The sequence below is a fragment of the Heptranchias perlo genome, chromosome 3, assembly GCF_035084215.1.
Source record: "Heptranchias perlo isolate sHepPer1 chromosome 3, sHepPer1.hap1, whole genome shotgun sequence".
In the NCBI taxonomy this organism is placed as follows: domain Eukaryota; kingdom Metazoa; phylum Chordata; class Chondrichthyes; order Hexanchiformes; family Hexanchidae; genus Heptranchias; species Heptranchias perlo.
In genome coordinates, this window is record NC_090327.1 from 129,171,462 (window position 1) to 129,411,377 (window position 239,916).

A 239,916-nucleotide genomic window follows, 5' to 3' on the forward strand; every position below is an offset into this window, starting at 1 on the left:
TCCTGTCTCCAGGTGGAAATATAAAAATCGGGCTCCCTGGTTAGCATAGTTTGGGAATGCTTTGTTCAGTTTGGGTGGAAGAGGCTCCTTTTCTATAAAATGTTCTTTTTAATGCTATTTTTCTCAAGGATCTGTGTCAGAACTTGCCACGTCAGGTGTGCTCTGATAGCCCTGCTCTGGTGGTCTGGCCCCTGGGGAGAGATCATTCCTTAGATCTTCATTATTATCCTCCCACGTCTAATCCGGTCACAGTTTGGAGTCTGGCTCTATTCCATGCCTGATGTCAAAACTATGCAGGATACAACATTCCAGGAATATTCCTGATCTCACCTCTGGGGTATGCTGCAATTACATAGAATTTACACCACAGAAACAGGCCATTCAGCCTAACTGGTCCATGCCGGTGTTTATACTCCACACGAGCCTCCTCCCACCCCTCTTCATCTAACCCTGTCAGCATTACCTTCAATTCCTTTCTCCCTCATGTGTTTATCTAGCTAGTTTGTCCACCACCACAGCCTTCACAATAAGTGACGTGTGTTTTCTGCAAAGCCAAAGTACACCAAATGACCACTCCTGCCATGTGGCACCACATGTTATGTTTGACCAGGTCTTCAAATGGCAGCAGCTGTTGCCTGTAGCACAACAGATAAGGCAGAGAATTAGAACTTTGCTACACGGGCCTCTGACATTGAGCAGCCTGTGTGTATTCAGTACCTACCCACATACCAGCCTCTAATTTCATGTTTAGTTCAACCTACCAACCTCTAATTTCATGTTTAGTTCAACCTACCAGGAAGAGTAAGGGTTGTGGCACAAATTGGGGGATTGAGGAACATTTGTAATGGCATTGCAAGCCTGTCCCTAGAGTTGGAGCTCTTTCCAGTTATGTAAAATATGTTTGGCCTGGGATGACATTTGGATGTAAATCTTTGTGCCACTGACTCCCAGAACATTAGGGAACCCCACAAGGATGATATCAGAACTGAGAGGTTATACCCATCAGGAAAAATTGAAAAGCCTGGGGATCTTTTTTTTTAGAAAAGAGAAGGCTGAGGGGTGACATTATGAAAGGGTTTGATAGGATAGACGCAGAGAAGATGTTTCCACTTCTGGGTGATTCCAAAACTAAGGGTCATCAATATAAGATAGTCACTAATAAATCCAATAGAGAATTCAGGAGAAACTTCTTTGTTCAGAAAGTGGTTAGAATGTGGAATTCACTACCACAAGGAGTAGTTGAGGCGAATAGCATAGATGCATTTAAGGGGAAACTAGATAAACACATGAGGGAGAAAGGAATAGAAGGTCATGCTGATAGAGTGAGATGAAGAGGGGTGGGAGGAGGCTCGGGTGGAGCATAAACACCGGCATAGACCAGTTGGGCCGAATGGCTTGTTTCTGTGCTGGACATTCTATGTAACACAAATAAACTTGTTTTTTTATTGAGCCTCATCTCACTGAAATTCATTATTTACTCTTTATTCCTCCCTTCCCGCTGTACATCCCACTTTACTATGTACAGTTTCAGACAAGTTGCCAGACCTTGTGCCAATGCTGCTCTGCACCCACCCACAAAGAGACGCACGTTGCTTTCTCCACTCCCCATTTGTTGAAGCATCTCACCTCCTTTCCTGATGGCCCACCTGATATTCGAGATGGAGAGACACAGATGTAGAGGGAAATCGCAGGTGCATACCCACCTCCTCCACGCACAAACAATGCACCTGCAATGCACTAGACCTCCTATTAAACAGAACTACTGTTTAACATCATCTTGTTGTGCAAAGTCCAAGGGCAAGCTATTATACATGGAAGCTGGAATTTGGCTGATGTGTTTGAGCATGCTGAACTGCCAGATTCTAGCCAACTTCCCCAGCTGAAAACGTAACAAGTTTGGCTGTAGCATCGAATGTGTCTGCAGCTGGTAGCTTGCTTGCTGCAAGTGGCTTGTGCCTCAAGGAACAGGCAGTTGCTGGTCTTTCTGCGCTGCTGGGAGGAGCGCAGGAGCTGTGATCTACAGTGATCATGGCAACTACTGCCAACGCATTCTATGAATATGCAAAACCCAGTCCAGGAATTTAAAATTTTCCAAAAATCACGACTGCAGCCTCTTCTGCAGTATAATGTCCTCCAATCTGCTCTTTGCCTTTTCCAAGTATCTTAAGGTAATTGAAATTAGATTTAATTCATTTTGTCCCATCCTCAAACATTGCCGAGGAAATTTAAGCTTAGAATTCATCGTTGGAAATATTCGCAGGTAATGCCTAGTACTTTCAATGCGACACTCCTGTCTGCTGATTCAGAGGAGGGATTAACCCATTGAAATTAAATTCATTAATGTCTGCATCAAAATAGAAGGCCGATGAATGTCACTGAACATGTTAATATCAGCAGCAGCAATTTCTAGGCTTGTGCGTGAAATCAAGACCTCGATTTTTGCAGGGTGTGGGGGGGTGGCGGGAAGGGTGTGGGGGAGCCCTGTAGCGGGCGATGAACCTGGCAAGGTCAGGGATGTGGAGGCCCTGCCGATCTTAACAGCAGGGCCTCATTTCAGTACATTTTTCCAGAGACCTGCCCAATACTTGGCCAGATTGACTACCTACCTAACTGGAGGGCGGGAGTGGGAATCTGGCGGCCGGGGGGGAGGCGGAGGGGGAAGGCTCTGGCCGTGATCGGGGGAGAGGGTTCTTGCCGCAATCGGGAGGCGGGTAGAAGGCGCAAGGGAGGCCCAAGGCTTCCTTGTGGGGCCTGGAGGAGCACTCCTGCCCCTCCTGGACCATAGGAAACCTAAAATAAAACTTTAAAACTTACCTTCCGGGCCTCTTTTGGCCTTCAATCCAGCTGTTACTATTCCCCTGCTCAGGCCTTCAACTAAAATTGCAGATGGGGACCCAAGATCTGTAACAATGCTACATCAGTTTCACTTCAGTTTTACATTTCAGGATTATTGGTCATTTTTTTGTGGGGGCTTCACAGAGAGTTTTTGAGAATGAATTATGTTTAAGTGTTAAGTCTTAGAACAAAGTGAACTTTGACATTTTTTTTAAATCTGCAAGCTACAGCCATTGTGTATTAAAGCAAGACAAGCCAGTTTATAGACCGTCACAGCTCACAATCTATGTCAAACAGAGACAGTCAATTGACTCATCCACAACTCATTAATTCGTCTTGGTCCCTATTCATTTTGAGAATAATAGGAGATGATGTCTTGTGACCCACATCACAAGAGGGGAAGTGAGATGATTTGTTTAGTTCACAGGCTTACTGGTGAGTCACTGAATGGGGAAGAAGTCAGAGGAAGACAGGGACAGTCAGTCAGCCAGCTACGTCAGGGGAGGAAGACTATTCAGGCAAGGGGAAACCTGCTCTTCTCAAGCCCAGAAGGCTGACCAGGTAATAGGGATAGCATGATGTATGTATTTTTCTTGTTCTCAGGGAAGGTTTTCTAGTTAGTTGAATCAAGATAAGATTTGCCTACATTGGTTACTCTACATGTTCACATGCTGTCGAAAAATAAAGCAGCTTCGTAATTCATATCTGGCCTCATCTCACTAAGTGTTTCAGTCCATTTTCGAAAAATTGAAGAAGCACTCGTGAGGCCACATGCGAATGCCACAATATACAGTTCAGATCACAAGGTGGTGGTCCTATTGTTGAACCCTAGGGTTATGCTATCGTATAATTAGATATTGACCAGTACAGGAACACTCCTGATCGTAAGATGCTCGGAAGAGACCAATACTGCTGCACCTGAGAGAATATGTAAGGCAGACCCAAAACTTGTAGTAAACTCATAAAATCATGCTAATAGCCTCGTTGTATCACTGTATGCTCCTAAAAATGCCATGTATGTAAAATGTACAACTGCAACAAAATATTAAAAAAAGCCCGGAATTTCCTCAAACTTTTTGGCATAGCTATGGTGTAAGGAGCACCGTTTTGTGAGGAAATTCACGCAGAACTGATATACACTGAAAAATCAATACACACAAATTTCCTCGATTGTTTGGGCAATGTCAGAGATATGTCTGCCGAAACCCTCTACCACTCATTTGGATAGTCCCTCTCCCATGCAAACTATCAGCTCATGCGAGTTTCCTGCATTTATGCCAGTAATGCGCTGGTGTTGATTTCTGCCCCAAAATTTAGCTCAGCACCGCCCGAAGTCATCTGACGTCGGCGTTTGACAGCGAGTTTCTTCACAGTTTTTTTGGAGGGGGTCTTCCCAATGGACATACTCCAGTTCTGCATAATAATGGTAGAGGAGGAGGGGGAGGAGCAGAGGCAAGGCACTTGGAGCGCGAGACACCATGGCAAAAGACAGCAGCCCACTCACCAGTACCCCTATCGGTGATACCGCATGTGCACTTGTTTTACGCCAGTTTTTACGTTCTGGCATAGATGCGCCGATGGAAATTTGGGCATGAGTTCCCATCGGCAAGATCGGTGTAGAAACCGGAGTAAATTCTGGTGGCATAAATGGGATCAAGGAAATTCTGACCCAATTGTATCGACTACAAAACTAAAGAAATACATATGCCTGTCGGAAATTACATTAAAAAATCTGACATATTAAGCCACACAGACCAGACGGTTATAGCCCACACCTGATAATTTAAAGCCCTTTTTTTGCAACAAATGCAAAAAATGAATGATGCAATTATTTGAATTAACATAAATAACACCGCTGAGCAGGAAATTAGTCCAAAAACGAATTTTGAATCGTCAGAAAATTTCAGTCGAGAACAGACAGCACATGGTGCACGTTTGAGAAATCCGTGTAACAATTACATTTTTGTGCAATTAGTAACTGCTTTGGAATCTGTAGCCCTCTGGTTACAAGTGAACCTTTCCTCTTTCCCGCTGCTGCTGTGAGGCGCATCCTGCAGGAATCAATGACTCTGACTTACTCCTAAATCTGACGCTTTTGTTTCTCTTCCATCACTTCAGGCGACTTCTTCTGACACTAACTTTGTCTTGTTCACACAAGGCGGCTCATCAATCACTTCTTGCAATGACCTGCGGCTTAACGAGAGCGACCTCACTAATTAGTAGGACCACGGCTGTGCCTTCCTACCACAAATCTGCGGGGCGCACGGTCTGCGTCCCCGGACACTGAAAGGGAGATTCCTGTGAAGTGAGGGCATGCAGTGTGTCCCGCCTCCTCTCACTCTTCCATTTACCTGCTTTTTAATGCTTTATTGCAGCTGAGGAGAGATAACGGGCCAGAATTCGCTCATCGCAGCTCCTGCGAATTAAATTAACGAAAATACCTATTGCGGGCTCTGTGGCGTCGAAGTGCTTGAATTTGAACTTTAAAAAAAAAAACTGAGCGCTATCAGCCCAGCCTCTGAGCAGCGTGAGTTGCAACTGGAAAAGTCCGTGAGAGGGGAAGACACGCCCACAAAATCTGCCAGGAAGACGTCACACCCACAGATTCAGGCCGCATTGCTCAAGCAGGCAAGCAGACTTCGTTCATTGAAAGTTAGTATTTTGTATGTCGTTGTAAATAAAAATTTAATTTTTCTTTTATAAAAAGCCAAAGAAATAATTGAATTAAATCAAAGAGACAGAAGGGAAAAGTAAAAAAAAATTTAATTTTATTTTAATGACCAAAGACTATTAAAAGAAGGAGTAATATGAGACTCCACATTTTTAAAAGTTAATTTTTAGATGTTCGGCTGTCATTAAGACTAACCACACTTTTAAAACTTAGTTTAGACCTGTATTTTTAAGCATACCTGTTTGGTGGCGGAATTAGTTACTTTCCAGCTGGGCAGATGAGCAAGTTTGGGATTTTTCAATGATTTCTCTGATTACAGCGTGCGATGGCCCTTTAATTTGAAGCTGTCAAATTGCTGGCGAACCAAGTTCACGATTTCCGCGTTTTAGTGCGCGTGTGCGAACACGGGAACTTGTTCCTTCAATTCGTCACTAAAAACGGAGAGCGCTGTTGAGCACCTACGTTAATTAGGGAGCGATTTCTGGCCCAATGTAACATGTCTGCTGGCATTCTCCCATTAAAAACAATGGGAGCACGACAGGATGCTACATTTCCCCAGTGTCCTGTGTTAATTACCCTCTCTTCTCCCATTGTTTTTAAAGGGAAAAAAGGAAACTGTCTGCAAAAAAATGTCTAAAAGGTAGAATCATAGAATCGTAGAACAATACAGCACGGAAGGAGGCCATTCAGCCCATCGTGCCTGTGCCAGCTCTTTGAACGAGCTATCCAATTAGTCCCACCACTCCCCAGCCCTTTCCCCATAGCCCTGCAAAATTATCCCCTTCAAGTATTTATCCAATTCCCTTTTGAAAGTTATTATTGAATGTCCTTCCACCACCCTTTCAGGCTGTGCATTCCAGATCATAATAACTCGCTGCATGAAAAAAAATTCTCCTCATCTCCCCTCTTTTTTTCCAATTTCTTTTTTGGAGAAAAGAATGTTCAGTCAATTTTTTTTAATTCTCTATTTTCGTTATTTTGGTTCCTTGTTTTAATGTCAGTTGTCTTTCCTCCGCTGAAAGAGAAGTAGGAAAATTATTCCTGGGTTCTTCATGCCGCTGTGTGAGAGCAGTCAGACCTCACTCCCTCCCTTATTATCCCTCCCTCCCTGCTAAAAGCCTCGAGCCTCCACTCAGCCGCTCCTCATGACAGCCTGGCTGAGATCTGGTACTAAGTGGAGAATAGCTCTTCCTAGAGATGACGTAACAAATTAATCGTCCAAATTTGCTCCAAGAATGACGGAGAGTCGAACAGCGCTCACTGTTGTTTAAGGGTAAATGGAAGGGCAACTTCCGGCAAGTGCACATGCGTAGTCAAACGTACAAATCCGGAAGATGTCCTACTAGATTCCCTGCTCCTCCAAAAGCTGTGCGGGAAGGACAGCTCGCCGGTGAAATGAATGGATCAGCTCACAGTTGCTGCACTGCCCAGCTGGAAACAAACTAATCTACACAGAATAAGGTTCTCTGGGTCTTTTTAGGTCTAAGCTAACTTTTAACGGCATGGTAAGTATTAACAACCTCTCAAGCACTGAAAATTAACTTTTAAAAATGTGGAGTCTCATTCCTTCCGCTTTTAATTGTTGTTGGACATTTAAAAAATGTGTTTATTTTTTACTTTTTCTTTCTGACTCTTTTATCTCTGTCTTTTAATTCAATGTTTCTTAGCCTCTCTTTATTTCGCTTTCTCTAACTGATTTTACATTGAATTTACTGTCGTAGCTTTCACTTCCTGGTTCTGTGTCTGCGCGGCTTGTCAAGGAGGCTTCAACCTGATTGGTCGAGGGGACAGAGAGATCCTTTCCCCGCTCACACAGCTCACGGATTCCCGGGAGAGAACGGGGCACTTTTTGTAGCTCACCATTAGAGGACGTTCGCGCACTAAAGCCCGTGGATCGTTTGTGGGTAAGTTTAAATCTAATGAGCGGCTGGCGCCGTCCGTTCATTACACAGCAAATTCTGGGCCCATGTGTCACAGCACCTAGAGCATTAAGCAGTTCAGGAAGCTTCACCAATGGCCGAATGGGTAAAGGAACTGGCTGGTGTCATAAAAGAAAGAAAGAAAGACTTGCATTTATACAGCGCCTTTCAGGAACTCAGGACACTCAAAGCGCTTTACAGCCAATAAAGTACTTTTGAAGTGTAGTCGCTGTTATAACGTAGAACAAAATGTCACAGATATAATTCATGGTCTGAATAAGCTGGTCTCTCCCAATGCAGCACTGAAGATGCAACTGGCTTCATTGCCTCTGTTAGGGAAGGGAAAAATCAGCCAGAATCCTTACTCCTGGTCGGTGTCCAGTGACCGCTGCTGGAAAGTGTGCATTTATGGACATTAGGTGATGATTGGATTGGGGTGGGGTGCTACACCTACTGAAACTCATTGTCTCGGCTGACACACGAGTAGTAGTCACTTGGCAAGGTATCGGAGCAACAACTGTTGCCTGCAAATTGTACCACAGCAAACGTAAGTGTCTTTAGGAGAGGTGGGGAAGATGGGAGTGGGAATATAGTTTTAAAATTCATATGCACCTCATAAAATTATAATACATCCAAAGTGTGAACAAAAAAATTGTTCCAACTTGCCTCCCCTTCACTTTCACCAACACTTGGATCAGAGGTACAGATAGGTCTTATGCAGAAACGAATTAGGCAGCACAATAGCACTTATGTATCTGTCTATTCTGGAATTGGTTGCAGACTGAAGCTGAATGGCTCTGTCCCATATTTCTGTCCACTCTTCTTTTGATAATGGTGGCCATGCCTTCAGCTGCCTAAGCCCCAAGCACTGGCGTTTCCCTTCCTAAATCCCTCAAACTCCCCCTCCTCCTTTAAGACCCACCTTAAAGCCAGCCTCTCTGACCGAGCTTTTGGTCACCCTTCCTAATCTCTCCTTCTTTAGCTCAGCAGCCATTTTTTGTTTTGCTTGCACCTCTGTCAAATGCTTTGGGACATTTCTATACATAAATGCAAATTATTTGTTGTTGTTGATAGTAGCCCACGAGATGATTAATAAAAATATTATAAAAGACTGAAACCAGTTCAGACCTCGATTGATAAATCTGTGATTCCTGACAACTTCTTAGAAGTGAGCAAATTTTGTCAAAATTTGTGATTTTTATGGGTGCAGATCAGAGCAGAATTGTCCTTTTTTTAATTCAATTTTTGATTCAACTCCATTTGTGACCATGATTTAATTTGAAGAACTTTCTCACCTCTGGGTTTTTTTTGTCTCTTTATTTCCTGATTAATTCTAGATTAGTGGAAGCAGGAAACTTTGGGAAGACTACGGTGAGAGAATTGTTTTTTTTTAACCAATTCACCCAGATCTTCTCCCTTGCTGTTGGGCCATTGTTGGGGTCGGAACAAGGCCGGAGTTTCCGTAGGCACGGGGCAGGCGGGAGCCGGAAATGTGCCCGAAGTGACGGTTGTGCTCGCCTGCCCCGTGCTGACGTGATGCCCTTCTGCTGACCACACAATCTCCGGCAGGGTCAGCGCTGAAAGGCACCATCGGGCACGGTCCTGGTGTAAACCAGGGTCAGGCCATAAATAATAGAGATACGTTCTTATCCTGGACTGTAAAAAGTCACAGTGCTCCAAAAACATGTTTACCACTTTGTAAGGGTTTACTAGTACTTAGGCACAAGAGTACAATCCTAATATTTAAACTGGTTCACACATCAAAATTAATTCAAAATACATTTCAACCTATGTTGTGTTTAATGGGTACTAATGAAACTCTCAAAGAGGGACTGGAAAAGTTTCTTTCCCCAACTCTCCAACAATTTTCTGTTCCCCTTTCCTGAAGATTTGCTTGTGTCCGGGTACAAGGGCAACAGTGGTTCTCTAATGCCTCATCCAAGTGGCCGTACCTAGACAGTGGGCCCAATTTTAACTGTGGCCGCCCGACATGAATAGGGATGCAGTGGCCTGCAGATGGCGCTGGGTTACTAATGGCCCATTTACGCTGGCTCATGGAAAGAAAATTGTAAACAATTTTACAACACCAAGTTATAGTCCAGCAATTTTATTTTAAATTCACAAGCTTTCGGAGATTTTCTCCTTCCTCAGGCTAACATTTGCCTGAGGAAGGAGAAAATCTCCGAAAGCTTGTGAATTTAAAATAAAATTGCTGGACTATAACTTGGTGTTGTAAAATTGTTTACAATTGTCAACCCCAGTCCATCACCGGCATCTCCACATCATGGAAAGAAAGGAAGAGAAAGAGAGAACTTGCAAAATTAATAGAGTTCAAATATAACTAATAATAATAAAGGAATGTTATGTTTATAATCAGAGCTTCCATAAATATGAATGCAAAGATGAGCAATTGGCAATATCTGTATCTCAGATCATTTACTGTGTCTTTCTATAACTTAATGTCACTTGGAAGAAGGCAAAGCATTACTGTGGGACAAAAAATGATGATGATGATAATCTATACCAAGAAGGTATTTATATGCAAAAAATTAGACGTTGGATGGGTTGCCATCTGTAGGTGAAGTTATATAATGGATCAACAATATTCAGTACACAGAGCCTGGAAAACATGGATAATTGACAGGGCATGTTGTGTTTGGACTTGAAATATGCACTCATTTGTTATGCCTCGACTGGGAATTTTGATATGAATGTAAAGTGTTCTGTACACTGGAATTATAGATAACTTTTTTTTAATGTTTTAATAAACTTTCTGGAACTTCTGACAAGATGCTTGCTTGGCCAACGGACATTGGAAGTATATACTTTCTGATAAGAAATATAAGTAATGAGCACAATCAAAAATTAGATAAAAAGTCTTAAATAGTCTTAAATCAGTTGCTCAAACTTCCTTCTTTTGTTTTAGTGAATGTTGAATTTTTGGCATATTTAGCAATACTGCCATGAAACTTTCATTGTTTCTCTCTGCTTAGAGAAAAGAGAAACGGCGAATCAATGCATGGGCCTAGAAATTCGATCGCGCTGCGTCTGCGTAAAACAAGTGCCTAAGGTCCAATATGGCATGTGGCATGCATGTATATTTGGAGAGGACCAGCAAGAATTCCAGCGGGTGATATCATCCTGTCAGTCTCACCAACATTCCTGATGTCAGGGTGAAAGGGTGCAGATGCAAGAAACCCCAGGGCAGATGGAACGTGTCTGAAACCCAGCCCAAACAGGTCCTGCCCCAGTTTCCACTCCCAATAGTCCCCACCCACCCTGATAATTCCACCCCAGTCCCCAAGGAAACTCAGAGCCCATAAATTTGTTTATATCAGATTATTTTCTTATGTTCCTTCTACTAAATGTGTTTCTGATTAGAGATCAACAGCAGTAAGTTTACCTATAGGTACAGTTGCTGATGTGACAAAAAGAGAAAGACAGACTTAGCTGCGACTGATGGTTTATTGCATCTTGCAATTGAAATGTGTAAGTCTGTGTAATGTTTCCTATAGGAGCTAGGTTATTTTGATGAGTGCGTCTGTGTAACCTGGTATCAGCCAGACCAGTAGACGCTGTTGTTTGCCTTGGCATTGGTGACATTCCCTCAGCTGAAATGGGTAGCAATCAGATATTCCCGAAACTTCTGTTTGTTCACCTTCTTCCCTGCCAGGCTAATGGCAGCCTTCAGAGAACAAACATTGATGTTGCTGTGCAGTTGCTGGGTTATGCGAAGGTTTAGTCCCCTTAACATCTGTTCTGAGCTGAACTTATAGGCAACAGATCCACAGGCCCCTTCAGTGTGAAGAAACTGTAATGTGGCCCTTTTAATTCGATCAACAGCCCACGTTAATAGTAGCACGTCATTGTTACCTAACTCCGTGCCCACCTCCCATTCAAATTCCAGCAGTCTGGTTTCCATCCCACCTACCGCATTGAGATTGTCCTGCTTAAAGTCAACAGCAATATCCTGTGCACCTGCAACCATGGTGCACTATCCCCACTTGCCCTCCACTCTCTCTCCTCTGTGACCCACCTCTGTGGAACAGCTCTTCCATTTTTACATTCCTACCTCCCAACATAGCCAGCACATTTCCTCCAATGGCTTCTGCTCCCGTACCCACACAGCCACATCCGGCATGCCCTGACGTTTTAGCCTTCACTCCCTCCTATCTTCAGCTAAAGGCTGCCATTTAGTGACATTGTCCATAAGTATTGAGTCAGCTTCCATATGCATGCTGATGACAACCAGCATCATCTCTCCGCCACAACCCTCAACTTCACAACTGTCGGAGTACTACCCGACTGTGGATGAGCCAGAACTTTCTCAAACTAAACGTTGGAAAGACCAAAGCAATCTTGTTTGGTTCCCAGCAACAAACTCTGTACCTTATTCCCCAGTGGAAGAGCTAGGTTTGGTAGACGGGGGGGTGGGGAGGGGTTGAACTCAGATTTGGCTAACTTGGCAAGGCAGGGGAGCTGGGTAACGCCAACACACCTAGTCCAAAGATCAAACCGGAAACCACACAGACATTCAGACCGAAATTGGAGGCCAATGGCGGGTAACAGAGGTCCCTCCAAAGAGACCTCCCTGACCACCTCCCCCCTCCATTGGCTCTGATACTGTTAGTTCCTGATTCCATACTATCTCCCAGCTGCTCACATAGGCTGAGCCCCATGGTGCACAACCAGCTAAACTTCAAACCCCACATCCAGTCCGTCATCACAACCTCCTATTTTCACTTTCATAATATTGCTTGCTTCCATCCTTACATCACTCCCATTGCTGCTAAAACCCTCATCCATGTCTTTGTCACCTCTAGCCTTAACTTCTCCAATACCTTCTTGCTGTCCTCCCTAACTCCACCCTGCATGAATTTCAACTCATCCAGAACTCTGCTCCGTGCCATCCTATCCTGTACTAAGTCCTGTTCAATCAATAACCTTTCTGACCGCACTAGCTGCCTAACCCCCCCTCACATTGATTTCAAAATCCTTGTTTTCCTTTCTAAGTCGGCCGTGGCCTCACCTCACCCTACTTGGCAACTTTTGCCCAGCCACGTGCCCCAGCTTTCACTCTTTACTTTCCTGACTCTGGTCTACTTTACATGCCTCCCTCCTTCAGCTCCAACATTGGTGACAGTCTTGAGATGTACTTTGGCGATGTTAAGTTATTGGGAAAAGTTGCTGATGTAACAAAAAAGAGAAAGATAGACTTAGCTGTACTTTGGCATCCTCTTCCTAAATCCTTCTGTGCATCTTTGTTTTGTCCCAATTTCAACAGCTCTTGAAAGACAATTTCTTTGACCCCACCTTCTGTCACCTCCCCTAACTCTTCTCCCAGTGCTCTGCTCAGTATCTCCTTGTGAAACGCCTTGGTTCTCTTCGCACTATATAAGTGTAAGTTGTTTTCCTCACAACTTTACCAACCCAATTCCCACATCAGACACCATTTTAAATACTGGTCCTGCTGCACTAAATTAAAATAGCAGTGCTCACCAATACAAATATTCTAATGGTGTTACAATATTTATTTGAGTACTTTATTCAGAAACCTATCAGACAGAGATTACGGGCTCAATTTTGAAATGATGGTGGGTTGGCAGCGGGAGGGGGGGTGAAGGTGCACGTGGCAAACCCGAATAAAGAAAACTTACCGTTTCCGACGGGTTTCATGTCCGGAGCTGCAATGAGAGGGGAGGAGGGTGAGAAAGAGAGAGAGTGAGGGGGTGAAGAGGGGAGATCGAGGGAGGTCGGGGTGAAGAGGGGGAGATCGGGGGGAGTGAAGAGGGGGAGATCGGGGGGAGTGAAGAGGGGGAGATCAGGGGTGAAGAGGGGGAGATCGGGGGGAGTGAAGAGGGGGAGATCGGGGGGAGTGAAGAGGGGGAGATCGGGGGGAGTGAAGAGGGGGAGATCAGGGGTGAAGAGGGGGAGATCGGGGGGGTGAAGAGGGGGAGATCGGGGGGAGTGAAGAGGGGGAGATCAGGGGTGAAGAGGGGGAGATCGGGGGGAGATCAGGGGTGAAGAGGGGGAGATCAGGGGGGTGAAGAGGGGGAGATCGGGGGGAGTGAAGAGGGGCAGATCAGGGGGAGTGAAGAGGGGGAGATTGGGGGGAGATCAGGGGTGAAGAGGGGGAGATCGGGGGGGTGAAGAGGGGGAGATCGGGGGGAGTGAAGAGGGGGAGATCAGGGGTGTGAAGAGGGGGAGATCAGGGGGAGTGAAGAGGGGGAGATCGGGGGTGTGAAGAGGGGACGATCAGAGAGGGAGACATCAGACATCGGAGCGGGGTGGAAAGGTAGGTTGATTTTGTGTTTTAACTTCATGCAATGGTTTTTTATGTGATTTATTTCCGGATTCGAGATGCCTGCGCGCATATAGGTGCGTCCATGGGGAACTCGGAAGTCGGCGGGTTGGAGCCGGCTGCCGAACCTGAACGGGATTTCCCCAATTTTCGAAGCCCCCCCCCCCAACCCTTGCCCCCAACGCACCCACAATTTCCCGGGAAAATCGAGCCCTATGTTTTCTTAATGGTGTGCAGTTAATGTATTTATTGAAATGAAACATTTTGGAACAGGTGGTATAAGGTTACTCAGTGAAGTTAAGGATGTGATAAGGCTGTTATAAAGATTGTGATAGATGCTGACCAGCATGGGCTAGATTTGCCACCTGGCCATAAAGCTGGTGTTATGGATCAGCCGCCCATTAAGGACATTGATTTCAGAATGAAAAGCAGGCATCTTCTATCGTGGGCAGTCGATCACCAATTCGGATTTTATGTTGGAAATCTACACACTCCTTAAAAAATACACATTGAGCAAATCTCCTCTCGTTTCTCAATTTTTAAAGGTAGTTCATTATTTTTAACTCATCTGAAGTGGAGCAGTTTGTTTTTCACCGTCAGATCAACTTGCATCCCTGCCAACCACAGACTGACAGATAACAGCCAGCAATAACAATGGCCTTCCTTAGTCCATCAATGTGGAACAATGAGAGTAACTAACACATAGGATGAGTTATCGTTCCTGACCACCGCAGTCACACTGGGAGAAACAGAACTCCTCGAAGTACAGGCTTGTTTTTGTCCTCGCCACGGAGCCCGCCCGAGTTCTGTGCCAATATATTTCAATTTCGTACATGCGTATACAATAGTCTCCAGCTTGAGTAGGCCACAGTTAACAAACAGATACTTTGTACAGAGCCAGACCCAAGGTCAGAAGACGTAAGCTGAGAAAGAAAGCGATATAGTGGCTTTTTACTACAAATCTGTTAAATATAAGACACTTTGTTTGCAAACAGTTCACAAACGAAGAATCCCCTGAATGGAACTAAGACATCGTGAATGACATTACACTGACTCCCTGGTTGGTTAAATACAAATGCGTGTCTGTTTTGAGTCCCTGCATACACGCACGCACACACACATACATACACACACTAAAAGGTAACCTTAGTGTGTACACAATATGCATAATGGAGACCCACACCATTTGTACAGGAGTCATATCCTATTTGCATGACTTGACATACTAAACAAACAAATACTGGGTCCTCTATCAGCACTCTAGCCTGCCCCGGTCTCGAATCCTGCATTCGTCACCAAAATAGCCTATCCTCATCTCACATAACTCTCCTCAAATTACGAACACATCACTACCAGATCCCAAATATTAGTGATCAATGCACTAACACAGCGGGCTCGATAGTAGCAGGGCGGCGGGTTCTCTGCGGGGGGGTCGACTGGGCGCGTGGGTAACGCGCCCGGTGAAATCAGTGTGCTCCGCACTGAATCGCAGGCTAATTGGAGCCACTTACCTGTGCTTCCGGGTTTCCCGCTGGTAAGCTGCGCGGCGGGCGGGCTGCGCATACGCAGTAAGGTCTGTCAGCTGGAGGAGCCCTATTTAAAGGGGCAGTCCACCAATGCTCCTCCTGCAGCAAACAACCAATGCTGAACCATGGAGCAGGCCAGAGGGAAGGCTGCCCCAAGATTTTCGGACTCCTCACTCCAGCTGCTGCTGGACGGGGTGAGGAGGAGGAGGGAAATCTTTTTCCCGTCTGATGGGAGGAAGTGCCCTCCCTCCACCACGAAGAAGGCCTGGCTGGAGGTGGCCAAGGAGGTCACCAGCTGCGGCAATATGCCACGAACCTGGATGCAGTGCAGGAAGAGATTTAGTGACCTAACCAGGTTAGGCAAAGTAAGTATACTTATGCATTCTCCCACACTCCGTCTTCCACATCACCTCCACAACCCCTTCTGCACTGACACCACAACGCTTTCGATTCACTCCTCACATCCACTCAACTATCATCCTCACCTTGCCTGCACGTACTCACCGCCCCTGTCCCCATTCGAACGCTACCACGCAACCCAATCCTCATACAATCTCATGGCTATGTTGCACACGCACCCTCTCATGCATCTCCCTCACGGTCAACCCCACCCACACCAATGCATGCAGCGGCTCACTGTGCAACCATCACTCAATCACGCCTCTGTGTTTTGCCTTGATAGGAAAAGAGATGCCAGAACGCCCGGGAGAGGGCATGGACCGAGGGGGCCCACCACACCAGGTGGCACTGACAGATGCAGAGCAGCAGGCGTTGGAGATCAGCCGCACGCTGGAGTGCCTGTCCGTGGCGGATGCCGAGACTGGGATTGCACAGGCGGCCGGTGACAGAAATCTAACACTCAACACTCATGATAGCGAATGTTCTTAGCATCACTTGGCATCTGCAGCACCTCAACATCTGTCCACATGCCTAATATTGCTTTCTGATCTCTTGAAGGGCCGTCTGCGAGCACCATGACAATGGAGGCCGATTCCTCAGAGGACCTGCCGGCCTCTGAGGGTCCATTGTCACATCTGAGCCATGCATCCACCAGCGCAGATACACACACCTCGGTGGGTCCCTGTCCTCACTTAGTTGGGCTTGCACATGGTGAGTCACTACGCACATGTGAGCACGAGCAGACCCTGGTGGCAGGGGCAGCCGTGGAGAGTCCGCGTCGGTGGGAGCACTCTTCTCCAGGCTCTGCTCAGCTGGACCCAGATGCTGAACCCTGGGGGCCAGCCGTGAAAAGGAGAATGATCGAGGGGCAGCAGCACATTGCCGAGGTACTGGAACAGATGCCACGCGCACTCTCCACAATTGCGCAGAGGATGGAGGAGTCCAACTCCTGCATGAATGGAATGGTGGCACAGGTACAGGAGGGTATCTCCGAGATAGTGTCGCAGGGACGTGAAGGCATCTCTGAGATAGTGTCGCGGGTAGGTGTGGGAATGTCTGCGATGGAGGAAAGGCTAGCCTCCCTCGAGCGTCAAGCACGACTCAACAATGAGTCCATTCAGGCCCTGACAACGGCCATTCGGATTCAGGGTGAGCAATATTCTGCCGCCTTGAACAGGCTGACAGATACTTTACAAGTGGCCTTCCAAGGCCTCACACAAGTCCTCCAAACTGCCGTCCAGCAGGGTGGAAGGAGTGATGTGGGCCTGGGCCACGAGAGGGATGATGGTGAAACAGGACATGGAAGTGGGGATGCCACTCAAAGCGCTCCCACATTTCACTCGTTGCCCCCCTCTCAACCAGTACCCACAATGATGCCCCCTCTCCAGGTGGCTGAGTCTGCCCCTGCACAGGTGCAGGTGGAGCAGTCTTTGGAGGGGCCCTCACGGGCACCCAAACCCAGAGGGCGTCGGCCCAAAGCATCTCATCGGTCAGGGCATGGACAAGAGCAACCTGCCACTACCTCTGCTGAAGCCACAGGGGTAGCACCACGTAGGGGTTCCCGTAAACGTAAGGCGAAGGTTTTGTGAGCTCAAAGGGAATGCACAAGGGTGTCTGACGATTTGTCATGTTTTTTATTTATATTTGTTTTATTTCACATGCACAATAAATCTTATTATTATCACCACTACTGCCACGTCTTGCCCATTCTTGACTGGCTTGTGGAATAGGTCCCTTTCATGGGGTTCACCATGAACACGCACACTTGATGCCACCCATTGTGTCACTGCAGAGTGGGTGTAGGTGTATTTGCAGGGCTCTTTTGTGCAGACGACTGAGAGACGTCGGCGATGTCCCCGGTGGCACCCTGGAAGGATGCGGAGGAGAAGTTGTTGAGGGCAGTGGTGACTTTGACAGTGACAGGTAAGAAGATGGTGCTCGGGCCAGCCGGGAGCAGCTTGGCATGAAGGAGGCTGCAGATGTCCACGACTACATGTCGAGTGACTCTGAGCCTCCATGTGCACTGCTGCTCAGAGAGGTCCAGGAAGCTGAGCCTTGGTCTGTGGACCCTGTGGCGAGGGTAGTGCCCTCTGCGATGCAACTCCCTCTGCGGTTGCCCTCCCTCCTGCTGTGCAGGTGGATGTGTCACAGCACTGTGTTGTGGAGCTCCACATGTCAGAGGTGGACGGCGTGGCCAGCGAGGCTGGTGATGCTGTTCGCCCTCTGAGGAGGTCATGACTGCAGCTACAGCGGCCCCCATCTGGAAGTTTGAGGGAGTCCGCAAGGTAGGTAAATGTATCTGGACACCGGGGTAAGTGCGCAAGTTTGTGAATTTTATTGTTAGGAGGGTGGTGGAGGCCAAACTTTGTCCAAAGTGACAGAGTGGCCTCCTGCAATGAGTGAGGGTCCCCCCCTCACCTGTCAAATGGACCTTTGCAGCTGCCACAGGCTGATGGCTGCAACACGTCCATTTCAACTAGGAGTGTTTCCCCCAGTACGGGAAATAGTCCCAGTTGATTTCAAAATCCCATCCGTGCTAAAATATCAGGTCAATCAGGTCTGTAAACGACCTGAAGTACCTGGTTAATTACTTTAAGTGGCACCCCGCCGGCTTTAATTACCGGCGGGAGTCCCACATGCGGGGGCTGCGCGCGCATGTCAGCACTGGGGAACCCGGAAGTGGGTGGGTCGGAGCCGGGCTCCGGAGCCGCCCCGGGAATCCCCGATTTTCGCAGCCCCCCCTGCTACGAACGCACCCGATCGCGGGTGCGAAAATCGAGCCCAGCTTGTCCCACTGTCAAATAGCACCTCATCTGTCTATGACTCACCCAGTTTATAGAAAGCAGACACTGCAGAGTTTGACACTGGATGAAAACTAGCTGTAGTGCAAGATGTGTGTCAACAATTGCCTTTTACTCAGTGCGTACTGTATATTAGGATGATTCTATTATTTATACCCTGCTGGGTGCACCTCAAAGTGAATTCGGCAGTGTAACATCCCTGTTTGATACCACGTGGTACTGGTGTGTAAAAAAAAAATGCTGCCCTTTGCATTACATGGCAGCTTGTTATAGTGGAAACAGATATTCTTAAAATGGAACTTGCAACAAAACGCATGCCCCAGAACGATAGGGGATGATTTTAACTCTACCCACCCAGCGGAACCTTTTTAACACATGAACGTCAGGTTACATCATCGGGACCTGACTGCAATTTTTACCAGGAGGCCTGAGCAAGAAGTGGCATTGAATTTCCCGCCAGGACAACCCAGTGAGGAACTGGCCCGGGTCAGAAAAGGCCAAGAAAGTTGAGTTAAATTTTTTTTTTTTACTTTCCTTGTGGGGCCAAAAGAAGCAGGAGGATTCCTTCGGGCCCCGCAAGGAAAGCTTAGGCTGCCTCTGCCACAATCTTGCTTCCCACCCCCCCGCCCCACAACCGATTGCGGGGACCCCCACGGGTGACTGCTCGCCAATTACCTGATCTCGGCGGTCAACCTCCAGGCTGCGTGGATTTCAACTGCTTCACGCCGACTTCTCGGTCCAAATGGGTGGGGAGTCGGTCGGCGGCATTTTAAATGAGGCCCAGGAGTTAAAACATCCTGTGCCTCTTTTTTGCTGCAGTGGGTGAGTTTTGAATTGACCAAAACTCACCTGCTGAAAACTGGCCCCCCGGTTAAATTCAGGGCCGTAGCAGAGTGGAGCAGTGTGACTGGTCTACAAGCAACACAGCACAAGGGCCCTTGAGAAAAGCAAATAAACTGGCCCGCAAGAAAACTGGAGAAAACTGAACAAAATGTTCTTCTTTAAAAAAATTCTCTTGCTTCAGAAACAAGCGATCCGTGATGGACGAAGAGGAATTCCAGAACCCTCAGCTAAGAGGCTAAGAACGTTGGGTACGTTTACCGTGGGAGTAGACTCCACCCTTTCAAGCGCACCAGTGGAGCGAAGTTTCCTCCCTGTGAAACAGCTGAAACCCTGAAGAAATGGCACAAACGGCCGTTTCTCTGGGGTTTCCGCTGACTCTCCACCGAAAATTATGGTGGACAATCGGGAAATTCCAGATGTAGATCCTTGGACTGACTGTGAGGAATCCTACGGGAGATCAAATGCTGGAAATCAGAAATAAAAGCCAAAAATGCATTTAGTTGCTGCATTGAGAAGATCTTCGAACGTCATCCACCTGTTTTCATCTCTTTCCAGCTTCTCAAAGAAATCCGTTCAAATATTCAACCCATTATCTCTCCTCCTTGTTTTGTTCAGTTCCATTTAAGAGATTTCTTATCTTTTAGTTTCCAGTTCTGATGAAGTTTTCACACCTGAAACATTAATTGGTCTTTCCTCTTTATTGTTGCTGACACACCTGCTGTGCCCTTGCAGTAGTTGTTCTTATTATGTTCACTGTGCTTTTCTCTCTGAAGAAGTGCTATTGGTTGCAAAGTGCTGCAGGAGCCTCGAGTCAGCAACACCTCAGCTCCCAGTGACTGACGTAAACCAAACGTTGTTAAGCAAAACTTAAAGAAAATTACACTTATAGTTCTACATGTGAGGCCAGATTTCCTTTGTGGGCCACGTGTAACGAAATCATAAATTTATAAACAGGTTTACAGTGTTGTGGCACATTGTGTACTGAGGGAGCCTTCCTTCTTTAAGTCATCATAACTAAAATAACTAAACCATGGGGGGTGATTTTAAACCCCAAGAACGGGTGGGTTGGGGGTGGGTGGGAGTTGAAAATAGTTGTTTTTTTGGGTCGCGACCGCAAATTTTTCGGACTTTGCATTCCCAGCGGGAAGCCTGTATTTTACGCGCCCAAGTTAAACCCGGAAATAAATCCGGGTTACGGTCGCGACCCAAAAAACAACTATTTTCAACTCCCACCCGCCCCCAACCCACCCGTTCTTGGGGTTTAAAATCACCCCCGTGATGTCTGCCTGAAGCTGCTTTCCCCATTGGAAATTATCATCAGTTTCTATTAGCCAGTTAACTGAACAGGGGTGTCCAACCTTTTGGAGCAGGTCCATATTCAACAAGCATTGAATGGGCTACATTACAAACCCAAGCTTCCATAAACAAACCCCCCCATGCTAAAAATCATAGTTCCACCGCCCCTCCCACTTAATAGAGATCCAAGCCCCTCATCTGCTAGAACTCCAAGCCCCCACCCACCCCCCATACGCTAAAAACCCAGCAGACATAAAGAGCAGACATAAAATCCAGCCCAGATGCTAAAAATCCAAGACCCCTAACGTAATACCGGTGAAGAATCTTGAGCAGAGCAGTCCCAGCTCCTGCTCCATCCATCACCAACCAATTTTGGCAAGGGGACCGAAAACAGGATTAAGCTCCTCATTTAAATATGTAAGGGGACTGTTTTAGGCAGCCGCCAGGGACGCCTAAAAAATGGCCCCGATGAATTTAGCAAAGGCCTGAACACACGCATGGGTCATCCCACTGCAAAATCTGTCATTGCTGCACCCGTTTTTGCACCCAAAAAATCAGCGAAATGCATACCAATTTCTACCCCCAATATCTTTTTGGGCAGATGTTGGTTGAGGGATGAATATTGGCCAGAACACACGGAGAATGCGCTGCTCTTCTTTGAATTATGCCATGGGGTCTTTTCCGTGCACCTGAATAGGCAGATGGGGTCTTGGTTTAATGTTTCATCGGAGAGGTATCACCTCCGACAATGCAGCACTCTCTCAGTACTAGCACTAAAGTAGTAGCCTAGATTATGGCGGCTTACGGAGGTTAATTAGGGAGGATAATAGAGGTTGGACTGTACTGCAATTCTATTCAGTTAGACAATGGTAACTAATTGCGCTCCATGTTCCATCGACCTTCCTGTGTCGTGCTCCACTGATTCCAGGGTGCTCCTTTATCAGTTTGTGCTGCTGGTGGGGAGCCTGGCCCACCACATCAGGAAATTGTAGGTGCGCTGCCCATGATTTCCTGATAAGCCTTTCCAGCGGGGGGAAGGCTCCCCTCCTGCAGTAGCACCAACATGTAAAATCGATCCTTACATATTCATGTGTATCTACAGTGAAACCTGTACAAATGGACTCCCCCAAAAAAAACGGACACTTGCAAACAATGGACACTCGTTGACGGTCCCAAATAACTTGCATTGTAACAGATACAAGCAGCACCTTGAAACCACGGACACTCACTAATTACGGACCACGGACTGCCTTCAATGCACACGGGACACGCAGGTCAGCGCGAGGCTGCAACGGGTGAAAGAAACGTTTTTTGTGGAATGGGGATCTCTTTACCTAGCGTCCACAGCGGCTGCAAAAACCTTCTATCTCTGGGATTGAATGCTTGCATGGCTCCGTCCCAGAGATAGGGCGGTTTCTCTGCCGCTATGCATGCTAGGTAAAGAACTCCCCATTCAACAAAAGCCAGGAACTGCACTGGGCAACATCACATCTCATTCCGCCAGTACATCAGTTAGTGATGAGCTGCTAACTGCCCCTCCCCCAGCACATCAAACATTAGCAGCTGCAGCACGCGGAGGGAAGGGGGGTTCCGGACAGGAGTCTGCAGGACATTAATCCTCCCCAATTTGGCTGGGATCTCCCAGGCACTCCGGCGCTATAGCAACCACCTCGCCCTGTGCAGGCCGCCAGCGTGGCAGATCCCAAGATCAGGACATCCCTCCCTCAATGGAAAAGGACCTTGGGATGGCAATGAACTGGGAAACCCAACAAACAGAAAATGAACTGAAATCACATCCCGCTCGATGGGCTCCAGAATTGGGCATGATCCCAGGTGAAGGTTAAAAAAAGAAGTAACACTGCAGGAGATACAGCCAATCCTGGGATATTTGGCCCATCCAGTTTACTGTATAGAAAATGACCATTTTGAAAATAAAGACACCTGCAAATAAAGGACACCTGATGCAAGTCCCTTAGATGTCAGGCTTATACACGCAGCCTTTACAACTCCAGTCAGTAGACTTTCACGCAAACTGAATCAGAACTGTTATAACAGCATGTTGAGAGCCAACTTGTGAATTATGAACTAAATGCAGCTATTGGTTAGATATATCATACCTAGTTCAATGGCATTGCAGTTTTCTACCATGAAGTTGCAAATGTTACACTCCTGTTCAAAAAAGGGGAGAGGGATAAACCTGGCAATTTCAGGCCAGTCAGCCTAACGTCGGTGATGGGGAAACTTTAAGAGACAATAATCCGAGGCAAAATTAACTGTCACTTGGAAAAATATGGGTTAATGAATGACAGCCATCAGGTTGCAGAGGTTTACCAGAATGGTACCAGGGATGAAGAACTTCAGTTGTGTGGAGAGAATGGAGAAGCTGGCATTGTTCTCCTTAGAACAGAGAAGGTTAAGGGGAGAATTAACAGGGGTGTTCAAAATCATGAAAGGTTTTGATAGAGTAAATAAAGAGAAACTGTTTCCAGTGGCAGAAGAGTCAGTAACCAGAGGACACAGATTTAAGGCAAAAGAACCAAAAGCGAGATGAGGAGAATTTTCTTTACGCAGCGAGTTGTTATGATCTGGAATGCACTGTCTGAAAGGGTAGAGGAAGCAGATTCAATAGTAACTTTCAAAAGGGAATTGGGTAAATACTTGAAGGGGAAAAATTTGCAGGGCTTTGGGGAAAGAGCAGGGAAATGGGATTAATTGGAGAGCTCTTTCAAAGAGCCAGCACAGGCACGATAGGCTGAATGGCCTCCTTCTGCGCTATATCATTCTATGATTCTAGGTTTGGGCAATGCATAATTCAACTTTTCAGTTAATTATTACGGTGCCAGAACCGTGACTTTGAAGGCTCTGGAAGCACATCTAACAGTACTGACATAATCCAGCAAAATCTGATAAATAGTGAAGAAAAAAATACGTTAGAACCTTCAGGAAATAGGAGAAAAATGGCTTGCTGCCTAGAAAGGTGATTGTTAGCTGGATGCTTGATCAGGCATTGCACTGGTAATGGTAATGGTAGCTGAAAGTCAGGTGACAGGATTAGACACTGCAGGGTTGATTTTCAAATGATGGCAGCGTGCCTGAATTCTCCTTGCTTTTTGTTTTAATTGTAATTTTTTGTACTGATTTGTTAAAGCAATCATAAAGGAATTTTCCACAACAATCCAATTTTCTCCACTCCTCTTGCGGTCACACTGACTCAGCCTTGCGTATGGGTCCACAAGGATGATCAGTCTCTGCTGCCTCATCCAAACGGCCACTCTTGACGTGTGAGCCAAGGCAATGAGTGTTGGCAAGCTATCTGTCAATGGGGAAACCATCACAACCAAGCCTGATCCCCTCCTCATCTGATGTCCATACAAACGAGCGATAGCAGATCAGCCGCCCGTTACACAACCCGCCCGAGTCTCCTTTCCATTGCGCCCCTGCCAAAAATGGATTTTTACCCCCGTACTTTCCAGAAATGGTCACTTGATAGTCGTCATTAACCAGAACCCAACTGGTATTTCCCTCCCTCCCTAACATAGGGGCACTAATGCCAATCATAGCTACCCTACTTTCATCCCGGCTGAGATTGGCGAACTCAAGAATAGGTAGGGATTTCAACCTGGGGCCTTTCTAGCTTAGTAAAACACAAGGCCTTACTCACTAAGTCGGCAGGGGAGCCCACTGCACAGCATCTGCAGCATTCCCAGTATCACGGGAGATTCTGAAATATCCGGAAAGTCACAGAGTTATACAGCACGGATAGAGGCCCTTCGGCCCATCCTGTCACAGAGGTCTAAAACTACAGACAGGACTAAACGTTTTTTTAAGAATCGAGATCAACACATAAGAAAATTTTCAGCTTTCGCCAATACTTTGAAACAGCCAGGAAGATACTGCTCCAAAAACCCAGTTGAAGAGTCAATCACAGTACTGGCCACTTCAGCGAATCTTACCACAACAAATGCTCGATCTGCTGGTGTGTCGTCCCTTGACGTGCCATTAAACAGTCTCCATTGTCCCGTATGGGGTATTCTTACCACTTGAGTTATCACGAGTGGTAGTCATCCAGAACTTATGATAATTACCTTAAAGCATATGTCTAAAGCACCAATTAAGACAATTATTGCGGGCAGATTTTCACAGTCAGATTGATACTGTTCCATTCGGAACAGCACTAAAGGTCCACAACTGAAGCTCAGTTGGAAGTAGGGGTTAATACTTCTCATTCTCTTACACTAATGTGTTTCAGTGATATCTCATAATAATTTTTGCATAAGTAAAAAAGTGTTGTCCTAAATTATATAGCCTCTTCATCCTTTAATGTGACACAATCTCTAATGTATTTTAAACAATGTTGTGTTCACAAAAATAACAAAGACCATGCAGGTTTCAGATTTCTTCCATTGCTGTACTTCACCAAGTCACTGGGAGGCCGACGACAGTAACCTGCCTCTGATTTACTCTACCTATGGGACAGAGGCTGAAATCGGGAACTTAACATACTGGGGGAATCAAGCTTACCTCCTTCATCTCTGTGATCTGGATTTTCCTTAAAGAAAAATGCCCATTTTCGGGGCTGTCTGGCAAATTAAATGGAACGGAGTGGCCCTCTGCCAATACTCCGTCCCTGAAAATGGCCACTGCGATTTTTTCCCCCTGTAGAGTTGCCAACCCTCCAGGATTGACCTGGAGTCTCCAGGAATTAAAGATTAATCTCTTGGACACTGCTGCGAGCAAACCCAGGAGAAAAATCACAGAGAGCATTACAAGAAATGTGTGTTTATTTTCATTTTCTCTGGAACATTTTCGTTTATTAGCTTTAAAAATACTGGAGCTGCGAGAAATGGCTGTTTGACTGGAGGCGGGGTGGTTGGAGGCAGGAGGTCATGTGATGAAGCCTTCAGGAAACTTCCAACCAGAGTTGTCAACGCCAGAAGCGCGTCCACCACATTTAAATGAAGCAGGAGGGCATGGCCAAAATACCCCCCCGAGGTTTCCCTGCATTTCCCACCCCTTACCGGCCCTGAAATTCGCCGCCACTGTAAAGGTGCTGGGCCTGTATTCACCCCACAGGTGAAAAGGGATTGAGAGGGTGAAAGGTCGCACGGGAGTGCAAATCTGCAGCACCGTTTTGGCTGGGAGTCACTTTGAAGCTGCGGTTTCTGAGCATTTAAAGATACTTTGTGAAACTTGCTGAGAATTTACAGGGAGCTGTGCACGGTGAATTGGCGGACTCCTCTCTGAGGTTCCTGTGCTTTGAGGGGGAAGTTGATGAGGACATGGAGGAGTGCTGCTACTGCCCCCTTTATTCAAGCCCATGGAATAAAGAGGGCAGTAGCAGCATGGATACAAAATTGGCTAAGTATCAGGAAGCAGAGAGTAGTGGTGAACGGTTGTTTCTCGGACTGGAGGGAGGTATACAGTGGTGTTCCCCAGGGGTCGGTACTAGGACCACTGCTTTTCTTGATATATATTAATGACTTGGACCTGAATGTACAGGGCACAATTTCAAAATTTGCAGATGACACAAAACTTGGAAGTGTAGTGAACAGTGAGGAGGATAGTGATAGACTTCAAGATGACATAGACAGGCTGGTGGAATGGGCGGACACGTGGCAGATGAAATTTAATGCAGAGATATGCAAAGTGATACATTTTGGTAAGAAGAACGAGGAGAGGCAATATGAACTAGAGGGCACACCTCTAAAAGGGGTACAGGAACAGAGAGATCTGGGAGTATGTGTACACAAATCGTTGAAAATGGCAAGGCAGGTTGAGAAAGTGGTTAAAAAAGCATACGGAATCCTGGGCTTTATAAATAGAGGCATAGAGTAGAAAAGCAAGGAAGTTATGATGAACCTTTATAAAACACTGGTTCAACCACAACTGGAGTATTGTGTCCCGTTCTGGGCACCGCACTTTAGGAGAGATATGAAGGCCTTAGAGAGGGTGCAGAAAAGATTTACTAGAATGATTCCAGGGATGAGGGACTTTAGTTATGTGGATAGACTGGAGAAGCTGGGGTTGGTCTCCTTGGAATAGAGATGGTTGTGAGGAGATTTGATGGAGGTATTCAAAATCATGAAGGGTCCAGACAGAGTAGATAGAGAGGAACTGTTCCCATTGGCAGAGGGGTCAAGAACCAGAGGACATAGATTTAAGGTGATTGGCAAAAGAACCAAAGGCGACATGAGGAAAAACTTTTTTAAGCAGCGAGTGGTTAGGATCTGGAATACACTGCACGAGGGGACGGTGGAGGCAGATTCAATCTTGGCCTTCAAAACAGAACTGAATAAGTAGTTAAAAGGAAAAAATTTGCAGGGCTACGGGGATAGGGTGGGGGAGTGGGACTAGCTGGATTACTCTTGCATAGAGCCAGCATGGACTCGATGGGCCGAATGGCCTCCTTCCAAGCTGTAACTTTTCCATAATTCTATGATAATGGAAGCAGGAGATTGTGGCATCCTACACGCAGATAAGTATCTGTGCCACAAAGTGTACAGACACAGAGATCCTATCTGAATTTTTCCTACAGGCAGTGACTAAAAAGGGCGTCTTTTCCCTCGACACTCTGACAGAGATATGCCAGGTGATGGGACCTGACTTGCAGCCTCCTTTCACCACGGGTGCTGCCTTGCTTGTGGCTGTGAAGGTGTCAACAGCACTTAACGTGCACACACCCTACTGGTGACATTAGGCACATCAGTCAGTCAGCAGGGCATCGCTGCATTGGACATTTCAAGGATGACCTTCTCAGGCATGCCTTTGAGCTCATTAAGTTCCACGTGGACCCAGCAAAGAAAGAAAGAAAAGACTTGCATTTATATAGCACCTTTCATGACCTCAGGACGTCCCAAAGCGCTTTACGGCCAATGAAGTGCTTTTGAAGTGTAGTCACTGTTAATGTAGGAAACGCAGCAGCCAATTTGCACACAGCAAGGTCCCACAAACAGCAATGTGATAAATGACCAGATAATCTGTTTTTAGTGATGTTGATTGAGGGACACTAGGGAGAACTCCCCTGCTCTTCTTCAAATAGTGCCATGGGATCTTTTACATCCACCCGAGAGGGTAGACGGGGCCTCGGTTTAACGTCTCATCCGAAAACAGAGGGAGAGAGACGTCAAATTCTTCTGTGTGGCTGGAGTCCCACAAGTGCTGGGGGCCACTGATGCCTGATCATCTTAAGATCCTATCAACGGGAAATGTTTGAAATGCACAGCGGGTTGATTAGTATCTATAAAGAGGAAAAGACAGATTGATGACTGAGTGTGACTTTTTAGAACTCAGTTCGAAGGCTTTGTTTTGATGATATTGAGTTATCCCACCTGAAACTACTTAAAAATAAAAATTGTTTATTTAAAATAGTTACATCAACATCCCCTCAATCTGGGTAATACCCTGCCTTTGTCTGGGCTGCAATGGCGTCTGGAATACAGACAGCTGCAATAATGAGCCAGGTTTGTCCTGTGAATGTAGAATTCCCTGCCAGTTGGGATTATTATAGCTTTGTGTTATAAAGGTTTCAGTTCACAAATCAACATTATAGCTGATATTAATGGGGAGGCAGGGGAGCTCGTTAGTGGGTGAAGAACATGGCAGGGCTGGGGATGTGGAGGCCCTGCTGATCGTGACTCCATCGGGAGGGGCGGATGTCTGGGCATGATCGCGATCGGGAGTGGGGAGAGGTCTGGGCACAATTGGCTGAAGGCCGGGGCTGGCGAGGCCGAAGGCTTCTTTGTGAGGCCTGGGGGGTTGCTCTCTTGCTCCTCCTGGCCCACGAGGAGCTTAAAAACAGGCAACGTTGTAAAACTTACCTGGGCCTCTTCTGGCCAGTCGGCTCCTCCGCCACGTTTCTGTTGCCGGGCAACAGACAGCACAGGAGTCCCCCTGTGATGAGGTTAAAAATACAGCCAGGCTGATTACATCATCAGGGCACAACTTCTGAACCTTAAGTACGCCCCGCCTGCTTTTAGCTGGAGCCTGAATCGCTGCCGTAAATATTAATTCGGTTAGGAATGCGGCGGGTTGGGGTCAGGTTACGCGATTCCGATATTTTAACCCCCCCTCTCCCAACCGTCGGGGGCAGGGGGGGGGCCTGGTTATAATATGTATTTGGGGTAAGATGCCAAATGAATGCAACTGGATCTTGTAATATTGCACTGAAGTCCTTTCAAAGTTGCATAAACTTGGCTTATATTCTCTTGAGTTTGGAAGGCTGAGGGATGGTCTAATTGAGACGTTTAAAATGATAAAGGGATTCGATAGAGTGGATGAAGAGAAGCTATTTTCTCCATTAAGGGGAGTCCAGAACAAGGGGGCATAACCTTGAAATTAGAGCTAGGCCGTTCAAGGGGTGAAATCGGGAAGCACTTCTTCACACCAAGGGTCGTGGAAATCTGGAACGTTCTTCCCCAAAAGGCTGTGGATACCGAGATCGACAAAATTTTTATTGGGTCAGGATATCGAGGGATATGGATCAAAGGTCAAAGGCGGGTAAGTGCAGCTGAGGGACAAATAAGACATGATGTCATTGAATGGCAGAACAGGTTTGAGGGACTGAACGTCCTTCTCCAGTTCCTGGGATGCACTGCCTGAAAAGGTGGTGGAAGCAGATTCAGTAGTAACTTCCAAAAGGGAATTATATAATGAAAACAAAAAAAATTACAGGACTATGGGGAAAAGAGCAGGGAAGTGGGACTAATTGGATAGCTCTTTCAAAGAGCCGGCACACGCAAGATGGGCCGAATGGCCACCTTCAGTGCTGTAAGGTTCTATGTACAACTACTTGGGGTAAATTTTCACCACACAGGATGAAAATCAGGCGGTTCTGTAAAGAGAGGGCGATTCTATCGTGAGGTGAGGACAATAATTGACCCCCTTTCATTTACATATTTATAATGCCTGTAAACCTTCCAGGATCAATTATTTTTCACTTGAAGGGCAAAATTACAGCAGATGCCAAAATCCTCGAAAATGGACCATTGAAAGTGTCAAAAATCACATTGTTCTACGAGGACATGATAACGTCTCCCCCGCAAATCCCTGAAAATCAATATTGCGCCTCCAATATTTTTATCTCCCATCAGTCATTTCTAAATCCATCACTGCTGCAAACTGAGCTGTTGTATACTTTAGGTTCCTCCCTGGCAGTAAAAATGTTGGATTCAGTTGGAGCATAAATCAGGACAAGCCCCTCTTCCACTGCATTTTAGTCTAACTCCTCGTCTATATCGAGGGCTTTTGAGCTGTCAGCTTTTATGGGCTTGTGTCTCACTTTCTAGGCTGGCAGATTGGACACTCAACAATACAGTTACCTAATGAGCCATCAGGGCAGCTTAATAACTAATTCACAAAATTGGTGACTGATGTACCTTTAATGATGGACTATCTCACTCTTTCCTGTGCAGGTTCCTCTATTTATTATTCTACTTCATACCATCATAATATATAATTGCAATGACCACTGTGATATAACAGGGCTGCATGTTCTTGCTATATAATCTGACACTTGTACTGATTTTAGGTGCACCATTTGACTGCCTGTTTTTACGGGCATATCCGGGGTGGCCAGTGGAGAAAAGTCGGGGATTTGCGGACCACTGCAGGCCCACTACCGCAGAAAACTTACTGACGGATTTTCTTCTGGTCCTGATTGGGGAGGGGGCGGGTGGGAGTTGGGGGGGGGTGGTGGGGGGGGGGGGGGGAAGGACAGATATCTATAGCCGTTGCGCCCCTGCTCTGCCGCACGTAAAAGATGGCAGGTAGACGGAGCGTGCTGCAGGGCACACCTCCCCGTCTGAGGGCACAGGTGAGCGACTCCACTGTGACCATTCGTGGCAATGCTTCAGCCGTCTGTGCACCCCTCACGATGCAATGACTGAGTTGGGCCAGCTCCTCTCATCCAGGAGACCGTCCAGCGGACTGAGATCTGAGGCCACTGCCAAATGTGTCCTGTTATCAAGATCCCCCCTTTTAGCAACAAGCTCATCTCAGTCCCTGGCTGACATGTAGCTCTCCTGCACAACTACCAAGCCTCCCATTTGGAAATCATTATCTTACTCTTTATGGAGCTATTCAACCACCTTGATCCAAATCGATCTGCGCGCATCCTGTCAATTGACAAAAACATCTCACTCGCAACTAATCTGACAACCTTGCTACTGTTTAAGGCCACCGTGGCTCAGTACTCGCACCTCCGAGTCAGAAGATCTACTGAGGGAGTGCTGCACTGTCGGAGGTGCCTTCTTTCAGATGAGACATTAAACCGAGGCCCCATCTGCCCTCTCAGGTGGATGTAAAAGGTCCCATGGCACTATTTCAAAGAAGAGCAGGGGAGTTCTCCTCGGTGTCTTGGCCAACATTTATCCCTTAGCCAACATCACTAAAACAGATTATAGAGTCATAGAGTTATACAGCACGGATAGAGGCCCTTCGGCCCATCGTGTCCGTGCCGGCCATCAAGCCCAGTCTAATCTAATCCCATATTCCAGCATTTGGTCCGTAGCCTTGTATGCTATGGCATTTCAAGTGCTCATCCAAATGCTTCTTGAATGTTGTGAGGGTTCCTGCCTCCACAACCTTCTCAGGCAGTGAGTTCCAGACTCCAACCACCCTCTGGGTGAAAAAGTTCTTTCTCAAATCCCCTCTAAACCTCCCGCCTTTTACCTTGAATCTATGTCCCCTTGTTATAGAACCCTCAACGAAGGGAAAAAGCTCCTTAGTATCCATCCTATCTGTGCCCCTCATAATTTTGTACACCTCAATCATGTCCCCCCTCAGCCTCCTCTGCTCCAAGGAAAACAAACCCAATCTTCCCAGTCTCTCTTCATAGCTGAAGCGCTCCAGCCCTGGTAACATCCTGGTGAATCTCCTCTGCACCCTCTCCAAAGCGATCACATCCTTCCTGTAGTGCGGCGACCAGAACTGCACACAGTACTCCAGCTGTGGCCTAACCAGTGTTTTATACAGCTCCATCATAACCTCCTTGCTCTTATATTCTATGCCTCGGCTAATAAAGGCAAGTATCCCATATGCCCTCTTTACCACCTTATCTACCTGCTCCGCCGCCTTCAGGGATCTGTGAACTTGCACACCAAGATCCCTCTGACCCTCTGTCTTGCCTAGGGTCTTCCCATTCATTGTGTATTCCTCAATACACAATGACCTCTGGTCATTTATCTCATTGCTGTTTGTGGGACCTTGCTGTGGGCAAATTGGCTGCTGCGTTTCCTACATTACAACAGTGACTACACTTCAAAAGTGTTTCATTGGCTGTAAAGCGCTTTGGGACGCCTTGAAGTCATGAAAGGTGCTATATAAATGCAAGTCTTTCTTTTTTTTTTACTCCTGGCTCTTCTTCTGTGGAAGGCGGTTCTGAAATGGTTGCCTGATGGTTGCATCAAGAGCCTTGTGGGGGTTGAGGGTGGTACTTCCTTATCTTTGGTCGTGGGCCGTTTGCCCTTTAAGAAAGAAGTAGACAGAGTATGGAATGCAACCCAGGTTTCAGAAGGCATTCCTTAATGGGAGTGGGTGCCACCTCCTTCCGTATGGCCTCCTTCCCTTGGGGCCTACAAGCTGGCTCTTCCTTTGCTGGATTACAGACAGTAATACCTCAGCTGAAGAGTCTTTAACAGTGAGGCACTTGGTCCCCTGAAGAAGCACCAGCCTCAGGCATTGCATTGAGTCATAAGATTACAGACACAAAATGGCTGCCATGACCCTTTCAGTTGCTACAGCAGCAGCACAGGATTCCCCTCCCCCTCCTCTCCAAGAGGTGAACCGTCTATAGAGGACACCATGAATAAACAATGAAGGTTCACTGAGGAAAAAGTGCTGGGTTATTGCTGGTATAACACCAGCGGGTTTAAGAACAGTTTAAAAAGAGCTTTTTCTTTTAAAGAACAGTTCTGGTGCATTTCTGGCACTAATGAGGAAAATCCAGTCCAGGAACACAGAGGAAGGAATATGAATTGGATCCAACAAATCTAGGTCTTTCAGCTTGAACTCGGTCTTGTGTTAATTTTGGCTCAGTATTAAGTTGTGATTTTTTTTTGTTGCAGGTTAGATGTGATGACAAAACATTCCTTCTCAGGGTTTCAGTGCAGTAGAAATGGACTGCCCTCACTGAATAACTTTGGATGGCCGCCCAGTGCCTCTGCAGGCAGATTTTATTGTGAAGCTTAAGGAGCATGAGTGCTCTCCAGGCTCATTCTGCACTGAAGGGAGGTGCCCTTCAAACACTCCTATTCTAAGATGCTGAAGCTGCAGCCTTAGTTGACTTACTCATTGTGCAGATGGGGTCAAAGCTCCTTTTTTAATGGCTGGGCAGTGGTATATAGTGATATCCACCCACAGTCCATAAATAACATTGCGAGATTACACCGCATTGCCAGCTCAATGAAACCACTGTAGTTGCTGAAGCTGCAGTTACTCAAGGGTGCTTCCTGTGATAACACTGCATTCAGGATTTAACAGCAATTATTTATGAATGCTACAACATTTTTAAAGGAGGGTTCAAAGATTAGCCATGGAAACAGATTCCATACGTTTTTAAAATTCTCATCCTTGTGTTCAATCCCTCCATGGCCTCGCCCCTCCCTATCTCTGTAACCTCCTCCTGCCCCTACAATACTCCCAAGACCTCCCCGATTTTCATCACTCCACCATTGGCGGCCGTGCCTTCAGCTCTGGAATTCCCTCCCCAAACCTCTCCGCCTCACTACCTCTCTCCTCCTTTAAGATACTCCTTAAAACCTACCTCTTTGACCAAGCTTTTGGTGGCCTGTCCTAATATCTCCTAGTGTGGATCGGTGTCAAATTTTCATCTGATGACACTCCTGTGAAGCGCCTTGGGATGTTTTACTACGGTAAAAGTGCTTTATAAATGTTGATGATGTTGATGTTGTTGTTGTTTAATCACTTTAGCGCTGAATATTCTGTGTCCGTTTCAAAATACATTCTAGGCCCAATTTTAACCCTGCCTTCCCGCCCGACGGGAATGGGTGGGCAGGCAGTTACATTAGTAGGAGAGCACTCATCGCTGCCTTCCTGCTGGCCGCCATCATAACCGCGCACTTTTCTGAGTCGGCCGAAGCTCCCGCAGGAGGTGGGTGGAGGCCTCATGAATACATGTAAATCCGGTTCCAATAACGCAATTATGACCCCGAAGCCATTTTAACGCAATAGCAAAGAAGTCTCGCCCAGTGCCCGACCTAAGAACATAAGAAATAGGAGCAGGAGTAGGCCATACGGCCCCTCGAGCCTGCTCCGCCATTCAATAAGATCATGGCTGATCCTCGACCTCAACTCCACTTTCCCGCCCGATTCCCCCATATCCCTTGATTCCCTTAGAGTCCAAAAATCTATCGATCTCAATCTTGAATATACTCAATGACTGAGCATCCATAGCCCTCTGGGGTGGAGAAGTCCAAAGATTCACAACCCTCTGAGTGAAGAAATTTTTCCTCATCTCAGTCCTAGATATCTTGAGACTATGATCCCTAGTTCTAGACTCACCAGCCAGGGGAAACAGCCTCTCAGCATCTACCCTGTCAAGCCCTCTCAGAATCCTATATGTTTCAATGAGATCACCTCTCATAGAAACATAGAAAAATTTACGGCACAGAAGGAGGTCATTCAGCCCATCGTGTCTGTGCCGGTCGAAAAAGAGCTACCCAGCCTAGTCCCCCTTTCCAGCACTTTGTCCGTAGCCTTGTAAGTTATGGCACTTCAAGAGCATTTCCAAGTGCTTTTAAATGAGTTGAGGGTTTCTGCCTCAACCACCCTTTCAGGTAGTGAGTTCCAGACCCCCACCACCCTCTGAGTGAAAAATCTTTTCCTCAGCTCCCTTCTAATCCTTCTACCAATCACTTTAAATCTATGCCCCCTGGTTATTGACCTCTCTGCTAAGGGAAATAGGTCCTTCCTATCCACCCTATCTCGACCACTCATAATTTTATACACCTCAATTATATCTCCCCTCAGCCTCCTCTGTTCAAAGGAAAACAACCCTAGTGTATCCAATCTTTCCTCATGGCTAAAATCTCCAGTCCTGGCAACATCCTTTGTACCCTCTCTAGTGCAATCACATCTTTCCTGTAATGTGGTGACCAGAACTGTACGCAGTGCTCAAGCTGTGGCCTAACTAGTGTTTTATACAGTTCTAGCATAACCTCCCTGCTCTTATATTCTATGCCTCGGCTAATAAAGGAAAGTATCCCGTATGCCTTTTTAACCACCTTATCTACCTGTCCTGCTACCTTCAGGGATCTGTGGACATGCACTCGAAGGTCCCTTTGTTCCTCTACACCTCTCAGTATCCTCCTATTTATTGTGTACTCCCTTGCCTTGTTTGCCCTCCCCAAATTCATTACCTCACACTTCTCCGGATTGAATTCCATTTGCCACTTTTCTGCCCACCTGACCAGTCCATTGATATCTTCCTGCAGTCTACAGCTTTCCTCCTCACTATCAACCATACGGCCAAATTTTTTTTTATTCGTTCATGGGATGTGGGCGTCACTGGCGAAGCCGGCATTTATTGCCCATCCATATTGTCCTTGAGAAGGTGGTGGTGAGCCGTCTTCTTGTATCATCTGCAAACTTCTTAATCAAGCCCCCTACATTTAAGTCTAAATCATTAATATGTACCACAATTCTTCTAAACTCCAGGGAATATATGCCTGCCATTAAAACCTTGCTGGATTGGTCTCTCACTGAAGCAGTATTTAAAGGGGCACTGATCCTGCAGGTGGTTGGATCATAGTGACCTGTGCGGTATTTGGATTGCCAGGAGAGTTTCCAGCTTCCAGATTGTTTCTTTCTGATATTTTTTTTGCCTTACTTGCCCTCAGTAAGCTATTATTATTTTATTTGGACGGAGGAACAGTTGGAGGAAGAGGAGCATCAGCAGCCTCAGCGAACAGGACCAGCAGCAGCTAGGCCTACTGGAAGACTCCGGTTGAGGAGGCCACTCGTAAAAGGCCATAACCAGCACACAGTGTACAGGCCAAGGGTCACTCGCTTGGATCTATCCGAGGAGCAGTAAATCAGGAGGCTGCGCTTCTCCAGGCAGGCTGTCGCAGATCTCTGCAGCCTCCTGCAACAGGACCTGGTGCCTCCTGGACCAGGGGACCGTGCTTTGCCACTCTACCACAGGGGACACCGCCCGCATCTCCCAGTCTACAGTACACAGCTGCATTAAGTAGGTAACCGATACCCTGTTCACCAGAGCTGACCCCCAGTACATCTCCTTCCCCACTGACCTCAACAGTCAATACGAGAGAGCTCGGGGATTTGCAGTAGTGACTGGCTTCCCTCATGTCCAGGGAGTCGTTGACTGCACACATGTTGCCATCAGGGCACCAGAACACCAGCCATCAGCCTTCGTTAATAGAAAAGGCGAACACTCCATTAATGTCCAGGTAGTATCTGATCAGAGAAATAGGACCATGCAAGTTTGTGTAACCAGGACCAGGCAGCTGTCATGATTCATTTGTGCTGCGACAGTCTACCATTCTCCCAATATTCGACCCTTCTGGGAACGTGACAGGGTGGCTGCTGGGGGGGACAAGGGATACCCGCTACACACGTGGTTCATGACACCCTTCCATAACCCCATCACACCTGACCAACACATGTGCAATCAAAGCCAGGGGACCACCAGGGTAATTATTGACCACATCAAAGGGATGCTGAAGCAGGAGTTCAGGGGTCTCAACAGGTCTGGGGGCATCCTACAATATGCCCCATTAAGGGTCTCCCACATCGTAGTGGTGTACTGCATACTGCTCAACCGGGAGGCCTTCATTTGGAGGAGGCAGAACAGCAGCAAAAGTCGTCACCAGAAGAGGAAGACAAGGAAGGAGCAGAAGGGGGAGGATCACCTCAACACATTGCAGCAAAAGTCATCACCAGAAGAGGAAGACAAGGAAGGAGCAGAAGGGGGAGGACCACCTCAACACATTGCAGCAAGGGACGTGAAGAATCAGCTCGCTGCTCAGTGATTCCAGTGACCCACTCATTTCCTTGCCCTGAGAACTTACACAAAGGGCCTTTGAAATTAACAATCCTCGTTACATCCTTCACTACTCCCCTAATCCCGCATTAAAGAACACTGAGACCATTCAGCCACCTTCTACATCAATGACATTCTGACAATACACTCTGTGGAGCTGCTATAAAACCACACTGCCAACCAAAGTGCCAAATGTGATAAAGGTGTTTCATTTAATGGCAAACATGATGGCCCAGAATTTGCTGAAAATGTAACGGCGTCTGAACGACACAGGCCGTTATTAATGTGTAAATCAGCCAGCAACTTGTGGTGAGGAGGAGGTACCCCGTGAATTATGAATTGCCACAAGTTGCTGTCTGGTTTACGCTGCTCCGCCATTAACTTTGCGAAAAAGGCATCTCATGCTTAACCTCCCCGTGAGTTTCATGAAGTTGCTGCATTTAAACATTAATTGCCCATTAAACTCACCACAGAAAGTTAATTCTAGTAATTAACAGCGTAAGTACCCTTTTTAAAGTTGTGATAATTGATAATGACTGTCAATCAACCTCTCTTGCCCAGAAAGTGAACAATTAAAAGTGTGGAGTCTCATTCCTTCAGATTGTGAATTGTTGGAGAGATTTTTAAAAATGTCAAATTTTAAATGTTTACATTTTTTTCCTTCCTTTTCCTTTCTGTCTCTTTTTTTCTCTCTCTCTTAATCCAATCTTTCTTTCCCTCTCTTTATTTCCCTTTCTGTACCTGATTTAACATTGAATTCACTCACTCTAACTTACCCTCCTTCTTAGTCCTTCCTCTGATTATTTCTCAATCCTTTCATCTCGTTGATTAAGGAGATACCCTGTTTGTCCCGTTGTTCACCAAGGTCCCAGGTACCCTGTTTCTCTCGCTGCGCTGTGGTCAGCTCGCACTTCCAGCAACTTTGCGGGTAAAACATTTTAAAACCTAAACGTGCACGAACGAGCCAAACTAACGGGGCACACCGCGAGATGCCCCGCCCCAGCGAAATCGGGGCCAATAATTGCTGTCTATTCATTCCTCACCCAAGTATCAACCCATTGGTGCCTTTCTTTTAATAAGGTTTCCCTAAGTCTACTAGTACTATGAAATTCTCCCCAAGTGACCTCAGCAAAACTGGTGGAAAGCTGCATGTTCCTCATGTTGGGCCCATTGAGATGCTCATGGCCGGTGACTTCTGGGTGCTGGAGCCCGTGAGGGCCCGGCTGTAGTCTGCTGTACCTCAGCTGCTGCCAGGGCATTCTGGCCCAGTTGGTTCGCTGGCGCCATGGAGGTACGATTGATGGGGTGGCGAGGAAGCAGACGTGTGGATGTCCTGAGAGAGGGTACCAGGTACTGTTTCACTGCCTCTCCCGTGGGGCTGGGGGCTCATCACTTCCAATGATCTGCCAGGAGAGCAGACTGCAGAAGATGGGGGGGTCCTTGAAAGCCCCTGTCCATTTGCTCCACCAATCTCTGGATGTCTTGTCACTGCGAGGTGAGCGTCTGTCTCTCCAAGGCATTGCACAGGTTTGAGCTCGGAGTCTGCATGGCAGCCGTTTGAGCTTCCAGCAAAGCTGCAAAGGCTGGTGACACTAACTCCATTTGCGAGGGCCTAGTTGCAGCTTCCCTGGAGGTGGGCACACTGTCTAGGATACACTGCACAGAGTGCTGGTGCCAGTCGAGATGACACCACACAGGCTGGAAGCGAACTGCTCCGCACATTGAAACTCCTTGGCGGGCCTTCCAATGCCTGGTATAACTGCTTGTGAGAGGCAAGGAGTTTTCTTTTCATGGCTGGGCCCCTGAATTCCTTATCTCTCTCCTGCTCAGCAGAGTGGAGCTTGTCGTCCGGCGAGCACTTTCCTGGGCTGTCCCTGCTACCGTCAGCTGCTGATATGCTCACTGGTCCTGGGTGTTTCACTACGTGCAGACCCCTCTGGCTCACTATCTAACTCACGCGGAGTGCCAATCTCCGTGCCGGCGCTTGAGAGGGATGCTGGTGCATCCTCAGGAGGATTGTCCTCTTCCAAGCTTCTTGCTGCTGTGAAGGACCTAGAGGTAAGAGAAAAGGGATAAGAGTGAGGATGACACTGAGAGGCTGGACATTAGCAGATGACAGTCCTGAGAACGCAGCTTGAAGTTGTGAAGCTTGCTGAATATTTGCTGAGGTGAGATGCCAGCATCGCCTTCCCCGATGCTCATGGGCCACTCACCTCCAGGGCTTCTTGCTCGGCTTGGGTGAGGACTGTAATGTTGGGTACTCCTCCCCTTGGTCTTGGTCCTCTCCATCCCACTATGCATGGCTCTTGTCCTGCAGAAAGAGAGGGTGGGAGTTCGTGAAAAGTGGAGATGTGTGGAGCTTGTGTATCGGGTGCATGTGTTCAGAGGTGGAGACGGAATGAGGATAATTGTAAAGCCAGGTGTGTGGAATATGAAGTGGGGAAGGAATCCTGATTGTGCAAGTGCTAGGATGTGAGAATGCTGTTAGTGTGAGGTGTGAAAAGAGCAAAGGAAGAGGTGAGCATGTTTGGAATGAGATAGAGAGGTGTTGCAGTGTGCCCTCGTGATTTCAAAAAAATGTGTTCTTGGGATGTGGGCGACACTGGTAAGGCCGGCATTTATTGCCCATCCCCAGTTGCCCTGAGAAGGTGGCGACTTTCATGAACCACTGCAGTCCGTGTGGTTTGTAGCAGTTTGTGCAACTGAGTGGCTTGCTAGGCCACTGCAAAGGGCAGTTAAGAGTCAACCACGTTGTTGTGGGACTGGAGTCACATTTAGGGCAGACCGGGTAAGGACGGCAGGTTTCCTTCACTGAAGGAGATTAGTGAACCAGTTAGGTTTTTACAACAATCCGACAGCTTCATGGTCACTTTTTTTTTACTGATACCAGTTTTTTATTTCCAGATTTTTAAAACTGAATTCAAATTCTCAAACTCACATTCTCTGGATTATTAGTCCAGGCCTCTGGATTACTATTCCAGTAAGATAACCACTACACTACCGTACCCCATCCATTGAATGCTGAAGGACGTGATGAAGAGGAGGGAATTGTGGTGGGGAAGGGGTGAAAAGAGTGTTGTCAGGTGTTGTTGAGCGAGACGGAGGGATGAAGAGCAGTACTCACCGTTGCTGCTCTTGTAAGGTCATTGAACCTCTTCCCACACTGAAGGCAGGTCCTGGGGGTGATGCTGCTGGCACCGACCCTTTTGCACAATTGTGGTCCTGGGGGTGATGCTGCGGGAGTTGGGGAACAAGTACCTCCCTCTTTGCCCTGACTTCAACCACCAGGACCTGCAGGGGAGCATGAGAAAAACTGGAGGCAGCCTTCTGACGCATTTGTGGCACGAGAGTTGTGTCCAGCACTGCTGCAATGAAAGTTCCAAGCAGGGAATGCGACCTCGCTTTAAGAAATAAAAACAGAAAATGCTGGAAAATCACAGCAAGTGAGGCAGCATCTGTGTAGAAAGAAACAGAGTTAACCTCGTTTTAAGAGGTGCATTCCCTCTTAAGATAGGCCTTGGGAGCCCTGCCGGAAATTCCGCGCTTAAATTGGATGGGATGTCTGACTTCCGATGTGATTGGGTGGGCAGCCCGCCAATCATATAGAAAAAGGCCCGAGAGTTAAAATCGCAACGGGGCTTCCCCCCTCCATCTAGATTCACACCCTGAGTTAAAATCAGGGCTTCTATTTCCAAACCAACATCAGTTCCATAACATTGCAGGGTTTTCAAGTCAAAGATGGAAAAATTTCACTTTTGGGGTTTACCCAGGTGTGGTTCTAAATCCAACCCAGAAGAATGGGATGAACCTCTTTCTCTCTCACTCTCTCTCTCTCTTTCGCTATCTCTCTCTCTGTGCATTCATCAAAAAAGGTAGAATTTGAGTTTAAAACAGAAAATGCTGGAGAAGCTCAGCAAGTCAGTCTTTCTTCGACCTGATGTGGAGATGCCGGTGATGGACTGGGGTTGACAATTGTAAACAATTTTACAACACCAAGTTATAGTCCAGCAATTTTATTTTAAATTCACAAGCTTTCGGAGGCTTCCTCCTTCCTCAGGTGAACGTTGTTGGAAATGAAATCCTCGAAATGAAATCGCATTTATAAATTACAGAACAATGCTTGGTGATTACAGACAGTTTTTTCAACTGCCCGTTGCCAAGGTAATCAGTGTGCAGACAGACAGGTGTTACCTGCAAGGTCTCCGAATATGGTGATTTGTATATTCTGAGACCTTGCAGGTAACACCTGCCTGTCAGCTTCTCAACCCAGGTACCAGAAATTTGACAAACTGGATTAGGAATTGGCTCCAATCCCACAGCCAAAAAGTTGTAATTAACAGATGTGGTTCAGCTTGGAGACATGTTACTCGTGGTGTCCCCCAGGGATCGGTCCTAGGCTCGCTACTCTTCACGGTCTTTATTAATGACCTGGACAGTGGTGTTGGGAATATGGTAAGTAAGTTTGTGCCAAAATCTGTGCAAGGGTTAAGACAGTAGAGGAGTGCAATCAAATCCAAAAAGATTTCGATGTTCTAGGGGAGTGGGCCACATATTGGCAAATGGCATTTAATTTAGATAAATGTAGTGTCATGCATGTTGGTAGGGCCAATTGGTAGGGCCAACACAGAATACACATATCATTTCCAGGGAGCAATACTGAAAGAGGTTGAGAGAGAAAAAGATCTTGGTGTTATTGTACACACATAATCATGGGTGATTTTAATCTACATATAGATTGGAAGAATCTGATTGGCAAAGGTAGCCTGGAAGATGAGTTCATAGAGTGCTTTCAAGACAGTTTCTTAGAGCAGCGTGTTCTAGAGTCAACCAGAGAGCAGGCTATTCTAGATCTGGTAATGTGTAATGAGACAGGATTAATTAATGACCTCATTGTAAAGGAGCCTCTAGGTAGCAGTGATCACAATATGATTGAATTTCGCATTCAGTTTGAGGGAGAGAAGAGTGAGTCTAAGACTTTAAGTTTAAACTTAAATAAGGGCAATTATGAAGGCATGAAGACAGAGCTGGCTAAAGTGAACTGGGAAATTAGGTTAAGGGATATGCCAGTAGAGATGCAGTGGCAGACATTTAAGAACATAAGAACATAAGAAATTGGAGCAGGAGTAGGCCAATCGGCCCCTCGAGCCTGCTCCGCCATTCAATAAGATCATGGCTGATCTGATCCCAACCACAAATCTAAAGAACACAAGAAGTCGGAGCAGGACCCGGCCACATAGCCCCTGGGCCCTCTCCGCCACCCACAGGGCATTGACCGATCCGAACTCAGCTTCATGTCCAATTTCCTGCCCGCTCCCCATAACCCCTAATTCCCTTTACTTCTAGGAAACTGTCTATTTCTGTTTTAAATTTATCTAATGATGTAGCTTCCACAGCTTCCTGGGGCAGCAAATTCCACAGACCTACCACCCTCTGAGTGAAGAAGTTTCTCCTCATCTCAGTTTTGAAAGAGCAGCCCCTTATTCTAAGATTATGCCCCCTAGTTCTAGTTTCACCCATCTTTGGGAACATCCTTACCGCATCCACCCGATCAAGACCCTTCACAATCTTATATGTTTCAATAAGATCGCCTCTCATTCTTCTGAACTCCAATGAGTAGAGTCCCAATCTACTCAACCTCTCCTCATATGTCCGCCCCCTCATCCCCGGGATTAACCGAGTGAACCTTCTTTGTACTGCCTCGAGAGCAAGTATGTCTTTTCTTAAGTATGGAGACCAAAACTGTATGCAGTATTTAATGAAATATTTCATAACACTCAGCAAAGATACATTCCAGTGAGAAAGAAAGATTCTAGGGGAAGGACGAACCATCCATGGCTAACTAAGGAAGTTAAAAATAGTATCAAATTGAAAGAAAAAGCATACAATTCCACAAAGATTAGTGGCAGGTCAGAAGATTGGACAGAATATAAAAAACAGCAAAAATGACTAAAAGAATAATAAGGAGGGAGAAATTAGACGACAAGAGAAAGCGAGCTAGAAATATAAAAACAGATAGTAAGAGTTTCTACAGGTATTTAAAAAGGAAAAGATTAAGTAAAGTGAGCATTGGTCCTCTAGAGAGTGAGTCTAGGGAATTAATAATGGAGAATAAGGAAATGGCGGATGAATTGAACAGATATTTTGCGTCCGTCTTCAATGTAGAGGATACAAACAACATGCTAGAAATAATTGTGAATCAAGAGGGGAAAGGGAGGGAGGAACTTAAAACATTTACAATCACCAGGGAAAGGGTTCCGAAAAAAATATTAGAACTAAAAACTGACAAGTCCCCAGGTCCTGACAGACTTCATCCTTTTTTAAAAATTCGTTCATGGGATGTGGGCGTCGGTGGCGAGGCCAGCATTTATTGCCCATCCCTAATTGCCCTTGAGAAGGTGGTGGTGAGCCGCCTTCTTGAACCGCTGCAGTCCGTGTGGTGAAGATTCTCCCACAATGCTGTTAGGAAGGGAGTTCCAGGATTTTGACCCAGCGACGATGAAGGAACGGCGATATATTTCCAAGTCGGGATGGTGTGTGACTTGGAGGGGAACGTGCAGGTGGTGGTGTTCCCATGTGCCTGCTGCTCTTGTCCTTCTAGGTGGTAGAGGTTGCGGGTTTGGGAGGTGTTGTTGAAGAAGCCTTGGGCAAGTTGCTGCAGTGCATCCTGTGGATGGTACACACTGCAGCCACAGTGCGCCGGTGGTGAAGGGAGTGAATGTTTAGGGTGGCGGATGGGGTGCCAATCAAGTGGGCAGCTTTGTCCTGGATGGTGTCGAGCTTCTTGAGTGTTGTTGGAGCTGCACTCATTCAGTCAAGTGGAGAGTATTCCGTCACACTCCTGACTGGTGCCTTGTAGATGGTGGAAAGGCTTTGGGGAGTCAGGAGGTGAGTCACTCGCCGCAGAATACCCAGCCTCTTACCTGCTCTTGTAGCTACAGTATTTATGTGGCTGGTCCAGTTAAGTTTCTGGTCAATGCTGACCTCCAGGATGTTGATGGTGGGGGATTCAGCGATGGTAATGCCGTTGAATATCAAGGGGAGGTGGTTAGACTCTCTCTTGTTGCAGATGGTCATTGCCTGGCACTTGTCTGGTGCGAATGTTACTTGCCACATATCAGCCCAAGCCTGGATGTTAAAAGAAGTGGCTGCAGAGATAGTAGGTTAATTTTCTAAAATTCCCTAGATTCTGGAAGGGTCCCATCAGATTGGAAAATAGCAAATGTAACTCCTCTATTCAAGAAAGGAGGGAGACAGAAAGCAGGAAACTACAGGCCAGTTAGCTTAACATCTGTCATAGGGAAAATGCTAGAATCTATTATTAAGGAGGTTATAGCAGGGCACTTAGAAAATCTCAATACAATCACGCAGAGTCAACACGGCTTTGTGAAAGGGAAATCGTGCTTGACTAATTTATTAGAGTTCTTTGAAGAAGTAACAAGCAACGTGGATAAAGGGGATCCTGTGGATGTGGTGTACTTGGATTTCCAGAAGGCTTTTGACAAGGTGCCACATCAAAGGCTACTACACAAAATAAGAGCTCATGGTGTAGGGGGTAACATATTAGCATGGATAAAGGATTGGTTAGCTAACAGGAAACAGAGAGTAGGCATAAATGGGTCATTTTCAGGTTGGCAAGATGTAGCGAGTGGAGTGCCACAGGGATCAGTGCTGGGGCCTCAACTATTTGTATCTATATCAATGACTTGGATGAAGGGACCGAATGTATGGTTGCTAAATTTGCTGATGACACAAAGGTAGGTAGGAAAGTAAGTTGTGAAGAGGACATAAGGGGATCGATTTTCGCACCCGCGACCGGGTGCGTTCGTGGCGGGGGGGCTGCGAAAATCAGGGATTCCCGGGGCGGGTCCGGAGCCCGGCTCCAACCCTCCCACTTCCGGGTTCCCCACTGACGCGCTGACATGCGCGCGCAACCCCCGCATGTGGGACTCCCGCCGGCTATTAAAGCCGACGGGGTGCCACTTAAAGTAATTAACCAGGTACTTCAGGTCGTTTACAGACCTGATTGACCTGATATTTTAGCAGGGATCGGATTTTGCAACTGACTAAGACTGTTTCCCGTACTGGGGGAAACACTCCCAGTTCAAATGGACGTGTTGCAGCTATCAGCCTGTGGCAGCTGCAAAGGTCCATTTGACAGGTGGGGGGGGGGAGACCCTCACTCATTGCAGGAGGCCACTCTGTCACTTTGGACAAAGTTTGGCCTCCACCACCCTCCTCCTAACAACAAAATTCACCAACTTGTGTCCAGACACATTTACCTACCTTGCGGACCCCCTCAGATGTACAACTTCCGGATGGGGGCCACCATAGCTGCAGTCATGACCTCCTCGGAGGGCGAACAGCATCACCAGCCTCGCTGGCCACGCCGTCCACCTCTGACACGTGGAGCTCCACAACACAGTGCTGTGACACATCCACCTGCACAGCAGGAGGGAGGGCAACCGCAGAGAGAGATGTGTCGCAGAGGGCACTACCCTCGCCTCAGGGTCCACAGACCGAGGCTCAGCTTCCTGGACCTCTCTGAGCAGCAGTGCACACGGAGGCTCAGAGTCACTCGACATGTAGTCGTAGACATCTGCAGCCTCCTTCATGCTGAGCTGCTCCCGGCTGGCCTGAGCACCATCTTCTTACCTGTCGCTGTCAAAGTCACTACTGCCCTCAGCAATTTCTCCTCCGCATCCTTCCAGGGTGCCACCGGGGACATCGCCGACGTCTCTCAGTCGTCTGCACAAAAGAGCCCTGCAAATACACCTACACCCACTCTGCAGTGACACAATGGGTGGCATCAGTTGTGCGTCTTCATTGTGATCCTCAGGAAAGGGAATTATTGCACAAACCAGACAAGATTCGCAAAGACATGGCAGTAGTGGTGCCAATATAATATGTGATGTGAGTTGGTCAGAAATTAAATAGAAGTAAAAACCCTCAAACACCCTTGTGCATCCCCTTCATGCTCACGACACGTTTGCCTTACGCTTCCTACTGCACATATGTGATGCATGCCCTGTGGCTGCAGCACAGGTAGTGGCAGGTTGAGTGAGGCTGACTGTGAAAGAGATGCATGAGAGGGTGAGTATGAGATAGAGCCATGAGATTGTATGAGGATTGGGTTGAGTGGTAGTGGCGGGATGAGTACTGGCGAGGTGAGTAAGTGCAGGTAAGATGAGGATGAGGTTTGAGTGGGTGTGAGGAGTGATGTGACAGAGTAGTGTTGGCAGTGCAGAAGGAGATGGGGGGTGGGGGCAGTGATGTGGCAGACGGAATGTAGGGGAATGAGTAAGTGTACTCACTTTGGCTGACCTACTTAGGTCATTGGAGCGCCTCCTGCACTGTATACAGGTGGGCGATATGTTGGTGGCGCTGGTGACCTCCTCTGCCACCTCGAGCCAGGCCTTCTTGGTGGCAGAGGCAGGCTGCTTCCTCCTGCCCGCCAGGGGGAAGATCTCTGTCCTCCCCCTCCTCCTCACCCCATCCAAAAGAGCTGGAGTGAGGCATCATTAAACCTGGGAGCAGCCTTCCCCCTGGGCTGCTCCATGCTGTAATTTTTCCTATTTCCTGCAGGATCAGTCAGTGGAGGACTGCCCCTTTAAATAGAGCTCCTCCAGCTGACAGACCTTACTGCGCATGCGCAGTCCGCCCACTGCGCAGCTCAGCAGCGAGGAACCCAGAAGACCAGGTAAGTGGCTCCAATTAGCCTGCGATTGCATGCGGAGCAGACTGATTTCACCGGGCGCGTTACCCACGCGCCCAATAGCACCCCCCCGCCGCGAACCCGCGCCTTGGTAATATTGAGCCCAAGGAGTCTGCAAAGGGATATAGATAAGTTAAGTGAGTGGGCAAAAATTTGGCAGATGGAGTATAATGTGGGAAAATGTGAACTTGTCCACTTTGGCAGGAGGAATAGAAAAGCAGTATATTATTTAAATGGAGAGAGATTGCAGAACTCTGAGGTACAGGGGGATCTGGGTATTCTAGTACATGAATCACAAAAAGTTAGTATGCAGGTACAGCAAGTTATTAGGAAGGCAAATGGAATGTTGTCATTTATTGCAAGGGGAATGGAATATAAAAGTAGAGATGTTTTGCTACAGTTGTACAGGACATTGGTGAGACCACATCTAGAATACTGTGTGCAGTTTTGGTCTCCTTATTTAAGAAAGGACATAATTGCTTTGGAGGCGGTTCAGGGAAGGTTCACTCGACTGAGGGGTTTATCTTATGAGGAAAGGTTGGACAAGTTGGGCCTGTATACACAGGAGTTTAGAAGAATGAGAGGTGATCTTATTGAAACATGTAAGATCCTGAGGGGACTAGAAGGGGTAGATGCTGAGAGGATGTTTCCCCTTGTGGGAGAGACTAGAACCAGGGGCCACAGTTTAAAAATAAGGGGTCTCCCATTTAAGACAGAGATGTGGAGAATTTTTTTCTCTCAGAGGGTCGTGAGTCTGTGGAACTCCCTTCCCCAGAGAGCGGTGGAGGCAGGGTCATTGAATATTTTTAAGGCTGAGTTAGATAGATTCCTGATTAACAAGGGAGTCAAAGTTTATAGTAGGTAGACGGGAAAGTAGGGTTGAGGTCGCAATCAGATCAACCATGATCTTATCAAATGGCAGAGCAGGCATGAGGGGCCGAATGGCCTACTCCTGCTCTTAATTTGTATGTTCATATGTACATCACTAAAGATTCATGACCAATGTAGAGAAACTATAGCTAAAATAGTATTGGGTTATATTAATAGAACCATTCAGTATAAATCAAAGGACACCATTTTGACACTATACAGTTCGCTGGTCAGATCGCATCTAAAGTACAGTGCCCAGTTTTGGTTCCCCCACATGGTGGGTGATATAGTGCCTTGGGAAAGGTCCAGAGGAGAGCTACAAGAATGATTCCTGGCTTATAGAACCTCAGTTACTCAGATAGGCTCAAGGACCTTGGTCTATTTACTTTAGAGCAGCGTAGACTTACAGGGGACCTGATAGAGGTCTATAAAATAATTGAAGGGCTGGATAGCGTCCTTATTGATAGATTATTCCAGTTTAACAGATTGGGAAGGACCAGGTGACATGAGTTTAAACTATGAAGGAGTAGGAATAGACTGGCTATCAGGCAGTTCTTCTTTTACCAGGGAGTAGTGAGCCTCTGGAATGCATTACTGTCTGGTGTGGTGGGTACTGACTCTCTGCACATCATCAGGAGGGAGCTGGACCAGTTCCTGACTGGGGCAGAGATCGCATCATATAGAAGGTAAGTGTCTTTATAGATAACACTTGGTCCATGTGATCTCCTGGACTGGTTTTGATCACCTAAAGGGGTTGGAGAGGAATTTTACAGAGTATTTCCCTTATTGGCCCTGGGTTTTTTCTGTTTTTTGCCCCTCCCAGGAGATTTCATGGCTGTAGGGGGTGAGTGGGAGGTCAAGAGAGGGAAGTAGTGTTTAGCCATGATGGTCCAGCAATCATGGTGGTGGGCAGGCTTGATGGACCAGCTGGTCTTTTCTTGCCTGTCCATTTTGTATGTTGGTATGTTTAAAGGTATCCCTTGTGACAATATAACAAAAATGCACACAGCACATCCTAAAATGCGGTATTCACATTGTCCACACCAGGAGGATGAAATACTGAGTGGGTCCTACTAGGACTCAAACTGAGGACCCTATGACCCCCAATCTGGTTCTCAACCAGCTGCGATGGGCGGGCCACATTGTCCGCATGCCCGACACGTTTCCCTAAACAAGTGCTCTACTCCGAGGTCCGCAATGGCAGGCGATCACTCGGAGGGCAGAGGAAACGCTATAAGGACACTCTCAAAGCCTCCCTAAGAAAATGCAACTTCCCCACCGACACGTGGGAATCGCTTGCCCTAGAACGCCCAAACTGGAGAAGAATCATCCGCGAAGGCGCCAATCACCTCGAGCGTCACCGAGTGGAGCACGTGGAGGCCGAGCATAAGCAGCGGAAAGAGCGCGCAGAATCCAGAGCGTCTCACCCACCCGCCTTATTAAACACCACCTGCCCCACCTGTGGCAGAGGCTGCGGCTCCAGGATTGGACTATTCAGCCACCGCAGAACCCACCCTCCCGGAGTGGAAGCGAGTCATCCTCGACCCTGAGGGACTGCCAAAGACTTTCAATAAGAATAACAAACAAAAATGGCTGCTTGTATTACTTGAGAAATTATCATCTGGTTTTTGTTTGTGGTGAATGTTAATCGTTATGCTTTCTTGTTTGAATAATACATGCAGTGGGCAATTTAGAGGTGGCTGGGGGCTGTCCTGGCAGAGACGGGGGTGGGGGGAGGGGGGGGGGGGGACATAAATCAAGGTTAGGGCGGGGAGGCAGTAGTAGGCCTCACCGTCCCATTTAACCGCTGCTTCCACCGCTAATCTGCCCAATTTGGGGCAGGACAGCAGAGGAAAATCCGGGTGATTGACTCTCATGTTCGAATTTTGCAACATCTGTTGGGGTGGGGGAAGCTGGGGGGGTCTCCTTCTTGTCTGCCGTAACTTCGATGGAAGAGCTGTGGAAACCCTGGAGTAAAGACAGGGAGGTAGGGCCTCTCAAGCTCTCCCATCTCCCTGCCTTCCACTTGTTCCACCACCTCCACCCCGAGACCACCAGAAAGTGGGGTGATAGTTGTTGTTGGAGCAGCAGCGGGAGGCCCTCTGGAGCCCTTTTGAAGGGAGCAGGCCCAGTGTTGGGCACTGAGGCCTCAGTGTAAATTAGGGGCCCTTCTGATCTTAGGGGCCCTGTGTCTGTTGCAGCACCGCCAGAATTTCCCTGTTTGTCAGTGGCAGGCGCCATTGTGCTGGCTGGGATCCTGCCAGGAGCCTGCCTGAAAAACATAAGCAATCCTGACCCAGGAAAATGGACCGGGGTCATGGTAGGGTCAGGGTGACCATGAGCATCCTTGGGGCAGGAAAAGCAAAATCCAGGCCGATATTTTTTTGTTTGCTGACAGATTTTGGCACAGAATTTGGTTACAAAAAAACATCAGTTACATGAAAGCTAATAAATGGTGTATTGTCGACTAGGTTTAAACAAGGCAGCAAAGAAAATGACATTACCAATTACGTGTAAAAAGGGCCGAAACAGACAACGTAATGAAATATGGTAGTTGTGATTATATGCGAATTTGAATTACCTAAGGACGGGAATTTCCTCAGAGCTTCTCCCGCTCCTCTGCCGTAACTTTGCCGTAAGTCTGGCGGAAACCCGTTTATGCACGTTTCCACCACACCTCCAGTGAAGTCACCACAGCGGTGCGGCAACCGGTCTGAGGAAATTCCTGGCCCCTGGTCACTAGGCCTCTACTCCTTTTATTATTTAATGGTTTTGACAGTATAGTACTTTTTCTTCCCCCTCCCCCCCCCCCCCCCCCTTCTGATGGTGCTGATTCATGCTTTAGATATGGTGTCATCAGCACCAGCAGTCCTCCAGTACTTTGCCAAAATGCCCATTCCTCGTGTGTGAGCCTGGACCGTGAGTGCTGTCGCGACTTTTGACCAAGGAGGCCATCACAGTTGAGCTGAGCCTGTTCTCACTGGTATTTATGCCTGCACTTTCTAGCAGAAGTCACTGGATAGAGATTAGAACAGGGACGCTGGCCGATCCCTAACCTGAAGTAAAAAAGACAGATCTAGCATTTATATAGCGACATTCACGACCTCAGCACGTCCCAAAGCACTTCACAACCAATGAAGTAATTTTGAAGTGTGGTCACTGTTGTAATGTAGGGAAACGTGGCAGGCAATTTGTGCACAAACAACAATAAGATAAATGATCAATTCAGCTCTTTTATTAGTGATGGTTGAGGGATAAATGTTGGTCAGGACACTGGGAGAACTCCCCTGCTTTTCTTCGTATAGTACCATGGAATCTTTTACATCCACCCGAGAGGGCAGACGGGACCTCGGTTTCACGTCTCATCAAAAGACAGCGCCTCCAACAGTGCTGCACTGGAGTCTCAAAAGAGATAAAATATAAAAATAACTTACAGCAAGAAAAAAACCCTTTGGTTTCACATAGCCTCTTCGCCAGCATCTACCAGATGCCTTAATGGTATCTTTACCCGACCCATGCTTGTGTTCTGCAGGCCTGTATATGCACCCTCATGGTATCTGACAACCCGGGTTAATGACCATACTTTGTAGCGATACCTCAAGTGGTCTTTCTGTTTCTCCGGTGGCTCTTAAAGAGCACTTGGAGCTCCTCAGTGTCTTGCATTCCCACCTCTCCATCCCCCTATTTTGCCCAAGTGGTCAGTCTCTGTGTATGAGCCTCGACTGCGAGTGTTGACAGGATATTGGCCTGTGCAGGACATCGTAGCCACGCCTGATCCTGACCTCGTACAATGTCCACAAACATGCACTTTCCAAGAAGAGTCACTGGACAGTGACCAGGGTTGGAGCCCTGGAAATTTCTTTCCCTCCCTAACCCAGTGGCACTGCTACCAATTGCAGAAAACCCGGTGCAGTTCTGGCGAAGGTCAGCTAATGCAGCAAAGGCCAGGAAACACATTGCATTCTAATCTAAAAATCTACCTGAGATTACATCATAGTAAAAGTCAGTGGGCCCTAAATTTGATAGCGCCCGATAACGATCAGCACGCTACACTCGCGCGCCACGAGAGGCCCGAGAACCATCTTAAATTCATCCTTGGATTTCATTGAAATAATTCTGGCAAACTGCAGGGGCCAATCTGACGGCCCAAAGTCGCTCATGGGTCTGGGCCCTTCAAATTTCGGCCAGCTGAACTGACCCGCACCTAAGCTCAGGGAGGGTAGGGAGGCAAAGGCTGGGGGGGGCGGGGGGGGGGGGTGAGGGAGTGTGGGTCGGCAGTGGGCCCCAGTATTAATGCAGAGGCACGATTTAAGCCAACTAGTCTAAATACAGCGACCAGTGTGGTTGGTGAATTTACGCAGGAGCAGAGGATCCTGGAGGAATGGGTCTCACCTCTACAGACGGAGGTCCGTCACTTTGATATCTCAGAAGGCTAACACCGTCCTCCAACCAGGGCTGAAGACGATGGCTTCGGTCTTCCCAATGCTTAACTGGAGGAAATTGTAACTCATCCAAGATTGGATGGCAGAGAAGCAGTCCCACAACACAGAGGCAGTGGAGGGGTTGGGAGGGGTGGAAGCTAACCCCATGTCTGCGGATGATGTCACCGAGGAGCAGCATGTAGATGACAAAGGGGGGGTGGGACAAGCCCATCGAGCCCATGCCAGCTCTCTGCAACAGCAAATCAGCTAGACCCACTCCCCCGCCCTTTCCCCGCAGCCCTGAAAAATTTTTCCCTTCAAGTACACGTCCAGTTCCCTCTTGAAAGCCACGATTGAATCTGCCTCCACCACCCCCTCGGGCAGTGCATTCCAGATCATAACCACTTGCTGCGCTGAAATGTTTTCCTCATGTTGCCTTTGGTTCACCTTAAATCTGTGTCATCTGGTTCTTGACCATTCCGCCAATGGGAACAATTTCTCCCTATCTCCTCCGTCTAGTCTCCGATAATATTAGTGCGGAGGTGGGAAGAGAAACCATTACAAGAGGTGCTCTGGCTATGATTGGATAGGTAAGAGTGGATCCAAGTCAGGGGGCAGTCCCGGTGAACTGGACAACAGAGGAGAGGTGTTGGAGGAGGATGGTGTGGTCGACCATGTCAAAAGCTGCAGAGAGGTTGACAAGGGATAATGCACCACAGTCACAGTCAGGAAGGATGTCATTTGTGACTTTGATCAGGGCCGTTTCAGTGCTGTAGGAGGGCCGCAAACCTGATTAGAGAGATTCAATCAGGAAGTTGCAGGAAAGATAGCGAAATAGCCATAAACTCTGTACCCTTACCACTGCATCCCTCCCCACTCCCTGGATACAGCCTCAGGTGAACCAGATGGTTCACAAACTCAGCATCCTTTTCAACACTGTGCTGAACTTCTGACCACAAAACCTCTCCATCACAAAGACCGCCAACTTCCAACTCCGTAACATCGCCCACATCCGCCACTACCTCAGCCTAACTGCTGCTGAGACCCTCATCCATGCCGTTATCACCTCCAGACTCGACTATTCCAATGCTTGCCTGGATGGCTTTCCAAACTCCAGTCTTCATGAACTTCAACTCATCCAAAACTCTGCTGCCCATATCCTATTTCAAATCATATCCCAGTCACCCATCAACCCTTGTTCTCACTGACCTACATTGGGCCCCAGTCCCCCAATGCCTCAAATTCAAAATTCTTATCCTTGTGTTTAAATTTTTTCATGGCGTCGCCCCACCCTCTCTCTGTAACCTCCTTCAGCCCTGCAACTTCCCCTGAATCTTCTGTTCCCCTGACTCTAGCTTCTTGTGCCTTCCCCATCACCTTCGCCCCACCGCTGGCAGCCATGCCTTCAGCCGCCTAGGCCCCATGCTCTGATATTCCCTTTCTACACACCTCCAGCTCCCTCCCCTCCTTTAAGATCCTCCTTGAAACTCACCTTTTTGGTCACCCCCCTCCTCACACCTTTTTTGACTTGACATCCATTTCTTTGATTACACCTCCGTTTTGTGATATTATAGAATCACAGAATGATTACAGCACAGAAGGAGGCCATTCGGCCCATTCAGGCTCTCTGCAAGAGCAATCCAGTTAGTCCCACTTCCCTGCCCTTTCCTCGTAGCCCTGCAAATTTTTTCCCTACAAGTACTAATCCAGAATTCCCTTTTGAAAGCCACCACCCCCTCGGGCAGTGCACTCCAGATCATAACCGCTCGCTGTGTTAAAAAGTTTTTCCTCATGTCACCTTTGGTTCTTTTGCCAATCATCTTAAATCTGTGTCCTCTGGTTCTTGACCCTTCCACCAATGGGAACAATTTCTCTCTATCTATTCTGTCTAGACCCCTCATGATTTTGAATACCTCTATTAAATCTCCTCTCAACCTCCTCTGTTCTAAGGACAACAACCCCAGCTTCTCCAGTCTATCCACGTAACTGAAGTCCCTCATCCCTGGAACCATTCTAGTAAATCTCTTCTGCACCCTCATATCCTTCTTAAAGTGTGGTGCCCAGAACTGGACACAATACTCCAGTCGTGGCCGAACCAGTGTTTTATAAAAGTTCAACATAACCTCCTTGCTTTTGTATTCTATGCCTCTATTTATAAATAGAGGATCCCGTATGCTTTTTTAAACTGCTTTCTCAACCTGCCCTACCACCTTCAACGATTTGTGCACATATATCCCCATGTCTCTCTGTTCCTGCACCTCCTTTAGAATTGTACCCTTTAGTTTATATTGCCTCTCCTCATTCTTCCTAACAAATGTATTACTTTGCACTTCTCTGCATTAAATTTCATCTGCCGCGTGTCCACCCATTCCACCAGCCTGTCTATATCCTCTTGAAGTCTATCACTATCCTCCTCACTGTTCACTACACTTCCAAGCTTTGTGTCATCTGCAAATTTGGAAATTGTGCCCTGTACACCCAAGTCCAAGTCATTAATATATATCAAGAAAAGCAGTGGTCCTAGTACCGACCCCTGGGGAAAACCACTGCATACCTTCCTCCAGTCCGAAAAACAACTGTTCACCACTACTCTCTGTTTCCTGTCACTTAGCCAATTCTGTATCTATGCTGCCACTGCCCCCTTTATTCCATGGGCTTCAACTTTGATGACAATCCTATTATGTGGCACTTTATCAAACGCCTTTTGGAAGTCCATATACACATCAACCGCATTGCCCTCATCAACCCTCTCTGTTATCTCATCAAAAAACTCAAACAAGTTAGTTAAACACAATTTGCCTTTAACAAATCCATGCCGGCTTTCCTTAATTAATCCACATCCTTAATTTTGTCCTGGACTGTCGTTTCTAAAAGTTTCTCCCATCAACGAGGTTAAACCGACTGGCCTATAGTTGCTGGGTTTATCCTTACACCTTTTTTTGAACAAAGGTGTAACATTTGCATTTTATGTTAGTTGCTAGTCTATTCTCATGCTCTCTCTTTGCCCCTCTTATTTCCTTTTTCACTTCCCCTCTGAACTTTCTAAATTCGTCCTGGTTCTCACTTGTGATATCAACCTGACATCTGTCGTACGGCCCTTTTCTCTGCTTCATCTTACTCTCTATCTCTTTCGTCATCCAGGGAGCTCTGGCTTTGGTTGCCCCACCTTTCCCCCTCGTAGGAATGTACCTAGACCGTACCCAACCCATCTCCTCTTTAAAGGCTGCCCATTGTTCGATTATGGTTTGGCCTGCCAATCTTTGATTCCAATTTACCTGGGCCAGATCCGTTCTCAACCCACTGAAATTGGCCCTCCACCAATTAAGTATTTTTACTCGAGTGCTCCTTGTCCCTTTCCATAGCTAATCTAAACCTTATGATACCATGATCACTTCTACATTAAACGCGCTGTATAAAGTCAAGGTGTTGCCGCTATTTGAAAAGTAAGAAGTGTGAAAAGAACAATATTACAATTGCATCATGATTGGCAAGTGTTCTGTCATTCCCTCTAACCAAATTGGGTTTCATAAAATCACCAGCAGAAAAATCATGCAACAGAAAGGTCTACACCTAAAACGGTAAATTGACTGTTCTCTCCACAGATGCTTACTCACCAGGTTTTGGGTTCAGATTTCCAGCAGCTGCAGTTTTTTTGCTTTTTCTCTCCAAAAGTAGGGTTGTAAATTATTTTCCCAAAAAGATATAGCGCCAGAGCCTTCAGCGTCTGGCAGTTGTACTTGGCTGGACGCTATTTTTGTCCATTTAATAGCAGCAACTATTTAATGTTTTTTCCTCTGGTATGTATGGGTAAGATAAAATTTACACAGAATTTATAGCACAAAAACAGGGCATTCGGCCCAACTGGTCTGTGCTGGTGTTTATGCTCCACACGATCCTCCTCCTCCCACCCATCTTCATCTAAACCTATCAGCAAATCCTTCCATTCCTTTCTCCCTCATGTACTTACCTAGCTTCCCCTTAAATGCATCGACGCTAGTCGCCTCAAACCACTCCACATGGTAGCGAGTTCTGCATTTACCCTCTGGGTAAAGAAGTTTCTCCTGAATCCCTTATTGGATTTGTTAGTGACTATCTTATATTTATGACCCCTGGTTTTGGACTTCCCCTTTCAAACCCCATCATAATTCAAATTTAAATCTATTCCTATTTAAACGCCAATCAACATTGCATTTAAGATTTAATTCAGACCCTCTCTAATTTTTTTTTTTGATGTGGAGATGCCGGTGATGGACTGGGGTGGACAAGTGTAAGGAATCTTACAACACCAGGTTATAGTCCAACATGTACTTACCTAATTTTAAAATATATATATTTTTTTTTTTGGCAGCATAATTTTTTTTTTGCAGCCAACCTTCTGTTAGGTGCAGTGACAAAAAACACCCCAAGCTTGCAAAAGCTTTCCAACAATTAACTGCACAGCAATATCCTGTCACCTGTGCTCCACCCCCTGGAGGGGCTGTGATTGACAAGCCAGCTGCAAATGTGTACGGCCGTTTACCCTGTGAACTGGCGTGAAGCTGCGGTAAAGCAGGCAGTCTCCCCCCCTCCCTACCCTCTTATTTCTCTCTAGAGAGTGAGTGAGAGAGAGAGAGTTTCTGCTCTTGGTTCAATTTGCGGCTGCTGAAGAAAAGACCACGTATACTTTATTTTCTCAGAGAGAGAGAGAGAGAGAGACTGGCTTGTGATTTACCTCCCTCCAATTATTATCATTTTTTTTTTTGCATGTGTGTTGATTTAGTTTGCTGGTTGAGTGAGTGATGGCCACCTTCACAGCCCTGTCTCTGCTCCTCCTCCTCCTCACCACCACCACCAACCTGCGGCTCTCTCTGCAAGACCAAGCGGGTGAGGACGAGCACTCCGAGCACCTCTACGACGCCGACCTCTTCAGCCACGCCGTCCAAACCACTCCTCACTTCATCATGTTCTTTGCTCCATGGTAAAGTTGGTCATTTTATTTTATTTTTTTTGTGTGTGTATTAACTTATTGTATTTTTTTTTTGGGGGGGATTTTTAAAAAAAAAACTTTGTAGCCGAGATTTTTTTTTTATATATAGATTTTATATATAATGTCAGACACAGTCTGGGGGCGAATAATATTTGTAAGTGGCTGGGAGTTCCTGTTTGGAGTGAATTCCTACAAAGTGGGTGGTGGGGGGGGGGGAAATAATCATAATGGGGGACAAATCCATCACTAGTACAAAGATGAGGGGAGGGGAGGGGAGAAACAGTTTATTGCTGAAAGTTTTACTGTCGCTTGGTAGTTTGCAGTGTGTTCAGAGTCTGTGTTTTAAGTTCATTTCAGCTCCTAACATGGTCTGGTGTGTGAGCTGTGTACGTGGCAGGAGGGAAAAAAAGGATGGAAGGAGGAATTACGTAACTGGTTTTAAACTAACTAATGATCCGCTTGTGTTTTTTTTGTGGGGGGGGGGGGCGGTGTTTTTATAACAGTTGTAAAAGGAAGTAAATGATGATCCATCAGTATTCAAAAGCCTTTTCCAGTGCACACTCAGTAAGTGGTTACAATAGCACCTCGGATTGCAACAGTAACCCCACTCCCGTAGGTAACAGAGTGATGTTACATTTACAGCGGCATCCCAGCATCAGACTGTTCCTGTTCCCTTGCACTTCCTTACTTCTTGTTAAATATTTGGCTGTACAACGAGGAGAGAGCTCCTTACAACGAGGCAGCCACCTCATGACTCAAAACTCAACTTCTTCCTTCACCCCTAACTCATGAGATCTAAAATCACAGCAGACCTCATCCTGCATTGGAAGAAATTAATGGTCACGGTTGCTGATCTCTATGAAAACTGAGTGCTACATCAATTTTTAAAAATAGTTTAAATGTATTATGTATAAATTCTTTTGGTGCAGTTTCTTTTGGGCTGTATCAGTGCCAGACACACATTTGAACACTGCTGATTTTTGCAGAAATTTTAAGTTTGTTGGTGGCAAGAACACTTTAAAGAAGTGGTTTTGCACCACTAGTGGTATGCATCCTGCTTTTTAAATTTACTTCTAAAAGTTTGTTTTACAACAGTCCAGTTGGCCGCCTGTTTAATTCCTAATGATTGAAAAGAGCCGACTAGCCTGTCAGCTCTTTCCAATTATTAAATGTTTCAGTGGCACTTGACGATAGATAACGTGCATTGGATACTCTGTCCCCTTACATTAATAGCTTCAGATTTAAATTCAAACAAACCACATGTCCTGGAGCAGATTTATGCCCCCAGTTCTACTGCACCAACTGGTTTGGTATCACCTGAATTTTTAACAGTGGGCAGTTTAACAGCTGCATCACTTCACATCACTGTGGTTTGTTTGAATTTAAATCTGAAACTAATACAGATTGTTGAGCTTTTTGTATAGATAATCTGTAGTGTATTATAGTTCAGGCAAAATAACTTTTCTGCACTACCAAAAAGGAAATTACACTCAAACAGGCTGGCAGAGAGTTCAAGTGCGTATGTGGATGCAACACTTCAGAGTGTCTATAAGTATTGCATATCACAGGAAATGTTAAACCAGGTGTCGTAAAATTTTGCAAAGCATTTTCACTGTCTTCAAAGACTATTGTCAGAGATGCTGTTCATATCTGTTATTTAATGTATACAGATAAAAATTTAGCAGCATTGGGAAAGTTTTTAGTGCAGCGCATGTGGTCTGCTGTGTATGTGGAAGTTTAAGGCCAAGTTTTCAGAGTTGGAGTAATAATTTCCTTTTAAGATGACAACCTCAACATTCAACTTTCTGACTGAGTTTACTCTTTTTATATTTATATAATTTGAGGAGCGAGGCTGCATCATTTGGCTGGGCAGAGAGGGGAGAAGCTGCAGTGTTGGGTCCAACTGAAAGTGAGAGGCTGAAAGATTGGGTAGGTCAGGAGAGTAAATGTAGAGTCATGTTATGAACTGTTAGTTTGAAAATGGTACACTTGCCAATCAGCAAAAGAAAGTCATCAGAGGAAGCAAGTGTAGTAATAAGACCTGATGGTTATATTCTTTCTTATGGTTCTGGGATCTGATTGGTCTTTGCTACATAATTGATATTTAATACCACGTGTTAGCACAGATAAATCAGAAAGCCAGGAAGAACTCTACATACATACATTAATAGACACACAAAACCTATTGTTAGTAGGTTGTGATTGTGATCTGTAGTTTGCAGTTAGACCTTTTTGTTTTACTGTCATAAGGAAGCTATAACATTGGACCCAACCCCCCCTCAACTATAATTATATGTCCCTTCCTTTAGTCTTTTCTACTTTCTCTAAGTTATACATCAGTCTGCAATTGCTGCTGATTGATGCTCAAAGACTGACCTGAGTTGCTCCTTGCATTTTGTATCATTGATGACATTCCCACTGGGATTTGTAGGATGTAAACTGACCAGTAGTCTGCGGCTTTCTCAAAATTGCTGGGAGGAGGGAGGAAATGAGGGGAAAGAATATAGTAGTATTTGAAGTAGCAGATGTCTCTTTCTGCACTAGATCTTTATCTACTTACAGTTTGTGCACCTGGTTGAGAGAGAATGAATATCTTGTCAAGTAGCTATGTGATTGACTTGATGGAATGTTTCAGTACTTGGAAGTTGGCTTGCTTCACTGGGTGTAATTCTGACTGAGCGATAGTCTTGGGACATTTTACTTCGTTAAAGACACTATATAAATGCAAGATGTTGTTGTAGTGTAAAATAGGTGATAGCGAATTGGCAGTGTGTTTTTTTTTATCTCTTCCCCATTTTTATTTCCATGGAAATAAAAAATAAATAAATCGGGAGAGATGTAAAACGGGCTGCGGATTTGCTATCACCTGTTTCACACTATCACACAAAGTCAAAATTACCCCCACTGTGTTTTAAAACCTGCCTGTGAATTTGTGAAAGTTGCATTGTATGGGGAAGATGTGCCAAATTTAAGATCAGTATGTTTACTAAAAGGGCTTGAGTGCACTCTTCCACAAACATGCGAAACGTATGAGTGGTAAAGCACTAGTTTGTACATGTGATCCTCTTTATGCTGACTTAGCAATTGCAGCCAAATTATTCAAGCTGCAAACCCAATTACAATCACTGGATATGTCCTGTCCCACCGGCAGGGCAGACCCACCTGAAGTGGGGGGCGGGGGGGAAGGGAAATTAGTGGTGGGAATGGCCCTGGGAGTCCTCAACATTGACCTTGGATCATATGAAGTCTCATGGCTTCAGGTCAAACATGGCCAAGGAAATCTCCTGCTGATTACCACCTACCGCCCTCCCTCTGCAGATGAATCAGTACTCTTTCATGTTGAACACTACTTGGAGGAAGCATTGAGGGTAGCAAGGGCACGGAATGTACTCTGGGTGGGGGACTTCAATGTCCTTGGTAGTACCACCACTGACCGAACTGGCCTAGTCCTGAAGGACATAGCTGCCAGACTGGGCTTGTGGCAGGTGGTGAGAGAACTAATACAAAGGAATAACCCACTTAACCACATCCTCACCAATCTACCTGTTGCCGATGTGTCTGTCCATGATTGTATTGTTCTTGTGAAGACCAAGACCTGCCTTTACACAGATGACAACCTTCATTGCACTGTGTGAAACCACCACCATGCTAAATAGGATAGATTCAGAACAGATCTAGCAGCTCAAAACTGGGCATCCATGAGACGCTGTGGGCCATCAGCAGCAGCAGAATTGTATTCCACCACAATATATAATCTCGTGGCCCGGCATATCCTTCACTCCTCCATCACCATCATGGCAGATAACCAACGCTGGTTGAATGAGGAGTGTAGAAGAGCATACCAGGAGCAGCACCAGGCGTATCTGAAAATGAGGTGCCAACCTGGTGAAGCTACATCTCAGGACTACATGATGCAACATGCTATAGACAGAGCTAAGCAATCCCACAACCAATGGATCAGGTCAAAGCTCTGCAGTCCTGCCACATCCAGTCACGAATGGTGGTTGGTGGTTGGTGGTGGACAATTAAGCAACTAACTGAAGGTGGAGGCTCCGTAAACATCCCCATTCTCGATGATGGCGGAGTCCAGCACGTGAGTGCAGAAAACAAGGCTGAACATGGCGCTCGCAGCCATCTTCAGCCAGAAGTGCCGAGTGGATGATCCATCTTGGCCTCCTCCTGAGGTTCCCGCCATCACAACGGCCAGTCTTCAGCCAATTCCATTCACTCCACATATCATCAAGGAACAGCTGAATGCACTGCACATAGCAAAGGGCATGGGCCCCAACAACATCTTAGCTGTGATGCTGAAGACCATTAAGGCATTTTATGAATGCAATGTCTTTCTGTCTGCAATCATGTTCTATGATGAGTAGAGTGCATGAGAATGAAGTAACGTGCATCAGAAAAGCCCATGCACAGTTAGCACAAGTTTTACGTCTTTTTATATTAAAAAAAATAAGTCAGTATTAACCCCTTTCACCCTGCAATGTGCTGTATATTCCAACAGGTGTGGGCACTGTCAGAGACTTCAGTCAACTTGGAATGAACTAGGGGACAAGTACAACAACATGGATGAACCTGCAGCACACGTAGCTAAAGTTGACTGCACCAAAGATACACAGACCTGTTCAGATCAGGGAGTCCGTGGGTATCCTACGTAAGTGGGGAGTTTTAGGTTGGGGACCTTTCGTTGATGACTGTTTTAAACGTCATGCAGGTCTGGGCGGGGATGTGTGGGAAGACATTATCAAACCGGTACTTGCTGGTAGTCAGTACTCTCTAAAGATGTATACTGCCAGCAGTACACAAGATTTATTCATTTTGGATCTTGCCTTTCATTTGGTGGGGCGAGGGATTGATGGTATGAGAGTCCAGGATTTTAGTTTTGTAATAGTTAGTAAATGCTGGTTTACATTAAGTCTGTCGTTACAAAACTTTATTCCCGATCCTGCAACCATGCTAACAAATTTGTCAAACTAATAAAAAAAAATGATGGAACTGATACAATTTGCTGTCGGGTACCTTGGTGTATTCTATAAATATTTATCCCTTGTACTATTGGCTGATCCAGGGAGATGACACACACACTGTGATGTGGAACCACCCCTTTTATCACAGTAATAAAGCTGCTCTGATCTAAGATGCAGTTTCATTACTATGGTGTTAGCCCTAAACAATGCATTTAAAACACATTTTGAATAAGTCGTCTTAACACTTTATCTGCTCATCCTATCATTCCTCCCCCTCCCTTCCCCCCCCCCCCCCAAATCTAAATTTTGAAAGATCACTTGGTCACTGTGACATATTCAGTGTTTGTTTTTTCTAATTAGGTTAAATGCTTTGTGCAAAAAAAAAAAGTTCATTTTTTGTTTTACCAAACATTTTGAAGTTAACATTAAATATATAATCAGTTTACTATGTGGTTTTACAAAAGTGGCTTTTCTGGTTATGCTCTAGACTGAAGTTGTTTAAACCCGGCCAGGAAGCAGTGAAATATCAGGGGCCACGAGACTTCCAGTCACTGGAAACCTGGATGCTTCAGACTGTGAATGCTGAACCTGCTGTAAGTCTTTTAGGAAGTCACTTAACTCTTAAGCTCAGGAATGTTTTATAATGTAGACTGTTGGTGAGAAATCATAGTAGAAATTGTCTCTCCATACTACCAGCTTGTTCATCTCTTGCTGAACTGAATGCATTTTATAGCCGACATTTGTTTGTCTGTTTTGTATCATTTGTAATCAGCTTCCAGAGATCATCTTTTTAAAAAAAGACTTTGACTATCATCGGACTATCAAGCTGCCTGCTGTGTTGTTTACAAACAATCTATTTTCATCAAGCCAGCTAGTGTTTGTGCCTTGGACAAATAATTGCTTCATCAGGTGCTTCGGCAGTGAAATGTCTGAAAGTTGTACATTAAACTCCCAGCAGGTTTGGGTTGATGGGTAAAAGCAGTATGTGTAAGTACAACATCATCATCATCATCATCATCATCATCTACTTGCATTTATACAGTGCTTTTAAGGTAGTAAAACATCCCAAGGCACTTCACAGGAGGGTTAGCAAACCAAATTCGATACCGAGCCATAGAGATATTAGGACAGGTGACCAAAAGCTTGGTCAAAGAGGTAGGTTTTAAAGAGCATATAAAAGGGAGGGAATTTCAGAGCTTAGGGCCTGGGCAGCTGAAGACACGGTCGCCAATGGCGGAGTGATGAAAATCGGAGATGCGTAAGAGGCCAGAATTGGAGGAGCGCAGAGATCTCGGAGGGTTGTAGGGCTGGAGGAGATTACAGAGATGGGGGCGAGACCATGGTGGGATTGGAAAACAACGATGAGCATTTTAAAATTGAGGCATTGCCGGACTGGGAGCCAATGTAGGTCAGCGAGCACAGGGGTGATAAGTGAACGGGAGGTGGTGCGAGTTAGGATATGGGCAGTAGGGTTTTGGATGATCTCAAGTTTACAGCTCAATAAATGGAATGGCCTTGTTATTTGATGTTTTAATTCATTTTGCTCTTGTACTACGTGCAGTGGGGGTATTTTATCCTGAGTACTGAAGAAAGAACTTGCTATGACTTGCTTTGTGGCTAACAAAATGATGACGTGTGCTTGATGGGCTGTTCCTGTTTCAATGTTCCTAAGCTATGAAGTAGAACTGATGGCTTAGTTTAAGAATACTCTAAATTGAGATTTTTCAATATATCTGTATTTATAGTCTTTTTAGTTTTAACTTTACCACAGAGGATAACAATACCGTAATACATTGAGAGGTTCAAAAACCTCCAACGACCGATCAATAGTTCAAATTAAAACGGTGCAAAAAATACTTTAAAATAATCTACATTATTTTAAGTATTATTACAACCTAGACCAAAATAATAATAAGTATAATCCACTCCAGTCCAAAAAGACTAAGAATGGCTAAATGCTTTTTTTAAAAAAAAACTAGTTTTTCCCCATGTTGATTCGTAGGCTGCCAGCATGTCTGGGAAATATCAGGCTCACTGGAGCAACCATTTGCTTTTCTGTTTTCATCAAACACATTTGGTTGGAAATTGGTTATGGCTTGTTTTTGGCTCCATAACCAGCAGCACGTGCCTGAACCGGGAGGCCTGAGGCCAGCCCGACATTGTTCCTCGGGCCTCATTAACAATTTGTGGATGAGCTGCCGCCACCTGTCGCACCTCCACAGGCCGCGTGCCTTGCTGGCGGTGGTCTGAAGGTTTGTAACTGGTGGCCGTTGCGATCACTTAAGACTCCTGAGCAGAGCAGGAACCAGTTTCTGCAGAGGGGCCTAAAACGGGCATTACGCCCCTTGTTTTCAAGGGACCTGATACCTGTTCTAAGTGGCCGCCTGGGATGTCCAGACAATTGCCTTTGCCAATGCAGCGGTGCCCATAACGCAGGCACAGATCGGATCGTGGGACGTTATGCCCTGAAATTAGTCCTTTTTGCCACTTTCCGCCCGGAAAACGGATGCATCGAGGAACAATTTGTACCCCGTTGACACTGAAGCAAATGCTATCGGGGGTCTGGAGCAATCATTTTTCAAAACGGCCTAAAACCAAAAAAAAATCAAACTTTTGCTTGCCTGACTTTCCCTTTTACCCCATTCTGCCTTCCACAATCTTATTTTAATTTTTTTGTCTAATTTCTAACTTATGCTCTATTCTGACTACTGTGTAACTTTTTTTAAAAAAAATTTCTAAACATTAGCTTATTGAGAAGGGGCTACAAAGAGGAAAAATGTAATTTAGAAATAGAGTATTTGAAAATTGCAATCATAAGTTATGGTGAACTGCAAAAGCTTGTACCATTATATGAGACTTGAGAGGAAAAAAAAGGAAATGCATGAAGGTATGACTGAGAAGATCAACAAATGGGCCGTTAGTTTTACATCCAAGAACGTGAGCAGATGTGGAATATCCTTCGCTGCTTGTTTTCCCTCTTCCTCTTCCCCTTTTCCACCTGCTTCAAAAAAAAAGTGTGCACTACATTGACCTCTTCATTATGAAGTCTGTGGAATAACTCTTTTATGTAAAGAAATATTGACTCCTGTCTGGATAGAGAGAAGCCTCAGTTCTAGTTACGTTTTCTTCAGGCCTGATTTTCACGGTCTGGACTCTAAAGCCCAAGTGATGTTAGAAGTTCATTCTTAAATCATATGCTCTAATGATCACCCCAGAACAGTGTTTTTTTTAACTTCATTGAGCATTAATTGGTACTTTTTTTTAAACCATCCAGACATTCATTAACTCAGCCGGCTCAATTAAATGCAACTTGTGTAACAGGTTTTGCAAGCTTGAAAAAGACCAGGGAAAGGATAATCCTTGAGTTTGCAATTGGAAAATAATACTATAAATCCATTAGGATTCCCTCATATTGTGCACAAATGTGCATTGAAACATTTGTTTATTTTATTGAACTTCACACTGGAGACTGGGTGAGGAAGTCTGACTAAACTTTAATATTGCAGTGTTCTGGCACCAAGGCTATTCAAGTTTCTAGATATCAGTTCCTTATTTTCAGAAGTTTCGACTTTATATTTAAAGAGTAGTAGATAGGAAGGGGCTCTTGTGCTGAAGGTTATTTGCATAGCTGAGGGAGAAATATGCAAATATATATCACCCTGTAACATCAGCAGTAGGTGAACACTGTGGTCACATTAGTTGCAGTAATATTAGTTACGGCAGTAGTGGTGAAGTATTCAGAATGGCAGGACTTTTGTTTTGCATTGATTAAATCTTGTTGTGTCCAACTTTGGCTTACTGTAAAACTGAGCCCCGAGAAACTGCAGTGGAATAGAAAATGTGTGAATATCTGGTGAGGCCAGGATTTGGTTTGGCTGTGATGCATCCAGTGTTGAATAGTTCACTGCCGTTCCCTGTATAAACACCTGGGATGAATGGCTACTTGGGTGAGGAACTGCAGGGTGCTGAGAGCAACATAGGAACAGGAGTAGGCCATTCAGCCCCTCCTGCCTGTTCCGCCATTCAGTTAGGTCATGGCTGATCTATATCTCAATCCATTTACTCGTATTTGCTCCGTATCCCTTGATATCCTTAACCAACAAAATTCTCAGTCTTGAAAATTTCATTTGACCCAGCATCTGCAGCCTTTTGGGGAGCGAGTTCCTGATTTCCACTACCTTTTTATGTGAAGGAGCGCTTCCTGATTTCACTCCTAAATGGCCTAGCTCTAATTTTAAGATTATGCCCTCTTGTTCTGGATTCCCCCACCACAGGAAATAGTTTCTCTCTGTATCTACCCTATCGAAACCGTTTATCATTTTAAACACCTCGGTTAGATCACCCCTTAACCTTCTAAACTCAGAATACAAGCCAAGTTTCTGCAACCTGTCCTCGTAATTTAACCCTTTTAGCCCTGGTATTGGTGTGGAACTGTACCCCACTGTGAGTCAGCACGTTAAGAACAAGAAGGGAACAAAAAATTGGCCACGTTACTGAGACTTTATTTCTATTTTGTGTTGGTCAACTTGCATTCATTTGAAGTGAGCTGTTTACAGTTTTAAAATGTAATCTCTTCTAATGAGTCTCACACTGAGTACTCTGTCTCAGTAATTTTATTTAATTGTGCATGCTATGCATATTATTCCTGTCAGTGCTACACTTTACCCTGTATAAGGTGCCTTATTGTAACTGTCCTTCCAAATTCTCCTCCATGGGCCAGGGTTTCCAGCTTCTGCATTTGCCAGCCCATGATCTTCTGCCCAGTCGTTTTATAAGAACATGGAGCAGGAGTAGGCCATACGGTCCCTCGAGCCTGCTCCGCCATTCAGTCAGATCAGAGCTGATCTTCCACCTCAACTCCGCTTTCCTGCCCGATCCCCATATCCCTTGATTCCCCTAGAGTCCAGAAATCTGTCTCTTGGCAATGAATATATTCAACGACTGAGCATCCATAGCCCGCTGGGGTAGAGAATCCCAAAGATTCGCAACCCTAAAAAGATTCACAACCCTTTTAGTAACTGGAAAATTGTGGGATGGCCAGTGAAGAAACCCATCCAGGACCACTACTCAGTGCCTCTGACAAGACAGTCAAGATGGTGTATGAGACATGGAGAATTGCAGGTGGGATTCTTTGTCATGTCACATCTATGCTGCTACCTGAATGGCTTTTGTTTTGATTGACTCCATACCCAGTATCAACAACATCTTGCATTTATATAGTGCTTTTAACTTAGTAAAATGTCCCAAGGCGCTTCACAGGAGGGATTGTGAAACAAAATTTGACACCGAGCCCCACAAGGAGATATTAGAACAGGTGACCAAAAGATTGATCAACGAAGTAGGTTTAAAGGAGCATCTTAAAGGAGGAGAGGTTTAGGGAGGGAATTCCAGACCTTAGGGCCTAGGCAACTGAAGGTACAGCCGCCAATGGTGAAGCGAAGCAAATTGGGGATGCTCAAGGGGCAAGAATTGGAGGGGCGTGGAGATCTCTGAGGGTTGTAGGGCTTGAAGAGGTTACAGAGATAGGGAGGGGCGAGGCCAGGGAGGGATTTGAAAACATGGATGAGAATTTTAAAATTGAGGCATTGGTGGACCAGGAGCCAAAGTAGGTCAGCGAGCACAGGAGTGATGGGTGGACGGGACTGGGTGCGAGTTAGGATACGGCAGCAGAGTTTTGGATGAGCTCAAGTTTATGAAGGGTGGAAGATGGGAGGCAAAAGGAGAGCATTGGAATAGTCAAGTCTAGAGGTAACAAAGGCATGGATGAGGGTTTCAGCAGCAGATGAGCTGAGGCGGAGACGGACGATGTTATGTTGGTGGCAGTAGGTGGTCTTGGTGATGGAGAGGATATCTGATCGGGAGTACAGTCTAGGTACATTCCCACACGTGGGAAACGTCGGGCAACTAAAGCCTGGATGATGAAAGAGTAAGATGAAGCAGAAATAGGGGGCGTATGACAGATATCAGGTTGATAATTCAAGTGAGAACCAGGCCGTATATGGAAAGTTCAGAGGGGAAGTGAAAATAGGAAATAAGAGGGGCAAAGAGAGAGTATGAAAATAGACTGGCAACTAACATAAAAGGGAATCCAAAAGTATTCTATAGGCATATAAATAATAAACGGGTAGTAAGAGGAGGGGGGAACCGATTAGAGACCAAAAAGGAGACCTACGCATGGAGGCAGAGGGCATGGCTGAGGTACTAAATGAGTACTTTGCATCTGTCTTTACCAAGGAAAAAGATGCTGCCAAAGTCACAGTAAAAGAGGAGGTAGTTGAGATACTGGATGGGCTAAAAATTGATAGAGGAGGTACTAGAAAGGCTGGCTGTACTTGAAGTAGATAAGTCACCTTCTCCGGATGGGTGCATCCTAGGTTGCTGAGGGAAGTAAGGGGAAATTATGGTAGTACTGGCCATAATCTTCTAATCATCCTTCGATACGGGGGGTGCTGCCAGAGGACTGGAGAATTGCAAATGTTACACCCCAAAAAAGGGTGTAAGGATAAACCCAGCAATTACAGGCCAGTCAGTTAACCTCGGTGGTGGGAAAACTTTTAGAAACGATAATCCGGGATAAAATTAACAGTCATTTGAACAAGTGCGGGTTAATTAACGGATTTGTTAAAGGCAAATCGTGTTTGACTAACCTGATAGAGTTTTTTGATGAGGTAACGAAGAGGGGCAATGCGTTTGGTGTTGTGTATATGGACTTCCAAAAGGCGTTTGATAAAGTGTCGCATAATAGGCTTGTCATCAAAGTTGAAGCCCGTGGAATAAAAGGGGCAGTGGCAGCATAGATACAGAATTGGCTAAGTGACAGGAAGCGGAGAGTAGTGGTGAAGGGTTGTTTTTCAGATTAGGAAGGTATACAGTGGTGTTCCCCAGGGGTCGGTACTAGGACCTTATATATTAATGACTTGGATTTGGGTGTACTGGGCACAATTTCCAAATTTGCAGATGACACAAAACTTGGAAATGTAGTGAACAATGAGGAGGATAATAATAGACTTCAAGATGACATAGACAGGCTGGTGGAATGGGCGGACACGTAGCAGATAAAATTTAACGCAGAGAAGTGCGAAGTGATACATTTTGATAGGAAGATCGAGGAGAGACAATATAAACTAAATGGTACAATTCTGAAGGGGGGTGCAGGAACAGAGATCTGGGGGTATATGTGTACAAATCATTGAAGGTGGCAGAGCAAGTTGAGAAGGTGGTTAAAAAAGCATATGGGATCCTGGGCTTTATAAATAGAGGCATAGAGTACAAAAGCAAGTCATGATGAACCTTTATAAAACACTGGTTTGGCCACAACTGGAGTATTGTGTCCAATTCTGGGCACTGCACTTTAGGAAGGATGTGAAGACCATAGAGAGGGTGCAGAAAAGATTTACTACAATGATTCCAGGGATGAGGGACTTCAGTTATGTGGATAGACTGGAGATGCTGGGATTGTTCTCCCAGAGACAGTTGCAAGGAGATTTGATCGAGGTATTCAAAATCATGAAGGGCCTAAACAGAGTAGATAGATAGAGAGAAACTGCTCCCATTGACGGAAGGGTCAAGAACTAGAGGACGTAGATTTAAGTTGATTGGCAAAAGAACCAAAGGTGAGGAAAAACCTTTTTATGCAGCAAGTGGTTATGATCTGGAATGCACTGCCTGAAAGGGTGGTGGAGGCAGATTCAATCATGGCTTTTAAAAGGGAATTCTGGATTAATACTTGAAGGGAAAAGATTTGCAGTGCTACAGGGAAAGGGCGGGGGAGTGGGACTAGCTGGATTGCTCTTGCAGAGAGCAGGCATTGACTCGATGGGCCGAATGGCGGCCTTCCGTGCTGTAACCATTCTATGATTCTAAGCTCGGCTCAGGGTCAAATAGGATTCCAAGGTTGCGAATGATCTGGTTCAGCCTCAGACAGTGGCCAAGGTGAGAGATGGACTTGACGGAGTTTGTGGCTGGGACCGAAGACAATGGCTTTGGTCTCCCCAGTATTTAATTGGAGGAAATTTCTGCTCATTCAATACTGGATGTCAGACCAGCAGTGTGACAAATCATAGGCGGTGATGGTGAGGTAGAGCTGGGTGTCGTCTGTGTAAATGTGGAACCTGACGTGTTTTCGAATGATGTCGCCGAGGGGCAGTATGTGGATAACTAATAGGAGGAGGCCAGGGATAGATCCTTGGGGACTCTGCAGGTAACAGAAGAAAGAACCTTTCACGACCTCTGAATGTCCCAAACGCTTTACAGCCAATGAAGTTCTTTTATGAAGTGTAGTCACTGTTGTAATGTAGGAAACACGACAGCCAATTTGTGCACAGCAAGGTCCCACAAACAGCAATGAGATAATGAACAGATAATCTATATTTTAGTGATGTCGGTCGAGGGATAAATATTGGCCCAGGACACCAGGAAGAACTCCCCTGCTCTTCTTCAAATAGTGCCAAGGGATCTTTTACTTCCACCTGAGAGGGCAAACGGGGCCCCGGTTTAACGTCTCATCCGAAAGACAATGCAGCGCTCCCTCAGCACTGCACTGGAGTGTCAGCCTAAATTGCGTGTTCAAGACTCTGGAGTGGGACTTGAACCCGCAACCTTCTGCCTCATACGTGAGCGTGCTACCAACTGAACCAAGGCATTTAATTTAGTGCCTGAAACCTTGATGTTATTTTGAAACCCCTGCAGCCAGGTGTTTTTATCAGTTGTCTCAACTTGTTCCCCGCATAACAAATTCAGAGAGAGATGGAACACTGACCACCTTGGGCTAGTACTGGTTTGAAGGCTGCACTGGGATAGTTCCTGCTCAATATTTGCATGGGATATACTTTTAAAAGAGGGTAACTGTGGTACGCCAGAGGATTTGCTCTTTGGACTTGTAACTGTTACCATAAATATTTGAAGCATAGGAATGTACACCCTGAAGGGGAACACCCATGGAATTTCAAGTCTGTTGTGTTTTCAGTAGGATTTTAGCAAAGCATAATGGTGAGCATGTAAAAACTTTGTCCCACATGAACTGTGAAAAATGACTTGCAGTACTATTATAGATCTTTTCCCTTTCATGATTGCATTGTATGTGGATAGAACATTTTTAGATACATAATTCCAGGGTAAAGTTCTAGTACCAGTGGTGACTAGTGCTAAGGCAATTTGAGGTAAGAATTCAGAGTGTGAGACAAGTGGCATATCGCACATTAAAGCATACTGGTTTGTGTGCAGTCCTCCTGACCCCTACCCACCCAGGATTATGCTGCTAATCCCCTAAATAAACCTCCTGATGCTAGAATGTAGGCAGAAGAAATGCGTTCTTTCGTTGAAGTCCTGTTTCTGGAACTAATGGGTCAGATTTTGCTGTCAAAATAACGGTGAGGCTAATGGCGCTCACCGTTACTTATGTGTAAATGTTATAGCAACTTCAGGCGAGGTCTCGTTGTCTGCCTCAACATTGAAGTGTATTGAATGGCATGAAGTTGCTGTATTTGCGCGTTGGATACGAACTAAACTCGCCACAGATATTTAGGGCTAGTAATTATTTAGGGCTAGTAACATTTTAATGACGTGATCATTGTTAATTACTGCGAATCAACACTTCCTGGCACTGAAAATGAACGATTACAAATGTGGAGTCTCATTCCTTCAGGTTTTGAATTATTTGGGGAGATTTTAAAAATGTCACATATCAAATGTCAATAACTGAAAAATGAAATCCTAATTTTTTTTTTTTTTAAATGATATTTACTCTTGTTAGCAAATAGAATCTGAGCTGGAACCTCCCACAGTCCCAGAAGCCAAGCAGGGCTTGTATGAACTATCAGCCAATAACTTCAAGCTGCATACTACACAAGGTATGTCTTGCACCAGGTTAAACGTTTGTTTATTTTACGTTTCTATGTCTGGATGTGCTGGAGCTGAATCATGACCTGTCAAACACTAGTAGAAGTTTGTAGAATAATTCACATCTATTGTTTTATTCTGCAATAAATGTGAGCTACAACAGAGACACAAATGTGAATGATGGGGTTTTAGTCCCTCTTTTTAAAGGAAGTTGCTTTTAGCTTATTGTACCTGTAGTGACCACTCTAAAACATGTCTTTCCCTTTGGGGGGGAAAAAAAAGGCCAACATGGGGAGGAAATTTGTAATAATCAGTTTCAGTAATTTAATGTTAGCATAGGAGCAGGAGTAGGCCATTTGGCCCGTCGAGCCTGCTCCGCCATTCGATATGATCACGACTGATCCTCTATCTCAATACTATATTCCCGCACTCTCCCCATACCGCTTGATGCCTTTTGTGTCTAGAAATCTATCTAGCTCCTTCTTAAATATATTCAGTGACTTGGCCTCCATAGCCTTCTGTGGTAGAGAATTCCACAGGTTCACCACCCTCTGAGTGAAGAAATTTCTCCTCATCTCAGTCCTAAATGTCCTATCCCATATTCCTGAGCTGTGACCCCCCTCGGTCTGGGCCCCCCAGCCAGGGGAAACATCCAGTCTGTCTAGCCCTGTCAGAATTTTATGTTTCAATGAGATCCCCTCTCATTCTTCTAAACTCGAGTGAATACAGGCTGAGTCGACCCAATCTCTCCTCATTCGACAGTCCTGCCATCCCAGGGATCAGTCTGATGAACCTTTGCTGCATTCCCTCGATGACAAGTATATCCTTTCTTAGGTAAGGAGGCCAAAACTGCACACAATAGTCCAGGTGTGGTCTCACCAAGGCCCTGTATAACTGCAGTAAGACATCCTTGCTCCTGTACTCAAATCCTCTTGCAATGAAAGCCAACATACCATTTGCCTTCCTAACTGCTTACTGCACCTGCATGTTTGCTTTCAGTGACTGGTATACAAGGACACCCAGGTCCCTTTTGAATATCAACATTCCCCAATCTATCACCATTTAAATAATACTCTGCCTTTCTGTTTTTCCTTCCGAAGTGGATAACTTCACATTTATCCACGTTATACTGCATCTGCCATGTATTTGCCCACTCTCTCAACTTGTCTAAATCGCCTTGAAGCCTCTGCATCCTTTTCACAACTCACAATCCCACCTAGTTTTGTGTCGTCAGCAAACTTGGAAATATTACATTTAGTTCCCTCATCCAAATCATTGATATGTATTGTGAATAGCTGGGGCCCAAGCACTGATCCCTGCGGTACCCCACTAGTCACTGCCTGCCACCCCGAAAAAGACCCATTTATTCCTACACTCTGTTTCCTGTCTGTTAACCAATTTTCAATCCATGCCAGTATATTACCCCCAATCCCATGTGCTTTAATTTTGCACACTAACCTCTTTTGTGGGACTTTATCAAAGGCCTTCTGAAAATAAAATAAACCACGTCCACTGGTTCTCCCTTATCTATTCTACCAGTTACATCCTCAAAAAATTCCAGTAGGTTTGTCAAATACGATTTCCCTTTCATAAATCCATGCTGACTTTGTCTAATCCCTCATGGAAATAAACTGTTGTCTGCTACATTTATAGCCATTGTAAAAATAATCGCTGAAGTTGATGTGAGTATTAATTATAGTAGCAATTTGCGAATTTGCTATGGTCCTCATTGGCTGACTTGTGCTAACAGTTTGAAGGAGTGTATGCATGTTTTATATGGTTCCTGCTTTGAGGACCATCTGTCCAATGCAAGCACCGGTCCGTGGGAACCTAGTGAAAACCAGGCTTTTTTTCCCATCTGTTTCAAAATAGTGTAGAGTCATCTAAATATTTTTATATCAAGAAGGCTCCTACCAGTCAATTAGTACAGGGACATTGGTGTTAGCCAGGCATCAGGTCACATGCCCACCTATCAGTTGGGTTTAGCACACAGAAACTGGGAGAAAATAATGAAACCTAACTAATTACTGATATGTTCATTATGAAATAAAGTAAGATGTGTACGGCATTTTTACTTTGGAAAAAGAAGGCAAGGTACTCCCATTTTTTTTTTTAGGGTCTCCATGTTTCTGTCATACTTCAAGTGGCTACTAAGTGACTTTCTTGCTCCGCCTCACCACCTTATTGGGATGATGTGGAGATGCCGGTGATGGACTGGGGTTGACAAATGTAAAGAATCTTACAACACCAGGTTATAGTCCAACAATTTTATTTGAAAATCACAAGCTTTCGGAGATTACCTCCTTCGTTAGGTGAGTGACCTGACGAAGGAGGTAATCTCCGAAAGCTTGTGATTTTCAAATAAAATTGTTGGACTATAACCTGGTGTTGTAAGATTCTTTACCTTATTGGGAAGTAGCTTACCATAGCTGTCTGGCTAAATCAAGAACTTAGGAACAGGACCAGGCCATTCAGCCCTTGAGCCTGTTCTGCCGTTCAATGAGATCATGGCTGATCTGTGTCCTAACTCCATCCACCTGCCTCGGCTCCTTAATATTCTTGGCTAGCAAAAATCTATAGATCTCAGATTTAAAATGATTAATTGAGCTCGCATTTACTGCTTTATGTGGGAGAGAGTTCCACACTTCTACCACCCTTTGTGTGAAGAAGTGTTTCCTAACTTCTCTCCTGAGTGGCCTGGCTCTGATTTTAAGGTTATGTCCCCTGGTCCTAGACTCCCCCACCAGCGGAAAAAGTTTCTCTCTATCTACCCTATCAATTCCTTTCAAAATCCTAAAAACCTCAATCAAATCAACCTTCTATATTCCAGGGAATACAAGCCTAGTTTATGTAATCTCTCCTCATAATTTAACCCTTGGAACACTGGCAACATCCTGGTGAATCTGTGCTGCACTCCTTTCAAAGCCAATAAATCCTTTCTAGGGTGCGGTGCCCAGAACTGTACACAGTGCTCTAGATATGGTCTAACCAGGGTTCTGTATAGCTGTAGCAAAACTTCCTCCCCTTTAAATTCTAGCCCTCTAGTTATAGACTTGGCATGTAGGGAATTATGAATGCACCTCCACCATCGACGTACCGTGGCTGCAGTGTGTGCTATCCATGTGTGCAGGATGCACTGCAACAGTTTGCCAAGGCTTCTTCGGCAGCACCTCCCAAATCAGTGAACTCCATCACCTAGGGCAGCAGGTGCACGGGAACACCATCACCTTCATCGTCGCTGGGTCTAAATCCTAGAACTCCCACCTTAACAGCACTGTGGGAGAACCCTCACCACACGGACTGCAGCGGTTCAAGAAGGCGGCTCACCACCACCTTCTCGAGGGCAATTAGAGATGGGCAATAAATGCCGGCCTCGCCAGCGGCGCCCAAATCCCAAATGATTTTTTAAAAGACTCAGCTTGGCTTAGTTGGTAGCACCCTGTGCTATTGGGTGCTCACATATGTTTTTATAATGGAAATGCTTTCAGATATAAAGGTTAGATTTGCACCAGTTTCTAATCTAAAGTGAATACTTTTTGTGAATTTGTTTACAACAAAAAGGGACAATGAAAGTTTTAAAGAATGATGTTTATTGAAAATTAAAGTAACTCTTCCCAGTCCTCCTTCCCGGGGGATTTTCAGTAATGATGTGTGGACTTTCATGTGCAGTGATTTTTGTTTTAAAACAACAACTTCTGTAACTAGCGTTAAAATACGTTTGCAGGTTTTCACTTTATCAAGTTCTTTGCTCCGTGGTGCGGTCACTGCAAGGCTCTGGCTTCAACATGGGAACAGCTGGCATCGATGTTTGAACATTCGGACAGCGTGAAAATTGGCAAGGTGGGAGCATCAGAAGTAACACGAAATGTTCTTTCTGAAAGGGTTTGAAATGCATGCTTAGCAAGTGGTGCACAGTGCGTGGAAGTGTATACTGTAGATTACGGGATTTGATAGCACTGCATGTTTTTTTGATCAGGAAATGTTGCGCTGAGAGGGATACAGTCTTATAAATAGTCTGATCATCCGTTACATGATTTACTATTATAAAGTCAGTCTACGATTAGTGCAGATTGCAGAGACTTTTTTTTTCTCCTCGAACGCTATAGTGCCAATGAACTGAATTATTGGGATGTACAAATAAGTGGGGAGGGGGGGAGAGAGAAAGCAACTATGGGCTTTCTGTATTTCAGTCTTAGATGCATGCTTTACACAGGGGTCTGGGAATCTCTCATAAGAAGTCCCTGAGTTTCAGCATCACTGGGGTGTATTATCATTCCTTTTTACATCAAGTTACATTGAAACTACTGCACAGAAACAGGCCATTCAGCCCAACTGGTCTATGCTGACGTTTATGCTCCACACGAGCCTCCTCCCTCCCTACTTCATCTCACCCTATCAGCATACCCTTCTATTCCTTCTCCATGTGCTTATCCAGCTTCCCCTTAAATGCATCTATGCTATTCACCTCAACTACTCCTTGTGGTTGTGCGTTCCACATTCTTACCACTCTGAATTTCTCCTGAATTCCCCATTGGATTTATTAACTACTGTTTTATATTTATGACCTCTAGTTATTTACTCACCCACAAGTGGAAATATTTTCTCTACATCTACCCTTTCATTATCTTAAAGACCTCTATCAGGTCATCCCCTCAGCCTTTTCTTTTCTAGAGAAAGGAGCCCCAGTCTGTTCAGCCTTTCCTGATCAGTGTATCCTCTCAATTCCGGTATCATTCTTGTGAATCTTTTTTGCACCCTCTCAAATGCCCCTATGTCCTTTCTATAACATGGAGACCAGAGCTGTGCACAGTACTCCAAGTGTGGTCTAACCAAGGTTCTATACAAGTTTAACATAACTTCTCTGCTTTTCAATTCTATCCCTCTAGAAATGAACCCCAGTGGTTGATTTGCCTTCTTTATGGCTTTATTAACCTACGTCGCTACACTGACAGGTAGAGTATTTGTAAGTGCTTTATCAGGTCATCGTGGTTGAGAAAACCATGTGCTGCTAGAAAGTTGGTGTGATTGATCATTCGAAATCCCAATTGCACCCAACACAATGCCTTTTGCCAAAACCCAATTCCACTAGACAGGTTTGTAGCCACCTGAGCGGAACAGTCTGTGATTCAGTTGAGGGGAGTTGCCCAGGATTTGGGAGCAGCATTAACTGATAGTGGAAGCCATCGCCGTGATTCCATGTACAAAATTGTTCCAGAGGCCCTCCTCTCTAAGTCTTCCCTCACTTTCCTGAGAAGTCACGATAAATCAATTGTAAACAATTTTACAACACCAAGTTATAGTCCAGCAATTTTTTATTTTAAATTCACAAGCTTTCGGAGGCTTCCTCCTTCCTCAGGTAAATCAAGGGGGCATTTGATCTCCTACATCGATCGTCACTAGACCACTGTAATTGCAGCCTCTTGAATTGCTAACAGTGGGGATTCCCCCAGGAAGTGATTTGGGTCCCAGGTGAATGGGATTCCCTATACAATCCATGGCACATCAACAGATTCCAGCTTTGGCCACAAACTATTTCAAATTGCAGTTTTAAAAACATTGATTTAATCTGTTCTGGAACATAAACAGGGCTGCTTGCGTAGCAAAGGGGCTTTGAGCATAAAGGCATCCGGGACAGACTGCCAGTCCTTTCACTGAAATTTGCTTCCTGATATAACTTGCATGTAAAGATTTTTTTTTAAAAATTAGAATTTTAGGCAGTGGGCTGGTGCTTAAAGCTAATTTGTGTGTGGGGACTCAGCTGAGTTAACTTCAGGTGGCAAAACCTTTTGAAGGGTCTGTTCACTTTTTGATTGCAGCGTTTTTACAGTACTTAATAGTTTTGTAATCTAATTCTAGGTTGATTGTACCGTCCATCAGCAGCTGTGCTCTGAGAACCAAGTGCGTGGATACCCGACTCTTCTTTGGTACAAGGATGGTGAAAAGGCAAGTATTACCATTTAAAACTGGATTTCTCCAACCCCACTCCAATAGCATGCTGCATTCCATGAATCTTAGGACCTTCAATGGAGCTTTAGGGTTTGCCCTTGGTGCTTAATGTCAGGCTTCATATGTGCAGAAGGGATATCTAGAGCCTATCTAAAAGGGTAAAACCTGTCTGCAGTGGAGTGGTCAGAGGTTGACCTTCCAGACAGACTTTTCTTTCTTCTTCCCTCCCCAACTAAGTTGATTGTGAAGTACTAAGCACTGTGGAGTACCATTACAGCAATAAGAACATAAGATATAGGAGCAGGAGTAGGCCATTTGGCCCTTCGAGCCTGCTCCGCCATTTAATGAGATCATGGCTGATCTGATTCTGGCCTCAACTCCACTTTCCCGCCCTTTCCCTATATCCTTTGACTCCCTTGCTGATCAAAAATTTGTCTGACTCAGCCTTGAATATATTCAACGACTCAGCCTCCACCGCTCTTTGGGACAAAGAATTCCAAAGGTTCACAACCCTCAGAGAAGAAATTTCACCTCATCTCCATCTTAAATGGGTGACCCCTTATTCTGAGACTTTGCCCCGTAGTTCTAGATTCCCCTATAAGGGGAAACATCCTCTCAGCATTTGTCCTGTCAAGCCCCCTCAGAATCTTATATGTTTCAATAAGATCTCCTCTCAATCTTCTAAACTCCAATGAGTATAGACCCAACCTGCTCAATCTTTCCTCATAAGAAAACCCTTCCATACCCGGAATCAACCTAGTGAACCTTCTCTGAACCGCCTCCAATGCAGGTATATGTCAAATTGTGTGCGCACGCATGCAAGTGTATTGGGGGAAGGGGAGAGGAAAAGGGAGGGAAAGGAATTCTTTGTTTTAAAAAAAAAAGTATCCTTTGCCATCTTTTGACTGTAATCGTAACGCTCTCTTGGGAAGTTCTACTTTTTGGACTGCTCATTTGTGAAGACTGGTAAAGTGTACCTTTTTGTGGACTACCTTGAACTGTAACACCTCTTTCCAAATGTTCAAATGAATTCCATGTTGCCTTTTCCGTAGGCTGATCAATATAAGGGAAAGAGAGATCTGGACTCGTTAAAGGAATATGTGGATTCCCAGTTAAAGGCTGCTCAACCCTCTGAAGAAGATCAGGAAAGTGATCAACAACTTGAGGAGGAGGATCAACCGGAGGAGGAGGAGGAGAAGGAGGAGGAACCGGTATTTAAGACATCATAGTGATTTCAGATGGGGAGAAGTTGCATGAGCAATTGTTACAAATATGTTAAGAGAAAGAGTAATGTGGGCCCCTAATGACAGATGCAGGTGACACAATTGAAAATCAGGAAGTGGCAGACTTTCTAAATAGCTACTTCGCCTCGGTCTTCACAGTAGAGGACGAGGATAAAAGTACCAGAGATGCAAGGAAAGCTTAAAAAATATCAAGGGGAGGAACTAACTAGATTCAATATGTTTTTTTAAAAAAAATGGTGATGGAGAAACTAATGAGACTAAAGATAGACAAATCTCCAGGTCCTGATGGTTTCCACCCCCTTATTAAAAGTAGGGTGAGGAAATTGTAGATGCTGTCGTCATGATCTTCCAAAACTCTCTTGATTCAGGAATTGGCCCCATGGATTGGAAAATTGCTAATTTCCCTCCATTATTTAAGAAGGGTAGGAGAGATAAACTAGGAAATTATAGGCCTATTGGTCTAACGTCTGTTGTGGGGAAATTACTAGAATCTGTTATTAGGGACAGGGTGACAAAACACTTGGATAAATATGAACTGATCAGAGATTTGTAACAGGTAAATCATGTCTAACGAGCCTAGTTGAATTTTTTGAGGTAACTAATGTGGTTTAAAAAAAGGGAGTGTCTATGCTTGTTATTTATATGGACTTCCAGAAGGCACTTGACAAGGTAATTCGACATTTGATAAGAGACTGTTAACAAAAATGAGAGTGCATGGAATTGGAGGCAACCTACTGGCTTGGAGGTAGGAGACAGAGCGTAGGGATAATGGGTATGTATTCAAGTTGGCAGGATGTGACTTAGTGGTGTCCCCATGGATCTGTACTGGGGCTGCAGCTTTTCACTGTATTTATAAATGGCTTGGATGAAGGAATAGAGCTGTATGTCTAAGTTTGCTGATGAAACTAAGTTAGCTGGCACAATAATTGGTGTAGATGGGAGCAGAAAGTTGCAAAGGGACGGTGATAGATTAAGTGAATGGGCAGATAGTGAGATTATCCATTTTGGACCTAAGAAAGATCAGAGTATTTTTTAAATAGGGAGGAGCTAGGAACTGCAGATGAGCAGAGAGATTTAGGGGTCCAAGTACAGAAATCATTAAAAGCTAGTGGACAGGTACAAAAAAAAAACTCAAGAACATAATAGGAGCAGGAGTAGGCCATACGACTCCTCGAGCCTGCTCCGCCATTCAATAAGATGATGGCTGATCTTCGACCTCAACTCCACTTTCCCGTCCGATCCCCATATCCCTTGATTCCCTTAGTGTCCAAAAATCTATCCAACTCAGATTTGAATACACTCAACAACTGAGCATTCACAGCCCTCTGGGATAGAGAATTCCAAATATTCACAACCCTCTGAGTGAAGAAATTCCTCCTCATCTCAGTCTTAAATGTCCAACCCCTTATCCTGAGACTGTCCCCTAGTTCTAGACTCTCCAGCTAGGGGAAACATCCTCTCAGCATCTACCCTGTCAAGCCTCCTTAGAATCTTATATATTTCAATGAGATCACCTCTCATTCTTCTAAATTCCAGAGTATAGGCCCATTCTACTTAACCTTTCCTCATAGGACAACCCTCTCATCCCAGGAATCAATCTAGTGAACCTTCGTTGCACCGCCTCTAAGGCAAGTATATCCTTCCTTAGGTAAAGAGACCAAAACTCCACACAGTTATCCAGGTGAGGTCTCACCAGAGCCCTGTACAATTGCAGCAAGACTTCCTTACTCTTGTACTCCAACCCCCTTGCAATAAAGGCCATCATACCATTTGCCTTCCTAATTGCTTGCTGTACCTGCATGTTAACTTTGTGTTTCGTGTACAAGGACACCCAAATCCCTCTGAACACCAACATTTAATAGTATATCACCATTTTAAAAAATATTCTGTTTTTCTATATTTCATGCCAAAGTGAATAACCTCACATTGCCCCACATTATACTCCATCTGCTACCTTCTTGCCAACTTATTTAACCTGTCGCTATCCCTTTGCAGACTCTTTGTGTCCTCCTCACAGCGTATGTTCCCACCTAGCTTTGTATCATCAGCAAACTTGGATACGTTACATTCGGTCCCTTCATCTAAGTCATTAATATAGATTGTAAATAGCTGAGGCCCAAGCACTGATCCTTGTGGCACCCCACTAGTTACAGCCTGCCAACCTGAAAATGACCCGTTTATTCCTACTCTCTGTTTTCTGTCCATTAACCAATCCTTAATCCTTGCTAATATATTACCCCCAACCCCATGCGCCCTTATCTTGTGTAATAACCTTTTGTGTGGCACCTTATCGAATGCCTTTTGAAAATCCAAATATACTACATCCACTGGTTCCCCTTTATCTGTCCTGTTAGTTACGCCCTCAAAAAACTCTAACAAATTTGTCAAACATGATTTCCCTTTCATAAAACCATGTTGACTCTGCCTAATCATATTATGATTTTCCAAGTGCCCTGTTACTACTTCCTTAATAATGGATTCCAGCATTTTTCTGTTGACCAGTGTTGGGTTAACTGGCCTGTTTTCCCTCTCCCTCCTTGAATAGTGGGGTTACATTTGCTACCTTTCAATTCACTGGGACAGCTCTAGAATCTAAGGAATTTTGGAAGATCACAACCAATGCATCCACTATCTCTGCAGCCATCTCTTTTAGAACCTTAGGATGTAGGCCATCAGGTCCAGGGAATTTATTGGCTTTTAATCCCATTAATTTCTCCAGTACCTTTTCTCTACTGATATCAATTACTTTAAGATCCTCACTCTCATTTGCCCCTTGGTTCCCCACTATTTTGGGTATGCTGTTTGTGTCTTCTACTGTGAAGACAGATGCAAAATATTTGTTTAACGTCTCTGCCATTTCCTTATTCCCCGTTTATAATTTCTCCTGTCTCAGCCTCTACGCGACCCACGTTTACTTTTGCTACTCTCTTCCTTTTCATATTTTTGTAGAAGCTCTTACAATCTGTGATTATATTTCTTGCTAGTTTACTCTCATTCTATTTTCTCATCGATTTTTTTGGTTTCTCTTTTGGTTTCCCTCGACCCTGGGAAACGGTGAGGCTGCTGCCTAGGGGCTGTAACTCTAATTTTAAAAGGCTAATGGAATGTTGGCCTTTATCTCAAGAGGGCTGGAATACAAAGGGGTGGAAGTTATGTTACAGCTGTACAGAGCTCTGGTTAGACCCCACCTGGAGTACTGTGTTCAGTTCTGGGCACCTCACCTCGGGAAGGATATACTGGCCTTGGAGGGGGTGCAGCGCAGGTTCACCAGAATGATACCTGGGGCTAAAAGGGTTAAATTATGAGGACAGGTTGCATAAACTAGGTTTGTATTCCCTTGAGTATAGAAGATTAGGGAGTGATCTAATTGAGGTCTTTCAGATGACTAAAGGATTTGATAGGGTAGAGAGAGAAACTATTTCCTCTGCTGGGAGAGTCCAGAACAAGAGGGCATAACCTTAAAATTAGAGCTCGGCCGTTCAGGGGTGATGTCAGAAACACTACTTCACACACAGGGTAGTGAATTTCAATGTAGATAAGGGTGACGTGATGCATTTTGGTAGGAAGAATGAGGAGGCCACATACTGCTTGGATAATAAGAGTTTAAATGGGATAGAGGAGCAAAGGGATCTGGGGGTACAGGTACACATCACTAAAAGTAGTAACACAGGTTAATAAGGCCATTTAAAAAAAGGCAAATCAAGCTCTAGAGCTAATTTCTAGAGGGATAGATTGAAAAGCAAAGAGGTTACGTTAAACTTGTATAGAACCTGGGTTAGACCATACTTGGAGTACTATGCACAGTTCTGATCTCCGTATTATAGAAAGGATATCGGGGCATTGGAGAGGGTGGAAAAAAGATTCACAAGGATGATAACCAGAACTGAGAGGATATCCTTATCAGGAAAGGCTGAACAGGCTGGGGCTCTTTTGTCTAGAAAAGAGAAGGCTCAGGGGTGACCTGATAGAGGTCTTTAAGACAATAGGGTTTGATGGGGTAGACGTAGAGAAAATGTTTCCACTTGTGGGGGGAGTCCAAAACCACAGGTTGTAAATATAAAATAGTCACTAATAAATCCAATAGGGAATTCAGGAGAAACTTCTTTACCCAAAGAGTGGTAAGAATGTGGAATGCACTCCCACAAGAAGTAGTTGAGATTAAAGGGAAGCTAGACAAGCACATGAGGGAGAAAGGAATAGAAGGGTTTCCTGATAGGATTAGATGAAGTGGGGAGGGAGGAGGCTCGTGTGGAGTATAAACGCCGACGTAGACCAGTTGGGCCAAATGACTGGTTCCTGTGCTGTCGTTTCGATGGAAATCTAGAACTCTTTCCCCAAAAAGCTGTTGATACTAAGTCAGTTGAAAATGTCAAAACTGAGATGGATAGATTTTTGTTAGGCAAGGGTATTAAAGGTTACGGAATCAAGGCGATTAGATGGAGTTAAGCTATAGATCAACAATGATCTAATTGAATGGCGGAACAGGCTCGAGGGGCTGAATGGCCTCCTCCTGTTCTTAAGTTCCTAATGGACTTTTAATCTCTCTTTGCTCTGAAGCTGGGAAATTTGTCTGTTCTTGAGTACCAATTTGTCAACTCAATAATTTACAATGTTTCACACCAGACTAGGATGTTCTCTTCTAAATCTTATAATGGTTTCTTTCTAAGCGTTAACATCTTTAGTCACTGAACAGATTTAAGATATGCCTTTCATGTAGTTAATTTGTTTGGGTTGGTGCTTGGTAGGAGAAAAGTATCAGCTTTAAGCTGGCTGATGCTGCTCATAAATGGAATATTGAAATCAATATATATTTCTATAATATTGGAAAATTGGTGTCAGCTGAAAATGTTCAAGTTGTACTAATCACAATGAGAATGTTCATGCGACAATTTTTTTTCAACGGAAGAAAACCAGTTAGTTTAGTTTTCCTTTGATCAATCTGGCCAAAATCTCCTGCCTAATCGACATACGTAATAGACAGGTTTACATTTCTGCCATTGCTTCTAATTTTAGTCTATCTGACAATCTTGTGAAAACCAGATAAACTCGGACTTTGGCAAGCATTATAGAGACTGAGAAATAAGACGAAAGACTGTTGGGTTGACTAGTCTAGAAGGCTAGGTATTGGGAAATGCTGTTTCTTTGTGGATAATTTATTGTATGTCAAAGACTACTCTGGTATAAAAATGTACCATAATCACACCACGATGGGAGGGCCATTTCATCCCACTCTTTGCCACAAACCTGATCCCAGATGTGCTGTCATGGGGAGGCCAGGTACTTTACCCCTGCACCTGAGGGGGGAGCTACTGGCGAACTTAGTGGATGTGAATGAAGAATTGTGGAGGTTTGGGAGTAGGCTGTCCACTTTCTGACAGGCTCTAAGTTATAACATTGAGGACCTTAAACTTAAAAATGGAATGGAACAAAAGAGACTTGAGGAATTTTTCAATCTAAAGCTGTGCTGCTTACGGTTTTGTATTTCATGGCCACTTTTTTTTCCCCCTCTCTGCAGTTCAGTGTGCTCGTCTTGACTGAAAGTAATTTTGAGCAGACCATTGACACAGGTTTCACTTTTGTGAAGTTTTATGCTCCTTGGTAAGTAATATGTTCTTCTGTGGTTATTAATGAAGAGAATGATACCCGGACTTCAAGGGTTAAGATACGAGGAGAGATTACACAAATTGGGGTTGTATTCTCTGGAGTTTAGAAGGTTAAGGGGTAATCTGATCGAAGTTTATAAGATATTAAGGGGAACAGATAGGGTGGATAGAGAGAAACTATTTCCACTGGTTGGGGATTCTAGGAGTAGGGGGCACAGTCTAAAAATTAGAACCAGACCTTTCAGGAGTGAGATTAGAAAACATTTCTACACACAAAGGGTGGTAGAAGTTTGGAACATTCTTCCGCAAACGGCAATTGATACTAGCTCAATTGCTAAATTTAAATCTGAGATAGATAGCTTTTTGGCAACCAAAGGTATTAAGGGATATGGGCCAAAGGCAGGTATATGGAGTTAGATCATAGATCAGCCATGATCTTATCAAATGGTGGAGCAAGCACGAGGGGCTGAATGGCCTACTTCTGTTCCTATGAATGTAGGCCAGGTCAAAAGGATCATGCCGGCTAGTTTATTCAGAGTGTTGCAATCTTTAGTAGTGTGTTGGAGACAACCCAATCTTGCAATGGAGGCAATTCTTAACTAGACTTCTGGAGGGAATACTTTTTCTGTGGGGGAAGAAAAGGAGTTGGAATTTGACATTGATGATGCTCTCCCACTAAAGAAAACTGTGCAGTGTGGTGTCATGGAGAGGCTATGTGAAGAGTTTCTTTTTTCATTAAAAGGGAAGAATGCTGGCAATAGCTTGTAGCTTCAGATATTGCCCACATCTTCCTTAGAAACTTCCTCAAATTTGTAAAAGTATTGGTAACATAATTGGCCCCCCAAAATTAAATTGAAACCCACATTGTAACCAAGGTGAGTAGATGATCTCACCAACTTGCAGCTTGGGTTCTAGATGTCATTACTTTCCTGTCGTGGAAGAACAACTGCCAGGGCGAGTCAACAAGAGATTGATTGCCTGTGGAGGTTGGTCTCCGTTATTGGGTAAGGTGCTGATGCTGATTTCAATTGAACAGCCAGGACATGCTGCAACAGTGTGGTGAGCACTGCTCAATCCCTGCAGTCTCCTGCTTCCTCTGTACATTCTAAGGTATGGTACTAATTTTATTCAGCTTGAAAGGCTGAGATTTTAACTTTAAGACCTTGGGGCCCACGGTTCAGCACTCAACCAGCTGAACTACCCAAAACCTCGATGGCCCAGAGCACCCTCTTGGCTGAAGAAGGTTACTTATTGGTAGGAGCAGCGTGTATTTAGGAAGGATTTGTGGCGGGGTGGGGGGGTGAAGGGAAGAAGAGGAAGAAAGGTAATACACCAGCATTTAGCAACACTATTAAGGGTAAAGACAGCAAATATGAATGGCTTTTAAAAAAAAAATACCCATGTTTCATTTAAAACATCCATTCCCTGGCTGAGAACAAGTTCTTACCACACCTCTGCCGGTGCTACTTTAGGCAGGCTGCAAGGACACATGAAAAAGAAAAGTTATACTCGCCTTTACATCGTGCCTCATCACACTATTGAAACATGCCAAAGAATTTCATACAATGATTGCTGTACATAGGCTGTTAAGCACCAGCAACATCCCACAAAGAGCGACCAGGTTAATGATCAGTTAATCTGCTTTTTGGTGATATTGTTTGAAGGAGCAACACTGGCTAGGAACACCAGTAGAACTCCATTCTCTTTGAACGATCATGAGATCTTAAGCATCCACCTGAACGGGCAGGTTTAATGGCCTGTCTGATGGAAAGCGCTTGCAATGATGTTGCATTCTGTCAGTACTGGAGTGTTAGTCTAGATGATAAACTTTAGTCCTAGTATGAGAACAACCTTCTGACTCACAATGACACTGCGTGGCCTAGGAGTCTCTCTGTGGAGAACCTACATAATGTTATAGCGTAGTATATTGAGCAGTGGTTATGGGTTTGTGTGAATAGGGTATTGTTGCACACTCCGTCGAGGCTAATTTGGTAGAGGTCTTCGGAGCAGGCTACCTGTTTCACAAGGTTGGTGTATGCATCGGGAAACCCAGTTGAGTACGAACACAAGAAATAGGAGCAGGAGTAGGCCAATCGGCCTCTCGAGCCTGCTCCGCCATTCAATAAGATCATGGCTGATCTGATCCTAACCTCAAATCTAAATTCATGTCCAATTTCCTGCCCGCTCCCCGTAACCCCTAATTCCCTTCACTTCTAGGAAACTGTCTATTTCTGTTTCAAATTTATTTAATGGTGTAGCTTCCACAGCTTCCTGGGGCAGCAAATTCCACAGACCCACCACCCTCTGAGTGAAGAAGTTTCTCCTCATCTCAGTTTTGAAAGAGCAGCCCCTTATTCTAAGATTATGCCCCCTAGTAAGGAGTTTGGCCCTCAAAACAAATATTGCATTAATGACTACAGTATTTCCTTGAATATAAAGCTGTCAGTGTAATAAGCTGTGCAGTTGGATTTTCTCTTCTGAGACAACTTATTGGGCACCAATACTTTGAACAACAAAAGTAGCTATAGTCCTCTTGTCTGCAACGTAGACTTTCAGAAGGGGTCCCTGGAACACAGATGGTCTGAGAGAGGATTCCTGAGGTTATCATGTTTCTGTATTTTTTTTGTATTAATAATGTTTCTGTCCTGCTGTGGGCCGTGGCATAGTTTTCCTTTGGATAACTGACACTGTCTTTCAGGAAAGAGGTGAGGTCCTTGGAGATGTGCCAATATTTACAACGGGTCCTCCAAACAGAAAAGCTTGAAAACCACTAGTTCAGAGTAAAAGCCAAGATATTCTTTTCCAGGTGCAGCACATGGAAGGAACTTTGATCGGAACACTGAGTATCTCCACTTATAATCCACAAGGTCTGTCTTTGTCTGTAGGTGTGGTCATTGTAAGAATCTAGCACCAACCTGGGAAGATCTTGCCAAGCGGGAGTTCCCTGGTTTAAGTGATGTCAAGATTGCAAAAGTGGACTGCACTGATCAGCGTTCCCTCTGTAATCAGTACTCGGTAAGTAAGAAACTATTAACCAGAGATGTTGAAAGGAAGCAGCTGGCGGGTCCTGTTTCTCTTTCAGCAGGCTGCTTTTTGACTCTTAATTTTCATGTAGTTTAAAGTAGAAGCGTTACTGAAACAGCAGTTTTTGAAGTATTGCAAGGTTTATTGAATTTAATGTGGAAGGCTTTCAAAAACTCAACATTCGTGAAGGGGGTAAAATGCAGGCTGACTTTCTCCACTGGTTGGGAATAATGTGCAGAAGCAGGAAGGATGTCAACCTGCTCCTATAGTTAGAGCTGCTCCCTGACAGACTGTTACACATAGAACGGCAGGTCTACTCCAGGCAGTCACCTAGCAGTGTTGTATTTGATTTCTGTTAATGGTTAGGTGAGTAAATAAATGCTTTTTGTTTCTAAACTATTTAGGTTGACAGACGTTCTCCCCGCTGCCCCCTTCTCTGTGGGATTTTGTTTTTTTTTTAAAAAAAAGCTGAACCATATGCAACTAGAACACAAAATGTGTCTGAACAGTAATAATAAACTTTTTGTGAGATGTCTAGTGCCAAGGTGCGATGGGCTAGATTGCATTTTGTCTTTCGGTTGAACCTGTTCTAAATTTGTTAGGACAGTAGACATGCTTGTTATTGCAGCACATTGGTACAAATTGCCAAAGGTGTTGTACTGCTGTAGGTGTGGTGTTTGAGGTGTGGAAGCTCTACAGTTAGGTAGAGGATCCTTGGCTTTATAAATGGAGGCAGAGTACAAAAGCAAGGAAGTTATGCTAAACCTTTGTAAATCACTGGCTAGGCCCCAGCTGGAGTATTGTGCCTAATTCTGGGCATCAGACTTCAGGAAGGATGTCAAGGCCTCAGAGGATGCGGAGGAGATTTACTAGAATGGTACCAGGGATGAGACTAGAGAAACTGGGGTTGTTCTCCTTAGAGCAGAGAAGAATAAGTGGAGATTTGATAGAGGTGTTCAAAATCATGAAGGATTTTGATAGAGTAAATAAGGAGAAACTGTTTCCAGTGGCAGAAGTGTCAATAACCAGAGGTCACAGATTTAAAGTAATTGGCAAAAGAACCAGAGGCGAGATGAGGACATTTTTTTTAATGCAGTGAGTTGTTATGATCTGGAATGCACTGTTTGAAAGGGTGGTGGAAGGAGAGTCAATAATAACTTTCAAAAGGGAATTTGATCAATACTTGAAGGCAAAAAATTTGCAGGGCTACGGAACTAAATTGGATAGGTCTTTCAAAGAGCCGGCACAGGCATGAGGGGCCGAATGGCGTCCTGTGCTGTATTATTCTATGATAAGCTGACAGTGGTTTCTAATTTGAGGTTACAGCTACATTTTAATTTCATGTAATCCAATAAATGTTTTTAATTCAACACTGAATGAAGTGCCTTAAATTACTCTCGTGGCACGGTTGGCTTTTTCTTGAATATAATTTTTCCTCTTACAAATGAGGGCATTATTGAAACAATAGTAAATCACAGGTCTTTTCCTTTCCTCTTCGTGAATGGGTTGACTCCTTGCTGCGATATGCTTCCACCAGTATTGGTCACACTCTGTGCCTTGTCCATGTGGCCTTTATTCATGTGTGAACCCTGACCGTGAATGTCAGCAGGTTATTTGATCACAAGGGACGTCTCAACCAAGCCTGATTTTGTCCTGAACTGGCATCCAGACATGTTGCTTTCCAGTATCTGTTGCTGGATAGAGGTCGCAAATAGGAACCCTTTTCTCTTGTCCGTCGGGCAAAGCAGAGGTGCCAAGAGTTTATTCATGAGACACACTTGGCAGCTGTAACATGGTCACATATTCTTGTCAGCAGATGCCATCCTGTTCACTGTCAGTTGGAGCAACTTTTAGAATTGGTCCAAGACAGCCAGTGATTGAAAATAGTACCACACGATGTAATATCAGTCATAAGAGACAATACAGATCATATCTCAACAGACCAATCCTATAACTGATCAATGTCCTTGCATGGTGAATCTCTGACTTGGGATTGCCTGGTTTGGGAATGGAGTGCAGATCCTGTGCCAGAGACTGACTGACCAAACACCTGACAAAATTTACTGCCTGCTCCATGCATATATTGGAGCACGTTTAACTTGAATAGTTGTCCAATAGAACTCGCCAGAGAGGCAATGCAGTCAAATCCAACAAGGATACTACTGCATAAAGGAAACTGATGGGCAGGAAAAGACCAGCTGGTCCATCAAGCCTGCCCCACACCACGATGGCTGGACCATCATGGCTAAACATTTCTTTCCTCTCCCGACCTCCCACCCACCCCCTGCAGCCATGAAATCTCCTGGGAGGGACAAAAACCAGGGTCAGTAAGGGGAAAAAAAAATTCAAATTCCTCTCCGACCCCCTCAGGTGATCGTATCCAGTCCAGGAGATCACGTGGACCAAGTCTTATCTATAATGCCACTTACCTTCTATATGATGCGATCTCTGCCCCAGTCAGGAACCAGTCCAGCTCCCTCCTGAAGGTGTACAGAGAGTCAGCACCCACCACACCAGCCGGTAATGCATTCCAGAGGCTCACAATTCTCTGGGAAAAGAAGAACCGCCCAATATCCAGTCTATTCCCACTCCTCCGTAGTTTAAACTCATGTCACCTGGTCCTTCCAACCTGTTAAACTGGAATAATCTATCAATAAGGACGCTATCCAGCCCTTTAATTATTTTATAGACCTCTATCGGGTCCCCTGTAAGTCCATGCTGCTCTAAAGTAAATAGACCAAGGTCCTTGAGCCTATCTGAGTAACTGAGGTTCTTTAAGCCAGGAATCATTCTTGTAGCTCTCATCTGGACCTTTTCCAAAGCGGCTATGTCACCCACCATGTGGGGGGACCAAAACAGCACACAGTACTCTAGGTGCGGTCTGATCAGCGACCTGTATGGTGTCCTTTGATTTATACTGAGTGGTTCTATTAATACAACCCAATGCCCTGTTAGTTTTAGCTAAAGTTTCTCTACATTGGTCATGAACCTTTAGTGATCTTTTTCTCTCTCAACCTCCTTCAGTATTGTTCCCTGCAAATGATACGTGGATTCTGTGTTGGCCCTACCAACACTACATTTATCTAAATTAAACGCCATTTGCCAAAATGTGTGGCCCACTCCCCTAGAACATCGAAATCTTTTTGGATTTGATTGCACTCCTCTACCATCTTAACCCTTGCACAGATTTTGGTGTCATCTGCAAACTTACTTACCATACTCACAACACCACTGTCCAGGTCATTAATAAAGACCGTGAAGAGTAGCGAGCCTAGGACTGATCCCTGGGGGACACCACGAGTAACATGTCTCCAAGCTGAACCACATCTGTTAATTACAACTTTTTGGCTGTGGGATTGGAGCCAATTCCTAATCCAGCTTGTCAAATTTCTACTGATACCACAAAATTCTATCTTGTGAAGTAACCTAGTGTGAAGTACCTTACCAGTTTAAATCAGCAGATTATAGAGCACATTATTTAAAAATTGTCCTCTTGCAATATATAATACTAGATAGACTGGAGAAGCTGGGGTTCTCCTTGGAACAGAGAATGTTGAGATTTGATAGATGTATTCAAAATCATGAGGGGTCTAGACAGAGTAGATAGAGAGAAACTGTTCCCATTGGCGGAAGGGTCAAGAACCAGGGGGCACAGATTTAAGGTGATTGGCAAAAGAACCAAAAGTGACATGAGGAAAAACTTTTTTACACAGCGAGTGGTTAGGATCTGGAATGCACTGCCCGAGAGGGTGGTGGAGGCAGATTCAATTGTGGCCTTCAAAAGGGAACTGGATAAGTACTTGAAAGGAAAAAACTTGCAGGGCAACAGGGATGCGTGGACTTGCTAGGCCAAATGGCCTCCTTCTGTGCTGTAACCTTTCTATGATTCTATGAACACTGTTATTGATCACAAGAGAACTGGAGGCGGGGTTTTTATCTGGTACGTGATTGCTGAGGGAAGATTATCACAATTCTCATAACATCAGAGAATAGAAGTTGTAAATTAAGCTTTGTTCAGTGATTTCTCCCTTTTAGGATAATGCTGTATGATTGTGTATGGAGGGTAAACAGTGAATGTGCCTTGTATTCAGCTAGGGAACTGTATAGACACTATTTTGGTTGGAGTGGAAGAGAGTTAGATACTATTAAGCAAGTGGGCAGTATGAAAAAAAGAAATAGCAGGGGCTTTGTGTAAGTACATCAGAAGTAAGAGGATGGTCAAAGAAGCATTGGTGCCAGAAGAAGGCGATCTTATTCTCTACTATAAGAGTAGTGGAAGAGATACTCAAGTGCTTTGCCTGTTTAGAGGAAGGTGAAGGGAGGACTGGAGGAAACACCAGGTGGAGGATGTGGAACAGCGAATAAGTTAGAGATATTATAAAAGAAACTGTATTAAGAGGACGTAGTTAAATCACGAACCTGGGTAGTCTACGCTCCAGAATACTGAGGGAAGTCAGTGATGAACAAGATACTAACCATGATTTTGCAAAATTCTTTGGAAACTGGAATTGTGCCAGAAGACTGGAGGGTGGTGAAAGAGGAAAGGGATTAACTAGGTAATTAAAAACCAGTTGGCCTCATTGGTAGTAGGAAAGGTGCTGGAGACCATAATAAATGAACACCTGTATGTTCACTAATTGGACAGTTGATACAGATTGTGAAAGGCACAGTGAGTTTGACTAATTTAGTTGATTTCCTTCAAAGACTGTGGTATATTTGGACTTTCAGAAAATGCTTGGTAAATGACACATAAGGGACTTAGAAGGATATGCAGATAGGGTTAGATGAAGTAGAGTGGGAGGAGGCTTGTGTGCAGCATAAACACTTGGCATAGAGAAGTTGGCCTGAATGGCCTGTTTCTGTTCTGTAAATTCTATGCAATTGTTGCAAAGGTTAAACCCCGTAGTATTGAAGGTGAAGTGGCTGCATGGATAGACGGCTGGCTTAGGGATCGATAAGAGTAAATGGATATTTCTCGGATTGGTAGTTGTAGCTAGTAGTGTGGCCTTATGTTCCATATACACAAGTGATTTGGACGTTGGTATGGAAGAATTAATATCAAACTTTGGTGGTGACACTAAATTAAGTAGTGGACATATATGTGCCAAATTCAGTTCAAAGTACATTTTGCGGGGGGGGAGGGAGGATAGAGAATAAAAATCCAATTTAAATGGTAAAATTCTCCATGGGTGGAGGAACAGAGGGCAAAAGAAGGATTGTAGGTGGAAAAAGCTATGGAAAGAGCAAATGGGATTGTGGGATTATATATATATATATATATATATATATATATATTTATACAGCAACTTTAACGTGGTAAAATGTCCCAAGGCGCTTCATAGGAGCGTCGTCAAACAAAATTTGACACCAAGCCGCATAAGGAGATATTAGGACATTTGGTCAAAGAGGTAGGTTTTTAAGGAGGAGAGATTTAGGGAGGGAATTCCAGAGCTTAGGGCTTAGGCAGCTGAAGGCACGGCCGCCAATGGTGGAGCGATTTTAAAATCCCAGAATTAGAGGAGCGCAGAGATCTCTGAGGGTTATAGGGCTGGAGGAGGATACAGAGAGGGGCAAGGCCATGGACGGATTTGAAAACCAGGATGTGAATTTTAAAATTGAGGCATTCCCAGACCGGGAGCCAATGTAGATCAGTGAACATGGGGGTGATGGGTGAATGGGACTTGGTGTGAGTTAAGATATGGGCAGCACAGTTTTAAATGAGCTCAAGTTTATGGAGGGTGGGAGGCTGGTCAAGAAAGCATTGGAAGAGTAAAGTCTAGAGGCAACAATGGAATGGATGAGTGTTTCAGCAGAGGCAGGCGATGTTAGAGGTGGAAGTAGGCGGTCTTTGGTGATGGAGCAGATATGTGGTCTGAAGCTTATCTCGGGGTCGGAAAGGACACCAAGGTTGCGAATGGTCTGATTCAGCCTCAGACAGTGGCCAGGGAGAGAGATGGCTAAGGAATGGAATTTGTGACGGGGATTGAAGACAATGGCTTCGGTCTTCCCAATATTTAGTTGGAGTAAATTTTTGCTCATCCCAGTACTGGATGTCGAACAAGCAGTGTGACAGGACAGAGAGGTGGTGGTGGTGAGGTAGAGCTGGGTGTCATCAGCCTACATGCGGAACCTGACGTCATGTTTTTGGATGATGTCGCTGAGGGGCAGCATGTAGATGAGAAATAGCAAGAGATCAAGGATTGATCCTTGGGGAACTCCAGAGGTAACAATGCGGGAGTGGGAAGAGAAGCCATTGCAGGTGATTCTCTGGCCATGACTAGATAGATAAGAATGGAACCAGGCGAGCGCAGTCCCACCCAGCTGGACAATGGAGGAGGATGGTGTGGTCAATTGTGTCAAAGGCTGCAGACCGGTCGAGAAGGATGAGGAGCGATAGTTTATCACGGTCACTTGTGACTTCTTGATGAGGGCTGTTTCAGTAATGCGGCGGGGTAGAAACCTGATTTGGAGGGATTCAAACATGGAGTTGCAGGAAGGATGGCAACAACACGTTCAAGGACTTAAGAGGAAAGGGAGTTTGGAGATGGGGCGATAGTTTGCAAGGTCATAGGGGTCAAGGGTGGGGACACTACCTGAGAGGGAACTGATATCAGCTAACATAGGGACCAAGAAGTTGGGTGGTCAACAGTTTGGTGGGAATAGGGTGATACTGGACCAGGAGATCAGTCATTGGGCCCCTTGAGTTTGTTCAGTTAGATCAAAGCTGATGTGTATCAGCCACGATCTTACTGAATGGCGGAGCAGGCTCGAGGGGCCGGATGACCTCCTCCTGCTGCTATTTGTTCTTCCCTTAATAATACCCTTACCTAACAAAAAATCTACCAACCTGTTTTGAAATTTTGAACTGACCCAGCCGCAACAGCTTTTTGGAGGCAGGGTGTGTCAGATTTCCACTACCTTTTTGTGTGAACGTTACGGAAAATAAGGAACAGGAAAAGCTCTTTTTTAAAAAATCTAAGCATGTGTGTGTTTTTTTTTAGGTCCGTGGTTATCCAACGTTGCTCCTGTTCCGTGCTGGTCAGCAAGTAAGTGAGCACAATGGAGCAAGAGATATAGAATCTCTTCACAGCTTTATCCTACAGCAAGCCAGGGATGAACTGTAGAACATGTACTGCCCAACCCACCATCTCATGTCACTGATGTGTGTATGAATTTGTCTAAATTTCTGTTTGCAAGAATTAAGTGGTTATTTTTTGATACATGTAAACTTTTCCATTGTCATCAATTATTTATGTACATCAAGGTAATACCAACTTTACCAGCCTCATGAAAGATTAAGTTGACTGCAACTTTCACCACATAGGGTGGTGCCTTCTATGTATGTGGTAATGGAAGGTGGGATTTTGCTTGCTGCATCATCCCTATCTGCCATCTTTTAAACACTTCTGTGGATGTGATTCATCTGTCGTTATCAGACAATCATGAACAGTACCTGATTAGTAATTACAGCACTATGGGCATAAAACAGAACTGAATACCTCCATATCTTCAAGCCACATTCACCTGCATGAGTTATTAAAAAGGAAGTCAAGCCAATCTAGTGAGTGACTGCTTCTAATAGTGTGCGAGAGGTTGACACAATTTGTATTGCTTAACTTGTGGCAGCAGACAAGTATCATTGCTCGGATTAAGTAAATTGGTCAAGGGCAGCCCACTTAGAAAAGTCTATTGAGTGAATTAATACAGGATAATGCAGTAGTTACCGTGTTACAGATAAGTGGGGTGAATAAAGCTCTCTGCACAGCTCCAGAAACTCCCCACTCTTAATTGAATTTAATGAACAAGTTTTTAAAAAATTGTGACTGTAGTAATGTTAAAGTGATGGATACCATTTGTAAAATATGTGCTAGAGAAGGTGGCTGAGAGATCATATTTCATTTTACACCAAGTTTTAAGTTGTAGGATTTCAAAATTAATTACAAAGCAACATGACAGGTAGTCTATTACACTTGAAGAATATTGAGTGTTTGGGAATGCAGCCCCAAGATGCAAACAAGTTGAGTGAGCAAACTGGACAGGAAAACCACTTGATTTTAACATCCTTTATTGTTAGTATGTGTGTAAGGAGAATGAATTGTTCTTTGGGGAGGGGAGGGGGGTGGGAAAGCAGTAAATTTATATGTGTGGTTGGCACTTAGCTTTTGTACAAAAAAAAATCATTAAACAAATGTGATACTATGTCAATAGTTTACACTACTTGGCAATTTCTAATAAAAAATTCTTAAAATGATTGTCCAGAGTGCGTTTATAAAAGTAATGTGCAGATTCTGTCCAAACTAGGGCTGTGATGAAGTGGTCTTGCAGCTTTTCATAATGCTCGAGTTTGAAGCAGTAAATTTGTATCTGAAGTTCCCTTCCTAATCACACACTGCATCTTCCATCCGCATTTAAAACCCAGTGATTATTGACATCAATCTTCATTACAGCCCCTAGTTAAAACAGTTACCAAAAAAAACCCCAAAACAAATAAATTACATTTATGAAAACTATGTACAAAATATATTACAAAAGCCTTTAAGTAGAAATTTTTTTTAAAAAAAATTGTAAACATTATTTACAGAGGTATTGCTCCAGGGATTGTATATTGCTATGCATTGAGGATATGGTTCCTCTCCAGTAGTTTCAGGTCACTTGGTCAAGATGAGTTTGCTTGTCCTTTTCAATGACACCCACATGCTCTGACCACCATGTTCCTGTACTTTTTCAATATGACGTTTGAGCTGTCATCGAAGAAGAGGACAGAAATTGCATTCAGCTTGGTGGGAGCACAGCAGGGTTTTGGAATGTAGTCTGGGTTCATGAGGTGGACCTAATGTCAGAGAAATTTGAATATTTAGGCATTTGGCAGGCATACATACATTTTCACTGTTTTGTCAAACTCCAGCATATGCTGTATAGTTTTAAGTATGGTTTGACTTTCACTATCAGGTGCAAAAAATGTAGAATGATAATTTCCGAACAAAAAAAATACCCACATGCAGTTGTAATTTTAAACAGCTGTTAAAGATCCATACAACTGCACAATAAAGCTCCAGGCACTTATAAGAGCTCTGATTCAGTCAAAGTCTAGTACTGCTTTTGAGTATAAGCACTGACAATCCTATGGCAGTGGTTCTCATATTACATGACATCAGGTGAGAAAAGCTACTTCCCAGGGGAAAATGCAGTAGGAACAAATCCAGAAATAACGCTGATCTTTCTATGCAGGTGGGACATTAATATTTATTTCAGCAAGAAAATATAACTTCAATAACTCCCAACCCATGTTCACAAAGGGGTGAAACAGCTGTTTAGATGCTTGGGGAATCCAGAGTTTATTTAATAACAGTTGCACATTACACAACCTGTTGCTTTGAAATGGCATGTGTTCCATGAGAAAGATAACCTCATTGTATTGTGATGTTAATTGTGAATTAAGTTTCTCTGCACTGACTGTGGAGTTGATTTTCCTGTTTTATTTTGTTTCCTAGCTGCACTGAAATTTATTCAAGTTCTCCCCTGACCTTTTTAAAAAAATACATGATAGATATGTATCTATGAAAAATAACTGAACTTCATCATGAGGTTTTTGAAAAGGCACTGATCAACTTGACTGAGCGCTATAAACCAAAGTTTCATGAGTTGGCAGCTATGTAGGGTAAATTGGCAACATGGCTGGGGTGATTATCCATTCTTAACTAATTCCATTTTAAAACACTGGGTGGCAAAACAGATGTCTGTACAATCAATCAGAGCTAGATTTGAATCCTGGCCCCCCCAAAATTGAAAGCTCCACAAATCCAGTGGTCCGCTATTGCTACTTTTTAAGCACACTGATCTAACTTCTCGAAGTACGTTGTTAAGAAATGGATTGGCAGTGATCTTCGATCCAGTGTAACAAGTTGGAAATCTGCTTCAGTGGGACAAAGGACATTACTTAAGTAATTTAGGGGTGCAAACAGTGTTTAAATCTTCTGCTTGTTCTCGATGAATTTTTGATTAGAAAAGTGTGATCATGGAATTAAGGTTACATCTGCTGCACTATGGAAATCACAGTAACATTCAAAAACTTAGCCCCATCCCCATTCATATACTACTTGATGCTTTGATTTAACCAGGATTCAGCAAAGAACAATTTATAACTAAGGTTAAGATGACTTTAATTTGTTTTAGTGCAAAATCAATAAAAACATTTCCCTGGATCAAAACTTAATTCTGCCTTGACTTCTTAAAAAAAGATAATGTTTTCCACTTTTTAAAAACTCACCAGCGTCTGTACAATTGCATGGTTCGTGGCATTCATGTGTGCATTAAGAGGAAATGAGCATTCTCCATCACAATAATACGCTGCATATCCTTCAGGTGCTATTATCCAGTCCTTTGAAAAAAAAATCAGAATTCTAATATTGACAATTTTTATAATTTTAATTAAAATATCTCTCGTCTGTTGGCTTTGTTGACTGTACCAGTCAATTTTCTTCCCCATTGACTAAGTATTTGTCTGCTTACCTCCTTTCAATTTGGTTATTTTCTGCTTTTATTGCATAAAATCTTCCTCTCCAATCACATTCTACCAAGAAAAATTCTGCAGCATCATATTACAGCAAACAAGATACTCTACGTCCCTCAATCAACCCACTAAATATTTTTTTTTAAATTGTATAACTTAGTTCATTAAAAAAAAATTTAGGAGCCCATTTTCCAATTGATTACTCCCTCCACATGGCCCGTATCAGCATCTGGTCATGTAATAGCATTTTGTTTTGTTGCAAATTAGCCACTTTAAAACGTGGACGTGACAGTGCTTTAAAAATCAGCCAGGTGAATTCGAATTTTACAAACAGCTCGGGCCGTGCATCCACCACGCTAATGGTCCTGGCTTAACCGGTGGCCTTTTTAAGTTGCCAGCCCAGGCTTCGTCCAATCAGATCTTTTTCTGGTTCGGCTGCCAGGTTTGCTCCTACCCTGCCGTCTCCCCACAAAGAGATAAAACAGGAGAGAAAGTGATAAATAGAGAAGGAAGCAATAAAGGAGTGAACCATAAAAGAGAAAGAAAGCAAACCACAAAAAGGAATGAACGGATAAAGAGGAACAAAAGAGAGGGACACAGAAAGAGCAGACAAGGATAGAAGGGAAGGCAGAGAGGGTGCAAGAAGTGTTAGAGAAGGAAAAGAGGGGAAGGAAGGAGTGAGGCTGATGGCAGGGAAGAATGAGAGATACACAGAAGGAAAGGAGAGGGGATGAAAGTGAGAGATGAGGAAGAGAGATGTAAGAAAGGAGTAAGACACCTGCAGAAAGGAAGGTGAGAGACACACAAAGGGAAGTAAGTGAAAGAGACAGAAGGGAAAGAGGGAAGAGACAGACAAGGGATGGAGGAGACATAGCTGTGAAGGGATAGACATGCCAAAAGATAGGTGAGGCACATAGAAGGGAAGGAGAGATATTCAGAAGGGGTCAGAGACACACAGAAGGGAAAGAGTTGAGACAGATACAGAAGGGAAGAGAGTAACAGACAAGGGAAGAAGTGAAACAAGCCCACATTTCCTCTGATTTTTGTGCCATAAATGAATGCAATGTGTGGGGGGGGAATGGGCCATAATGTAGGCACACTTTCCTTACCAGCATTACATTTGGGAGCACTGTAAATGGCTCAGGTGCCCACCCCTTTTATGCTGGGATTTGGGTTGAGGTCATCGACGGGGCAAACTGACAGGTAGAAGTCCCCTCTAGTGCCGCAGTGAACCTTGCACAAATTTCAGAGCTGCAGAGGGGGAAGGAGGAGTGAATTTTTGCCCCCAGATTTACCAGTATCCTCAGATACAGGGATGTGAGAGGGTAACATTTTTTTTTAAAATGGAGTCAGCTGTTTAAAAACAAACTTTAGAAAGCTATTGAATTAGACTGTTTTTGCTTAGTACCAATGAGGGTACATTATATGAGCCAGCTGCATGGAAACAGCTTAAAACATAAAAATTAGGTGTGCCCACATCTAACATCACTGTGCATGGGTACACCCCCTCCCCAATACTTGACCTAACTGGGTCAGTTCAAGCTGAATTGACTAAGTAAACCCCACTGTCAGCTATGTGACCCTCCACTCCTCCACCGCACACACACAAAGCCCATCAAAAAAAAGTCTCCATCAGCCCTCTCCCAATTTTTATTTTGGGACAGTGTGCTGAAGAAAAATATAATAGCCAGTAGATCATTGCAGCTCCAGGATGAAATTCCCAACTTTAATCTTTGAAGTACATGGTTGAGGAAAACAAAGAGCAGAGTAAGATAATAACCATGCCTGAAGAAATACATGTGTGGAGCAAATTGAGTCGTAACACAACTGTGATGTGAAGAGGAGGATTTATGAATGTAAATATCGGAGGGGGGGGGGGGGGGCAGGGAATGAGCTCACAGCATTAGAAGAAAGGTTTTAAGGTGAATCGAAGGTCTGATCACGAAACACTGAACACTGCTCATCGGCAGCAACGGGCAAAGCCAAGAACCCAATCTGTATAAACCTGTGAGCAACTCCATGGGCTGATCAACTAGTAGTAAATAAATAAGTTAACATAGTGCCTTATTACTTCAAAAGCCTCTCACACATTTACTTACAGTAATTGTTAACACAGCAGCATTCAACAAAGAGATGACTGAAAATTTAGTTGTATTTTTTTTAAATGGTGTTGGCCAGGAGATAGTGCGAACTTGCTGCTCTTTGAACAGTTCCACGAGATTGTTAATGACCACTCGAACCACCAAAACAGGCAAAAGGGTTTAACATCTCATTCAAAGAGCAGATTTCCAACAATGCAGCACTCTTTCAGCCCTGAATTGGAGTATCAGCCTACATTATGCCCTCAAACACTACAAGGGTCTCAAGCCAACTAGCTTCTGACCTAAGAGTGCGAACTGAAGCCAGCTGATGTGTAAGTGTTCACTACCAGACTAATTCCTCTTTTCTTACTCCGCCTCCTTCCGGATAATTACAAAGCGGTTACTTCAAATCTCACTCTCACCTGAAATTTTTACACATGGATGCAGACCAGTCCTTAGTTGATGCATGCAGGGACTCTTTGTCTACAGGTACACCTGGTTATATCTTTGGGTCTGTCAGTATCCTCGTTTGAGCTTAGACAGTAAATTGGCAGCAGGCTGCTCGTTCCTGGACAGCATCAAAGCTGAATCTTGCCCTGTCATTACTTGACAGCTAGTTACATGCATTTCCAGCAGGAGTAATTAGATAGCATGCAGAGGCAGGAACTTTAGCTGATTTTCTCCCCTCCCTGGCCTATGGGCATAGTGGCCGATTACAGTGCCTCCATCATGTCCCCGTTTCAGATCAGTTACATCAAATTTACAGCACAGAAACAGGCCATTCGGTCCAACAGGTCCATGCCGGCGTTTATGCTCCACACAAGCCTCCTCCTACTCTACATCATCTAACCCCATCAACATATCCTTCTGTTCCATGTGTTATCCAGCTTCCCCTTAAATGCATCTATGCTAGTCGCCTTAGCTGCTCCTTGTGGTAGCGAGTTCCACATTCTAACCACTCTCTGGGTAAAGACGTTTCTCCTGAATTCCCTATTGGATTTATTAGTGACCATCTTCTACTTTTGGCCACTAGTTCTGGTCTTCCCTGCAAGTAGAAACATCTTCTCTACGTCTACCCTATCAAACCCTTTCATAATATTAAAGCCCTCAATCAGGTCACCCCTCAGTCTTCTCTTTTCTAGAGAAAAGAGCCCCAGCCTGTTTAATCTTTCCTGATAGGTATAACCTCACAGTTCTGGTATCATCCTAGTAAATCTTTCTTGCACCATCTCCAGTGCCTCTATATCCTTTTTATAATATGGAGTTCATAATGGGTCACAGTACTCCAAGTGTGGTCTAACCAAGGTTCTATACACGTTAAACATAACGTCCCTGCTTTTCAATTCTATCCCTATAGAAATGAACCCCAGTGCTTTGTTTGCTTTATTTATGACCTTATTAACCTGCGTCGCTACTTTTAGTGATTTGTGTATCTGTACGCCCAGATCCCTCTGCTTCTCTACCCCATTTAGACTCTTATTTTCCAAGCAGCAGGTGGCCTCCTTATTCTTCCTACCAAAATGTACCACCTCACACTTAACTCAGAAATGGTCAGGAATTAAAGCTGGGACATTCCTTTCTGCATAGCTCAGTTACGAAACCAGTGGTGCGGTACCCACTTAGCAAATGAAAAGCTCCAGGCAATACTATTTGGTGGGGGTGTGGGGAGGGAGGCAACGCTGAGGAACTTTTGGAATTTATAAGAGCCATCAGCAAAACCACAGGTGCTATTTGAGATACTGCCCCTGGGTATGGCAGTTCCTTAAACAGTATCTACCCCTTCAGGCAAAACTGGATTTCTTAAAAAAAAAAATTCTTTCAATATGAAGCCTGTTGAGATACTTCTGAAAAATGTGATCAAGTGCTATTTAAATGCATTACTTTGAAGTGCACTGCCTGTTATGCAGGTGGATATGGCAGTCTTATTGCACACAGCGACTTTCCAAAACAGCAATGAGATGAATGACTGGGTAATTTGGTTTTGGTAGTGTTGGTTGAGGAAGAATATTGGCCAAGGCAGAGGGTAATTCCATCAGACTCTGACACATCTCGGTTCCAATACCTACAAAGGTTAACCAACAAGAATTTAGGGGCAACCTCACCTCTCTGGTCCTGCTCGCCGTGCACCTAAAAACAACCCCTCCCTTCTCTGCCTCTACATTTCAGTAGACAGACGGTTTAGAGGCATATGACCTCATCGTTCTAAGAAGTGAAGACGACTGGTTGGGAAAAAAATATCACCTTCATTTTGAGAAGAAATTTTCTCTCACAAAAGGACTACCTTCTCCGTCGAAGAGCACGTAACACAGAGATTGTGGCTTCACAACAGTCAAGAGGTAGATTTCCTAACCAGTGGGATTGTTTCCACTTTCTCGCGAGTGCGGTTTGTGCGCGCACAGGGGGCCAGGAAATTGAGCTGGGATTTATTTTACCAAATCGTGCTGCGCAGCTTTCGCACAGAACATGCAAAAGCTTTACTTAAAATGGCACGTTTAGTGTTAGTTAAATGGAAATCAATGCTTGCGAGATTTCCCTATCTTCTTCCCAGAAATGTGCCATGCGCTCAACTCACCCTTGCAAAATGGGCGATGCAGATCAGTGGTGTCTGAATGTTCCCATTTTGTCTGGGTGCTCAGGTTGTGGTTTGACGAGGGCATTAGCATGACATATGAAATTAGTTGAGCTAAAATCAAAGATAAGTTATTATTCTGTTCATTGCTACTCTGCAATGATTAGACATGTTAAGTGTCAAATCTGCCACCATCCCCAGATTCCTTTCTAATTCACCTTTAGCTATTTAGAATTCTTAAATTGCATTCAGGAGAACTTTTTTAGCCAGTATGTAGCAAGCCCAACAAGAGGGGGGTGCAGTCCTGGATTTAGTTTTAGGGAATGAAACTGGGCAGGGTGGAAGGAGTATCAGTGGGAGAGCATTTTGGGTGATAGCGATCATAATTCAGTTAGATTTAGCATAGTTATGGAAAAGGACAGAGATAGAATAGGAGCAAAAGTACTAAATTGGGGAAAGGCCAATTTTCCTAAGCTGAGAAATGATTTAGCAAAAGTGGATTGGAAACAGCTACTTGAAGGTAAATCAGTGTCAGAGCACTGGGAGGCATTCAAGGGATTCAGAGTAAACATATTCCCACAAAGAAAAAGGGTGGGACTGCCAAATCTAGAGACCCCTGGATGTCAAGGTAAGGCAAAAAAGGGAACCTTATCTCAGATTCCAAGAGCTTTTTTTTTCATTCGTTCATGGGATGTGGGCGTCGCTGGCGAGGCCGGCATTTATTGCCCATCCCTAATTGCCCTCGAGAGAGAGAGAGAGAGAGAGTAGGGGTGAGCCGCCTTCTTGAACCGCTGCAGTCCGGATGGTGACGGTTCTCCCACAGTGCTGTTAGTAAGGGAGTTCCAGCATTTTGACCTAGCGACGATGAAGGAACGGCGATATATTTCCAAGTCGGGATGGTGTGTGACTTGGAGGGGAACGTGCAGGTGGTGTTGTTCCCAAGTGCCTGCTGCCTTTGTCCTTCTAGGTGGTAGAGGTTGCGGGTTTGGGAGGTGCTGTCGAAGAAGCCTTGGTGAGTTGCTGCAGTGCATCCTGTAGATGGTGCACACTGCAGTCACAGTGCGCCGGTGGTGAAGGGAGTGAATGTTTAGGGTGGTGGATGGGGTGCCAATCAAGCGGGCTGCTTTGTCCTGGATGGTGTCGAGCTTCTTGAGTGTTGTTGGAGTTTCACTCATCCAGGCAAGTGGAGAGTATTCCATCACACTCCTGACTTGTGCCTTGTAGATGGCGGAAAGGCTTTGGGGAGTCAGGAGGTGAGTCACTCGTCCCAGAATACCCAGCCTCTGACCTGCCCTCGTAGCCACAGTATTTATGTGGCTGGTCCAGTTAAGTTTCTGGTCAATGGTGACCTCCAGGATGTTGATGGTGGGGGATTCGGCGATGGTAATGCCGATGAATGTCAAGGGGAGGTGGTTAGATTCTCTCTTGTTGGAGATGGTCATTGCCTGGCACTTGTCTGGGGCGAATGTTACTTGCCACTTATCAGCCCAAGCCTGGATGTTGTCCAGGTCTTGCTGCATGTGGGCTCAGACTGCTTCATTATCTGAGGGGTTGCGAATGGAACTGAACACTGTGCAATCATCAGCGAACATCCCCATTTCTGACCTTATGATGGAGAGAAGGTCATTGATGAAGCAGCTGAAGATGGTTGGGCCGAGGACACTGCCCTGAGGAACTCCTGCAGCAATGTCCTGGGGCTGAGATGATTGGCCTCCAACAACCACTACCATCTTCCTTTGTGCTAGGTATGACTCCAGCCACTGGAGAGTTTTCCCCCTGATTCCCATTGACTTCAATTTTACTAGGGCTCCTTGGTGCCACACTCGGTCAAATGCTGCCTTGATGTCAAGGGCAGTCACTCTCACCTCACCTCTGAATTCAGCTCTTTTGTCCATGTTTAGACCAAGGCTGTAATGAGGTCTGGAGCCGAGTGGTCCTGGCGGAACCCAAACTGAGCATCGGTGAGCAGGTTATTGGTGAGTAAGTGCCCCTTGATAGCACTGTCGACGACACCTTCCATCACTTTGCTGATGATTGAGAGTAGACTGATGGGGCGGTAATTGGCCGGATTGGATTTGTCCTGCTTTTTGTGGACAGGATGTACCTGGGCAATTTTCCACATTGTCAGGTAGATGCCAGTGTTGTAGCTGTACTGGAACAGCTTGGCTAGAGGCGCAGCTAGTTCTGGAGCACAAGTCTTCAGCACTGCAGCCGGGATGTTGCCTTCGCTGTATCCAGTGCACTCAGCCGTTTCTTGATATCACGTGGAGTGAATCGAATTGGCTGAAGACTGGCTTCTGTGATGGTGGGGTATTCGGGAGCTCAATACTGCAGAAAGCCTAGAGGAGTATAGTAAGTGCAGGGATAAAATTTAAAAGGAAATTGGGAAAGCAAAGAGAGGGCATGAAAAAATACTGGCAAGTAAAATTAAGGAAAACCCCAAAATGTTTTATAAATACATTAAGAGCAAGAGGATAACTAAGGAAAGAGTAGGGCCTTTTAGAGACCAAAAAGGTAACCTATGTGTGGAGGTGGAAGATGTGGGTATGGTTCTTAATGAAAGCTTCTTCCCAAAGCACCTCCCAAACCCGCGACCTCTACCATCTAGAAGGACAAGAGCAGCAGGCGCGTGGGAACAACACCACCTGCACGTTCCCCTCCAAGTCACACACCATCCCGACTTGGAAATATATCGCCGTTCCTTCATCATCGTTGAGTCAAAATCCTGGAACTCCCTTACTAACAGCACTGTGGGAGAACCGTCACCACACGGACTGCAGCGGTTCAAGAAGGCGGCTCACCACCACCTTCTCGAGGGCAATTAGGGATGGGCAATAAATGCTGGCCTCGCCAGCGACGCCCACATCCCATGAACGAATAAAAAAAATACTTTGCATCTGTCTTCACAAAAGAGGGGGACAATGCAGACATTGTTGTTAAGGAGGAGGAGTGCGAAATATTGGGATGGGATAAACATAGTGAGAGGGGAAGTATTAAGGGGTTTAGCATCTTTGAAAGTAGATAAATCACCAGGTCCGGATGAAATGTATCCCAGGCTGTTAAGAGAAGCAAGGGAGGAAATAGCAGAGGCTCTGACCATCATTTTCCAATCTTCACTGGTTACAGGCATGGTGCTGGAGGATTGGAGGACTGCTAACGTTGTACCGTTGTTTAAAAAGGGAGAAAGAGATAGAGTAATTATAGGCCAGTCAGTCTAACCTCAGTGGTGGACAAATTATTGGAATCAATTCTGAGGGACGGCATAGTCATTTAGAAAGGCACGGGTTAATCAAGGACAGTCAGCACGGATTTGTTAAGGGAAGGTCGTGTCTGACTAACTTGATTGAATTTTTAAAGCAGGTAACAAGGAGGGTCGATGAGGGTAACGCGTTTGATGTAGTGTACATGGATTTTAGCAAGGCTTTTGACAAGGTCCTACATGGCAGACTGGTCAAAAAAGTAAATGCCCATGGTGTTCAAGGGAAAGTGGCTAGTTAGATCCAAAACTGGCTCAGTGGCAGAAAGCAAAGGCTAACGGTTGACGGGTGTTTTTGCAACTGGAAGACTGTTTCCAGTGGCGTCCCCCAAGGCTCAGTACTAGGTCCCTTGCTTTTTGTGGTATATATTAATGATTTGGACTTGAATGTGGAAGGCTTGATCAAGAAGTTGCAGATGATACAAAAATTGGCTGTATGGTTGATAGTGAGGAGGAAAGCTGCAGACTGCAGGAAGATATCAATGGACTGGTCAGGTGGGCAGAAAAGTGGCAAATGGAATTCAATCCAGAGAAGTGTGCGGTAATACATTTGGGAAGGGCAAACAAGGCAAGGGAATACACAATAAATGGGAGGATACTGAGAGGTGTAGAGGAACAAAGGGACCTTGGAGTACATGTCCACAGATCCCTGAAGGTAGCAGACAGGTAGTTAAAAGGGCATACGGGATACTTTCCTTTATTAGCCGAGGCACAGAATATAAGAGCAGGGAGGTTATGTTAGAACTGTACAAAACATTGGTTAGGCCACATGTTGAGTACTGCGTACAGTTCTGGTCACCACATTACAGGAAAGACGTGACTGCACTAGAGAGGGTACAGAGGAGATTTACGGAGATGTTGCCAGGGCTGGAGAATTTTAGCTATGAGAAAAGATTGGATAGGCTGGGGTCGTTTTCTTTGGATCAAAGGAGGCTGAGGGGTGATTTAATTGAGGTGTATAAAATTATGACTGGACTTGATAGAGTGGATAGGGAGGACCTATTTCCCTTAGCAGAGGGGTCAGTGACCAGGGGGCATAGATTTAAAGTAATTGGTAGAAGGATTCGACGGGAGCTGAGGAGAAATGTTTCCACTCACATGGTGGTGGGGGTCTGGAACTCACTGTCTGCAAGGGTGATAGAGGCAGAAACTCGCAACTCATTTAAAAAGTACTTGGATGTGCACTTGAAGTGTTGTAACCTACAGGGCTACAGGACAAGAGCTGGAAAGTAGGATTAGGCTGGATAGCTCTTTTTCGCCAGGCACGGACACAATGGGCCGAATGGCCTCCTTCTGTACCGTAACTTTCGATGATTTCTACATCAGCCATAGTACACTTATGACACCCATTTTTCATCACATTTATCTGTTCTGAATTTCATCTGCTACTGATTTTCCCATTTGCAGCTTTTACCTAAATTCTTTTGTAGGTTCCTGGCTATCTCCTCCTACTCAACCGACTCCCCTCTCCAGATTAACATCTGCAAATTTGAGCCATTGCATTGGTTCCCTAAATCATTCATGTCAATAATTTTATTTTTTTAAGCACTATTTTCATTTGAGCAATGCAGGCCTGGAAGGGATATGATTGAACTATTTAAAATGAAGGAGATTAAATTGTCACTTTGGATGGGTTATTTGAGATGGATAGGAATGGTTGGGCTAAGGGAAATATATATAGAATCCTTCGGTAAAAAATTACATTACAGATGAGTATGTTTGATGAATTGCCGCATAATAGGCTTGTCATCAAGACTGAAGCTCGTGGAATAAAGGGGGCAGTCGCTGCATGGATACAAAACTGACTAAGTAACAGGATGCAGAGAGTAGTGGTGAACGGTTGTTTTTCAGACTGGAGGGAGGTATACAGTGGTGTTCCCCAGGGGTCAGTACTAGGACCACTGCTTTTTTTGATATATATTAATGACTTGGACTTGGGTGTACAGGGCACAATTTCAAAATTTGCAGATGACACAAAACTTGGAAGGGTAGTGAACAGTGAGGAGGGTAGTGATCGACTTCAAGAAAATATCGAAAGGTTGGTGACGTGGATGGGCACATGGCAGATGAAAATTTAATGCAGAAAAATTCAAAGTGATATCTTTCAGTAGGATGAGGAGAGGCAATATAAACTAGAGGGCACAATTCTAAAAGGGGTACAGGAACAGAGAGATCTGGGGTTATATGTGCACAAATCGTTGCAGGTGGCAGGGCAGGTTGAGAAAGCGGTTAAAAAAAGCATACAGGATATTGGGCTTTATAAATAGAGGCATAGAGCACAAAAGCAAGGAAGTCACGATGAACCTTTATAAAACACTGGTTCGACCACAACTGGAGTATTGTGTCCAGTTCTGGGTACCGCACTTTAGGAAAGATGTGAAGACTTTAGAGAGGGTGCAGAAAAGATAACAAGGATGAGGGACTTTAGTTTTTTTTTATTTGTTCATGGGGTGTGGGCGTCGCCTTCTTGAACCGCTGCAGTCCGTGTGGTGACGGTTCTCCCACAGTGCTGTTAGGAAGGGAGTTCCAGGATTTTGACCCAGCGACGATGAAGGAACGGCGATATATTTCCAAGTCGAGATGGTGTGTGACTTGGAGGGGAACGTGCAGGTGGTATTGTTCCCATGTGCTTGCTGCTCTTGTCCTTATAGGTGGTAGAGGTTGCGGGTTTGGGAGGTGCTTTCGAAGAAGCCTTGTCAAGTTGCTGCAGTGCATCCTGTGGATGGTACACACTGCAGCCACTGTATGCCGGTGGTGAAGGGAGTGAATGTTTAGGGTGGTGGATGGGGTGCCAATCAAGCGGGCTGCTTTGTCCTGGCTGGTGTCGAGCTTCTTGAGTGTTGTTGGAGCTGCACTAATCCAAGTTACATGGATAGACTGGAGAAGCTGGGGTTGTTCTCCTTGGAACAGAGAAGGTTGAGAAAAGATTTGATAGAGGTATTTAAAATCATGAAGGGTCTAGACCGAATAGATAGAGAGAAACTGTTCCCATTGACAGGGGGGTCAAGAACCAGAGGACATTGATTTAGAGTGATGGCAGCGAATGGTTAGGACCTGCCGGGGGCGGGATGGGGAAGGATGAAGGCAGATTCAATTGTGGCTTTCAAAAGGGAACTGGATAAGTACTTGAAAGGAAAAAAACTTGCAGAGCTGCAGGGATAGAGCGGGGGAGTGGGACTAGCTGGATTGCTTTTGCACAGAGCCGGTACAGGCTCGATGGGCCGAATGGGCTCCTTCTGTGCTGTAACCTATGATTCTATTCGGAGAGTCATCACCCTCTGGTACAGATTACTAACATGTGCAGTGAGCATGGATTCCCTCCCGTCCTTCAAAAAGGAGCTAGGCAGGTTCTTGAGAGAGGATGACATTTTATGTTAGTTGTGGTTTAATTGGCATTTGAAGGGTTAACAGGTTACAGCAGTCTCCTGTAGTTTTCCTCGATTGCCGTAGGGAGTTAAGAGAGGAATTTGCCCAGTTTTTTTTTTAAAAACTGGCTTCAGGCTTTTTTGCCTCCTTCAGGTGATTGCGTGACTCACGACGAGGGGGTGGGGGAGGGAAGAGAAGTCATCAGCCCCTTATCTGATTTCAATCCATGGCCCAAGTATTTGCGTAATGCCTATCGTTAGCAGCAAACTGCACATCTATCCTTATTTAGAGAACTGGCTGATTCAAAGTTTCTCTTGGTTTAGAAAAGACTTGTCGTCCTGAAAATCCTACAATGAATCCTAGCTGGAACCTCTGCGTGATCTTCTTTTAGATGCCCCCAAAGTTTCCAGGCAGAAAGCTCGCCATTTTAATTCATTGACCCACGCCCACTCTATCCTCGGCCTCTTACACTGTTCCAATGAAGCTCAATGAAGCTCGAGGAACAGCACCTCATCTTTCGATTAGGCACTTTACAACCTTCCAGACTCAGCACCGATTTCAGTAACTTCAGGCCATAACCACTGCTCCCATTTTTTCGGACAGCAAGTGCTGGTGATGGTCCTGCTGTTGCCATGCACAGTTACTCTAGACCCATCTTTTGTTTCTTAACCTGTCCCATTACCACCTTCCTTGCACCATCATCCCTTTTGTCATTTAATCACTCTTGCCCTCTACCCTATCACAGACCTTCCCTTTTGTTCTTTCCACCCCTCCCCCCACTTCCCCCTTTCCCTGGCTCTGTACTTGCTTAAAAACTTTAACTCTTTAACAACTTCCAGTTCTGATGCAAGGTCTTCGACCTGAATCGTTAACTCTGTTTCTTTCTCCACAGATGCTGCCTGACTTGCTGAGCTTCTCCAGCATTTTCTGTTTTCTTTTCCTGCCATTAGATGTTGCAGGTATGCAGCAGTTTGCATTGTACATGGGTCCGGGACAGAAAGTTGAGTGGGCTAGGAAGCCAGTCCAGTTATTGCCTTAGCATGTAACTGTCGTACTAATCTTTGATTTTCAAGGAAGTTCCAAAGTTGTCTACTTCCATTGGCTTTTGAATCTCAAGAGATTAAACTCTTCACATCTCAATCATTCCTGGTTCTACAGACTTGCTGTTAAATGCTCCAGAGCAGCTCCTTACCACTGCAGCTAAGTTTACATTTTTAACCTTTTATCAAGCTTTCTGCTTGATCCAATTAATCTCAACCATGCCCTCCAGCCCTGCTGCAGCTTTTGGCTGTCCTGCCGCCAGGAAATCAAAGTTAATATTGAAGGAACTTGGGGTCTTGGGTTCAAGGTCTAGATTAGGTTTGTCTGCGAGTTAGTTAGGTTGGCTGAGATTTTGGGTTAGGTTTGGGCTTATGGTGAATTTATTTCAGGGGGACTTTATTTTGTAGAAATGGAGCGTTTATTTCAACAGGACATTACTGCTGCTCTCCGGGGTCAAAGGTTGCAGGAGCGGGGACAATCACTGTAGGGCAGGATGAGTGCCCTTCTTAACAAATCCCACTTTAACCGCTGGTCGTGAAACTAATGATCGCAGCCATTCTGGTGCAACTTGTTGGCAAACCTTTTACAAGTGGGCTTTCTTGCTCTGTGGTCTCTGAAGAAATCCCCAAATCGCACGTATGAGGGACTGGCTGACAACTTCTCCCTACCTCTTGACCAGTGAGTAATCAAGCAGCGTGTTCTGGGACAGACAAGGCACGGGTGGTCAGGTCGTTGATATGTTACGACTGAACGCACTGACGATCTGGCACCGATGCGGCCAGCCTCAATATCAAGAGTTTCCTTAGACTATCAGCAAGGCAACCATGCGGAGCAGCGCTCACCTCTTTACTAAAAAGGCAAAGTTTATCTTCCAAGACCGACGCTTTTTCATGCACTGGCCTTAACGCATTCTTTAGTTCAAGTTATAAAAATGGCCTACTTTGATTTAATAGCACTGGAAGGCTGATCCTACGGTCGAGGGTTCGCAGCGCTGGGAAACTGCGGGCCCACTGAGCCTGACTTTGTCCCTGATCAGCACTTAAATACAAGGAACGAAGGCAATGGGATGAAAACTAGTTTTACTCTACTGCAACAGCCGTAGGCTGCTACCTTCCTATCCCACTACCTGACCTCGAGTCATAGAGGCAAGATAAATAGAATTTTGCAGGGAAACTCAACTCGCAAAAATATATTTACTGCGACTATCTAGGCTGTGCTGAAGACAGTTTGGAGCCTTGTTTTTTTGTTGTGAAAATGTGCACCTACCCCTATGAATTTTTTTGGCCATAATTAGGCTTCAGGAAGGCTAAAAATCCCTGTAATTCTCCCCTCAATTTATTGTGGGTATGTCCTGATGTGTATCCAGAACAAATAACAATGGATTCCTGGAGTAAAATCAAGTCACTTTTTACTCCAACATGACATTACAGTCTCCCTCCCCTTATTCATTTTCTGCCCTTGTGAAGGCATCAACAGGTGTCAGGAACTGTTAAGTACGTTTTTCATGCAACGTCGACTGGCTATTCTCCAAAAGGTGCATCACAGCTAAACCCATTCCTATCTGATCCCAGCCTCATTCAGTGTCCACGCTAGTGCACTTTCCAGCCGGGGTCACTGAACAGGAATCAGGAGCAGGAAGCCTGGTTGATTCTCCCCCTCCCCCCTTAGCTCAGGGCTGATGAGGACAACACTCGCTCTCCAATTACAATCCCAGCTGAGATCAAACTGGGGGCCTTCTGGCCTCTGTGCTCAGTCATACAGGGGAACAGAGTGGTTCAGGTTCGGAATCATTGGTAGAAGTTCAATAACCCAATGTGGCTCCCTGGTCATCAATACAAAATTAAATGGATCACCTTGGAAATGGGATTTGAAACCTTCTTAAAACCATTTTTGCGTAACAACTGGAGAATATAATCCTGTACTACTTTCTGGTAATTAGCGATAAAATAAGTTGGATAAAGAGATAATCAGTTAATGAGCACCTGGAATGAATTAACTGTCTACACATTCAAATGAGAAGAGTGCTCATTTCTATAAATATTTTAGATTAAAGTTGTTGGTTTAAAGGCCCAGGTTGTATAAGGTGTTACTGTAATAGTAAATGTATATGGTATGTTTTTTTCCCCGTGACGGTTTTCACTCCTCCTCCAGGTGTTGACTTTTTGCTGGAATATCTTTCCACAGGTGCAAACTATACCTCTGCTACCCTGCCCACATGGCCATTGCTCATTAGTGAATCATGTGTTGGCAGGTATTCCGTGGCAGGAAAAGGGGGCAGGGACACATCAGGATCACAGCTGAGAATAAATGTGTTCACAGACGCGCCCTTCCAACAGGGATTGCTGGATAATTACCAACGACGGGAACCTTGGCTGATTTTCCACTCCCTAATGCAGGGAGCAGAGGTCAATTGTAGCATCCCTGGCACCACCTAGTAACCTAGAACATATTAATACACACACAAGCATTGTTGGCCAGAGGATACTGGCACTTTTTCTTTAACAAATGTTGGGGGAATACTGTGATCATGGGAAAAGAACAGGGTAAGGATCATACACTAAGTGCACACACATTAGCTTCACATTCAAATGAATTCTCACTGAAACATTAAACCAGAAATTAAAAGCTTAATGCTAACAAATACCACTGTGTACATCATAGGGACTTGATTCTCAAGTTCAGCTGTGCTCCTTTACCATGGGTGAATCTATACACACATTGTTATGGGACAGCTCAAAAACCCCTAAAAATATAAATATCTTTTAATGTCCTGAAATCAAACTATTCCTACAATACTTTCAAAAGGAATAGATCAAAACCACCAAAAGAACCTTTACAAAGGATCAAAATAAAATTTGAATTCAGTTTCTGATCAAACCCTACAGTGAGCCGTGGTGAGGGAGGGGGAACAGGACAGTGGTGCTGAGGACCGGGGTTCAGTTCCGGATCAAACCCAGAAGTCCGCTGGAAATCCAGCAGCAGCTGAGGGTAGAAGGAAGGCCCAGGGAAGTGGCAGACATAACTAGAAGAGGGCCATCAGGAAGGCAGGCCATGAGGGAAAAAAGAAAACAACTGAAACTGGGTCAGTGGCAGGACATCACATACGCAGGGCCCTCCATAAAAAAAGCATTAAGAGATAGGGGTCTAGAAACTAGTTCACACTGGGCTGCGCACAGGGGACAATCCCTGCACCTGAACGGGTAAGCCCGAGGCGCACCCGATATTGGGCCTCGCTTAAATGAGACTGGCGAGCTGAGGACACCTGCTGGGCATCCCCAGACAGCTCTCCGGCGAAAAATTTTGGGGTTTTGCATCGTGGGCAGCAGCCACAGATGGGTCGTTAAAAGGGAGGTCGGGAGGGGAGTTGCCACCAGGAAAGGGAGGTCCATTGGGATATGGATCGATCAGGACGTCGGCTCGAGGCGGCGATCAGATGGGCAGTCACCACTAACTTACAGGTCAATCGCTTCTCTCTGCTCAGAGGCCTTTCCAACACTAACACTTGTGCCTTTCATCCAAAGTGGGTTTTTCAATTTTTAGGATGGAATAATCATTAGCAACCAGCTGGTAGGTTTGTAGCCAAGTTGATTTCAACATCTGGATCATGCATGGACTCCAGTGCAACGGGTGCTCCTGCTGCCACAGCCTCTGAGATTTTACAGCAGAATTGGCTCTTTGTAAACTGGGAGTGTTGTTATTTACATTCAGGTTCTCTACTTTAACACGACACAGGTTGAAAGGATCATCACAAACGGCCTTCAAAGACAATATGCAAGCAAAAAAGACCTGGCCCACAAAGCTGCTCTGTGTCAATTTTTTTCTTTTACAAACAACATCCATTGTCTAAATTTGCATCTAAATACTGTTTCCTAGGACCAGTGCGATTGTTAATTATGAATGGAACAATTAGACATGACCTAAGCTCTGATTACATTCAGTAGGTGGTCTCTCATTGGTGGTTAATTACAATGGGGAGACCTTCCTGCTAGAATATTGCACTCACGTACAACAGGTGGTCTCGCATTAGAGGGGTCCTAAAGACAGGGTCTGCTGTAGTGCCTTACCATTGATTCCATTTTAGGCAATGGGGCATATGGACCAAATCAGCATGGTGTATGATCACTGTTCCTTTGTCAATAAGTGTTTAAGCCAATCAGGATTTTTTGATTTCCGGACATTTTTAATCTATGGCATATACTATATACAAGACTTTTAATTATGTGGACAGATAGACACAAAAAATTGAATTAGAAGTTAAAACTAGCTGCTTGACTTCCTGAACATTGGTATGTATGACGTAGTTTCACTTGTGCGTCTTTCCAGAGGTTGGGTGTGGACTAAAGGAAATGGTAGACGTTGGATTTTAGTCACGAGTCTGAAAGATTTTTTCCCCTTATGCTTCTAATGATGTTACCAAATAAGGCTGGCCAAAGCATATTTGACGTAGTATAATTTTCCAGCATAATTTTTCTTCCTTTTCAGTTCACCAATGACAAAATCATAAGTGACTTACAAAATGGGGGAAAAAAGTTGTGTGTTTTTTACCTGCCATCCTAAGTCCCGAAAACTCACATAGAGTTCATGCTTTTTGCAAGCTTGTCGCTGGTCACTGGTGTTGTATTCTGTTAGAAGAAATAAAATTAAGTGTTTTTTTTTTAAAAAGTCACAAAAGGTAAGTACAGATGAGGGATGCCTTTTGGGCCTATCTTGCTTATAAAACAAAACCCGTCCTCCTTTCCATCACAGCAACCAAGTGCCCCTTGAATGACTCGAGTTTTGACCTCTGCCACTCTACTTGGAAGTCCATTCTGGGTACTAATCACTCGGTGAAGAAGCTCTTCCTTACACTCAGTCCTAAACTTGCCTTTTAACAGTTTGTACATGTTTCCTCCACCTTGTCCTGTGGTCATGGTGCAATCTGATATGGTGCTCGGGATTAACCATTTCCTTTCCACTTAACATCTTGCATACCTCTATAAAGGTCCCCTCTCACTTCTTTCCTTTCAAAGTTGGGGAGACAAAGCTTTTCTAACCTTTCCCCATAACTTAGTCTTCCGACATTACGATTCAGCCCTGTCACCCAACTCAGCACCATTTCCAGGACTTGGACGTTTCCCGTGTGCCACGGTGACAGTATTAAAGGTGTAGCCTGTCAAAAGCACAAAATAGCTTCAGCAAGGTGGCCTCTGACTTAAACTATACTCATCTGGCAAACAGCTTGACATTCTCTTTGTTAATTGCTGCTCTGCAATGACTGGACATGGTCAGTGTAGCGTCTACTATGACTCTCTGATCTCTTTCAGCCTCTCTGTTCAACACTATTCATTTATGTTCCCCATTTTTTCTTCCAACATGGAAGATCATGCATTTATCTGTATTGAATTTCATCAGTCATTGTTCTGTCCATTTGCAGAATAATGTCTGAATTCTTCAGTAATTCCTGAGTTCTCTCGAGTCGACTGTGTCCCATCCCACCCACTTGGTTTACTATCACCTGTGAATTTAACCAACACTGAGTCTCAGAAGCAAGATCATTTATTTATGTAGATCAGAAATAGTAAGGACCCCAGCACTGTTCCCTAAAGTACTCCATTCTCAACAGCTGGATCTCTTTCCCCTGACCAGCACCTGTGGCTTTCCTCTCTTTCAGCCAATTTCATATCCACCTCAAAAGTTCTACCTGGGATACCACTACATTAAGTTTGTGTAGCAGCCTTTCACATGCAACTTTATCAAAGGTTTGGAAGTCTGGGTACACTTGATCATTGAGGTTTCTAATATCCACTTGCAATATCACTTCTTCAAAAAAGTCAAGAAGGTTTATCTGCCCCAAGCTGGCTGCTACTTAGTACATTATTTTCATATAGGTATTTTTCAACTTTGTTCCCAAACACCAATTCCATCGTTTTGCCAGTTACCAATGTAAAACTAATGAATCTGTTACTAGGATTTGTTTCATCGACTTTCTTGAAATTAGGTACTAGGCTAGCTTGTGGGGACCTCTCATGATGACCGTCAGCAATTATAGATTTCATCCCTCGTTTCATTTAGCACCATTGGATTTATAATTGTAGAACCTATGATGGGTGGTGTGTTTCCAATGTTTTCTCCAGTGAAAATTTTCAGGATGTATAATCATTTAGTACATTTATGTATTTTTAGTTCATCCTCAGCCTCGAACCTGTTTTCATCCTTAAGGATCTCAAATCTTTTGATAATTCTGGAAGAATTTCTTACTGTGGCATTTGACTTTGACCTTTATGGCTCTGCTCATTTCTAGTTCCCTCTTTCTCCCTGTGACCATCATCTTTATATATTTTTTGTAGGTTTCGGTATTCTTTCCAGTGGTTTCCCTCACCTTCCTCCTTACAAACTTTGTAGTTTTTTTTTGAATGGTACAACATGATTTGATTTATTTAAGCTCTTCCCTTAGTGCTCTTTTAGAGTTTTATATCCGAATATTGGTTCATCCCAGGTCTTGTCAAACAATCACATTATGGTCGCTGTCACCCAGGGTTACCACTACAACAATTCCCAGTATAATGTGCACCACTTGCCATTGCCAAATTGAGATGTGAGTTACCCTTTGTGGCACCCTAATGCACTGGGGCAGAAAGCAATCATGCAGCACATTCATTAGCTCAGAATCTGGATTGCTTTAGTTTATGTATAGTTGGTTAAAGTCCCCACTTAAGTATGACCTTTCCACTAACACAAATCGATCCATTTTTCTTCATAGAGCAACCTGTCTTTTTTGTGTTGACCCAGTGGTCTACAGAATTATCGTTGCTCTTCTTGCACTACATACTTCCAGCCAAACTATTCAGTTGTACCAATCCTTCCATCCCCCTTGTCCAGGCTGTCCTTTCTGAAAACTCGAATCCTTTGTATGTTGTACACATCTCCATCACTAGGGGTTAACCACTTTGGGATCCCAATTATATCTCAGTTCTCAATTGCTACAACCGTCTCCAAGTTCAGTCATTTTGTTGAGAATATTTCTAGCATTCATAAAACATTAATTCTATCCCTCACAACAATTCTATTCTTGTACGATCTTTGTTAATTTCCTTTCCTTTTGGTCTGCTTTGTTTGTTCTCCTCATTTCACTCTTGTTAATTCTCCTCCACAGTCATATTTACCCTCTCAGTAAGGAGATTGGTACCAATCTAATTAAAGCAAAGCCTGTCTCACTAAACGTCATCCCCACCTCAGAACATGTTCCAATGTCCTAGGAATCTAAATCCCTCCCTTTTACACCATGTCACTGGCCACACTTTGACCTATCCAATCAGTTTCTGCCTGACTGGTCAGAGATACAGGAGTAGGCTATTCAGCCCCTCGAGCTTGTTCCACCATTCAATTAGATCAAGGCTGATCTGTAATCTTAACTCCATCTACCCGCCTTGGTTCCGTAACCCTTAATACCCTTGGCCTAACAAAATCCTATCAATCTCAGTTTTGAAATTTTCAATTGACCTACACTTGGGAGCCAGGAGTAATCCTGCGATTAGTACTCTCAAGGCCTTGCACCTCCATCTAAATCCAAGCTCCCCTTGCAAGACCGCCATCCTACCCATTCCTGCCATTGCAGAAGGTTTTCCTACCCTCTCCATTATGTCTCTTACCCTGGCACCAGGGAGGGTAACACACTATTTAAAACTCCAGGTCACAGCTGCAGATTGGGCTGTCTATCTCCTCAGTTATCGATTTTCCCCATTATTAATACACATCTGTCCCCATGGCTAGAGAGTTTATCCTTACGACAGTTTAGAATTTAAAAACATTTTAACTAAAAGAATGAACTTGCACTTATATAGCGCCTTTCACAACCTCAGGGCGTCCCAAAGCGCTTTACAGCCAATGAAGCACTCTTTTTGAAGGATAGTCACTGTTGTAATGTAGGAAACGCGGCAGCCAATTTGCGCACAGCAAGATCCCACAAACAGCAATGAGATAATGAACAGATAATCTGTTTTTTAATGATGTTGGTTGAGGGATGAATATCGGCCAGGACACCTGGGAGAACTCCCCTGCTCTTCTTCGAGAAGTGCCATGGGATCTTTTACGTCCACCTGAGGGGGTAGATGGGTCTTCTGGTTTTAACATCTCATCCAAAAGACGGCACCTTCCGACAGTGCAGCACTCCCTCGGTACTGTACCGGAGTGTCAGCCTAGATTTACTATTACTTACGAACATAGAGAAGCTTTTTATAAACTTTCATTTGAAAACCCAAACTGATACATATTGGTTTTCTGGGTGTTACGGTCCTAATAATTAAACCTCATGGGGTCGATTTGGGGTTTTGGGAGGCCGTGCGCAGAGCGCGTCGGTCAGCCTTGCATCCCGGTGGATAAGAGGTGGCGGGTTTTTGAGGCATTATTTACATTGGACCGGCAAGCTGCAGGACGCCAAACGGGCGTATCGATGCAGCTCACCGGTTAAGGCGGTCTCAGCCGGCAGCAAGGTAAGTGCAGGGGGGAGGAGGTCATGATTGCGGGGGCTGGTGCATGAGGGTTCCGGGGCTGCAGCAGCCCAGATTATTATACGTTACAGGACCCCGATTTGTACATTTAAAAGGCGCCTACCGCCAGAAACAGGTAGGTGCATTGGCCGCCCAGCGGTAGGCCCCTTTCAAAATGGCGGCCAATTATCAGCGTTAAATCGGGCGGTACGGCTACCGACCCCATTTATCGGCCCTTACTGCCCCGTTAACGTCAATTTTCTCCAAGGGAAAAATCAGTCCCCAATCTCTCCTCTTCTCCCCACACGTGCAGTACAGATCACACACACGTGCCCTACATCGGTAGGTGCATCTCAACTGACTTGTCAATTTTGTCACTGGCGTACAAAAGGAACTAGGTACAAATGTTGCAAAGACACTTGCCTAGTTTTATAATTAAAAAGCAAGGCAATGGAAGGTCGCACTGCCCTGCAAAGTTCAAAAGCCACCAATGTCAATACATTGTATTCCTGTGATTAGATAGAAAGGGCAGTACAGACGAACGGTGCAAAAACACCAAAATCTATTTTAAAAAGTCTAGTTATAACGCTTGTACCCAGTGAAAAGTGTCACGTCCTGTATGTAAATTGCTGCTGATGGGAGCGAAAAGCAGCCATAAATTATCCTTTCAAGGCACACGCCATTATACACCACAGAAGGAATTTGGGATTGGTAGGGTTAAGCAGAATTTCAAAGATTCGCTGTTTAATTTCTAAAGCTTTTTTGGAAATAGAGTCGGACGTGCCTGCGTCTCAAGGTGTTTCCTTGCCGCTTAGTGCTGACCTACATTACATTACTGGAAAACTCTTTGTGCCCTGAATTTTATTACAGCTGGAGTTTCCTTAAATAAGTGCAGCTGTCTATGTAGGGCTAGGAGGTACCCTTCACACTGGTGACCTCGTCGAGGCTCCCTTTCCTGCCGAGCCTGCTAAGGTTATCTTGCATTTCCTATTCCTTCACATAAGCTCAAGTGCTCTTAGAGAACAGACAAACATTTACCGAGGTTAATACTCAGAGGAATTGTTTGACAAGTCTTGAGCTGCCAAATTATTTAATGCTTCAACATAATTAACTGCCACTGAAGTCACTAAGTTGAAGTAGCTTAGAGCTTTTTTTTAAAAAAAAACCCCTCTTGTTTATTTAAGTGATCTTACTATATAAACTAGTGTGTAAATTGATTAAACATTTTATAACACCACTTAACTTTAAAATGATCTTCAGCACACACTCTGGGTGGGAAGCGGAAGAAAGCAATCACTAAATACACAAGGTCTATTGACACAAACCTAAAAGGGAAATGTAAAGATCTGGTTTGGATGTATAAAAGGTTTTCCTCTTGTTTATACAGCAGCAGCAGCAGCTTCAGCTAATCCCTCACTAAAAATCGACTTTCTTTGACAAGAGTCGAAATGCACAGCTTAGAAAGGTACGAGCATAGAGGCCAATCTCTGTTGATACAGTGAGGGTACGTCATCTGCACTGTGCAGAGAGAGAGAGAGAGGGTTTGAAACATTCTCCAAGCAGCTCACAGTACACGTCTGTAGTCTGCAGCATTTACAGCGCGGTAGACAATAGACTGTTGAAATCTGGCAGTGCAGGTGGGACGCGACGGTGCCAGCGCAGCAACCTCAAGTCAAATACATTGCTGCTCTGTGCTGCCTGGAAGCATTTAAGGAAGAAGAAAGAAAAAGATCTGCCAGGCCTGTGTTTACAATGCCACGAAAGCAGTACTGTATCAGCACAAAAGAGACAGAAGTAATGGGGTGGTGGGGCTGTGAACACCGCCACATTTTTTCCCCAGAGTTGAGTATACCTGACCGGATTTACTCCAAAATAATTTGGGCAGCTTAAGCGGAGGGTAAAGTGAAACTAACACTTGAAACTAACATATCACTAATACCCTGACACTGGAGCAGGCAAAGGACTGGATTTGGTTTCTTCAAAGCAAGTGCATTATAAAAGCACAATGTGTATGTTTAAAGCAATACTCTTGAGGGGGAGGGGAGGGGGGGGGCAGAGGAGATCATTAGAATCATATTTGGGACCTTTCCCTTGATATCAGAAAGCTCTTGGCATAAAATGTTATGTTTCAACCAAAGAGCCCTGGTGTAGTCATGTATATAATGTCTCGTTCTCAGAGGGTGACTTAGTTCTCTCAAAAGGTGATGGGAACAGCAGCAGGATGGACCAAATTGATGCAGGGAATCAAAGCACACAGTAAGGAGGATCGACCTGCATCAGGTCAGAGAGACAAACCAAAAGGTAAGAAGGGAGGGATCTTTGTACGTGGCAGTTAAACTTCATTCAAAAACGAGGAAGACCCTACGTCCAGTCATGTTCTATTGCATTCATTCAACTACTATATACAAAATAAGTTGTAAAAAAGTTACAGTAGTGAACACTATGGGGGTAAAACTCAACTTCAGCAGGGGTCCAAAATGGGTCATAGTGGATTGGCTGCCTCAACGGAAAGGGAAATCGAGCAGGGCGTAAAACGGATGGGCGGCCAATCCGCTACCCCCTCGTTCTGGACCCCCTCGTTCTGGACCCCCGCCAAGGTTGAATTTTAACCGCTATGACCCAACACTGAGCCCACCTTGGAGCACTGTGGCCCCAGTTATCACATCAAAACCATAATACTTTATAGATTATCTCCACTGGGCAGCAAGATAAATTTAATTACAAAAATTAACGGGGAGATTACGAAAAATTTATTTTAGGCAAAGGGGATGGTTAGATTCTGGGAAGGGGGGGTGTGACCCCACGGCAGGAGATGCCTAAGCTTCCCTTGGTGGGACGAGGGGTAGTCCTGCTTCTCCTGGCTCCACAAAGGAAGTTTAAAAAAAAGTTTTAAAAACTTACCTCTTAGGGACACTTCTGGCCCTGATCCTCATCTTCACTAGATGGGCCCGGTGGGAAACTCACTGTGGCTTCCTGCTCATGACGCCGAATTGGAAGGGGTCATTTTAACCCCCCCAGGACAGGCTAAAAATAAACAAAATAGGAAACCCAACCCCAACGCACCCACTTCCGGTTTTAACAGAGGCGGGCGACTAAGCTGCTCTCCGGAGGCGGGCCGCAATTAAAATATTTTAATGAGGCTGCGTGCCCAAGATTTTATCTCTCTTCCAGATTCAACACTGGCCAGCCGGGTTTCTAGGGGCTCTGGGAAACCTGGCAGCTGAAGGGAGGCGAGAACGGTCGGATGGAACAGATAAATGCCTTTCCAGCACTGCTTGTGGGCCAGGAGGAGGAGTAGGAGTGCCTCCCCACAGGCCCACCAAGCTAATCTGTATACCACCCTGCGATCGGACTCCCTCGCTCGGCCGATCCCCCCTCCCCCCCAATCCCCCCCACAATGTCCGCCCCACAATTTCCCCCCCGACGTCTTCCCTGCAATCTCCCCCCTCGATGGAGCTCCCAGCTGCTCCAGGATGGGTAAGTAAGCTCGGCGATATTAATTGCCCACCTGCCTGGTTTCTGCTGGGTGTGGGAGGGTTAAAAATCGCTCTCTTTGTTTTTGAATGTGGCTTGGCTCCTCCCTTCAATGAGCATTACTGGGCTTTTTTAAAAAAAAAACGCCAGTCATGAACCACCACCTGGAAAAGTTAAGAGATTCTGTGACAAATACAGAAATTTGATCCCGTCAAGGTTGTGTACATTTTTTTTTTAAAAAGGGGCTCAGTCAAAATGGATGTCATACTAGGTTTTGAGGATATCATACATTGTCACAATACCTGTGAGCTGACACATTTTCTCTTTCATCAAGAACTGGTTACGATAAAGCTCGTTAATGAAAACTTTGTTTAAAATGTAAGGCGTTAACATTTTGCTACAACTTTCACAGTAGAGCTGCCATTCTATTGTAAACGGGCCCTTCAACTGTCTCCAGTTAGTCCCTGTAATATTCTATTTTAATCTGAGTCTGCCTGCCGTAATGTGGCAAACAACATTGTTACTTTGATATTCAATTTAATTAAGCGTGATGAGTGATCCCACATCCAGAGTAAAAACTATCCTTAAGAACAGCCCTATGCTCCAAGCTCAACTCTCTCCCTCATTTTGACCATGAGAAGGAAGAAACTCGAACAAAAGTAGAACCGAACATCAATTCTGGTATAGAATGTTTTGGGCTGTTTGTTTTTATCAAAGGGTACATTAACCCCCTGTGGGCTGTTCTTGGACATTTTATACAATTATTGGGCTGTACAGTATTTGGCCAACATCTAATTCTATAAATCATTTAACTGTACATAAATTCAACCACCAGTTTTAACCTGCACATAGTGGGGCTACCGTTTGATATTTATCAACTTCAGGGTTGATGGAGTCTGAACAAGACTATTAAGGGAATCCCAGTGCACAGCATTACTGCTCAATAGGGTAACTATTAGTCCTAGGCAACATAGCCTAAGAGCAACCGCTTGTGGGTAGCCTCTTACGCAGAAACTGGGGTAAAATTTATCCGGGGTTCTCTCGATCTCCTGCTGCAACAATCGGCAGACACCCCGATCGTAAAGGGCCATTTCTACCCATCTTCCGAAATTACAACAGGAGATTCCCCCGTGGAAATTTCACCCCGCTGTGTTTAAAAGCCCAAACTGAAATAGATGCATTTTAATGACCAAATTAGCTGACACAAGTGGTTCTCAAACCAAAGGATGTATAGTGAGTTTAAGAAATGGAGCAAGAAATATGGTGGCAATCTCTCAGCAAGTAGTACTACTCCAGTTTCAAGTTGCTGCTGCAAGACAATAAAATGACAATCCGGGTGGAATGAAGCCACAGACAGGGTCCTGAATCAGTGGCTTTTGATGGCAGGAGGTTAAACCACTGATATCAACTTGAGCACAGTGTTAAAAGGATTTGATAGTTTCTCTCTCTCTCTACCCTATTTCCTCTGGTGGGGGAGTGCCGAACAAGGGGGCATGACCTTAAAATTAGAGCTAGGCCATTCAGGGGTGATGTCAGGAAGCACTTCTTCACACACAGGGTAGTGGAAATCTCAAACTAAAGCTATTGAGGCTAGGTCAATTAAAACATTTTTTTTAAAAAAACGATAATAGTTTTGTTCGGTAAGGGTATTAAGCGATATGGATCCAATGCAGGTAAATGGAGTGAAGATACAGATCATCCATGATCTAACTGAATGGCAGAACAGGCTCGAGGGGCTGAATGGCCTACTCCCGGCTCTGATGTTGCACGATACTTGTTTCTCTCTCCAAAGTGCACAGTGGGAGATATCGCATTCGATCCATCCGAGTGGACGGTGGCTGCCAACAATTTTGGTGAGCATCAAGATTTGGGTCCAGCGAGCGCTCTGTCGATTTCAATACAGAAAAGCCACCAGGATAACAGCTGTGTATTAAATTCTGTTCAGATGAATTGACAGGCAATTAAAAAAAAGTTAGTAATTACCTCAGTAAAACTTTGTACTAATCCCCAACCCGAGTGTGAAAGTAACATTTTGAGATGTCTGGGGAAGTTCATAATGTGTCAGTACATGTTGGAAAGAAATGGTAACATCTAGTTCTCAGGCTTTTTTTTTGGACGTAAAAGGGTTGACATTAGACTTTAATTACTGGGATAAATTAAGATTTTCAGATGGATCTGTACTTTGTTAAATTTGCAAGGATGATGTTACAATTGTTGCATCTGAAAGAAAAAAAACAAGTCTGAAATCTCCCAGCTGAAGAGCAAGACCCACTCCCTTTAGTGCTTTTTACCCCCATTGCAGATGGTGGCAGCACTAATTATCTAAAGCTACTTGGCACAAGTCCATGACACTTTTTTTTTGTTGGGGCCCAGTACAGAAAAAAGGTTCAGAATCACAGATCAGAGGTGCTTTGGTGATGGGTTTTATTACAAAACAGAACTGCCTCGACTGGTGAAGAGCTACACAGAATGCTGTGTTCATTAACTTTCCTAACAAAGAAACATGCTAGCAAGTAAAATTTTGGAGACAAATGAAACTTGGAACAATTTTAAGGAGAATAAGTTGGAGAGCTTAATGCTATGATTGTAGATCCAACCCTAGGCCAAAATAAGTGCCAAATGTAAGGAATCTTACAACACCAGGTTATAGTCCGACAGTTTTATTTGAAAATCACAAGCTTTCGGACCTTACCTCCTTCGTCAGGTGAGTGACGGGAGGTGGGGATTTGGGGGGGGGGGGGGGGGGAGATGTCACGAAATCCAATTCTGCAGATTGGTGTGATAGTCCTTAAACATCCTTCTTTTCAGGTGAGTACCCCTGAGATCTGGGTCCCATGACTCTAAACGATTGACAGCCGTCTCCTCGGCCTCCAGTGGGAAGGTGGCACATCCTCGTCCATTTCGCCAGCTCCCTCATGCTCTGTGAATTACTCGTTGTCCCATCCTCGCTGGCATCATCAGATTTGCCCCAGGTGAAAGGATCTGATTTGGTGTATGGGTGCGATAAAGCAAACGACACAAGAGGCAAGATCGCGGTGGTTGTAGCAGAGGAGTATGGGGCAGGACCTTGCCCTTCGGACTCCTGAGCGGCCTTGTCCTCAACATCCCCTTCTTCCATATCATCTTCATAGCCCACGAGGAAGAAATTCCTTCCCTTGTGCTCCTACTGATCTTCATCATCATCTTCTGCAGTGTGTACCATCCACAGGATGCACTGCAACAACTCGCCAAGCCTTCTTCGACAGATCCTCCCAAACCTGCAATCTCTACCACCTAGAAGAACAAGGGCAGCAAGCACATGGGAATGCTACCACCTGCATGTTCCCCTCCAAGTCAATATAAACTAAAAGGGCACAACTCTAAAAGGGGTGCAGGAACAGAGAGATCCGGGGGTATATGTACACAAATCGCTGAAGGTGACAGGGCAGGTTAGAAAGCAATTAAAAAAGCATATGGGATCCCGGACTTTATAAATAGAGGAAGAGAGTAGAAAAGCAAGGAAGTCATGATGAACCTTTATAAAACACTGGTTCGACCACAACTGGAGTATTGTGTCCCGTTCTGGGCACCGCACTTTAGGAAAGATGTGAAGGCCTTAGAGAGGGTGCAGAAAAGATTTACTAGAATGATTCCAGGGATGAGGGATTTTAGTTACGTGGATAGACTGGAGTAGCTGGGGTTGCTCTCCTTGGAACAGAGACAATTGCGAGGAGATTTGATAGAGGTATTCAAAATCATGAAGTGTCTAGACAGAGTAGATAGAGAGAAACTGTTCCCATTGGTGGAAGGGTCAAGAACCAGAGGACATAGATTTAAGATGATTAGCAAAAGAACCAAAGGTGACATGAGGAAAAATTTTTTTTTAATAAACACAGCGAGTGGTTAGGATCTGGAATGCACTGCCTGAGGGGGCGGTGGAGGCAGATTCAATCATGGCCTTCAATAAGGAACTGGATAAGTACTTGAAAGGAAAAAAAATTGCAGGGCTACGGGGATAGGGTGGGGGAGTGGGACGAGCTGGATTGCTCTTGCATAGAGCCGGCACGGACTCAATGGGCCGACTGGCCTCCTTCCGTGCTGTAACCTTTCTATGATTCTAAGTCACACACCATTCCGACTTGGAAATATATCGCCGTTCCTTCATCGTCGCTGGGTCAAAATCCTGGAACTCCCTTCCCAACAGCACTGTGGGAGAACCTTCACCACACGGACTGCAGCGGTTCAAGAAGGCGGCTCACCACCACCTTCTCAAGGGCAATTAGGGATGGGCAATAAATGCCGGCCTTGCCAGCGATGCCCACATCCCATGAATGAAAAAAAAATCTTCCTGCTCTTCATCATTCCCTGTCTTCCTCCATCCTCATCCCCCTGTTGCTACAGTGGATCCGCAGTAAAGGAGGGCATAAGCTGAGAATGAGTGAGCATAGACCCCTTGGGATTAAGGAAACAGAGAAGGATGTGGAATCTTCGGTCTGTGTACGGCTTCACAGGGATTCCATGATGACCGAGCAGGTGTGCACTCACTGATCTCACCTCCTTCCCAGGGCTGGAGAAGAGGCCTCCCCAGTAGCTCCATGACTTGCTCCTCACAGGGGGGCAAGCTGTCTGATATCCAGAATTCCCCCTCTGGTTTCCCTGCCTTTCAATGGGCAATGTTGCAGGAGAAATCGGCAACGAAGTCTGAGGGAATCGGATGAGGGTCAGCATTCGAGGGACGTCTTCAGCATGGTACAGCTAATGTAATAGATCTGCTGGTACACCCTGTTAAAGTGGAGAATGTAGTGCTGCAAGTAATTGCTGTTAGGGGAGGTGGTGACCCATATTGTAAGATGCTGAGTTAGCGCTTCCATTAAACTCAAAAGTGTGAAGTGTTATTGGTTCTTGGACACTACGGTGACCAACACATTGGTCATCCAAGAAAGAAAAAGGACAGGTGCCGATGTTATCTTGCCTACCATCATCAGGTCATTAAACTTTTTCCGGCACTGGTCTGCAGTTCTGGGGGTGAAAGGTCGCACTCAGTACTACTACCACCTCTCTCCGCATGTCATGCAGGACATAAAAATCATACACCACAGAAGGAGGCCATTCAGCCCATCATGCCCGCGACAGCTCTTTGAAAGAGCTATCCAGTAGTTCCACTCTATCCCCATAGCCGTGCAAATCTTTCCTTTTCAAATAAATATTCAATTCCCTTTGAAAGTTATTATTGAATCTGCTTCCACTACCCTTTCAGGTGGTGCATTCCAGATCATAACAACACACTGCTTAAAAAAAAATTCTCATCTCCCCCCCAGGTTCTTTTGCCAATTATATTAAACCTGTCCCCTCTGGTTACCGACCCTCCTGCCAGTGGAAACAGTTTCTCCCTATCTACTTTATTAAAACCTTATGGAATTTTGAACACCTGTATGAAATCTCCCCTTAAGCGTCTTTGCTTGAAGGAGAATAGCCCCAGCTTCTCCAGTCCATCCACATAACTTAAGTCCCTCATCTGTGGAATCATTCTACTAAATCTCTTCTGCACCCTCTCTAAGGCCTTGACATCCTTCTTAAATTATGATGCCCAGAATTGAACACAATACTCCAGCTGAGGCCTAGCCAGTGTTTCATAAAGGTTTAGCGTAACGTCCTTGCTTTTGTACTCTATGCCTCTATTAACAAAGCCCAGGATCCCGTTTTTAACAGCCTTAGAATCAGAGAAGTTTACAACATGGAAACAGGCCCTTCGGCCCAACATGTCCATGTCGCCCAGTTTATACCACTAAGCTAGTCCCAATTGCCTGCACTTGGCCCATATCCCTCTATACCCGTCTTACCCATGTAACTGTCCAAATGCTTTTTAAAAGACAAAATTGTACCCGCCTCTACTACTGCCTCTGGCAGCTCGTTCCAGACACTCACCACCCTTTGAGTGAAAAAATTGCCCCTCTGGACCCTTTTGTATCTCTCCCCTTTCATCTTAAATCTATGCCCCCTCATTATAGACTCCCCTACCTTTGGGAAAAGAATAGAATCATAGAAGCCGTCTCAACTTGTTCTGCCACCTTCAAAGATTTGTGTATATACAGCCCCGGGTCCCTCTGTTCCTGCACCCCCTTTACAATTGTACCATTTAGCTTATGTTGCCTCTCATTCTTCCTTCCAAAATGTATCACTTCACATTGCTCTGCACTAAATTTCATCTGCCATGTGTCTGCCCATTTCACCAGTCTATGTCCTCTTGAAATCTGTTACTATCCTCCTCATGGGTTACTACATTTCTAAGTTTTGTTTCATCTGCAAACTTTGATATTATACCCATGTCCAGGTCATTAATATATATTAAAAGCGCAGTGGCCCCAATACCGGCCCCTGGGGAACACCACTGTAAACTTCCCTCCAGTCTGAAAAACAACCGGTCACCACTACTCTCTGCTTTTCTCCTCTGCTTTCCTTCCATGGCCACCCAAGCAGCCTTTATTTCCTTTGCAGGAAATCTCATCCAGGAGCGTCTGAAGTTTGGTCTCACTGAAATCTTGTGTGCTCTTCTTTTTGGGCGCCCCTGCTAGATCCTTCACTTGAAGGCACGCTTTAAAAGTGACATAGAATCATAAAAAGGTTACAGCACGGAAAGAGGCCATTCGGCCCATCGTGTCTGCGCCGGCTCCATGCAAGAGCGATCCAGCTAGTCCCACTCCCCCGCCCTTTCCCCGATAAAATTACACACAAGCCACCCGTTACAGTCTGTCAACTCACTGAGCCAAAAAAAAACATTCCCTATTTACCTGCTGCGCCTCCTGCCTGCAGCTTCACTCTTCACCCATTCTTGGCTGTGCTCCTAATTTCCAACCCCCACACCCCACACACTATCACACGGGAGTTGTGCTGAACTGCCAATGGATATTTAAATGAGCGGACCCAGCAATTTATGGTATAAATGGCCCCATGGAATTTTTGGACTCAAGTTCAGGTGGGTCCGACATGAGATTGTGCAGATAAGCCTGAAACACCAGAACGGCTCCTCCAACACCGTGGAGGCTTTTAAAACCCAAGCTTAAAAGTCACCCAATCACTACTTTTTGATTTACCTAGTCTTCTACATTTTTCAACCTTGATGGTGTTTTGGCACTTCACCATCGGTTTTGACAAAACTGCCACACAACAGTTTCATTTTTTCAAGTAACTTTCATGTCCCAACCAACACACTATGATGCTCATTGACTGAACTTCCCAAAGGTGGCTGACAACCACAACTTGCATTTATATGGCACCTTTAATGAAATAAAACTTCCCAAGGTAGACAGGAGTGTTATCAAACAAAATTTGATACCGAGCCAGCTAAAGGGGCAGCCACCAATGGCGGGGCAAAGATACACAAGAGGCCAGAATTGGAGGAGTGCAGAGATCTTGGAGAGGGATGGAGGAGGTTACAGTGATGGAGAAGGGGCAAGGATTTGAACACAAGGATGAGAATTTGAAATCAGAGGCATTGCTGGACCGGGAGCCATTGTCAGTCAGCATGCACTGGGGTGATGGGTGAACGGGACTTGGTGCGAGTTCGGATATGGGCAGGAGAGTTTTGGATGAGCCCAAGTTTACGGAGGGCTGTAATGGTTTTCATGTGCGGGGCTGGGTTGGAAGAGGTGAACAGGAAGTAGGGGGGCCCTGCAGAGCCAGGAGCAGCCAGTAAAGGGGTGAGTGAAGTTCCTTTCTTCGCCTGCTCGCGGGTAGGCTCCTGGTTCTCTGAACTTCTCAAACAGCTGCTGGCGCAAAACCAGAAGCAAAAATGCACGACTACAAGGGACCCAACCTATATAAAGTAAATGCAAAAGTCATGCAATCAGACGTTACATGGTCAGAATGTCATGTTACCAAATCTCCAGGAATGCCTCCAACCAAAGCTGGCAACCCTAATGCAAACTGTTACTACGTGGCATTTTAACATCTTAAAGTGGGTGCTTCCTGTAATGCTAAATAGTTGTAACTACTGAAGGAAGATATTCTAATAGCTTAGCACCTCTGCTAGGAAGTCAAGCCAAAAACAGCTTCTGCTAGCATAGCCCCCTACCTAGAATCATAGAATAGTTACAACACAGAAGGAGGCCATTCAGCCCATGCCGGCTCTCTGCAAGAGCAATCTGGCTAATCCCACTCCCCGCCCTTTCCTCTTCGCCCTGCAAATTTTTTCACCTTCAAGTATTTATCCAATTCCCTTTTGAAAGCCATGATTGAATCTGCCTCCACCACCCCCTCGGGCAGTGCATTCCAGATCCTAACCACTCACAGCGTAAAAAAAGTTTTCCCTCATGTCACCTTTGGTTCTTTTGCAAATCACCTTATATCTACATCCTCTGGTTCTTGACCCTTCTGCCAAGGGGAACAGTTTCTCTCCATCTTCTCTGTTTAGACCCTTCAAGATTTTGAACATTTCTATCAAATCTCCTCTCAACCTTCTCTGTTCCAAGGAGAACCACCCCAGCTTCTCCAGTCTATCCACGTAACTGAAGTCTCTCATCCCTGAAACCATTCCAATAAATCTTTTCTACTCCTCTCTAAGGCCTTCACATCCTTCCTAAAGTGCGGTGACCAGAATTGGACACAATACTCCAATTGTGGCCGAACCAGTGTTTTATAAAGGTTCATCATAACTTCCTTGCTTTTGTACTCTATGCCTCTATTTATAAAGCCCAGGATCCCGTATGCTTTTTAAAACCGCTTTCTCAACCTGCCCTACCACATTCAACGATGTGTGCACGTATACCCCCAGGCCTCTCTGTTCTTGCACCTCTTTTAGAATTGTACCATTTAGTTTATATTGCCTTTCCACGTTCTTCCTACCAAAATGTATCATTTCACATTTCTCTGCGTTAAATTTCATCTGCCACGTGTCCGCCCATTCCACCAGCCTGTCTATGTCCTCTTGAAGTCTATCACTATCCTCCTCACTGTTCACTACACTTCCAAGCTTTGTGTCATCTGCAAATTTTGAAATTGTGCCCTGTACACCCAAGTCCAAGTCATTAATATATACCAAGAAAAGCAGTGGTCCTAGCACCGACCCCTGGGGAACACAACTGCATACCTTCCTCCAGTCCGAAAAACAACTGTTCACCACTACTCTGTTTCCTGTCACTTAGCCAATTCTGTATCCATGCGGCCACTGCCCCTTTTATTCCATGGGCTTCAACTTTGCTGACAAGCCTGTTATGTGGCACTTTATCAAGCGCCGTTCAGAAGTCCACATACACATCAACCGCATTGCCCTCATCAACCCTCTCTGTTACCTCATCAAAAAACTCAATCAGGTTAGTTAAACACGATTTGCTTTAACAAATCCGTGCTGGCTTTCCTGAATTAATCCACATTTGTCCAAGTGACTTAATTTTGACCCGGATTATTGTTTCTAAAAATCTCCCCAGGTTAAACTGACCGGCCTGTAGTTGCTGGGTTTATCCTTTCACCCTTTTTTGAATAAGGGTGTAACATTTGCAATTCTCCAGTCCTCTGGCACCACCCCCGTATCCAAGGATGATTGGAAGATTATGACCACCATCTCTGCAATTTCCACCCGTACTTTCCTCAGCACCTAGGATGCATCCCATCCAGACCGGGTGACTTATCTACTTTAAGTACAGCCAGCCTTTCTAGTACCTCCTCTTTATCAATTTTTAGCCCATCCAGTATCTCAACTACCTCTTCTTTTACTGTGACTTTGGCAGTGTCTTCTTCCTTGGTAAAGATAGATGCAAAGTACTCATTTAGTACCTCAGCCATGCCCTCTGCCTCCATGCACAGATCTCCTTTTTGGTCCCGCCCCTCCTCTTACCAGCCGTTTACTATTTATATGCCTATAGAAGACATTTGGATTCCTTTTTGTGTTAGTTGCCAATCTATTCTCATACTCTCTCTTTGCCCCTCTTATTTCCTTTTTCATTACCCTCTTAACATTCTATATTCAACCTGGTTCTCACTTGTGATATCAATCTGAGATCTGTCATACGTCCCCTTTCTCTGCTTCATCTTACTCTATCTCATTCGTCATCCAGGGAGCTCTGGCTTTAGTTGCCCTACCTTTCCCCCTCGTGGGAATGTACCTAGACTGGACCCGAACCATCTCCTCTTTAAAGGCCACCCATTGTTCGATTACAGTTTTGCCTGCCAATCTTTGATTCCAATTTAGCCGGGCCAGATCTGTTCTCAACCCACTGAAATTGGCCCTTTATTTGGAGTATTTTTACTCTAGAGTGCTCCTTGTCCTTTTCCATAGTTAATCTAAACCTTATGGTACTATGATCACTGTTCCCTACCTAGTTCCTATGTTGCATGGCATAATCCCAGGGTAATCGTAAACTGCTTCCTTTATCAATTCAGCAGCACATGCCCCAGGTAGATCAGGATTAAGCAACCAGTTGTGACCACTCAGGGAGAGTAACTAATTCAACCAGCTGCTGATCTGTATCAAACTTTCTCAGTAATGGTTCTGAAACAGGTGAGGTGCATAGCCAGTGATCTAACCTGCACCATACATTTTCAATGCCATTTTCAATTCCTTCAGCCCCATGCAACTTTGCCTATACTCATTTAGACAGGGCTTGCCAGTAAATGAACGCCCTGTTAATGGAGTGACCCTTTTATACAAGCTCAGGCACCAATTCAATCGTTAGACAATAGTTACTTCATGGGGACAACTGGATAAAAGGATTTCAGTGCCTACAGGGATATTCCCATTAAGGTTTTTGTACATGTTAACTACGGCTGTAACCCTTCGAACAGATTGTTTTGTCTTCTCCACACGCTAATGAAACTTTAATTAGGATCACTACAGATGTATTTACCATCATGTCATTAATCGATAATATATTACTTTGTGTTGCATTTCCACACACACCACTGGATGCCTCATTAAGCTAAACAAGAAGCTGTTTGCTTTGAGATTCCACTGATAGTAAATGCTACAAAAGTGGTACCAATAAAATAGTTTCTGGTTTACTTCCTGCTCATAAAACTTTATGCCACACATTAAATGGCCGGATCTGCTTCTAACAAGCTGCATGCTGCTAAACGAAAGCCCCTCAAACAGCTACAATTATGTTCAAGTTATTTAAAAAATGTTAAGTGACAGCTCATCAACCCACAAAGGCATTAACCCTTTCACCAAACCATTTGTTTTATACTAGCATCCTTGTTAAAACAGTAAATACTGGTTGTGCTACAATTAGGTCATAATGAAGGAGGAGGAGTGTTTATCGTGGGGTTTAGTTCATCAGAAATAGTTTGAGCGTGAGATTAAGTCGAGCGCGGATTTCTTTTTTTTCCCCCCTAACAGTATTTCTTTTAGCTCAATATTTAGGCAGCAGCCTTCCACACAGCTAGTCAGACATACAATTATGTCCACATTTTTCTGCTGCATAAGTTGAGAAAAAACAGGGCAGATCACAAATGGGTGGAAACATGGGATCAGCCCTATGATTAATGACTTTCCATTGCTTGCATCTTTTCTTTAATAAAAATGTTTTCTCCATTTAAGGCTGATTGAATTCCTCACACTGGGGATGACAAGTGATGTCAGCCGCTTGCTGGATTCCTACCTACAACTAGCAAGTGGTGAGAGCTTGGATTTACTGCAGCAATGCCAGGTCACTTCATGATTCAGGCAGTTGTCATTGCACGCGTGAGTTTTACTTCATTTAAAATGGTCTGGAATTTTCAACTGATAACTCAGACAGCTTTCAGTGATGAGATTTTGCAGCAAGACCTGGTGCATGAGGTTTACAAAAGCTTGGGTTAAAAACACCATCCCCTATTTTGAGATTTGTGTAAACAGGATTTTTCTTCACATCTAAACATTTTAAGAGTACACTGATGGCATCACACACAGAGTATATTTAGTGTAATCACTACAGCTCCACTAAATTACTGGCTCTCAAGTTTATTTTCCTCCCAAAGTTACGTGAAGAGTTTCTCATGTTTATAGGAATGGCGCCGGGGTAAAGGCTTACTGAGATTTTAGTCGCATAATTGTTTACATGTTTAAATGTTAAATAGCCTTAATTTAAATAAGACTATAGATTATCCCTTGGGAGTACTGAAAGAAGATTTTCTCACATCCTCATTTCCCAAGTACATGGGCAAAAAACTAAAACTAAAAGAAACAAACATTGTGTCATTTTAGATGATGAACTTTGATTGCACTGATTAAAAAACAGCATCTTCACCACTATTGTGTTTAATTACAACATGAATTTGATTAAAATGCAATATAAGTTTTGCATTTTTTTGCACACAGGGAAGTTACAGTACTTGTTTTTTGATTGCAGTTTATTCTCCATTTTATCAAGATACGGTAGAACAAACTAAAACCGAGTTATCTTTGTAATGTATTATGTTATAGTATCAAAAATTAGCTATCTACAATTTAATAAAGACCTGTGTTAAGAACTGATGTGCCAAAAAGAACACTTTCACTGGAGTAAAAAGTCCAAACAATATTAAGTGAAAACATGAGAATTGTTCCATGCGGTCACCTCACAAATGAGAGCAGGGTGAAATAACATTGGTTCATAAAATGGCCATAACTTGAGTGAAATGAGTTTTCACTTTTTGGGTGGTTGATTGTCCAGTTGAAATAAACATACGCATTCCACAATCCTTATTGTAAAATATTTTAGAGTGATATGGTTACCTAAAGTTTCATCAAATGAAATGTCTAGATTTACATAAATCTTTAGTCCTATTGATACAGTTTGCCGATGCTCCGATGAAATTCGCACAATGAGGTCTGTGTTTGATCTCGGAGGAATGTGGTGGCAGAAACCATTTTAGCACCAAAAATGTCTCAAAGAAGATACAACTCATTTGAAGTAAAGGTTTTGGAGGCGTAAGACTAGCCCAGTCTAACTGCCTGAAACATACTGCTATAATATGTTGAAACTGAAAAATTATCGTAAGCATGATATGATTAAGATCTCAATATGTCATAAGTTCAATATGAGCACACAAAAGGTCAATGGAGAAGATGATTCAAATCAGATAATGACATTGAGGGTTGCAAAAAGAAGCCTGGTTTTCCAATCGCCTTGGCACAACGGGTTCTCCCCTGTAGATTTTCCATTTATTGGGAACAGTTAGCTGCAACGATTACTAAAATAGTCAATTTATGGTTTCAAAGCATACTGGCACCATTAAATGAATCTCTTCTACATGGTGCTCTATATTTTTAGAATGCAAGATGATATGGAAGTCAAGAGTCTATAAAAACAAACATTGAAGGCAAGAGACTTCCACTCAACAATTTATTCCTTAAGAGCCAAACCATTTGTAGATGGTCCTGAGAAGAACGGTGGTGGGTTTTAACTGCCACTCTACAACAGTGAAACCAGCTTGTGAAGAATATTCAGAGACCTAAAAGATAAGATTCAAAAATCAAGCCCTCATGAAGGAGTCAAAATTCCTCCACATACCCAGAGGTTATGAAGGTTCTTCAGCGTCTAAAAAGGGTCAGAGTAAATATCTGAAATACTTTGATGGAATACAAGATGGAAGAACAATATTGCTGGCAGACCGCTATAGGTCGATTGGTAGTTTTGCGTGTCTAAGAATCAGGCTTCCTCGGCTAGCAAAGGTTTCCCTCTAAGCTTCTGCAGAATTCTCAGAACCAGAGGGAATGCACATTGAAACATTCCTCCCCAAAAAGAAATAATCAAGCTGCAGTCCTTAAGACCTGAAACAAAATTTGACTAGTCTACTATTACAAGATGTAACCAGAGTTATTCCAGGTAATGCTTGTATGTAACACATGTGTGGGGTATGTTGATGCTACTCAGTTGCTGCTACTTATTATCTGCAATTCTGCTAAAAGCCACGTAGAAGGGGTAATCTAGCAATGTCAATACCAAAGTAAAATCTGGAGCACATCCAGAAAAATAGAATAGGATGCGAACAACTCAATTTGTTGGTCTAGCATATTAAGGACATGTCTGGTCAAAGATGCATTGGACTGCAAATCAGATCCTGAAAGAGCAGAAGCATCACCCACGCCACTTGAAGAAATAGATGGCCTGTCATGTAAAAAAGAGATATCTATCTAGATACAGTGTATAACTTAAACTGCTTTAGTATATCTGGAGACATCACCAGGGTGAAAGCAATGGCTGGCTTTTGATTAGTCTCTGCTTTGAGACATCAATGTGTGTTCTGGAAACCACGGAGTTCACTGAAAAAAAAACTCCATGGAGGCAGTCCTGCAGCGGGAACCAAGAAAATGCTTCAACGCTCAAGTTGCATCAACCTCAAAGCTCCAAGATATATTTAAAAGTAAAAGCCGTTGACAGAAGTGGTCATGGAAATCATTGATAATCAGCCATTAAGTGTCAAGCATATCAGTGTAAACTTCAAAAAGGTCCAATTGAAAATGGCTTATGCTTGTACATTATTTTTAATTGTGTCCATTTATACTAAGTGTGAAGACATTTTTTGGCAGTGTACTAAATGCTAAACTGCACTGACAAAAGTTTCAACTCTAAACTTCAAATCAAAAATTTTATCCAAGCTTAGATTATGCGGGTAGAGTTTGCAGCTCACTTATAATCAAAATGAATTAACAGTACAAGTTTGCCTTTTTCTTGCAGTTCATTTCTCTCCCCATCCCCATTTTATGTCCTTTTAGGTTAATATTCCCCAATCTGAACTGGACAAGTAACCTATTCCCACGCCTCTTCTGCTTTTCAGGCAGCCACTTGGAAGTGCAAGTGACCAAGGTCGATTTCCACTTCCTCTTGGCCCCGCTCCCCAAGTGCGGGTGAAATCATGAACTCCGCATGAAAATAGCAGGCACAACCGCAATATAATCGATGTACTGCAGTGTGTTCGCTATTTTTAAGTTATTGTTCAAATAAACAATGGCACCAAAGCACAAATCTCTCTTCTCCGTAGCTCGCTGGCGAAGACAGATGTATAAAACAAAAGTTTATTTTTCTTTTTTGAAAAAGGGTATTGTTCCTCAACTTATATACTGCAAAAAAAAGAACATGTTGATATATGCGGAGAATGATTTTGCTGCTGTTGGGTGGGAATGGGAAATGTGCACATTTAGAAAACAAGTGGTGCAGTATTAGTAAAAGCTACGCAAACTACCAAATTTCAATTGTTAATTTGTAATTTTGGCAGATGATCCAACCACAGTTTGGACATTCGCATGGAAGCAGTGCCCTTAGGAGGAAGTGGATAATTGAAAATACCCATAAATGACAACATCTGTACTAACTTCAACTCAAATACTTTTCATATGGGTGGTCTACCGCCATCTCTCTTGTTCCCCTCTCCCCTACCCCTTTGCCTCTTGATTGTGCCCCTATTTTTATTTACATACACTAAGATTATTGCCACCCACAATCTCTTTACACAGCGCAATATAAATTAGCGTAGCGTCCAAAAGCAATTTGGAAGACAAATAAGATAGGAATACTAAATACATTAAATAACAGAATGCTATTTTTGGAGGGAGCTGCAACACAGGTTTAACAGCAGGAATAAACTAAATTTAACACATGTAATGGAAGTTACTGGAAATGTTTATATTAATTACAATTATGCCAAGGGGGTCTTATTTATAGCATCAGGGAAAGTGAATTATGTAGTACATTAAAACATTATATTATCTTCTCTCTCCAGCTATTGAAGGACCCAAGAAAGTTTGTGCAGTCTCAATTCAATTCTCAACGGACACAAGCCCACAGCACAAAATGCCCTTTGATTCAGGAATAAATGGTAGAAATTCATCAATGTCTTTCGGAAGGACAGATTGTACACCACATACCACGGAAAGTTTTATGACTCTAACATTTAAAACTTTGGTAATATAGCACCCTTTCAATTTAACAATTCAAATAAAATATTCTACCCCTAATTGGCACAAAATCAAAGACTGAAATCTTTCACCCCTCGCTGTTCCCATTTACCAGTTAAACTCGTTGCTCTGGGTGACTCTTGAACTGATGTAGATTTAGTGCGGCCTTGGTGCCTGCGTTTGTTTGCAGCCGATCGCGTTGTTCGAATATGCACCTCACTGACTTTGAAGAAGACCACCATAAAAGGCTGTTTGTCATGGGGCCCATGTAGTCCTATCAGGCCTGCCAATTTGGGGTTGACACCTTGACCTGCAAGAACATAAGACATACAAGTAAAACATTTATTGAATTACACATCTGTTGTAATTTGTACATGATTTCTGCATCAGGTTAAGGGAGTGGGCAACGAGGTGACAGATGGAGTGTAATGTGGGGAAATGTGAGGTTATTCACTTTGGTAGGAAGATTAGGAAAACAGAATCTTGTTTAAATGGTGAGAAACTATTAAATGTTCGTGTTCAGAGAGACTTGGGTGTCCTGGTACAAGAAACACAAAGTTAGCATGCAGGTACAGCAGGCAATTAGGAAAGCAAATGGCATGTTGGCCTTTACTGCAAGTGGGTTGGAGTACAAAAGTAAGGAAGTCTTACTATAATTGTACAGGGCTTTGGTGAGTCCTCACTTGGAGTACTGTGTACAGTTTTGGTCCCCTTATCTAAGGAAGGACATACTTGCCTTAGAGGCGGTGCAACGGAGGTTCACTGGATTGATTCCTGGGATGAGAGGGTTGTCCTATGAAGAGAGGTTGAGTAGAATAGAATAAACTCTCTGGAGTTTAGAAGAATGAGGGGTGATCTCATTAAAACATAAGATTCTGAGGGGGCTTGACTGGGTAGATGCTGAGAGGTTGTTTCCCCTGGTTGGAGATTCTAGAACTAGAAGGCATAGCCTCAGGATAAGGGGTCGGCCATTCAAGACTGAGATGAGAAGGAATTTCTTCACTCGGAGGGTTGTGAATCTTTGGAATTCTCCACCCCAGAGGGCTGTGGATACTGAGTCATTGAATATATTCAAGGCTGAGATAGATAGATTTTTGGACTCTAGGGGAAATCAAGGTATATGGGGATTGGGGGGGAACGTGGAGTTGAGGTCGAAAATCAGCCATGATCTTATTGAATGGCAGAGCAGGCTTGAGGAGCCGAATGGCCTACTCCTGCTCCTATTTCTTATGTTCTTATCACATGTGCTAGTTTTATAAATAATTAGAATATTCCAAAGACAATTTAGGGCCACTTTTTTTCTCCCAAAAAGAAATGTCATTACAGCTGGGACCTGAGTTTGAAATAGCCCAGATGGGAAAGTAGTCATCTTTAAATGCTGCCTGTAATCCAAAATAAGTTTGGGTAGTCTCAACCTAGTTTCTAGAAGGCTACTGAGCAGAGACCAGGGATTGAACCTCATCTGTTTAGCCCAGTACCATTCTGGAAAGAACATTTACCTGCTAAGCTATCAGGAGTTCCTACTGGTCAACTTGATGAATTTCAGAGCATGCCTTTTTCTAAAAGACTGACAATTCCACAGAAAGCCTTCAAATACAAGATCTCTTCCTGACAGTCTGTACCTGGTCAGATGCTCTTTTTATTCAGCACTGTCCTTGTATACGTTCTTGATGATGTGGTGACCTTTTCTAAAGTTAATTGCTGTGAGTTGATTTGCAATTATTTTCTTATTGGTCACGATCATATTTCATTCAAAACGTAACATCCTCCCAGCGAAGGTCTATAGCTGCATGCCACTAGGCATCCATCATTAACCACGAGGGACAGTTCGCGTCGCTGACTTCTCGAAGACCATAAGAACACACCTATATTATGCAGCCTACAACAGAAATCAAACAGTGTTCCACTGCTCTTTTTCCATCGCCTCTCCCCTATAATGGAACACTTTTGGCTCCATTTGGTGCTTCACCTTGAGCAATCTGGTTGAAAATAGATGAAAATCTGATTCAAGGTTCGAGGTAGACAACCAAGGAATTAGTAACCTGCCACGATATTTCTACTGCATGGTAGTTTTAACAAATCCATAAGCATGCCATTTCTAAGTTCGTTTACAGATTCGTTAAAACAAATGCGGAGTGGAAAATATTGGTCCTTGTGTTGTCAGCGATCCTTACACAGTGAGTCATACCATGTTATTTATGAAATAAAATTAAGAAATTAACATTTTCCATACTTTTTTTTGGAATAATCTGGTGTAAAGTGGCAGCAGAGAAAAGTAATCTCAATCTTAGGTGGGTTACCGAGTCTGTGAGGCAGCCGAACATTATTGGTGATAGTAGAAGCTGAAACACACTCTCAACTCTGCAAGTTAATGCAATGCTCTCAACTACCAACTCCTTCAAACCAATTACCCAATATTATCAGCACTGTTTACAAAACAGAAAACAAATCAAAAAGTGATGAAGCACAATTGTTTGCTACGGTTTGATTTTTCTAAAAAAAAGAGGCAACATTTTGTGCTGCTCCCAGAAAAAAAAACTTTGAACTATTTTGTTCTTTGTTTTATTTGTTCCTGGGATGTGGGTGATGCTGGCAAGGCTACGTTTATTGCCCATCCCTAGTTGCTCTAAAGTGATGGGGGCCTTCTTGAACAGCCCTGTGGTGACCGTGTTCCCACTACAGTTGTCTTTTTTTAAATAGTCAAACCTATTGGGTAGCAGTTGCACTTGTGTAGCAAAAATGACTAAAATTAATCACTAGTTTTGATAGTGTTTGTGTCCATCAAACCATAAATAATCAATCTGTAAGATGAAATAACATAACGGCAGGTCAAACATCTTACATTAAATATAACAAATACATCACAAGTGTTAATATTTGTCATGCTCAAAATGCTTGCTACTTCACTGCCCCATAACATGGAATCTTAAAACAAAATCAAAAATAAAATTTGTCAAAAAGACTAGCAAAGACCTTAGCGTTTTAATGTAATTCATAGTTACTTAGCATCTACAGCACAGAAACAGGCCATTCGGCCCAACTGGTCTATGGTGGTGTTTATGCTCTACACGAGCCTCCTCTCACCCCTCCTAACCTTTTCAACATATCCTCCTATTCCTTTCTCCCTCATGTGCTTATCTAGCTTCCCCTTAAATGCACCTACGGTATTTACTTCAACTACTCCTTGTGGTAGTGAGTTCCACATTCCAACCACTCTCTGGGTAAAGAAGTTTCTCCTGAATTCCCTATTGGATTTATTAGTGACTATCTTATATTTATGACCTCTAGTTTTGGACTCCCCCACAAGTGGAAACATTTTCTCTACATCTACCTTATTTTGTAATCTTAAAGACCTCCATCAGGTCACCTCTCAGCCTTCTCTTCTCTAGAGAAAACAGCCATGTCCTGTTCAGCCTTTCCTGATAAGTATATCCTCTCAAACTTCCTATTGATCATAAAGATTCAGATATGCTCCATACTTATGTGAGTTCTACAGACAGACAAGAGTTTAAACAGGATCAGGTTACAGTGGACTTTTTGTTTTAAAATAAAAAGCAGTTTCAGGAAACAAATTACGGGTCAAGGCAGCTTTAATGATGAAGGGACATTTCTTTATTACATGTGTGTTCAGATTTTTCCGACTTTCTTTGATCCAGCATAAGTTCAAAGAATAAACGGGCCACACCCGTTTGCCGTGACAGCAAATGGGTGGGGTCCATAGTTAAACACAAACGTGGCTGAAGCAACTATTTCTGGAAAATTATCTTTTCCACAGGAAGTTGATCTGCATGGATTTTCCAAACATAGTTCCTTTTCTCATCTAGTCCATAATAAAATTAGGCATTTAATTCAAAGGCTAAACAATAATATTTTTGGCATCCTGGAGTTCCACGTGAGATAATGGCAGGTTAAGTTTAAAAAAGATTTTTTTTAATATAAAACTCTGTCTAGACATAGGTGACGTGGCAGAAAATAAGGAAAATATTTAACAGATCTGACTAACTCATTACACATTGAACCATAGATTAATTCACTTCTTTGCTTGTATTCCAATTTGTGATCTCAGAGATGTGAGCAATCCCCTTCTACAGATGTAACTATTTATATTAAAGGTTTTGAGCCTGTATAAATGTAGTGCTGTATTGTTTAGAGTCCCTTTGATCAATCAGATTGCAGAATCAGAGATTACTACCCCTTCAACCAATTAGGACCCAGAAGCAAGAACTAATCAGATCCTAGAACCATGCAACCAGGGATCAAATACCAGAGTAACCCAGCGTGTCATTTAATGACCAATCACATTCCACCAAGAAAAGTCAACAATTCAGAAGACAAAAATCACCAAATTACCCATAAATTTGTTTAACAACTTCCTCCACTCTCTTCTTTAAAACAGCATAATGCATGGTCCCTCATCTGGTCAGCTGACTTCCCAAGCTCAAAACCCAGAGAGGCCGAGGCAGAGAGAGAGGCAGAGGCAGAGAGAGAGAGAGAGAGAGAGACAGAGGCAGAGGAAGAGGAAGAGAGAGAGAGGCAGAGAGACAGAGACAGAGGCAGAGGAAGAGAGAGAGAGGCAGAGGCAGAGAGAGAGAAAGAGACAGAGGCAGAGGCAGAGGCAGAGGAAGAGAGACAGAGGCAGAGGCAGAGGCAGAGAGAGAGAGAGGCAGAGGCAGAGAGAGAGAGAGGCAGAGGCAGAGAGAGAGAGAGACAGAGGCAGAGAGAGAGAGAGAGAGAGAGAGACAGAGGCAGAGAGAGAGAGAGAGAGAGACAGAGGCAGAGAGAGAGAGAGAGGCAGAGAGAGAGAGAGAGGCAGAGAGAGAGAGAGAGAGAGGCAGAGAGAGAGAGAGAGAGAGAGAGAGTCAGAGAGAGAGAGAGAGAGGCAGAGGTAGAGAGAGAGAGAGAGGCAGAGAAAGAAAGAGGGACAGGCAGAGAGACAGAGACAGGAAGACAGGAGAGAGAGAGAGAGAGAGAGAGGGTAAGGAGAGAGTGAGAGGGGGAGAAATAAACTCTTTTTTGCATGAAGAACATTTTATGAATTGACATGAGGGAATTCAATTAAGTTTTTTAAAAAAAACAGATCAGCAGAAATCATACTTATCAAAAATTGCAAACAGTACCCAAGGTTACTCTGCAAAGTTGCCAGGACCCGTATTCTGATGCTTTTGATATTATCCTTTGTATAGTTCAAGCCACACTCCAGAGACTAGAGAAAATAGTATAGGCTGACAGCTCAGTGCAGTAAACCAAGGGGCAATAGTAAATAAGTAAAAATATAAATAAATAAATATCAAATCAGTAATTAATTAGATCTAAAGGCTAAAATTAAAATTAACTAAATAGAGGATACCAACATTAAAGGGATCTAAATTGCATTAAATAAAAATCTGGTATACATAAGTAATAAATAGGAGTTAAGGGGATACAAAAATAAAGAAGTTAATAAACAAAAAAACAAGACTAATTAGTTATAAATTAATCTGAAATCAAGCTAAATCCATCCACTAAATATAATCTAGGTCTCAAGCAATTGTAATATGTCTAGAAATAAATTGCTACTAACAAACAAATAAATAAATAAATAAAAACTAGAAATGGCAGCACAGACTATATGTCGGGACTGTGATATGTGGCAGTTTGTGGACAGTGAGACTGTCCCAGATTGTCACATCTGCAGGAAATATCTCTGCCTTGAGACACTCCAGCTCAGACTCTGGGAGGGTGCAGGGAGCTCAAGGAGGGTGCAGGTCAAAGTCTAGATATCAAGTAAAGGTTTAGTGACTGTAATCAATACACCCGTTCTTTTAAATATTACAGGTTTAATTCCTTTCGCTAAATGCAGTGCTGTTTATACAGTTCCTGCTCCTGCCAACTGCCTTTTGTTGAATGCACACATCTGACAGCAAGAAGTCATCTTTACTTGAGCTTAACTGTACTGAATTGAACATTGTTTCTTCAAACGATACTTTAAACACTTTGCTTCTACAATGTAAAGTAGCAGATTTTGTGATATTCCATCAGCTTCCTCATGTCATGAAATAGAAACTTGTCTTTAGTGGTGTTTCTGTAACAGGAAGAACCGTTCTGGCTGCAGCATTACAGCGTTATTGTAAACTCTTTCTTTTTGAATGCATTAACGATATCGTTGAGACCAATGCTTCCCCCCCTGTGATTACAATTTTTTTTTAAAAATGAGACGTTATTTTATGCTGCTGTAACACAAAATGGGATAGACCGTGGGAAATGGAGCTTAGCCAATATACATGCAAGATTTTCATAACCCACTTATGACTGAGATTATTCACATGCGAGTGGCAAGTTACAAAGGCTGCTTGTGTAAAAGCATCAAATGACAGCACTAGTGCAGCTGGCAACTGAAGCACGCAGGGGACTCGCCGAGACTGGCTACTGGGAACAACTGATTTAGTGGGTCTTCTGGCCCACCAATCTTAGTGAGGCTCAGTAGTTTTATATTTGGCTTGCAGCTGGCTGCACAAGACCTTATTCTTCAGGAATCAGCTGCACCAGCACAAGTTTCACACAGTGTAAAAGCGGCTATCGAGCTATTTATCCTGAGACAGGCGATAATTCCCACATTGTACAGCTCTCTACATGGTGCAGCTTCAATTTTTTTTTAAATGATAAGCACTGGAGGCTAGGTAGCATATTGTTAATTGAGAATTCATTGTCCTGTACTTTCTAACCATGGTTTAAATTAATCATTTCAATCTCTTCATGTCAAAGGGTGTTTTATAGACATACATTTTTTTATATATAATACACCCACATGTACTCAGCAGATGTCCTGTGGCATTGCTCCCAGTCAGGGGATACACTATTTTCCAACAGGGTTATTGCACCACAAAACACGGAAAGTATTCTCAGGGCCGCTGATATGAAATTCTGTTTTTACTACATGGTATTCTGGGATTTTAACTGATACTTTGAAGATTGAATTCCACAAATGTCAATTTTTTTCATAAAAATCATAAATAAGTGGCCTTGATTATTGTTTGCATCTGATTTGCATGTCTTATTTAAAGCCATCAGGATGCACAATATAATGGCAGGTAAAATGCAGCAAATTGGAGGTACGTATGTGGAGTTTTGGAACAGTAATAGAGGTAATTCTGGGGTACGGTAGTACTGGTGGAGATTTCCAAGAGTTTGGCCACGGTGGTGGGGTCAAAGGGCATTGGAGGTCTGGGGCCATGGGAGACGACAACAGTAGAGGGTGCCAGGCTGTGGAGCACTGAAGGGGATCCAAAGATGTATCAGCACCGAGGACGAGGCACAGGTCTGGTAGTATTGGGCAAATACAACAGTCTGGCTGCACTGGGGGAGATCTTATGGTCTGGCATCACCGTGGGAAGGGGTCAGGATCTGGCACTGGGGTGGGGGAGGCCCAGGGTCCTGCGGCATTGACTAGAAAGAGGTACCAGGGTCTGTCAGTACCTGGGCACGGAGCAGCCTGGGGTACTGGAACAACGGTGAGGGAGATACAGGTGCGGCAGCACTTGGAGCAGGATACCGGGGTCCTGGTTTCAGGAGCATTGAGGGGAGCAGAATTTGGAACCATGGTGTGTGGGGCACCAATGCTGGCAGCATTGAGGTGGAGAACGGCTCGGAAAAATCTGGACAGGTTTGCCCCAGGGTCATCTCTGGGCCATCAGACATCCCTGCACTGCATTCCTAGGGTGTCAACCTGAAGCCAGTCTTAAGCACAAAAGGCACTTTAATACTGTATACTTACACTATAACTAACATAGCTGGAATGAATTAAAAGATTTACAATTTGATAAGTCAGATGTTGTAATTAGCTTCTCAAAGGCAAAGGTTAAATATTAATAAGTACACGTAAAAAAATTACCCTGTCCTGCTTAACCAACTTTCAAAATTAAATTTTGCCTTAAACTTCCTATAAATACTCTCTCCTGGGTAATAAACAGAAAAAAAACATTTTACAATTACAGGTGCGTTGTTTCACAAATAGCTACCACAAGTGTGCTCTATAGCGCAGCTTGACATGCTTTCTGGTGTAAAAATGAAATGGCTTTTATTAAAAGTTTAGTTGAAAACCTAATCAAATTTATCACCCAATTTCCATTCAAATCAATTTAAAAATTAGCTAAAATACTGATACACACAAAGACATAACCATGTTTTAACTTAGCCCACAAAGGGCCACTGTTCTTGCAGAAGCTTTAATCTTACCAGAGTTATTTGTTGTAATAGAGCTTTCTTCAAATCCACAGACACCATCTTGAATAGAGGATTTTGGATGGGTTCCATAGTATCGTAGTATGGTACAGCACAGAAGGAGGCCATTCGGCCCATCGTGCCTTTGCCGGCTCCTTGAAAGAGCTATGCAATTAGTCCCACTCCCCTACTCTTTCCCCATAGCCCTGCAAATTTTTTCCCCTTCAAGTATTTATCCAAGTTACAATTGAATCTGCTTCCACCACCCTTTCAAGCAGTGCGTTCCAGATCACAACTCGCTGCGTGAAAAAATGTTTCCTCATGTCACCTCTGGTTCTTTTGCCGATCACCTTAAATCTGTGTCCTCTGGTTACTGACCCTCCTGCCAGTGGAAACAGTTTCTCCTTATTTACTCTATCAAAACATTTCATGATTTTGAACATGTCTATCAAATCTCCCCTTAAACTTCTCTGCTCCAATGAGAACAATCCCAGCTTCTCCAGTCTCTCCACATAACTGAAGTTCCTCATCCCTGGTACCATTCTAAGTAAGTCTCTTCTGCACCTCCTCGAAAGTTCTGACATCCTTCCTAAAGTGTGGTGCCCAGAATTGAACACAATAGTCCAGCTGAGGCCTAACCAGGGTTTTATAAAGGTTTAGCATAACTTCTTCACTTTTGTACTCTTAAGCCTCTATTTATAAAGCCAAGGAACCCACATACTTTGTTTTTTTTTTAAAAAACAGCCTTCTCAACTTGTCCTGCCACCTTCAAAGATTTGTTCCATTTTAGATGCACAGGAAGAATTAAGAATGATTTTTAGACAGATGGAATTCAGACACCACTTTGTCCAGAATGTTTGGATACTGTGGACTGTGAACTGTTCTGTCTTCATACTGGATTCAGAGTTGTTCAGTGAGTAACATTTCATCTGTTTACATTACCATTGTGTAAACACTAGTTCCCAGTACAGTTTCCTTTTCTGCCTGTTCAGTCTATAACTACACATGAGGCTCAAGTGTATTAACTGAGAGATTTTGCACTGTGCAAAGGTTAATCAGTAAATGGAGCCATGGCATAGTCAATTGCACATTTTATAAACAAACAACTTGTAGTTATATAGCACCTTTAATGTAGAAAAGTGTCCCAAGGCACTTCAGAGACAGAATCAGAGCCAAGTTAGAAAGGGGGGTGAGGTGGGTTTTAGGGGGGATCTTGAGATGAAGGTGGAGAAGTCTAGGGAATTTCACAGCATGCGGTCTAGATGGCTGAAGGGACAGCAGCCAATGATAGATTGGGGGTGTGTTAGTTGGAGGGTTTATCATCAATTCATTCATGGGATGTGGGCATCGCTGGCGAGGCCAGCATTTATTGCCCATCCCTAATTGCCCTCGAGAAGGTGGTGGTGAGCTGCCGCCTTCAACCGCTGCAGTCCGTGTGGTGAAGGTTCTCCCATAGTGCTGTTAGGAAGGGAGTTCCAGGATTTTGACCCAGCGACGATGAAGGAACGGCGATATATTTCCAAGTCGGGATGATGTGTGACTTGGAGGGGAACGTGCAGGTGGTGTTGTTCCCACGTGCCTGCTGCTCTTGTCCTTCTAGGTGGTAGAGGTCGCGGGTTTGGGAGGTGCTGTCGAAGAAGCCTTGGTGATTTGCTGCAGTGCATCCTGTGGATGGTGCACACTGCAGCCACTGTGCGCCGGTGGTGAAGGGAGTGAATGTTTAGAGTGGTGCATGGGGTGCCAATCAAGAGGGCTGCTTTGTCCTGGATGGTGTCGACCTTCTTGAGTGTTGTTGGAGCTGCACTCATCCAGGCAAGTGCAGAGTATTTCGTCACACTCCTGACTTGTGCCTTGTAGATGGTGGCAAGGCTTTGGGGAGTCAGGAGGTGAGTCACTCGCCGCAGAATACCCAGCCTCTGACCTGCTCTTGTAGCCACAGTATTTATATGGCTGGTCCAATTAAGTTTCTGGACAATGGTGACCCCAGGATGTTGATTGTGGGGGATTTGGCAATGGTAATGCCATTGAATGTCAGGGGGAGACGGTTAGACTCTCTCTTGGCACTTGTGTGGCACGAATGTTACTTGCCACTTACCAGCCGAAGCCTGGATGTTGTCCAGGTCTTGCTGCATGCGGGCACGGACTGCTTCATTATCTGAGAGGTTGCAAATGGAACTGAACACTGTGCGATCATCAGCGAACATCCCCACTTCTGACCTTATGATGGAGGGAAGGTCATTGATGAAGATGGTTGGGCCTAAGCCGCTGCCATGGGGAACTCCTGCAGCGGTGTCCTCGGGCTAAGATGATTGGCCTCTATCAACCACTACCATCTTCCTTTGTGCTAGGTATGACTCCAGCCACTGGAGAGTTTTCCCCCTGATTCCCATTGACTTCAATTTTACTAGAGCTCCTTGGTACCACACTCAGTCAAATGCTGCCTTTGTTTCAAGGGCAGTCACTCTCACCTCATAAGAACATAAGAAATAGGAGCAGGAGTAGGCCAATCGGCCCCTCGAGCCTGCTCCGCCATTCAATAAGATCATGGCTGATCTGGTCCTAACCTCAAATCTAAAATCATGTCCAATTTCCTGCCCGCTCCCCGTAACCCCTAATTCCCTTTACTTCTAGGAAACTGTCTATTTCTGTTTTAAATTTATTTAATGATGTAGCTTCCACAGCTTCCTGGGGCAGCAAATTCCACAGACCTACCACCCTCTGAGTGAAGAAGTTTCTCCTCATCTCAGTTTTGAAAGAGCAGCCCCTTATCCTAAGATTATGCCCCCTCGTTCTAGTTTCACCCATCCTTGGGAACATCCTCACCGCATCCACCCGATCAAGCCCCTTCACAATCTTATATGTTTCAATAAGATCGCCTCTCATTCTTCTGAACTCCAATGAGTAGAGTCCCAATCTACTCAACCTCTCCTCATATGTCCACCCCCTCATCCCCGGGATTAACCGAGTGAACCTTCTTTGTACTGCCTCGAGAGCAAGTATGTCTTTTCTTAAGTATGGACACCAAAACTGTATGCAGTATTCCAGGTGCGGTCTCACCAATACCTTATATAACTGCAGCAACAACTCCCTGTTTTTATATTCTGTCCCCCTAGCAATAAAAGCCAACATTCCGTTGGCCTTCTTGATCACCTGCTGCACCTCCATACTAACCTTTTGATTTTCTTGCACTAGGACCCCCAGATCCCTTTGTACTGCAGTACTTTCCAGTTTCTCGCCATTCAGATAATAACTTGCTCTCCGATTTTTCCTGCCAAAGTGCATAACCTCACATTTTCCAATATTGTATTGCATCTGCCAAATCTCCGTCCACTCATCCAGCCTGTCTATATCCCCTTGTAGGTTTTTTATGTCCTCCTCACTCTCTACTTTCCCTCCCACCTTTGTATCATCTGCAAACTTTGATATGTTACACTCGGTCCCCTCCTCCAAATCGTTAATATAGATTGTAAAGAGTTGGGGACCCAGCACCGACCCCTGCGGAACACCACTAGCTACTGGTTGCCAATCCGAGAATGTACCATTTATCCCAACTCTCTGCTTCCTGTTAGATAACCAATCCTCCACCCATGCCAGAATATTACCCCCAATCCAGTGATTCTTTATCTTGAGCAATAATCTTTTATGTGGCACCTTGTCGAATGCCTTCTGGAAATCTAAATGCACTACATCCACTGGTTCCCCTTTATCCACTCTGTACGTTATATCCTCAAAGAACTCAAGCAAATGTCAGACATGACTTCCCCTTCGTAAAGCTATGCTGACTTTGTCCTTTTAAATTATGTTTATCCAAATGTTCCGCTACTGTCTCCTTAATAATAGACTCCAAAATTTTACCCACCACAGATGTTAGGCTAACTGGTCTATAATTTCCAGCCTTCTGCCTAATACCCCTTTTAAATAACGGTGTTACATTAGCAGTTTTCCAATCTGCCGGGACCTTTGCCGAGTCCAGAGAATTTTGGAATTCAGCTCTTTTGTCCATGTTTGGACCAAGGCTGTAATGAGGTCTGGAGCAGAGTGGTCCTGGTGGAACCCAACTGAGCAGGTTATTGGTGAGTAAGTGCCACTTGATATCACTGTTGACGACACCTTCCATCACTTTGCTGATGATTGAGTGTAGACTGATGGGGTGGTAATTGGCCGGATTGGATTTGTCCTGCTTTTTGTGGACAGGACATACCTGGGCAATTTTTGACTTTGTTGGGTAGATGCTAGTGCTGTCGCTAGTGCTGGAGCACAAGTCTTCAGCACTACAGCCGGGATGTTGTCAGGGCCCATAGCCTTTGCTGTATCCAGTGCACTCAGCCGTTTCTTGATATTACGTGGAGTGAATTGAATTGGCTGAAGATTGGCTTCTGTGATGGTGGGGATATCGGGAGGAGGCCGAGATGGATCATCCACTCGGCACTTCTGGCTGTAGATGGTTGCAAACGCTTCAGCCTTGTCTTTTCCACTCACTAGAGTGTTGCAGGAAGTTGCATGGATAGGGATGGGCGAGGCTATGAAGGGATTTAAAAACTAGGATGAGGATTTTAAATTGGAGGCGTGGGGGTGTGGGGGGGACCAGGAGCCGATTAAGTCAGCAAGCACAGGGATGATAGGGGAGCAGGATGTGATGCAGAATAGGATACAAACAGTCGAGTTTTAGATGAGCTGAAGTTTAGAGGGTAGAAGATGGGAGGCCACCACGAAAGTACTGGAATAGTCAAGAGTGGAGATGAAAAAAGGCATGGATGAGGGTTTCAGCAGCAGATGGACTGAAGCATGGGCAGGAGCAGAGGCGGGTGATGTCATAGAGGTGGAAGTAGGCGTCTTTTGTGACGGAGAGCGTATGGGGTCGGGGGCTCAGCTCGGGGATGAGTAAGGTGCCACAATCCTATCTGGTTATCCTGAGACAACGGGTGAGGTAGGGGAATGAATCGGTAGCGATTGTATGAGATTTGTGGTGGGGTCCGAAGACAATGGCTTCAGTCTTCCCAATGTTTAACTGAAGGAAGCTAGGGCTTATCCATGACTGGATGTCAGACAAGCAGTCTGACAACAGAGGTGGGATGGGGGTTCGTTAGTGCTAGTGGAGGAGAGGTAGAGCTGGGTGTCAATAGAAACATGTGGAAGCTGACCCCATGTCTGTGGATGACACTGCCAAGGGGCAGCATGTAGATGAAGAGAAGGGGGCCAAGGATAGATCCTTAGGAAGCTCTGGAGGTGACTGTGCAGGGGAAGAGAGAAGAGAAGCCATTGCTGGAGACGTCTGGCTATAATAAGAATGGATCCAAGTGAGGGCAGATTCACTGAGCTGGATAGCAGAGGCTACAGAGAGGTTGAGGAGAAGCAGGAATAATGCACCATTGTCACAGTCACCGAGGAATGTTATTTGGGACATTGATTAAGGCCGTTTCAGTTCTATGGTAAGGATTGCAACCTGATTGGGGAGATTCAAACATGCAGTTGCAGGAAAGATGAACACAGACTTGGAAGGTAAGCAAAACTTGAGAGGAAAGAGAGGTTGGAGATGGGGCGGTAGTTTGCAAGGAGAGGGGTTGATTTTTTTTTTTTGAGGTGGGAGGTTTTGAGAGAGATCCATTTAAAAAGTGTTGCAAAGTTACAGTAACATTTTTATTTCAGTAGAATTACAGAGGTTTACAGCACAAATACAGGCCATTCAGCCCAACTGTTCTATGCCGGTGTTTATACCACACACTCGCCTCCTCCCACCCCCTTTCATCTAACCCTTTCAGCATTCCTCAACTTTATTTTGCAAAATGAGAAGCACGCTTTGAACTTTCACGTAGGTTTGGATCACATTAAGTATCGGACAGCAGTTTTTCTTTGAGTATCATGTAGTTGGATTGTCAAGGCAGCTGGGAGAGTATGCAGGTTTCACATTCTCACAATTTCTAACATGCAAAAAGATGAAAGCCTGGCAGAATAAATCTTTCCTAGTATGTAATATTTACACAAGCTACTTGCAGCCTTGATATCATTCTGTAAGCAGTATAATTTTGCAAGTATAAAGGATAAAATCTAAAGCATAAAACTTTCTTCCTCCCAACTGATATTAAAGCCAACAGAATACTTTTGCATGTTACTTCATGCCACGTAATGTCATGCACTTTTCATTGGAACGAATCAGTTCTAAAATATCCGCCTTTCTCTACTCCTCCCCACCTCATAAAGAAGTTATGTTAAACCCGTATAGAACCTTGGTTAGACCACATTTGGGAATGCTGTGCACAGTTCTGGTCTCCATATTATAGAAAGGATGTAGAGGCATTGGCGAGGGTGCAAAAAAGATTCACAAGGATGTTACCAGAACTGAGAGGTTGAACAGGCTGGGGCTCTTTTCTCCAGAAAAAAAGGCAACTGAGGGGTGACCTGATAGAGGTCTTTAAGATAATGATAGGGTTTGTTAGGGTAGACAGAGAGAAAATGTTTCCACTGTGGGGGAGTCCAAAACTAGAGGTCATAAATATAAAATAGTCGCTAATAAATCCAATAGGGAATTCAGGAGAAACTTCTTTACCCAGAGAGTGGTAAGAATGTGGAACACACTACCACAAGGAGTAGTTGAGGCAAATAGCATAGATACATTTAAGGAGAAGCTAGTTAAACACATGAGGGAGAAAGGAATAGAAGGGTATGCTGAAGTAGGGAGGGAGGAGGCTCATGTGGAGCATAAACGCCGGCAAAGACCAGTTGGGCCGAATGGCTTGTTTCTGTGCTGTAGTTTCGATGTAACCTCCAAAACAATTTCACAAGCACTAAGCAGCCTTCTTTTTTTTAAAAAAAGAAAGCCATTTTCAATCTGATTTAGAATGGCATAATGTAGACCATGGGCATTTACTGTATCTCTTGGCCGCATTACTAAATGAGACAAAGGCAGATGGTTGCTTTTGACGTTTCTTCCACCGGCACTCCTCTCCCCTTCCCTCCTAAAAAGGAATTACTCCCTGCTGGGGTACAGCTCCACAGATGTCAGTCGCCCTCCTCCAAGAAGATTTATTGGTGAATGGGCCTTGGCTGCGTGCTGACGGCCAACACACACGCCAACCCCCAACACAACTGATTTAATTCACTTAACCATTCTATTCTTGTATCCGTTTTAACAGATGTATCAAGGTTGTCACGAAGCTAACAATGGACTGTCAACTGGATTTCCTTCAGTGTTATCACTCTCGCCTCTGAGTCAGGAAGGTCGTGGCTTCAAATCCCACTCGAGACTTGAGCACAAAATCTAGGCCGACAGTCCCAGTGCGGTACTGAAGGAGGTGCCGTCTTCAGACGAGGCCCCCCGTCTGCCCTATCAGATGGACGTAAAAGGTCCCACGGCACCATTTTGAAGAGCAGCAGAGTTCTCCCCGGTGTCCTGGTCAATATTTCTCCCTCAACTAACATCACTAAAACAGATTATCTGGTCATTATCACATTGCTGTTTGTGGGACCTTGCTGTGTGCAAATTGGCTGCTGTCTTTCCTACATTACAACAGCGACTACACTCCAAAAGCACTGCATTGGCTGTGCAGCACTTCGGGGCGTCCCGAGGTCATGAAAGGGGCTATATAAATGTGAGTTTTTACTGTAAAGATGGTCACAGTGTTATACACAGAGTATTTATATCATTTAATTCATTACAATATACACATTACAGTGCAAAATAAATCTTTAATAAAAGGCAACAGAGTTTCTGCCACAGTTTGTTGAAGAGTTTGTGCTAAAATATAGGTAAGTTATAAGCACAAGCTTGAGTATTAGCAGCTGATGGGGCGGCTTTCACACCTAACAGAAGCGCTGGTCACATTGATTGTCAAAAGTGCTTGAGCTCTAGAACCTGATGAGGTGAAAAAGTCTGAAACATTAGCAAAATACTGCAGATGCTGGAAGTCTGAAATAAAAGCAAAGTGCTGGCAATCCTCAGCAAGTCAGGCAGCATCTGTGGAGAGAGAAACACAGATGCTGCCTGACTTGCTGAGTATTTCTAGCATTTTCTGTTTTTATTATAGACTGAAACACTACTGAATTGGGCAATTATCAACTTGGCAAAAACACTTGTAAACACTTTTAAAAAGATCTTAACACATTGTCAAAAAGGGCGTAACACATCGGCTTTATATGACAGTGTATGAGTGGCCAAAGGTGCCTTTGCTAGAGGTGCTCTGGCTACAATCGGATAGTAAAGATTGGAGCCAAGCAAGGGTGGTCCCACTTACCTGGACAATAGACAAGGATGGTGTGATCGACCGTGTCCAAGGATGCAAAGTGGCCAAGGAGAGATAATGTACCTCTTTGGTTAGGGCCATTTCAGTGCTGTAGGAGGGATGGAAGAATTCAAACAGAGTTGCAGGAGAGATGGGCACAGATCTGGGAGATGACCACACGTTCAAGGACATTACAGAGGAAAGGGAAGTTGGAAATTGGAAATTAGGCAGTATTTAGCGAGGACAGAGGTCGAGGGTGTTTTTTTTCTCCCCCCAGGTTGGCGGTAGTTTTGAAAGGGACAGCGGCCGAGGAGAGGGAACGATTTCAAAAGGGATGGGGAAGGAAGAAAGGGAGGAGGGGTAGTGCTTTGAGACACAATAGTGCAGCAGTACAGCCAAAGGATTAAATAGAGAAATGGTGCCAATAGAATCTCTCTGGATTGCCCTAAGGAATAGCATGGGATTGGTCATACTTGAGGGATCACGTTATAGGTTGCCAAACAATGTAGAGGAAATTGAGGAAGAAATTTGTAGACAAATTAGAAGAGGCAAATATCAACAACCGAATTAGAATAATAATTACCCCCAAGTAGATTGGGATAGGGAAAATGTTTGTGTAAGAAAGGGGAGGTTTTTGTTTTACAGTTCAGGACTATTTTCTCAGTCAATATATTGTCACTCCAACAAGGAATGAAGCAATACTTAACCTGGTTCCAGGTATTGAGGCAGAGCAACTCGCCAAGGCTTCTTCGACAGCACCTCCCAAACCTGGGACCTCTATCACCTAGAAGGACAAGAGCAGCAGGCACATGGGAACACCACCACCTGCACGTTCCCCTCCAAGTCACACACCATCCTGACTTGGAAATATATCACCGTTCCTTCATCGTCACTGGGTCAAAATCCTGGAATTCCCTTCCTAACAGCACTGTGGGAGAACCTTCACCACACTGACTGCAGCGGTTCAAGAAGGCGGCTCACCACCACCTTCTCAAGGGCAATTAGGGATGGGCAATAAATTCTGGCCTTGCCAGTGATGCCCACATCCCATGAATGAATAAAAAAAATTATCTACTTCTAGAGCTCATAACATTTTCCGGATCACAAAATTTAGTGTGAAGGATGCCGAGACATCCTTTGTGGTGAATGAATTCCAAAAAATGATAAACAGCACTTACTTATGCTTAACAATCCTGATCATCTTTGGTACGATTAGATGGTACAATGTACTTGACTCTAAATCTAAATGGAGGGATGGCTTTCAAAACCAAGCAAAAATCCCAGTTAATAAATAACTCTGCTCTATGCGGCTCAAATTACTTAGAAAATTGCTTTACATTGGAGTGGTCAGAACTAGTGTGAACAGTTGGTCATCATATGAGAATGATTCCCATCCTCTCTCAATTAAACAATCCAAGTGACATTATGTTCCTTTATGGAACCACTGTATTGATCTGTATATATTCACAAAACATTGGCAAAAAGGAGTTAAGCTTAACTTTCTCTTGCATTAATCATCTAATTGACTTTCTTAAGTTGATTACAGATACTATTTGAAGTATATTTCTTTCCTAGAATACAGGGCAGATGTGAAAGCAACAAACTTAAAGCACAGATTAACAGCCCCATAAGCACCAGCATCATGATATATTTATGCTCTGCTCTTCATGTGTAAGAACATCTCATTGCACTTTACAGCAAAGAGAAATGGACACCAAGCAGGAGTGAGGAATTTGGGATGTGTCTAAAAGCAGGGAGAAGGGTAGCAAAATTAAATGGTTATGGAAAAAGAGTTTCAAAGGGGAAAGTGTGATAGAAATTTTTGGGAGAAGTAGTAGTGAATGTAGTTTATAAAGATGTTTAGCAAGCATTTGATAAAGTGCTGCATAAGGAATTGGTTGAGAAAGTTAGCACCCATTGGCATAAAAGGGAAAGTGGCAGTATGGAGAGAAGGTTGGGGAGTACCTTCACCACACGGACTGCAGCGGTTCACCACCATCTTCTCAAGGGCAATTAGGGATGGGCAATAAATGCTGGCCTTGCCAGCGACACCCACATCCCATGAATGAATTAAAAAAAGTAGGCAATTTGAAAACTGGGGAGCATTCAGAAAGTAGTGACCACAATATAATTTTTATATCCTCCCTATATTGGGGTATCCAAAACTGTACACACTAACACCAATTGCAGCCTAACTTAGGTCTGGTACAAGTTCAGCATCAGCTCCTTGCTCTTGTACTCTTTACCTCAAGTCAACGGCCTTACCTTGCGTTGCCACCTTTAACGAATGTATCCACACACTAAAGTCCCACTGCTTCTTCATTCCGTTTAAAATCTCATCGTTTGAAGTGTATTACCCACATGTGAGGATAGTTAGAATATGAAATTCTCCCCCATCCATTAGTGTTGAAGCAGAGCCCATAATTATTATTTTTTTAAGATGAAATTAGATAGCAGCTTGATAAACATGAATATTAAAAGGTTATGGTGTGCGAGCAAGTCAGTCGGAAAACTGGCTCAGGTGGAATAAAAAACACTGCCAGAGACTTGGTGGGCCAAGTGATCATTTCTGTGCTCTAACTTTCTACAGCAGACTATGGTGTTTTGCTCTCTAGTTTGTCTGTATTTTCTATGCGAATCCTCCTAGCATCCGACAGAATAGCCTGATTCTAAGTCCGGCCACTGCATGTCAAACCACCAGTAAACTGCACCGTAATGAGAAGGATCAAGAGTAAGCAAACCACTCTTAACCACAATTGTTTGCTTGTTTCAGTTTGGTTCAATTGGTAGAATCTGTACCTCAGCTAGAAGGCTGGAAATCAAACCCCATACTGAGAGAGTGGTGCATTATTGAAAAAGCGATCCTTTAGATAAGTTGTAAGAGAAATGCTGCTCTCATCTGCTTGCTCGGGTGGACATTAAAAGATCCCATGGCACCATTTGAAGAGCAGAGAAACCTCCCAGTGTCCTGGTCAATATCCCTCCTATAACCAATACCAACAAAAGTATAGATTAACTGCTCATTTATCTTGTTGCTATTTGTGAGTCACTGTTGCTTCACAATGGCTGTTGCATCTGCCTACATAAGAGCCACAGGACTCCAGAAGTAATTAAATTGATGAAGTGTTGGGAGAAGTTTTGCTGTGAAGACACCATTTTCAACTGCCGGCCACCCATTTCGCACCTGAACTACGGGCAACTGGCAGAGGAAATTCAGGTGGGCACTTCAGACATCCCTTCGATGCCCAAGGCCTGCCCGATTCAACTTTCAGGCAGGCTTTTAAACGGCCGCCCAGCACTCCCGCCCAAAACCGGGGTGGGGGAGGGTGTCGCAGTTTAAATATGCAAATTGAGGGACCTACACCAGTTGTAGGACACGGACTGCAATTTTCATGTACAAACGTGCAGAGCGTGCACCACGTACGCTAGATCCAGTCGTGCCAGGCGCCGAACGGCCTAACTACTGATCCTTAAAGGGATCACTCCTGGCCTTTCGAGAATAAATAAGTGTTTGTTTTTCTTTAAAACGATTTTTGTGGGATCTGCTGCTTGAATTCATGTAGAAGCCTTCCAAAACCGCCGAGCTGCTGCCATTGGTGCCCGCAGCTCACCAAATGAATTTAAAAAAGAGGCCTGAAACTGAAAATGGCCCCAATTTGGGTGCAGTTTGAAAAGCTCCCTTTATATAAAAGGCAAGTATTATTAATTTGTTTACCAGGTGTGGTTCCTAGTCTTCGGTTGGGGGGGGGTCAGTTGAATATGGCAGGTGTCAACTACTTCAGTCTGTCACCTATTAGTAATCTGACCATCATCCCATCGGTGAAAATTTGAGACAGTATTTACTCACACCAGTTAAGATGTGAGAATAGCTGAATGACTGTTATGCCAATAGTTTCAGCTACTTGAAAAGCTTTCTGCCATACGTCTCAGACCATCGGAGACAAACTTTGGCTGCAAGTTTGCAATCTGGCCAGACATTTGGCAGCTGTTTGTGGACATGTGGTAAACATTCCTTCTGCGTGGAGACCAGCTTTGAAACTGACTGGAACCTGAATCCTATGAAGAGGATATCCGGAGAGGGTGTCATCTGGGACTTTTCCATAGTTTAAACCACAAATCCCAGTTGTCCAAATGAGGAAAGTGTCTGAACAAGCTATCACAGCTCCATGCCGAGTGTGTGATCTCATGGACCAGTCACTTAAGGGTGGGATGCAAATTTACTTCCAACACTTCACTACCCACACTTGCAGGTATCACTGACACTCTGTAATGATCTTAAGGGATTGAGACTAGGCCAAAGGGCAGTATGTATTGGTAACATGTGCCAGCCACCTGGAACCATAAAAAGTTGAGTTTCTCTTCGTACCGGCTACGTGGAAACAAGTTATATTTTAGGTCTACGGTTCTTATCCCATCTGCTGGGCATAATGCCTGAAAAACTGGACGGTGTTTTGGAGAAGTTTTTTTTTTGCCTAATACTCTACTCCTTAAAGATTACATAACTGTATAGGATCAGGTCTTGCATTCTGCTCAGTTTTCTGGCAATACTTCCTTACCTTGGGAAGCTACTGCTTCCAAATATACTTTGGGAAAGAAGGAAAGACAACTAGCACTGCATGATGCAGAACTGAGCGATACATACCAGAAAGAGTCTAATTCCAATTTCTGGTCCTTGCTGTTATCTGATCTAAGCCAGGACAACATGGAGGGGCATTATAATTGGTAAGCAACATTAATCAGGATTAAAAATGGTTCCCTTCATCTTAGTATTGGTTTTATGCACACTCTTTAGCTGACCATATCCAATGGCAAAATATTGATGTTCATGCGATTCAGTTGCGAAAGATAATGGCTGATTCCTTTCCGAATTAAGTCCTTTTCCTACTGTGGGCCAGCAGCATAACTATGATCCGGACTATGTAGGGAAATCGGGAATCACTTCAGTCCGTCTATTTTTTTTAAAAAAAACAGCTCAATCATTTTGAGTGTATTTGCATCATGTGAAGTTATAATCCATAGGAAGGAAGTGGAGAATTTAGTCAGAATTTTTCAAGCTAGCTTTGGCATAAAAGTAAATCTGTAAAGCATATAGCTAGAAGTCAACTAAAAATAACAGGATCTTGCATGCTAGAAACAGACACTGTACTGTCAAGAGAAAAGATTTCTTCTGCAGCACTGTAAATGCAGATGGGGGGGGAAAAAACTGAAGGTATCATAAGCAGCATAAGACAAGTCACTTATAGTCATAAAGGGACATGCACTATTGCAATTTCTTGTGTATATGCAAAATTCAAAAGTATACTGCACATCTTACTGTTCACTAAATATTTACAAGCCAAATAGTTTCTGTTCAATCCCTTTTTGTTTATTTTTTTTTACAACCTTCCAAAATGTAATCAAATTATTTTTTCTTAAATAAGTGATCAATCCACAAGTGGGAATTTGGGGGTGGTAGAAATCAATTGACTGAACTCAATGTAGGTGGATTGATTTAAGTTAATTCAAACAAATAAAGGTTCTAAGTTTCATTTTTGTCAGCTATTAATGGTGTGAAGAAAAACAGGAAAAATAAATAAATCACTCAAAATAGTTAATGCAGCTTCAATGAATAGTACTTTGTACAACAACTGAAAAAGTTGCATTATTATACCTACACTTAAAACAATGAAGTTGACGGCATAAGGAAGTTGACCCTCACTTTGTAAGCAACCTAACTGCTCAAATTTACCCACCGTCAATGGTCCCCACACGCAGCTGGAGTCCAAGGTTGTGCTGTGGGCTCATCACCCATAGATTGCTAGTAGCAGTGATGTCAAAAACCAGCCAGCCTTCTTCTGAGGCCCAAACTGTCCGAGTATCCAACAGGAACAAATCTGTATCTCTGCCAAAGAGAAGGGGGGAAAAAATTATTGCATTTTTGAGTTTCAAAGCACTGCTGTAACACCTAGAAGGCTATCGCACTTTATTCCAGTCATATTTCTGAAAAAAGAAAACTTTTCAGATAGAAAACTATCATGAAAACGTCTATTACAAAAATGTATTTATTAGCCCTTACCCATAATTAATGAATGCAAATTACTCCCAAAAAATTTTTTTTCCACCTAGGCAGTAAAGTCAACTGAATTATTTACTCTATAAACGACTACAAAGATTATTTTTCTCTGTTTAACAGGGAAACATTGAGTTCCCTTGTACAAAGTAGAAGAAAAGGGACAGACCCTTAATGCCAAGTCTCTGCCCTGGAAAACTCAGGGGTTTCTCCCAAGGGGGTGCCATGCCTGCTTCCGGCACAAGCATTTAAATATTTGTAAATGGAGGGGGCAGTGAAGTAACGGCATCGCCCGCCTCATTTTCCTCTCCCAACGGTAGGTGGCCACACTATGAAATGAGCCTTAGGCCTCGTACCCAGCCCCACTTAGATTGGGGGATCTGAGTGGGACCTGGATGCCACCTGCTACAGCCATGCAGTAAATAAAGTACCTGCTTTTGCAAAGGCACAAAAGAGGAGGAGGAGGAGGATAGGAGCTGGTGTTCTCTTTGGAAAGCAGCCAGAAGGCCCCGCAGCCAGTAGCCATTACTGCAGCAGCTGACTTCCCTCACCTGCTTTCAAGTACAGGAGAGAGTGTAGCTTTGATCATTAAGGAGGACTTAATTGTTCTGGAGAAAGGATACTGGCTGCAGGGAAGAACTAAAGCAATCTGGGTGCAGCTGGATCAAGCAGTTGGCACTAAATTGATCACTGGTACCTGCTACATGTCTCCAGGTCAAGGGTTCAAGATTAGGCACTTTGTACACAAATTAGAAGGGCTACAGAACAAGGTTGCATCAGTACTAATTACACAGTTATTCAGTGGTCTGATTGGGATCAGACAAATCTGGAGGGAGGCAGGGCTGAAATATTTGTGAATATCAATAATTATTTTTTTGTTCAGCATGTCCGAAGAAACACCAGGGAAAATAATTTACTAGATTTAGTTCTTAGCAATGATCCGGCAATGGTATCTGACCTCCCTGTGGTGGGGGACAATGTGGGCACCAGATACCGTTGCATGACCAGATTTGAGTTGAGCAAGGAAGTTACTGCAGATAATTTAACGTGAGTGCCAGATTTCTCAACCATGAGGGGGGAGGTTGTTTAGGGGTTGCTACTAGACTAGAATAACTGTAGTACAGAAGAAAAATGAAGTTCTTTTAAAAAGTTACACTCACAGACAGGGAAGCCATGTATATGCCTTGGATTAAAAAGGGGGTAACATGGTAAAGTGAAACTCAAATAGCTCAGTAAAGATGTTTGTTGACACACTAACCTTAAAATGAGTATTTTACCAGACATAAAAAGACAACAACTTTTAAGAGAATTGCAGCAGGCACAAGATTCAGTTGAGATTAACAAAATCTGCAATTAGGACAGCCAATGGAACAATGGAGAAGAGGATAGTGAACAGGTGCGGGAGCAACAGTAAAGTCTCTCAGTTGTGTCAGGAGTCAGAGAATGATCGAGAACCACAGAGAGATTCTCCAGGGCAGATTAGGGTGGAAAACAAAACATGGCTGAGGTATCAAATGGATAATTCTCATCTGTTTTCACTACTGAAAATGATGTTAAATTTACCAGCAGTGGCGGATAAATATTCCTGGCTAGGATTAAGGCTCCCAAGGTGAACTCCCTAGAGTGCTAAAACAAATGGGGACAGGTAGTACGAGAGCTTCTGGCTCATATAGTTAAACAGTTTGTGATAACCAGTGTCACAAGGCCTTAGGGAAAGCAGATAGGGTGTAAAGCTAGGACAGTCCAATATAAAAGTAGAAATATAATACTTAGCTTATACCTGGCATTGGTACGATCACCAGAACGACAACTAATTTTAGGGCTCTCAGTTATCAGGGTAGGCGGGGTGAATTGGGGCTTCTTTTCATTGCAGAATTAGACTTTGTAGGAGGTTTTTAAAATAATAAAAGGATTCTGCTCGAGTAGATAGGTTTTTTTTTAAAAAGGTAGACAAGGATGAGCCAACCAGGGGGCATCAGTATAAAACATGTAAACAGAGTTAGGTTAAGATGCCAGGAAGTATTGCTCTTCAGAGCGTCACTGACCTCTAGAACAGATTACTGAAACATGTGACGTGTATGGATTCACAGCAGTCCTTCAAAAAGGAAGCTGAAGGAGTTCCCGAGAGTCAAGGATATCTCAAGTTAAAGAAAGTAGGTGAAGGGTTGCTGTAATCATTGATCCCAGTTACTTGCTTGATCAGATCTTGCTCAATTGCCTTTGGGGTAGGAAAGGAATTTGCCATTGTTTTGTTCTAATTGGCTGAAGTTTTTTTGGTCAAGGGACTGTGTGACCGGGTTGGGGGGGGGGGGTAAGAGTTTGATATGATTCTAAGTTGCACCATGTCTGGATGGACCAGTTTGGTCGCTTCCTGTCCTTTTTCATGTGTCCTCCTGCCAGTACTCGGTCGATGTCTGGAGTCACTCTGATGTACGTTTGTTAGTACAAATATGAGGGAGGAATAGGGGGCATTTCTGTCTGGTCCCGAGGCAGTGGGAATGCAAGGCAGATGAGGCCACTGGCACATGGGGTGAGAGTCCAGGAATGTGCTGAAAGTCTCTTGACTGTCGCGTGGCAGAATTTCAAAATGCAGCAGAATGAACCCATTCTCTTTATCGTCACAAAGAAGAGTTTCCACTTGACCTGGTCAACTGCCTCTTCTGCTTTCAGGTATAAAGTACCAGGGCAGGCATGTTGGTGTTATAATGATGGTTCACACTGAATGTTGCCCCTGTATAAAGCCTGTTCGGTCTGCATGAACTAGCCCAGCAATAACTGCATCTAGTCTGGAGGCCAGGTTCTTGGCCAATGTTTTATAGTCAGCATTGAGAAGGGATATAGGTCTGTATAAACGCCAAGTGGAATCCTTACCCTTCTTATGTATTAACTGGATTGTGGCTGCCCTGGGGGTGTCTGGGATGGTCTCTGCCTCCAGTACAAAGTGTAGGAGTTTCAGTAGGAAGGGAATGAGCACTTGGGAGTAGGGTCTTGTAAAACTTAGCAGGGTCGCAATTAGGCACTGAGGCTTTCCCAGCTTGGCGGAATTTTACTGCCAGCTGGAGCTCAGGACAGAGATTGGGTGACTGTGTGCTTTCTTGGGAGGGTGGGGAGAGGAAGACTAGATAAGTATTGTGCCGTGTCTTGAAGTGTGGCCTGGTATTCGCAGGAATAAAGTGAGGTATAGTAATTTGCAACCTCTCAGTTTATCTAAATGGATCTGAGGTGCACAACAATTCTACAGTTTATACACCCAGTTGTTTTATCCGTAACTATATTAATGTCTAGGGTTGTTCCTTTAACAGCTGAAGCACATTTGAATGAATGGACATGTCGGATATAGATGATTCAAAACAAACTTGCATAGTATAGAATAATAAATACCCACCTTAGAAAAGTGCTTCACATTATCACAAGGGGTGGGGAAAAAAAAGTCACCTAAGGACACTATCCCATTAAGAGCTTTGCCAAATGAAGCCAAGTGACTCTCCCAAACGAGGCCTTTTAACACAACTCTTAACTGGAGAAAACAGCATCGAGATCAAAAGCAAAAGTATCTCAACACTCATCTCTCCAAGCTGCATCCACAACTTGCATTTATATAGCGCCTTTAACATAGAAAAATGTCCCAAAGTGCTTCACAGGAATGTAATCAGACAAAGGCTGACACTGAGCCAAAGAAGGAGATAGTAGGAGGGGGGTAACTAAATGGTTGGTCAAAAAGGTGGGTTTTAAACAAGAGGAGAGGTTTAGCAAGGGAATTCCAGAGCTTAGGGCCGAGACGGCAGAAGGCACGGCCGCCAATGGTGGGGCGAAGGGAGTGGGGATGCGCAAGGGGCTAAAGTTGAAGGAACAGAGTTTTTGGAGGGTTGTCGGACTGGAGGAGATTATAAAAGGTAAGGAGGGGCGAGGCCATGGAGGAATTTTAACAAAAAGGATGAGAATTTTAAATTTGAGGCGTTGGTAGATGGAGATAAATGTAGGTCAGTGACCAAAGGGGTGATGGGTAAGCAGGACTTGGTGTGGGTTAGGATAAAGGCAGCATAGATGAGCTTAAGTTTATGGAGTGTGGAAGAAGGGAGGCCGAACAGGAGGACACTTTAATAGTTGGGTCTAGAGGCAACTAAAGCATGGATGAGGGTTTCAGCAGCAGACAGGCTGAGGCAGGGGCAGAGATGGGTGATGTTACGGAAGTGGGTCTCTGTGACGGACAGAATTACATGGTCATATGTGACGCCGAGGATGCCGACAGTCTTGTTCAGCTCGAAAGAGTCGCCAGGGAGGGGGATGGGGGAAATCAATGGCTGGGGGAATGGAGCTCGTGTTGGGGGCCGAACACAATGGCTTCAGTCTTCCCATTGTTTAATTGGAGGAAATTGAGGCTTATCCAGGACTGGTTGAGTCTGACAACACAGAGGTAGACAGGTCAAGAGAGGTAGAACTGGGCCTTATCAGCGTACATGCAAAACCTGACATCATATCTTCGGATGATGTTGCCGAGGGGCAGCGTGTAGATGATAAATAAGAGGGGGCAAAGGATGATCCTGGGGGGAGCTCCACGGGTAGCGGTCCAGGGTCCGGAAGAGAAGCCACTGCGGGAAATTCTTTGGCTACAACTGGATAGATAAGAGTGGAGGGCAGTCCCACTCAGCTGGACAACAGACAATGGAGGAGGAGGATGGCGTGGTCAACCGTGTCAAAGGCTGCAGACAGGTTGAGATGGAAGAAGTGGGATAGCGCACCATGGTCACGGGGGGAAAGAAAGTGGGGCTGATGAAAGGGACAGTACCTGAGGAGAGGGGACCAGTCACAATGTCAGCTAGAATGGGGGGGTGGGGGTCAGGATGGGAAGGGAAGTTGGATGGTCAGCAGTTTAACAGGAATAGGGTCATGAGAGCAGGGGGTGGGTCTCAAGGACAAGATGAGCTCAGAGGGGGCATGAGCAGAGATAGGAGAGAAACTAGAGAAAGATGCAGGATGCAGAAGAGGCCGCTGAACGGATGGCCTCAATCTTAGCGTCAAAGAAGTCCAAGAGCTCCTCGCATTTATTCTCGGAAGAGAGGGTGGAGGGGGCAAGGAAGGGGGGGTGGGGTGTTTAGATAGTGTAGAAAAGTCAGACATCTTTGCATTCCAGGATGATTCCAGAGTAGTGAACAGTTTTGGCAGAGGAGAGCAGGGCCTGATAGTACTTGATGCTGTCCAGCCAGATCTGGCAACGAATGGCTGAACCAGTTGTGCATTATATACATTCAAGTCTGCACCCCTTTGCCTTGAGAGCGGATATGGGGGCCATTCCAAGGGGATGACCAGGGTGGAGAGAGCAAGGATTTTACTGGGGACAAGGGCTTCAAAAGGCAGAGGTGAAGGGATAAATGAGCAGAACAGATGCAGAAGTATTGTGGTGAACAGAGAGCCAAAGGCTAGCCAGGGAGTCTGAAAGTGCCATTGCAAGTGACTTGGACTTTTCTCCTGAGGCAGATGCAGAAGGAAGTAGGGTTGGAAGGGGGATGTGAATGGTGAGGGAGGGAAGGAAGGCAGAGATAGCCTTGTCTGTGATTGAGATGATGGGGGAACAGAGAGGGCACATGAGATGGTAAGGTCGAGGGGGTGGCCATGAATATGGGTAGGAGAGTTTATATGGAGGGAAGAGTTAATGGAGGACAAGAGGGGGCAAGGTAAGTGGAGATGGAGACTGAAATCACCGAGGACAAGTCGTCGCTCAATACAGAGGCCGAGGGAGGAAAGAAATGAGGAGTCGCACAGTGAGAAACTTGGCATGGGGCTTGGTTGGTGGCAGAGCAAGTATTTGAAGAGAGAGGCTAGAGGGGTGGAACGTGCTGAGGTGCTCAAAGGAGAAGGTGCCAGGGGAGTAGAGCAGGGACCAGTGAGATTTGGTGATAAGGGTCACACTGCCACCATGGCGGTTTGGGCGGCGCAGGTGGTGGAAGGTATAGCCAAGTGGGAGGCTTCAGTAAGGGGCATGGCGTTGTCACCCGAGAATCAAGTTTCCGTCAAGGACATGATATCAATACAATCATCCACAATAAAGGTCATGGATGGCAATAGCATCAGGTCAAAAAGAGAAATGAGGGGTGGGGCAAAAGAGTTTTGTATGTAGATGCTGAACTGCTTTCAAAGAACAAGACCACATCTACAATACAGGTGAGAGAACATTGTATTTGGTGGTTGAATGAATGAGAAACAAATAGCAGTATACCAAATAGGATTCTGAACACCTAAACACCTGGCCAGTTTTTTTTTTTTGAGAAACCAAAAGGTGAAGAGCCAAGGTCCGTAGTACCGACCACCACAAACAGAAGGGTCAAAGAGAAGACAAGGTGGAACAGGATGTCGGGAATAGATAATGCAAAGCTTCAGTTAAACGCCTTGGGAAAGAATAAAAGAAGAAGAATTTGTGCCACAAGACATTATTTCAACTCAGGGGAGGGTGGAGGGAGCAGGAGCGTGTGTAAGACTGCATGCTTTCAGCTTTAAAAAACATTTAGAGCAACACTTACCACAATAGTATCAAAAAAAAAACAGGTTGTAATGGAGAGAGCAAAAGCAAGAGCGCGCACGTAAACACAGGCAGACTGGAAGCTAAAGGTGAGGGAGCAATCACCCAACAGACTAGAAGCTTTTCTTGTATTCTGTCCGAGAGTTTATAAAAATAGTTAAAGAGCTACTCCAGATGTAGCAGCAAAATTCGAGTCCTGAACAGTGTTACAATTTCAAGATTTTAAAGAACTGTTCCAAATCATTCCCCTCCAATCGGCTTACAACAGAGAGGCGGCACAAGGTGGTATTTTTCCCCTTCTGAATTTTACAAAAAAAGTCTTTAAAAAAAGCACATGTGCCTGTAACAGACGCTGAGCTGCCCCAGTGCACCATATATACTTACGTCATGACATAAAGTAGCATCATGATGTAAGCATGCCCACCAGTTGACCTAGCTGAACAAGTTTACAAGGCTGCCAAGGGAGCTTTGAGTTTTGGCAGAAGATTAATGGACTCCAAAAACACTGGATCTCTATTACTGACAACACACAGACCCGTAAGTTTATATTTAGTAGTACTATTAACGGAGTGAAACCCATTCATTGGGAGTTAACAGCTTTGCTATATTGTAAAAGTGCCGTTGAAGAAGGGACATCACTAACGAAAAATCATAGTTTCTAATGTTTTGGGTGTGTCCCAGTCAGTATTCTTTGGCCAGTTTTTTTTTAAAACAGAAAGGACTGGATGTGAGCTATGTTAAGACACGTTTTCTTTAAGCAAAAGGCTTGCCTAATAGGTGTTTAGATGCCCAAGACAAACCCATGCTGAGTTGTGGATCGATAGGCAGATGAATGGTAATTGCAATGTGAGATGGGACATTGTCCCTTGTTTGGGTCTGAGAAACAATTCATTAGCCAGATCTGGTTTTTCAGAGAGACCTTCACACCTTGGTGTTGAAAATCTTTTGTGATCTCCCAGTGAGGGGATTTTAAATATCAGAACAAAGACACCAAAAGTGAGTCAAGCAGCAGAAGGCTACAAAGGGAGAAAACTGCTGCCTGGGCAGTAGAACAAGGTACTTACTGGGAGACAATGTGCCTTGAGCGGAGTTAGATGACCCACCAAAGCAGGCCAACTTAAATACATTCTTTATTTTCATAATAGTACATGAAGAGACGCTATATTGATGATACCAAGTATCCATCATACTCTGATGTGTTTTTGCTAACTGTAGAGCAGCTTATGAATCAAACTGAATATTGTTGTGCCCAGTGTTAACTTAGTCTGTGTACAGAGAGATCGAAGGACTACACGCACACAAGATATCCGATACGATAAAGATTGGAAAAATACAAACTATAAGAGCGATAAATCAAGTGGCAAGAGACGTAGGTTGCATCATACATGCTTTAGCCATTCAGTAGCCTTAGGGTCAGCATGACAAAGTCTGGAAAGTCCTGATAGAAATGAGCAGCCATTCACTAGATATACAGTGTCCTCAACTGCACTGTAACTAACAGAGGGCTGTTTGAATCTCAAGGTGTTGTCATTTGCCACACACCTTGCCACCCAACCTTAAACAATTGAGCTTGCACCAGAGATGGCGTAGCAGCTTAAAGCCAGGCAGTCTCTTATCAGGCTGAGTGATGAGAAAGCAGATTCTTACTGACTGAGCAACTGATCCTCATTCTGAGGCAGCATCCACCATGGAGATGATTGGGAGCATAGTCCAATGTTGGTCTTCTGTTGATGTGTCGGTGGTGAGCAGCTTCCCATATATCTTTGAAAAGGTGCCAGTTGTGCCACGTCCTGGATTTTCTCAGGGATGTTCTTTGCTAATGCGAGGTCATATATTTGAGAGAACTCTTAGCCATGTGGTGCTTGTTGGTCTCATAGTCCCTGTTATTATTCTCATGGTTTGTTTTAATTGTATATGAACTAGTTTTGGGTTGGAAGAGTTTAACCACAAAAAGAACACAATATTCTTCAACTGAGCAGCAGAGAGCCAGCACTGAGCTGTGGAATGTTTGCACATTAGCTCCCCAAATTGAACCGGCAAGCCTATCAGGCTATTTCTGCTCTTGATCTTCCTAGATACCAACAAGGAGCACCTCACCAAGGTAAGTGTGAAATCTAGTTATCACTAGATATACTGGCTTTGGGTCATGTGCAAGCCATTCTCCATTCAAGAAGATGTTGAGTTCTTGAAGTGTTGGCATAATCAAGATGGAAGCATGACACCATCTTCGACACACATGGCTTCAGCCTCCACTTTTTGCAATAGTCACTGATAACTGCGATGTCTTGGTTCAATGGGGCGCAAAGCTGCTATGCTCTCGTTATGCTCCCAGTGTTCATCCTTTGGGGGAAACCAAAGCAGCAAACAGCAGACCAAATCTGGATAACCCGGATCCTGGTTATAGTGATATTGCAGCAGTTTACTTGTGTGGTAATAACCTAACAAGAAGGGAAAGACTGTCACTTTGACTTTGAGGAAGTGACATCCCAAAAAAAACTGTGGAAAGCTTTACATGGTACAGTGTTACCTTGATCTCCAAGAAAAGCATTTAACAAAATTGTGCACAAAAGGCTACTATTTAAGATTGAAACGGTGGGGATTCAGGTAAAATCTGGGAGTAGACAAAAATTGGGTTGGAAGCAGTGGCTGCTCCTTAGGGGAGTTATGTTGAGGTAGGGGCGTGTCGTGAGATGGTTACTCCAGGGAATGTTGTTGGGACTCCTATTATTTCTAATTTACATTAATGACTTGGGATTCAGAAACTCAAGTGAGCAAATTGGTCAGATTCACAGACGATACCAGGCTAGAGCTGCAAGTTGAATTGAACTGGAGGACACAGATCAAGAACGGCAACATGAAGTAGCCAAAATATTTTGCAGGAAGTGCCTCCAACTGAGATTACTTGAGCTCAAGATATCAGAACTTGAGGTGGAATTAGACAATCTGACACCTCTGGGTGGGACGAAAGCTTCCGGAGCAAGAGTTTCAGAGGATGGTCACCCCAGTGGGAGAAAGGAAGCTGGCAGAGTAGCGACTATTCACAGGTCAGGGAGAGTAGGTGGAGTTCCTCAGGGCAGTGTCCTAGGCCCAACCATCTTCAGCTGCTTCATCAATGACCTTCCCCTCCATCATAAGGTCAGAAATGGGGATGTTCGCTGATGACTGCACAGTGTTCAGTTCCATTTGCAACCCCTCAAATAATGAAGCAGTCCGAGCCCGCATGCAGCAAGACCTGGACAACATCCAGGCTTGGGCTGGTAAGTGGTAAGTAACATTCGCGCCAGACAAGTGCCAGGCAATGACCACCTCCCCTTGACATTCAACGGCATTACCATCGCCAAATCCCCCACCATCAACATCCTGGGGGTCACCATTGACCAGAAACTTAACTGGACCAGCCATATAAATACTGTAGCTACGAGAGCAGGTCAGAGGCTGGGTATTCTGCGGCGAGTGACTCACCTCCTGACTCCCCAAAGCCTTTCCACCATCTACAAGGCACAAGTCAGGAGTGTGATGGAATACTCTCCACTTGCTTGGATGAGTGCAGCTCCAACAACACTCAAGAAGCTCGACACCATCCAAGATAAAGCAGCCCGCTTGATTGGCACCCCATCCACCACCCTAAACATTCACTCCCTTCACCACCGGCGCACTGTGGCTGCAGTGTGTACCATCCACAGGATGCACTGCAGCAACTCGCCAAGGCTTCTTCGACAGCACCTCCCAAACCCGCGACCTCTACCACCTAGAAGGACAAGAGCAGCAGGCACATGGGAACAACACCACCTGCACGTTCCTCTCCAAGTCACACACCATCCCGACTTGGAAATATATCGCCGTTCCTTCATTGTCACTGGGTCAAAATCCTGGAACTCCCTTCCTAACAGCACTGTGGGAGAACCTTCACCACACGGACTGCAGCGGTTCAAGAAGGCGGCTCACCACCACCTTCTCAAGGGCAATTAGGGATGGGCAATAAATGCTGGCCTCGCCAGCGACACCCACATCCCGTGAACAAATAAAAAATAGACAGGAAGGAGCAGCAATGTCCAGAGCAAATTACCCTCTCCAACAAATTTGAAGCAGTGGCTTCCATTGAGGAGGATGAGGACTCTGGGCAGGTTCAATAAATTGATTAAAAAGGCACCAAAAAACATGAGATGGTTGAGGGGGAGGAACACCACCTTTTGCAGTCCAGCTAGAGAGTCCCAGATACTTTGCTGCTTCCCAGATGCTAGGATAAGGAACATTCCAGAAATACTGGAAAAAGATTATGGAAAGGGAGGGAGAGGATTTCAGTTTTATGGGGCACCAGCATCAGTGCTGGGCAAGATGGGGGCTGCATATGAACAGGAAGGGAGCTAATGAACTGGAAAATTAGGGATGTTTACAGCCATTTAAAACTAGAAAGGGAGGACAGGGAAAATAAACACAATCAGAAAGAACAAAAAATAGATATAAACATACAAAAAAAAATGGATAGCATAGCAAGAATAATGGGTGAAGAAAAATTGACCAGTTATAAGCAGGGAAAAGACTGAAATAAAGAAACGAGCTGTTATCTTGGTCAAAAAAATGCGAAAGGGAGTAGTGTTGGGTGGGTAGGGAGTGACTGTATCGTGATGCATAGGGAATCATAACGATATGGGACAGGCTAGATGGACCAGTAGGTCTTTTCCAGTCTGTCATTTTCAAGTGTTCGTATATATAAATGCGAAAGCATCACTCCAAAACTGTCCCCGCCTAATATCTACGCATGCACACCTTCCACTGGAGAGTACTGGATCCTGATCAGGAACGAGGAACCTGGGGTGATTTTTCCTCCTTCCTAATCCAAGAACTCTGAACCCAATTGCAGTGGTCCCACAGCTGCCCTGGATGAGATCAGCTGACTCGGGTACAGAGGAGGCACTGACCCTGGAATCTTTCTGGTCTATGCGGTTTAATATCACTTCACACTATGCACTAACCCACTGAGCCCAGAGGATTTTAATATTAAATTGTTACAAATTAGTAAAGTGTGAACTGTTTTCAACAAAACAACCCAACCCAAGGAAGCTGGCATTGTTGAGCTTTGCAATTAACAAACTTTCTAAAATTGAGAGCAGCTTTGACCCCCTGAATAAGGAAATACTATTTTCTCGGGTTGGGGAGTCAATTTAAAATGATCACTGAGGAGAAGTTAAAAGGAATTTCTTTATGCAGGGGGCTGCTGGAGCGTGGAAAACTTTGCCACAGGAAGTAGTTGAGGCAGAGACGATTGCATCCATTAAGAGATTTGATAAATATTTAAAGCAGAGGAAAATACAAGACTAGGAGAAAGAGAGCAGGGCAGTGGAATTAGTTTACGATTGCTCGAGCAAACAGCCAGCGTGGACAATGAGCCAAATGGCCTCCTTCTGTGCTGTGAACGCCTTTGGTTCAATGGTGAGTGCTCAAGATTTTAAAAAGCTTATTGTGCAGAGACTATAGTTTTAACATGCCTGTACCAGAAGCACTAACCGAGCCACAGGATACAAATGCATTTGCATGGTGACATGAAAGACTGATCTGATCTACCACTTTTCCCAAGGCCTTCAGACTTGCTTTTAAACCTATAATTAACCAGATGTTTTAAAGAAGACTGGTCAGATGCATGTGATGCAACACCTAACCCTTTCATTTAGTTTTCAATACAGGCTACTTTGAAGCCCCCCACCCCCACTTCCACCAGTTTGTTCCATTTTAGGTAGATCTAGACTTTGATTTTTTCAGCTCAAGCTGATAAAATCAGATAACTTCCCAGGATTTTTTTTAAGAAAAGAAACTATCCTTTTGTTTAGTTGATCTAGATCTCTTTCCATCCGATGAGGGAAAAAAAACTAAATTAAATAATCTAATGTAGATATCTAATATAATCTTTAATAAGAGAAATGGCAATTGCTTTAAATACTGTTGCTTTTTGCTTCTTAAGATCCAACAGGATATACCATGTTTTCTGACATCATCCTCCCCTTGGTGATTTGCTCGTCAAGACAGTAGTGCTTTTGCACTTCATATAAGGGACAATTCAGTTTTGCTTGTGAAAGAAAAAAGAACACATGATTTAACACTAACACAATACCACCCATTGTGTGCGTTTGGCAACCTACAAAACGCCTATTTGTTTATCTCCAACTAAGCATGAAATTAGATTATTCATAACCTTAGAAAACATCTTGAGTGGATGTGTTATATCCATGCCTATTATACACATGTACTAATAGAATGCCCAGCAGCAACCCCAGCTATTAAATTGATATGCAGTGAACTGAAAAGCAAACTATGCTTTAACCTGTTATAATGGTCAGCTGGAAAATCTCTAGTCACCCATCTGTAGGACTTATCAGAAGTTATGTATACAGTCATTTCGCTTGTTTATACTACCCTTTAAAAAAGAAACAGACTGCTGTTCTGAAATTACTGCAATCAAACCCTGATCACCACACAATTACAGTTTACCAAGAAAGGTTACCGTTAGATTTGGATTTCAGTAACCTGAAGATAAAAAATAAACCAATTTGAAAGCCATTGTACTACTGCTCATTTAAAACTATTCATTCAGCAGTTTAATCCAAACAAACGGAACACACAATAAAATGTTATTTTACAAAATGGTGACTTAAGTGTGCTGCAGTATCTACATTAAAATATGGAAGTGATTAATTGCACTCAATGTAGAGAACTAAAAATCTGAAATGGAGACCTGATGCTTGGATCAGATTTAGCATTTATTGATTACAATTATAAAAGGGAGATATTTGTTTGTTTTAAAAGCATGTTTGAGACCTCACTGGTGTGCGGACCACCCTCAACGCATGGTCCAACGAGTTCTATTGCATAGATGTCAACCGGTCTCAAAATGGAAGTATAGTTGCGCATCAAAAGCATTTTCATACTTTTTTTTGGTATGTTCTCTTCAAGAGAGATTTTGGCTTCCTTCAGTTTTCTTGCCATGTACAGCTCTGATTGAAGAGACAGAGGATACCTCACTGCCAGGCCTCTACCATTTCTTCTTTTAAGAAGGATTTGCAAGAGAATCTCTCAGAAATGCACCACCTCAGATTTTTCCTTCTCGTCCCCCTCAGCTCCAGCTCCTCGCCCCTCTCCTCCAAAACTGTGTACCTTTCATTCTTTCACTAAACATTTCCCCCAGTTTGGTGGTAAAGATCAGGAGCTCGCTGTGCAGTAAATTGTGGGCACAAACATACAATCAACATATCTGTTAAAACACGACAGCAAAATAAATTTTTAAAAAATCACTGAATGAGGAAATCACTCAGCCACTATGGATTGATGTAGAAAATTAAGTCACAGCTCTGGGCAAACATATCAAGTTCTAGCCCAGGCTATTAGGGGAGACGGAGATCTTTCTTTAAAAGCTTTAGTAAAAGCACTGAAAAACAATTAAGTGAATAAATTTTAATCACGTTACTGTGAAATAAGTAATTTTTTGAATTTGTAAATCTGTTTCAACCTTTATTTTGGGCATTAGAAATTTTAACTACTGGGGGTGGGGGGAGAAAAGAGAGAAATCCATAGCAGATCAGTCAGCAAGGGAAAAACACGTTAATGTTTCAAGGAGACCCTTCATCAGTAATGAAGGACCCCAACCAAGATATTAACCTATCTTCCTTTTTCAGACATTGCTCATTTGCTGACGTTTCTGATTTTAAATCACTTTCAGCAATTCTTTTTTGGTCATATCAGAAAAGTTCTCTATAGGGCATATGCGTTCACCAGGAGAGAGCTGTTCAACTCACTACATACTAACAATGAATTTGAGTGCACATAACCCGAAAGGATGAAGTCTGACTTTATAGTATTACATAATCATAAATCTACAAGTGATTCAGGACTGCGTTCTTTCATTAAAATATACCGAAATTACAAATTTACCAAAGAAACACTTTTCTAGAGCAGCATTCCCCGACCTTTGTCCAGACTAGAAAACAGCAGAACACAGTTTCTTTGCTCACAAATCAGAACCCCGTTTTCTGAAAGTAATCCTTTTGGACTAGTTGTTACTTGAACCTTAAAACCTGCTTGCACATAAGTTCTATCGGAAGGGATGAAAACAGACTTTAAAATGCAATATTTGTAAAATTATACAGGTTGTTGATTTCATGAGCGATTCTGGTCAATGAAAGCAGTCCTGAATATACAGACCTGACAAGAGTCAGCTGGAATTACCACTTATTTTAGTATGCTGGGATGTTTCCTTGAAAGATTTGCTTTACAAACATATGAATTAAGAGCAGGAGTAGGCCATTCGGCCCCTCGTGCCTGCTGTGCCATTTGATAAGATCACAGCTGATCTGATTGCAACCTCAACCCTACTTTCCCGTCTACCTACTATAACCTTTGACTCTCTTGTTAATCAGGAATCTATCTAACTCAGCCTTAATGACCCTGCCTCCACCGCTCTCTGGGGAAGGGAGTTCCACAGACTCACGACCCACTGAAAGAAAAAATTTCTTCTCATCTCCGTCTTAAATGGGAGACCCCTTATTTTTAAACTGTGGCCCCTAGTTCTAGTCTCTCCCACAAGGGGAAACATCCTCTCAGCATCTACCCCTTCTAGTCCCCTCAGGATCTTATATGTTTCAATAAGATCACCTCTCATTCTTCTAAACTCCAGTGTATACAGGCCCAACTTGTCCAATCTTTCCTCATAACCCCCTCACACCAGGAATCAGTCAAGTGAACCGCCTCCAAAGCAATTATGTCCTTTCTTAAATAAGGATGCCAAAACTGCACACAGTATTCTAGATGTGGTCTCACCAATGCCCTGTACAACTGTAGCAAAACATCTCTACTTTTATATTCCATTCCCCTTGCAATAAATGACAACATTCCATTTGCCTTCCTAATCACTTGCTGTACCTGCATACTAACTTTTTGCGATTCATGTACTAGAATACCCAGATCCCCCTGTACCTCAGAGTTCTGCAATCTCTCTCCATTTAAATAATATGCTGCTTTTCTATTCCTCCTGCCAAAATGGACAAGTTCACATTTTCCCACATTATACTCCATCTGCCAATTTTTTGCCCACTCACTTAACCTGTCTATATCCCTTTGCAGACTCATATCCTCTTCGCAACTTACTTTCCTACCTACCTTTCAGTCATCAGCAAATTTAGCAACCATACATTCGGTCCCTTCATCCAAGACCTTCTACTACTACTACTAAAACCTTACAATTACTAAGTTACACTTGTTTTGAAAGTTAAACGAGTCAATTATTCACCAACTAATCACTTTGAAATTGGATGCGCCCAATTCTAGGCCCCGAGCAACTCCACGTCAAGAGTTTAGATTCAGACAACACCCAACATTGCTCTGAATAGAATATCATCTGACAAACAATACAAGACTGAATTGGTATATTTGAATTGTGTGTGCTTTCCTGGAATCAATTGTACAAGGCTGCAATTAGTAGTGCAATACAAATCAAACACTTGGAGGAATATCACCAAATGTACAGCCAGAGGTCTGGTTGAAATGCCAAAGCAGTTTTTAAGTTGCAGGAAACAAACTACTTTAAGCATATTTTTAGATTTCGATGCAGAATAGCAAATTAGAGGCCCAATGCATTGCATCATGTAGCAGTAGCATCTGGGTTTATGCCTGTAAATCACCAAATGCCAAGTTATTATCTCTGCTCTGCACTTTGATCCCAGCAGAGACAGGCTAAGAGACAAAATCAGATGTTCTGATCACCATTCTCCTCGAGGCCTGTCATAGAGAAGCACTGGTAGAAGCCTGAGGCACCAGTTGGAGCAGATCTCCAGCCCACCCTCTCATTTGCGTAAAGTTGCAGAACACCAGAATATGCCAAAAGTGAAAGGGCAAACTTTTCTAGAGCAGCATTCCCTGACCTTTGCCCAGACTAGAAAGGCTGCTCTAGAATACAGCAGATCACACTTTCATTGCTCACAGATCAGAGCCCTGTTTCCTGAAAGTAATCCTTTCGGACTAATTGTTACTTGAACTGCTTGCAAACAAGCTCTATCTGAAGGGATGAAAACAGACTTTAAAAAGCAACATTTGTAAAATTATACAGGTTGTTAATTTCATGAGCGATTCAGGACTGAAAAACATTTTCAAAGTCTGTTCTCACCTGTTCACATGCTCATGCAGCACCTGGTAGATGCGGATTGCAAATGTTTCATTTTCAAAGCGACTTCTGACCCATTCCTTGTAAATACGGAATTCTGCTGCTGTGACAGCCTCTCCCTCTGGAATTTGGGACAGGTTAAATTTGTACTCCTGGTGATATGGTTGGTAGAGAGCAAAGTCTTTTTCATGTTCAACTGCAAAAAAAAAGGTGGAAATTAAAGTCAGAAAATCAAGACGCTAACATTTCATTGTACTTTCATGGGAGTTTTATTTAAATACAGTACTATCAATAGCTGACAAGTATTTGTATTTATTCAGTGCTATTAATCCATGATGCATGTAACATAGCCTAGGGCATGTCAGGGATACAATGTGATGGCTTTTGTGCATTAATACAGAAAACTCATTCAGCAACTCTCACATCATCAGTGTAGCAACAGCTGTATCAGCTTATGGAAGACAGACACACAGCCTCCATTATATCACTGAGCCTAGCAACAAGGAAGAAACTTCACATTCTCAGAATTAACTCATCTCATTATTCTTGCCTTTTTGTCACTTTTACCAGAAGCGCTACATTCTTTGTTGTAATGTTCTTTCCTCACAGATTGTTGTCAAGCCACTACTGGATGATCTAATAATGGTGTGTGTGTGTATCCCTCAGCGTGAGAGCACAGAGAGAGACAGAGAAAAAGGCACACTCTGGGGAGATCACACTGTGGCCTGGGTACATAGTGTGTAGAATTATATAAAATGCTAGTCATCTTGTAGTGCCTCTAGTTTTACATGGTAGGTTTTTTTAAAAAAAATCAAAACAGTGCAAAGCCTGCAACACAACTTCAATAACTTGGACATATATAGCACCTTTAGCATAGAAAACATCCTAAAGCACTTCACAGAGGAGAATGGAAACCATGCAGGGAAATTAATGGGGGCGACTAAAAGCATGGTTGAAAAGATAGACTAAGGAAACCTCCTCAAAACCAACCATTTTCGATCAATAGCCTCATGAGATTTTATTACGTTTGAAAACCTTCTTTATTTTTTGTGACGACGATTCAATAGTTTGACCAGCAAGAAAAATGGGTTACCATGTGAGAAAAGTATACCAGAATTTTCTTTTTAGCCCTATTATATGGTAAAACCTTATTCATGAGTATTTGTGGGAAAGATAAACAGATCCAGTTGAAAAAAAAACATTTACAGGCCTAAGAAATTGGTGGCCTGTATCCTATTGGTACTGCCTTCCTCTCTACATTATTGAGGCTGTGGCGCTCAATCACGATGTTCCTACTCTTGATTTCAGCTCCCATATGGGAGTAACCAAGGACTTACCCAGAAAAAGAGTCTAGGGAAAATGACTTTAGTCTTTTCTAATTTGACTAAGGCCAAAACACTGCAGTGGGATAGCAGCTGGGGGTCCTCAGTGTGGACGAGTAACGCACGGTGATCGACAAAGAGCACGTCACAAAAGGCTATCTGCATTACTTTTGTTTTACTTTGCAACCAACAAAGGTTGAAGATGCCACCATCTGTGCGGTATCAAATACAGATTCCCATCATAGTTCTCGACAGGGGAAGAACAGTCAAATGCTGCCATGAGCAGCACTGCAGCAGCCAATATGCTGAAAGGAGCTGGGGCAAGAACACTACCTTGTTTGGCATTGTTAGTGACTACAAATGGTGATGACACATGAACCTTGATCTATTGCTCAGGCCATCATACCAACGATAATTGCTGAACAGTGTTGACAAGTCTGCCAGGGCACCTGAACTTTAGGAGAGCCTCCAACAGAGCATCACAATTCACAGAAACAAAAAGGCCTTTAATCAAATCAACAAATACCACAGAGAGATGCTGGTGCTCTTCTCTACACTTTTCCTGGATTTGGCGGGCTGAGAAAATCACGTTGGATGTTCCGCATCAGTCTAAAATCTGCACTGCATTTAGAATCATAGCATCATTACAGCACAAAGAACGGCCATTTCGCACAGAGCCTGTGCCAGCTCTTTGTAAGAGCAATCCAGTTAGTTCCATTCCTCCATAGCCCTGCCAATTTTTTCTCTTCGAATATTTATCCAATTCCTATTGGAAAGCCACGAATGAATCTGCTTCCACCGCCCTTTCAGGCAGCGCATTCCAGATCATAACCGCTCGCTGCGTAAAAAACATTTTTTCCTCACATCCTCTTTGGTTCTTTTGCCAATCACCTTAAATCTGTGTCCTCTGGTTCTCCACCCTTCTGCCAATGGGAACAGTTTCTCTTTATTTACTTTATCTAAAGCAGTCATGATTTTGAACACTCCTTTCAACCTTCTCTGCTCGAAGGAGAGCAACCCCAGCTTCTCCAGTCTATCCATGTAACTGAAGTCCCTCATCCCTGGAACCATTCGAGTAAATCTCTTCTGCAGTTTCTCGAAGGCTTTCCCATCCTTCCTAAAGTGCGGTGCTCAGAATTGGAAACAATACTCCAGTTGTGGCCGAACCAGTGTTTTATAAAGGTTCAACATAACCTCCTGGCTTTTGAACTCTATGCCTCTATTTATAAAGCCCAGGATCCTGTATGCTTTTTTTTAAAAAAAAACTCCTTTCTCAACCTGTCCTGCCACCTTCAAAGATTCATGCCCTCTCTGATCTCTATGTTCTTGCACCCCCTTTAGAATCATACCCTTCAGTTTATATTGCCTCTCATTCTTCCTGCCAAGTGTATCACCTCGCACTTTTCTGCATTAAATTTCATCTGCCACGTGTCCGCCCATTCCACCAGCCTGTCTATTTCCTCTTGAAGTCGATCACTATCCTCCTCACTGTTCACTACACTTCCAAGTTTTGAGTCACCTGTACACCCAAGTCCAAGTCATTAATAAAAAAAGCAGTGGTCCTAGTACAGACTCCTGGGGAGCACCACTGTATACCTTCCTCCAATCCGAAAAACAACCGTTCACTCACCACTACTCTCTGTTTCCTGTCACTTAGCCAATTTCATATCCATGCTGCCACAGCCTCTTTTATTCTATGGGTTTCAAATTTTGCTGACAAGTCTATTATATGGCACTTTATCTTTTGAAAGTCCACATTCACATCAACTGGATTGCCCACATCAACCCTCTCTGTTACCTCATCAAAAAACTCAATCAAGTTTGTTATACACAAAATCAAAAGCAAAATACTGCGGATGCTGGAAATCTGAAATAAAAACAGAAAATGCTGGAGAAGCTCAGCAAGTGAGGCAGCATCGGTGGAGAAAGAAACAGAGTTAACGTTTCAGGTCAAAGACCTTTCGTCAGAACTTCATTGTCCGTCAAGAACTAAGTCAGAACAATAGAATCATAGAAGTTTATAACATGGAAACAGGCCCTTCGGCCCAACATGTCCATGTCGCCCAGTTTATACCACTAAGCTAGTCCCAATTGCCTGCACTTGGCCCATATCCCTCTATACCCATCTTACCCATGTAACTTTCCAAATGCTTTTTAAAAGACAAAATTGTACCCGCCTCTACTACTGCCTCTGGCAGCTCGTTCCAGACACTCACCACCCTTTGAGTGAAAAAATTGCCCCTCTGGACCGTTTTGTATCTCTCCCCTCACCTTAAATCTATGTCCCCTCGTTATAGACTCCCCTACCTTTGGGAAAAGATTTTGACTATCTACCTTATCTATGCCCCTCATTATTTTATAGACTTCTATAAGATCACCCCTTAACCTCCTACTCTCCAGGGAAAAAAGTCTCAGTCTATCCAACCTCTCCCTATAAGTCAAACCATCAAGTCCTGGTAGCATCCTAGTAAATCTTTTCTGCACTCTTTCTAGTTTAATAATATCCTTTCTATAATAGGGTGACCAGAACTGTACACAGTATTCCAAGTGTGGCCTTACTAATGTCTTGTACAACTTCAATAAGACATCCCAACTCCTATATTCAATGTTCTGACCAATGAAACCAAGCATGCTGAATGCCTTCTTCACCACCCTATCCACCTGTGACTCCACTTTCAAGGAGCTATGAACCTGTACTCCTAGATCTCTTTGTTCTATAACTCTCCCCAACACCCTACCATTAACGGAGTAGGTCCTGGCCCGATTCGATCTACCAAAATGCATCACCTCACATTTATCTAAATTAAACTCCATTTGCCATTCATCGGCCCACTGGCCCAATTTATCAAGATCCCGTTGCAATCCTAGATAACCTTCTTCACTGTCCACAATGCCACCAATCCTGGTGTCATCTGCAAACTTACTAACCATGCCTCCTAAATTCTCATCCAAATCATTAATATAAATAACAAATAACAGCGGACCCAGCACCGATCCCTGAGGCACACTGCTGGTCACAGGCCTCCAGTTTGAAAAACAACCCTCTACAACCACCCTCTGTCTTCAAGCCAATTTTGTATCCAATTGGCTACCTCACCTTGGATCCCGTGAGATTTAACCTTATGTAACAACCTACCATGCGGTACCTTGTCAAAGGCTTTGCTAAAGTCCATGTAGACCACGTCTACTGCACAGCCCTCATCTATCTTCTTGGTTACCCCTTCAAAAAACTCAATCAAATTCGTGAGACATGAATTTCCTCTCACAAAACCATGCTGACTGTTCCTAATCAGTCCCTGCCTCTCCAAATGCCTGTAGATCCTGTCCCTCAGAATACCCTCTAACAACTTACAGATGTCAGGCTCACCGGTCTGTAGTTCCCAGGCTTTTCCCTGCCGCCCTTCTTAAACAAAGGCACAACATTTGCTACCCTCCAATCTTCAGGCACCTCACCTGTAGCTGTCGATGATTCAAATATCTCTGCTAGGGGACCCGCAATTTCCTCCCTAACCTCCCATAACGTCCTGGGATACATTTCATCAGGTCCCGGAGATTTATCTACCTTGATGCGCGTTAAGACTTCCAGCACCTCCCTCTCTGTAATATGTACACTCCTCAAGACATCACTATTTATTTCCCCAAGTTCCCTAACATCCATGCCTTTCTCAACCATAAATACCAATGTTTAGTTAAACACAATTTGCCTTTAACAAATTAGTGCTGGCTTTCCTTTATTAATCCACACTCGTCCAAGTGACTATTAATTTTGTCCCTGATTATTGTTTCTAAAAGCTTCCCCACCACCGAGGTTAAACTGACTGGCCTGTAGTTGCATTTCTGGAAGAATTTTTTCTGCTTGTTGTGCGTTCAGTCGGCAGAGCACGGTGCGGGCAAAAATTTTACTTGGTACAGATAGAATCGATATTCCGCAGTGACATACGAGCAATCACCTTTGTGCTTGCAGAGGTGCACAGAGCTGGTGTCTTTGAAATCTTGTGGCAGTTTCATGTTCCCAAATCTTATTGTAGAAGGAGAGGAGTCTCTCTGAGCTTGTGGCCCCCATGCTTGTCAATCTCTGCAGGGAGACCGTCTGAACCAGCTTGATGAGTTATAGGTTTTGGAAAAAATTACATTGGATAACTGGAATGCAGTAGACGTAGTAAACGTGCATTTTTAGAAGGCGTCGGATAAGGAGTCTCACAAGAGGTTTGTTACAAAAATTCAGACATATGGTATAGGAGGAAATGTAGCAGCATGGATAAAAAGTTGGTTGACAGACAAACAAAACTCAGGGGTAAATGGTATCCCAAGATTGGATGGATGCTAGGTCCACCATTAATCTATATATACACACCTATATATAAAAATAAATTGTAAAAAATATTGAACAGAGTGGACTTGGGCAGAAGGAGCAACGACGATAGAGACAGGGCACTTGGCAAACAGTGAGTATGACTGAAAAAGACTTTGAGATAACAGAAAATTAGCAGGATGGGCAGACATGTGACATATGTAATTTGATGTGGATAAGTGAATGGTATTACATTTTGGGAAGAGAAACAAGGAACGGGAATATACATTCAATGGAAAAAATCTGGTGTGTGAATGAAGAGGGCTCAAAAAGGTGGGAAGTGGTGTTCCATAGGGATCGGTGCTGGGACCATCGTTGTTCATAATTTACATCAATGATTTGGATTCGGGAATTGGAAGTACAATTTCAAAATTTGCAGACGACACCAAATTTTGGGGTGGGTGGGGGGGGTGTAGTTAATACAAGGGAAGAATGCATCAAAATGCAAAACGACATTAATAAACTTGCAGAATGGCCATGTAATTGGCAAATGAATTTCAATATAGGTAAGTGTGAGGTGATGTATTTTGGTAGGAAGAATAATGATGCCACGTACTGCTTGGATAAGAGGAGTCTAAATGAGGTAGAGGAGCAAAGGGATCTCAGGGCACGACGACACAAATGACAAAGTAGCGACACAGGTTAATAAGGCCATAAAAAAGGCAAACCAAGCACTGGGGTTCATTTCTAGTGGGATAGAATTGAAAAGCAGAGAAGTTATGTTAAACTCGTATAGAATCTTGGTTGGACCGCACTGAAGTACTGTGCAGTTTTCTAGCATTGGAGAAGGTGCAAAAAAGATTTACAAGGATGATACCAGAACTGAGAGAATATACTTATCAGGAAAGGCTGAACAGGCTGGGGCTCTTTTCTCTAGAAAAGAGAAGGCTGAGGGGTGACCTGATAGAGGTCTTTAAGATAATGAAAGGGTAGACGTAGAGAAAATGTTTCCACTTGTGGGGGGAGTCCAAAGCAAGAGGTCATCAATAAACAAGAGTCACTAATAAATCCAATAGGGAATTCAGGAGAAACTTCTTTACCCAAAAGAATGTGGGACACGCTGCTACAAGGAGTAGTTGAAGCAAATAGCAGATATATATTTAGGGGGAAACTAGATAAGCACATGAGGGAGAAAGGAATAGAAGGGTAACCTGATAGGGTTAGATAAGTAGGGAGGGAGGAGGCTCGTGTGGAGCATAAACGCCAACATCGACCAGTTGGGCCGAATGGCCTGTTTCTGTGCTGCAGACTCGGTGTAACTTTGGAAAGAACCAGCCATTTTGCATAAGTGGAATTGAGTGCATGATCCACAACCAATTGCACAGTTGAAAACAAGTAATTTCTCCTAGAATATATGCTGTTTTGATATGCACTGTGATAAGAGGCTTTCAATCTCATACACACAAAATGTATACAGAGGACAACACAGAATTTCTCCTCCTACTCCCTGCCAGTCATGGTTTGCTTTATATATACCCTTCACATACAAATACTGCTGAAAATTCTTAACTTCAAAATGCATTCTCTTTCCTCCTTCTCCAATAGCGCACTACCTCGCACCCCCAACAGTCTCCCCTCTGAAGCAATAGATACTTGCTGGGCTTCCATGGGCACTGACAGCCTTCCAGTGGTTATACTTTGTATGTGTGAGCCTAGCCAGCTGGTATTAGTGGGCTATTTTACCATGGAGGGCATCACACCAAGCCCAAATCTGCCCTCACCCAACATGCACTTTCCAGCAGGGGTCATTGGATAGCAATCCCGGTTGATTTTAACCCTCCCAAGTTCAGGGCCCTAGTTCAATTCTAGTGCCTCAATCGTTGCCCCCGGCTGGGATCAACTGATTCAGCAGAGCTCAGGATTGAACCTGGGACCTTCTGGTCTGCTCAGCTTAGCACCGCACCCGGTGGTGCACTCAAACCAATGGGGGGAGCTCTGTACTCTAACTTTAAATACAAGGATCACTTACAGGATCATTCCTTACAGAGAACATTAGGGTTCTGTCGGGGTAATGAAGTGAAAAGACACAACAGAAACCATCTGAATCTGCACATGACCTGGATCTAATTTAGGTATAAAGCCATTTTACCACTAGATTGTAAAAAAAAATAGTATTCGAACACCAGACTAGGATATAAATGACACCAGTGTCATGGAGACTGCTGAACTCAGTGATTAACAGTGGGCCTTAAAATACTGACAAACTACTGAAAATAGCTTTAAATTTTACAGGATAACATAACATGACTAAAGATCATTCAATATAAATCTGCAGGCCGAGCCATTCATTTATGGTGACTGAATAAATCAAATTACCATGCATGAAGAAATGGAATTATGTTGCTCGATTCTGTCTATTTCTTCATAAAGCCACAAACCAGTGGCCTTGCCTTTGGCTTTAATATAATTTTTAAAAATTAAAGTTAGAGAAATTAAAGGCTTGAAGATTCAATCGAAACAACACACGTGGGCTGATTCCACAATGGGAGCATCGGACTCAGCTGGGATGCATTTGAAGCCCAAAGCTCTTTGGGAGCAAACCTACTTTTACAACCTAGTCTAAAACTTAGCAAAAAAGGTTTGTTAGGGATAAGACTAGTATTACATTGGGCTTTTAGCACCAGCTCACTAAAAGGTTTTGCAAGGTCATGCAACTTTGAAGTAACTTTACGATAAATCATTAAAATCAAGAGTCCCCGGCCGTTGAAGTACATTCATGAAGTTTCAGAAATGAGATCACATCCTTAGTAGGTTATTGGCTGATAATAGTTGAACAAACAGTATGCGTGTCATTATCTGGCTAGACTTTTACGTTCATCATGTGCCCCTCAAAGCCCTATAAATAAGACAGAACTCAAATCAAGAGAGTTTTCTGGAAAAACCAACAGGATGATTTCATTGGGATGGGGGTACATTTGATACAGACTGCTATATTGTACTTCCCTCCTAAATATAAGATGAACTTACCAAGGTCCTAAAGAGGGGGTGTGGGGGTGGAGAAAGGAGATATGTAGCCCTTTTCACAGCCTTTGTGCCAATAAACTTTAATTCAAATTGGGACAGAATGCAATGTAAGGAATATTAAATACATCTTTCAAATTTGACAAAAACAGCATGTTACAGTTTGAACCTTTAACGTTTGAAAATGCAGCTGAAGTAAAAATGGAGATTTTCCTCTCAGGCCTCAGGTCAGGGTTTTCTGGGCCCTGTTGTAGTTCGGAAGCCAGAAGGTTCAGGGTTGTTCAAATCTTCCTTGGGCTGGGGGAGGGGGAACAATTAAAGAAATAAATTGTTTTACTTACCTGCAGGATCTGTGGCCTTCCCCAGGATCTACAGCAGGGATCTGGGAGCAGGGAATAGTGCTAGATATATCCATGGGCACCCAGCAATTATACTCGAAGAACAAGGCAGAAGACTGGGAATGTCCCCTCCCCCGCATTAAAATAGGTACTGCAGGTGCAGGCCGAGTTGCATTCTATGGGGATGGCCAGCAAGATTCAATGGAGACGGAGACCTGACATAACAGGCCTCCAACTCTTTTTCCTCTGCCTCGTATCTCGGAATGCCTATTTTTTCTTCATGTGGCCACTTTAAGAGAAAAGCAACAGGCTAAAAATGGAGGAGAGAGAAAGCCACTCACTGCAAAGGGACGAGCAAACTAACTTAATACACCGAATATTACGTAATCATCTTGGGGGTACCCATTTTCATCCCATTTCAACTGCTGTAGGAAAGGACTGGGAGTTACCAAGTCAACAGCAAGAAGACACGATGATGCTGTACCTTGTTTACTAGCCTCATGAACCTCATTTCTATTATTAACATTTGTTAGAAGTATTTTCACTTAAGATATGCTGGAGCTTACATACAAGTGAATACAACTTCCCCTTATAGATGCAGTCTATATGGTCAAACCTGGATAAACCATGGAACTTGAACCCTTGTGAGCAAGTGTGAGGATGGACCCTAGGAAAATAAATTGGAGTATTTTCTTAATGGTGAGAAGCTAGGAACTGTAGAGAAGCAGAGAGATTTGAAAGTCTGAGTACACAAATCATTAAAAGCTAGCAGACAGGTACAAAAAGCAATAAAAAAAAGGCTAATGGAATGTTGGCCTTTATCTAGAGGGGGCTGGAATACAATGGAGAGGAAGTTTTGCTTCAGTTGTAGACAGCCTTGGTCAGACCCCGCCTGGAGTACTGCATTCAGCTTTGGGCACTGCACCTCAGGAAGGATATATCGCCCAGGAAGGGGGTGCAGCTACCAGGGCTTAGAGGGTTAAGTTATGAGGACAGGTTGCACAAACTTGGCTTGCACTCCCTTGAGCGTAGGAGATTGAGGGGTGGCCTGATCGAGGTGTTTAAAATGTTAAAAAGGATTTGAAAGGGTAGATGTGTAGAAACCATTTCCCCTGGTGGTGGAAATCAAAAACAAAACAAAAGGGACATCATCTTAAAATTAGAGCCAGGCCATTCAGGAGCGAAATCAGGAAGCACTTCTTCACACAAAGGATAGTTGAAATCCCAGACAATTGGAGTTTGAGACGGAGATAGATAGGATTTTGTCATGCAAGGTATCAAGGGATATGGAGCAAAGGTGAGTAAATGAAGTTGAGGTGCAGATCAGCCACAATCTAATTGAAAGGCGGAGCAGGCTCGAGGGGCTGAGCAGGCTACTCCTGTTCCTATGTTCCCAAGACATCTCTCAGCAGTTCCATTTGGAATAAACCACTACCCTTCAGTCCCTAATTCCACTCCCCCATATTCCTCTTCCACCTGTGCAACAGTAAAAAGCCTTAGCAAACCACAGTGAAACAAACGTCATAGTTACATGGAAATAATTCAGAGTTTCCATTACAACCGAAGGAGGAACAAGAACTTTATCAAAACTGCCAAAAATCTCCATTTCCACTCACCCAAGCAGAGAAAATACATGAATGAAAGGAAATTAAAAAAAAAGTGTGGTAAAATTATTGTTTTGTCGTTTACATTGCAAGCACTGCCCGTAAAAATGTATTCTAACATGAACAACCTGTGTGCATTTGTCCATAGAACGGGTATTGAGTAAAGCAGACGATTTGTCGTCAAGACCAGTATGCATTCATAATGTTTAAGTTTTATTAACATCAAGTTTATAAATGGGCTAGAGTTCCTCCAATGGCTCACATGGCTAGTTACATGCTGAGCCACACAGACCTGGAAAATCCCAGATCTGTGCACATTTAGCTGGGGTGGTGGTAAGAGTTCTACAATGGGTCTTTGTGTCCGACTGGCAGGGGTGGGGGGGGCGAAGGGGAGGGGCGGAGAAACAAACCAGCATCCCAAATTGCTATCCAGCAATTGCTGCTTTAAGTGTTGTGTGCACATCAGGTAAGGACAGGTTTAAGCTCAGCTCTGATGTCTTTTCTGCTAGTACAGCCTGCCAAACAAGATTAACACCAAGGTACTGGAGGATGAACAGCAGTCATGGATCCTCGCTCCAGCAAGGAGTAAATATCTTCAAGAGTAGAGGAGGAGAAAACTGGTGGTGGGGGGGGGGGGGGGGGGGGGGAGGGCATAAAACTATCGATAATGCCTCAGGCAACTATCAAAAATCCATATCCTATGTTAGATGATTAAAAATCAAGGTAAGTGAGAATATTATTTTTTTTTTTAAATGGAAGGAAAAGGTTAGCTTTAACTTGGAACCTGCTGGTCTCCTGTGCAGGGCCGAAAATCCATGATCACATCCTGCTGCCATAACAATGGTGGAGCGAGACTTCATTTGGGCTGGGAACTTACACAACTGACTAGTCAGAATTCCCAGGATCAGGCAATTTAAACAGTGGTGGCATTGGGCCGCTGCAGGGAATCAATGTTGGTGAGTCCAACCAAAGATGGAAGATTCTGGAGGGAAAAAAAACGGCCCCTTTTACAGGAAGGGCGCTTTCCTTATAGAAGGAGATTGCTTTGCAACAGGCGATAAGGAGATCAAACTTTTAAGATCTGGTGACCCCACTCTGACTTCCTGAAAAGCACCATGCACCCATTTCATGCGGGAGTAGGGGGGGGGGGGGGGAAGACCCAGTCCTGCCTCCTTCCACAACATCAAGTTGAAAGTGGGCAGATCCAGGAACTGCCCACTCTACAAAACTTCAGTACTGCCCAAACAGGGCAAGTCCTGCCCCGATTGCACCCCAAATCCACCAAAAAGGTCATGAACTTTCGGCAACCTAGTATCATAGCAGGTACAACACAGGAGGAGGCCATTCGGCCCATCGTGCCAGTGCCAGCTCTTCCAAAGAGCTATCCAATTAGTCCCATTCCCCACAGCCCTGTAAATTTTTTCCCTTCAAGTATTTATCCAATTCCCTTTTGAAAGTTACTATTGAATCTGCTTCCAACACCCTTTCAGGCAGTGCATTCCAGATCATTACAACTCGCTGCGTAAAACAACGTTTCCTCATGTCGCCTCAGGCTTTCATGCCGATCACCTTAACTCTATGTCCTCTGGTAGTACCCAGCATCAGAAAAGGTGCGTAAAAACAACAAAAAAAAACTTTGCTACCTATTGAGTGCCCCAATATTTATCAGATAGCTTTTATTGTGTGCAGAACTGAACAAGATTTATTTTTGCTTGTAAAATGAAAACAAAATGTTCAAGATACCAGTGTCACAGTTTGCAATAAAAAATTGGTCTTTGAATGCATTTGACAGTCATAAGATGTGGAACAAAAACTATGGTCAGTCACAATAATATTTATTGTACATTATATAAATCTTCCAGACTCAAAGCAGCAGGATGGTTGTCTGTATATATGCATTTCTGACCACATCCCATTCCCCCACAAGCCCCCTAAAAAACCCCAAAAGTTCACAGCTCTGAATGATGATAAATTCAGTGAAGTTAAGTGACTTCAGTAAAGTTACTAACTCTAACTCTACAAATGTGGTAACACTTCAAGACTTACCTAGAGAAGTTAAGCTAATTATTCACAAAACCTAGCATTTATAGAGAGTTAAAAAAGACCCAAGGCATCTTTATAGATAGGTGTACGGAAAACAGATGCTGAACTAGGAAAGGAGAGATTAGGTGGGGTAACCAAAACCTTGGTCGAAGAGGTGGGTTTTTTTTTTAAAAAAGGAGGTGCAGGAAGGTTTTGGGAAGGAATATGACTAATATGCCAATGGTGGGGCAACTGGATGGGGGAAATGAGTGAGAAGGAAGGAACTTGTATTTATATAGCTCAGACAACCACAGGACATTCCAATAAAGTACTGTTGTAATGTAGGAAATGTGGCAGCCAACTTGTGCTCATCAAGGTCCCACAAACAGCAATGAAATAAATGACCAGATCATCCATTTTCGGTGTTGGCTGAGAGACTGGAAGAACCCCCATATTCTTCCTCAAATAATGTCATGGGATCTTTTACGTCCACCAGAGAAGGCAGGCGGGGTCTCAGTTAAACGTCTCATCCGAAAGACGGCACCTCCGACAGTGCAGTGCTCCCTCAGTACTGCACTGAAGTGTCAGACTAGATTATGTACTCAAGTCTCTGGAGTGGGACCTGAATCCCTGACCCTCCGACTCAGACCACCGAGCTAAGGCGGATGGGATACTGGTCAGAAGAACTGAGCATATGGGTGATTGGGGAGGAAGAGGGTGAGGAGAAATGTAGTGCTCGAGGAGATTGCAGAACAGATTGGGGCAAGGCCATGGATGGAATTGAAGACAAGGACAAGAATTTTAAACTCGAGTCAATGGGGGCCAGGTCAGCAAGGACTTGGTGATGACTGAGTGGAACATAGCACAGGAGAGGATACATATGGTAGAGTTTTGGACAAGTAAGAGTTTTCAGGGACGGCTGGCCAGCAAGAAGAACACCGGAGAACTTGAGTTTAGAAGTTGTGAAGGCACATCTAAAGGTTTCACCAGCAAAGGGCCTGAGGTAGGGCAGAGGCAGGCAGTGCTGCAGAGGTGGAAGCAAGTGGTCTTTGTGATAGAGGGGATAATATTGAGTTTGAAGCTCAGCTCAGGGTCAAACAAATTGCCGAGGTCACAAACAACCTGGTTCAGCCAAAGAGATTGGCTAAGAAGATGTAGACTCGTACATCTTGAATTGATTTCCATTTTAATTCCATCACTGGTATTTTAGAATAGCTTCACTCTGAATCATAGGATGGTTACATACATGCACAGAGGGAGGCCATTTGGCCCATGCCAGCTCTTTGTAAGAGCAATCAAGTTAGTCCCACTCTTTCCCCGTAGCCGTACAAATTTTTTCCCTTCAAGTATTTATCCAATTGCTTTTTGAAAGCCACGATTGAATCTGCTTCCACCACCCTTTCAGGCAGAAAATTCCAGATCATAACCACTTGCTACCTAAGGAAGTTTTTCCTCATGTTCTTAAATCTGTGTCCTCTGGTTCTTGACCCTTCCGCCAATGGGAACAGTTTCTCTTTATTTACTTTATCTAAACCCTTCATGATTTTGAACACTTCTATCAAATCTCCTCTTAACCTTCTCTGCTCTAAGGAGAGCAACCCCAGCTTCTCCCGTCTATCCATGTAACTGAAGTCCCTCATCCCTGGAACCATTCTAGTAAATCTTTTCTACACCCTCTCTAAGGCCTTCACATCCTTCCCAAAGTGCTGTGCCCAGAATTGGACAATACTCCAGTTGTGGCCAAACCAGTGTTTTATAAAAAGGTTCAGCATAACATCCTTGCTTTTATAAAGCCCAGGATCCCGTATGCTTTTTTAAACCGCTTTCTCAACCTGTCCTGCCACCTTCAAAGATTTGAGCACGTATACCCCCAGGTCTCTCTGATCCTGCACCCCCTTTAGAATTGTACCATTTAGTTTATTTGCCTCTCCTCGTTCGGCCAAAATGTATCACCTCGCTGCGTTAAATTTCATCTGCCACATGTGTGCCCATTCCACCAGCCTGTCTATGTCACCTTGAAGTCTATCACTATCCTCCTTACTGTTCACTACACTTCCAAGTTTTGTGTCATCTGCAAATTTTGAAATTGTGCCCTGTACACACAAGTCATTAATATATATATATTTAAAAAAAGCAGTGGTCCCAGCACTGCCCCTGGGGAACACTACCAAATACCTTCCTCCAGTCCAAAAAAACAACCGTTCAACATTACTCTGTTTCCAGTCACTTAGCCAACTGTGCTGTCATATATGTGGAAAAAGTAAGTTTGTGAGGCTTTAGCTTTAAAGGAATCTAATGTAAAAACCCCACAGCAAGTCACCCATTCATAAAATCAGACTGGAAAACCTCTCCCCTATAGCAGGGATTAGTAATAAGAAAATCAAAATCAGAGAGAGTGTACAAGGAACTGGCTAGTGTACTTGGCATCTGTAGGGTGGGTATTTAAATTGCACCACCTGCGCTTTGGAATTCAAGACCTGCACTTCAATAATCACTCCCAAGCACAGTTGTCTCACTCGTCACCAGTCTTACAGGCTGATCGCAGGTAACACTCAATGGAGTCCTGAAAGTTCATCAGCAGCTGAACTCTACTTCAGGTTCTGCTTCTTCCCCAATCCTCAATTTTAAAAAAATCTATTACATAGAACGTACAGCACAGAAACAGGCCATTCAGCACAACAAGTCCATACTGGTGTTTAGGCTCCACACGAGGCTCCTCCCTTCCGACTTCACCTAACCCTATCAGCGTATCCTTCTATTCTTTTCTCCCTCATGTGTTTATCCAGCTTCCTCTTAAATACATCTATGCTATTCGCCTCAACTACTCCTTGTGGTACCGAGTTCCACATTCAAACCACTCTCTGGGTAAAGAAGTTTCTGCTGAATTCCCTATTGGATTCATTAGTGACTATCTTATATTTATGGCCTCTAGTTCTGGTCTGCCCCACAAGTGGAAACATTGTCTCTCTGTCTACCCTATCAAACCCTTTCATAATCTTAAAGACCTCTATCAGGTCACCCCTCAGTCATCTTTCTAGAGAAAGAGCCCCAGCCTATTCAATCGTTCCTGATATGATGATACCAGAACTGTGAGGTTATACCTAATAAATTTTTTTGCACCTTCTCCAGTGCCTCTATATCCAGAACTGTGCACAGTATTCCAAGTGTAGTCCAACCAAGGTTCTATACAAGTTTAACATAACTTCCCTGCTTTTCAATTCTATCCCTCTAGAAATGAAACCCAGTGCTTGGTTTGCTTATGTTTTTCTTTTTAAAAATGGCCTTATTAACCTGCAACGCTACTTTTAGTGATGTGTATCTGTACCCCCAGATCCCTCTGCTCCTCTAGCAGTATGTCGTCCCATTATTCTTCCTACCAAAATGTAATACCTCACACTTATCTACATTGAAATTTATTTGCAAAACTCTTGCTGGGAAAGGAATCACTATGCTAAGCCACTAATGCTGTGGCATACATAACATTTATAATACACTGCTGAGTTCTCCACATGCTTTCAGGTACCATTTTAAAGCCACCACATCCATACAGAGAGGTGACATGCCTGTAATATGACTGAAAGGAGGCTAATTTTGGAGGGAAAATGCAGCTTTAAAAAGTAAACAAACATTTAACTGAACTAAAAAGTATTTAACAGAGAGAAAAGAAGAGTAAAATGACATACAAACTTCAAGAACCGGACGGATATCAAACAAACACAGAACTGTGTTAAAAGGAATGCGAGTTTCAGTCTTTATCACTTAAACCAGGAACACTGCCGGTCTTAAAAGATTTAAGACACTTAAGCATGTTGAGTCACTGGCCTCTTCGCTCCCAAATTTTACTTGAGTGGAATGGAAATTGCCACCTAAATCGGAACAGCAAGATACATCTATAATTCAGCTACAAGATTTCAAAGCATCATTTTATTTGACTTCTTAACGAGTTGATGAAACAATATAGAACACGCTAAATTCTCGACAAATCAGGAAAAAAAAAACAAACAGAAAAAGATTTCCACTTCGCTTTAAGACTGATACTGGGCATTCCTACAAACAAAATTGCTGGTGCTCCTGTTTTTTCCCCCCCTTTTCTTGTCTGTGGGCCTCTCATTACAGTGTCTTTTGAAGGAGTTTTTTTTAAAAAAAATGACAGCTAAGTTTTGAATCTGTTATTAACGTACAGTTACACCAGCAGGAAGACAGTCGTAACCATAGGTGATTAACTATCTACATTCATAACAGTGCTACCAGGGCTGATTTACACTACTATAAAAAGGGGCACACAAAAGGAATGCTTCCAAAAGATCGACCTTCTCCGGGTTTGGGGCCCAGCACTGAAAGATTGGAAATGAACAATTACAGGTGCAGAAGCCGAACCATTATTACTTCAGCAGAATAAAAATTTTAAACTGACTTTCACTTCGTATTAAGATTCTGGTGTTGAAATGCAGCCAAAAGACCAGATTACATTTCTACACAATCTATCTGGTCCATTGAACTTCAACACAGGGAATTTTCCAGAGTGCTTATTTGTTTATTTTACCACTTTAAATAATGATCTCACTCGCTGAAAAAATAACTGTATTTTCAATTCCAGCAGCTGTTATTCATTGATGTAAATCCCAGCTTTTTAAAAAAAAAAAAATCAGGTCATCTTGATACCAAAACTTTAATGCTGGGTGGATTTATACAAAGCCCGACAGGTTTCAATTATCTTTACATTTAGTCACGTTTTGTGCTGGCGACTTTGTCATGTTCACACAGGACTTACTGACATTTATCTGGCCAATTTTCAATTATTTCTCTTCTTCATCATTTCATACTATAACACTGAATAGAAAGAGTAATTTCCAAAATATTAAAAAAGGCAGGACATGCTAAATTTAGAGATATCTGAATCCTTTATAGCATTTTTCATTTAGAGATTAGAGAAATACTAAAATAATTATACTGGCATCTTTATGTCTGAAAGCTTCAAGTCCATCCCGGTCAGAAGTCACCAATTAATGTGCTACCTGCTTAATTAGTATTCAAGTTACGGTCTGCAATGGTTTTTCCACCTCCTTGTCAGGAGACTAAACTTCTCTAACAGCCATAACTAGTGTGGGAAACAGGACTTCCCACTTTGACAAATTGCACCTTTTTAAATTGATGGATACATTACCACTTATTTGTTGCTATATTAATGGGCCCAGACACTGGAACCACCACAAATTGAAAACAGACGTACACAGTCAATACTGGCATCAGTCTGGCCACTTGCCAATTTGCTAGTTAACATTGGCTTCAGGTAGAAAGAGATTTTCATCTACCCAACGGCCCGACAAAAGTGTTATACCACAGGTTCAATATGTTAAACATACGGATTGCTACTCCGAAGGCTTAAGTGGGTATTCACGCTGCCTGGTGTGGTAATGAGCCATACAGAACAAGGAGCTCCTGTGCTCAAGGGTCTGCACTGAGTTAGCTAATCTTACCTAGGATACCACCACAATTGAACTGTGTCCTAGAATTAGGAAAGAGAAAAATTAGTCATGGTTCCATCCCCTGAATGCTACCCTGCTGGAAAGTGCAAGCATAGGCCCTGGCTGAGAACAGAATTAAGCCTAGATATCTACCTTAGTTGAGTAGTCCGATGACATTATCCAGGTTCATACACTGATCCCTGATGAAAAGTGCGCACATGGATATCAGGTGATAACAGGTTAGGACTCAGCCATGATGCCCGCACAGTTGAATAGCCTAACAATGTCTAGACTCACAAGAATGGCCACTTGAGCAAGGCGCTAAAGCGCCATTACCATCTGTGGAACTATACGCCAGCATGCGGCACCATCTTTTGGAGAAGAGGAATACTAACAAAAAAAATCAAGAGGGGGAAATGACTGATTCTACGTAGCTGAAGGCAGTCCACAAGAGTACGAGGATCTTTGAAGATCTTCTGGATTTAATAGTCAACAGTAAAAGCTTCATCCAGCTGCAGAGGTGATCAAACTATTTTCAAGCAAAGTTGTCCCAACTGGAATTTGCAGAACCTCCCCTGCCCCTTTCATGTGTGGATTAACGCAGTAACTAAGGAAGGAAAGAAGGAACTTGCACATACATAACCCGTTTCATGTCCTCAGGACGTCCTAAACTGCTTCACAACCAAACACTTCTGAAGGGTAGTCATTGTTGTAATGTAAGCAAACACGGCAGTCCCACAGACAGTAATGAAATAAATGACCCGATAATCTCTGGTTTTTGAAGTGATGTTGGTTGAGGGATAAATGTTGGCCAGGACCCCGGGAAAACTCCCCTTGAGCGGGTTTCGGGTGGGGGGGGGGGGTAAAACACCTGTCAGAAATTTCAGGTCTGGGCCTCGTCTACATGCCATTGGTCAGCTGCCCACCCAAAATCAGGTGGGAAACAGCAGTTGGCTGGCAGAAGGGAGGGAGGTGGGGGTATGAGCAACCCCCAAGGCCACCAGCTGGCACTAGAGGAAGGTTCACTGGCACACTGATAAGTCATGTGGGGGGGGTGGGGTGCGGGGGGCGGGGGTCTGTGGTTTTCCTTGCGTGGCCCGGAGGAGCACTCCTGCACCTCTTGCCCCTCAGAGGAAAGGCTTTACACACTTACACTGGAGGGCCTCTTCTGCAAACCAGCTTCAGTCCAGCAAGCAAGGGTGGGGGGGCGGGGGGGAAACCCCAGTTAAAATGTCATCGAGGTCCTATTAATGTCATAGGACCCCGTTTAGCCTTTACGCACGAGGCTCCAGCCCGAATCCAGCGGGCACCTCGTCCGCTGTCAAAACCAGGGGCGTTAAAATCGGAGGGAACGGAATGAGAAATGGAGCCACTCCATTTTAAATGCTCACCCGCTCCGTCCCCAATCAGTAGGGACAGCTGTCCTGCCAACTTCATTATTTTAAAAACGATGGGTACCTGGGAGCGATCGCAATCCAAATCTCGGGATCCACACGACAGTTATAAACTGCTCAACCTTTGTGCTTAAAGTTCTATTATTCATCGGAACATCTCCAGGGGATCAATGCCTTCTAATCATTCCCAGGTATCTATTTTTCTCCTTTCAATCTTGCTCACGTTGGGCAAAATTTAAACACAGAGTTCATCTGTGCACTTGCAGTATAAAGAGATGGAAACATTTACACTCAGGAAATAAAAGTGGGCAGCATTTTCTCAGGTATGAAGATTTTTAAAAAAAAATTCATTCATGGGATGTGGGAGTCACTGGCGAGGCCAGCATATCCCTAATATGATTTGCTAGAGCTTACACAAAGTCTGACGTGAAGATTCTATGGGACGAAGAGAGTGTCACCAATCTAGCAGTGAACCACATAACTGCAATCTGGAGACTAACCAGTGACAGAAACAGGTGGTGGTTTTTTTTTAAATTGCTTTATCCATATGCCTGAAGGGGAAACTCCTGTCAGGAATAAGATATGTATATTTCCTTGGGGTCCTGGATTTCTGAAAATTTAAAGCACAAGACTGAAGACACAAGCAGCTGCGTTCTAATGAACAGTACATAAATATATAAACTTGAATCCTTTTATTTGGGGTTTAAAATTGAAGTAATTAAGTCACTGAAATGAACTACCCTGTGAACTCTGTCCAAGGAGGGACATCACGGCAGCACTGCTCTGTGCAGCTAACACGCCGAGGCGGTTTAATGGTGCTATTAAATATGGGAACAAAAACAGAAAAAACGCTGGAAATACTCAGCGGGTCAGGTCGGATCCATGGAAAAACAGAAGTCAGCCTGCATTTCAAGGCCTTAAGGACGCATCAGATGTTACAGATGAACCGCATTTTAAAAAGGAACGCAACAAAGGGGGGAGGGAAAAAGAAAAAAAAAAGAGAACACGGGAAGAGAGATAGATTGACCTGTGAAATGCTTGGGTGGAGAACAGGAGATGATTAAATAGCAGACATGATATTAGCAGGAGACAAAAAGGGACACAACGTGAGAAATAAATGACTTATAGGAGACACAGAGAGTATGTTACAGTCAGTTACATCAAAACTATTTCACAGAAACGGGCCATTCGGCCCAACTGGTCTATGATGGTGTTAAATGTTCCAGACGAGCCTGCTCCCACCCTACTTCATCTAACCCCATCAGGATACCTTTCTATTCCTTTCTCCCTCATGTGTTTATCTAGCTTCCCCTTAAATGTATCTATACTATTTGCCTCAACTACTCCTTGTGGTAGCGAGTTCCACATTACCACCACTCTCTGGGTAAAGAAGTTTTTCCTGATTTCCCTATTGGATTTATTAGCGACTATTTTATGTTTATGACCTCTAGTTTTGGACTCCCCCACAAGTGGAAACATCTTCTCTACGTCCACCCTATCAAACCCTATTATCTTAAAGGCCTCTGTCAGGTCACCCCTTGGCCTTTTTTTTAAAAAAGAAGAGTCCCAGCCTGTTCAGCCTTTCCTGATAAGGATATCCTCTCAGTTCTGGTATCATCCTTGTGAATCTTTTTTGCAGCCTCTCCAATGCTTTCTATAATATGGAGACCAGAGCTGTTCACAGTACTCCAAGTGTGGTCTAACCAAGGTTCTTTACAAGTTTAACATAACTTCTTTGCTTTTCAATTCTATCCCGCTAGAGATGAACCCCAGTGCTTGATTTTTTTTTTTAAATTGCCTTATTAACCTGTGTCGCCACTTTGTGATTTGTGTATCTGTACCCCTAAATCCCTTTGCTCCTCTATCCTGTTTTTCTTTAAATTCATTCATGGGATGTGGGAGTCGCTGGCGAGGCCGGCATTTATTGCCCATCCCTAATTGCCCTTGAGAAGGTGGTGGTGAGCCGCCTTCTTGAACCGCTGCAGTCCATGTGGTGAAGGTTCTCCCACAGTGCTGTTGGGTAGGGAGTTTCAGGATTTTGACCCAGCGATGATAATTTAGACTATTATCCAATCAGTATGTGGCCTCCTTATTCTTTCTACCAAAATGCACCACCTCACACTTACCTATACTGAAATTCATTTGCCAATTACACGCCCATTCTGCAAGTTTACTAATGCCCTCTTGCATTTTGACGCATTCCTCCTTTGTATTAACTACACCCCCCAATTTGGTGTCGTCTGCAAATTTTGAAATTATACTTCCGATTCCCAAATCCAAATTGTTAATGTAAATTGTGAACAACAATGGTCCCAGCACCGATCCCTGTGGAACACCACTTTGTGAATAGCTAAAAGGACAATAGGTAGAAAGGGAAGCATGAAAGCTGGCACGGTGGAGCAGACTGCAGCGGCCCGGGAATCTGGAAAGTCAGGTCGACACCAGGGGTGCAGAACATCCGCTAGTAGTCTTCCAATGGGAGGTGCCCACCCCAATGCCTCCCCGCATCCCTAGAAACACCGACACACCCATCCAACATTGCCAGCACTTACTTTCGGAGAGAGAATGGGAGCTGTAATTAAGGTCTGATATTGTTAAAGTCAATATTTATGTCCAGAGGGCTGCAAAGTGCCCAGTTGAAAGATGAGGTGCTGTTCCTCCAGCCTACTTTGAGCTTCGGTGGAACAGTGTAGAAGGCCAGAGTGGGACAGAGAATTGAAACAGCATGCGACAGGGAGCTCAGCAAAGCGATTACCTTATCCGCAGTGTAGAGGAGATCACACCGTCTCCACAGTATACCAGGATGGAGGATGTACATGCAAAGCGCCGTCTCACACAGAGTGGTGTATGGGCAGGTGTTGTCATCTCCTGCGCTTGCACCGGAAGGTACTAGGGGAAGGAGAGCAGGAACCGGAGGTGATAGAAGAGTGTCACAGAGGGAACGGTCCCTTTGGAATGCTGAGAAAGATGGGGAGGAGAACATGTGCTTCGAAGTGGGATCGCGTTGGAGGCAGTGGAAATGGCGGAAGATGATTTGTCCAGTGCGGAGGCTGGTGGGGTGGGAGGTGAGGACACATCTGCCATTCTCCACCCAAGCACTTCACAGGTCTTTGTTTCTTCACCTGCAGGTCTGTGTCTTTTTAACTCTCATCCTTTCCCTTGTGTTCCTTTTTAAATGCTGTTCATCTGTAATATCATCCAGTTCTCGGGAAGAGGCCTGAAATGTCGACTGACTTCTCTTTTTCCACTGGATGCTGCCTAACCTGCTGAGTATTTCTAGCATTTTCTGTTTTTGTTCTTAGATTTCCAGCATCTGCAATGTTTTGTTTTCCATTAAAATGCGGGTATCCGTTTGAGATTGGTACCTGTTGCCCCTCGCTGTGCTCTCTGAGGCAAAGCTAAGCTCACCAGCATCCAAACGTGGGTTAAATTTGATGTTGGCAAATAGATGATGGGACAAGTTGGCTTTTTGTCAATAGCAACTTGCATTTATATAGCGCCTTGAAAGTGCTTCACAGGAGCATTATGTTATGCTGTCAACATAAAATGGCTAAAAATTGAAGTTTAGAATAAGAAAAACGTAGAAAGTTAGTCGAGTTTGTTTAGCATCGATTGCTGTTAGGCTTATGCTCTCGGAATGGTCTTACTCAGCTTGACAGAATTTGATCTGGCGCACTTAACCCCAGAATTGTAACACACTCTTTTACATCAATGTAAAAGTTAAAACTACTTTGCACTGACATAAATTGTGTAGTATAACTGGCCTGTAAAGTAAAACTCTTCAGCATGTCAGAAAGTTACCGCAGTTTGACAAGCCCATATTCAGTAAATAAACCTCACAGCCTGTAGTTTCCTTCTTCCTGTGGATGTTACACCTTGGAAATGTTTATATAAAAAAAAAGTTTTAAAAAATATGGAAAATATAAAGGGCGCTTGGCAGCTCCGGCTGATTCATTGAATCTCTTTCTGACCTAAATGGTTTTCCAAATATGCACATGCTATTCAGAAATACCTAACTCACTGCATCTAAGGCTTTAAAATAATTATAGTCCTGATGCAGTTCAAATGCTCAATGTGAAAACCAACAGTCACAAATCACCCACACATTGTACTTTGAAAGCAAGCAAACTCCCAAAAGACTAGGTAACAATGTTCTACTGTAAGTGGAAAATTGCTGCACAAAGAGCAATGCAAAGAGAGCTGGAAAGAATTTTTGAATAGAAGTTCACACACTTTAATAAGTGAGTAAGAAACAAAACAGACAGGCATAAATAAGTACAGTAGCCTAGTTACAGTACCAGATGAGCAACACAGATTGTGATTTCAAATTCCACCATGTGAAGTTGTGAAATTACATAGAATGTACAGCATGGAAACAGGCCATTTGGCCCAACTGGTCCATGCCAGCGTTTATGCCTTCTTCATCTAAACCTATTACCCTCCAATTCTATTCCTTTCTCCTTCATGTGTTTATCTAGCTTCCCCTTAAATGCATCTATGCTATTTGCCTCAATTACTCCTTGTGGTAGCGAGATCCCCACTCTCTGGGTAAAGTTTCTCCTGAATTCCCTATTGCATTTATTAGTGACTATCTTCTATTTAAAACCCCTAATTTTGGACTCCCCCCATGAATGGAAACATTTCTGTCTACCCTATCAAACCCTGTCATAATATTAAAGGCCTCTATCAGGTTACCCCTCAGTCTTCTCTTTTCTAGAGAAAAGTGCTGCAGCCTGTTCAATATTTCCTGACAGGTATAACCTCAGTTCTGGTCTCATCCTAGTGAATCTTTTTTGCACCTTCCCTTTTTATGATAAACTTGTATAGATCCTAGTTCTGGTCTCTAATATAACTTCCCTGCTTTTCAATTCTATCCCTCTAGAAATGTAACCCAGTGCTTTGATTGCTTTTTTTTTTTAAAAATGGCCTTATTAACCTGCGTCACTACTTTTAGTGATTTGTGTAGCTGTATTCCCAGATCCTTCTGCTCCTCTACTGAGGAAGGAGAAAATCTCCGAAAGCTTGTGAATTTAAAATAAAATTGCTGGACTATAACTTGGTGTTGTAAAATTGTTTACTATCATTTTCCAAAGACTATGTGGCCTCATTCTTCCTACCAAAATGTACCGCTTCAAACATTGAAATTAATTTACCAATTACACACCCATTCTGCAATTTTATTAAGGGCTTCCTGTATTTTGTCGCAGTTCTCCTCAGTATTAACTATACCCCCACAATTTGGTGTCGTCCCCAAATTTTGAAATTGTACTTCCAATTCCAGAGTCCAAATCGTTGAACAACAGTGGTCCCAGCTCTGATCCTTGTGGAATACCACTTCCCACCTTTTACTAGTCTTAATAACTACTTTTAACCCCAACACTCTCTTCTGTTTTGTAGCCAGCTTGCTATCCATTCTACTACTTGTCCCCTGACTCCACATGCTCTGACCGTAGTCATGAGTCTACTATGAGATAGTAGATTGAATTCAATAAATCTGATAAAGATTGTTGTAAAAGAAAAACAACTGGTTCTCTAACATTTTTCAGAGACAAGAACTTACGACACCTACCGGGACTGGCCTACGTGCAACTCCCATTCCACACAATGTGGTTGACTCCTAATGCCCGCTGTAGAGGCCTAGCAAGGCACTCAGTTGTAAACAATTGCTGCAAAGCAGAGCGAAACATCAGACAGACCTACAGGCAACAACACTGGCATCAGGACAAGACTCGGGCAATCCCAGCCCAGCCAAACCTGCAAAGTCCTCCTCACCAACATCTGGGGATCGGCACCCTAGTTGGGATAACTATCCCACAGACAAGTCGATCAACAGCCTGACAGTCATACTCATGCAGGCATATCAATCAGCCAACATCCAAGACTTCTCCATTGCCATCCCTGGGTACGTCCTATGCCATGAGAGGAGAGAGAGCACAGTGGTTATAGTCAGGTGGGCTTGGCCATGGGAGTCCTCAACATTGACTCTGGACCCATGAGGTCTCATGGCTTCAGGTTAAATAAGGGCAAGGAAAGCTTCTGCAGATCACCACCTATCACTCATTCTTAACTAATGAATTAGTTCTCCATGGTGAACATTATTTAGAGGAAGCAGAGCGAAACAAGGGCACAGAAAGTACTCTGGGTGGGGGAGGTCAATGTCCACCACCAAGAGTGACTTGACAGTACCACCACCGACTGAGCTGGCCAAGTCCTGAAGAACACAATGAGCATACGTCAACTTGTGAAGGAAACAACACAAGGGAGTCACCTACTTGACTTTGTCCTTGACTATCTTCCAGTCACAGAAACGACAATCCACAATAGCAGAAGTAGCCACCACACGAGGACATCTCCACTGTGTAACGTGGCACTACTGCTGTAGTGGGACAGGCTAAGGACAGATCTAGCAGCTCAAAACTGGCCATCAACAGAAGAATTAAATGCCATCATAATCTGTAACCTCACGTCCCAACATATCCAGCACTCATCCATCACCATCAAGCTAGGTGACCAAACCTGGATCAATAGGGAGTGTAGAAGGGTGCCAGGAGCAGTGATAGGAGCTGCACCAGGCATACCTTAGAAATACGGATGAACCAGCTTAATTGCAATGACTCATTTACATCCTCTGACACTCCAGTGCATTACTGAGGGAGCGCTGCACTGTCAGAGATGTCGTCTTTCGGATGAGACGTTAAACAGAGGAGGACATAAAAGGCACGGCACTATTTCGATGGATGAACAGGGGAGTTCTCCGCAGTGTCCTGCCCAATATTTATCCCTCAACCAGCCTCATCAAAACAGATTATCTGGTTTGTGGGACCTTGCTGTGTGCAAATTGGCTGCTGCGTTTGCTACATCACAACAATGACTACACTCCAAAACTACTTAATTTACTGTAAAGCGCTTTGGGATGTCCTGAGGTTGTGAAAGGCGCAAGTCTTTATTTTCTCAATCACAGATGCCAGTATCCAGCCAATTCAGTTCATTCAACAGTGACATTAAGAAGTGGTGAGTGCACAGCGAAAGCCATGGACCCTTACAACATTCTGGCTGTAGCACTGAAGATCTGCACTCCAGAACTAGCAACCACTCAGTTACACTTAAATAGCTTGACTATGAAACTGGCATTTACCAGACGACATGGAAGATTGCCCAGCTATGTCCTGTCCATAACAGAATAAATCTAACCTGGCAAATTACTGCCCTATCAACCTCCTCCCAATCATCAGTAAAGGAATGGAAGGAATCATCAAGCAACATCTATTCACCAATAGCCTGCTCGCGGACACTCAAGCACTTGGCTCCTAACCTCATCGCAGTCTTGATGCAGATGCAAGAGTTGAATGAATGCCAGAGGCGAGGAGAGAGTAGCAGCGCTTGATATCAAGGTAACTTTCGACCGAGTATGGCACCAAGCAGCCTTACTAAAATGGAGGTCAATGGAGGGGGGGGGTCACAGGGAAATCTTTCCAATGGTTGGAGTCATCTACCTGACACAAAGGAAGATGGTTGTGGTTGTCAGAGGTCAATCATTGCATCCCCAGGATACCACTGCAGCAGTTCTTTGGGGAAGTGTCCTCAGCCTAATCATCTTCAGTTGTTTCACCAATAACCTTCCCTCCATTATAAGGTCAGAAGTGATGCTATTTACTGATAATTCTACAGCTTTCAGTTCAAATCACCACTCTTCCAATAATGAAGAAGCCCATGCCAACCTACAGCAGGATCTGGACAACATTCAGGTTGGGGCAGACAAGTACCAGGTAGGTAATGACCATCTGACAAGAAAAGGCCCAACTGCCTCCCTGAACTTCAATAGCATCACCATGACTGACTCCCACCATCATCAATATCCTGGGATCACCACTGACCAGGAGCTTAACTGGACCAGCCATATCAACAGCACGGCTACAAGAGCAGGGCAGAGGTTGTGTACTCTGTGACAATTGGGTCATCTGACCCTTAAAGCCTCTCCACCAGCTACAAGGCTCAAATCAGGAGTGTGATGGAATACTCTCCACTCAACTGAATAGGTGCAGCTGCAACAACCCTCATGAAGTTCTATACCATCCATGACAGAGAAATGTGTTTGTTCGGTGCCCCTGCCACCGGACTCAATCTATACCCCCTCCAACACTGGCGCACTGTTACATCGAGTCTGCAACACAGAAACAGGCCATTCGGCCCAACTGGTCCAGGCCAGTGTTTATGCTCCACACAAGCCTCCTCCCTCCCTACTTCATCTAAACCGATCAACATATCCTTCTACTCCTTTCGTCCTCATGTACTTATCTAGCGTCCCCTTAAATGCATCTATGTTATTTGTCTCAACTACTCCTTGTGGTAGCAAGTTCCACCTTCGAACCACTCTGGGTAAAGTTTCTCATGAATTCCCTATTGGAGTTATTGGGCACACACACACACACACACCATCTTCTCTAAGTCTACCCTATCAAACCCTTTTGTAATCTTAAAAACTTCTATCAGGTCACCCCTCAGGAGGGAGTAGGTTAATAAACACCGGGGTGGGGGGGGGGGCCGCAGGCTTTACAAATACAGAGTGTAGCCCCAGACCTGAATATAAAACAGTGAACATTATCTCCCCCCACCACATCCCCACCGATTCCCAGTTTCTCCCGTTTCACTCCTGCCCGAAACTCAGCACCCCGCAGTCCCAGCACATGCACGTTCCAACCGGCAAACCCTGCGACACAGCAGTTTATAAACCCATGGGGATTTGGGTAATGCAGCAGCCATTAAAGAATAATTCATCTTTTGTAGACACTGGGAGTTGTGGGGTGGGGTTAGAGTGAAAGTGAGGTGGACCTGGATCAGCAGAAATACAGTCAGTAACATAGGACACTGGGAGAAGGGGTTACTAAGAGAGTGTGATGGAGCTAGATTATCAGTACAGGCTGCAGTATTTCCTGTCTACAGAATGCAGTGCAGCTATTCACCGAGCTTACAGCAGCATCTCCCAGCCCCACTTCTTCCAGCACCAAGAAGGACAAGAGCAGCAAAATCATGGGACTACCATCACACCCAATAGCCTCACCAAGTCACACACCATCCTGACTTGGACATGTACAACCATTCCTTTATCAGTGCTGGGGCAAAATACAGGAATTCCCTACTTAACACCATCATGGGACACCTTCAGCACGAGGGCTTTAATGGTTCAACAAGAAGGTCCAACACCACCGTCTCAAAACAACGAGGGATGGGGATAAAAATGCCAACATTGGTCATATCCAGAGAGCAAATTTCTAAAAATGCATTTATGCTAGTATTTTAAATACAATCTGTCCAAATATTATGTTGACTTTAAAGCAATAAGTTGCAGCATAAAAACTATAATATAGTACTATTACAGTTTTAAGCACAAGACATGATGTTATAGCAGCAGTGGGCTATTTATAAGAAGTGCAGTCGTTGCACTTTACAGGCTAGTCAATTCAATTCATGCTGAATTTTTTTTTAAAAAACATTTCCCAAATGATGTTATATTTTCTTTGGGATGGGGGGGGGGGGGAAGGAAAGTGCCTGAAATAATGAAAATCAGAAGTAATAACTAGTGATAACTGAGCCATTCCTCATGGTTTGTGCTTTCCTGAGCAGTGGACCGTTTATGTCCCAGGATCAGCACAAGGTGCAGCATGGGCTACCATGAATCACAACTCAAAGATACGGTGCAGCTTGCTTATTCTCTTGATAATCACAGCAAATGAAATGACAATTTTGGATGTCTGCATGAAGGATTATATAGCCACAACAGCTGAAATAAATTACACGGTGAACAGAATTTTTTTTAAACATTTCCCCAAATCACCTCCCATCTTGTCCCCTTGCACATGATATGGTTCCACGGGTGGCAGGAAACAACTCACCATGGAGGCCATCACCACCTAATCCAATCCCATTCCCACTGACCATCTCTGCGTACACACACCCTTTCCAACGGGGTCGCAAAGAGAGAGGACAGAAATGTAAAAAAAAAACAAATTCAGTGACTAAATCACTTGGCTACATAAAGCTAACTGTAGCCAAAAGATACTTTGTCGATATCTGGAAGACAAATACTAGCAAATTGATCACCTAGTTTGCAAAGCCACTGTTCAATGTAATACTAACTAAAGCTGCTTTTATGCGGCTGCAGTTTTAGTTTGGATCCTGAAGCCCACAAGCCGGCTCTCTGTGTTTACATTGCTAAATCCAGATTCCTTCAGACGTGTAGACCCAAAACAAAATAACTGAGGTTATAAGTCTGCCACTGGGAGAAGGGAGCCAAATTTAGTGTAAACATTTGAGAGCTGGCTCACAGATACCAGTCTCCTGAAATTCAAACTAAAACAGCACCAGTAATAAAAACAGCTCAAGACAAAGACCAGAAGGTCCCAGGTCTGAATGGCAATTTGTACCGAGTTAGGTGATCGTAGCCTGGACTATAATTGGGATCATACAACTGATGTCAACGGGGCTTTCACTCCTGATTGCCGTCCGGTGACAGCTGCTGGAAGGTGCACGGGAAGGTTGGGTAAGGACAGTGCTCTGCACAGATGGCCTCCACAGCTCCAATACTTACTGTTTAGGCTCACGTAGTAAGAATGGCCACTTGGATGAATTACTGGAAGGAACCAAATAGCACAAATAGGCAGTAAAGTTAGCAACACAAAAAAACACACTAAGCTGTGCTAAATTCCCCAACAGAAAGACTTAAATAATTATCTCTTCAAATACTTTTGCCTCGCTTGTTTCTCAATTTGCCTGATCTCTGCCCCCAAACTTTCCCAGACCACAAACTAATCCAACACTCAAAATACAAGCATTCCTGAAGCGTACTAGACTCAGACAATAAGGTTCAAATCCTGCTGATCACTACCCCAGACAAAATTATGAATGAAGTATAAATCTTTCTGAAATCAGGGCTCCATTCCCAGCATCCTAGCAAGTATTGTATTTTCCAACATAAACACTGAAATAGAATGATTTAATGGCTTGATATATGTGTCAGAGTTAGGTTTCCCCTACCCAATACTTGTGTTCATGGCAAAAACGGACCAGAATTTACTGAAAACTTGTGCCATGGCCTACGCCCTTATTAAAGTGCAGGAACTCCAGGAAATTAAGAACATAAGAAATAGGAGCAGGAGTAGGCCAATCGGCCCCTCGAGCCTGCTCCGCCATTCAATAAGATCATGGCTGATCTGATCCTAACCTCAAATCTAAATTCATGTCCAATTTCCTGCCCGCTCCCTGTAACCCCTAATTCCCTTTACTTCTAGGAAACTGTCTATTTCTGTTTTAAATTTATTTAATGATGTAGCTTCCACAGCTTCTTGGGGCAGCAAATTCCACAGACCTACTACCCTCTGAGTGAAGAAGTTTCTCCTCATCTCAGTTTTGAAAGAGCAGCCCCTTATTCTAAGATTATGCCCCCTAGTTCTAGTTTCACCCATCCTTGGGAACATCCTTACCGCATCCACCCGATCAAGCCCCTTCACAATCTTATATGTTTCAATAAGATCGCCTCTCATTCTTCTGAACTCCAATGAGTAGAGTCCCAATCTACTCAACCTCTCCTCATATGTCCGCCCCCTCATCCCCGGGATTAACCGAGTGAACCTTCTTTGTACTGCCTCGAGAGCAAGTATGTCTTTTCTTAAGTATGGAGACCAAAACTGTATGCAGTATTCCAGGTGCAGTCTCACCAATACCTCCCTGTTTTTATATTCTATCCCCAAATTATGGCATGATTGACTAATGCCATTACGTACACACTTTGCTGGGACTTTTGTGCTGCACCAAAGAGACCCTCCCCAAGGTAAGTGGCTGCTTCAGCATTCCCTTCAGCCTCCCCCAGCCCCGATTGCTAGCTTCTTCCTCTTTCTCCGCACCCCCCCCACCACCCCGGATTGCCGAGGACCGTCCTCAAAGGGTCCCCGGCTGTGGCCTCCTGCCACTAGTGTTCCCTCCCACCCACTGTCCATTTGGCCGGCTGCCGGGCGGGAGGCGGAGCTACAAAATGTTAATGAGATCCTGCCGTTGGGATCGGCAGGACATCCGCGTGCCGGGGTTTTCGGCCTCACCACCACCCTCCCCGTAAATATCGGGGCCATAATTTCTGTTGCTTTGAACTTTGAACCAGTGAGCCTAGACACCGTCAGAAGTTGTATAGCTAATGATCAGAGCTCCGCCCCTCCATTAAGATCGAGTTTGCCCCGCCGATCCCAACTGCAGGATCTCATTAACATAGTGTAGCACCACCTCCCGCCCGGCAGCTGACCAAAATGGACAGTGGGTGGGAAGGAACACTAGTGGCAGGAGGCCACAGCCGGGGACCCTGGAGGGCAATCAGTTGGGGGGCGGGGGGGACGGGCGGTGGAGAAAGAGGAAGAAGCTGGCAATCTGGGGTAGGGGAGGCCAAACAGAGCGCTGGAACAGCCGCTCACCTTAGGGAGCCTGCAGTTCCCACCTCCCTTTCACTGCTGAGTCTGCCGACCCCTGGGAAACCCACACTGCAGCAGTTAGCTTCAAATCAGGCTCCTGATTGCACTGGATGAGCCCGATTCAAATATGTTAATAATCATTCCGCCTCTCCACGGCAGGACACAGACGCCCTGATATCTGCTGCAAAAATGGCATGCGGCAGGTTGGGGTCGTGTTCTGTGCATTTCACTTTTTAAGCCCCCCCCCCCAACCAAACCCCGCCCCGATCCTCTCCCGCCTGTTTGCGGGGGTGGAGGGGGTTAATATCGAGGCCTATATATCTGGCGGTAGCAGGTTGCCGGTTCCTAGCCTTATACTACCATCCGAATGCAACTTTTAAAAAAATATAATTTGGATAGTTAATCCTACGTGTTGTGAACGTGGTCGTTAGTCAGCACAATGTGTCCATTTACACCTTGTTGACAACCATACATCACATCAGAAAAAAGCACTGGGGATTACTGACTGCTTGAGCATCTGAAAACGCAAAGCCTCTGGTTTCCCTGTTTGTACATCAATGGCAATGGAGGGGAGGGGGGTCACTGTTCTATCTAATGAATTAACCAGCCATCTAAAGATGGCCCTCAAGGTGAATCAGCTGTCTATAATTTGAATGTGCACTTGTTTCGGTCCATCAGTTCAACGTTCAAACATCTATTTTAAACACTTCCGAGCCCGAATAGCATCACATCGCAAAGGGTCCATTGGCCGGGCTGCTCCCGATCCCCCGCTACACTCTCAGCCACGTATTCTAATTATTTTTCCAGCAAAGCGTGGCGTAAATCAGTCACTGGCGGATCGGGGAGAACAACAGTCTAACTAATGGTGTTTGTCATCAAGATCACCGTTGCAGCCAATTCTGGGCCACTGTATGGTTTGTTAACCCAGCTTTAACAATTAATCCTTAATTGCACTATTTTGTTCATTGGAGATTCTGTGGGATACTCACTATATTCCCGTTTCTCCCAAAAGACAGAAGAGCGTGTCTTTTCACCAGTTCAGACGAGCTAAACTAATTACAAGTTAATTATTACACAGAAGCTAAGTGATACATTAAGATACTGAATCAGCACAATAACAACAATGAAATAAGGATATGTCCATAAAGGGTTAAATACTCTTTTTAGAATGTAATTCTTAGAGTGCAGTAACCAAGACTTTTGAATGAAAGTCAATTTTGTCTCTTAGCAGACCTTCCAGCTATGGAAGTATACATGAATGATGCAATTCTCAGTTCTTCCAGAGTGTTCAGGTCTCCAGCCACAAATAAAAACTGGAACATGCATTAACGTAGCACCTTTAACATAGAAAAACATCCCGAGATGCTTCATAGAAGCATAAATCAGACAAAAATCAATGCCAAGCCAAAAGGAGGAGATATTAGGAGGGGTGACTAAAAGCTTGGCTTTTAAGGAGCACCTTCAAGGAGGAGAGCGAGGTGGAGGGGTTTAGGGAGGGAATTCCAGAGCTTAGAGCCTAGACGCGGCCGCCACTGGTGGGGCGAAACGAGTGGGGGAATGCGAGGCCTATGACAGAATTCCCCACCACTTAGGCAGTCTATAGGTCTCACAGCTGGCAATCATCCATGATTAAAGACAATTGCAGGAATAATTACACAGAATGCTAATGAGTAGGTGCTCAGACATTATCTGGGTTCTGAGTACTTGTTCGTGCTTTGAACATTAACAATTCAATACATACCTAGAACCTGTATTCTGACTAATGTCCAAATCAACCACCCTGGCCTGGTCCCTCAACTCGTGACCTTCACTTGGAGACTTCTAAAGAAAAACAGTTTTCTTTTTAACTCAAAAAAAACTTGCATTTCTATAGAACCTTTCATGTCCTTAGGATGTCTCAAATCACTTTACAGCCATTGAATTATTTTGGAGCATAGTCAGCGTTGCAGTGTAGGTGAATGTGGCAGCCAAATTGTGCACAGCATGTTCCCACAAACACCAATGAGACAAACAACCAGTTAATCTGCTTTTGGTGGAGTTGGTTGAGGTATAAATGTTGGCCAGGACACAAAGAGAACTCCCCTGCTCTTCTTTGGATAATGCCAGGGAATATTTCACATCCTCCTGAACAGGTAGGCTGAGGCCTCAGTTTAACTTCTCATCTGAAAGACGGCACCTTTGACAGCGCAGTACTGTACTGGAGTATCAGGCGAGATTTTGTGCTCAAGTACTTGGAGTGGGGCTTGAACCCATGATTTCAGACTCAGGAGAAAAAAAGTGTTACCACGAGGCCAAGCTGAAGTCTTCCCATTTTGTCACACAAGGGTTAAATATTCATATCACTACACCTAAATAGGCTTGTTAATTCATGAGCCAGATTAACTTACTAAAGCATCTTATTGTTAATCTCTAATTTCTCTCCTATCTCCCCTTATTCCCTCTCTGAGCTCATTATGTCCATAAGACCCACCTCCTGCTCTCTTGACCCCATACTCACTAAACTGCTGACTTCCCTTCCTGTCCTCACTGCTAGCTGATATTGTTAAGGGTTCCCTCTCTTCTGATACTGTCCCCCTTCCCTTTCAAATCTGCCAGCATCACCCCCCTCAAAAAATCCACCCTTGACCCCTGCGCCCTTGCAAACTACTGCTCCATCTCCAACCTCCCTTTCCTCTCCAAAGTCCTTGAACGTGTTGTCTCCTCCCAAATATGTGCCCATCTTTCCCGCAACTCCATGTTTGAATCCCTCCAAATCAGGTTTCCGCCCCTGCCACAGTACTGAAACGGCCTTTATCAAAGTCACAAACGACATCCTATGTGACTGTGACCGTGGTGCACTCGAACTGTCTGCAGCCTTTGACACGGTTGACCACACCATCCTCCTCCATTGTCCAGCTGAGTAGGACTGCCCTCGCCTGGTTCCATTCTCATATATCCAGTCATAGTCAAAGAATCTCCTGCAATTTCAGCTCTTCCCGCTCCTACACCGTTACCTGGCGTTCCCCAAGGATCTAGCCTTGGCCCACTATTTCTCATCTACATGCTGCCCCCTCGTCATCATCCGAAAATGCAACGTCAGGTTCCACACGTACGCTGACAACACCCAGCGCTACCTCACCACCACCTCTCTCAATCCCTCCACTGACTCATTTTCATGCTGCTTGTCCGACATCCTGTATTGGATGAGTAGACATTTCCTGCAATTAAACAATCGGGAAGACTAAAGCCACTGTCTTCGACCCCCACCACAAACTCCGTTCTTTAGCCACTGATTCCATCACCCTCCCTGGACACTCAGACTGGCGCACAGTGGCTGCAGTGTGTACAATCCACAGGATGCACTGTAGCAACTCGCCAAGGCTTCTTCGACAGCACCTCCCAAACCCGCAACCTCTACCACCTAGAAGGACAAGAGCAGCAGGTACATGGGAACACCACCACCTGCACGTTCCCCTCCAAGTCACACACCATCCCGACTTGGAAATATATCGCCGTTCCTTCATCGTCGCTGGGTCAAAATCCTGGAACTCCCTTCCTAACAGCACTGTGGGAGAACCGTCACCACACGGACTGCAGCAGTTCAAGAAGGCAGCTCACCACCACCTTCTCAAGGGCAATTAGGGATGGGCAATAAATGCCAGCCTCGCCAGCGACACCCACATCCCATGAACGAATAAAAAAAAAGACTGCTCACAACCTCAGCGCCCCATTTGACCTCGAACTGAAGTTCCAATCCCATATCCTTCCCATCAGCAAGACCGCCTGCAATGACCTCCGTAAAATGTCCCGTCTCCACTCCTGCCTCGGCTCATCTGCTGCTGAAACCCCTATCCCTGCCTTTCTCATCACCAGACTCGACTATTCCAATGCTCTCCTGGCCGACCTCCCATCCCCTGTACACTCAAGCTCCCAAAACTCTGCTGCCCGTATCCTAACTCGCACCAAGTCCTGTTCACCCATCGCCCCTGTGCTCTCTGACCTACATTGGCTCCTGGTCCAGCAATGCTTTGAATTTAAAATTCTCATCCCTGCGTTCAAATCCCTCCGTGATCTCGCCCGGCCCTATCTCTGTAGTCCTCCTCCAGCCCTACAACCCTCCAAGAACTCTGCATTCCTGGCCTCTTGCACATACGATTTCCTTCGCCCCACCATTGGCGGCCGTGCCTTCAGCTGTCCAGACAAGAAGCTCTGAAATTTTCTCCCTAAACCTCTCCACCTCACTACTCGTTTAAGACGCTCCTTAAACCCTACCTCTTTGACCAAGCTTTTGGTCACCTGTCCTAATAACTCCTTATATAGCTCGGCATTAAGTTTTGTCTGATAAATGTTCCATGGTGCTTCTCAGGAGCGTTAACTATGTTAAAAAGGTGCTATATAAATGCAAGTTGTTACAAATTTGTCCTTTTAAGTGCCCTTCTGCTCCATGTACTATTCCCAACTAAGGTGAGCAAAGGACTTCTGCCACTGAAAGACTAGATGAGGAAACGTACAAGGCTTGCGCATGTATGGCACTCGCCAAATAATTTTATAGAGCTGGTGTTTTTTTTTAAAAAGTGCCCAGTAATTTTGTGGGTAAAAGCACCACAGTGTGATATTGAGCCATACAGAGCAAAAAACTTCGATCCCCAGTGTGTGCCAAGTTAGCTGATCCCTGCCAGGCATCAAAGTACAGAATTGATCTAATCAACCTGGGCAAGGTGGTAGAGAGCAGGGAAGTCAACTGGCAACTCCTGGTATACATGTCATTTTAAAACTACTGGCCTTCACTTTGGTAAGCGTTTGCAGTGTAACTGTAGGTCACTGATACTCTATATGCCTGGAAAGTAAGGCATCTTGTTCCCATTCTTATTTTTCCTTCAGCAGTGACAGAACATACTCACCACCTGAGCCAAGACAAATAGAATCATTCATTGTAAAAATAAATCTGGGGCTTACTCCGTGGCTATGTGACATTCACATTATGGTACCTGCCACTGTTGAGACGATACAAAGGAATGTATTGTTAAGTCAAGCCTTACAAAAAACTTGTTGAGTGCCTCTATGCCAAAAAATATATGCAACTCAAAATAAAATTCATGCAAGTGCGACACAGCAAAGACCACTTACAGCAAGACACTATAAATGATATCAGATGTGTTCTAATAGAGAGAGATACAAAAAAAAACCAGAAAATGCAGGTCTGTCAGCAGCTGGGAAAAGAAAAAGAGACAGGAAAATGTTTTGGGTAGGGGACTTTGCTGATAGACCTCTTTTCGTTTCGTCTGTTTTCTTTTTTTTTATGTTCACAACTATATCCATTGAACATAAAGTACAATGGTTAAGACCAAACTGAACGAGGTGTTTAAAATGTTAAAAGGATTCAATGGGTTAGATATGGAGAAACTATTTTCTCTGGTGGGGGGGGGGGGGGGGAAAATCAAGAACAAGGGAGCATAATCTTAAAATTAGAGCTGGGCCATTCAGGAGGGAAATCAGGAAGCACTTTTCCCATCGGGATGGCAGAAATTTTTAATGCTTTTCCCCCAAAAAGCTATGGTAGGATGATTGGAGCCTTCAAGACTAGGATAGATGGATTTTTGTTAGGCAAGGGTATCAATGGATATGGAGCAAGGCCCTATTTGCTTTCTCAGGAGGATGCAAAAAGATCCCAAGTCACTGTTCAGAGAGGAGCTGGGGTGGTGTTCTGGCCAATATTTAAATCACTCAACCAGCACCAAAAAGAAACAGACTAGCCAGTAATTCCTCGCAGTTGTTTGTGGGACCTTGCTGTGTGCAAATTAATCTACAAAAACAACACTGACCGCACTTCAAAAGTAATTAATTGGCTGCGAAATGTTTTGGGATATCCTGCAGATGTGAAAGGCACTACATAAATCCAAACTCTTTCTTTCACTGCTTTGGATCAGTAAGTTGAGACTCTAATTTGGCACAGAGTCAGAAAGCAGCTTTCCATCTTTCTTTCCACACAACAAATTGGCATGAGGAGAGTTTGCATCCCTCAATTCCACTACCTCAAATTAATATACATTCAAAAGTAATTAACAGTATTTGATATTCTTTAACGAAGTTAGTCAATTCACAGTCATCCATTAATCCATTTAGTGATTTTTTTTTTAAATCGTCACATACCTATTACAAATACAGCTTGTGCTAGTTAACTTCAAATGGAAAACAAACTGTTTGAAAGAAAGTAGATTCTGCAGGAACTAGAACTGATCCAGATATCTGTAACTTCCTCCACAGTTTTTCTCCCACCTTCTCTCTGATGACTACCTCTGACTCAGATCTATCCAACACAGCAAACCACAAAAATCCCCCTCATACCGAGTGAATGCCATTTCACCCATCAAGGGTGCTCCTTGCATGGATCGTGCGCAATCTATCCTTCTACTGAACTATCCCAACCACGATCCCCAGGAGGGAAAATCCGGCATAAAACTACCCGATCCACAGAAGTAAATCAACCAACTTCTACAATATTCAACCCTGTCCACATTTATATATTTAATGTTCTCCACAGGCATTCCTTCTCTCCACCCCTCAATGGGGCACAGGGACCATAGTACCCCATGAAGGGTCAGTCTATATTTATCCCTACAACAGCACTTTCCCAGGGATTTCGCCAACTTATTTTAACCATGATGTGCAGATGCCGGTGATGGACTGGGGGTGGACAAATGTAAGGAATCTTACAACACCAGGTTATAGTCCAACTGTTTTATTTAAAAATCACAAGCTTTCGGAGGCTTTCTCCTTCGTCACACACCTGACGAAGGAGAAAGCCTCCGAAAGCTTGTGATTTTCAAATAAAACTGTTAGACTATAACCTGGTGTTGTAAGATTCCTTACATTTAAACTTATTTTAAAAGGACGACCTGATCAACATATCAAACTGCTTTTGTCTGTTACAGAACTCGACTACTATATGGTCTGCATCAGACTTTTAAATTTCCTCTTTCAGACTTTATTCTTCCTTGTTTGCGCCAGGATTTAATCCAAAAATAACACAAGCCACACTTATTTACCAGACATGCAGCTTTAAGAATGGATTACTTTTTATTAACAAGTCAAATCATTAAATTCTTTTTCAGAAGGAAAATATCATTTAAAGTGTGCACTGAGGAGAAGGGGCAGAGGTTTGCTAAGAGAGTTACTGCACAAACTGTAATAGAGCCAAATTAACAACGATGACAAAAATCACAGACACACCCACACCACAGCTGTTAATTTGGCTCGCATGTTGTACGTTTCAGTCGTTTCTAAAGTGGGAGCCTCCCTCATGAGATCAGTATTTACACAAAAATATTCACGAAATTAAAAAAAGATGTTGGTTATTCATCACTCTTTTAGAATTTTTTTTTTTAAAAAGGCACAGATGGGCAAGACTCCTTTCAGCCCCTCAAATTTTCACCCCTCCTCTGCTGAAGGCATTGACTCATGCTGGGGTAAGGCTCTATCGGTTCCAGCAGCCCCCTGGTACTGTGCCCAAGTGCGAGTCTAGATAGTGAGCGTCAGCAGGCTGTGGGACAACGGCCGGCCTGATCCCTGGGGTGGGGGAAATTAGAGGCCAACTGCAGCGCCTAATCGTGCTCCAGCAGAGTTATTTTGGCACGTACAAGAATTGAACCTGGGACCTTCTGGTTTGTATGGTTTAGTGCTGCACCTTGCGGTGGTGCTTTTACTCACTAGATCAGTGAAGGAGCCAGGTCTCCTTATTTTGAGGGGACTCTGGGGTGGTTAAATGGAGAAACACCAAGCTAGATTCCTAGAAAGCAGCTGGAAGAGACTGAACTTGCAACATGTTAACATTCATATCAAGAACTATTCATACTTGCGAAAGACTGCATCACTTCATTAATGACTCAAAATCACATGCCAAGTGTAGACACATTTCACAGCCGAGGCAAATAATTGCAAATTATAATATCTCACTGACAACTGTACAAAGTATGCATAAAATCATCATTTGGTCATACCACCATGCTTCACTGCATAGCTTTCTTCATATTAGCCCAATTTAAGCATGAAAGCCTAGTGAAAAGCCCTTAATTGCAAAATATTAGAATACTTCCGCTAAATTATAGTGCTATGGCCAATAATGTTCCTTGTGCAGGACAAACATGATTACAACATAGATAAAAACAATTAATTACAGTAATAGAGCACGTGGTATGCAAAAATCTCAAAACAGAAACCACTTAAGCAGCCAATGGAAAACAGTTAAAGAATGCGTCTTAAGGAAATAAGATACTGGATACACAATGGGAAGCATGAAAAGCAACACAAAATGACATTAGAGATAACAACTAAACACCACAGGCACTTGTGGGCTGTTAAGATAAGGTCCAGGACAAGAATAATGCAAATAATAAAAAAATGATTAAGTAGTGCAGTACCGCTAGCAGCAAAATATTTAACCCAATCCAATCATTGGGTTATTTCACAAATACAGATTATTAATGTTTGCCAGCAGTTCTGCCACAGATGACACTAACAATTCCACTTGTGCTTACTGCAAAAGGCAGCTTCCATAAGCAGGCCCACACATCTAGCAAACCAAAGAAGATTAAATGTGTAACGTATGGGATGTAAGCCTGCCTCGGGGCTAACAGTCTACCCTTTTATCACTGGGTTACACCAAAAAATGTACAGTCTCAAGATACCATGCTGACAGATTATATATTTCATGTAATAAACGTAGCGTAGTTTAAACAAGAAAGAAATATACACAGAAGAAAATTAAATCAGAATAAGAGTTATACAGCACTTATGTGACATGTGCTCATGTCATGATGCCAGCATGTGGGTGCACAGATTGATGCCATATCAATTCTCAAACATTTCTGAGCAGGTATGTAGCTTGGTCAAAAAAACAGATGGAAATATGGAATTGCATATTTTGGTATTGTTTGACTCGTCATCACACACCCTGATCAAATCAAGACCCTTCCCAATGTTTGGTATTTTATAATATGTAACCTTAAACCTTGGCTGGGGTTTTCCTTCCCTCTGCTCACCAGCCTTCCAGTTTCCTGCCCACCAAAATGAACAGGGGGGGGGGGGGGTGAGAATCACAGGCTGTTGAATGCAGAAGCAGAAAAGTCTGGCTGTTGTTAATTGATCTCAAACTTGTACGTATGCTCTGTAATCAGTTTACTGCGTGTCAATCTCCAGTGGGCCTATGAGGACAGTAGCTTGTATTAGTTATTTTATTAGAGTAGCTAGTATAACTTGGGGAGAGCTGTACGTGCGAGGCAGCAGGTCTCTGTGTGAGTATTGTACTTCCGGTACGTGATCTAAAGCAAAGGTTCATCCATTGGAAACAGTCCAGTAACTGCGCTGGTTCCTGTTGGCATGGTGTTACACAAAATGTACAGCACAGAAACAGGCCATTATTCCCAACTGGTCCACGCTGGTGTTTATGCTCCACACGAGACTCCTCCCACCCCTCTTCATTTAACCTTAACAGAATAACCTTCTATTCCTTTCTCCCTCATGTATTTATCTAGCTTCCCCTTAAATACATCGCCTTAACTACTCCATATAGAAGCAAGTTCCACATTCTAACCACTCTCTGGGTAAGGAAGTTTCTCCTGAATTCCATATTGGATTTATTAGTGGCTAACTTACCTTATATTTATGGCCCCTAGTTCTAGTTTCCCCCACGAGTGTCTACCCTATCCAACCCTTTCATAATCTTAAAGCCCTCTATTAGGTCACCCCTCAGCCTTCTCTCTCCTGGAGAAAAGAGCCCCAGACTTTTCAATCTTTCCTGATAGAACTGAGAGGTTATACCTCTCGTACCTATCCTGGTTATTCTGTGCCGGAGATTCAGTAAAACAAGGGAGTGCAAGATTCATGTTTGTGCAGTTACTCCAACAATCACTACTTCAGTGCTACTGTTCATGTATGTACAGGCCAGCAACACGCATCAATGGACCCAGAGGTCAGACCGCCCACAGTCAGACCCAGTGCTACTGACACGTGCCGTTTGTATCTGGAGTTGGCGGTACTTTTGATCTGAGGAAATTTCACACTATTCAATATCAAGAGTATCAAGTCACTTAGCATATAGGGCTAATCTGTTAAAGCTCTTGCTGTTGCAGGCTCTTCTATAGCATTAAAGTGGCATCAATCTGTAAAAAGATGACCTTTCCATTTCCCACATCAGCTGCACTTGAGATTTGAATCAAAGAGCTGATTCAGTGCCAATTATGAAGCCTTCTGCTGTGGACTAACACAGAATCTGGATTGAGACAGTCCTGATGTATTGGACATTTTGGCTAATCAAGGGGAGGATATTTTATCCCATCAGTCTGTGTTGGATTTTAACACAGGGTCCAGGGTGAAAAGTGTTCAAATCAACAATGCCACCCAGTCTCCTAGAATCTTGCGGGAAAAAAAAGTGCGAATATGGCAATTGTAGGGTCAGACTGAGTGTACTTTTGTTAAGAACAGCTAAAATTCTTAGTGACTGTCTATTGATCTGTTTCTGTTGTCCTTGCCAAGCTCAACTGGCGCCACCACCACCCACCCCCAGCATATTGATTTCAAGATCTATGTTATTGTTTTCAAATCCATCCAGAGCCTTACCCTTCCATGTCTGAGTCATCTTCAGCCATGTGTTCTGGCATACACCCTCTGCATCTGCTACTACTCTACCTTGTTGCTTGTTCCCTGCTTCCTCTGCTCGACTATCAGTGGCTGATCTTTGTTACATTCCCCTACCTCTGGTACTCTGTCCCTAAACCATTCCATCATGCCATTTCCTACTAAAGCCTCTTAAAATCTACCTCTTCAACTGGTGTTCCTTTCTCTTTAATATTTTGCATGCCATCTTTCCTCATTAAGTGGCCTGAAACTTTAGTCTACTATGCTAAGATTGCTGGATAAGTGTGAGTTACATGATAAACACATGAAATACTACAAGATTTTTTTTTAAATACTCTGACTCAAATTTGAAAGCTGCAGTGCTCTAGAATTCTCTCAGAATACATTTGACTTTCATTATTAAAACATTTGACGGTATCTTATGGCTAATATCTGCGCTCACTTGGCAGAGATTTCTCGGCGAGCTGCGATGAAAGCTAAGAAAGAAAAGAAGAAATAGCTGGTTATGTCCTTGGGATTCCCCAAAATGCTTCGCGACCAATGGATTACAGTCATTATATGTAGGCATGTCGTCCAGCCAATTTGTGCAGTGCAAGGTTCCACAGACAGCAAATAATCTGTTTTGATGGTGTTGCTTTAAGGGAGGAATGTTGGTCAGAACGATGGGAGAATTTCCTGATTTTATTTTGAGTAGTGCCATGGGATCTTTTATGTCCACCTGAGCAGGCAGCCATGGTCTTAATTTACTGTCCCATTCAAAAGGCAACATCTTTGGCGTTGCATCAGTCACTCTTGCAAGTGTCAACCTAGATTGCGAGGTTGAATCCTGAAATAGGGCTTGAACCCATTGGGTTCGATATTAGGAGGGAGGTGGGTTGGCAGCTGGGGGGGGGGGGGGGGCGGAGGGGGTCAACTGGGCAATGCGCCCAGTGAATTCGGGGTGCTCCGCACGCGATCGCAGCCTAATTGATGCCACTTACCTTGGCTTCCGGGTTTCGCGCTGGAAAGCTGCGCAGCGGGCGGACTGCGCACCCGCGTCATAGGCTGTCAGCTGGAGGAGCCCTATTTAAAGGGGCAGTCCTTCACTGACTGATGCTGCAGAAAGGAGCCAAAATTACAACATGGAGCAGACCAGGGGGAAGGCTGCTCCCAGGTTTAATGATGCCTCACTCCAGGTATCATTGGATGGGGTGAGGAGGAGGGGAGGACAGAGATCTTCCCCCTGGCGGATGGGAGGAAGGGGCCTGCCTCTGCCACCAAGAAGTCCAGGCTCGAGGTGGCAGAGGAGGTCACCAGCACCATCAACATATCGCCCACCTGCATACAGTGCAGGAGGCGCTGCAATGGCCTAAGTAGGTCAGTCGAAGTGAGAAAACTTACTCATTCCCCTACACTCCGTCTGCCACATCACCGCCCCCACCCCACATCTCCTCCTGCACAGCCAACACTACTCTGTCACATCACCCCTCACACCCACTCAAACCTCATCCTCATCTTACCTGCATTACTCACCTCGCCAGTACTCATCCCACCACTACCACTCAACCCAATCCTCATACAATCTCATGGCTCTATCTCATACTCACCCTCTCATACATCTCTTTCACAGTCAGCCTCACCCAACCTGCCACTACCTGTGCTGCAGCCACAGGGCATGCATCACATATGTGTAGTAGGAAGCTTAAGGGGATGCACAAGGGTGTTTGAGGATTTGTCACGGTTGTTACTTATATTTGATTTCTGATCAACTCACATTACATATTATATTGGCACCACTACTGCCATATCTTCATGAATCTTGTCTGCTTGTGCAATAATGCCCTTTCCTGAGGATCACTATGAAGACCCACAACTGATGCCACCCATTGTGTCACTGCAGAGTGGGTGTAGGTGTATTTGCAGGGCTCTTTTGTGCAGACGACAGAGACGTCGGCAATGTCCACGGTGGCACCCTGGAAGGATGCGGAGGAGAAAGTTGTTGAAGGCAGTGGTGACTTTGACAGCGACAGGTAAGAAGATGGTGCTCGGGAGCAGCTCAGCATGAAGGAGGCTGCAGATGTCCACAACTACATGTCGAGTGACTCTGAGCCTCCGTGTGCACTGCTGCTCAGAGAGGTCCAGGAAGCTGAGCCTCAGTCTGTAGACCCTGTGGCGAGGGTAGTGCCCTCTGCGACGCATCTCTCTCTGCGGTTGCCCTCCCTCCTGCTGTGCAGGTGGATGTGTCACAGCACTGTGTTGTGGAGCTCCACACGTCAGAGGTGGACGGTGTGGCCGGCGAGGCTGGTGATGCTGTTCGTCCTCCGAGGTCATGACTGCAGCTACGATGGCCCCCATCCGCAAGACATACGTTTGAGGGGGTCCGCAAGGTAGTTAAATGTGTCTGGACACCGGGGTTGAGGTTGCAAGTTTGTGAATTTTATTGTTAAGAGGAGGGTGGTGGAGGCCAAACTTTGTCCAAAGTGACAGAGTGGCTTCCTGCAATGAGTGAGGGTCTCCCCCCTCCGCCCCACCCACACCTGTCAAATGGACCTTTGCAGCTGCCACAGGCTGGTGGCTGCAACACGTCCAATTCAACTGGAAATGTTTCCCCCAGTACGGGAAACACGCTCAGTTGAGATGAAAATCCCACCCCTCCTAAAATACCCTACAAATCAGGTCTGCTAACAACCTGAACTATCACATTAATTGCGTTACGTGGGATCCTGCCGGCTTTAATTGTCGGCGGTAGTCCCGCATGCGGGGGCTGCACGCGCATCTAAGCGCATCACTGGGGAATCCGGAAGTGGGCGGGTCGGAGCCCTCCTGCCACGAACCCGCCGTCTCGGATGTCCAAAAATCGAGCCCATAACCTTCCAAGTTATATTCCGCTATGAATGATAATAACAATGGTATTATATGTTTTTATATCTATAAAATGTACCTGGCAGCATTAATACACGGAACCAGCTCTGAATGTTTAGTGGGCAGAGTCAGGAGGCGGGTCATAAAAATTGGGTCTGCAATATCACCAAAAGTCCAGAGATCATAAGTTTTGTATTTGTGAGTGATGTTAGCAATGACTGAACCATGTCCCTGCTGCCATCAGCGCACTCTCAGGGGGAAAAAAGTGCCTTACGGGCTAAAATGTTCTGGGTATATTAATAAACAAATTACAACAATGTTCTATATGGATAATAAGAGTGCTACAAGGACTCGGCCATTGTTTTTTACAGCAGACGTCTACTTCCCATCTTCCTTGACGACAAGGCCTTACTATGTGGTGATCATATCCTTACGGGCAAACATATTCGTTCCAATGCTGTGGAAGGCCAGTACTTTTCAAAGCACTGTACTACAGCTTTTTGTTTCCTCCTCTCTCTCTTTCACTCACCCTCCCCCACGCACACACAATGCACCATCAAGCATTTCTGCCATACAGATGGAATTCCAGGGGAACAAAACCAAACCCTTTGGCAGAAGCAATTATCAAGTGTTTAGTGCTGATAAAACCCAATAGAAGTTGCCTCTGGGAAAAAAAAATCAGGAATGTCCCGCAGGATAGATTCAGCCAATTGGTTGTATTTCATGCACCATGCTTATATATTATATTTGACCTAAAAGTGTTTGATACGGTCACTGGGTGCAAAAAAGGTGCAAAAATGGATAATTCTGCTCCTTGAAAAGAACAAGATCGTCAAATTCTACAATTGTTTTTGAAGTCAGGAATCCATGGTCAATTATCCTGTAACATTTCAAAATGCCCAAAGAGAAACATAGCGCTATTAATTCAGTAATCACAGAATAAAAGTGATGATTCCATGATCCCAGCAGGGAGCCATTGCTCCCGTGCTTGAAGGGAGTGCGGGTCGAAGGTAAGGGTACAACACTGTAGCCCCGAATCTCTGATCAACGTTCCCCATTAACGCTACTCCCCGCTGAAAACGTGGAATTGCGGAATCACCCTATATCTGACAACACTAGGTAAGTGCGACCACACTTCTTAAAAGGCAGGGGTAAGGATTAAAAAGGAGGGCAAACAAGGCAAGGGAATACACAATAAATGGGAGGATACTGAGAGGTGTAGAGGAACAAAGGGACCTTGGAGTGCATGTCCACAGATCCCTGAAGGTAACAGGACAGGTAGATAAGGTGGTTACAGCAGCATACGGGATACTTTCCTTTATTAGCCAAGGCATAGAATATAAGAGCAGGGAGATTATGCTAGAATTGTATAAAACACTAGTTAGGCCACAGCTTGAACACTACGTACAGTTCTGGTCACCATGTTACAGGAAAGATGTGATTGCACTAGAGGGTACAGAGGAGATTTACGAGGATGTTGCCAGGACTAGGGAATTTTAGCTATGAGGAAAGATTGGATAGGCTGGGGTTGTTCTCTTTGGAACAAGAGGAGGCTGAGGGGTAATTTAATTGAGGTGTACAAAATTATGGAGGGGCCTAGATAGGGTGGATAGGGAGGACCTACTTCCCTTAGCAGAGAGGTCAATAACCAGGGGGCATAGATTTAAAGTGATTGGTAGAAGGATTAGGGGGGAGCCGAGGAGAAATTTGTTCACCCAGAGGGTGGTGGGGGTCTGGAACTCACTGCCTGAAAGGGTGGTAGAGGCAGAAACCTTCATCACAATTAAAAAGTACCTGGATATGAACCTGAAGTGCCATAACCTACAGGGCTACAGACCAAGCACTGGAAAGTGGGATTAGGCTGGGAGGCTCATTTTAGGCAAGCGTGGACACAATGGGCCGAATGGCCTCCTTCTGTGCCGTAAATTTTCTGTGATTCTATCATTCATGGGTCATGTGAAGTGCTTTGGGACAGTCTGAGGATGTGAAAGGCGTTATATAAATGCAGGTCTATTTTTTTCTTTTAACCAAATTTCAACGCTAATTTTTTTTAAAAAATACTTTCCTTAAATATAGGTTATATATTCCACAAAAAGTGAAATTTGCACACTTGTGTAAAAGAGAATCTACAAATCTATAGGACAAACATTTCTTCCTTACAAGCCTGACAAATGTTAAATTTGGATTTAATATAAATTGGAAATGTTGTGTAGCAATTGCCCAGGGCTCTCTGATTGGAGGTCACTGCAGCAACTGGGAGATAAATTTGCATCTCTGCACAGCTCATCATTACACCATTCATTTCTAAAAGCACATAGGTGGATTTTGTGTCTCTGATTCACTTACAATCAGATACTTTTAAAACCCAAAACAGCAATCCATTGCAATCAAACTCATAACCAACCCTTCCATTATTTCATCAGCCTTAAAACAATACTCTGTATAATCATCTTGTAGACTATCTTCTCATCCCAGTATCCATTCCTAATTTTAAAAGTTTGCAAAGGAATTTTTAAGATAGAAAAAACCCCCATCACTTGGTGGGTGGTGTTATAATTAAAACTGCTAACTTCACTGCAATTGCAATTCCTGACAAGGAAAGCTAACATTTCTTGACTTGTACAATGTTCACATTACACAATGGATGTAGCCATCTCTGACCACTTCCATCTCTCTATTTCCCTACATTACAACAATGGCTACAGTTCAAAAGTGCTTCATGAGCAGTAAAGTGCTTTGGGGATTCCTGAGGTAGTGAAAGGAGTTATATTAGTGCAAGTTCTTCTTATACAGCACCTTTAGAAAAATGAAGCAAGGTGCTTCACTGAGGCACGAGGAGAACAGATCCCAACCAAAGAGAAGTCTAGGATGATCGGTGAAAAGCTTGGTGAATGAGGTGGGTTTGAAGGAAGGTTTTAAGAGGAGAGGGAGGCGGAAAGGTTTTGGGAGGGAATTCCAGAATGGGACCTAGGTGGCTGAAGCACAACCACCAATGGCAGAGTGAAGGAAGGAGGCAGTGGATAAGAGGCTACAGTCAGAGGACCAGAGAATTCAGAGCAGGGTTTGGAGAACCAAAGGAGGTTAGAGATGGGGAACGCCAAAGCCATGAAGTGATTTAAACGTGGATAAGAAATGCCAGGGACCTGGAAGCCAAGTGTAGATCGCTGAAGAGAACGGCTGATGGGCAAGTTGGACTTAACACAGGATAGAATACGGGCAGCAGAGTTTTGGATGAGCTGAAGCTTGTTTGCCGGCTGGGGGTGGGGGGGTTGGGAATGGGAGACAGGCAAGGAAAGCATTGGACCAATGAAGTCAGCAGGTGACAAAGGCATGGATGTGGGTTTCAATGACAAATGGGTTAACGTAGGGGCAGAGGTCGGCTATGATAGAGGTGGAAGTCTTTGTGCTGGAGGATATGGAGTTAAATGCTCAACTTGACATGGTTGAAAACAGTCTGCTTTATCCTCAGACAGTGGCTGGGGAGAGCGATACAATTTATGGCAAACGGAGTTTGTGACAGGGGCCAAAGATGATAGTTTTGGTCTTCCCACTGTTTAAGTGGATGAAGTGATGTCTCATCCAAGACTGGATGCCTGACAGTCAGTCCAACAGCCATATCTCCCTCCCTACCTCCAAACTCACCATCCTAACCCTTCACCCCGGGAACAAAAAACTGTTCCCAGCTTCCTCACCAATTCACTCTCTAAAAATCCAACTCCCCAACCACCAAGAACCACTAAACAGCTCCTCACTTCTGCCTTCAACACCCTTGTCCCCATCACATTGTTCATCGTTTCCTACCCCCATTGTTCATCTTGGTATAGCTCTAATTTTTACAACCATAAGTCTGAGGCCCGCAAACTTGAGAGGACCTTGCACACAATTGGACTTCTTGTCCACCACCAAATTTGGCTGCATTATTGCACTCTCTTTTCCACAATCCTAACATTACTCCAGGATTATCCTGGTGGGCAAAAACCATCCACAGTTCCTTATCTATAAAACAAACTGCCTCCTCAAACCACTCTTCTGCACCCCTTCCACCCTGACTTAATACCATCGATGAGCCACATTGTCCTACAATTGAATGTTGTTTTTTGTCCCCATCAAAAACTCTTCATCCTTTCCATCAACTCAATCAATTTCCTTGGCCACTTGCTCAGGCTGAACAGACTGTATGCAACCTCCCCATTCTGTTCAACCCAGGGCTGAGTTTCAAACCCCCTAGTCTATCCTCCTCCATAATTTTTCCCACCTCCACTGTCGCTGAAACCCCTTCTCACACCTTTGTCAACTCTAGACTTGGTTTCTCCCACATTTTCCTTGCTAGCCTCCCAATCTCTAAAATTTCAAAACACCCACATTGGATAGTTGGTCCAACTAACCCACGACCCCATCCTCGCTGACCAATATTGACCTCCGTGTCCCCCAGCGACCAAAATTAAATCCTTATGCTTGTTGACCAATCCCTTTATAACCTCAGCACACTACCTCTGCAACCTTCCCCAAACCTTCGACCCCTCCCACATCATCTGGTGAGGACTCTGACCTGCTCTGCATTCCCCCTCCCTCCATTCCACCTTCAGTGGCAGGGTGTTCAGCTATCATTTGGAGCTCTATCCCCAAATCTCCCCTGCCTCGCTAACTCCCTCCCACCTTTAAACCCTTCAAGGCACAATGAGCTTGTGCATGCGAAATTGTTTCTAAGTTTCAATTGGTGACCATTTTTGGTCACTGTACTTGTCTCTGGGGAATGTCCACACAGGTCGGCCAGGAAAAACTGCATTGCTAGCCTGTACAATTGGCCATAAAATGAGTCTTTTTTTAAAAAAAAGGCTAGATATAAAATGATGCATCGAGCTGCATTTACTTTACAGTGTTTCCGCTGACAAAAGTCATCAGTATTAAATTTATTGCATAGAACTGACTGCACAAGATACTAACTCCATTAGTCAAAACAGTGAATTACCTGCTCTCTTAAATGCTGATTTATAAAGAACAGGAGAGGGAATGTAAGTTGCTGTTGTATGCTCCAAGGCAAAACAGATGTTCATAAACTGCTTACTCATGATTCGTGCCCTTGGTTTAGGAGCCTTCTAAATCCCTGGAGTGTATTATTGCCTTCTAACAGTCCCAGACATCTTATTCACTATTCTCTATTCTCCCAGATGCTAACATTTACTGTTGATTTATTTTTTTAAACTACACCGGGCATCCTAGCAGAACACATTGGTACAACACCCTACATCAAAAAAATAGGATGCAGATTCACACCAATGACTCAATTTCAGCCAGCTGAGAGAAAAAGCAAACAAGAAGCTTCTCTGCACAAAGTAAATAAAGTTCTGCCCATCATCACTTCCCCAGTCTACAGTTATACTTATGACAGTTCCAACACCACACGCTTACTGTCTGGTGTCTGCTGTTTGGGGACTGGGTTGTTGGAGTCTGACCCACTGTGGTTATTGGATTAAGGGGAACGGATTCACATTGCATCACCTTTACTTGTTATATGGGACCCGATACTAAATGTGCTTTAAGGAAAGCAGTACCGGGCACAAATTTTAGATCTATCAGTACATGCTGTTGCATTACCAGCTTGATGCTGGATTTCTGCAACCACATTACATACCTCAGCAGCCAGTTCCAGGGCAAACTGCAGCAATTACCAGCTATTAAAACGATGGGTGACAGCGGATGGGGAGAACAACAAAAGCCATTTCCCTTACCTATGACTGGAAGTAGCATCTTCCAACTATAAATAATGAGACCCAGTGGTATTGGTGAATCCCATACTCTGATGCAGAAAGTCAAGGGTTTTAGTTGTGCAATTGTGATAACACATCAGTTGTTGAATATTTCTATTCATTAATTGCATTAATTTGACTCAAACCCCACTCAAGTGTGCAAGTATTTGAAACTATGTGCCAAAACGACATTTAGTGCGCTAAACCAGTGATGAGTGCTTCACTTACCCATGAAATCAGCAGGATGGTATTTACCAGCTGCAACTAGGCACTGCAAAGCTATGATTTTGGATTCCACCACAGATATGAACTATTTCTTTTAACTTTTTTTCCACCCCCAAATATGTCACCTTTATCGAGCAAGAATGTTTTGACTGCAGATAAATACTAACTACCCTAAAGGAGCCTGTTTTAACACGCAGTTAGTTCACCATCATTAACTAATGCTTTTTTAAAAAAAATCTTCTTCCGCCTCGGAACACAGTAGCTGCCTCGACAGTGGATCCAGTCATCCACTATGATTTATGGCAAATAAACACATGACTCAAGAATCTGGTGTCAATATTTTGTTTAAAAAGCTCTGACTCATTTACTTCCAAAACAGAAATTGAGAAACTGAAGTTTCCAGAGACGTGCAAAAACTACAGCCACACGAACGTTCAGGAAGCAAAGCACGTTACTGCAGAGAAAGATCTCTCAACAAACACACCGGGGTCGGGCACTAGGTAAATAGTAAGTTTGCAACTAATTATCCTTCCAAGAGGCATTCTAGTTAATAAAATATCGCAGATATAAATATGCAGCATTTAGGGGGCCTCACACCGTTTCATTGTACTATATTAGTTCATAAATTGATTAAAAATAAAAAGTAAGTGCTACTCTCAAAGAAAAATCGCCTCGTTTTGTCTAACGTTGACTTCCACAAAAACAAGTGCAACAGGTGCATTGCAGCCCATAAGTCATGTCTTATAACTATATTACAAATTTAGGATCATGTTGTTAAAATACTATTTCTCTTTTGTATCAATTTACAGTACAATATTTTCCTTTCGCGTGGTATCACAGAATGGACACTTTCTAGCTGAGAGGCCTCACATCCACAATATTAAATTGAAACCCCCACCAAAACAGTGTGTTTCAAAGCATATACGCTAAATCTCGACTAGAAAAGTTTTTAATGAGCATCTAACCACGTACGGTTGACTTCACGAATGAAGTTAATCATTCAAAATGAAATCCCAAGACGTTAAAACTTTGCAATGAGCTGGGTTACTAAGCTCCAAAGCTGGAGTATGAAGCTAACTGAACTGCTCCTAATAGCACATGTCCTGGGTATTCTACACCTAGATTCATCGGTAACTTACAACTCCAGAGTATTAGCGAGGAGCGCGGGATTGGTGTTCTCTGTGGTAATGCGGGTGCATTTAGTATTTTGTCTTATGGATTTAGAGCAGAAACAGCTTTAGTTACTGGCACTGGGAAGCACTTTGATCGTTTCTGATAAGATCACCTTTCAAAAAAAGTGAACCCTTCCGTTGCCTCCATTGATCTCGAGGATCTAATCAAATACATCAATCAGTTTTTTTTAATGTATGCAGCGCTGCAACCATCAGATCTTTTTCTTCCTTATCATCGCTTTAAAACAAATCTAATCAAAATCAAAAGACCTTTAATCTGCGGGCTTAAACCTAGTTTTTTAAAAAAAATATATATATACATATAGAGTCTAGTCTTACCCAGGTTAACGAAACTCATGACCATGTCCGCCTGGTTGAGGAAAGTGCTGTCCTGCAAGCTGGCCAGCGGCGGGCTCTGCGTGGTGAACACGGGTCTGTACCGATGCGAGAAGCCTTCCTCCTCCTCCTCCTCCTCCTCCTCTTCCCCCCCGGTGGACATGGCATTGTACAGGTCGAGCATGAAGAGCGGGGCAGAGTTATGCTTGCCGTGAGAGTGGGGTCTGGGGCGGTGGGGCAGCCCCAGGATGGAGAGGATCTCCCGCTGCATGTCTCTCTTCTCGTGGTGCTTGAGGCGTCGGTGGACGAAGCTCGAGTGCATGTCGCCGTGGCTGCCGGTGTCCAGGAGCAGGCTGCCCGCCGCCGCCGCCACAGACAGCCACTCGACCAACAAGCAGCCGCTCCACAGCAGCCCCAGCGCGGCTCCCCGCTCGACCGCAAAGGCTCCCATTGTCCGGCGCGTTATGAAGCGACAAATGCAAACTTCATTAAGTTTTTTTTTTGTTGGTTGGTTGGGAAACAAAAAAAAAAGTTTCTAATTATTTTTTTAAAAGTGTGTATATATATATAATATATATAAATAATTAAATGCACACGAGCACTCTGGGCTGCAGCTACCGAGTCCCTGTGTCTGGCCGAGCTCTCCCGCTCCCTCTCATTCACACTCACACTGACTCTCCGCTCTTCACATGTTGTCAATGAACGATTCGAACATCGCAGCAGGTAACACTCCAGAACTCTTGCGATCCTCTGTTACGTCAGTTGATTGACAGCCGAGACAATCGACACAGCGGCGTTCCATCCATCCATCCTTCCCCGCGCGCGCTCCGATTTGCACCCAGCGGAGGCGGGTTTTTGGTTCACTCGACTCCTCCTCCTCCCACTACAATCCCCTCCCCTCCCCTCCCCTCCCTCCTGGGGCAGTCAGACTATAAGTGAGAAATTAAAGTCTACTTGTAGTTCTAAGAGGAAATAATTGCTTGTGCGATCGCTAATTGTTGCATATATTTAGTAACAGTTAGCAGTTATAAATAATTCTGCATTTTTATTTTGCTTAGGGGAGGTAGGTGAGTTTTTTTTTAAATTAAGGTTCATGACCTTCTTATGACGCCTTATTCTTAAACTTTGTATGCTTATGTTCAGGAGTGTTAGATTCGGAGTTATATTGTCCTTGGGAATCACTACATCCGTTTTAAGTGTTAACATTCATAACCAGGGCGCAGCTTTCCAAGTTGGCTATTAACTCAATGTTATTTTAGCGGTTATCTGCTGCATTCCTTGCTCCTTGATAATGGGACAGAGTGTTTCACCGGAAATATTCAGTTTAGCAGTGTTTATTTCTGTGCGGGAATGCAATGGGGGATTTTTTTTTCGAATTCTCTGACCAGTAAATGCATTTTTTGCTGGAACAGGTAAAACTCCATACAAAGGGGGAAAGTGTTTTCTTATATAATTCAGCTATGAAGCTGTTGGAGATATTGATCAGTGCCCCCAGACATGCTGGAAATGTCTGATCAGTTTATTACAGATCCAGTGACACTTCATCAGTGATTTATGCGAGTCTATTTTGTGGCTCTATCTGCACTGTAATATTCCTGTAATAAATTATCGTTGTTCAATTTATTTGCTATTTAATAAACTTAAAATCAAAAGGCGCATATTATACACGGCACTGCTCTAAATCAGTTAGTTGACTAAAAAGGACGGAAACCAGGATCGAACCGGTGCAGAAAAATCATATTTCATCGGAATATGATTCGCTTTCAGCAAAAGCGGACCGCAAACTTCGACCTGTTTCCAACTCACGTGGCTGTAAGAGACCATGTGGCAGCGCCCTATCAAAAGCTGGAAGTAATATTTCTAAAATATAAAACTAGATTTTTCCATCATTGTACAAAAAAAAAGATCATTTGTTTCACACCTTTTTGCGGCAGCGGTTTCAGATGGAAATTCCCCTTTTATGGACGCCACCTGGAGATACAGTCAGGAAAAGCAGAGCACGAATTAAATCATTCAGATTTAGCAACTGGCTGAAGGACACATTCAGTTTAAATAAACTGGTCAGGGCATTATGATGAATAGTAATATCCCGCAAGTTATCAGCTAATGCCACATTTTCATTTTTTTTTGCTTTTGCACAGGCTTAGGGAATCTAAAAATTAATAAATTGACCGATTGAAACTAAACTCATCAAATTTGACATCTGCAAAAACAATGACACACCTTCAGTTTGGGCATTGGTGTCCGCACTGGTACTGAATATCTTAAATTGTATGGGAAGCCAAATAAATGGTGCATATTCAGGTCAGGGAGGGATGCAAAATTTCTCCCTTTCCCCCTTCCAAAATAATGGCAGCTGGCTTTGGATAAACCTGCTACACATATAAAAACTGGAAATACACGCAGATCAGCTAGCCCTCTGAAATCAGAAACAAAGAGAAACGTTTCTGACTGAGGCTTCTCACCAGGAGATTTTAAACTGCCTTTTCCCTATTCAGATGCTGATGGTCCTGCTGCACATTTGCACAGTATTACAAATATTACACCCCTGTTCAAAAAAGGGGGGAGGGATAAACCTGGCAATTACAGGCCAATCAGCCTAACTTCAGTGGTGGGGAAACTTTTTAACAATAATTCGGGACAAAATTAATTGGCACTTAGAAAAGTATGGGCTAATAAATTAAAGTCAGCATGGATTTGTTAAAGGAAAATGGTGTTTGACTAACTTGATTGAGTTCTTTGATGAAATAAGGGAGAGGGTTGATGAGGGTAGTGCGGTTGATGTGTATATGGACTTTCCAAAGGCATTTGATAAAGTACCACATAATAGACTTGTTGGCAAAAGTAAAGTCCATAGGATTAAAGGGACAGTGGCAATGTGGATACAACATTGGCTAGGGGACAGAAAGTGGTGAACGGTTGTTTTTCAGACTGGAAGGAAGTATACAGTGGTGTTCCCCGGACTTCGATACTAGGGCCATTGCTCTTTTTGATATGTATTAATGACCTGGACTTAGGTATAGAGGGCATAATTTCAAAGCTTGCAGATGACACGAAACTCGGAAATGTAGTAATCAAAGTGGAGGCTAATAACAGACTTCAGGAGGACATAGACAGACTGGTGAAATGGGCAGACACATGGCAGATGAAATTTAATGCAGAGAAGTGTGGAGTGATACATTTTGTTGGGAAGAATGAGGAGAGGCAATATAAACTAAATGGTACAATTTTAAGGGGGTTACAGGAACAGAGAGACCTGGGGATGTATGTACACGAATCTTTGAAGGTGGTAGGACAAGTTGAGAAGGCTGTTTAAAAAATATATGGGATCCTGGGCTTTATCAATAGAGGCATAGAGTACAAAAGCAAGGACGTTTTGCTAAACCTTCATAAAACATTGATTAGGTCTCAGCTGGAGTATTGCGTTCAATTCTGGGCACCACATTTTAGGAAGGATGTCAAAGCTTTGGAGGAGGTGCAGAAGAAACTTACTTAGAATAGTACCAGGGATGCAGGACTTCAATTATGTGGAGAGACTGGAGAAACTGGGGTTGTTCTCCTTAGAGCAGAGAAGGTTAAGGGGAGATTTGATAGAGGTGTTCAAAATCACGAATGGTTTTGAAAGAGTAAATAAGGAGAAACTGTTTCCAGTGGCAGAAGGGTCGGTAACCAGAGGACACAGATTTGAAGTGATCGGCAAAAGAACCAGAGGTGACATGAGGATTTTTTTTTAAGCAGCGAGTTGTTATGATCTGGAATGCACTGCCTGAAAGGGTGGGGGAAGCAGGTTCAATAATAATTTTCAAAAGGGAATTTGGTAAATACTTGAAGGGAAAAAATTTACAGGGCTACGGGGAAAGAGCAGAGGAATGGGACTAATTGGATAGCTCTTTCAAAGAGCTGGCACAAGCATGATGGGCTGAATGGCCTCCTTCTGTGCTGTAACATACTACGATACTATGATTTCCAGCATTCTGATGGAATACTCTCCACTTACCTGGATGAGTGCAGCTGCAACAACACTCAAGAAGCTCGACACCATCCAGGACAAAGCAGCCCGCTTAATTGGCACCCCATCCACCACCCTAAACATTCACTCCCTTCACCACCGGTGCACCGTGGCTGCAGTGTTTACCATCTACAGGATGCACTGCAGCAACTCGCCAAGGCTTCTTCGACAGCACCTCCCAAAACTGCAACCCCTACCACCGAGAAGGACAAGAGCAGCAGGCACATGGGAACAACACCACCTGCATGTTCCCCTCCAAGTCAGACACCATCCCGACTTGGAAATATATCACCGTTCCTTCACTGTTGCTGGGTCAAAATCCTGGAACTCCCTTCCTAACAGCACTGTGGGAGAACCTTCACCACACGGACTGCAGCGGTTCAAGAAAGCGGCTCTCCATCACCTTCTCAAGGGCAATTAGGGGTGGGCAATAAATGCTGGTCTTGCCAGTGACGCCCACATCCCATGAACGAATAAAAAAAAATTCTCCTGCCCCATACACACGCACACAGTGGATCTGTTCTGACCAGGATAGTCAAGGTGTGGGGTAGATGTTTGTTTTCACTGCCTGGATGGGACGCCCGTTATAGAATTCGCCCGATTTTCATTCCATTGAAATCAATGCAGTGTAGAAAATCTACCCTGTGGTCTTTAATGAGTTGCTTTCTCATTTAAAAAAAGTTATAGGCAGAAGGGGTTGCCATTATTCAAGCCCATTGAGCATCAACAGGGTATTTTATTGTGAGGAGAATCAATTATGTCCTCACCTCAGAATCATACAGCACTGAAGGAGGCCAGTCAGCCCATCGTGCCCGTGCTGGCTCGTAGAAAGAGCTATCCAATTAGTCCTACTGCTCTGCTCTTTGCCCATAGCCCTGCAACTTCTTCCTTTTCAAGTATTTGTTGAATTTCACTTTTGAAAGTTACTATTGAATCTGCTTCCACCACCCTACGAGGCCATGCATTCCAGGTCATAACAACTCGCTGTGTAAAACATTTCTCCTTATCACCCCTCTGATTCTTTTGCCAATTATCTTAAATCTGTGTCCCCTGGTTAATGACCCTCCTTCCAGCGGAAACGCTCCTTATTTACTCTATTAAAACCCTTCATAATTGTTATCACCTCTATCAAATCTCCCCTGAACCTATTCTACTCAAAGGAGAACAATCCCAACTTTTTTTTTATACGTTCACGGGATGTGGGCGTCGCTGGCAAGGCCGGCATTTATTGCCCATCCCTCGTAACTGAAGTCCCTCATCCCTAATATCATTCTAGTAAACCTGCTCTGCATCCTCTCCTGAGTTACTTCCACACACACTTCCTGCAGGAGTCAACTGATAGCAATCAGGAGCAGGAACCTTGGCCATTGGTCTTCCATTCCATACACATGAGTACTCAGACCAATTGAAGTCACTCTACTGCCACCCCAGCTGGGATCAACTAATCCACCACAAACCGGAGACCTGTCTGGTCTTCATGGCTCAACTGCTCACTGCCTTAGTAAGCACCCTGTTTTATGGGATTGGGGTATGTTTGGGACCCAGCATCAACATAAAGCACTTCCAGGTCGAGTAGACACGGATTAGTTGCAAAATCAACATTCTACTCTGCTCCAATAATGCGCCAAACTGGATCAATGTGACTTTTTCCATTTCCCCCACCAAACATTCTTGTGGTCTATAATTTTGTGCTAGTCAGGCATTTTATGCAGGTTTTTCTATTCTTAAAACACCTAATGCTCCACATTGTAGTATCAGTTTTCATGTCCCCCACTATGCTCTTCAAAGTTGTTGGAGAGCTTAGCAACAGTAATTGCTACTTCAACCATCCATTGCTTTTAATTATAAATATAGTCACTGTCTGTTGAACCATGTAATTTGTTTATTATATTCACGCACAATAGAAATAACTCAAAATTGTTAGCAAAGCTATTTATCAACACATACACACAATGCCTTCGTGACCTTTTAATATATTAAAAACTTTCAGACACCTGATTTCACATTTACATTTCAATCTTTATTAAAGTAATGAAAAGTGATGTTTTAGTTCTATATCGTTATCTAATCATAATACTGTTCATTATTTTTATAACTAGAATCATTTTTAACATGCAATAGGATTATAAGCATTCACTTTTAGAATGAGTTTAATTTACAACCCCAACCTTTCAATTCAATCCTACTTAATTTATTCACTCTACATGACAACTTAACTGGACCAGCCACATAAATACTGAGGCTACAAGAGCAGATCAGAGGCTGGATATTCTGTGGCGAGTGACTCCCCTCCTGACTCCCCAAAGCCTTTCCACCATCTACAAGGCACAAGTCAGGAGTGTGATGGAATACTCTCCACTTGCCTGGATGAGTGCAGCTCCAACAACACTCAAGAAGCTCGACGCCATCCAGGACAAAGCAGCCCGCTTGATTGGCACCCCATCCACCACCCTAAACATTCACTCCCTTCACCGGCGCACCGTGGCTGCAGTGTGTACCATCTACAGGATGCACTGCAGCAGCTCGCCAAGGCTTCTTCGACAGCACCTCCCAAACCTGGGACCTCTATCACCTAGAAGGATAAGGACAAGGGCAGCAGGTGCAAGGGAACACCACCACCTGCACGTTCCCCTCCAAGTCACACACCATCCTGACTTGGAAATATATCGCTGTTCCTTCATCGTCACTGGGTCAAAATCCTGGAATTCCCTTCTTAACAGTACTGTGGGAGAACCTTCACCACACTGACTGCAGCGGTTCAAGAAGGCGGCTCACCACCACCTTCTCAAGGGCAATTAGGGATGGGCCATAAATGCTGGCCTCGCCAGTGATGCCCACATCCCATGAATGAATAAAAAAAATTATCTACTTCTAGAGCTCATAACATTTTCCGGATCACAAAATTTAGTGTGAAGGATGCCGAGACATCCTTTGTGGTGAATGAATTCCAAAAAATGATAAACAGCACTTACAATCCTGATCATCTTTGGTTCAATTAGATGGTACAATGTACTTGATAATGGAGGGATCGCTTTCAAAACCAAGCAAAAATCCCAGTTAATAAATAACTCTGCTCTATGCAACTCAAATTACTTAGAAAATTGCTTTTCATTGGAGTGGTCAGAACTAGTGTGAACAGTTGGTCATCATATGAGAATGATTCCCATCCTCTCTCAATTAAACAATCCAAGTGACATTATGTTCCTTTATGGAACCACTGTATTGATCTGTATATATTCACAAAACATTGGCAAAAAGGAGTTAAGCTTAACTTTCTCTTGCATTAATCATCTAATTGACTTTCTTAAGTTAGTTACAGCTACCATTTGAAGTATATTTCTTTCCTAGAATACAGGGCAGATGTGAAAGCAACAAACTTAAAGCACAGATTAACAGCCCCATAAGCACCAACATCATGATATATTTATGCTCTGCTCTTCATGTGTAAGAACATCTCATTGCACTTTACAGCAAAGAGAAATGGACACCAAGCAGGAGTGAGGAATTTGGGATGTGTCTGAAAGCAGGAAGAAGGGTAGCAAAATTAAATGGTTATGGAAAAAGAGTTTCAAAGGGGAAAGTGTGATAGAAATTTTTGGGAGAAGTAGTAGTGAATGTAGTTTATAAAGATGTTTAGTAAGCATTTGATAAAGTGCTGCATAAGGAATTGGTTGAGAAAATTAGTGCCCTTTGGCGTAAAAGGGAAAGTGGCAGTATGGATAGAGAGATGGCTGAAAGGTGGATAGTAAAGGATTGTAGTAATTCGTGTTTTTCAGACAGGAGGGCAGTGGCTAGTGGGGTGTCCCAGCTATCGTTGGGACCACTTTTATTCCAATATCTGGATTTAGAAATAAGGGAGCGGATATCAAAGGACACCTTTATACTGAACCAAGCAAACCAAGAATACATCAGGTTTGGACAGCCAATTTCCACTGGCTCTTCCAAAACCCAATCTTACTATCTCGTTTTAAGTCACTCTATTGGGCCTTCATGTGTACGAGATGATGTCACAACAGATGTGCCCATGACATTTAAATTTACTAGCGATGAAAAACATTTCCTACCTCAGGACAATCAACTGGTTAAAGATTTTTAAATTTTACATGACGACGTTACAGATGTGCTCTTGCACTACTGTGCATTTCTGAACCCAAACCACAGAAGGCCATGTTTACACTGCGGTCTGGGATCTATTGTTTGGGTGTGAAACCGCCAGCTCCTGGAGGGGGAGGTTTTCATTTCAGCAGTTCTGGTGTGATCCACTCCACTGTGGGATCACTGGCCTCGAGCTCTGTTTACACACCAACTTCGGGTCGCTGCAATGCTAAAGTTGGTGTGGAAATACACCCAAAGTTTACTGATGATATCAAAATGGGAGGATTAGCAAACTGCCAGGAGGAATCCAGAAAAGCACAGGAGAACATAAACAGCTTGGAAGATTGGGCAGGTGTAATTTAATGTAGAAAAATGTGAGATAATACATTTTCCGAACAATAAATAATGCAAATATACCAGAAATGGTAACTTTATCAATACAGAGAAGAAGCAAATGGATCTAGGTGTGCAGATACATAAATTCTTAAAAACAAAAAATCAGGTGGCAAATGAATTTGCCATTTATTTCTGGAGGATTTAATACAAAAGTAAAAAGAGGTTATGGTGACTCTTTAGAAAATTATTGTTAGGCGACATCTGGAATATTGAGTGCAGTTTTGGGCTCCTCACTTTAGGAGGGATAAAACAGGTTCAACAGAATGATAATCGGGACAAGGGGTCTGAGTCACATCAAGGCTAGGGCAATAAGGACTGTAATCTCTTGGACTTAGAAGATTGAGAGAGGATTTGATAGAGGTGTTCAAAATAATTAAAAGATTAGACAAGCTAAACACAGATTATTTCCATTGATAGGTAAATCGGAGATAGGAAGTCAACCTCTAGATATGTTGTGGGGGGGGGGGAGGAGGAGAGAGGCTGGGGAGAACATTTGAGATATCGATCCTCATGGTGATGAAGGCATAGTTGAGGATTTCAACAATGGAAGAGATGAGATGGGCACAAATGGGCAATGTTCCAGAAGTGGAAGTCGGTGATCTCAACAATGCACTTGGATGTGGGGTAAACAGCTCAGCTCAAGATTGAACTGAACACTGAGCTATGCATCACTTCAGACTGAACAAGCAGCCCTGGGAGGTTAACTAAATTGGCACGCGGCACGTTGGTACGAGCTAAAGTTGAAGAGGATAGTTTCAGTTTTATTGGGCCCGATATTAGGAGGGCGGCGGGTTGGCAGCGGGGGGTCGACTGGGTGTGTGGGTAACGCGCCCAGTGAAATCGGGGTGCTCCGCACGCAATCGCAGCTTGATTGAAGGTACTTAACTTTGCTTCCGGGTTTCGCGCCGGAAAGTTGCGCAGTGCGCGGATTGTGTTTGCGCAGCATAGGCTGTCAGCTGGAGGAGCCCTATTTAAAGGGGCAGTCCTTCATTGACTGATGCAGCAGAAAATAGGCAAAATTACAGCATGGAGCAGCCCAAGGGGAAGGATGCTCCCAGGTTTAATGATGCCTCACTCCAGGTATCATTGGATGGGGTGAGGAGGAGGGGGAGGACAGAGATCTTCTCCCCGGTGGGCGGGAGGAAGTGGCCTGCCTCTGCCACCAAGAACGCCTGGCTCGAGGTGGCAGAGGAGGTCACCTGCACCACCAACATATCGCTCACCTGCATACAGTGCAGGAGGCGCTCCAATGACCTAAGTAGGTCAGCCGAAGTGAGTACACTTACTCATTCCCCTGCACTCCGTCTGCCACATTACCGCCCCCACCCCACATATCCTTCTGCACTGCCAACACTATTCTATCACATCACTCCTCACACCCACTCAAAGCTCATTCTCATCTTACCTGCACTTACTCACCTCCCCAGTACTCATCCCACCACTACCACTCAACCCAATCCTCATACAATCTCATGGCTCTATCTCATACTCGCCCTCTCATGAATCTCTTTCATGGTCAGCCTCACTCAACCTGCCACTACCTGTGCTGCAGACACAGGGCATGCATCACATATGTGCAGTAGGAAGCGTAAGGCAAACGTGTAGTGAGCATGAAGGGGATGCACAAGGATGTTTGAGGGTTTGTCATGATTTTTACTTATATTTA

At 44.0% G+C, this 239,916-nt stretch overlaps 2 protein-coding genes across 3 annotated transcripts; one reads left to right on the forward strand and one right to left on the reverse strand.

Annotated features, from left to right (window-relative positions):
• The first annotated feature begins 56,175 nt into the window (after nucleotides 1-56,175).
• On the forward strand, nucleotides 56,176-95,456 carry txndc5 (thioredoxin domain containing 5). The gene is made up of 10 exons (XM_067981967.1): nucleotides 56,176-56,569; nucleotides 61,089-61,238; nucleotides 62,039-62,144; nucleotides 71,303-71,399; nucleotides 75,113-75,228; nucleotides 77,245-77,331; nucleotides 78,387-78,545; nucleotides 84,094-84,176; nucleotides 87,067-87,196; nucleotides 94,207-95,456. Exons 1-10 carry the CDS (start codon nucleotides 56,391-56,393, stop codon nucleotides 94,327-94,329), a joined length of 1,230 nt encoding a protein of 409 aa, XP_067838068.1. The 5' UTR covers nucleotides 56,176-56,390; the 3' UTR covers nucleotides 94,330-95,456.
• On the reverse strand, nucleotides 95,254-230,548 carry bmp6 (bone morphogenetic protein 6). 2 transcript variants are annotated; one of them, XM_067981965.1, is made up of 8 exons: nucleotides 230,420-230,548; nucleotides 229,754-230,233; nucleotides 176,916-177,108; nucleotides 159,938-160,086; nucleotides 137,906-138,103; nucleotides 114,574-114,650; nucleotides 97,473-97,583; nucleotides 95,254-96,035 (listed from the first exon to the last, which is right to left on the reverse strand). In XM_067981965.1, the coding sequence occupies exons 2-8, from the start codon at nucleotides 230,199-230,201 to the stop codon at nucleotides 95,886-95,888; spliced, it is 1,326 nt and encodes a 441-aa protein (XP_067838066.1). In that variant the 5' UTR covers nucleotides 230,202-230,233; nucleotides 230,420-230,548; the 3' UTR covers nucleotides 95,254-95,885. The 2 variants fall into 2 exon arrangements, with proteins under 2 accessions (XP_067838066.1, XP_067838067.1); XM_067981966.1 differs by having other exon boundaries at nucleotides 230,369-230,548.
• Nucleotides 230,549-239,916: the final 9,368 nt, after the last annotated feature.

Bases quoted from the DNA above. Each gene is read 5' to 3' on its own strand.
- txndc5 (XM_067981967.1), top strand. From the start codon at position 56,391: ATGGCCACCTTCACAGCCCTGTCTCTGCTCCTCCTCCTCCTCACCACC. The intron at 84,177-87,066 runs GTAAGTAATATG...CTTTGTCTGTAG, and splicing joins GTGAAGTTTTATGCTCCTTG to GTGTGGTCATTGTAAGAATC. The intron at 87,197-94,206 runs GTAAGTAAGAAA...GTTTTTTTTTAG, and splicing joins CCCTCTGTAATCAGTACTCG to GTCCGTGGTTATCCAACGTT.
- bmp6 (XM_067981965.1), bottom strand. From the start codon at position 230,201: ATGGGAGCCTTTGCGGTCGAGCGGGGAGCCGCGCTGGGGCTGCTGTGG. The intron at 177,109-229,753 runs GTAAGACTAGAC...TTTTTTTTGCAG, and splicing joins CATGAGTTTCGTTAACCTGG to TTGAACATGAAAAAGACTTT. The intron at 160,087-176,915 runs GTGAGAACAGAC...TCTCTTTGGCAG, and splicing joins CTGCATGAGCATGTGAACAG to AGATACAGATTTGTTCCTGT.